General features: G+C 41.2%; 1 protein-coding gene across 2 annotated transcripts; it reads right to left on the minus strand.

Moving 5' to 3' along the window:
- Positions 1-110861: 110861 nt before the first annotated feature.
- chl1b (cell adhesion molecule L1-like b) lies at positions 110862-221172 on the minus strand. Of its 2 annotated transcripts, none has more exons than XM_084063605.1 (26): positions 220842-221172; positions 168325-168547; positions 158960-159068; positions 157959-158149; positions 156711-156833; positions 155437-155607; positions 155071-155103; positions 154755-154866; positions 153121-153305; positions 152416-152544; positions 151986-152123; positions 149328-149439; positions 148081-148241; positions 147817-147982; positions 147527-147651; positions 146245-146346; positions 142460-142657; positions 142121-142191; positions 139282-139510; positions 137570-137694; positions 135999-136212; positions 135692-135814; positions 129886-130065; positions 119297-119428; positions 116469-116541; positions 110862-112707 (listed from the first exon to the last, which is right to left on the minus strand). In XM_084063605.1, exons 2-26 carry the CDS (start codon positions 168467-168469, stop codon positions 112497-112499), a joined length of 3558 nt encoding a protein of 1185 aa, XP_083919731.1. In that variant the 5' UTR covers positions 168470-168547; positions 220842-221172; the 3' UTR covers positions 110862-112496. The 2 variants fall into 2 exon arrangements, with proteins under 2 accessions (XP_083919731.1, XP_083919732.1); XM_084063606.1 differs by lacking the exon at positions 220842-221172 and adding an exon at positions 182946-183151.
- Between the last annotated feature and the right edge of the window lie 3941 nt (positions 221173-225113).

Consider the following 225113-nt stretch of genomic DNA (forward strand, 5'->3'; position numbering starts at 1 on the left):
AAGGGCTACAGCTAGAGCTGATCCACAGGAGCTGATATTTGTTCTGTTGTATACGAGACATACTGCTACGGTACACTACAGTATACTCCCAGGAGGATGTAAAAAAAATAAAATTAAAAAAAACTGTTTTGATTCTTACAGCAGCAACAGTTAAAACGTGGCCCCTCACCTAGATGTGCCAATAGCCACAATAATGTTATTCATTTTTAAAGAAATAGAAGATGCGTACCTGTTGATGTACACTAGGCCTGACCTCTAGTAGTTGAATAGTCAACTAATTAGTCGAGGGGTGTCTGAGTCGACTGCCAATCTCTTAGTCAAATTATAAAAAAATTAAAAATAAATAATAAAATAAATAATATTATTATTTATTTATTTTTAATTATTGGACTGAGAGATTGGCCTAGTTTGTTATATTAATTAACAAATAGTTTGCCAAAAATAGGATATACATCATGATTTATTGGGAGAAACCAATAGTATATGTTAAATCAGACACTAAGCACCCCTACAGCCCAAATGGAATGTTCCTCTATTGCATAACATATTTTTTGCATGATTTGACTGAGAGATTGGCAGTCAAATCAGACTGATTCCACTGACAATCTCAGTCCAATCATGCAAAAAAAGAAAAAAAAAAACATTAAAAAAAATATATATATTATTAGTTTTATTTTATTTGTGGGTGTTGCATTAGTCGACTGCCAGTCGACTAATGGCAATTAGTCGCCAATCAGATTCGATTATACAAATCCTTAGTCGGGGACAGGCCTAATGTACACAGGCGTACAGAAACTCTTACTGACACATGCTTTCATAAAGTAAACCATTTCATAAAGTACCAAAAGTAAAAGTACTAAAATGTTTGAAAATAGCCGATCTACAAGCTCACAAGGCGTTGCGACGCCTTGTGAGCTTGTAGATCTGCTATTCTCAAATAGCCTATGTATAAAACACGGCTAAAGTGGTTAATATATGTTTTATAATATAAAAATGTATATCTGCAAAGTAACTAGTGACTAAGGTTTTCAAATAATTGTAGTGGAGTATAAAGTACAATATATTTGCCTCTGAGATGTAGTGGAGTAGAAGTAAAAGTATAGACAATTGGAAATACTCCAGTAAAGTAAAAGTACTTAAGTAAATTGTACTTAAGTACAGTACTTGAGTAAATGTACTTAGTTACTTTACACCAATGTGTGTTGTGTTGTGTTGTGTTGTGTTGTGTTGTGTTGTGTAACTGTAACAATAACAAGATCAGGGGGTCTTGTAAATTGTTCAAAGTAACTAGACTCTCTCTAATTACAGAAACAACTGTGATCACACAGTGCAGATTTACAGTAATTAACCTTTATCCAATATTTCTAAAAGTTACAGCTGAAATAGACATAAAGGGCAAAGAGAAAACATATCTATACAAGGCCTATACAGTACATTTATTTTTCTTGGCTCGCTTCCACAATTCCGTTCTTGACAAGAGATACTGATGTTAGAAAAAGGGAATGCTGAATGTTTGTGAAGAGAGGATAAGGAGATTATTCCCCCGGATGAAAGAGAGTGAAGTAGATTTATTCTATTCTCGATTATCTAGTCGGAGGGACTGAGAATCATGACCTTCCACACTTCATCTTTTCAATCATCAGTATTGATTTGGTTTCCATTTTTTAACCCTTTAAGACCGGGAAAGCAGCATATCTGTGTATTTTTTAAGATTTCTTTGGCTATTCAAAAATAGCAGATATACAAGCTCATAGCGCGGCACCGAGTGCCGCGCTATGAGCATGTAGATCTGCTATTTTTGGTAGATCTGCAAATCTTGGACTATATATTTTTTAAAGCGAACATTTGTAAAAATGTTTAGTACCAGGGACTCCCAGAAGCAAAGATTTGAGTTAAAAATGTCTGCTTAAAAATGTCATGATTTTTTTTTGAAATTGCATATCTACAAGTTCATAGCGCGGCACTCGGTGCCGCGCTATGAGCTTGTATATCTGCTATTTTTGAATAGCCCAAAGAAATCTATAAATGACACATGGATGCGTTCCCGGTCTTAAAGGGTTAACCTTCTGCCTTTTTGTTTGTCATTCTGCCCACATCTTGTCATGAGCCTCAATCAAATATGGAAGGATGGGTCAATAACGGGAGATGTGGTTGATGTCTTTCCTTATGAGACTCACATACTTGAGAGATGTGCTTTGTAGGGAAAAACCAATGCAGAAATTAGATCCATCTAGTACAAGCGAGGCAGCTTTCTTTTGGGTGCTATAAAATTGGAAAGCTTTCTGTTGAATAACTGTGGTCCCCTCAAACATTCAGTTTGATGTGGATGAAACTATTAAGCCTATTTTAGGAGTAAAACCTGCACATTTAAACCTAAATGCATATTTTGGTGCTGTAGGAAACTTTGAATCAATGCTAAATGTTTTTGGTCACTTGGTCAACATGCCTACCCACAATCAATAATGTTGCAGGCCAGCACCTGTAAGTAATTCCAAATCAATATGTTTTACATTCAGACAAGCTTACCAAGCAAAAAATCCACATGCAGAGGAACTCAGATGATGTCTGCTTAAGCTAGACTCATCCGTTTCGTCTGGCAGACGGTTTCATGAAAGTCTTGCTATCAATAAATCCTACAGTACACTGTAGTACAGTGTGTAGGCCAATATAAGGTTGTTTTTACTTTGGCCGCATATTGACCATGCTATGTGGTAACTGACTTACAAATTCAATGATCTGCCCACTAGTCTAATGAGTGGAAATGAGGAAATGTGAAGGAGATGAAACTGATTCATAATGCAGCAAAAAAAGTCTTTTGAATAAAATTCCATTTAGTTTTAGTTATACTTTAGTCATCTGAAATGTTTTAGCTTTTGTCTAGTTTTAGTCTACTAAGTATCATAAGATTATAGTCGACAAAATCTACAGTTGATTCAGTCGAATAAAATGCATTTCGGCGGTGCCTTGATGGCGTCGTAATGGCTGATTTTACTCTTGGTTGCATGCTGTAAATAGCTGATCTACAAGCTCACAACGCGTCGCAGCACATAGTGAGCTTGCAGATCGGCTACTTTCAGAGCGCAACACCCGAGCGCAACCAAACATAAAATGACTTGTCTTTTAGTTCTACTGGAGTATTTATTTCGTTTTTGTCAGTGGAAAAAGGTAGTCGACGAACATTTTTCGCCATAGTTTTAGTTGACGAAATCAACACTGTAATGCAGTACTGTAGTTCTCTGCAATACATGACATCTCATTACGGTCTGCTTCACATCATATCCTACGACAAACACACTCCCTGCAACTTTGTAGTATAAGTTATTAAAAGCACTGTCAAGTACAAAAAGGTACCTTCATACTGAATGAACCAAAGGAGGACCGTGTGTACTGTACACCTATGGGTTTAAGGTTGGTCTATTACAACACTGATCTGAGTTCACGCGGCATCCATCTGATTCATACATAGGGCCACATTTTTGCCGGTGCCTTACCCAGTTATCCCTAAACTTCATTGCCATTTTTTACTATTTCTAAAAACATGTTCAAATATTTGAATGATGTCATGCTAAATGCTGTGCAAAGTTTATGTTTTCAACATTGACCCAGAATGTGCAATGAAAACCATGACTAAAGGATAGATCATTGAATTGATAATGCAACATATACAGTACTGTATGTTATCTCCACGCTTCAGTTCAAGCTGAAGTCTTACAAGCGCTGAATTGGCAAAGCTTGCACACATTTCAAAGTATAGGCACATCAATTACGCACAGGATCAGACCAGAGAAACCGAACAAAGACATCAGAGAGACTTGTGACGAATAGGGTATTCCCACATCCCTGCCGTTGTTCGCCAATCGCCATCCTTTCAAACTGTCCTGCATGACCCTTTCTTCACTCCTAAACCCACTCCACCTATCTCTCTCACATCTTGTTCGCTTTTGTTTGAATTGGCACCTCACAGTGCAAGCATTGGCAATGAAAGAGCAGCAACACATTTTGGTGTGTGCAACAGTCTATAGAGCGCAGCTATTGGCTGCTGATCATAAACAAACCTTTGAAAGAGGTTTGTTTGATCTCTCCAGCTCTCAAGAAAACATATAATATAATATAATATAATATACAAACATTTCATTTCGGTATGCCAATTTTATCCAATAAACTTCAACTTCAAGTTTATTGTCACATCACAAGTGTAAAAAAGTTCTTTGCAATGGAATGAGGCAGTTAAAATAGCAGCTGGTTCATAGTATAAAAAAAACAGTACCTTGTGCGCATAGTCTCTAATCAGGAGAGAAAACTCATACAGGATACATGATAAACAAGTGAAATTGGAAGTGATGAAACAAAAACAAAAGGAGCAGACAAAATTGGAACTGGAACACTTATCACTATAAAAGCTGATAAATGATCTTTGTGGATTTCTCTCTTGGATGAGTGGATAAAATTGGTATCCAGACCTGAAAACATATTTCCTGTAAAGCGCTGGAGAGATTGGTGGAACGGTCTATAGAAATGATTACTAAAAGAAATAGACTAGAGCTGTAACTTTTGTTTTGTTTTTCACAAAAAAATACGTTTTTAACAAAAACATTCACATACCCTATAAGACAGCTCAGATTGGACCAAGGTGAAGGGAGCATAACACAATTATAGCAAAACTCTTTTATTTATTTTTTATTTATTTTTTTGACACTGGACATTTTGTCTGTAACAATGAGATCACTTGAAAACTCATTTGGTGTAAGGCTGGCAATAAGTGGCCAAGTTAAATTACTGATTAGAATTAGTATTCAGTAGCTGTAAAATACGTATGATTGTAAGAGCAAAATGAGCTCTTGAGAATGGTCCACGGGGGTTTGATTTAAAGGAAGGGCAGTAGCAGCCAAACACTTGCTTAGGGGGATTCATTCTAAAATCTAGAGCCAACTCTACATGTTGATGTATTGAAACTTGTTTATTTGTTGAAACATTTGCATGGCTTCATCCCATTATGAGTTAATTATTTAATGCAGTCGAGTTTAATCAGGGTAACCAGGGTATATTAAACAATTTACAATAATATCAGTGATTTTTTTATGAGCATGTTACAGTTGAATATTTTCTACATGAACTTAATGCACATTGAGGACATGAGCTGCACTTAAGACTTTTCTGAAAGCAAAATAGGGTTATTCTAATAGATGTTGGCCCATTGGCAAACGGGTCCATTGGCATTCAGCCTGACCTTATCACTGCAATCGTTCAGTATTATAATCTCATGTCACAGACATCATTGGAATTCTGTTACGTATCAATTATAATTTGTTTGGTGGAAAGCAAAACTGTCACATCCTGTAAAGCGTGTTTTATGAATCCCTGATTCCTTGGGCTCATATCAGCAATACCCAATTTAAATGCCAAATGATATCCTGGAATACTTGTGTATTGCATTTCTGTGGACATTAGTCTGTTTCCATTTTCTCATGAGGTCTCTCCCGCTATAGTGATGCCCTACACCTGCATAATATGTTGAGTTTGAAGAGAAATAATGTGGCTAGATGTTGGCTTTTAACATTCTCCCCCTCTCTCCAGTGATGTGTGATATAGGCTCTTACACAATGATTGACATTCTTCCAGCATACTGTACTGTTGCAACACACAGCTCATGTTCTCCAGTGAGTGAATAGATTTACAGAATGGACAGTAATGTGAGATCTGGAGGCTTACAGGAATGTTTAGAGAGCATGGCACACGCTTTGATATGATTACTGTTACAGTAAATATGTACTGTACAGAGCATTTATGCTGTAGAGCAATGTTGGTTGGATTCTGCACCGCCAATGTATGATTAAAAATGTAAAGTCTATTCAAATGTCAGAGGCTGTGTGTTGTACTGTATGGTTGGTTTTGATGACACTGTCATGACGGCGCCTGATAAAACGAACACGTTGAGGCCTTTGAAAGAGCCCTGTGCGGTGCTGCTGCTGATTGCTCGTCTTATTTACCATGGTATACCCAACAAAAAAAAAAGGAAAAACATTCCTTTAATTACCTCTCACAAGGCTGCTGATGTTAATTTATGTAGTCACGTGATTAGCCAATTACTCAGGAACTAATGAAGTGGAACATGGCTCACCAGAGTTCATAGACGCCCTCCTTCTTATGTCCCTGTTTGGCTATTCCACAGTGGGAAGCTCTAATCATTGCCCAAACTTTAAACCATGGCGATACTTGAGTCTAGATGTATACATTTTACCATGTCAATATCCATAGCTCATTTAAGCCATTAAGACCTGAGGCCGATTCAAAAAATGTTTTCTAAATCCTACAAAAATACAAAAATACAAAAATATAAAAATACAAAAATGCAAAAATACAAAAATGCAAAAATACATAAATACAATAATATAAAAATATGAAAACATAAAAATATGAAATTTAAAAAATTATATGAAATTTTAAAAAATATATTAAATTTAAAAATATAAAATATCTCAAAATATGTTGATCCAGAGATCCCCAGAAACAAAGATTTGAATTACAAATGTTCGCTTTAAAAGTATATATTCAAAGATTTGCACACAATCTTCACGATTTTCTAAAAAATAGCAGATCTAAGCAGATCTGAGCTTGTATATCTGCTATTTTTTTTTAATAGCCCGAAGAAATCTTAAAATGACACACAGATGCGTTCCCGGTCAAAATGAATTAATCACTTCTCTGCAGCTATCTCAATATCGCGGCCCAATGAGAGAGAGAGTGAGAGAGAGAGAGAGGGGAAGCGCATTATCTATGCCACGGTGTTATTAGGGATTATCCTTGACAGATAGTTTCCCTTGCAGGCACCATTAGCTTGGCTTCATCCCATTTGGTATTTCCAACACCTGCGACCACCATCATCCGCTGGGCACAAGAATTATTACCATTGTATTTTTTTCTAGGGTATATAAATTAATCATGGGGATCACACAAGCAACTACTTTAAATTTCTGGACTGTGACCAAGAAACACATCCTCCCCAAGGATGCCCGGGACCCTATGCATCATTAAAACAGAGTTGTGCTATCTGACAGAGGAACCGTGCCAGCCCCCCCTCACCTATACTTAACTCATTAAGATCTGTGTGTCATTTTTAGCGGCGCTAGCCGCTCTATAGCTTTAGGTATAGAGCGGATCCTGCTCTATACCTGACTTTGTCCGTGTTCACCGTCAACGTTCGGATTGGTCAGACCCGTCAACGTTCGGATTGGTCAAGCTTCACGTGACACATGGCTATAAACACATTATAAACACATATTGATGACATAATGTATCAAAGGCGCCGCTACCTTCACACAGGGTGTGATTTTTAGATTTCTTTGGGCTATTCAAAAATAGCAGATATACAAGCTCATAGCGCGGCACCGAGTGTAGATCTGCATTTTTTTTTTTTTATCGTGAAAATGTGTGCAAATCTTTGAATATATTTTTTTAACTCTGTTACAACTTCTGGGGGTCCCTGGAACAAAATGTTTTGAGATGGGGATCCGCGGCCAAAATTCATATAATTTTGGGGGTCCTTGACATGAAGAAGTTGGAGAACCACTGCTTATAGAAACATATTTTCTTTTCTTCAAAAAAATGTTTTTTGAAGAAAAGAAAATTTGTGTAAAGTCCCCCCAGAAGTAAAGATTTGAGTTACAAATGTTCGCTTTAAAAATATATATATATTCAAAGATTTGCTCAAATCTTCACGATTTTTCAAAAATAGCAGATCTACAAGCTCATAGCACGGCACTCGGTGCCGCGCTATGAGCTTGTAGATCTGCTATTTTTGAATAGCCCAAATAAATAAAAAAATTACACAGATGCTTCCCCGGACTTAAAGGGTTAACAGGATTCGGCTCTGCGTGTTCATACCCATAGCTACTATCCATGGACAAACGCAATCAGGACCCATGAGTTTTGACTTTGAATGTCATGGAGAAAGGACGTTTCTGTGCCAATGTGAGCCGCCCGACAACAGAAAGTTGATCAGCTCCAAAGTGAAACTGGACAGCTGACTACAGCGAACATAAATTAGCATCGATCATTGGGCAGAGCGAGGACACTAATGACATAAGGCTTGGGGGGCTTGTTAGACAACCTCTGCAGTGGACTGCAATGCTTCCCCCTGTCCTGTCCTCCCTCACTGCTAAATATCCATGACTTTGGTTGCTTGATGTACATCCTGACCACATGTACTGTATGTGGTCTCTCTTAAATTACGGTATTATAAGTTGCGTCAATGTAACATGTGTTTGTATTCATACCAACCTCAAGGACAGTGTCATCTAGAGGTTGGTATTACACAGAGCAGCATACGTTTGCTTGATCTCACAGAAAATGTGTTGACATATACAAAAAGTAACGCAATGTTTTGCATATAGGGCCCTACCTTTTCAAATAGTTCAAACTACTCAAAGCCCCAACTCTAAACGCCCTCCAACAAGGGAGAGAAGGATTAGAACCAGTGTTGCCAGATTGTAGGAGAGGAACAAGCGACCAGGTCTACGAAAACAGGCACAAAATAAGCGACAAGTGAGCACGCACACACACACACACACACACACACACACACACACACACACACACACACACACACACACACACACACACACACACACACACACACACACACACACACACACACACACACACACACACACACACACACACACACACACACTCAAAGCTGGAATGAGTAAATTAATTCAAACTAAGTTGCAAACTGTTACTACATAACTAACACATACTGTATAACGAACTGTCGACTCGGAGTTATTTGAACTGAGAATTACATGTTTTTTTTAACGCAGTGCACTAATTGTTCTGGTGTATTTTCACAAGTAGATCCAATTACGGGCGCGTTCGGAAATACGCTCTGAGAATCTGCTGAGTTTTCAGAGTGCTCAGGCAGTGACATCATCAGTTGATTCATGAACGGTCCGTAAAAACAACACACCTTGCCTGTGTGCAGGGTGTAATGTATTGTTTGCTTCGTGCTTCCGTGCCTGTCATCTGTATTGTCCTTCACCGCTACCTATGCCTAATGCACCGGGTGTCAGATAATAACAGTTGACTGACAGCAATGACTGGCAGTATAGCACTCGTCTCGCTTCGTTTGGCACGCGTTTAGCCTCGTCTAGTATGCATTTAGTATGCATTTAGTAATATGCAATCAATTAGGCTACTTCTTGCACCATCGTTGTTTTCATCGGTGTTTGGAGTCAAACCCACTGGACATCCCTTCTTCTAAGTATGGTCGGTCAGCGCACGGGCCGCACACACACAGCGCTCCTAGGGCGCAGTGCGATGAATTTTCAAACAGCAACGCACCGACTGAACAGAATTTACGGACGACCAGAGCTCTCAGTGCGTGTGTGTTTCCAAACGCACCCGATACAGTATATGCATAGTGCCCAGTCATCTCATTCCATTCCTGTAATCTACTCTCTTATATATTTTTTTCCCTGTATTTTGCCAGGAGCAAAAAACAAATTGATCACATTATTCGGTCATTGAGGAAGTGACAGCCAGTGAGAGTGTTTGTGTAAAGCCACACACAAAGTGTACTGTTGGCCACTGAGCAGCTCCACTGGAGCAGTTTGGGGTTTCGGTGCCTTGCTCAAAGGCAGCCCAGCAGTTAACCCTTTAAGACCTGGAACGCATCTGTGTCACTTTTTGATTTGAGCTAAAAAAGCATTATTTTACACTTTGGCTATTCAAAAATAGCAGATCTACAAGCTCATAGCGCGGCACAGAGTGCCGCGCTATGAGCTTGTAGATCTGCTATTTTTGAAAAATCGTGAGCAATGTGTGCAAAGCTTTGAATATATATTGTTTAAAGCAAACATTTTAAACTCTATTATTTGCTTCTGGGGGGGTCCCTGGAACAAAATATTTTGAGATGGGGGTCGGCGGCCAAAATTACATATCATTTTGGGGGTCCTTGACATGAAAAGGTTTGAGAACCACTGATATAGAAACATACGTTTTTCAGAAAAACGTTCGGATTTAGAAGACATTTTGCAGAATCAGAACCTCAGGCCTTAATAGGTTGAGATACAGATTACAGGGCAAGTAGGTACAGCAGGTTAAACAAACTAAACATACAATATACAACACCATATAGTTCTACTAATCTCCCCAAAAAGGCAAATATAGGGATACAGTGTTTATTGCATAAAAGAAGAAGAGGACTATCTCTTGTAGAATCGTTTCGGAGTATAAATGTGGGAAACTGCATGATTCCCACTATCACAGAATCCTGTGCACACCTCTAGGACTAAAAACCCACAATGTATGACAAATTGCAGTTAAATGTGTGAGGACTTTAATTGTCCACATATCCTCTAGTGCAGGGGTCTTCAACAGGGGGTCTAGGACCCCTAGGGGGTCCTCAGAGTTACTAAATGGGGGCCACCAAATGTTTGTGATAGGAACGTTTTTTTTTTTTTTTACATTAACCACTTGAATCCTAGTATTCCTTTTCTGAGGGGAACATTAGCCGGAAATAGCAGATCTGCAAGCTCCGTTGTGAGCTTGTAGATCGGCTATTTTCGGCAAAGAGGTTTGGTGTAGGATGGAAAAAGTGCATATCAAGTACAAGGTTTCTAAGTATTGAGGGTTTAAGTGGTTAACTGTCTGAAATACTCATTAACATGAATCCAACACTGATGACAGTGCTGTCAAACAAGTCAAGCTATCTATGGAACTATAAAAAAAAGGAATCTGCAACATGTAATTTTATACACTGTGGGGGGTCCCTGCTTCATCTCTCTCTCAGCTAAGGGGTCCTTGGCCTGAAAAACGTTGAAGACCCCTGCTCTAGTGTAAGGGAGGCATGGGTCTGAATTTGATTGCTATTTGAAGAAGTTGTTTCCACATGTTCTGTAAAGAAAAGGGTCAATCTAAGCACAAGAGTGCCACAGTTTGTTAAGCTGGCATTCAAGTAAAATATAATTGCAGTTCATGCATTTTCAGTAAGTAATTTCATTTTTAAGATCTTTTGAAGAATAGTTTGTATTGTCTGGAAATTGTGGTATTCCCTGTATACATATTTCTTTTACTGGCTCAGGGTCGGCACAGCTGGCTCACTGAGTAAGAGTGCATACTATAATAAGGTTATAGTCATTCTCCCAGCTGACCCCAGTTTGAATCCAACATGTAATCCCCCCATCTCTCCTGCCCTTTCTGTCTCTCTCTCTCGCTGTATCAATAAGAAATACTGTATAAAATCCATCAAAAATGTATAATAATTGACTGGCTCCATGGCAGCATAATAATGATGCACATAGAGCAAGTTTAGCGTGACATTCCCAGCAGTCATATCAAAAAAAAAAAAGGTTTAAGGTAAAAAGGTAAGATAATCCTCCATTTTCTTGTCTACCAATTGACCGGAGGTAAGTCAAATGAAACAAGAGAAGTCTACTGTTCCAGTAATCCTAAATAAATCAAAATCTTGGACATTTTATCACTTCAAAAGTGTCAAGTCAGGGACATCTTGTGAGTTCTACCTTCAGCTTTACAGTAGATCTCCTTAGGACCACTGGGTGAACCTACAGTAATTAGTTTTATACTGCTTGTAAATGAGGCTCAAAGAATATGGTTATTATTAAGCTACCACTGCTCCTTCCACCTGGAGAAACAGTCGTATGGTCACACTCATTTACACTTACAGCATGCAATAAATCACGATGCCCGGCAGACAAGCATGTTTCCAACTGATTGAGTACTCACAGATTAAGTGGAGTCAGCTCACTTCTTCCTCAGCGCGCGGCTGAGACACAATTGGTTCTTTGGTCCGCTCTGAGAGAGAGAGATAGGATGAGGAAGAGAGAGGCTGTGTGTAAGTTCTGAAGTATGATGTGACCCAATGGCAACACGTTTATTTTAGTGTGGTGTGTAAGGGGTGGGAGGGGAGTCAGTAGCAGGAGGGGATATGCCCCTTCAACACTGTGTTTAACCCTTTAAGACGGGGAACAAATCTGTGTAATGTTTTGACTTCTTTGGCTATTAAAAAATAGCAGATATACAAGCTCATAGCGCGGCATCGAGTGCCGCGATATGAGCTTGTAGATCTGCTATTTATTTTGAATAATCATGAAAATGTGTGAAAATCTTTAGTTTGAATATATATATACTTTTTTAAAGCGAAAGTTTTTAACTCAAATCTTTGCTTCTAGGGATTCTAAAAATGTCTTCTAAATCCTAACAGTTTTCCTTCCTAAAGTCTTTTTTATGTATTTTTTTACTTATGTTGCTATATTATCAATGGTTTTCAAACTTTTTTCATGTCAAGGACCCCCAACATAGTATGTATTTGTCCGCGGACCCCCTCCCATCTAAAAAATATTTTGTTCCAGGGACCCCCAGAAGCAAAGATTTGAGTAAAAAAATTTATATAAAAGATTTGCACAAATGTTCAAGATTTTTCAAAAATAGCAGATCTACAAGCTCATAGCTATGACCTGTATATCTGCTATTTTTTGAATAGCCAAAGAAATCTTTACCATGACACGCAGATGCGTTCCCCGGTCTTAAAGGGTTAATTATGGTACAGCATGAAGTGGTGTTGACAAGCTTAGGTCCTCACTAATGAAGAAAATGTCAAGTCCCTCATCTCTAAACATGAGTGGATTCATGGTATTGGAGTGAGAGTACAGAGTATACTCTGAGAAATGACGTAAAATGGCTATAGAGAACGAAAGATCTGTATTTTATGTAAGAAAAAATCTTACACGAGACTTCACGAGACTTCACATTTAGAAGGTAGAAATCAGATGCTGTTACATAAGCTGTTCTGTGGTCATAGACACACAAAAACCAATCATAATGACCTGAATGTCGGCATTCGGCACCGCAGAGGCCATTTACTCTCAGTGTAATTTTGTTTCCAGCCAGGCAAGTCTCCAGCAGAGCTATCACAAAAAGATTGATTGTTTCTGCAGGTGGATAGAGTCCTGCTTGCATTGGCCTTAACCCATTAAGACCGGGAACGCATCTGCGTGTCATTTTTGGATTTCTTTGGGCTATTCAAAAATAGCAGATCTACAAGCTCATAGCGCGGCACCGAGTGCCGCGCTACGAGCTTGTAGATCTGCTATTTTTGAAAAATCATGAAAATTTGTGCAAATATATATATATATATTTATTTTTTTTCCCAGACATTTGTAACTCAAATCTTTGCTTCTGGAGGTCCCTGGAACTAAATATTTTACAAATGTTCGCTTTAAAAAATATATATTCCATGATTTGCACAAATTGTCTCGATTAAAAAAAAATAGCCAAAAAAAATCTAAAAATGACACACGGATGCGTTCCCGGTCTTAAAGGGTTAATAACAAGGACTCTGCATAGTTTGCAGTGCAACATCAGAGACACAAAAAGAAAAAGGTTATCTCGAGAAAGGCAGGCAAGCAAGGAGGATTTGCGGGTAGAGGCAAACATGTACACAATAATACGGGGCTTTTCCAGAGACAATAACAATGATTACATAATACAACTACAATCTAACCTCATTTATGAAAATCCCCTGGGTGGGAACATATTTGTTTTAAAAATAAATATCTTCACCTGAAGTCTACTGAAATTAAGGACAAATATTTAGATAACTGCATTTAGATAACTGCATGCTCACATGTTCGGAATTTTTTTGTACTGTCTAATGTGCAGTGAATGCTGTTGCATTGTTTTACAGAATTCCTAAAGATTATACGCAGTCCATGTATTATTATGTTTTCATGCCATGGATGCAGAAGATTGTTGAATCAGACTAGAATCTACTGTAACACAGTCTTGAGATAATAATACAATGAATGGATAAACTGTGAAATCCTCAATGTTAATTTAACTCAAGAGTGTACACATGTAACCAAATGGACCCATACATACCATACCCATACACTCAGGATTTTACTGTCTAAAGCTGGCAAGGGAGGGAAACTATTTTGATTTCTGATTGATTGATTGATGTTACAGTATGAATGTCCTTTCCAGTGAATTAATGTGTTTTGGAGGCTTTTCCTACATGCAAACCATCATATTTCTATTCTTTTGGCTTGTTGGAGGATGCTGCTGGGAAAATATATATTTTTTCCAGACTTCTAATATATCACTGATATACAGTATGTTTCTGTGTTTGTAGGGATGATTGTCTTTATCTCAAATAAATCAGATATACAGTAGCATTGACAGAGTGTAGGTACTGTAGAGTTATTATACAAGTTATTGTTCCAATACAAGTATAGGATTCTTTCAAATGTTCCCACAATTTCTACTTTTCCTCAGCATACAGTGCAAGTGGCAGAACTTATCACACAGCCTATTGGAAGCCCTGTGCTAAGTGCCCATAACAATAAGAGTCAAGTTTCTGCATCCCTGGAGAATATGAGTGAAATCTCTTTTTCACATGTATTAACCCATTAAGACCTGAGGCGATTCTTAAAAAAAATCTAAATCCTGACAGTTTTTCGGAAAAAAATATTTTCACGATTTTTCAAAAATAGCAGATCTACAAGCTCATAGTGCGGCACTCGGTGCCGCGCTATGAGCTTGTATATCTGCTATTTTTGAATAGCCAAAGACATCTAAAGTGACACAGAAGCGTTCCAGGTATCAATGGGTTAAAGTGCCCCCATTGTCATCCGCCTGACATTTGCCATTTGGATAGGGCACGCAGACAATAGTCAACCGGTGAAGTAAAATGCGAATAAATGTCAGCGTTCTTGTGGTGGGTTGTCCCTTTTCATTAGGCCCACCTTTCTAGTCCTTCAGCACCAGCTGAACCAATTTCACTGCTTTGTATCAAACTTGCACCCTCAAACTAGAGGGCTCACGGGGGTGGTGGCGTAGAGGTAAAATACTAGCCCACCACCGCAGAGTTCAATTCACAGCAGCGCTATGCCTCCGGCTTGGCCCGGTCCCCCAACGGGGGCAAAGCCAGCATAGTATTAGGGGATTGCCTTCTTGTCGCTGCGCTCATAGCTACTCCTACTGGCTGGCCAGAACCCCTGTTCAGCAGGGAGGGGAACTGAGAGAGATAACGTGTTACGCTCTCCCAGCGTTGATTTCGTCGACTAAAACTATGACGAAAAATGTTCGTTGACTACCCTTTTTCACTGACGAAAACTAAATAAGCTACGATGACTAAAACTAAGACTAAATATATTAACAATTTTGTCAACAAATAAAAACTAGACTATGTTAGTGTGGGACTAGTGGAGAAGAGATCCAGTAGAACTAAAAGACAAGTCATTTTATGTTTGGTTGCACTCGGGTGTTTCGCTCTGAAAATAGACGATCTACAAGCTCGACGCGTTGTGAGCTTGTAGATCGGCTATTTTCAGCATGCAACCAAGTGTAACATCAGCCATTACGACGCCATCAAGGCGTAGATTTAGTCGACAACTGTGGTTTTAGTCGACTATAATCTTATGATATTTAGTCGACTAAAACTAGACTAACAGTAAAACGTTTCAGTAAAATATGACTAAAACTAAATGGAATTTTATTCAAAAGACTATGACAACTGAATACGAATTTGCTGTCAAAATCAACACTACGCTCTCCTGGTGAGACTCCTCACTGTCAGGTGAAAAGAAGTGACCATGGACTCCAGTGTATTGGAGGAAGCATGTGGTTGTCTGCCACCTTTCCCCGACCCATGGGGTTGGCAGGGACAACTCTACACAGGGGGAATCGACAGTGACTAAATTGGGAGGAAATTAAAATGACAAAAAGTAATTAAAAATTTCAAAAACTGACACTGAGGTTTTTGCTGTGTAGTTACAGTACATGACATCATGCTAACAAATCAGCAATTATCAATGATCTGCTTAATTGTAAGCATAGTTACTACACAGTAAGATCCCAGTGTTAACCACTTGAGCTCTATTTAATTTTCTCTAGAAGGCGAAAATAGCTGATCTACAAGCTCACAACACATCACTCCTAGACTTCCCCATAAGAACTAGAAAATGCAACTGGGGTGACGGGGCTTTTTCAGTTGCAGCCCCCTCCCTCCCTTTGGAACCCACTCCCACCTCACATCAAAGCCGTGTTCAAAGCCTCCCTCAAAACCCACCTTTTCAGACCTGCTTTCCCAACCTAACTCAAACCATATCTCCCTTTCTGCTTCTTAGTCTTAGCTTAATGTTTTTAGCCTTTTAACTTTTTTTTCTCTTTTTGCTCCTAATCATTTATTTTAAGCTGTTTTGGAAAGCGACTTACTAAGAAAAGCGCTATACAAGTCTGATGTATTATTATTGTTATTATTATTATCATCACGATGCAATGCGTTTTGAGCTTGTAGATCTGCTATTGGCACTTGGCAAAAAAAAGGTTTTATTTGAACTTAAATAGCAACTCCCAGCACAAGCTTTTTAAGGAGGTTCAGTTTTGTGCGTCTACTACTCTCCTATACTGTACTTCATATTGGATGAGCAGATAACCTTCCACTCTGTGTGGGTGTGTGTGTGTGTGTGTGTGTGTGTGTGTGTGTGTGTGTGTGTGTGTGTGTGTGTGTGTGTGTGTGTGTGTGTGTGTGTGTGTGTGTGTGTGTGTGTGTGTGTGTGTGTGTGCGAGTGCGCGCACGCATATGTAACTGTCAGTCAAAATGTAAAATAACATATTCCACATCGAATGTACTGCATGTAGTGAGGCCTCAGGATATCTTGGTGGTGGTATTGCATCATACCAGGTTTAGAGTTACTATTTGGATGTACAGTAATCACCCCGTGTCAATGTCATATTGGGAACAGAATTGATTTTTAAAACATAGGTACATTATTGTACATAATATTTTCATAAACGCTGTTTTAGACTATTGACTGTCTTGTCTGCAACCATACAGTACATTCAACCATTCAACCAACCATAAACATCTTCAATTTTCTTTCCACAAAAAAAAAAGGTCCATGGGGAATCTATGTGGGAAAATCTAAAGTAATAGCATTGTAAAGTGCTATGAATGACCAGAAGGAACACTGCAATGGCAGCTGGTATGTGTGAGACACAAAAGACACAAATAAAATGTGCTGACTTAAAAAAAAATGCCCAATGGAAAATGGCTGCTACTGAAACATAACACATCATCAAAGTGGACAATAACATATTGGAGCCACTCAGAGGTTGCTGTTGACACAGCCTGGTTGTCTCGCGGGCTGGGGCAATTTTAGCTGTCACTCACACCTGAATAATGTCAGAGACAGCGGTGGTATTTCAGTGTGGGGAGAAAGAGTTTATCATCCCTTACTCCAGTAAGGTCACGGTGCAAGTGACTAATGCTGGTAAAAGGTTAGGTATAAACTGTGACTGCTCTTCTTGACAAGGCTTTGACTGAGCATCAAAAATCCAGCAAGACAGGTCAATACCACTTCGATTATTCCCCTCGACACCCGGAGGGGAGGCTACTATACTCTGTACCATGAGCATCGGTGGGGTGGCCAGATCATAGTAAAAGACCATCAAAAGAGGATGTAGAGAGAAATACAATAAAGACAAAAAAGAAAGACAAAAAATTGTAGTTGCTACATGAACAATTCATCACTATGCTTCCATTCTGTAGGCAAATCTCTGCATTACAGTGGCAGCATTTAGTCTCAAGCCAGTTCTCAGTTGTCAACACTTTTTAAAATGTCAATCAATCTTAGTAAATAAAAGGCTGTCGTAGAGTAGACCTGACCACTTAAGCCCTACGGTACATACTTTGTCGTATGACAAATGGAGATAAAATCGATGATCTACAAGCTCACGTGTCGCATTGCCTTGTGAGCTTGTGGACCTGCAATATTTACAAAAACATGAAAAGAAATACTTTGCATGCTTAAACCAGTTCTTTGTAATTGCTCTCCATATCGATTAGACATTCACACAGTTTGTAATCATGGATCTCCTTATAGACGGCAACAGTCAAAACAGCCCTAATTAAAGATGGGCATCGCAAATGCAAAAATCTCACAATGCATGCACTTCCCCCAAATTAAGTTACTGTACCAGATTGACCAGATTGACTGTGGATGTGGAAAATAGATTTTCTTTCTCAAGGAGACTGAGAGACAAACATTTGACGCTGCTCTGGGCTTCTCCCTGAAGTCCACCATGCTAAAAATGTACATGGCTGTGCCTTTTATCCATGCTAAAATCCTGTGACTTTGATCTGCTAGCCATCAATTAAGACAAGGTTTACTCTGACTAAGTCTATGTGAGGCCTGCAGCAGTAGCACAAGCCTTAGTGGCAGCTTAGGCTGTAGAGCTCTACCTCTGGTGGCCTTGGCATATTCTTCAAATTGCCGCCCCATTAGACAAGCTCGTCTCTTAATTGCGGTGGCACTATCTGGCACGTATGAGGGAATAGTGTTGCTGCAGTCTGCAGTCCACAAGGCTCATTTCCACTTGTCTTCCAGCTTTAAATCTGTGGAACAGAGACTTCCTCGGGAGACACCTCTCACATTCGTATGTCACTTTAATTGATGGCAAAATTGCCGGTGGTGATCATTAACACATGTGACTTCAGTTGTCTGCTTCTGAAGGGACTCTGCTACTTAATAAGCCTGTCCTTTTGTGTTAATCTATCGCTAAAAGTAATGCCGTTTTTTTGTAGTAGTAGTCGTATATCGTCATCAAGTCGCAACGTACAGGATTCCAAAATCTACATTTGTTTTTGATTTTATTTGTGTTCTTATTGTTGCTATAAATAGCTGTATGCCATTGTTGATATATGCTATTATATTACTGGCTTTTGTTGTCATATTGTTTAACATCAGGTTGAGAAAGCTCTAACTACAAGAATGTCACTGCCTGCAATGTTGCAACCGCTCTATTATAAGCATGTGACAATAAAAAAAAACTTGAAACCTAGATTAGTATTATTATCATCATTGTAATTACACAGTAGACAGTGTTAACATTTTCAAAATAGTTATATGTGCGTGTCCTTTGTATTTATTGTCCCGCCTTTTTACACTATGGCTTTCAGCCACAACTTAAAGTTAACTAGAAAAAGTGCTCCTCGGAGCACAGGTCTCCACAGGTCAGGTAGGTTATTGTGGCCTCCTGGTGGCGCTATAATAGGCCAATGTGAAAAGGGTGCCATTTATTCTTAGGCCTTTCACAGCAATCGGACACTGGATCCATGATTTGACACATTTTGTTCCAAAAAATTGTTTTGCTAAATTAGACCTGCTGGTGGCGCTATAACAGGCCAATGTGAAAAGGGTGGCATTTCTTCCTCGGCCTATTGGGAATGTGCGTGCAAAACTTCACAGAAATTGCACTCTGCGTTCATGATTTGAGGCATTTTGTTCAAAATGGACCGATCCTGCAAACTTTGGAAGCCAATGTTAGCCAATTAGGATGGAATATGGAATATAAGACAAATCTTTTTGGACAGAATAGGAAGGAGTAATAGCAAAAAAAAAGTTTTAATAAAGTCAGCCTCCTGGTGGCGCTCCAAAAGGCAGTGTGTGTACACGGTTTCGCAGCGACAGTGCCGGAGATTAGCTGCTCGCAGACAGACGGACACACACACACGCACGCACGGACGGACGGACGGACGGACGGACGCACGGACGGACGGACGCACGGACGGACGGACGGACGGACGGACGGACGGACGGACAGACAGACAGGGTGCAAAACATAGTCTCAGCCATGCCTTTCGGCCTGGCGGAGACAAATATCAATCTGTTCGTCTGTTTACCCACTTCACTGAGTTCATCCAATCAAACCCAGGTGCACTGGCCCAAATGAGAGTGCTGCCATTAAGTGACCCCTGGAGTGGTTTGTTTGGAATGATAGGATGAATCAACCAGTCGTTTGGAATCAAACTACAAAAGCTCTGCTTTATCAGTTAAAAGCACAGTTTATTATGTGTTGAGGGAAAAACACATCATACTGTAGGAGCCAAGCTCCAAGCTGCTCATCAGCCAAGTAGAAATCAGTGGATGAGGACTGGAGTTTTGCAACAAACATAAAACATGTCATCATGATCATGTTGCATCGTCTCCATGTCTGATGGAAGCTCACCATCTTCGCAACATATACAGTACATGATAATACAAGCACAAGTCCAGACATAAACTTAAATTCAGCAATGGCCCCTAGAAAAGAATGCATATACTGTATCTAAAGATATTGTTACTAATTCCTAATAATAACAACATAAATCTAAATCTAAGATAACATACTTTCTCAGTGCTCTTGCCCACAGAGATAGAACTGAGTGGGAGATCGACTTGATATTGTTATCTCCGCCAGGCTAGACGGCCGTAAGCCAGGGAATTTCTTTTCGCCATAGTCCGTCTGTGAGTCTGTTAACAGCTATTCGCAGGCACCGCTCAAATCAGCCTCATAGTGGCATATAAAAGGATACTTTTTTCAAATTTCACATTTGGCCTACAACCGAAATAATTAACATTTATGAAGGGAGATTAACTTGCATGTGACATGCATGCATGGGGAAAGGTAGCTGTGTTAACTAGTAGTAAGTAGAGTCACAAAGGCATGTAAAAGGATTTGTTTTCAAATTTCACATTTGGCCTACAACTCTTGAACCTTAGGTCTTACAATAAAGTTTGATTGTACAGCCCTGGGTAGGCAACCAGGCCACTTAAAAAGTGTGAATCAGTCTGTGGCACCAAAGCCACACTATGTCTACTGTACTACACACCATGAGCATCAGAAGCAGGAAGCAGGTTCCAGAAGTCATAATCTTATCTCGTGGCGAGTATTGTTGTGACCCACTTCAAAACAAGACTGACCCTGGCCATGGCCAACTGACAGCTGTGCCCAGTCAAATCCTGACTGAGTGTTAATAACACTCCAGGTGTCACCGTGTAGGTAGCTGGCAAGTCACACAGGTGTCATGCCTCTCTCCTATAGCTGTCATAAAGCTACAGGACAAAGCAGTGGGGATTCAGGAAAATGAGGCTCATGCCAGCAGCCGTAACCCATTGCTTGTGAACCGCTGACAGGAGGTTAGGATCAGGATGTCTTTAAGAGGAAAGAGCCATCTTACAGTTTCAGTTCCATAACTTCAAAGGTAATTCATAGCAATATCTAATGCTATACATTACTGTGTGTACTAGTTTGAATTTATCAACTCTAAAGGTTGTTACACACCGGGGCGATTTTTTCGTGCGAATAATGCGTTTTTTTTTTAAACCTTATAAAGTCAATGGCTCCGTACATGGAGCGAAAAAGCGAAAAAGCGAAAAAGCGAAAAAGCGTCTTTTAATTATTCGGAACGAGTCCGAATTTTGCGTATATTCGCTATTTTCGCCGGTGTCGCCCGGTGTGTAAGGACCTTTAGTCCACATAATGGCTATTACAAGCAAAGCAGTATTGGTTGCTCAAGAACAGTTGTTCTAACTTTTAGAAGACGAAAAATCTGAGCAACCTAAATGTGACCAGGGTCTACTAGAATAACTTATTAGAGCTATTTTTTGGTTTGTTGATACTAATTAAAAGCAAGCAGTCTTAGTAAAGCCCAGCATGGCAGCACACTACATAGTAGTCAGGATGTTATGTGTTGATGTATAATTAATACTGCTTTTGATACATAATTTATCAGTCCACTAGTAATGATTTCAAACATTTCCTTGCAAATTGAACAAAGTAATGGACCAAAACGTACTAAGACCAGTACAGACAAAATCTGAAGGAGTAATATAAAATAATTTGTTTTGCAAAAAAATAAGCCATTTGAATTCATGCTTGATTTTGGCACATGCGATTGCAGCATTAGAAATTGACCATTTTCTCCATGCCTCTGGATAAAGTGATTTCAAAATGACTTCACTTCACTACTTCATGTGACTGGTTGTCATTGTAACTGTCATGGTGCTCATAATGTTCGTACAGCACCCACAATAACTTTAACAGAAGTTAAAGAAAGAAGCATACAGTAGAAGGGATAATCCAGATTCCTTCTGCCTACACTAGAATATCTTTGACAGTAATAACAAAGAGCCAAGTTTAAATGGCTGTTATTTGGCTGTAAGAAAGTTTTCAGAAAATATTAAATAAGATATGACACAGTCATATTATACCAGGTTGCGGCATGGCTATTTTCAAATGGCCGACGGTTGAAAGTGCTCATGTGGCCTATAGTTGCTTCTTTTTGGCCTTGTTTTCCTAGACCTGGTCTCTCACTAAACATGGTAACGTTGAAAGGCCAAATGAGGAACAGCGCCACAGTTCATAGAGATACATACAGTGGCCGAACACAGTATTGCGGGTCGTCTTTAGATCCCATATTCTGAGAGGACATTGAGCCCTCATTGGCTAAATGACCAGCCAATGAGGAAAAAGTCTTGCAAATTGTCTTGCAAAAGAGCCAGCCAATGAGGAAAAAGTCACGCAAAAGTCTTGCAAAAGAGCCAGCCAATGAGGAAAAAGTCACTACTAGCTGGAGTGTAGATAGAGACCAGGTTTGGCAACCTGGTAAAAACAGATGGAACTACGAGATATTTCCATGGTTAATCCCAAGGCAAGCTTCTTTTCCCCTTTCCCCCCCCTTATTACTCATTATTTACTTATTAATCATTCCAGGTTTCATTGTTTCATCACTAAGTATCTTGTCACCCAAAGCGTCTCTTATAGCTCTCTTGTGGCTCCAGGTTCACATTATTTCCCAATGGGGCATAGAGAGAAATAATTAACATTTATGAAGGGAGATTATCTATGTGACATGCATGCATGGGGAAACATAGCTGTGTTAACTGTAGTATGTAGAGTCACAAAGCACAGGAAAAATTAACCTCGAAGGCTTTCTTAGGTAGCCTGGTAAACCCTCCCTCCGGAAATCTCATTTCCATTTGATTTCAGGAGTGAGTCTGGCCTGAACCACCGGCTTCGAATGCTATCAATGCATTGAATGGGAGATTATCACGTTTTATCAGACCATTGAATGTCGCCTTAGCTCCTTCGGTGGCCCGTCGCGGGGCTCCAGCTCACCTGAGACTGCGCGCCTCCGTCATGGTCCGAAACCGAAACAACCAAAACCAAAACCGAAACTGAAGTATTTAAGTCATCTCCGTCGGTAAGTCAGTAGCTCCTGATTACGCCCAATGAATGGTCTGATAAATCGCGGGGTAGACAGTAGGTCGCCTACTTCGCCCATTCAATGGTCTGATAGAACGTGATAATCTCCCATTCTATGCATTGATAGCATCCGAATCAGGTGCCTGAACCGCCTTTCTGCAATATTCGCTGTGGGCTGGAGTTGGGCGGGAGTAATACCGTTGACTGACAACCCCTTCAGCCAATGATCGTTTTTCCCCTTCAGCCAATTGCAGTGGATTTTTACCACCTCCGTCACTAATATGACGCAACGGGACTTTTGAGATCGCCATGCCCAAAATAGGTTGCCTTATTGGGATACATGCGTGCCACAGCCCGCCCCTCCCGGTTCTCTGAATTTATATTTTTAAATAGGCTCTGTCATGATTAATTGACCACATATATGAAGTTAAACAACTAAATTCTATCCAAACGATATCTTAATAGTAAATTCCGTGCCTCAAAAAAGAAGTTTGAGACCGTCAGGCTGCACTCGGCTTCATTCGGGCTCACTCGAACTCGCCACCTGATTGGCCAACTGTCGCTGTCAATCACAGAACGATGAGCGACGACGCTGATAGGCTCGTCAGTTCGGCGTACAGAGCGAATATTGCAGAAAGGCGGATCAGCCCAGACTCACTCCTGAAATCAAATGGAAATGAGATTTCCGGAGGGAAGGTTTACCAGGCTATTTTTTAGGGGCTAAGGGACCAGTGTTGCCAGATTCTGTGAGAGAAACAAGCAACCAGGTCTAGGAAAACCAGCCCAAAAGAAGCGACTATATGGGCCACATATACATCAGCTACTGTATTTGAAAATAGCCGATCTACAAGCTCACAACGCGTCGCATCGCCACGCGTTGTGAGCTTTTCAAATCAATTCTGTCAGGGAAATTATAATAAGCAGATCTGGCAACCCTGTTAAAGGGACTTAGACCACACCTGACTGCTGTTGCCTAAGATTTGGCGGCCCTGATATTAGTATGCAAAGCATTCATCCACTGAACATGGTGTCTGCAGACTGTGACAAACTGTAATGAACAGAGCAGGGCCTTATCAACCCTGTAGAAACCATGAATGATCACACCGGAACGTCTGCAGCCTCAGACCAAAATTCAAGTTACATTTTTGTGAGGGGAAAGACACTTTAGAGTAGAGAAGTCATTGTTTTTTTTGTTTGTATAATCTGAACAGCTGTTCTACAAAACTATGTATGTGTAGAGTGTGGAAAAAGGGCTTAATCATTGCACTCAAAAGTAACCAACTGTGAATTCTTTCAGTGTCTTACAATTGTTGAGACTTTTCTAATCACCCTGATTTACATAAACATTTTCAACTAAGCACCACCTAAATAACATTAACTCAAACATCAGAAATCGCCCAAATGGCTTCTGTTCTGTCACCGTTACACTGTCAGTCTGGACAATATGAACTTTTAGAGGAAGTCTGAACAACCAGGCATGTGGCTGGAAAACCGTAAGGTTACATTTTAACCCATGATCTCTGAGTGGAGAGACTGTCTCTCCACCCTACATGTTCCATATGTAAGGGGACTGACCCCACAGGGCATTAGTGATGTGTCGGTCATGATCGATTCGTTCATAAGAACTAGTTCTTTGACGTGAACGTGAACGAACACGTTCACTTCTTGAAACTGCTACGTTCACGATTTCGTTCACCCCCGCGCTGACACACGCTCAACGGGCGTTGTCAGTCACAGAACACGCTGTCACACGCTGTCACACTGTTGGCATCTCTCTGTCGGTTTGTTCCGTTTTTCGGGACCACCCACGGCAAAGCACGCCCGAGAAAGTTCTCCAAACGGATTTAGCACGTTTGGGACAAAGTCGCGGTGGTGTAATGGATCACCAGGAAGCAGCACACTCAGCATTTCGTCCGACGAGGTCGGATTTAACGCGAGCAGATCAGCAAGCTGATCAGCTGCTGTGTGCTTCCTAGTCCGTGCGTAATAACCCACGCAGTGATCCAGAGAGGAGCCTCGTAGGACCAGCTCTCCTTCTTACCAATGTAAGCGGACAACGCTACGTATAGCCTACAAATCACACACGCTATGGTTTTTCTTCACTCAAATGCCGAGATAACACACGTCTGCTTCTGCTCTCGTGGAAATTAAGTCATCAAAGTGGCCACGCACGTGTGGGGCTTATATACCCACGTGGGGCTAATCAGTCACCACAGGTGATGTGTCTTAACTCTTGAACGCATCTGTGTGTCATTTTTAGATTTCATTGGGCTATTCAAAAATAGCAGATATACAAGCTCATAGCGCGGCACCGAGTGCCGCGCTATGAGCTTGTATATCTGCTATTTTTGAAAAAACATTTAAAGTTGTGCAAATATTTGATTTTTTCTTTTTTTGGGCGGACATTTGTAACTCAAATCTTTGCTTCTGGGGGTTCCTGGAACTAAATATTTTACAAATGTTCGCTTTAAAAAATATATAATCCAAGATTTTGCCACGAATGTTCACGATTTTTCAAAAATTGAGTGCCGCGCTATGAGCTTGTAGATCTGCTATTTTTGAATAGCCTAAGAAATCTAAAAATGACACACAGATGCGTTACAGGTCTTAATGGGTTCCTCCGTACATAATGGAATATGTAGGGTGGAGAGAACATCATGTGTTCAGATATGATGAGTCTTGATGACTGCTTGCTTGGACATACTGTATACATTTTATTTAAAAATGTGAGTAGAGCATCTCATTTTCAAGGGGTCCTCAAGCACAGCATAGGAACAACAATGACAATAAAACAATAACAACACCACAGAACAATCAACAACATCAACAAGAGCGTACACAAGGGCTCTCAAACATCCCACACTAAAACTGCACACTGCAACCTATGTAATCTAAGATGAAGTTAATTAAAATAAACAACAAAAGTAAACAACAACCATGTCAAAATATTCAACTTATAAATAAAATAGTCAAAAACAAGAACACGTGGATTTAAAGCAGACTGGTCTGAATAAGATAAGGTAGATTATTACAATCAGAAGGTGCTTTAAACTTAATCTCCCAATTATTATTCTTTTTACAGCGTCCACCAGGCAAAATAAAAATAAAAGGTTGCTAGAGTGAGCAACATTGTATTTTATTTATTTATAAGGCTTTGTGTGGTAAACTTCCTTTATATCTATCCTCGCTTTTGGAACCAAAGGTTACTGGACATTCAACATGTTCACAAACACACATTAGATATTCCAGTCCACGTAAGAGCAGTGAACAAGGAAAGACTGCTTTCATGTATTATGCTCCACACAAATGGAACAAACTTCAGGACTCTCCGAAACTGGTGCGATTGGTCTCAATAGACATTCAGGGTGCGATTTCAGTGAAATTTTACACGGAGATTCCCTCTTGGCCCAGGAAGAAATGCCACTTGAAAACGTCCAAATCAGCCTCATGGTGGCGCTATAACAGTCCGATTCACGTTTTTACCTATAACTGCACCGATCTGCGTGAAACTTTGCACGCACACTCCCTAGAAGCCAAGGAAAAACCTTTGCCCTGCATTACTCACATATGCTTTTTAGAGCGCCACCAGGAGGCTAACTTTTGTAAAACAAATGTTTTGCTCTTACTCCTTCACATTCTGTCCAAAAATCACACAAAATCGGTCCACAGAACCTCCATAGTCATGTGATAAAGACGGATCTATCCGATATTTCCTATTCCATCCTATTTGGCTAACATTGGCTTCCAAAGTTTGCAGGATAGGTCCTATTTCAACAAAATTCCTCAAATCATGAACGCAGTGTGCGATTTCCGTGAAATTTTGCACGCACATTCCGACTAGGCCGAGGAAGACATGGCACCCTTTTCACATTGGCCTGTTATAGCGCCACCAGCTGGTCTAATTTAGCAAACCAATTCTTTTTAACAAAATGCCTAAAATCATGAATGCAGTGTCCGATTGCCGTGAAAGGCCTAAGAAGAAATGGCACCCTTTTCACATTGGCCTATTATAGCGCCACCAGGGTCAGGTAGGATAACCTACCTGACCTGGCGGAGACTTGTGCCGTTGTAATGTGATTCAAATGTTTGTTATTGTTTCTCATTATGTATGTATTTGATATATTGTTATCAGGGCGTCCTTGAAAAAGAGAGCTTGCTCTCAATGGGCTTCCGTGAATAAATAAAGGAAAAAGAAAGAAAAGAAAGAGTGTGGCTAAGTGAATATCGCCACAGTCAGGTGGAAGCCTTGTTTGTCCAAAACAGTTCTGTACTTATCAGGAAAAAGACAAGTACAATTTTACTTTTATGAACTAATTGATAAATTGACAAAAGTGAACACAGCATTGGTGCACAGTACCTACAGTATTGTCGCTGTCGGGTGGAAACCTTGTATGTTTAAAACCGCTGCTTTTCAGGAAATTATAAAAAAATAAGTTGTGTTCCAATGGAGTAATTATTAGAGATGAGTATTACTAACAGAGCCCCATAAATCCATAAATACATGGATTTATGTTTCCAACTGATCAAATATCATACAAATACATGGCTTTGTGTTTCCAGTTAACCCATTAAGGCCTGAGGTTCAGATTCTACAAAATGTCTTCTAAATCAGTTGAAAAAACGTATGTTGCTATGTCAGTGGTTCTCAAACCTTTTCATGTCAAGGACCCCAAAATGTATATGTATTTGGCCAAGGACCCCCATCTCAAAATATTTTGTTCCGGGGACCCCCAGAAGCAAAGAATAGTTAAAAATGTTCGCTTTAAACAATATATATTCAAAGATTTGCGCACATTTTCACAATTATTCAAGAATAGCAGATCTACAAGCTCATAGCGCGGCACAGTGCCGCGCTATGAGCTTGTAGATCTGCTATTTTTAACACATTGAGTGCCATAAACGGTCCGGACCGTTTTTGAGAATCCATGCGTCATGTGCCATAAACGGTCCGGACCGTTTTTGGCCCATTTTTTATTTTATTGGTGGGGCCCACGTGGGGCGCTCTAACAAAACTTTGGGATCATCCAAGGAGTCTCTGAGAAGGAGAGGCCGGATGTGGATCCATGTCAAAAATCCTTCCGGTCGGCCGCTCCAATGTTAACTCCATGACTAAAAGCTTAATGTCTCCATTTCTTTTTTAACGTGGTGGAAGTGAGCCGTTTTCGATCGGCGATCACTCTGGAGTGGAGGATCGCGTTAGAAATATTATTGTTCCAGGCGTTAGTCGGGACCCTCCGCCGTCTCGCACGCACGCTTTGTTTACATGCACTTCCCCGTCGGGGCTTCTACAGCACGAAACGTATCAACGTAAGTGGATGGAAGATATGCAGGCACTGAACGTACCCTATTTTAATAAAGTGTAAAATAATGCTTTTTAGCGCAAGTCAAAAAAGGACACGGATGTGTTCCAGGCCTTCATTATTTTTCAGGAAATTATAAAAAATAAGTTGTGTTCCAATGGAGTAATTATTAGAGATGAGTATCACTGACAGAGCCCCTCTCAACCTTCAATAACAGAAATACATGAATTTATGTTTCCAACTGATCAAATATCATACTGTACAAATACATGGCTTTGTGTTCCCAGTTAAACTAACTTTCATAATGAGAATATTTTACCAGGGCAGATGGTTTATACAGTAGGGTGCATACCTCTAATGCATAGTACCTTCAAGAGAATACAAATCAAATGACAAGTTTTACTCCATTCTAATAACTAAAGAGATTGATGCAGACTTAGGGTATTCTCAGTCCAATTGTGTAAAGTTGGCACCTTTCCTTTTTTATAGTCTATGATTAATGATGCACAGCAGAAAAACTAGATATGATCCACAATATAATAGGTATTTTGAAGAAGAGGACTATAAAAGCTAAGGGTATAAAACTGGAAAAGGAAAAAGTGAGAGGTGAAAAATAGATGTACTACTGCATAATATGATTTCAAGTAGAGCCAATTATATGGCTGGACAATCTGGACAAAATATAATATCACAGTATTTTATTTTTTATCAAATACCTTGATATCGATATTGTGATGATATTGTGGGGAAGGCTATTGGTGCTTTCACAAAATGTTTTTTTTTGATAAATAGTCAACAGTAATGCCTATATAAAACATTGATAAAGGCAAATAATAGAGCAGCTAGAACAGTCAGGTAAGTTCCGAAAATTACATCACTTTACTGTAACGCAGTCTATAAAACCAGGAAACACTTATCACGATATTACCATATCCAAAATGCTAGGCGATATCTAGTCTCACTCTCAATTGATATAACACTGGTTCAATGCCCAACCCTCGGTGCAACACTCAATAATCCTTTCAGGTAGAAATGACAAAGCTTATAATTGTATAATCCCACAATTTCTGACCTATAAACCCCCATTACGTTGTATTGATTTTAGTTTTGTTCCTGTTATTATGTATAACAATTCAATTAGTTGTTCAGTATGTGCTGAAATCTGATACCGTTGTTTACGTGACAAATTAAGAGTGAATTTAATGATTAAAAAAAAGCTGAGACAGAAACATTGACATCAGGTTCTCAAAACAATATACTGTAGTAACTGCATTGATTTCAAATGCAAAAACCTAGGTTTCTGCTCAACCATTGTTGTTCTACTTGTTAAAATCAAAGTGTCAGCGAGAGAGAGAGAGAGAGAGAGAGAGAGAGAGAGAGAGAGAGAGAGAGAGAGAGAGAGAGAGAGAGAGAGAGAGAGAGAGAGAGAGAGACTTTCTTAGACATGTATTTGTGTATCTGACAGATAAAGTATGCGCATTCACTACTTCAAGGATTAGGTGCCAAGCACTGACAACTGTAGCCTAACATGCACACAGAGGAGACATTCTCTGTGTTGGTTTTGGCATAAAATAAAAAGATTCTTGGCTTTACAGCTGGTGATCTTGGGACATGCAATGTAGGCTATGCTACAGGATAAAGACAATTAGCCTACATAATTTGTATCAGTCAACATCACTATACTGTAAGTGTCACTATACAAATGTAGCCTACCTATTTTCAACCATGTGTCTTGTATCCAGTTTGCGTCCTCATTACCTCCAAAACACAGCAGTTTCACTCCACAATCTAGAAAACTTCTGTTGTAAAAAGTATCACACTAGGGGGTGATGTTTGAATATTTGTAAACAAACGGATAATAGTCAATAACAATATTATGTTGTTCTTCCAGAAATAAGGTTAATGAATAACACTGCTCCAATGAGACGCCGCCGGCATTATCTACCCGGAAATATATTTTGTTGTGGTGATGTCATGATGATTCAGTCTATATACTGTATACCCTCAACAGTGCTTTCATAGTGCAGGACAAAATAAATAATATGAGAATGCACAGTAAGCATGTCAGATAATGTCCTGTAATGAACTGATTTTACTTTATAGTCTGTCAATTAGTCTATTCATTGATTATTTAGTCTAATCTTCATTCACTGTGAAAGAATTCGAAGCAAACGCTTCACGGGGTGAGTAACTCATGGAAGGCAAAAGTTCTGTTTTGCTCCTTTGTCAAATATTAGTTTGTCGTAATACTTTTGTTAAATGTTTCACATGCCATCTTTTCACAATGGCTTTAAGCTAAATCATGGAATGACTTTGTAACCATAATAGAAGTTCGGGCCGCTACGCGGCCCGAACGTCTAGCGTGACGCGTCGTTCACTTTGCAGTGCCACCTTACAGGCACCTCACAGTGTGAGAGAGAGTTTTGTGCTCTCCTAAATCCACGGCAGGCTTTGAAAGTACCCACTTCAGAAAGAGGTGACGTGCATCACCTCTCCAATGACCAAAACCCACTATGGAAGCCGTCGAACTGGTGCGATCTGACGGCATCCTAGAATTTATAGGTAGGATGTGATGTCATGCGTGATGTCATGCTGTCGTGAGATTACGTCACACTGGCGTGATGTCAGATTACGTCACACTGGCTACATACGTACATACTGACAACCGACATGGCGCAGGATTCAAATTGTATATATACTAGAAGTTCGGGCCGCTACGCGGCCCGAACGTCTAGCGTGACGCGTCGTTCACTTTGCAGTGCGCCATGTCTGGCGTTGTATCTCCAGCCGTTGTGGCTTTGGTGAAGTTGTCGTCATTGTGGTGGAGAGAGTTCTTGTGGTGGAGAGAGTTCCTTGTATAGATTATTACTATTTATCGCTATGGAAGCCGTCGAACTGGTGCGATCTGACGGCATCCAAGAATTTATAGGTAGGATGTGATGTCATGTGATGTCATGCTGTCGTGAGATTACGTCACACTGGCGTTGTCATCGTGATGTCAGATTACGTCACACCGTCACACTGGCGTCGCATACGGACAACCGACATGGCGCAGGATTCAAATTGTATATATAGATAGATATAGTTTAGTTTTTTTTAAGCCATCTGCACATCTTCGAGACAGAACCCGTGGTGACAAATTGAAACACAATGTTTTTCTTAAAGCTCATGCAACTGTACCCAATCAGTGTTTTCTCTTGCCTGGCAGAGCCTGTTGAACAATCTGAGGCTCCACACAAAGCAAGGCCAATTAGTTTTGTGGCAGCGCTCATTGGAATGGAACCGTCGAGATACAGAACAAGGGCCACGGCATTTCTGGTAAAAGGAATGTCAATCAAACACATGTCGCACTGTGTCTAGGAAGAAACAGAACAAGGTTGACTTGCCCCACTGCCTTACCATGTTGTTACGTGCTAGCAGTTTAGCTAAATGGTATCCATCTATGCAAAGCGCTAGTTCTAGGAGAAACGTTCTACATAGCATAGCACAAAGAAGCGTTTGGCAAGTTATGCTAACCCCAGCATTTACCAGGTAGCACCAATACAACGCTCTGTCAGATGTTTGACCGAAATAAATTAAAGATACATATATTTATCATTATTTATTCATCATTTTTGTACTAATTGGGAAATTAAAGCAGTGCTGTCATTCCAAAGTCAGTAAAAGTCAGGGGAAACAATCTCTTCTGGTTCTACTGGTTAAATCTCTCAAAATGTAATTAATCAATGATTTGTGTCACACATTCATAATGAAGTCATCAGTGCCGATATATCGTCCCGCGATATATCGCGATACGTTTTCACGACGATATGTATCGTTTTTTTTTTTTTCTTTTTTACACCAATCAAAATAATCAGGCATGCAAACAGCCCCGAGGTGAAAAGGGTGACAACATGTTGTTTTTTTTCGGGTCAGGTGTCACACTATTGCCCTATTTGGATTCAAAACGGCTGAAAAGCTACAAGTTTGCATGTCTGAATAATGCAAAAACAGAATTATTTGTTTGAATTTCCTTTTTTTCTCCCCCATTTATTTTCATAATAAAAAAAGTGCGTATCGTATCGTATCGAAATCGTATCGAAGTTGTGAGCCAAATATCGTATCGTTTCGTGAAATTAGTGTATCGGCACACCCCTACAGCACAACATACATTAAAATGGGTAAACCAAAATTTGGGATTTTAATGTTGAATGTTGAAACAAATCACCCAAACTACAGATGATTGAATAGATTAAAGATATCCTTGTCTAGAGGTCAGCAAGAAATCAAACCGATTCATGTGCGATATATAAACTGAATTTGTTTGCCATGCACATCAAGAATTGAAGTATTATCAGCTGTTTCAACAACTACCAACAAATCCATACTTATGCAGATTTAACATTCACCAAACTGATTGGTCACTACATGAATACTCAATTGTTTCAAAAGACTGGGGTTCATGTCATTTACTCTGATCTTGCGCTTGTAAATCACTCTGGAAAAGAGCATCTGCTAAACGCCTAAATTGTTATGTACCATGTACCCTCTCCAAAAGGTTATGTTTGCCTATCATTAAGAATGGGTGCAGCAATAACAAGACTCTATATAGACTTTATATAGAAAACATACTTTTTTTTTTGCACTTCAGTTTCCCCAGAAACTAGATTAGATTAACTAAAATACTTAATCTAATTACGTTGCAGAGGTGATAAGAGTATCCACAAATATATTTAATCTGTTCACAGAATACAGTGGCACTCCAAAGGTTTTCCAAATAAACATTTGCAACAAATAGACCACTTATCAGACGTCACACTGACATCACACAGGCGCGTGCCAGTTGCAAAAGAACCCAACCACTTACAGTATAAGATACAATAGAAAAGACAAACACTGGTTATAATACTGAAGACATTAGTCCTCCTGCCTAGCCAATGACAGGGCCAGAAGATGTGGGTCATTATCAATAAAACTAACAACTGTTTCCTGACGGCAAACTGTTCCTGCATGGCTGGATACACAATTTTAGCTTCCTAACTTTGTAAGGATGATTCAAGAGGGTTAATGTGTTACTCACTCATACAGGTACAAGCAGAACACTTGAGGATAAGTGCCCATACAAATACCAAAATGGACTGACAGGGCACGGGAAGGACACACATTTCTGCTTAGACTTGTCAACAACAACGTCAAAGGTTCATGTGGAGAGCCTAATCAAAAAATTGAGAGGTCAAATTTGCTTCCGTTACAGAAACAGGTCCTGTTTTTCTTTTACCAGCAGAAAGACTATTGTTCAATCTGTAATTATGTCTGTATTTGATTATGGGGATACACTGTATATTCAATATGTATATATTGTATATATGTATATTCATACAATAATATATATGTATATAACAATATATATGTATATTCAAAAAATATGTTTTGCATGAGTTGTTATGGCTACACTGTTTCTTTTTTCTTTTTTTTGTGAAAATGTATTTTGACCAATCTGTACGGTAGAGTATGTTAATACAATTTATTACACGGCTTGGTTGAATGCTTGATTCTGATTGGTCAATCACTGAATTCAGCGGCGTGTTATTTCTGAATAACGACCGCCGAGCTCGAAAATAAATAGACGGCTGTCTAATCAAAGGCTCAGAGCACCTGCTGCGCTGCTTGATTTTGAGCCGTATCCAACATGGCAGCCATGTAAACAAACGCACAATGTCATTTACAGCTAACTGTTGCTCTCAAGAATATTTTTTTGAAGTGAGAAATAGACAATGCAGTAACCGAATTTTGTTTCTATTTGATCAACACTTCGTGTTGTTTTCCGAGGCGACACGTTGCACTGGACGGACCGCGACCTGGCATAAATGAATGGACTACTTTCGTTACCTTAGTTTTGCTACTTTTGGGTCAATTAATTTATGTATTTATTAACCCATTAAGAACTGGAACGCATCTGTGTCACTTTTTATTTTTGAGCTAAAAAGCATTATTTGACACTTTGGCTATTCAAAAATGGCAGATCGCGCTATGAGCTTGTAGATCTGCTGTTTTTGAAAAACGAGACAATTTGTGCAAGTCTTTGAATATATATATTTTTTAAGCGAACATTTGTAACTCAAATCTTTGCTTCTGGGGGTCCCTGGAACAAAATATTTTGAGATGGGGGTCCGCGGGCCAAATACATTATACATTTTGAGGTCCTTGACACGAAAAAGTTTGAGAACCACTGACATACTAATATACGTTTTTTTCATTAAAACAGTTAGGATTTAGAAGACATTTTGTAGAATCGGCCTCAGGTCTTAATGTGTTAAGTAGCCATGTATTAAGCGATATAATTTATTTCTCAACAATGACCGGCTTGCTGTCAATTATCCCTTGCATAATTACCAACTACTGTGGTTCTATTTGTTCTCCCTGCTCGTCTATTGAGAAACGTAGATCCCGTGGTACTACAGTAGTCTAACCACTACTGTTTGACAAGAGGTACTGCTTGAATGTCAAAATTCTATAATTCCCCTGAGCAAGCAGGCAGGCTCTATTAGCTCAATGGTTAAAACATTTCAGCACCTACAGGGGTTCAAAACATGAAAGTTACTGAATGCAGTTTTAACACATAGCCTGGATCCACTCATAGACACGCCTACCGTCTCCTCACAGTGTAACAGACCAGACTTTGGCAAAAAATAATCAACTGTTCCAAATACAAGAGTTGTTACCATTATACATGTACACACATAAAAAACAAGACATGACTCAGTCATGTATACCAGCTTGCTATCTGTTTTCTCTGATTTGTCTCGCAGAATCTGGAAACACTGCTAGTGGCTCCCCATTGGCTTAGACCTGTTGCTTATTTCTCTCGCAGAATCTGGCAACACTGCCGAGGCGAGAGGCGTGTCTAGTACCATAGCTTGGGAGGACGAGACCGCCCGTTCAGAGTATGGGAAAGTATCCCCATTGGCTTAAAGGTCAGCCAATGATGAAAAAGTGTCGATAAAGTGTTGAGAAAGTGTTGACTAGACTCAAGTCTCTTCTTTGCAAGCTGGTAAAAATAGCATTTTATTCATTTTCATCTTCGATGTACTAACTACCCTCTTACACAGATATGTTAATACTCAGCACACAATTACACTGTCATCTAAGAGGTCACCCTGAGTGACTGGAACAACACTTGTTAGAACTTTGACATTTTCCCGTCTATTAGTCTTTGAGTGTGTATTCTCATATTAGACAAGTGCCTTGAAGTGCACACTTATTGTGCAGGGAGCTACTTCCAAACTAGAAAGGTTACGCAGCTACAGGGTGGCTGTACTGTGGCTGAGTGGTAGAGGCCGCCGAGTAATAATAAGAAGTTCCCCCCGGTCCGCCCAGTCTGTCATAGTGTCCCTGAGCAAGACACTTGACCCCCAACTGCTCCTCGGGTGCCGTTTTAATGGCCCTTCCACACTGCTCCTAATAGTTAGGATGGGTTCAATGCAGAGGACACATTTTGCATAAGTATGTACGGTGAAAAATATCCCCAAAAACATCTACAGTGAACCCATTCAGACCTGAGGCCGATTCTACAAAATGTCTCCTAAATCCTTTTTTGATTAAACTTATGTTACTATATCAGTGGTTCTCAAACTTTTTCATGTCAAGGACCCCCAAAATTATATGTATACAAAACCACGGCAAGTTAGTAACATTTTAACTTGCTCTTTCATCATAGAAACAAGTGGGCTTATAACCAAAACGATCCATGTTCTCTGGGAGAAGTGGTGTTAGTGTTCCGTGTAGAAATATTGTTAGTGGGAATGAAAACGTAGTCGCACCACCAGAAGTGGAGGGCTGAAGGCAGACCAAAACCCCGGTTTTCCCTGAGCAAAGGTCCTCCGTACAGCTCCACCCAGTCAAATGGAAGAGTGAAAAACAGCAGAGGGCGCTGTTTTTCCTTTTTAGCGGTGCCAACCGCTCTACACTTGACTTTGTCCGTATGTCCGTCCGTCCGTCCGTCCGTCCGTCCGTCCGTATGAGCCTGACGGCAAAGAAGAAACACATACAAACACATACAAACACACACACACACACACACACACACACACACACACACGGCCTTGGACATTGCCTATGCCATCTCTCCTCTCTTTGGCCACACGTGCCACTGCTTATCAAAGAGGGGTCCAGGGACCCCCCCCCCCCGTAAGTTATGTCCGTCCGCCCGTTTCAGCACGGGATGTCCGTTTCAGCACGGGATGTCCGTTTCAGCACGGGATGAGCACGGGATTTTAAACAGCTATAACTCCAGTTTGCAGCATGCCACCAAGTCCACATTTGGTATGTGGACTTAGACCACCAATAGGCACGAGCATGCATTGATGAAGTTATCAAAGAGGGGTCCAGGGACCCCCAGCGCCCGTATGAGCACGGGATTTTAAACAGCTATAACTCCAGTTTGCAGCATGCCACCAAGTCCACATTTGGTATGTGGACTTAGACCACCAATAGGGACCAGCATGAATTGCTGAAGCCCCGCCCCCTCTGTCTTCCCATTGGCTGGCCTTCAAACCGCCATAACTCAAGTTCGCAGCATGCTATGGAGTACAACTTTTGTACATGGACTAAAGCCAGCAATAGGGACTAACTGTCATTACTTAAGCCCCGCCCCCTCTGTCTGCCCATTGGCTGGCCTTTAAACAGCCATCATTCCAGTTTGCAGCATGCTACCAAGTACAGATTTGGTAAGTGGACTCAGACCACCAATAGGGACGAACTGAAATGAGTTAAGGCCCGCCCCAAAGGCACCGCTTCCTTCACACAGGGTGTGATTTTTATTTGACGATGGGTATTTGGTCTAGTACCGCCATCTCAAAATATTTTGTTCCAGGGATCCCCCAGAAGCAAAGATTTGAGTTACAAACGTTCGCTTTAAAAAATAATTATATTCAAAGATTTGCACACATTTTACACGATTAAAAAAAAAATAGCAGATCTACAAGCACTCAAAAATGATTTCCATACACAACATTTTGGCTAATTTAGTAGTTATGGTGTTGGGGTGTTACAGTAGTTATGTTGTAGGTTCGAACCAGTACAAAGCTATACCGTTGAATCCAATGCAACCTCATCTTATAATGGACTGCTGTCAATCTGCATCCATCAGTGGGTTAATCCCTTTTTCGTTTCTTTGGTTCATCCAGTTTTCCCTTCTCTCAAATCCGTTCATAGAGAGCAAGCGGTCTGTACAAAACAGTTCATTTGCTCCACTAGGCACTGACCACAGAAAGAAAATGAAGTTTCATATTTTATAAAGAGGTCCATAGGCAAGCGCTCATACATAAACTACATCAAGAAAAACGAAATAATTGTTCTCAATAAACAGACCTTTATTGATCCAGCGGGAAATTCAGTAGTCATGGCAACACCGCAGTAAGGATGAAACAAAGATACAGGTATGGATGGGTAGAGAACAAGTACAGAACTATCGATTCATTTCTTAGTGATTATCCAGTTGTACAGAATCGCAGATCCAACCAATATGCCCATATATGGGCATATCAATATACAGGGTATGGATATATACTAATGACATCAGGTATCTCCATATATGGGCACATAAGGGACACAGACAGACGGGTACAACGGTGACAAAGCACCCGACACTACGAATCAGAGATATTGGTCGGATCGGCAGTGCAGCGCAGGAGTGAACTCTAAATGTGAGGGCCGTATAGCGGCCCGAACCTCTAGTACTTCCTTGACCGGATCCCCCCCCCCCCCCCTTTATCCCTCTAAACCAAATCTCTTCACCAAATATAGCCGATCTACAAGCTCACACCATGTCACATTGTGAGGCGATGTAAGCTTGTAGATCTGCTATTTTCACATAATGTGATATTGATGCATTCAATTGACAAGTGTATCAAGATTGCATTATTAATGGAACATTGTGTTACGCATGTAGTAAATGTGTTATGTTGACATGAGTACATTATTGTGTGCATGGTGTAAACAAACAGTACTGTAACTAATGCATCTGAGGAGGAGGAGTCTGAGGAGGCACTAGGTGCCGCGCTATGAGCTTGTAGATCTGCAATTTTTTTAATCGCCAAAGAAATCAAAAAATGACACCGATTCTTTCCCGGTCTAAATGGGTTAATACACAACACAACAAAAAGTGGTATAACAACTCAACTCTTACGACCACCTCACCAGAAGAACGAACACACAGTACGTCAGACGACTGCAGGGAAGCGTGTCAGATGTGCCGGTGCCTGGTGAGCATCACCGGGACGACGCTCCCCAAGGAGCCGCGCTGTCACCTTTCATGTTCACCCTCTATCTACACCTACACCTCCTACAGAAGTTCTTGACTCCCGTTGTGTCAGCCGCATCACAGATGACAACGAGGAAAGTAGTGCTGGGGCCGCATGACCGCCAATCGTGCGTTACGTTGACTTGGCGGTCATAGACACACATAGTCATTGAGGCGTACGCATAAAAAAAAAACCTGACATGCACTTGGAATGTAGGAGTTATAGGAGTTGAGGCATTACTTTTAGTTTGACTCGGTTCCACAGATAAATATTGTGAAAATAGCAGATCTACAAGCTCACAACGCCTTGCTTATAGATTGGCTATTTTCAAAAGTTTAGCCTCTTTCTTATATTATTTGACAATTTGGTCAATGTTTGACCAGTTTTTATAGTATAGTTTGATGCAGTAATTGATGCAGTAATTGACTTTTTCTTTTCTTTCTTTTTTGAGGTGTTAAAAAGGTCTTAAAAGTCCTTAAATTGTCACTTCACTGTCATCTGGGGAGCCCCCAAAATCTTGTGGGGGTCCCGACCCCCGACCCCCAAGAACAGAGCAAGCTGTTCTTGTTGAGGAGGCTCGGGTCTTCATTGCGTGCAGCAGGCTGCTGCAGAGGTTCAACCAGTGTGTGGTAGCCAGTGTCCTCTTCTTTGTCATGGTATGTTGAGGGGAGGGGGGCACACTAACACAAGGGTTAACCCAAGCTGGTGAGGAAGGCTAGCTCCTAGTGATGCGCGGGTCAACCCGCGGCGTGGGTGGGTCAAGTCAGAATTTCGGAGAAAATGATGCGGGCTGAGGGTGAGCGGGTCACGCGCTCTCACACGCAAAAAAAATAAAAATAATAACATGCTCTTGTTTTGTCTGTATTCCTAATAAGAATAAGAATAATAACAATAACACAGTTTGAATACACTTGGGGATTATTTTCTAACCATAATTTTACAGAATAAAAAAAAAATCGCGGGTCGCGGGGCGGGTTGAGCGATAGATTTATATATGGGTTCGCGGGGCGGGTTGAGGCGGGTTGCGTTCCGTGGCGGGGCGGGGCGGGGCGGGGCGGGTCATGAAAAAACCCGACCCGCGCATCACTACTAGCTCCATAGTTAAGTTCAACTGGATGATCTAGAGGTAGTTGTGGACGGGAGGAAGAGGAGGAAGCTGGAGGCTATCCTCCTGGATAACCCCTCCAATATTGCCTCTATTATTAGCTAGTGGGGATGAGGAGCTCAATCAGCCACAGACTCATCCCCCCTCTGCACACCATAGAGTGACTTGGACAGTCCTTTGTGCCAGCAGTCATCAGGCTCCTCAGCCAAGCTTGACCCCCATATGAGAGCATAAGACCTGCACTATCTGTTCTGTTCTTTTGGGATTACTGACTCTTGGCGTTGACTCTGGCGCGCTTACAAGGATGGACACTACAGAACCTTGACAGATGCCTCTTAAGGATAACTGTTGTGAGACTTCTTTATATTCATTCATATAGTAATTGTTGATAAACTGTAAATTAAGTATATTCATTCATATGCAGTATTCACTGTTGATAGACTCTACAATAAATGTTATTTTGTTCATTCAGAAACCCAAGGCAGATCTCTAGTGTCAGAATCCAATATTATATTGTATTATTATTTATTTAAATCTCATCTTTATCTTGGCTGGGTTAATACCTCCTTACCTGGTACGTCTCCTATGTTTCACAATCACTGCTGAAGGAGGTGCTAAAGGAAAGGCCATGGGGTCACCAAAATAAGTGGGTTCATCCTGCTGTTGGATTATGCGATATCTTGTGCAAAGTTGACATTTTGGCCTGAGGGCGGTGCTACAGGCAAACATCATGGGGTCACTCAAATGGGTAGGGTTCATGCACCACACAAAGCAAGTCATGTACAGTTTCACGGGAATTCACCCATTCAATTTTGAATTAAATTGTTTTCAAGTGGACCTTTGGCCCTAAGAACTGGCATTACAACAAGGTCATCAAAATAAGTAAAATCAATGAATTCCCGGGAACAAGTAGGCCTGTCACAATTATTACATAATCGTCTAATCGCACTTATTTTATGTAATCACAATTTTTTTTGCATAATCGTCATAATCAATTCCATGTTAAAAAATGTCATATATATTCAAAAAATGTCAAAAATAGTGGAAAACTCAAAACGCGTTGCAATGCGGCGCGTTTTGAGCTTATAGATCGTCTATTTCCACTATTAATGTTTATTTTTAAGTATAAAGTAATTAAATATGTGTTATTTGTCATATCTACCCTGTGCAACTTTTGTTTGCGAAAGCTAAAAGCCAAACAGAAATGTCATTTTTATTCATAATGTTCCATTCATTTTCAACGACAGAAACACAATTAAATCGTTAATCGCAATTATTTGAGTGCTAATTAATCGTCAACTTAAATTTGTATTTGTGACAGCCCTAGGAACAAGAAGATTACAACAAATTCCATGGCAATCCAGCCAGTTAGGGACTCAAGTGGTGGCTGGACTGACCGAACCAACATCGCCATCCTAAGAACAATTAGAAATGTGAGAACAGTTTACGTTGAGAGCTGGTCATAACCATAGCCATTTATCCCATCCCAAGACCTGGAACGCATCTTTGTCTTGTCTTTGTTTTTGATTTGAGCTAAATAAGCATTATTTTACACTTTGGCTATTTTTGAAGAATCGTGAAAATGTGTGCAAATCTTTGAATATATTTTTTTAACATTTTTAATTCAAATCTTTGCTTCTGGGGGTCCCTGGGACAAAATAGGGACCGCGGCCAAATACATATCATTTTGGGGGTCCTTGACATGAAAAAGATTGAGAACCACTGATATAGAAACATACATTTTTCAGAAAACTGTTGGGATTTAGAAGACATTTCTAGAATCGGCTTCAGGTCTTAATGGGTTAAGAGCTGGTCATAATAACCATAGCCATTTCTCTCAAAATACTTGACCAATAAAAGTGTGTGTAAGAGTTGATTGTTACAAGTGATTTCTTGACACATTGTTCATGTTAATTAATAAACCGAGTGTGGATCTGTTTAGTCACCGAGAATATTGACATGGTGACATACGAGTGATGGCTGTAGAACCCAGACAAACACGACTGCAACTTCATGCAGTGTCCATGCATAGAAAGATAAGCAGGATTGAGGGGTTGAGGGAGCTTAAGGGAGGCATTCAGTGGGAAGCTGATTTGAATATGATTAATGGAGGGCCAGGGCCTTCAAATCCCATCCAGCGGTCACAGCTAGTGGGCTGCTGATAGGCTGTACCCACTCAATGTTGTTTTGTGCTATCAGTTATCACACACGTCCACTGCCTGTTTGTTCACAGAGCTCAAGAGGGGGGCCAGACTTCTGAGCTCCATCTAAGCCGAGACACCAAGGCATAGTGTAGTAGAGGACTAATGGGGGCATGTCTGTCTAGTTGGAAGAGAGTTCCGGAACACTGGCATCTCTCTCTCACACAGACATCACTAGTGTTAACGACAACATGAAGAAGCGATGCGCCTCAGTTGTTATTTGTTAACATTTTGCAAGACATTTTTTTACGGTCTCAAATTACATCATATTTCTCTTGAGTAGCACTTAACGCGTTAAGACCCGGAACGCACCTGTGTCATTTTTTTATTTGAGCTAAAAAGCATTATTTTACACTTTGGCCATTCAAAAATAGCAGATATACAAGCTTGTAGATCTGCTATTTTTGAAAAATCGTGAAAATGTGTGCAAATCTTTGAACATATATTATTTTAAAGCGAACATTTTCAACTCAAATCTTTGCTTCTGGGGGGTCCCTGGAACAAACTATTTTGAGACGGCCAAATACACATCATTTTTGGGGTCTTGAAATGAAAATGTTTGAGCACCACTGACATAGACACATAGCGTTTTTCAGAAAACTGTTGGGATTTAGAAGACATTTGTAGAATCGGCTTCAGGTCTTGCAACATGCAACGTGAATGCCTGTTTGATTAGAGCGTTTCATCATAGTCTGTGGTTTCACTCACAAAAAGTGCAAAACAGAAAGTACGAAAGTTTGGAGTAGCTTGTATAGAGTAACCGTAGCATACACACAGACAAACAAAGTACTGCAAGGAGTAGTATGGAATAATTATCTTGCATTCTCAAGTCACAAGATAAAAATAGGGTAAATGGAATGAAAAAATAAATAAAAGAAACAGTAACAGTGCATTTAAAAGTGGCATGACTGAGGGGATGACAGCAGGGAAGTTTCACCTGCTTAAAACAGGTCCAGGAGAAGCCAAAATGTTTGCAGCTTTCTGGAGGATTTGTCGGTTACAGAAATAACTCAGCTCTCTCTCTGTTTCACTCTGATAATCTTATAACAGATTTTAACAATGCTGTTGTTCAGGCTGTTTACGTTTTTTTTACTGTGTGGATGTGAAACCGCCAGATAAAATAAAAGCTCAGAAGACTCCTAATAAAAGATTGATAAAAAAAAACGACAGAAATGACGGGCCTGACAGAAACGTTATTTAATTTTAGTAGAAGGTTAATTCTCTGTTTCCCCCACTTCACAATAGTCTCAGTGTTCACATCATATTTAAAGGACAACTTTGGTTTTTTACAACCAGGGTTTATATTTTAGCTTGTAATTAAAGTAAATAAATGATGAGTGTAATTTTTTTTTCATTTACTGCTTTCTATAGTTTTAGCATTTTTTGCGATATTTTTTACAGTGGGCGGGGGCATTCTGTCCGGTGGCTAAATATGCCTTTTTTACACAATAAAAAAGGTCCGGCTGTCTGAGATGGCCAGATGTGAGTTATTGGGGGCTAGAAGAGCTACTGTAAATAATAATAAAGAAAACGCCGGGTTATTGTGTTAAAAAAATACATATTTAGCCACCGGACAGAATGCCCCCGCCCACTGTGAAAACACTGTAAAAAAGATTGTGAAAATTGCTAAAACTATAGAAAGCAGTAAATTTAAAATTTTTAACACTCATCTTTTATTTACTTTAATTACAATCTAAAACATAAACATTGGTTGTAAAAAAACAAAGTTGTCCTTTAAGATTGTGGTCAAAAACAGCACCCAAGTATTTGTAATTTCAACAACAGACCATTTCCCCCACCGTCATTTGATCCACTCTTTGGCTGCATCTGTTGCGTCTAAAATCAATAATCAGCTCCTTGGGTTTAGAAACATTTCAAGTCTAAGTTGATATCACACCCGTTCACAAAGTCAGTGAGAGCATTCTCGTGGTCTGATCCTGAACCTCAGTAGTCTGGGAGGGTTAGCGTCGGAGCTTGGACAGCAGGGGCGCGGCCACTGCGTTGTGATTCAAATCAACAGCCAATGAAGAAAAGGGGGCGGGATCCACATGCAGTGGGTGTTGCATCTAAATAGGATCGACGGGAAGCAATTTCCCCTTGAGAAATTTCGGCCGCCATTGTTGTGTACTGCTGTTTGCCTCTCGTCGGACTTTTTAGACGAGTTGCACAGCTCTCAGACCGGTAAGAGGCGTGTCCGCTCAGATTCAGAGCGTAAGGTACATCCCGCCCACAAATACCAGGGCTCTGGCCCAGAAGTTCCTCGCCAGAGCTGGCGAAAACTTCTGGGAACTCAGATTAGAACCTCAGAGAAGGGACAACAACGCAGTGGCATCAGAACATTTGACCACGGGACAGACAAAGTCCCGTGAAACTAACGCGTGGACACAGTCGTGCTCATTTCATGCACACGCCCGCCCATGCTGGAGTTAAATAGTTTTGGAAGTGACTCACGGGTAAAGAAGGCTTAAAACAAGCTATTATACCGTGAGGTACATGGCACTGGCTGCCTTTAGCTGAAGCCTAACCTCGCGTCACAAGGCTTTCCACCAAGAAAAAAAAAGGAAAAAAAAACTGATGCTGCATGGTGCGCGGGGTAGCGTGGATAGAGGCAAAATGTAACGATAGTGCTACTCCGATTCTACAAATGTCTTCTAAATCCCAACAGTATTCTGAAAAAAACTTATGTTTCTACATCAGTGGTGCTCAAACTTTTTCATGTCAAGGACCCCCAAAATTATGTATTTGGCTGCGGACCCCCATCTCTAAATATTTTGTTCCAGGGACCCCCCCAGAAGCAAATATTTGAGTTACAAATGTTCGCTTTAAAAAACATATATTCAAAGATTTGCACACATGTTCACGATTTTTCAAAAATAGCAGATCTACAAGCTCATAGCGCGGCACTCAAAGTGTAAAATAATGCTTTTTAGCTCAAATCAAAAAATGACACAGATGCGTTCCAGGTCTTAATGGGTTAAAAAAAATCTAAATTTTTATATTTTATATATATATATATATATATATATTTATATATTCAAAGCCCTGGTGCACGCAGCACGCTCTCCTCCTGTGAGGGTGCACTGGACGCGTGTGTGTGATGAAAACACGACAGCCCTTTGGTCTAGCCTCGGCGCTGGAAATTTAAGCCTCGGCTCCCCCCCGCGGCAAAATTGGTCTGCCGGAAACCCTGACCATAGGTCATAAGCAGGTCATAGTTATTACGCTGGCCTGGGGGGCGCAGTCCGAAGAAAGAGAAAAAGAAAGGGACAAGAGAAAAACATAGGACAAGACAAGAAGACTAGACTAGGACAACAACAACTCAGTCACACCGTCAGTCAGTCAGTCACAACAGGAGGGAGTAGAAACTAAAAACACACACACAACACACAAAACAACAAGTGATAGGAGTCCTAGACCAGATATAGCTGTCTTCCTGAGAGCTCCTACATTCAGCGGTGTACATAATAAAGAGTAAGCCTTGTGGCGAGAGACCCTCCCTCTGCCCTCTGTCAGTCAAGAAGTCCAAGATCCACACTACTACATGCTGGTATGCCAAATGAAAGTCAACATAGCAACCTTTCTATTGAAAGATGTAGAGCTGTGCCACGTTGAATGGCGATGAAAAGGCCACAGACAGACACAGACACAGACAGACAGATAGATGTACTTATATACCCAACACTTGCGACAAAAATATGTAATAGGTTTAACAACAAACATTATTGTCCAAAACAACATACTGCAAGATAATTTAATAATTCTAAAATATAAATAAATAAATAGTATAAATAAAAAGAAGAAAGGAAAACTATAATTATTACAAATTACCCCAAGCATAGTTTTCTGCCGTACATTGTGAAAAAACGTTTATATATTGGGACATATCGGACAATAATGCCGAATTGTCGATACCAATATGTGATAGGTCTGTATCGGGTGATGGAATCAGCCTACCAATAAAAGTGTTGTGTATTCTTTTTAGAGTCCTTGATTAGGAAAAGGGAAAAAAGATGTCCTCTCATACATCATTCCTGTGTTGCAGTTCCTTCAGCACCATGTGGTCAAGGTCCAAAACCGCTCTGACCCTGTGTGTTTATTTCACTTAACCCATTAACACCGGGAACGCATCTGAGTCATTTTTTGATTTCTTTGGCTATTCAAAAATAGCAGATCTACAAGCTCATAGCGCGGCACCGAGTGCCGCACTATGAGCTTGTAGATCTGCTATTTTTGAAAAATCGTGAAAATGTATCCAAATCTTTGTATATGTATTTTTTAAAGCATTTGTAAAATATGTTGTTCCAGGGACCCCCAGAAGCAAAGATTTGAGTTACAAATGTCTGCTTTAAAAATATATATATATTCAAAGATTTGCACACATTTTCAAGATTTTTCAAAAAATAGCCTAAAATAAATCTTAAAAATGACACACAGCTGCGTTCCCGGTCTAAATGGGTTAACCATCTGGCTGCTCCAAACCAGCAAGGTCACTTTTCACTTCCATCTCCGGCCTCCGCCTCACCTTTCACTTCAATAGATGCCATAATCACTAAAGCCCTGTCATATAACTGTGCAAAAGTTACAGAACATGTCAAAGAGCAGCAAAGTTGATTTAAAAAAATATATAAAACATTTATAAATTAGGCAAGCAGAGACTACATGCTGTGCCGATGTTGGCTCTGTATCAAACATTCTGCACTTCAGGATGTGGCAGAGGAACGGTAAGATGATTTATTGATGATACATGAAGTACACAAGTCAAAAGGGCTTGAGCACATGTCAAGCAGCATTTTCAGCTCTATGTAAATTTCATAAAGGTTTATATTTAACTCATTAAGACCGGGAACGCATCTGTGTAACCACTTTATCCATATTTTATACTTGGGCTATTTAAAAAAAATAGCAGATCTACAAGCTCATAGCACGGCACAGTGTGCCACGCTACGAGCTTGTAGAAATGCTATTTTTTGAAAAATCGTGAAAATGTGTGCAAATCTTTGAATATATGTATTTTTTAAAGTAATTTTTTTTACTCAAATCTTTGCTTCTGGGGGGTCCCTGGAACACCATATTTTGAGCCGGGGGTCCGCGGCCAAATACATATCATTTTGGGGCTCCTTGACATGAAACATGAGAACCACTGATTATAGCAATGTACGTTTAAAAAAGATAACTGTAGGATTTAGAAGACATTTTTAGAATCCCCAGACACAAGGATTTGAGTTACTGTACAAATGTTCGTTTAAAAAATATTCAAAGATTTGCACAATCATTTTCACGATTTTTCAAAAATAGCAGATCTACAAGCTCATAGCGCTTGTAGATCTGCTATTTTTGAATAGCCAAAGGAATCAAAAAATGACACCCAGATGCGTTCCCGGTCTGAATGGGTTAATTAGAAAACCATTATTCTTCAGTACAAGTAGCTATAACGCAGAGTGTATTTAAAGACGAGACAATTGGCCACGTGAATGATTATCCAAAGAATATTATAGTCTAAAATGTGTAGATGGTTCATTTTGAAGAACCTTTTCGCTCTCGTGTCACACACTGTGGGGAAAAGCAAGCGTGCAAAAGACTGTTGGGTGTTCTCTGTTCCAACACACATTAGTTAACATGCACACACATTTTTAAAAGAGCAGCCTACTTATCCTGACCATTTCTAATTGCCTATAGTGTAGGTAAGGATCTTCATGGGAAAATGTATAATAGAATTCGTGTTTAATCATATGCATTTTAATTGGCAAAGACTTGGTGGAATTCTTAGCAGTCTCACCCCACTGAACCTATTGTTTAAAGATGAGGCTGTGTGTGATTGAGATATGATGTTCTGTCTTGTTTTAATTAGTGCGCACACAGCAAAGATAGGGCTACCTTCTGCGTTTCCAAGGCTCCCTGCCGCGTTATGAGATTTTCGGATAATTATTGAATTCATGAGACTATTGTAGCTGGCATGAATCATTGTGAATATTTAACCCATTAAGACCTGAAGCCGATTCTGCAAATGTCTTGTAAGTCCCAACAGTTTTCTGAAAAACCTATGTTTCTATATCAGTGGTTCCCAAACTTTTTCATGTCAAGGACCCCCAAAATGATATGTATTTGGCCGCCGACCCCCCATCTCAAAATATTTTGTTCCGGGGACCCCCCAGAAGCACAGATTTGAGTTAAAAATGTTCATTAAAATAATACTCAAGGATTTGCACACGTTTTCACAATTAAAAAAAAATAGCCAAAGTGTAAAATAATACTTTTTTAGCTCAAATCAAAAGAATGACACAGATGCGTTCCAGGTCTCAATGGGTTAAAATAAGAGAATGAAAGGAACGATAATGTGAGACAACATGCGTCCAGTAAACCACCTCAAAAAGACAAAAGTCAGTCAACCCTTACAACCGCAACCAATAGGCCTGCTGGGCAATATCCGTCATCTTATATCTCGATGCAGTCCTGCTGAAATATACTGTAAGTACCAGGTCTCACACCAAACCAGTTCAGTCTAAGCGAGAAATACGTCAATATATGACATTACTAAAGATTCCTGTGTATTTTACATGTCCAACCTTTGGTCTGTTCTTTTTTATGTAGCCTATATATATAGTGTTTAAATTGTGGCGATTTACGAACGTAACTCGGTTTCATTTAATCCACACAGTCCTTTTCCATTGCAGGAAGGGACATTGAGGGGAAAATGTGAAAGTTGAATTAATAATAAATAGCCTAAAATAAAAACGTAATGCATTGTATGTGCATTTGAGGTGACGGAGCACCCTCTAGATTTCCCTGGAGCCTGGAGGTACCGGACCGGAGCTCCGGCCAGCTCCGGTACAAATTAAGCCCTGACCACAACTATTACAAAGACAATGGTGAACGACATAGTTCTAGTCATCATTATAGTTATAGTCCTTGGCGTGAACGACCCCTTAAGTCTGCAAACAAAGTTGTGGCACCACAACTTTATCTGAATAGATGCACTGCATTATGTAAATCACAAAGCCAAAGCTTTTATGGACATCTATTGATATGGTCACTTTTAGCAAAAGCAAAACCTTATAAAATACATTAGCATTTTATAAGCGTTATAAAATCCATAATGCATATTTATCAAACATTGTGCATTCATCAAACATGACAAGTAGTAAATAACCAATAACGTCCAATAAATATAACTCAGTGCTATTGTGCTATTTAACCCATTAAGACCCGGGAAAGCATCATTTGTGTCATTTTTACATTTCTGTGGGCTATTCAAAAATAGCAGATCTACAAGCTCATAGCGCGGCACCGAGTGCCGCGCTATGAGCTTGTAGATCTGCTATTTTTGAAAAAAATCTTGAAAATGTGTGCAAATCTTGGAATATATATATTTCTTAAAGCCAACATTTGTAAATATTTAGTTCCAGGAACCCCCAGAAGCAAAGATTTGAGTTACAAATGCCCGCTTAAAAAAACAATAAGACAAATCAAATATTGCTCACCTTTTCATGATTTTTCAAAATCAAGATCTACAAGCTCATAGCGCGGCACTCGGTGCCACGCTATGAGCTTGTAGATCTGCTATTTTTGAATAGCCCAAAGAAATCTAAAATGACACACACAGATGCGTTCCCGGTCTTAATGGGTTAAAGCCGACAGGCTGCATTATGAGAGCCCTGAACCCATGTGTCAAGGGCTGAACCCTTCACTGGAGGTGAGGGATGCAATGCATCAAAACGCCTGGCACAGGCAATGACTTGCATCCCATATCAATTAAGGTTGTTTTTATTTCATGTATTTGTTTGTTTAGATAAAAACAAATACACCTGATAAATTATGAATGGTTTGCACATTGATAGAGAAAGTTTTTAAAAAAAAATCCTCATATCAACTTCAGATATAGCCGAGAAATATATATTTCACGGCTATATTCTCCCTTTATATATTCTATAATTGATGTCAAAACGGCGGATGAGCATGTAGCACACCGACGTATCTGAGGCTGGAGATGTGTCCTGAAGTGTGGAGTTCTCTTCAGTGGGACTATCCACTGGCAGAAAGTAATGAGATCATCCTGGGTGAAGTGATGCTGAAAATGAATCATGTCCTCCCCTATCCCCCAATGGCACCGGTGTGCACATTTCTCCTGGACCTTGTACACCCTGGCCATCCATCCTCCACCATGCATGCACACAGGCCAGTGGCTTCACTCATCACAGACACACAGCCCTAACCCTACAAAAGGCAACCTGACAGGACCCCCGCATTTAACCCATTAAGACCGGGAACGCATCTGTGTCATTTTTATTGTGATTTCTTTGGCTATTCAAAAACAGCAGATATACAAGCTCAGCTTGTAGATCTGCTAAATCTGGAAATTTTGCGCGAATCTTTGAATATATATATTTTTAAAGCGACATTTTTTTTACTCAAATCTTTACTTCTGGGGGGTCCCTGGAACACAATATTTTAAGATGGGGGGGTCCGTGGCCAAATATATATAATTTTGGGTGGTCCTTGAAATGAAAAAGTTTGAGAACCACTTATATTAAAGCAAGTTAAAAAATAAAATAAAAAATAGTTAGGATTTAGAAGACATTTGTAGAATCCCCCAGAAGCAAAGATTTGAGTTACAAATGTTCACTTAAAAAATACATATATATATATATTCAAAGATTTGCAAACATTTCCACGATTTTTCAAAAATAGCAGATCTACAAGCTCGTAGCGCGGCACTCGGTGCCGCGCTATGAGCTTGTATATCTGCTATTTTTGAATAGCCCAAAGGAATCTAAAATATGACACACAGATGCAAGTTCCCGGTCTAAATGGGCTAATCAAATCACACCAATACAGGTCAAATCCAGGCAACAGCCATGTCTCTAAGAAATACTATGCGGTGTCCATCTTAGATGCTCACTCAATCCCGTCTCAAATTCCACCACAAATGGCTGGAGAGCCATTGTCCAGCTATTCTAAGGTCAGGTAATGATCTACACTTGTTGAAATAGGTATGTCAGGGTGGTAGATACAGAGCAATACCAGTGTGTCTTCAGGACATGTTTTCTATTAAATGGAAATGGTTATTTCGGTGAAACACATTTTTTTGCTTTTGGCCGAAGGTAAAAAGAGTATTTCTGAGGGTAATGAAATCACAATGGACATTCGGTATTCAAGGCTGAGGGATGGCAGTGGTCTTAATCCATTAGACCGTGGCCCCCTTAGAGCTGCCCCCCTGATATTTGTGAAAAGAGCATTGATGAGGAACCCCCCGCTAAGAGAGGATATTCTCGACAGACACAAACATAAACAATCCAGAGTAAAGAAAAAAGTATATGCCATGTGTGGCCCTGAAGGTAAAGCTAAATCTATCAGTAAGCGTAATAGAAAAAGACAGTTTAAAGGTTTAGAATAATCACACATGTCAGGGGTTATTTTTCACCTACGCAAAGGGACGGACGGGTATAAGTTGTACCGGAAATATGTTTTTGGAGGAGCTCCATTGACGGATGGCCAGGGGCAGAGACCACTGTCACCCTGCTGAGGCAGAGGGGAAATGGCATAGATCACAGCTAGGGCAAAGCAACAGGCAGAGAGAGGGACAAAATCACCAGTCAGCCTACAAAAGACAAGAGAGAATAGGCCTATGACCACCAGACGGGGCTGCCCCTGAGAATTCGATGTACACAATGAGTCACCTGCAACACACACACACGCGCACACACGTTTGTATTACTACACTTGTGAGGACATCAACATTTTAGGAAGCCGATTTCATGATTGATTTATGATATTTTGGGGGCATTTTTAACCGCAAGTCTAAAGCCGAAAAATAGCCGATCTGCAAGCTCACAACGTGTCGCGCTGCGATCGCCGCAAGTATAAATTAGGGTAAAATCAAACCCCAGCTCCCTAAACCTAGCCTCTAAAGGTCTAATCCTAAACCTATAACCCCAACCTGAATCTTTTTTTAATTGTAAACGTATCTCTAAAAATCTTTTTTCAACCATAAAATAACAATTTATCTTGTTGGACCAAGAAAATGGTCCTCACAACATCTATTTCTCATATTCTACTATACTTGTGGGGACGTTTGGTCCTCACAAGTATAGTAATACACACACACACACGCGTGCGTCCGCGCACACACACACGTGCGCGCGTGCACACACACACACACACACACACACACGCGCGCGCACACACAAACACAAGCTAAGGCCATTATTTGTGATAGATGACTTACTCTGTTCACACATAGGCCTATTCACATTCTAGTCATGCTGTACATGAACCTATGAAGGTTTTGCCTTCTTAATTCCAAAGTAACAGACCAGGAGGAGGAGCCACGCTATAGACACGTACCGTTTTTATTGCAAGTGTAAGCATCTCATCAGACGATTGGTTCATTGCAAATCCATTTAGTGTGCCACTGCATTAATCACGCTGCCGAGTGCAGAGGCTCAGTATTTCTGCTATAGGCTGTAGTTGTTGTAAATTCTGCCTAATAGCAAGGAAATTCTTATTATTGTCTGGACATCGTTCATTGTTGCTGTTTCATCATTTTTTGTTGTATGCACTGGTTTAAAACTCATGTTAGGTACTAACAGACTTGATGACATGAGTTGTAATATCCTTATACTATAGGTTACCGGGAATTGGAATTTTGCTTGTATCAGAGATTTCATACAAACTGTTACAGCATATTAAAATGTCACATCTAAGGAAAATATTTCATTTTATTCATGCATACAGTCAGTGTTGTGGTGCTAACTAAGCTTTCCTTGATTTAAAGGTATGTGACTGGGCCATCGGTGGAAAACACCTGCTGTAGATATGGATATCTATATTAGATTTGCAATCTCGTCCTCAAACTCCCATGGGCTCTTTCTCAATTACATTGTCGCAGAGCCGAGAATGGCCCCAGACATTATTCAGTATTAATGTGATGTTACCACATCACAGAGAGAGATTGCATTATAAAAAGGTTATGTGAATTAACCCAGACATGAAAATAACATGCAATTGTACTGTACACAGACATGCATGCACTCATGAGTGCAACAAGCTCACACGCCCACAGACACGCATGCACAGACACACGCACACACACACACACACATGCACACAAACACACCCAAGGGCAGCACACATATGCAAACACTATACCATTTCTACATCACACACGCAATACATTCCTTCATACCTGCCAAACAATCTCCTCTTATAAAAGGCCAGGTACAAAATAACAGTCTAACACCAAAATGACCATGATCATAAAGTCGGCGTCACCCTTGATTAAAACAGCTTTATCCTTCCTAACGGAAGCTGAACGCTATAGATGCATGAAATAGCTACCGTACTCTGTATAAGCATCAAGCCTGAGAGAACCACATAGATTCACAAACCATCCGACTCACAGTTCGTCATCATAAGATATGACTTAAGACAGCATTTGATGGATGGAGGTGCCACAGGCGAAGTAATTTCCACTAACTTACTCTACCCTATAGTGAATGACAATGGGTAAGGGCAGCGAGAGCCTGCATTCAGTTCCAAAGAGATGCTATGTAGCTTACATTGAGTTCAAATAGACCCTATGTAGCTTGCATTGAGTTCAAATAGACGCTATGTAGCTTACATTGAGTTCAAATAGATGCTATGTAGCTTGCATTGAGTTCAAATAGACCCTATGTAGCTTGTATTGAGTTCAAATAGACGCTATGTAGCTTACATTGAGTTCAAATAGACGCTATGTAGCTTGCATTGAGTTCAAATAGACGCTATGTAGCTTGCCTTGAGTTCAAATAGACGCTATGTAGCTTGCATTGAGTTCAAATAGACGCTATGTAGCTTGCATTGAGTTCAAATAGATGCTATGTAGCTTGCATTGAGTTCAAATAGATGCTATGTAGCTTGCATTGAGTTCACAGAGATGCTATGTAGCATCTCTCTCTCTCTCTCACACACACACACACACACACACACACACACACACACGCACACACACGCACACACACGCACACACACGCGCGTATGTGTTAAATTCAAACAGCAAATTCCATGTTAGAGCAACTGAGGCACGCTGCTAGATACAATATTGTTAAACATTAATGAGTCTAAGGCAAGACACTCCAGTATATCAAAGATGAAGAGCAGCAATAAAGCACAGCCACTTGCTTGTCTGGGAGAAATGCAACATGAAAACAAGTCAAAGCAAATAATTTGTGTCATCACTGAGGAGAGAGACCTGAAATAATATTTATGTTTGTCTAAAAATGCAATCTCACTGTCACTGCATGGTGGTTGAAATCTACCTCCTGTGCACGTAATGAGGAAGATGATGGATTCTCCAAAATATGCAACATTCCTACTCTATGAGATCATCTGCCATTCTGAATAGATATCACACTTGTAAGTTTGAATTATTTTTAAATAAAAGAAAATATGTTGTGGACTGGTAAGCTGTCTCCTGAGACAATATGTGTTGTTACCCTGTATACTTATTTCGTTCATAGCAAAACATTGCCGATCGACAAGCTCACAATGTGTCGCAATGCTTTGTGAGCTAGTAGAGCTGCTATTTCTGACCATTTAGAAAATATTTGTGGGAAAATTGCTATCATTATTTATTTTCATTCCGCCTATAATGACATGGCCAAAATAGGGATGTGAGGTTGAAAGCGGTTAAGTAGTTGAAGGGATATTTCACTTTCAAAAAAGGTTTGGGTCATTTAATTATCTACTCAGGCTTTTGTGAACACCCCAGACAGTTTAAAGTTGCTTGATTCAGTATTTAGATATTTGATATTTATTTTATCAGACATGCCCCTTTCCTATACAGACCTACTTCAAACTCAATTTTAACCATAATAGATTCATCAAGAACATCCGGTCTTGGTTCTGGTGACTCATACTGCTTTCCTAATACGTGAGGGGCCGTGTTTTTTCAATTACTTTTTTCGTCTTTAAAAAAAAAAAAGATTTGGAAAATGAAAAGAGGGAGATATGAGTCACCTGAACCAAGGACGGTGTTCTTGATGAATCTAACATGGTTAAAATGGAGTTTGAAGTTACAATGGGTTTGTATAGGAAGGGGGCGTCTGATAAAATAAAAAGAATATCACATATCTAAATACTGAATCGAGCAACTTAAAAACTGTCTTGGGTGTTCACAAAAGCCTGAGTAGATGATAAAATGACCAAAACATTTTTTGAAAGTGAAATATCCCTTTAATAGTCTATCAAAGTTAGTTTTTTTAAATTAATGGTCTAACTAGTAGGAAGGACAACTTTGATAGCGTGTAACTTTCAAACGATAGCTATTTTAGGTAGGCAAAGGAGTTAAAACGGAACTTAAAAGTCATTCAGCCTCTGATGCCTATGATGTGGGTGAGAAACTGATTCATGGGGTTTGGTGAGCATATGGCCACAGCTGGCTGAATTCCCATCAGTTTGATCAAAGTTTTGATAAAATGTGAAAATGCCCATATCTTAGGCAAAGATCTACACAATTCACTATCTACACAACACCACTTTGAAGGCTGCATGCCACCGCAATTCCAACAGGGCCCTAAACTGATATTTGTTCATTCAAAGTTGCGTTTCTACTTTTGGCTTCCAATCTTTTCATTCAGTCACACATTTACCACTATCTATTAAAGTTAGCAATGTAGGTGCAAAAGCCGAAGGCCAGGGAAAACATGATTTTCAGGGTTTGTCATTGTATGTTTTGTCAACATTCCATGCATCATATCACTCATAAATCACTTTGTTGATACTTACGGTAATAATAATAATATATAAATGAATTCCAAACACTTTCTGTATTTCCATTTTAACCCATTAAGACCTGGAACGCATCTGTGTCACTTTTTGATTTGAGCTAAAAAAGCATTATTTTACACTTTGGCTATTCAAAAATAGCAGATATACAAGCTCATAGCGCGGCACCGAGTGCCACGCTATGAGCTTGTAGATCTGCTATTTTTTGAAAAATCTTGAAAATGTTTGCAAATCTTTGAATATATATATTATTTTAAAGTAAACATTTTTAACTAAATCTGCTTCTGGGGGTCCCTGGAACAAAATATTTTGAGATGGGGATCCGCGGCCAAATTCATATAATTTTGGGGGTCCTTGACATGAAAAAGTTTGAAAACCGCTGATATAGAAACATACGTTTTTTCAGAAAACCGTTTTAGAAGACATTTTGCAGAATCGGAACCTCAGGCCTCAATGGGTTGATGATTATACTTGATATATTCTGCTATGCTTATATATAATGTATCCATGAGTTTGTGGAGCGTCTGTCTGCCGTGCTTTGTATCAGTGTGGGGCAGGTGTCAGGGAAGGGAAGAGTCTGCTTTAACGATCAACCCGATTGTGAAGAATATTAAATGTGGAAAACAACATGCACAGAAATTGTTTATGAATTTGTGTCGAAGCCAAATTTTTACTGATGCAATGTGTGTACGCGGTACTTTCGGGGGTCAGGGTATTTATAGCGCATGGAGGAGCAAGAAAAGATGAAAGTGCTTCCTGGTTCAGAATGGTACAGTACATGGTAATTCCATTTCCTATCCCTCAAAGCACTGACAGTGAGGGCTCTGATTTATTCATGAGCCATGCATCTTCTGCCAAGGAGCATTAAACGAAGGCAGATCACTGAAAGGTACCAGTTCTGCCGAGATAAGCAAATCACAAATCAAAACAAATAAAACTTTGGTGTGGACAATTTGTGTCACGCATCCTCCAGTTTAACTTTACAGCAATGGCAGTTTGCCTCAACACCGAAAAATTACAAGTTTCTCCATGCACTACAATAGCCCATTGAGACCTGAATTCCGATTCTACAAATGTCTCCTATAAATCCCAACAGTTTTCTGAAAAACCTATGTTTTCTATATCAGTGGTGCTCATTCTTTTTCATGTCAGGGACCCCCAAAATGATATGTGTTTGGCCCGCCGACCCCCATCTCAAAATATTTTCTTCCAGGGACCCCCAGAAGCAAATATTTGAATTACAAATGTTCGCTTTAAAATAATATATATATTCAAAGATGCACACATTTTTACAATAAAAAAAAATTGCAGATCTACGAGCTCGTAGCGCGGCACTCGGTGCCGCGCTATGAGCTTGTATATCTGCTATTTTTGAATAGCCAAAGTGTAAAATAATGCGTTTTTTAAAAAAATCACAGTGTCACAGATGCGTTCCAGGTCTTAATGGGATAGGTATCAACTCAGGAATCGGGGAAGAGGGCAGAATCTCCTCTTTCGAATACAAAGCATTGTAAGAAAAATAGAGGCCGCTTTACGGGGCTCTTTTATCATCCAAAAGGTTATTATTGTACAAATGATAATAACCCAGTTTGAAAAGCTGAGCCCTAATTTTAAGGACAGTTGGAGCACCATGTCAGAAACATTATAAAATGAGTCTTGCCTCAATGGCTCCCATCATGCTTCTATCACTCTCCATCAAGCAGGTGAAGGTCACCACCAGTCTGTCCTGCTTTTACCTGGCCTCCTGCAGCCCTACCACATGTCCTCACGCCGCACCTTCAAACGCCCTCTGAAGCTAAAGAGAACAGCGGATGCTGATCGGAAATAGGGATGGGTATTGGCAACAATCTCACGATACGATACGTATCACGATACTTGGGTCACGATACGATTATATTGCGATACGCATCACAATACTTGGGTCACGATACGATACATATTGCGATATTATTGCGATATATTGCGATATCACGATATATTGCGATACGATACATATTGCGATATATACATATATCACAACTACATATTATATACACTACATATTGAGTAGCTGCAGATCTGTGATAGGTTCTTTGAATGTTTTTTCATAAAGCCTGTATCTGAAAAAAAAAAAAAGCAAATCGCAATATGACGGCTGGAGTATCGATACAGTATCGCGAAATAAAATATTGCGATATATCGCGAAATCGATAATATTGCCCATCCCTAATCAGAAAGTCAGATCAGAGACTCGAGCAAGTACGTATGTATAGATGCCGACTAAATGGTACAATGTAAGATTTGGTGGTGGGGGAGATAGGCCTCCCCAAAGACCACTTAGCATAAATCAAGAGAAGAGGGATGGGAGCATTTATATTTATTCCCCACCATAAAAGGCAGAGAACAATTAAACTGTTACAACAAAGCGCATAAATATCACATTTTTGTATTCAAGTGGCTTCTCCAGCCACTTATCATGATTTAAAATTGACGATTTGCTCATCAGGAAAAACATATTTCCACACAGAAGACATAATTTGTTTCTCGTATCCTCAGTTGCTCCCAATCAGAATGCCTCACCTTAATACTTTAAGACAAGGAACGCATCTGTGTCATTTTTAGATTTGAGCTAAAAAAGCATTATTTTACACTTTGGCTATTCAAAAATAGCAGATCTACAAGCTCATAGCGCGGCACTCGGTGCCGCGCTATGAGCTTGTAGATCTGCTATTTTTGAAAAATCGTGAAAATGTGTGCAAACCTTTGAATATATATATTTTTAAAGCGAACATTTTTAACTCAAATCTTTGCTTCTGGGGGGTCCCTGGAACAACATATTTTGAGATGGGGGTCCGCGGCCAAATACATATAATGTGGGGGGTCCTTGACATGAAAAAGTTTGAGCACCACTGATATAGAAACATACGTTTTTCAGAAAACTGTTGGGATTTAGGAGAAAGCGTTAGGCCCAAAATACAGACTAGTTGGACTGATTGTCACTTCCATGTATTTACAAACAGCATGGAACTATGGAGACAACATCGCACAGTGTGAACGTTGACAGTAAAATGCACGCATCACATAACAATATTCATCACCTCGCAAGGCTGGCTGGCTGGCTGGTGGCAACGGAAGAATTCTACTTTAGAGAGTTAGAGCAACATCAAGGCATTCATCAACGCATCTGTGCCTCCGAATACAGAGAGCGGCTCTGGTGGAACACACCTGCCGCTATTAACCCGTTAAGACCGGGAAAGCATCTCTGTCATTTTAGATTTTAACCACTTTAACCATGATTTTATACTGTGGCTATTCAAAAATTGCAGATATAAAAACAAATTGCAAGCTCATAGCGACAAATCATGAAAATGTGTGCAAATCTTTATATATATATATTTTTTTTTAAGGGAACATTTGTAACTCAAATCTTTGCTTCTGGGGATTCTACAAATGTCTTCTAAATCCTAACAGTTTTTTGGCAAAATTATATGTATTTGGCCATGGACCCCCATCTCAAAATATGTTGTTCTAGGGACCCCCCAGAAGCAAAGATTTGAGTAAAAATATATATATATATATTCAAAGATTTTCAAAAATGTTCACTAGTTTTCAAAAATAGCAGATCTACAAGCTCATAGCGCGGCACTCGTATATCTGCTATTTTTGAATAGCCAAAGAATAAAATAATGGTTAAAGTGGTTACACAGAATGCGTTCCCGGTCTTAATGGGTTAAGACTGCCAAATCCCAGGCATGAGACCGAAAAGCTGAGTGAAGCTGGCTGAAAACAGCATTCCTTGGTATCACAGGCGGGACCCTGCCAGACAACAGTGAGCTCTGGGCGTTTAAAACCACCCCACACGCTCCCGGTATCATTTATCTCGATCACCCCTGTGAAGATTAGGCCTCAGCTAGCTGAGCATGGCTTACCACTATAGAGGTAGCCCGAAACTAAGGGAGCTCAGAGAGACGACGACATGATAACCTCCCACAGAAAAGTCCATGGTCTCGTATCGGCGCTGTGGGGTGGAAAAACCTTGTATATCCATAACCGTTTGCTTTTCAGGAAATGGAAAAAAAAATTACCTGTGTTTCAAACGAATATACCGTAATGTATTATGTTGTTACAAGCTCTTGTTGTTAACACTTTTTTCATTGGTTAAATATTTATAAAACCTGCACAGATGGTTAACTACTTCCAACCTGGCGTCCCTATTTTGGGGGACGTCATTATCAGGCAAAAACTTTTTTTTATTCTTTTTAAAGCAAAAATAGCAGGTCTACAATCTCGCAATGCGGCACATTGTGAGCTTGCAAGATCTGCTACTTTTGTGCAACACTGTTATACGATGAGGTATAAAATAGGCCTTAATTGTTTAAAGGATGATGTTATGTTTATGAAAAACATAAAACGATGAAATGACGGAGATAGGCCCACAAGGTTTCTCCCCGACAGCGATGACAGAGTATAGGTACAGTAAGAATGAAGGATAAAGGATGACGGATAGTTTGCACATGTTCAGAACATGACACAGTCTCCACACAGCTTGGGCGAGGACAACAACAGAAAAACAGATAAATTAGGCTATAAATACTGTCTGAGTCATGGACCCCAGACTCTGTTTATCTATAGTGCACTATAGCCTACTGTATCCTCCTATTATTTAGGAGGAGTGTCTGCTTAACATTGCCCAGAGCAGAAGAACAACGACAATTAAATCATTCATAACTGTAATTAATCACACATGGTTAGTGGAGGAAACAACAAATGCCCACTTTGACATGTGTGTCACACTTTTCTGAGTGAAGGAAACAGGGTGGCTGAAAATCTGCCTCTGTCATAATGTGGCTATAATAAGGAGTTGAAGGGGCCCATAGCTTATATCTAGATGGCCCTCCTGGGACTAATGGACATGGCCGTGGAAGTGTGGCAGATTTATTAAGTCAGTGCTCAGAAATTAAGCTACCAAGTGGCATATTAATCATCATTTCATCAGACCCTAAGTGACAGAGGACAGCATGGGCGATCAAGAAATACAGTTTGGTTGGGCAAGTTGCATTTGAGTGGCATTCCTAAACTGGAGGGGAGTTTGCTTTAATTTATGTTATTATCTAATAGCCAACCCCTGATAAACAGCTGATGTCCATGTCAGTCAGGTAAGATCAATTGACCTGTGTGAGCCAAGTGTGAGTCAACAACATACAGTAGCTAATAAAGGGACATATACAGTAGCCTACACCAGCGCAAATAAGCATAATGAGTCATTAAAATGTGCGAGAGAAAACAATTCGCTGTATCGGTTTTTAATTATGACATTAATACGTTTATTGATTTCGTATTATTATTATTGTATAGAAACTACGTCTGTAGCCTATGCAACTAAATATGTCCACGGCGATTAACAGGTTGAGTTGTAGCCTAATTAAAGATGATCCTACATATTTCTCAAAGGAAAAATACAAATTCATAGAAACTATATTAGTCCTTACAGAAAATCACTCGAGTGACGGTTCTTCCAGTCAGTCAGTGGCATCCCTTCATGCTGCAGGTGCATCTCTGCTCTAGAGACCTAATTATCCGAATGTGAAGGAATGAAAGAACACGCACGTTGTCTACTTATCAGCCTACATGTATAGGAGGCTGTATCACCATGCTGTAGGAATATACAAAGCGGTCGCAGTGTAAGCGCATCTTAACTATTATTGCAGATAGCAGGACGGACGCCGCAGCGTGCCAATTAATGTCCATTTAATAGCGACACATGTGTGAAGATCAAAGGCACATGAATGATGCCGCCGCGTAGTGCCTCAGAGAGAAGTAACTTTTTTCATAAATCCATCGGAAGATGGATTATCATCCTTATAGTAGTCAGTCAAGCTAATTGTGTAAACGCACTAATTACCAATTATTTGGATGCAAAGACACAATGCTGCCTGTCTAGGTACAGTAGGTAGCACATTGTTATGTCCGACGTTCTAATTTGACGTGCGTTTACAGGATAACTTTTATGAATTCTTACCTCCTATGAAGACGAGGCAGCAGACAGACAGGAGACGGATTCACCTAAGATGAGAAGCACACGATGCAGGATAGAGAGCGTTAATTTATTGTTCTGCGGCTTCGTTCTGATAAAGAACTTGACGTCCGAACTGTTAACTCCAAAGAGTGCCTTGTCTGTTTTTTCACGCGAATAAAAGGATGTCAAGCCGTTGTACAGACCACTCCCCCAGTACAGTAGATATTTCTCCCATCACAATCACATCCAGTGCGTTTGTTTGGCTCGTTTATAGGCTATACTCTGCCATACAAATGCAGTTTTGTAGAATAATAAGCATATAAGCATATGTTTTGCAATATTAGAATACATTAAAATACCTACGTCCTCAAATGTTTAGGACTTCAAAATGATGTGGTCATTGATTTAGACAAGTTGACAACCTTATGTTGGAGCCCTTCTCATCAGGAGACTTGGGGAGCAATCAGCATTGAGATTAGGAAAAAAAACAAAAAACATATAATAATTTGTAAAAAAAAAAAAAAATTGCAACATTGCAGAATCAAAAATGTGTGTCCTGATTCAAAATGCTTTATTGTCACATGCACATTCAACACTGTTGGTAGGATGATTGCAGGAAGAGAAAGTATTGTTCTCCAAGCTTTCCTCAACAGTGTGAATAAGATGGATAAATAAATACATAAATAAATAGTAGGCTATACAAATAAATCAGAGTGAAAATAAGTCAAGAGAGCAACTTCAATCTGTATACAATCTATCTACAATATATAACACATAGAAATGGCAAATAAAGAAGCTGCAGTATAGGCTAATGCTGTGAAATGGACAATGCAGTAAAATAAATGAATACTGTAGGTGCACAAGTGGGTACACCAGTAGGCTTATGTCGTGTAAGGGGAAAGTGTGTGTGTATGTGTGTGTGTGTGTGTGTGTGTGTGTGTGTGTGTGTGTGTGTGTGTGTGTGTGTGTGTGTGTGTGTGTGTGTGTGTGTGTGTGTGTGCAGTCAAAGTTATGTGAAGGCTTGTCCTGAGGATAGAAACTGTCACTGAGCCTGCTGGATCATGACCTGAGGCCAGAGAGAACATTAGCCAGACAGTGGCAGAGCGAACAGTCCATTGCTGGGGTGACTGGGATCTTTGATGATCCTGGGTCTTTACCCTATACCCCCATGGGTGCAAAAGTTCTGCATGGACAGCAGCTCAATCCTGGTGATGTGCTGCACCGTTTTAAAGGGATAGCTCACCCCCAAAATGACTTTTTTTCCTATCGATTAGTCACCCCATGAAGACTTGGATATTCTTTTGTTTTTGTCGCATTCCAAATCCAATAATTTGATGACCAGCTACCTACCAGTCCGCTGGTCATCAAATTATTGGGGCGTAGGGGGGAAATGCATAAATCCAATGTCCAATGGGGAAAGGGGGTCTTAGAGCCTTCCAGTGTTAAAAGCCATTAAAACTGTAAGATGCAGAGTCATTAAATGCCATAGGTTCCAGTGTCTAAAATCCAATCACAGCAGAATAAAGTGTCTTGTGCATCTACTTTCCTTTCCAATGGGGGGGGGGGGGGGGGTGGGGGGGGGGTCCGGTTGGTTCCTTCCAATCTCTTCCAAGTCCTCCTCCTCTGCCCTTGCTGGAGGTCTGTGCGTCTGGGAGAATCTGACTCACCCTGCAACAGTGGCTCTTAAATAGGGAGAGCCTTCCTAATTAGCTCATGCCCTGCACCTGTTCCACTCACTTATCCAATGGGAGTCCTCCATGCTGAACTGCTGACACTGCTACCATAGACTGGCTTCAAAGCACTGCAACTCAAAATGAAATAATAAATAAAAGCAAACATGCACACAAAATCAAAAGGAATAGGAATTGAAAAGCCAGCATTAATACAAATGAATAAGCAGTCAGCATGACACAACCACTCAGGGCACTCTTAATTGTGCGCCTGTAGAAGTTTCCTATAGAGTATCTTGGAGTCCATGCCGAACATGTTCAGCCTGCAGAGGAAGCAGAGCTATAGTCTCACTACCTTAACAACATGGTGTAACCAGCTCAGGACTTCGCTGATGATGTGAACCCTGAGGAAACCGAATGCTGCTCACTTTCTGCAATGCAATCCTCCCTGCATTTTGATGTAGTCCACAATCATCAACTTTGTTTTGCTGTTGTTGAGATGGAGGTTGTTATCCTGACACCACAATGTCAGGGCTCTCATTCTCTGTAGGCCTTCTCGTCATCGTCCCATATGACGTAGTTTCATCAGCAAACTTTGTGATGGTGTTTGAGCTGTGTGTGTGTGTGTGTGTGTGTGGCACAGAGTTGTGTGTGAAGAGGGAGTGCAATGGAGGTCCTGTTTTTTCTGTGGGCAAACTATGGGGAGGATATGTCAGGCAGTGAGGAGGTGATTTGAAGCTTTGACTAGCCACACATGACGGTTGTGTGGCCAGGGACTACTGACTGGAACAGGGAAAAGTTGAAAATGTTTGTACAATCATCTGCCGGCAGATTTGCAGGTGAGGTGGGGATACCCGGTTATACCTCGTCTGGGCGAAAACGCCTTGTGTGGATTAATCATTTTTGAAGGATTTACACACATCTGGCCTTGATGGGGTCCCGGTGTGTGATCTGATTTGCCAAAGGTGGGTCAGGCAGTGGGGGGGGGGGGGGGGGGGGGCTTTTATATCCCTCCATAAACAGAGTCTACTGTAAACATTGTGGAGTATTTTAGTGCTAGGCATGATATGTTGTTAGTATCTCGACAGGACTTTGACTCAGATTGGTTCGGTTGAAATCGACCAACCACAATAAAATCAACCCCCAGATGTAAAGTATTGTGCCTGTTGATAACCCCATACAGCTCATCTCAAGCTGGTGTGATGTGGGTTGTGGTGGAATGTAAACCACCGGTAAGCCCAACATGTAAACACTCTGGGGAGGTAAAAAAAAGGACGGCATCTGATCAATCATGAGCTATTCCCGATTAGGATAACAGCCCATAGAAAAAGTCTCCACATATGACCAATAGGTTGTTAAAAATAAAGAGACACCTATTCCCCTTCTCTTCCCCGACTCTGTTGTCCGATCATGGACAGGAGTTAAGTTTCTGTGTAAACCATAATGTTTCAGTTCTCGTTGGAATGCCAGTCTGCTTCTAAATGAATCTAGTTTATCTGGATGTGCAAATGCAACAATGAGTGCTGGTGTTGGTTTCACTGTGTTGTATATGACAGAATAAGAGCAGTTTAAGATTTATTACTGACAACACTTATTCCCTGAGTTGTCATGCATTTTCAGCGGACTCAGAGGACTCAAGTCCTTGTGCAGATGGGGAAACAGCAGGAAGAGTTAGAAACATAGTTGGGGGAAATGTGCTTGGCTAATAAAGCCCAATTCCATGAAGGTGGTAAATTCCTGGATTGATGTCCAAATTAATGGCAATATTTTCACATTTTCAAGCTTTTTAAAAAACAGAATAAATGGAACAAAATATAAAATATATTATATTTATTAATCATTTCACACAAAAGGTTTATGACGATATTTATATATATATATATATATATATATATATATATATATATATATATATATATATACACACATTATACATATATACACATATATATTAGAAAGGAGAATCCTCAAAAACACTCACATATTCAACCAATCAATCAATCTTTTGTTGTTCCACTCTGCAAAAAAATAGCTCTCTCAAGGTGTTACTGGTTACATGTGGGAATTCTCACTAAGAGAACATACCGTACCTGTAGTGAGCACAAATCAGAGAACATGCTGTAATCCACTCCAGACTCAAGTAATCACATAGGTTTCATATGTCATAAATTTGCTTGATTTGCTTTTTTCCATTTGAAAAAGGATAATGCTGCTAAAAAAGGTATTTCAAATGACTTGTGGTGCACACTCATTGTCCAAAACTCTAGCAGAGAGGACTTATTTGATTTCTGATCTCATTCCAAGGACCTTCCTTGGCCAATAAGGCGGTAGAAAGCAGCAGAAGTCATTAACGTTATAGATAATAACTCCAGGACCGATTCATGTAAAGACAAATCCCCATGGAGGGTATCTCTCACTCCCCGCAGTTTGCACATCATTATCAATACAGTCAGCTAGCTCCCTAGTGAAATTCCACTGACCAAAAATAGAAAGGAAACGGCAAGGGTAGATCTCAGTTTCATGATCTGTGAAGAATGTACTCAGGATCCAGGAATATAAACTACACCAAGGGCAAATACGCAGTTATCAGAAGCGTCTGCATAATTAAGGTATTCATTTCATGTAATTACTGCATAATCCGGTGGGACACCAAGTGTTACATTATGAACTTCCTGATATTGAACAACCTGAGCAAGTGTTGGATAGCATGGTAATATTAGATGTTTTCAATCATCATGGACCAAGAAAGTGACTTTTAAACTCACTGTTTGTCATTGTCTGTCAGTTATGGTTTAGCCCATTAAGACCCGGAACGCATCTGTGTGACTTTTTCATTTGAGCTAAAAAAGCATAATTTTACACTTTGGCTATACAAAAATAGCAGGTATACAAGCTCATAGCGCGGCACCGAGTGCCGCGCTACGAGCTTGTATATATGCTATTTTTGAAAAATTGTGAAAATGTGTGCAAATCTTTGAATATATATATATATTCTTTTAAAGCAAACATTAACTCAAATATTTGCTTCTGGGGGTCCCTGGAACAAAATATTTTGAGATCGGGGTCCGCGGCCAAATTCATATCATTTTGGGGGTCCTTGACACGAAAAAAAATAACTTGAAAACCACTGATATAGAAAAATACGTTTTTCAGAAAACTGTCAGGATTTAGAAGACATTTTGCAGAATCGGAACCTTAGGCCCCAATGGGTTAGTATAGGGCTGATTGATAATACAATCTTTGAACACAGATCGCTTGCACCGACTGTGCTAAGCTGGATAGGGTGCGGTGCAAGGTTAGAGCAAACGGTACGTCTCCATGTCTCGCAGGTCCAACACGTAAGAAGCTCTTCAGAGTTTGTGGAGGGTTCAAGTGTTTGGAAACTTGCTTAACCAACTGCCAGCATCCATGACTGAAATTGTCACTCACGTGCATTGCCTATGCAATTTGACTTGAGACAAAGGAGAACTGGAATGCTTCCATGATGCTACTGTACATCAACACCCAATGCCCAGCATGGTTTTTATCAGCAGCATGTTATATTTCCGTTCAAGATTTTATTTCTGAAAATATTAATTGAATGAATACATTTGCCTAATCATATCAGCTCAACAATTGTTAAACTGAAGACATGAAGGTTGAAAGCACCCGTTTATTATCAATTTTTAAGTCTGTTTGTACCACGTAGCTCAGCGTGAGTGCATGGCTGCGCCAACACTAATTCCAATATATTCATTGTATTTGGCAACTAAAGCATCTAAAGATTGATATGTTTTCATTACAAACACAAAATTTGGTCTCATGACTGCTTGAATTGCCAGTTGTTTACTGCACCAATCTTTTATCATTCCTTTCAGCACGAGTTTCTACCCATTTAAACCCAGAAAAATGCAATCTGTCAGCGTATTCCTAGGGAGGGCCCAACATATCATCCATTCTCTGCACTTTCTCTGCTCTTGTATAATATGAGTGTGTCTATACCAGACTTTTTATTCCTGCTACAGAACCATGGGTCGTGGGTCTTGTTGCTATGTGACTACTGCTTGAAGTGTAACTTTATTTTACAAGAATAAAATAAAAATAACTTCAAACAATTGATGTGTGGAGCGAAGCTTATTTGTGTACTGTTCTTGTTTGATAGTTCTCATTTTCATTATGCCCAATATGTGACCTTTCTGCACCTGTAATATTACAAAAAGAGAAAAATTGTTATGTCTCATGAAAATAGCAACAAGCGCTGCACCTCAGTCATTTAGTTTGTAAGTATTCTTGATCAATATAAAGCATGACTTCATGAACAGTTTGTGTGAACATTGAAACAGCTTATTATTTGAGGTTGCTTTATTACAATTTCCTTAGGGGAATTTCTCCATGTGACATTGAAATGGTATTTCAGTGTTTTATTCTTAAAATTGACTAAAGTTAACCATGTATTTAAACCATTACAGCATGGGTTCAGGTTGGTAAATGATATGTTTTCCCCTGTGCGAATGGATGTTTTCATATTGCATACTGAATGTGGACGTGCTGTATTCAAAATATTTGCACGTCACACATCTCAGTTTCTTTGTCTGAGAATAACAACTCCTCATTGGAGTGCAGCTACATTACATCCGAGTGGACAGAGACAAATATTAGATACTAGATGCTTTTTATATTCTTTCTATCAGAATCTGACCGTGTCTAATAAGTAACATCTGAGACTGTAATTTATGACTGGCCTCGACAAATTGCTTCACAAGGGAGCAGATAGAGAGGAGCATCTCTGGCAGAAGAAACCCATGGAGACGCACAGCATTTCCTCACAATTCTACTCCCAGATAAAGATGTTCCTCGCCTTTCCTCCACTTGACGTGAATCTAAAAACTACATCAGAGGATGATTAGATTAATTCCTAATCTCTCAGCACTGGAACAAGACTGCCCCCCTCCCGAGCAGCTTAATGACTGTAATAATCTCAATGTATGGAATTCCCACCACTTTTTCATATCATGATGGTTGCTGTGGATTGTAATGTATCTGTGGTGCCGTCTATATACTGTTGCCTGAAGACACAGTAGTGTCTTATTACACCTCTTGTTTGCTGACAGAATGTTAGCTTTTCCCTCTAATTGTCTCTTTAGGGACAAAATGTCTTCAAATGAGAAATACGAGGGCACGACATGGGTCCGTGGCACACTTTCTTAGCTTGACCTTGAGAAAAGACCTTGTGACCCACCAATACCTTTCCAGGTCCACTGTGATAGATCGTTGTAGGTTGCCTGGACAAAATTCGAATAGAATGATGGTACTCAAAATGATTGGACCAAATGTAATCCTTTGGAAAATAGCGTCTTTTGATGTATGATTCCATCACCATGCAGGTAAAGTTGGTGTATTCATTGTACAATATATACAGTGGTGGAAAGTAACTAAGTACATTTACTTAAGTACTGTACTTAAGTACAATGTTGAGGTATTTGTACTTTACTTGAGTATTTCCAATACTTTTACTTCTACTCCACTACATCTCAGAGGCAAATATTGTACTTTTACTCCACTACATTTATTTGAAAACTTTACTTACTAGTTACTTTTCAGATATAGATTATGATATAATGAAACATACTGTACATTAACCACTTTAACCCTATTTTATACATAGGCTATTTGAAAATAGCCGATCTACAAGCTCACAACGCGTCGCATCGCGACGCGTTGTGAGCTTGTAGATCTGCTATTTTCAAATATTTAGTATTGGTACTTTAAGTACATTTTGATGCCAATTCTTTCGTACTTTTACTCAAGTACATTTTCAATTCTGGACTTTTACTTGTAACAGAGTATTTTTTATATTGCAGTATTAGTACTTTTACTTAAGTAAAGAATTTGAGTACTTTTTCCACCTCTGAATATATAGAAAGATGCCATTCTAACTCAAAGAGTGTGGAATGATATCAGTCTAAAATGGTATTTGTAGTGTTTGTGAGTACAAAAACAACTTGTTACATGGGGGGCAGGGGGTGTCCTCAGTATGTAGGCTATATGCTGTATATTTGGTATAATAAATTCTTGTTGCTACTGCTGAGACTATAACATCTCAAAGGCTTAGCCAGCCACCTCACATCAACATAACAGAGTCAGAAACACTGTTGTTAATCGGCTTGGGAATAAACCAAAGATGTAATTGCTTTTATTCTCGGCGTTCCGGGTCTGCATGAATTACCCACACTTCTTGTTTTATCAGGGAAGCAGACGGTGTCAAGTGGGGCACAATATGAAGTCCACCTTCACGGGGCTGCAATATGTGCTGTTCCAGATTTTAAAGGTGGCAGATAATGAATCATTTTTCATGAAATGCTATCCTCCTGACAGCGTGTGCACTGCTCTGGTGTGTGTCATACTGTACCACCCCCCCCCCCCCCCCAATATCTTCACCAGGCATCCTTGTCCAGCAGAACGAGCACACACACTGGGGAGAGGCAGATTCCCACAAACTGTGCCTTCTGGAGTGGTACATGTAGTACAAAAATCCAGAGGCAAGGTTCCCTCCAAAAATCTATATTAACCTATTAAGACCTGAGGTGAAAAAAATCTAAATCCTAACAGTTTTTGGGAAAAAATCGAAAACATTTTTTTTCAAAAATAGCAGATCTACAAGCTCATAGGGCGGCACTCGGTGCCGCGCTATGAGCTTGTATATCTGCTATTTTTGAATAGCCAAAGAAATCTAAAGTGACACAGATGCGTTCCAGGTCTTAATGGGTTCAAAGTCTATAATAAAGACAGAAAGTGATCGAGAATCGCAATCAGGGCTCTCCGTGACAACTTCCCGGAGGAAATATATGAATAGGAAACTATGCATGTTTCTTTTGAGACTCAATAGAAAGCTAATCATTTATTTTAAATCAACCACATAATCACAGTGTCCTTCCTTCAATTCCCACCTTAAGACCCATGTCGCATTAAGTCCCGGTTTTGCGCTCTCCTTCCTGTTTCTCATTGCTGCTCTATCAAGTAATCATTTCCATTAGCTGGAGGGTCTTATATAATGATAATATTTAGTTTACTACTACTAAATAATACTACTATTATTATTATTATCATTAGTAGTAGTAGCAGCAGCAGCAGCAGTAGTAGTAATAGTAGTAGTAGTAGTATAGTAGTAATATTATATTCTCAAAATAGTGAACTTGTTGTTGAGTGTGGTGTAGCCAACTTGAGCAACCATTTGTATTTACAGTACTCAATAGAGTACAGTACAGTATCTAAAAACAGCTCAGCGCATTCAATATTTTATTGGTCGCAATAACAGGAAATACTCTTCAAACGCTTCACACTATTATCCCACACCATAGTAGCCTACAGTATACGTTTGCGTGTTGCTTGATTCGCATCTACAGGCACAATTGGGTTAGCGTGTCAACAACAGTTATCACAGAGTGCAATGCATGGGACAGGCTGACGCGATGCAGCTACAGTATAGCTTGAGGGGGACCTGCCTCCCACTCGCTCTTGTCTGATCCTGTGCTGCAACGTGGGTGGATAAAAAGAGGCGAGGTAGACACACAGCCGGAAATCCCAGCGTGACAGCGAAGGGAAGACCGAAGCTCATTAACAGAAGCCGCCTGGAATGATCCCAGTTCTGAGTCAGGGGAGTAAGAGCTAACTCGCTTCATTACTGAGTATAGAGAGAGACTTCTAAAGGGCACGACCATCTGGAGCCAGCCTCACTTAGGGTGCCTGAGAACAAGCTCTGTTGTTTCTGAACCGTGCACGGGTGAGTGGGTGAGCCCGGTCTCATCAAGCAAGATGGTAATCAGCAGCCCCTGAGACTCATTGCCGATCAGTTTATTTAGGGCGAATTGTTGCTGTTTGGCTATTGACTCTGAGCAAAAACCGATACAATGTGAAAAAGATTTTTGAACAGAGAATTATCAGTCAAATGTGTGTTGCACTCTGAAGATCCCACAAAAAAATGCAACTGTTTAGGCCAACAGACAGATGTTAGGAGGGTTGAGTGATATTGGTATATAGCTTTTACTCTGCCCAGGAAATGTCAATCGAATGCCATAGGGACAGGTGAAAACTCAGTATCCAGTTTTGAGATGACATTCGTCCCCTGAGGACAAATGGCTGCATATGAAAAATTGATATGGGGCAGAAAATAGACTTCCAGTCAGATATAGAGAAGGGTGACCATGAGGCTAGCAGGAATCCAAATTATAGCAGCGCAATTTACCCAAATAAATTATTCACCGGGTAGGAGGCTGATACCTAGACACACAATTACAAAGACAAGAGGTTGGGCTTGTTTAAGGGTTTAGAACATAAATAACGAGGACTGACACACTGATTGATGTCAGCATCCTGAAGCAATTTGTTTGCCCTCTGTGTGGCTCTGCATAGCTGTGGCCAGATCAACCACTGCCATTTGTCAGGTATAGCCGCAGTGGTTCCCAAAAGGCGTGCCGAGGCACACTGGCCGTGCCGTGAAACAAGTCCAGGTGTGCCTTGGGATTTTGTGACAACCACCCCTTCCTTATTAGTGCAATACAAAATACAATAAATGTATAAAGTTATTATCAATTAATGCCCTATTTTATACCTTAACGTATAACATCGTCACCTTGCTAAACTAATGGCCCACGTCATTTTTTGAGGAAAATTATATTTTTGCCTCATGACACTGGCCACCTCTGGTAAAATTCTCCTAATTGAAAAGGATCATGCTGTTCACTCCCCTTTTAGTATAATGGCCTAACTCCCTAGTGTGACTTAGGCCAAAATAGGCAACATGGTTTTGTGATTTAGGCCAAATTATTTACTGATTTAGGCAATCTTTTTTACAATGTTTTTGGCCTAAGTCAGATTTAAACCTATCTAAACCTATTAAAATCTCTTATGTTACATAACTGACAGACAGTGTTATTTTTATTTTAATAGTCATAATTTGTTATAAACATTTTGGCCGAAATGATTAAGAAATATCATATAGTTTTGTTTTGGATCAGTTTTTTATTTTTCCTGAAAAACTTTTACAAAATGACATAGGCCATTAGTTTAGCAAGGTGACGACATGTAGATCGGCTATATTCACTAGTATAAACACAGTTGTGCCTTGAGATTTTGACTTGCCCATCGGCGTGCCTTGGGCACAACGCGTTTGAAAACCAACTGGCCCACAGTATAGATAGACCAATTAATTGTCTAATGAATGGAGTGGGCCCGGGTAATGACAGCTGCATTAGCCATACAGGACGATATTCAGTAAGGGATTATGAGACGGCTTTGAATGAAATTAATAAAATGTCTAATTGAGATTCCAAAGTGCTAATATACATATCATGCTCTTCTGCTGACGGGGGACATTCACACCTGTGACATATTTCCAAGTTGTACAGGGTTGATTGAATCATTCCTTTGAGTCCGGGGAAATAATTGCCTCTTCAGAAGTACATCACAATACATATAGTATATAGACACAAGTGCCCTCCCCATGTTGCAGCAATAACCCCACTGCTCTTCGACTCAGGGGAGCTGTCCGACATGGTCACAAGTGACAGTGAGCCTTAATAAGTCAGCCAGGCACCAGATTGCATGGAGCAGCGATCTGTGCTCAGGGCAGATACATAGATAATCAAAGCATGACAGTAGGTTTTACATTTCAAATAACCCACGGTGCATTACCAGCAGTTATTTACAGTGTAAGCACTGCTCATTAATTTTTAAACAGGCCCTTAAGGTCCGGGTGACAAACAAAGCAGGGGGAAATGCACTGTTGTTGTTTTTCTACACACCAAATGAAACGTGGTAATGATACTGGGCAAAGTGCTGGAGAATGCATTATTGATACGGGGGCCACACTCATCGATGGTGCGATACATAAAGGTCATGGCTATGTTGTCTCTCCATATGGTCGTTTATCATATACAGTATCTCCTTCCATGGTTCTGTATTATATTACTGTGTTACCGTGGATTACAGTGTCATCTCGCGCATTTCAGAGACATTCATGTCCAGACTGAAGTTTGCACGTTTGTATAATAAACAAATAAAACAAATCAAGGAAGACTAGTCAAGGAAAGGTGTGATGGAGAAAAAACAATAGAGTAGGCCTATACTAGTAGGCAGCATAATTATGTGATGGTGAATGTTGTTGAGATGGGTCTGCAGTGGTTAAAATAGTGTTCAGATGAACTTCAGAAAATATTTATTTAGGCATAGATGACACTTACAGCCAAGTTAACTCTAAATGTTTTTGTCTGTCTAATGTACCCAAGAAGCACGCACACACACACACACACACACACACACACACACACACACACACACACACACACACACACACACACACACACACACACACACACACACACACACACACACACACACACACACACACACACACACACACACACACACACACACACTTTGCTCATGTGCATTAATTCCCCATCATAAACATGTAGGACCTACACCGTTACAATTATTCAATATGTGCATTACACCTATACTGTACCTGCTCCACATAAATTATAATCATTTTTAAATGTAAAACACGTTTAAATAAAAGCGATCTTGCTAAAACGTCTCCTGTCATTAGCAGCCATAGCAGCATTGCAAAAGACAGAATATTCATGCAATCTGATTATAAGCGTATGCATACAATATCCTTCACCACATAACTCAGGGGACAGCAATGTTTGGTTGTATAATTAATTGATTGTGCTTTAGCAGCAGCTTGGTAGTTTCAGTTTGGAAATGCCTCAAAAAATGTGTGCTGTCTTTTTAATATAACCGGAGCGAGGAATTGTGGGGCCGCAAATCTCCTTTAGCTGTCGTAAAGGATGATCCAGTGTACCCTATGCTAAAGGAGATAAGGAAGGAAGCAATGAAGCACCTTTCCTTAGCATTTAGAGAATTCGACCAGTTCTTATCATGGCTTCCACTTAATACAAATGTCTGTTCACTCAGTTAGAAACCTTCCTGAGCAAAGAAAGACTATTTGCATACACACCCTGCCTAGACTCCATAAATGAGATTATATTATCTGACATGTTTCCATCCAATGCCGGCATTGTTTTTGAGTGTTGGTTTAGTTAGACTGTACATGTACAAGTGTGTGTCTCTCTCCCACTCTCTCCTCTGTGGAGGTGAGGCTGCTGTGGACAGCATGTACCTGGTAATCTTCCTCTCTGGCTTTCCCTGCTACAGCTTTGTAATCTCATTACCCATGCATGTCTCATTAATTCTGGTCATGGCTGAATTGGCCCACTACTGCCGCTGCTGTCACCACCTGGTAGGAAGGAGTCCTCCAGCCACCAGTCAGGCAGCCTGAGCCCAGGACCTCTAAACAAAGCAGGAGGGAAGGGAAAGGAAGGGAGAACGGTAGCTATAGCCTGTCTAGCTGTAGCCACAAATCACTGATGAGGATCTGGTTCACGCTGTGAGAAGAACTCACCTTGGTGTTTGGCTTCCTAGTTCCTACACAATAGTGTGCGTTGTTTGGCACAAAGCTCGGCTGCCTGCCACAAAGGGGTTGTGTAAGTGTGCAAGATACTGTAGCATTGGACCATGTCCACACACCTCATTTTAAGACCAACACGGGCATAGGCCGGGTGGAAGATAGGGCCCAGCGAGTCTACAAATGTGATCATAGTCTACAAATATAACCATAAAGCAGTGTTGATTTCGTCGACTAAAACTATGACGAAAAATGTTCGTCGACTACCTTTTTTCACTGACGAAAACTAAATTAAAACGAAATTAAAACTAAGCTATGATGACTAAAATGACTAAATTTCGTCAACAAATAAAAACTAGACCAAAATGTTTGTGAGGGACTAGTGGAGAAGAGATCCAGTAGAACTAAAAGACAAGGCATTTTATGTTTGGTTGCACTCGGGTGTTGCGCTCTGAAAATAGCAGATCTACAAGCTCACAACGCGTCGCGCTGCGATGCGTTGTGAGCTTGTAGATCGGCTATTTTCAGCATGCAACCAAGTGTAAAATCAGCCGTTACGACGTACATTTTAGTCGACTAAATAAACTGAAGATTTACTCGACTATAATCTTATGATATTTAGTTGACTTAAACTAGACTAACAATAAGACATTTCAGATGGCTAAAATATGACTAAAACTAAATGGAAATGTATTCAAAAGACTATGAATAAAAATAAATCAAAATTTGTTGTCAAAATCAACACTACCATAAGGATCCATTTGGTCACATTTGGAAACTCTCAGAGTTACAAATGGCTAAAATAACATGAGGATTTTACTGTGTATGGCCCTGCAAAATGGAAGGCACCACTGTATATGAATAAAACAAACAAAAAAAACGTGTTAAGATGAATGTGCTGCAATTACATTTCAACTGTGTATTATGATTAATCTAAATTGAGAAAGTTAAGATATTTGCATGGCCACTTACAGTGCATATGTATGTGTGGGTTTAAATGAATGGCACATTCAATGGAGTTCATTCACAGCTTGCTGCACCCTGTGTATGCATAGCCGATGACAATATAAGGACTTGAATCATAGAGAACTCATGGGCTTGAGTATGTTGAGTATATTGTTGGATGGAGCATAATTGAGTGTGCTAATAGTGCTTTTAAAAGTGTTTATTGAAATGTTAACTGCTCAGTGTTTTGCACACTTTTATTACAGTACATTGCACAATGCCTAAATCCAATATATTTTTAGCGGTGCCAACCGCTCTAAGCTTGACTTTGTCCGTATGTCCGTCCGTATCAGCACGGGATGATGAGCACGGGATTTTACACAGCTATAACTCCAGTTTGCTGCATGCCACCAAGTCCAAATATTGTATGTGGACTTAGACCACCAATAGGGACGAGCATGAATTGCTGAAGTTATCAAAGCGGGGTCCAGGGACCCCCCGCGTCTGTTATGTCCGTCCGTCCGTTTAGGGCACGGGATTTGAAACAGCTATAACTCCAGTTTGCAGCATGCCACAAAGTCCACATTTGGTATGTGCACTTAGACCACCAATAGGAACGAGCATGAATTGCTGAAGTTATCAAAGCGGGGTCCAGGGACCCCCAGCGTATGTTATGTCCGTCCGCCCGTTTAGGGCACGGGATTTCAAACAGCTATAACTCCAGTTTGCAGCATGCCGCCAAGTCCACATTTGGTATGTGCACTTAGACCACCAATAGGGACGAGCATGAATTGCTGAAGTTATCAAAGCGGGGTCCAGGGACCCCCCGCGTCTGTTATGTCCGTCCGTCCGTTTAGGGCACGGGATTTGAAACAGCTATAACTCCAGTTTGCAGCATGCCACAAAGTCCACATTTGGTATGTGCACTTAGACCACCAATAGGAACGAGCATGAATTGCTGAAGTTATCAAAGCGGGGTCCAGGGACCCCCCGCGTCTGTTATGTCCGTCCGTCCGTTTAGGGCACGGGATTTGAAACAGCTATAACTCCAGTTTGCAGCATGCCACCAAGTCCACATTTGGTATGTGCACTTAGACCACCAATAGGGACGAGCATGAATTGCTGAAGTTATCAAAGCGGGGTCCAGGGACCCCCAGCGTCTGTTATGTCCGTCCGCCCGTTTAGGGCACGGGATTTTAAACAGCTATAACTCCAGTTTGCAATATGCCATCAATTCCAAATTTGGTATGTGGACTTAGACCACCAATAGGGACGAGCATGAATTGCTGCAGCCCCGCCCCCTCTGTCTTCCCATTGGCTGGCCTTTAAACAGCCATAACTCAAGTTCGCAGCATGCTACGGAGTACAAATTTTGTACATGCACTAAAACCACCAATAGGGACGAACTGTAATTACCTAAGCCCCGCCCCCTCTGTCTGCCCATTGGCTGGGCTTTAAACAGCCATCATTCCAGTTTGCAGCATGCTACCAAGTACAAATTTGGTAAGTGGACTCAGACCACCAATAGGGACGAACTGAAATGAGTTAAGCCCCGCCCCAAAGGCACCGCTTCCTTCACACAGGGTGTGATTTTTTTAATGGAATAATTATTCATTCTGTGTTTGTGAGGATGGAAGTGGGTCGAGTATAGGCCTACTAAAGGCTACATTTGTAAAGTTAACCACACAAACTGTAGCTACTATAGAGTTTAATCAACATAACACTATCAGAATTGTTTTCATTGGCAGGTATGTTTGCACGTACAGTACAAGGGAATCTGTCCTGGTGATGTTGGCGTGTTACACCAGATAGAAACATTTCAATTATTGACTAATCTATTGACTCAAAATATAAAAATAAACATAAAAATATAAATGTAAACATAAATGGCTAAAGTATATGTAATATACAAGTTAACCAACAGATAAATGCAAAACTGTGGAATCTTTGGCTTACCCGTATGAACTAAACTAATAAGAGCCAATACCTCAGCAGACAATGAATATATAAAGATTTGTGGGTAAACTAAATCCACTTTAACCCATTAAGACCTGAGGCCGATTCTACAAAATGTTAACCTCGGTCCCAGCCTCACTCATCTGCGAAAAGAAGAGCCTGGTCACGACCTAAAGCAGCGAGTGTCTAGGAAGTCCTGAGTGGACAGGATTTCCGTTTCCCCCGGAAACGATATTTTTTGACCAATCACAACACTCGTTTCATTCACGGAGAACGTTAACAGATTTGTAAAGCATCAACGTCATTTCCTTGGGCGGTACTTCCGCCAAATTCAACCATTTCCGGTTGTTAACTTCCTAGACAACCAACATCCCAGGTCTTGCCCAGGGTGACAAAATGTATTCTAAATCCCAACTGTTCTTTGAAAAAACTTGTGTTACTATGCCAGTGGTTCTGAAACTTTTTCATGTCAAGGACCCCCAAAATGATAATGTACTTGGCCGGGGACCCCTATCTCAAAATATGTTGTTCCAGGGACCCCCAGAAGCAAAGATTTGAGTTAAAAATGTTCGCTTTAAAACAATATGTATTCCAAGATTTGCACACATTTTCACGATTTTTCAAAAAATAGCAGATCTACAAGTTCATAGCGCGGCAGTGTGCCGAGTGCCGCGCTATGAACTTGTGGACCTGCTGTTTTTGAATAGCCAAAGTGTAAAATAATGCTTTTTAGCACACATCTAAAAATCTTAATGGGTTAATCATGATCATTTCAGGACTCTTCCGTTCTGTGGTTGGAGTATTGTCTGTATCTGACTGGATTGATTGATTGATTGAATACTTTATTAACAGGGAAGTACAGTTCAATACAAGGTCTGTTAAGAGGATTTGAAACCCAAGAAAGCACTATGGCTTGTTTCCATTGGGGTCCCTTTGTACCTTTTGTATTTGTGTGGCGGTTCATAGGGGAGTTGGCAGTACATTGTGTCACACATTACCCAAGGACACTAGCACAGATAGATGTTTATAACTTAGAAGTCAAAAGCTTGCACACAGCACCTTGAACACCTTAAGAGCTATAGAACCAGTGGTCAAACGGTTTGATAATACTGCTCTGTGATTCTCTCTTTCTCTGTGAACTCTTTTCTTCCTTCTTGTTTGCTATAGTATTCTCATTATTGTATCCATGTTTCTATTATTAACTCCATCAGACCACCGGGCCAGGAGGCGGTGATTATGTTTTGATGTGTTTCTGAGTGTGTTTCTGAGTGTGTGTGTGTGTGTGTGTGTGTGTGTGTGTGTGTGTGTGTGTGTGTGTGTGTGTGTGTGTGTGTGTGTGTGTGTGTGTGTGTGTGTGTGTATGTCTGACTCTACGTACAGATAATCTCACAGATAAAAAACGATCGGCTTCTAACTTTGCACGCATACTCCCAGTAGCCAGTATAACCAAGACATTTACATCTTGGCCAATAGCTCTTTTTTTTTTTTTTTATCCCACGATTTTTTTGGAACCCTATTTTTTACACCCAGTGCCAATTGTCTATGTAATCATGGGCACTACTTCCCTCTGCCAACCTAGGGAGGCCAGGGCCGAGCTCATGCCTCCTTCAATGCATGAGAGCCAACTGACCTTCTTATCACCTGAGGGGGGAGAGTTTCCCTGGTTGGGCGTAGCGCGTGGAAGGAACATGTTATTCCAACCAGTTCCTTTCCCCTCCATCAGGCGCCCCGGCTGGCCAGGGGGAGGCAGTATAGTGACCAGGATTACTACATGTTTTTGTGAGGGTACCTACCCTAGGAGACACGGGGAGAACATGCAAACTCCACACCCCACCTAGGGTATGGGCACTGATGACGCAGAGGAGAGAACACGCCACCAGCGCCCACAGCGCCCCCCTGTGGGAATCGAACCCAGGACCCTCTAGCTGTGAGGCGACAGCGCTACGGACTGCACCACCGTGCCCCTCTGACTGTATGACGAACAAATGCCAACCCCCCTCCCCATGACTTACACAGCCTTGTGAAGATGGTATTTACTGAGGGTAGTTACAATGTATGAGGAACCTGAACAAAATATGTTTTTTTTTTACCCTTACAGTATAAAGAAATAAAGAAACCTTGCACCTTGAACCTTGCGTGGGAGCAATGGAACACAGAGAAGTGGTCTTGCATTTCAAACCGAGGCAGACGGCATTATGGCACAATCACAAACACCAGACGCTTGTTTGATCTTAGCTTATAATTGAAAACTCTTCTAAAAAGCTTGCTGCTCATCAGTGTCAGAAGCCACATTTTTTACATCACACCGACTGTGGCTTGACTATAGGGCAGTCTGGCCTTCAGATGTCTAACAGACTCCCCAGACACACACGCTCGCTTGGCACCCGGCTCTACTTTTGACACGTTCCCAGAGTCTGTAGCTGTCTACCAATATGGGCTGAAATATCACCTCACCTGACCTGTTGTCAATGGCAATTAGTTGGTATCAAATATCGTTAACCCATTAGGACCGGGAACGCATCTGCGTGTCATTTTTAGATGTCTTTGGCTATTCAAAAATAGCAGATATACAAGCTCATAGCGCGGCACCGAGTGCCGAGTAGATCGGCTATTTTCAAATAGCCTAGGTATAAAATAGGGCTAAAGTTGTTAATCTATGTTTCATAATATAATGTATATCTGAAAAGTAACTAGTAACTAAAGTTTTCAAATAATTGTAGTGGAATAAAAGTACAATATTTGGCCTCTGAGATGTAGTGGAGTAAAAGTAGAAGTATTGGAAATTGGAAACACTCAATTAAAGTACAAATACCTCAAAATTGTACTCAAGCACAGTACTTAAGTAAACGTACTTACTTACAGTAGTTACTTTCCACCACTGCTTGGGAGTCAGAGTTTTGTCTATCAGAATCCTCTCTTTGGAAAGGTATGACCATGGACGGCGAGCAAAAGGTTGGGTTGGTGGGAGAACGGGGGGATCTATTCTCTGCTGCCTAAGCTGACTGTCCTCTCCCACAAATTAAGTCACACTGGCTGCGTTTACATGGACAGGTTTATTCCACTTCAATTCGGAATGAATGCTCATTCAGAATAGAAATGCTCATGTAAACGCATCGGTATGGCCATACCGGTCTGATCCGAATGAAATTTCATTCGGGTTTGAAGGGCTGGTATATACCGATAGAATCGGGCTACATTGCCCATGTAAACGCACTGGTATCAGACTGGTATACATTTGTTCTTTTGCGCATGTGTCATTGGCTAGCGCGGTGACGTAGACATGCCTTTGTCGTCAACCACAGCCTGCAGGACATAAGAGGGCCAGCCTTTGCGGTTGACAAAGTCACTGTAACCATCAGAGGGCGGGAGGATGGGGATATGAGTGCCATCGATAATCCCCATTATTTGGGGGATACGATGGGCTTCCTCAAACCGTCCCGCTATCTCCACTGCCTCTTCATCACTTGGTACACGTATGAGCTGTCTAACCAGCCCGGCCATCATGCCCTTACAGAACATGTATAGGAACTTTTTCACAGTCGACTTGTGGATCCCAAACTGGTTGGCCACAAGTCGGTACTCCCCGCAGCTCCCAAGTTTATATAGGACTATGGCCACGGCCCCTGCTTCCAGTCGGCGTCAGTGTACTCCGTGGGCACAATCCGCTCCCACCAGTCCTTACTGCGGACCTTCATCCATTGCCCCCTGGTGCTTCTGGGTGGGGGGGGGAGAGGCGCAAGCCATGTGGAGTCTGGCGCTCCAAGCCCAAGTCGCAGACGCCCGTAGTTCTCCGCCGACCGGCTCCTCCTCCGGGTCAGCAGCAAATATAACAGGAGCTGATTTTGCTGCATTAAACTCATCAATAGCAGACCAATGGCCGTAGCCAGGATGCGGTGTGCTTCCATTATCAAACCTTCTCTCTACCTTCTCTCTCTTAACTTGTTTTATTGTCTCTCTTCTCTTCTTCCTCATTTACCTATATAGCTGGCAGCTTTGATTGATTGTGAGCTGTGGCTTGTTATTATTTCTCTCTGGCAGCCGTGACTTAATTGTTATTATTCATTACCAAGGCTGCCAGAGGTAAATAATAAATATGTTTACCTGTCAAACACCCCCGCCACCTCCCCCCGTCCCCCGCCCCCAACCTGGCCCGAAGCACTCTGCGCATGACCAGAGTTCTATTCCGAATGAATGCTTTGCTCATGTAAACGATTGAGGAACAGGAATACTTTTATTCAGGTGACATGTAAACAGTTGGGTATACATTTCTATTCGGAATGAGTTCATTCTGAATGAATAAATATTGTGCATGTAAACGCACCCACTGAGGTTTTGTAGAGGAGCAGCTATGGGCCACGGCCAATCGGCAGTCGGGGCATGATCAGAAACAGGGATCAATTCCCCGCGTGCCGGAACAGATCTGTCAGATTGCCACAGCTGACCGTCATTTTGCAATGAGCCCTCCAGGCTTCACCGCACCCTCTCTCCACCTTGCAGAAAACAGGAACACAGAATAATACAATTCAAAAGGCCAAATAATATATAACTCCATATAACTGTATACTAATTATACAACTACAAAATACGTCTGGCCGTAACAACTATGGAGAGAAATTGTATAAGTATAGTAGAAATTGTTTTTCTCTACATACAGTATGATGTGGTCCAGGGTTATTGTGATCTGTGGCACTGAAATCTGTCAGCAAAAAGTAAAACTCCACCCTAAGGAAAACGAGGCATTCCTTCTTTCCTTGTTACATAATAGAAGTGAACATCTGCTGGATTCTGCAAAAAAAAATTAATTACAAAACCACCAGTCAAAAGATCATTGAGATACATTTTCTGACAATTTCTGACAAGCCGTTCTTGTACATCACGACACACAGCACTTAACATTAAGAAGTGCATTGATATCCATTCGAGATCCTTGAGAAAAACAGTATGCTATTTCTCTACAAGTGAAATCTAACGAGTGAACGCTTTTCAGAGAAGCAGATGGCCTCAGAGCCAGCTCAAAGTCACGGTTACTGGACAGTTCAATACTGCTCGGAGACTTTCTCAGGAGACCACTGAATTCTTCTTGGAGAGCAGAGCTCTTCTCTTTTCCTCTGTGGCAGCCTTCAAGGTGCAGAGATATGAAAAATGAAAGATGACACCATGGGGAACCCGAGCGCTGTTGTTCTGAAAAACTAAGTAGACAAGTTTTCTTCCAGGCCATGCCTATTTAAAATGTTTCCCTGTGAGGAAAACCATGGCTCCCGTTACTTCACTTTGTAGCACTACTTTGTAGCACTTCTTAGCACTAATTCCCTGACCACTTACCCCGTTGTTGGTTGACAAAGGTTAATGGCTCTTACTCCAACCTTACTGCACTTTGTAAGTCACTCTGGATAAGAACGTCAGCTAAATGCCTAAATTGCACTGTGATGGTGCCACAGCTACTATGCCCTTGGCAATATGTCAAAGCAAATGCTGCGATATTCATTAGCAATCGCATCAGCACCATATTCAAGGACAGGATATTAACCTCCCTGTCAAAGGTAATGTCAATGTGAAGAAATGGGGCAGGAATACTGATACCTTTTTATGTTTACATAATACATGTTCATTACCTCTTACCAAGGAGGTTAACGTCTATTAAGGAGGTTATGTTTTTAGCTGTTTGCGGATACAATATCTCTAATTAGCTAAGGGGGTGCGTGTTTATGTTCCCTCAGCCATACAGGTATGTTCGCTCGGCCTAACCCTAACCCGAACCCCCAACCCCAATCCTAACCCCAACCCTACACTGAGGGAATATAGGGCTGAAGGAAAATAGAGGGAACATAACGCTGAAGGAATATAAAGCTGACCTCAAATATGCTATTTGTCAAAAGGATACGGTAAGCCACTATGGCGGTGACAGTGCTAATAAACTAGTTTAGGGTGAAAAGTAAGTTGACTGGATAGTGTGTCGACCACAACATTGCAATGTCCCCAGTTTGAGTCGAGCTGTGACCTGTGGTGCATGCATGTCCTTCCCCTTCTCTGTTATCAGCCATCAACTGGGTGAACCTGAAACTGAATTTCCCCCACGGGATTAATAAAGGTCTACCTTTTTGTGCATTATTGCTTAAAGGAACGTTTCGCTTTTTTTCAGCATGGCTCTGCAGGAGGCTAGCCGTCTATAAGAGGGTTGGTCTGTGTCAAAACGAGAAACACAGAAGGAAGCGGAATTGTTTATTTTTGTTTTATTATTTGTTATGCGAATAATTCACATTAATTGTCGTTTGTGTTATGAGTACAGTACATGCACACAGAGCACGATTATAACGAGGCGATTAAGCAACGTAATAATTTTTCAAAACCATTTTTCAGTGCGAATAAAACCCTCAACCTGTGTGAATGAGGCATCCCCAAAATAAAGGTTTGATGTGAAATGATCGCGACACATTTTCATATTGTTTCATTTGCGTCGTTCCTGGTGTAACAGCACTAACAGACAACTACTGTAGCTACGATAGGTTTGCCAAAACTACTAAACTGGTCGTCTTACACATCATGACTTTAACTATTGAATGTTTCTAACAAGAAATGCTTGACACGTCTCTGCTGCCTTGGCAAGGTCTATTGAAAGAAAATTTCAACAATATTTATACCAGGCCCAAACCCCCATTATATTCAACAAAGCCTCTGCAGGATGTCCAAATTATACCTCAATACATTGATAATCTGTAGTGAGACCATTGTGAATAGAGCTGTGATTGCTGTGGGTCTGGAAAGCGTAGCTAATCAGCATGTGCCCAGCGGGGAGATAGGCTACAGTGCAGTACAGTAGCTACTTAACCTGTCATCATGTTTCCTGTGTAATTTTCTATGATTCATAGGCTACTTCACACCCAAGAGTGGGCAGGACATTCAACCAACTTTATGTTTGAGAAGTTTTTAATGTAAAAAAAAGTAACATTCTGTGCGTATAACACTACTTTTCTCCACAGTACATTTTTACTTTTTACTACAATTCTCAAGCAGGCTTCAAATTAACCTCATTAAATTCAACCTGCAGGCAATGATTATCTGGTGTATACACTCATCGTTAACACAGTCTAATAGAAGCTTTATGAAATGAACTGTTTTGCTCCATGCCATATCTTAGGGAAACAATGCAATTATCCATACGATTAAGTTATTCTCAGAGATCTCACTCTCGCAGAGATATTCTACGGTATGTAGGCTATGTATCATTAGACTTGATAGATTATATTCTGCATGCCTTACACCCTGCAGAGCCTCTATACTGAACCAATCAAATACCAACACAGGCCAAATCATTTTGTGCTAGTACTGCTACAGCACATAAAACTTTGTTTGGTTTGCGATATCAAAGTATTAAAGCTGTATCCAAAACCTGACCAGAGATATTGGGTCCTACTGTTAAGTGGGTCAGTAAAACAGGAAGAACTGATCATAGAATAGAAGTGAAATGTGGAGGTGGTATTATGACAGTGTCAGTGTGCATTCATTGGAATAACAGAAACCAAAATGTTTTCATAAATAGACTGTAGCTCTAACCCGTGCACGTTGAGTTTTTTTTTGACGGTTCTCGAGATACAGTATGTGAACTACAGGCACCTGCACACATAGACGGACAGATATTTTGCACATTTATAGTAGGATATGCCCTCGCATGGCGGTGTTGCGCTCTGAAAATAGCAGACCTACAAGCTCACAAGGTGTCCAATCTGCAACGCGTTGTGATCAGGGGTCATCACCATGCTGTCTTGTGGTGGACATTTTGGTAAAAAATACATTTTTGCTAGGACATACAAAATGAGTGGACAACAATATTATCAGAAACACATAAAGAGCTAGCCCTGAATGACCATATAACAGGTCTGTAACTCTGAGAATGTACAAATTTGTACACTCTCAGAGTTATGGTGGTGCTTGCAAATAAAACATTTGAGAACCACTAGTACTAGAGCTCAGTACAATGTGGCATACATAGTGTCATAGTAAATCAGTGTCATATATGTACATATTCTGAAGAAAACCTGGAGACTTGACATTCAGTAATTGGGTCTTATGATCAAAATAAGAACATTATAATGGTGTGTAGATAAAAAAAAATGCCACGGACAAGACCAAGTCTTTGCCACGGACACACTTGTCTGTGTACGGACATGTTGATGACCCCTGGTTGTGATGCTTATTGCTTATCTTCGGCGCGCGACACCGCCTGAACTAGGCTTTATAATGTAGGTGATTTAGCTCCCTGCTGGTGCTTAGCGTACCATGTCAAGGGGAATGGCGGCCAGCAACTGTGCTGGCCAACTGAATTGGTTTGAGCCTCCCAGTCGGCACTCTAGTTAGAGAGCTGCTGCTGAGCACAGAAACACAATTCCCCACATTTCAGTGTCCTTGTTTGTTGTTGTATTACACATGGCTTGTTGCTGTCAAACCTCTCTGTTCCCTGTTGGGATTTTGCCTTTGTTTTTTTTACTCTTCGGGGGAGAATGTGTTTATTTCCGTGGGCAGGTGGGTTAGAAAACACATTTTTTGGTTGGTTAAGTAAAGTAGTAAAGCACTTCGAAAAGTTTTGTCACATTTTAAGTACCTTTAAATTACGACAAAGAACAGAAACAATGCAAAGAACATGGTATAAATAAAGGCTAATAAAACAACACAATGGGTGATCTTAATTGACTTCTGAGTAGCTATCCTCTTCTGACCCTTCCTTTTGTTTAGTTGCTGATTCTGTAGCAATACTGTACACAGTAATATCCCCAGTGTACTGTAACAATACATTCTCTGAGTTAAACTAACACTAAAACACTTCTGTGTGCCTTTGCTAAAAAGCTTGTTTTCAACCTTGTTTGTGAACTGAATTAAATCTCAATACATAATTATACCTATACCTACGTTTTTTAATCAGCTTCGCTGGGCAATTCATTTTGATGGTAATTCATATTTTCACTTTGGCTCGAGTTAACATGTTTTCCTGAGTTTTCTTTTGTTAAATGCATTATTCTGCCTTCTACGCACTTTGTATTGCCTTTGTGTATGAAAGGTGCTATACAAATACATTTGCCATGCCAATAAGATACTTACAAACATGTACTGTATAGTATAATTGTAATAAAATCATATTACTTAATAGTCACAAAAACAAAATCCTGCATGTAATATTTTATATGTTTGGCTGTCAGGTGTGCGTTCCACTGACTGCTTTCTAATTTCATTACATTATATAGCCTACTGTAATTAGATTAGGTCAAGGTCTCAAAGAAGACAGGCTCCATCATATTTGTAGACTTCTCAAAAGTCTTTTGTAAAAAGAAAAGCCAGGATGCATAACTACGGAATTCCTGAGCAGATTGACATGCTTGCATATTTTCTTTTGCCTGGACCCCAGGAAGAACATTCTCCACTGCTGTATAGACTAATGTGGATCCTTAATAAACACAAACATCATTGTGGTTGTCTATGCCTTGTTATGACAATAAGTTGATCATATCAGAGACATTGACAATAATAAGATCTGGTTGTCAGGGTCAGAAATATTCAACTTCCATTGACTAGATGATGTTGCAGAACACAACATCTGCTCAGCAACTTCTGGAAGTCTGGTATCTCTACTGAAACAAAGATCTATTTCTTCAGGGCCTGTGTCGAAAAGCATCCTGTTATATGGTGCTGAGACATGGACTATGAAGAAGGAGCTACAAGACTGTCTGGAATGGCACATACACAATACTCCTTCACATCTTCAAAATCCATCCAACAAAAGAAAAGATCTATGGTGAACCGTCTCCGATAACAGATACTTAAGCACATTGAAGAGCTATCTTCGCTGCATGGTCACTGTTACCAGGCAAAGGATCAAATAACATCTGATGTCCTTCTATGACAGCTTCTCCAATCAACCAGAGGAAACAGGCTTCAAACATTTCCTGACACAATCTCTACAGCAGTGGTTATCTAAGTGAGGTCCATGGACCCCCAGTGGTCTTTGAGGGGGTTCCAGGGGGTCCCCAGCAAATTTGAAAATAGCCAATTTGCGTTAAAGTGAATTTTGTGAATAAAGAACTGCGAATAAAGGCATCAACGTATGGATGAGGCATCAACCATATGAATAATTTTGGATGAATTGGATTTTTTTTGTATCATGTATTCATCATGCCCCTGGTGTGTAAAGACCTTATATTGTACGTTTTCTACAGTCTTCATCAAGTCATGAAGAAGATGAATGGTGTCTGAGTATAGGCTCTGTAGAGAGAGCCTGTCTGTTTGAAGCAGTGGCAGCTCTGACTCTGTTTACTGTGCTTTGTTGTCACTAGGCCCACAGCCATTTGTCACACCACTGGCTCACAGGCCTAAAGACTAGTTCACAGCCCCATGCTCCTCTCTCATTCATCAAATCTAAAGCCAATGAAAGTCTTGTGACTTAAATTAGAGACAAACTGAAAGGAGCCATTGCACTGTGCCAGTATATGACTACTCTTTGTCATTTAAAGGCCTAATTTGAAATGACCCACATTGCCATTCTAGAATGCACCACAGAAAAATACATAAAGATAGGCGGCTTCATTTACATTTAAATGAAAAGCAGACAAGTAATCGTACTCTTGTCATCATCTTCAAATATAACAAGAAATGCAGCAAATCCACAATTTTCACTAAATGTATAAAGAACTACAACTGTACAACAGCTTATTTTAGTTCTAGTTTGTGATTAAAGTAGTCACATTGAGAAAATAAGTTATAACAACAATAATTTTACTTATACCAAGAATAATATTAGTTTTAGTACGTAGAAGCAACATATAAAAGGAAGTTACAAGCATGGCCATGAAAATGGGCGTGCTGTTTCAAAAGCCAAAAAAGGGAGCCAAATCCATGCAAACAGCACCAATTGTTTGCACTTCCAACACATTCACATTACATCGATTCCCTTACTCTTTTTGCACATACAGTACTGTACTAATACGTGACGTCACTGGAGCTAAAATAATAGAAGGCTAGACTCCTGCAGAGCCACGCCGTAAAAACTACACAATCAGAGCAGAGAGGGTAATCTTTGCCAACATTGATCGCTTCATCCGGTCCTATAGGACATTTAATTAGCCTTAATTACCCTTGCTGTATGTCTGCAGTTGGTGAAAAACACAGAGTAATTATTAATTCATGGAATCTGAACCATAAAACAGATTTCTCTGTGATGCATGACGTCAGCGAAGAATTACCCTGTGTATTCTGGGAATTCTCGGAATGAAAAAAAAATTAAACAATTGGGCATATATACCTTCCCACTCCCGGTGACGCTGGCTTTGCATCCTCTAAATTGGGGAGATTAAATGAAAAAGATCAATAATAGTTGATCAATCAAAAACAAAAACATTTCTACAGTCGTTTGATATGAAAGACGTCATTTGAAAAAACACAAGTGACGCCAACAGACTTACATACAGTACTGGTGAGGAAGGCTAACCGGACTGGATCCACGGATCTGGATCCGGATCTTCAAATAATAAAATCAACAGGAAGTCAACATTTTTATAAAAAGAAAAACAGTACCGCGTTTGGTGATGTTCTACATTACCTGAATCAACTTTGTTTGCGTTCGTTTATGTGCTAAAAGAGTGACTTTGAGAGCTGTTTCAGCGTACAATGTAAGTTTATGGTTTTTACATTGGACGGCATAATGTAGTATGGCATTTTTTATGTTTTTTACATAGTGTAGCATTACTATGGCACTTTCTTTTTAAAGTTTTTCATTGGAGGACATACAGTATTCATTCTCATATTCACTGTTGATAGTATGTACATAATCCAATCATACAGTATGCATACTCATTCATATATTCACAGATAGACTGTAAATCATTCATATTGCTAGACTGAACATGTCATTCAGAGAAGTAGTGCAGGTATTTAGAGTCAGAAGCTATTACAATCTATTTTCTAACAATCGCTACTGCTTGAGATTACTTTCCAATATCTAGGTGCATGGCTGCCTCAACGGAACAGGTTCTGAAGGTCTGAAGGGCACTTACCTGGAATACCTTGTACGAATGCCTTGTACGGTACTACGGGATAAGGAAAGTGTGGAAATGTGAGATGGGAGATGACCTCGAGAGACGGCTGCTCGTGGCTACAGTAGAATCAGTGCTGCCTTACTTGGCCCAGACATGGATGCTTACAGTACAGCAGGAAAAGGCCTTGAATGGCATCCACACAAGAATGCTACTTATGATACTGTAAATGGGAAGACATCAGAAATGCTGACCTCTATGGGTTTATTATTAAAGCTAATTGAGGGGAAGGGGGTGCACCATCTACAGACAGTATGTGGACACTGTGTATAGCGTGACAGCGGAGCCAGCAAAAACATTGTAGAGCTCCGGACCCTGATGTTGGACAGGAGGGAGTGGAGGGCAGAGATCCAGGAGTGTGTTGTCTAATTAAGCTATAATAGACCCATATTAAATATGGTGTCAAATTAAATTATAATTCGGTAGAATATAGTGTCCAACTGTAGAATATTTTGGATCAGATATGGCATTGCCTTTGATTTATATTTAGACTGTAGTTGTATTATCTTGTAAACTTGTCTTTTGGATCATCTACTATTAGTAGAAGTAGGTGGGTGTAGTGTCTAAGTATAGTACTATGTTTTGGGTCTAATATGTATGGCATTATATGCATTAATTACAGCATAACTTACATAATAACTGTGTTTGTTTACAATCTAATAAAGGACATATTATATCTAGTTGTTGTATACTTTGATAAAAAGTTGTTGCGTCTTATTACCGTAAAACTAAGTGTAAAGCAGCACAGGAGAACAAAAAGTTATCATTAATCAGTGATGGATTTCAAAACTGCCTACCGACATGCACCAATAGAAACATCAGATGGTTATGCGGTAAAATCTAATACATTACAGCAGGGGTCCATTTGGTTCCATTTGTACACTCGCAGAGTTACAGACACATAAGGATCAATTTGGTTGCTAACTATTAATTTGGCTGGGAACCCCCTGGAACCCCCTCAAGGACCACTGGCCGTCCCTGGACCACCGGTTGAGAACCACTGCATTACAGGCACACACAAAAAATGGTGTGCAGACTAGAGAAATCATTGTACAGACGAAAGCAGTCAGGTAGAGAAATTGGAACAAAATGTTACATCACTATCTGACTGCAACACAAGTTGCACGAGTGCAAAACCCAGCAGACCATTGTGTTTACACAAGGGAAACAGAGAGGCACAAAGTGATTCTAATAGTATGGGTTGATGATCTGATTATTGCAGCTAGTGCAGTGACACAGACGCATTGAGTGAACTAGAAGCTCGCCCCCGCTACGCGGGGGCTCGCGTCTAGCCCGCGGCCACGCCCACGTAGCGCCCGCGGCCACTTGGCAACTCATATAAGTGGCGTAGCGTCATGAGGGTCAGTGGGGCCGTGGCTCGGTCAGTGAAGACCCTGTAGTGCGGATGATATGTGGCATAGAGGGGCAGATTGTAAATCCCCAGAGGAAACATCCGTGGGCTACCATTGGTTCAGCGATGTGTGCGGTCGCCCTGCGGCCCCTCCTCCTCCACCAATGTGCAGTATTGAGAGCCCTGACGTCACAACAATTGGAGCGATGGGCACTGCACTGTGGTTGGTTAGGGTACACCTAGGGCCCAGGTAGAACCCAGGTAAAGCCTGCATGGGCAAACCCAGGTAGGACCCGCCTTGGTCCCACATAAACATGGGTAGTTGGGGCCCACCTAAGGGCCAGGTAGAAGCTACTTATAGCCTGCATGGGCATCGCAGTTGGGACTGAAGTGGATGCCGCTGACATTGCTGACATGGGGTCCATATGGTTTAGCCCACCTTGAAACCATATGGGAACTACGCTGGCATGCTGGCTGTAATGCAAACGCTGCATCATACCTGCAGTGTGTAGTGTGATGTTGTGTGTGTAGCAGATATACCTGCAGTGTGTAGATCAATGTCCATATGAAAGTCAATGCCCAGCAGTGTTTTTTTTCCCCAGCAGAGTTTCTAGTGTCTCTGTCTCTCTCTGGAAGAGGTTGCACATGAACTCTGCAGCCGCACTGAGGCGCTCCAACACAAACACTCTGACATTAAGCTGCTTCACACAACAAACATCAGCACGATGCTGCTGTTTGTCCAAAAGACACAATCTCCTCTCCCACCGACGTCATGTGTTCATTTATCGACAGCCGTACAGACTCCTTTTGACACATTTTACCTCGTTTATCCAGCTCTCACTGACTCATCGGGCTGTTATTTTGCTGCGATCAAGTCAACGATGTGAGAGATTAGCTATCACAGACGGACGGACAGGGGGTGAAACATAGTCTTGCGCCATGCCTTTCGGCCTGGCGGAGACAATAAAAAAAGTAAAGTAAAGGAAATGAGCATTTCTGCAACAAAAGTAGTCAACAAACTATACTATGAAAACATGGGCCACATTGTCAAAGAATGTAAGAAAGAGGCAGTCATGTAGAAAATAGCCGATCTACAAGCTTACAAAGCCTCTCAACGTGAGGCGTTGTGAGCTTGTAGATCGGCTATTTTCACAATATGTACTTGTGGAACGGAGTCAAGCAGAATGGGGGGGTCCCCAGATCAAGTACGTTTATTTGGGGGGGGGGGGGGGCGTGAAAGGGTTGATAAGCACTGCTGTAATCGGAGCGAAATTATCTGAAATTACTACATGACCATAATGCAGCCTAACATGCGTTGCACGGGGCGGTCCTGCCATTACGTTAGTTACTGTAGTTGCTGTGGAGCTATAGTTCTCCAGAAGACACACACAAACATACACCATCTACAATGGACTAACTGAGCAGCAATATTGACATTCACCACACGAACGTGCATTGTTGACAAAGTGATTGCACAGCCGCTGCAGGCATGACAACCACGTTAGCGTTAGCGACATGGCAGCTATCACAGCGCCCTGTCCGTCGTCGCTGGGACTAACTGTGATGGCTACAGCAGTAACAGCAAGCTGTCTGCGATGCCATTGTCTGGAGACTGCTCTTAGCGTGACACGACCAATGAGAGTGAGCGCTGTAGTTGTTGCTAAGATACGGTGGCGTCTCTGCCCCATAGCTTGTAGATCTCTCACGCATGATTGGCGTAGGCTGCGTTGCCAGGTCTGACTGTTTGTATAAGCGATTTTGGGCTTATTTGGGTGCACTTTTGGGCTCGTTTCCATAGACCACGGCAGCGCTTATTTCTTTCCCGTGACCGATGTGGCAAAAAAAGTGCAAAACGAACCATCCGGAAGTAAATTGCGAGATGAAATATATAGCACTTTTTGATTATTAGAGAAGGAGACACATGTGAAGGTTGAAAATGGAAGGTAGGAGATTATATAGTTTTTCATGAGGGATTTTTGTAGCAAGTTGTGAGAGAATTGGGCCACTCCTGTGGGCGGGGGGCTGATTAGAACCATTGGGGTTTGAAAGGAGACGCTCTCTGTTTGAGTGGAAAGATGTGAAGGGGGTGCTCACAGCAAGGTTCACAAAATGAAAGATTTGGGAAAGCTGAAACAATTCCTTGGTATCGATTTTGATCAGGATGACAATTGGGTTAAGATGTCACACCAGATGTACATGGAAAGAATACTTGAGAGGTTTGACATGTCAAGATGGCAGACCTAGAGGGCAACAGCCTGTGAACTAAGGTTCAATCACACAGATGGTGCAGATGTGATGGATGATGCCAAACGGTACAGAGAGGTACAGTAGTTGGCGGTTTAATGTATCTGTCTACATGTACAAGAAGCTTTGTATTTAAGTAAACTAGTATATCGCTAAGCCAACAGAAGAACAGTGGGTTACTTTGAAACATGTACTAAAATATTTGAAAGGCAAAACTAGGAGTTGGTACTACAGGCATAGCCTCGCGTGGCCAGACTAAATCACTGCGTGGATATGAGTCTGGTGCTTCTATGAGGACGTCTTTTTTCCAAGGGGCGGGATCAAAAGAATGGCTCTGCACGCAATTGGTTAGATCTGCAACCAACTACCAATTACAGTCTCCCATATTTGAATACTGGGCCCTGATTGGTCACCCCAGACTTCGGGAGCAGGAAATTGATTTTGATTGAACGGAGAGGTGCCAGACCCAAATCGCTGAGGGCAATTTCTTTTGCACTGGCTGATTCGTCTGGTCCCAGGCTATTTTACATGCGAGGCAGCAGTAGCCTACAGCGTATAGCATTGATATTCAGCCACTGGAAGGTCTTGACAGGCAACAGTTTGCACAACCATTCTATGAGGAGAACCAAGGTGCAAATGCAAAAATGAAGAGAGTTCCCTGCAAATCTGCAACAAGAACAGATCCACGTCCTCACTGTAAATGATCATTCCTCCATCAGCTATCTTGTGAATGCGTTCGTCAAAAAATAGCCGATCTCACAATGCGTCGGCATTGTGAGATCGGCTATTTTTTGACGAAGACATCTGGTGTAGATGAAAAAAAAAATCACAGTTAACTTAAGTCCGGTTTTCTCAGACCAGAGGGCTTAAGTGTTTAACAAGGAATGTAGAACTTTTTGAAACAACCATTTCCTTTTCATTTACAGCAGCAAGACTAACTGCACATTGTCCCGGGGTGAACATTTATTGTGGAATTGTAAACACACAATTTAATTCAAAGTGCACTATTTGGGTGGAGTTTATGTGAAAACTTTAGCTTAAGGAGCCTATAGGAGCATATAGCTTAAGGAGCCATAAACTTACATTGTACGCTGAAACAGCTCTCAAAGTCACTCATTTAGCACATAAACGAACACAAAACTGTAGTTTAAGGAGCCATCGCACGTAAATATTTACGTGCAATGTGTGTCTCACATCTTCTACAAGTTCAGTAAAACATATTTGATTCGTTTTTTGACCACACACACGCACACACGCACACACGCGCACACGCGCACGCACGCACGCGCTCGCTCACTCACTCACTCACGCACGCACGCACGCACGCACGCACGCACGCACGCACATGGGCATACAAAATATCTTGTTTCATCACATTCAGCCGTGTAACTCACCTTATCCACCAGAAGTACGACGGTTCAAAATCTCTTTTCACAACACTGTCAAGGTCTACACTATGATGTGACATTTTAAGAAGATATTTTTTACATGTTTACTTCAATCAGAAAAGTGGACAAAAACAGGGTTTACAAGTTATCTGCTCCTCAATGTCAAGGTCTACCTGTCTCATATACAATATGCCTCTGAGAAATGCATCAGTGATTTTTGTGCTTGTAGACACTATGTAATCTCAGGTCAAAGGCTTGCAAATAAAGAGGACTCGACCTCAAGCTATCAGAGAATGGACTCTTCCACAGAAAACAAATTTAGATAGAAAGCATTTGTATCGGCTATGCAGAAATATCTTTTGCTATGGCAATAAACCCCGGCACTGCTGGCTCAGCAAACACGGGATGATGAAAAGATGGCTGGTGCACATTTTGATTGTGAAATCTCCACTATAAAGAGAGGATAAAGTGATTCTAAATCAACCATAAAATTGCAGATGGTAATCCAGTGTACGCCAGTAAATATGTTAAATGACTATCATCATTACAGCCATTCCCCGCCTGACCCGTAGCATAGATCATTACCTTATCAATGAGATGTGGCTCGATCCAACGTTCTTCGAGGAAAGCGTATTATTTGATTCTCACAACAAAGCTGTCCTCTCTAATCCGGTGGCATTTCATTTTAATTTTTTTCTTTAACCTTCCAAGTTTGATAAACACCACACGTCTCTTTTTGGTTCCTACCACCACATTTAACCACTTACACTACATACTTTGTAGACTTCTAGGTCCCCCAGAGGTATGTCCTTGGCCCTCCCTTTTTGCCCTTACACCAAATTTCTTGACCAAAAGTAGCCGATCTACAAGCTCATAATGACACGTTGTGAGCTATAGGCCTATAGAATAAACTATAGAGAAAACACATTCTATTCACCTATCTATCATATGATATTTAACCCATTAAGACCGGGAACGCATTTGTGTGTCATTTTTAGATTTCTTTGGCTATTCAAAACTAGTAGATATACAAGCTCATAGTGCGGCACCGAGTGTCACGCTATGAGCTTGTAGATCTGCTATTTTTTTTAAATCGTGAAAATTCGTGGCAAAATCTTAATTATATATTTTTTAAAGCGAACATTTGTAAAATATTTAGTTCCAGGAACCCCCAGAAGCAAAGATTTGAGTTACAAATGTCTGCCAAAAAAAATAAAAATGAATAGCCAAAGAAATCTAAAAATGACACAGAGATGCGTTCCTGGTCTTAAAGAGTTAATATACAAATCCCATAAAGTTTCTGTTTTACAGATAAGTTAGAAACCTCACTTGAAACTGATTTGGATCGGGAAGGTATAGGCTACTCAGGTATGTGGGCACTGGTGCTTATAGGCCAGCATAGACGGTCTCAAAACACAAAAATATACAAAAAGCCTCAAATTGATTCTTGGATCCAGATCAAGCAAAGCGATATGGAAGCGCTTGGGGTGGCACAACATTTGGAGCGGAATGAAAGATATCAAGAATTCACATAATCTGTTCTGAAATCAGATAAACATCATCAGTCAGCAAATTTCATTTCCCCACATGAAAACGAGGCTATTGTCAAGCAAGGTCACAACTTGCCTCCCATCTGGCAATGTTAGTAGCCTGGTAAACCATCCTGGTCGCGTTAATTCACATTATAATGTGTCTTCTGGATAATAATGTGAATTCACACAACCGGGATGGTTTACCAGCAGTGTTGATTTTGACAGCAAATCTTTATTTAGTTTTAGCCATAGTCTTTTGAATAAAAATCCATTTAGTTTTAGTCATATTTTAGTCATCTGAAACGTTTCAGTTTTTGTCTAGTTTTAGTCGACTAAATGTCATAAGATTATAGTCGACTAAATATACAGTGGATTTAGTCGACTAAAATGTATTTTGGTTTTGATGGCGTCAGTTGCATAATGAAAATAGCCAATCTACAAGCTCACAACGTGTCGCAGTGTGACGCGTTGTGAGCTTGTAGATCTGCTATTTTCAGAGCGTAACATCCGAGCGCAACCAAACATAAAATGACTTGTCTTTTAGTTCTACTGGATCTCTTCTCCACTCGTCTCTCACTAACATTTTAGTCTAGTTGTTATTTGCTGACGAAATTGTCGATATATTTAGTCTTAGTTTTAGTCGTCGTAGCTTAGTTTTTATATCGTTTTTATTTGGTTTTCCAAAAAGGTACAGTAGTCGACAAACATTTTTCGTCATAGTTTTAGTCGACGAAATCAACACTGTTTACCAGGTTACAATGTTAGTGCATGATGTATTTGGAACTAGTCATCAGAATTTTATATTATGACTACCACAGAGCAATTTTGTTTCTTGGGCTAAATTTCCCATGTTACATGCACACGGTGTGTCACTCACATTACTTTTTTTTCTCACTGTATGGAGCTCTACATTCTATTCTGGTTCCAGATTTGTTTAGTCATTTATTTATTTTTCTTTCGCCATTTTCAAAACTTTCTTTGATTGGTGAAGGTCAAACCAACCAAGGCAGAATTGCCTTGATTGCAACAAACTGACACTGACATTTTAAAGTGCCATGGCAGCAGTGGCGTGCACAGACATTTTGAGGGGCAGGTGCTCAAGTAAATTATGCTTTTTTTTGTTTACTTGGTCTGCTCTTTTTCCCTCTACACCTATACCTCTTTGCCAAAAATAGCCGATCTACAAGCCCACAACGCCTCGCAGCGCGAGGCGTTGTGGGCTTGTAGATCGGCTATTTTTGGCTAAAGTTCTCCTCAGAAAAGGGATGCTAGGTTTCGAGTGGTTATGGTAAAAAGAAAAATCATATCACATAAAGATTTGGCGGACCCCCTGTAGTAACTCTGAGGACCCCCTGTTGAAGACCCCTGCTGTGACCTTTTTTCAAAAGGGCACTTCTGGTAAAGAGGGCAAAGGGCAGGTGCTCTAGCACCACCTAGAGTCTATCTGTGCACGTCCCTGCATGGCAGTCAGTCTGAGCTTGGCTGGCATGGCAGCTCACCCCGCGGAGCAACTGGTGTGAAAAAAATAAAATAAAAATAAAGTAAATGCAGGACAGCTTCTGTAAAAGACCAGTTCCTGCTCCTCGGGCCGTATACAGCCACTTGTGTCTGTGGGCTCTGTGCAGATGGCTGGCTTTCACAGCACAACACACACAGCAGATAACATAACTCCTCACCCGATTGGATCAGAGCGAGAGGACACTGCACTGACCGCCACTGTAGCAGCTGCGAGCCAGAGGGCAGAACCAGTCTAAAAGGCTCAGACCACTCAAGCCAGCCAGTTCTGTCTTATACCCAAGGCTAAAACCCAGACCCTGGGGTGGCATCCCTCCGTCTATGCAGCAAGAATGTCAGAGAGAGGCTTTGTCTGATTGATTATACCACAAACGTACATACAACGCTCTTTCACTAACAGCAGGACGGCTCCGTACATGGACACTATGGAATAACGTAGAACTGTAATAATAACCAACGCTGCAATACCTAAAAGGTAGGAAAGGCACTAAGTGGGCCAACTACAGTAAATGCTACCGCCATCTTTTTTTAATGTCTGGTATGGGATATGATGAAAGTAATAACCACAGGAAGGGTTCAAAGGTACATGTATAGGATGACCTTTATTTCATGTGATATAGCGTTGCTGTCGGGTGGAATCCTTGTATCTCAATATTTCATTTTTCCCCCGTACTATATTGAATCAATTGCAACACAGGTTATTTTTTTCCATTTCTTGAAAAGCAACACTTTTGGACATACTGTACAACGTTTCTGCCCGACAACGAGAATATTTTAAAATGTGGGGGTAGGACACAAGCGCTCCAACACAGTAACCACTCTTTTTACACAACACACTAGATCAGTGGTTCTCAAACTTTTTCATGTCAAGGACCCCCAAACTGATATGTATTTGGCCGCGGACCCCTATCTCAAAATATTGTGTTCCAGGGACCCCCACAAGCAAAGATTTGACTTACAAATGTTCGCTTTAAAAATTATATATTCAAAGATTTGCACAAATGTTCAGGATTTTTCAAAAATAGCACCAATCCCACCACCCACTGACCCTGCAATCAATTAAAAATCCTGACATAAAAGATGAAATAAATAGACAAGCAGAGAAACTAAAGATTTCAGTATAAGACAAAGGGCTGAAACGTTTCTCTATTAGCCAGTGAGAACCTCCATGGGGCTTAACGCACGGCACCAGCCATCATGTTCATTAAAAGTGGGATAAACCGAGGTCGTGTAGTGCACTAGAGCAGCGTGTGGCAGTGAGCCAGATGCTGCACGCAGGCTGGTTAGCTGTGAAAGTGGCAATCTAGAGAGATGCCTGTCCTCACTTAATACAGGAGGTCTCCACAGAAGCCTCCCCCTGCTCCTTTACTGCAGGAAACCTCCACCAAGTGAACATCAACAAAGGGTATCTTCACAGAGCAACAACAAACACTAGACTGATTGCTTATTCAAACCTGACTGAAGGAGCCTCCCCAATTAGTCCTCCAATTAGTTAAAATAATCATATTTGAACTAGTGTGGACCCCCCCAAAAACAATCATATTTGAACAGGGAACCCCCTACCCTGACAAGCACTTGGAAGTGTAGGAGTTGAGGCATTACATTTAGTTTGACTCGGTTCCACAGATAAATATTGTGAAAATAGCTGTGAAGAGAGTATGCTTGAGCAGAACCAATAATACACAGAACTGGGAACAACACTTACCGACATATAGGCCCAGAACTGGGCCTATTGCGGTTGATCAGCGTCAGTAAAGCAGCTGTCTGGTGGTGGTGGTGGTGGTGGCTGCTCCTGGCCTGGCCTGGCCTGGTGGCTGCTGTAGCCAGGGTTGCCAGATCTGCTTACTATAATTTAGCCCGCAAGATTTTATTTGAAAATAGCAGATCTACAAGCTCACAACGCGTCGCGATGCGACGCGTTGTGAGCTTGTAGATCTGCTATTTTCAAATAGCTGATGTATATGTGAAAGTGCTCATGTTGGCCCATCGTCGCTTCTTTTGGGCTGGTTTTCCTAGACCTGGTTGCTTGTTTCTCTCACAAATTCTGGCAACACTGGTGGTGGTGGCTGCTCCTGGCCTGGTGGCTGCTGTAGCACTGCTGCCTCGTGAGCTTGTAGATCAGCTATTTTCCCAATTTTTGCCTCTTTCTTATCCACCTGTTTCCTAGGCTTTTCACTGTGTTCCACTTCCTGTCTTTTGATCCAATGAAATCCAATGAAACCGGTCAGATGACTAATGATATCCAATGAAATCCAATGAAACCGGTCAGATGACTAATGATATCCAATGAAATCCGACAGGAAGTGGAAATCACACAGCCAAGAAACAGGTGAATATGATTTGAAAATTTGGACAATGTTTGACCAGTTTGTGTAGTTTGTTGATTACCTTTGATGCAGTAATGGTCTTTTGGTCTATTTTCATTTTATTTATAGGTATTAAAAAGGTCTGAAAAGTCTTTAAATTGTCACTTTACTGTCATGTGGGGACCCCCCCCCCCCCCAAATTATGTGAGGACCTGACCCACAGGTTGAGAACCACTGCTATAGCTAACAGATACGTTGATTTCTTGTTCAATAAACCAACTCTTATGATTTCTAAACCAGAATTGTAATATTTAACTGATGTTGGTCTGAACATTCATTTGTGTCATCATTGTGCTGTAGGCCTCTATGTGCTTTATGACAGATTGACAACTCTTTCCATTTTGAGCGGCGGTGAGAAAAAGTGAAATATTAAACCATTTGTTATCCCATTATTCCTGAATGCAATGGAATGAAGGTATTTCTGATCCGAATTTGATACTATCAATTTGCTATTATTGTGTACTATCACCACGTATCCTCAGGGCTTTGCGTAACACTACCCACATGCGCCGTGGAATTAACTGTCAAGGCTGTTAAAGTTTTACGACAAAAAATGCTGTACAGTAATATATGTATTACAGTATAGTTTGATTTGGGGCATCAGTTTTGAACCGACTATTTTATTTGTCCCTGTTGTGGAAGACTTGCATTAAATGCAATAATCCTCAAATCCAAATATACCGAGTGGGGATTTGTAAGGTACTTTTGGCCAATAAAGTGATTCCCTTCAATGCCCCCACCAGCACCTCAATAAATAATACAAGTAGCTCAGATATTGCATTTGTATTTAATACAAGCTCGGGGCAATTTCTTGATTGGCCCTTTCCTGTATTATTTCACATTACACTGAGATGGGGAATATTACACACACATGATCATAATGGGATTTAATCATCATTTGAACTTTTGACCTCCGCTAATTATCTTTCAATCTAGCCATCACGTGCACTAAGTGGCATAGTCTTTGCATTGGCATGTTTATGTAATGTATCTTAATTACAGTGTGTTCATTAAAGGCAAAATCCGGAATTAACAGCTGTGTTCACAGCAGGGTAGATTGATGGTGTCATGATGTGCTCTTCAGGTAGCTCTGGTCCATAGCGGGAGAACTCCTTCTAACGCAGCGGTTGTCAACCCTTTTCATATCAAGGTCCATTATTTATTCGGCACGTGAGCCTTGACTGGTGGTCCATGATGAGATTTAGCCTCTCAGAACCCAAAACTTAGAATATTTAGTTATCGTTGGATAAGATTTTGTACACAATTCCATGCTGTATTGATGTTAGTACCATTAGGAGAGCAAATGTTGATCAAAATAACAATTCTTCTACATTCTCTAATTTGTGTAGACTTCTTGTAAATTGAGTAATGCAGATGTTTAACAATAATTTAACTCTTGAGAGAGTAAAATGAAACCAAATGGACCCGTAAGGGTCCATTTGAATCGGGCTTCCCACTTCAATTCATACTCTGTACGATGGTGTTGCAAGCCGACATTAACAACATGGTGTGAGCTTGTAGACAGTAGACTGGCTATTTTCAGTGCGTGACACCGTCATGCAACAGAGTATAAATCAGGCCTAAACTGGTGGCAGACACAGCACTGGTATTTAAAATAGTGAGGAGTGTCGCACATGGCTGGAAACGAACAGAGAAGTTACCGTTGGAAAATGGAGATGCAAGTGAAGTGGCAAATGGCTGTTGCTTGCACTCTCTGACCCGGCATGGTTGGGCGGCTTCCAGGGAGTCTCTGCAACCATCTGAGATGTCTGATAGGCACCCATCTGTTTCACCTCCCCTCCAGGGACCTCTGCTTACCTTTGCCCCGCCATGTGTTCCTCTCTGGCCTACATTCCCGAATCAGTGCCAGCCAAAACCTGGGCTCGGCGTCTGTCCGTGCCAGATATGTCAATCTGAGCTGGCCTCCGCTTGCCCTGTCCACAAACACTGGGAAGATATTCTATCACGCTGCAAATACCAATAACCTCTCCAAGCAAACAGTCGCCCTCCCGAACAGAGAGAGGGTTTGGGGGTTACACGTCATCAGGATCCGGTCCCAGACAGTTGACATCGCTGTGTAATCATCGTTAACCTCACAACTGCTTCTTGAGCAGGAGCCATCACAACAGACAGCGCTGAAGCATTGTGCAGAAAACATTTCTCTCTACTGTGCTGTTGGTACTGTGGTTCTCAAACTTTTTCAAGTCAAGGACCCCCAAATTGATATGTATTTTGGCCACGGACCCCCATCCGAAAATGTTTCGCCAGGGACCCACAGAAGAGAAGATTTATGTTAAAAACAAATTATATTCAAAATAGTCTAAACATTTTTTCCAAAAATAGCAGATGTACAAGCTTGCAGTGATGGGCTGTGAGCTTGTAGATCTGCTATTTTTGAATATCCAACATATAAATGGATAAAGTGGTCAAAATGAGTGTGATGCTATGTTAACTACAGTACTTTAGCTGGGGACCCCCTGGAACCCCCCCAAGAACCCCTGGGGGTCCCCGGACCCCACTTTGAAAACCAATGCAGTAGCCTACTCTATGTATACCTGAGGTGAAGAGGTGTTATTGTATTTAAGTGCTACATCAAGCAATTTCATTCTGCATTATAAAAGGGTGAGGACCGACTTGGTTTGCAGATACTGTGTATGTCCTCTACCTAGATCATGTGATCAGATTTATTTCAATCAGATCTACCATTATACATAGTATGCTACATGTACACACAGCCTAAAAACCTCATTTATACTTTGATCAGACGAACACGTTGCTCGCCCCGAAATCAGCACACATCACAGTCGTACAGCAGGACAACGTTCAAATGATGTTGGCAAAACACGTGTCTTTCAAACATGGTAAATGGTGCATTTATATAGCACTTTCATCCAAAGCGCTATGCATAGATTGTGCATTACATCCACCCATTCACACACCGATGGCGGAGGAAACCATGCAAGGCACCAACCTGCTCATCGGGAGCAATGTCTCCCGATGTTCAGTGTCTTGCTCAAGGACACTTCAACACCAACTCCGGGGGAGCCCGGGATCGAACTGGGAACCTTGCAGTTGCCATCCGGCCACTCTACCCCTGAGCCATGCACTACTGTGAGCAGCATGTACTCTATGAAGACAAGACAAGAAGAGACCATGGGATACTGGGTGTACATTATTTCAAGAAGGAATCACAATCTCTAGAGGTCACCTCCACTGCATTCCTATACGTCAATTGGACATTACAGCAGGCGAGCCCGTTTATAATGTGTTTCTGCAGTGTCCAGCACCGGCTCCAAATATAGTATGCAAAAATAAATAATAAAAAAATAGGACTGGGCCAAAAAAGAAAAGAAAAAATAGCTGCTCCATTTCTCACACTCACTCTCACTCTCTCTCTCTCTCTCTCTCTCTCTCTCTCTCTCTCTCTCTCTCTCTCTCTCTCTCTCTCTCTCTCTCTCTCTCTCTCTCTCTCTCTCTCTCTCTTTCAAAAAGTTGCTGCTCAGAGGGAAAAATTGTGTTGATGAATGAAGCTCTCATACAAAGTGAGTTGCTGACAGCTCTGGAGTCCCGGGGACCAATTCATTTGCAGCGCCAAGTGTGATGTGTTGAGATCAGTCCCTCAGATGTCCCAGATGCCTTAGAGAGCTTTGAAAGAGTCACAGGGCCTTGTTCTGGCTCTGCCTGGAATCTCTGCAAACGCTCCAAATGAATCACTCCTTCAGAGAGCGTTGAGCACTTGCTGGCTACGGCAATGAAGGATTTCTTTTTTACTTCAAATGCGAATTAGAGACGGAGCTCTCCTCAGATTTGGTAATTTAACCCATTTAGACCGGGAACGCATCTCTGTCATTTTAGGTTTCTTTGGCTACTCAAAAATAGCAGATCTACAAGCTCATAGCGCGGCACCGACTACCGCGCTACGAGCTTGTAATCTGCTATTTTTGAGATATCATGATTTTTTTTGCGAATCTTTGAATATATATATATTTTTAAAGCGAACATTAGTAACTCAAATCTTTGCTTCTGGGAGTCCCTGGGGGTCCCTGGGGGTCCCTGGGGCCAAATACATATCATTTTGGGGGTCCTTGACATGAAAAAGTTTAAAAACCACTGATGTAGCAACATACGTTTTTTTCAAAAAATTGTTAAGATTTAGAAGACATTTTGTAGAATCGGCCTCAGGTCTTAATGGGTTAATTTCAACATCTGATTTGATGTAGACAACAGTGGGACCAATAAACTGGCTTACAAAAAAACGGTCTATACGGTATGTAACCTAACAAAGTGGTTATAATGTTTTGTCTTATCAAAGAATAGGAAGTCAACAGGCGTTGAGGTAACATTTCACACCTCAGCGGCCATGTACCATGAAACTGGAAAGGTACGCTCAGTAGAGTGTATATTCAGTGCAAATCTCTGCCAGAAGGCATGTCCTATACCACCCTTCATCTTCCTGTGTGTGTGTGTGTGTGTGTGTGTGTGTGGTGCGTGACATTGTTTTGAGGCGCAGCGTTGGTGTATGAAAAGGCAACGGGGGGAATGGGTTGCGTAGGCTGTTGCATTTACATGCAATATCAAGTGTTTTTCTGAATTATACAGTAAAAGGGTTTTTTATAAGGGCTGACATGGTTTACAGCAGTGGTTCTCAAACTTTTTCATGTCAAGGACCCCCAAATTGACTCTTATTATTAGCCCGCGGACCCCCATTTGAAAAGATGGGGTCGGCGGACCCCCATAAGAGAAGATTTTTATGGCTCTAGCAGTGATTCTCAACCATTTTAATTTCAAGGACCGCCCAGTTTGACATGCATTAGGCTATGGACCCCCATTTAATAGCATTTCTATCTTTACAATTTATATTGTAAAATCAATGTTAATTTAACTCTGAGAGTGTACAAATGGAAACAAATGGACCCATTAGGGTCCATTTGGTTCCATTTTTACACTCTCAGAGTTACATATCCATAAGGGTCCATTTGGTTACTAACTATCCATCCTTTAGCTGGGCCCCTGGGGACCCCCTGGAAATCCCTCAAGGACCCCTGAGGGTCCCCGGACCCCACTTTAAGAACCAATGGTTTACAGATACTGCATCCTAAAGGATGCTGATTGTTAATTACTTTTAAATTATGCTTGTACAGGAGTGGACACAAATCAGAACGTTATTTACAGTACATGACAGTAGCCCCCATATCTGTCCAAATTGACATAAAAATAATAAAGTATTTCAAGACCATGCATCCGAAGCACGTCCACAAGCTGATCAGTCAGTCTATGAAAGGAATTCAAGCTGATGGGAGCAGCATTATGGCACTGCAGTCCTCTACGTGTTTTTGCGCTAGTGCACTGCACATGAAATTATATCATGTTTTGATGGCCCTGGCAGAGTTGAACTCTATGGCAGGAAACTGAGGACAAAAATAGCACAAGTGATAATAGAGTCTCACGTTGCCATGATCTGAGATCTCCACCTACTGATGCATCTGACCATGCACTCCTCCTAAGTGCAAGGTGGTTGCTGGCAGTTGCTAGAACAGAGAAAATTAAGTCTCTTAATAGTTTCCCGACCGTTTTAGCGATGAAAGCTGGGAGATTGTCATCAGTCTCTCTCGTTGAGTGAATCGATAGGTCATCCACTCCAGTGCAACTATAAACCAGCATGAAAATGGACAAATTTAACATATACTTGTAGGTTGCGATGTGAAATGTAATGTGTCAGGTCGTTAATGGCCCACACTCATTTTGGGAGTCTTTCGCAAAAGGAATGATGAAATTGGCACCACTCCCTACATTAACAAACACATATGGGTAACAACATTGTCTTCATACACATTCATTGTTAACGTCTCTTCATTGTTCTCTCTGACATTGCTTGACATACAGTAGCTCAGCCTGGACTGAGCGATGGGATCTTGCGAAACATAATTTCACCCACTCTTTTACACCTGTGAACTTGTGATGTGACAATGAACTTGAAGTTGAATGGGCAGTCTAATTTGTCATCTATAATGTACTGTATATAATGTAAGTTTCTGTCTGTCTGTCTGTCTGTCTGTCTGTCTGTCTGTCTCTCTCTGTATGCTGATCAGTAGGACCTACTGTATGTGTGGATGAGTGGCATTAAGCCCACCACTTGTTGCTATATCTTTTGAAAAATATATTTTGTACATACATACTGTACAGTAGATGATCAATTATGATGAAGTATTGTTGCATGCCTGCATCTGAAGGGGCAGGAGCAATGTAATCAGGGCCGCATTTCTGACTTGACGGCAGGAGCCTAATGGAGAGCTGGCTGGTTTTGATCGCAGTGGGCTTTGATCTGAAGGATACTTACCGTTATATGGAATTGCTTCATGACTAGAATGTATAGATAAGTACAGTTGCTTTGGCAAAAGATGCACAAAACGTTACACTAAGTAGGATCATGTAGATCCTACAGTAGCACTTAAAACTTAGCATCCCTATTCTGTGGTGAACTTTTGGTAAAAGTATGCTTATCTACAAGTTCACAATGCATTGCAACGTTGCACATTGTGAGCTCCAAAATGTGCATAAGAACACAGTCTCAAGCCTCTTCATTGAGACAGAGTGCTGACGACTCGTTACGCATTGACAGGTTTTGAGTATCATCCTCACTCATGCCATAGGGTAGCTGGATGATGTTTCTTTTAATTAATGCATACTGATTTGGCTGCTGACACATGAGCAGATGATTAAATACGATTACTTTCATTAGGCTGAAGATGCTTTGTCAGTTATCTTCCACCGCAATTGTGGTGATCTGGAGAAAAAATGATAAAGGGAAATAGCTACAAAGACCTCTTTGGCCTCCAGGCAGCAGTTAACTATTCAATACAACTAAACGCAGTGGTGTATAAAGTACATTTACTCAAGTACTGTACTTAAGTACGATTTTGACGTATCTTTACTTTGCTTGAGTATTTCCAGTTTTCTTTTACTTCTACTCCACTACATCTCAGAGGCAAATATAGTACTTTTACTCCACTACAATTATTTGACAACCTTAGTTACTAGTTACTTTTCAGATATAAATTATGATATTATGAAACATACATTAACCACTTTATCCCTATTTTATACATAGGCTATTTGAAAATAGCCAATCTGCTATTTTCAAACATTTTAGTACTTCTACTTTTGATACTTTAAGTTCATTTTGATACCAATACTTTTGTACTTTTACTCAAGTGAATTTTGAATTCCGGACTTTTACTTGTAACGGAGTACTTCTACATTGCAGTATTGATAGTTTGATACTTTTACTTAAGTAAAACATTTGAGTACTTTTCCCACCACTGACTAAACGTAATATGTGGGGTGTGCATGATGGGACCCATTCTGCAAGTAGGTTTAATTCACATAGTACTGTATGTGTGTTTGCACTCCTTTATATTCACCTGACATGTTACTAGCATTGTCGTAGTATTGTTGGGATGGGGACAAGTAGTTGATTGGTGCTGCTGGCCCAGGGGGGTCTGTGCCCCCCAGAGCCTTGTGCCCTGGGCCGCATGAGCCCATGAGCACATGCCTTAATCCGGGGCTTGGTTGTAATTGGCTAGTGCCGGTCTCTGACCTTGTGGTTGCGTAGCCCATAGCCTAGAGAGGGATGACTGGTCTGCAATTATTAATTAACAAAATGATGACATAATTGCTGTTGACTGATAAAAACAAATATTCAGGAATATTTGCCTACCTGTTGGCAGCATGCACAAGAAATACTGTGAAATACTACTGAGCCAATATGATGATTGGCTCAGTAGTTTGGGAGATTATAGCAGCAGACAGTCAATAAACACACACACGCACGCACGCACGCACGCACGCACGCACGCACGCACGCACGCACGCACGCACGCACGCACGCACGCACGCACACGCGCACAAGCACACACACACACACACACACACACACACACACACACACACACACACACACACACACACACACACACACACACACACACACACACACACACACACACACACACACACTCAGATTTCTGCCGCCTGATGAGAAAATGCTGTCCAATGCAAGACACTTTCACCGTACCTCAGCAAGGTGCATGTATAAGTGTGTCACATGACCTCATTTTCGGAATCGTTGACCCTCCACCAGCTTCCATTCAGCCTCCTATTGAAAGGCAGCATCTGAATGTGCAAGAAGCTTCAGTTCTGTTCCTGGCTATGGATTCCATTAAATTGATAGGAGCACAATGGAAACACTCCAGCCTTTTGATACTGCATTTGGACAAGGATTGACGATTAAGACCTGCTCATTGCACAAAAGAACAGTTCAAAGTGGACAATATGTACTGTAGAACACCCCAACTACATTAAAACTATCTGCCTTCAGCCTTTCACTTCCGGTGGTGCGACTATGTTTTCATTCCCACTAATATTTCTCCACGGAACACTAACACCACTTCTCCCAAAGAACATGGATCGTTTTGTTTATAAGCCCACTTGTTTCTATGATGAAAGGGCAATTTAAAATGTTACTAACTTTCCGTGGTTTTGTCGGCTTCGAGTACGCTATTGTTAAATGAGTTTCGGTTTGTTTCCGGTGGGGAACGAACGGCACACACGTAAATCCCGCCCACTACATTTGATTGGGTAAAGAAGCGCGGCCTGCTTCCTGATCTGATGGCACGCCCACTTGTAGCCAATGTGCACGGGTTGTCAACGCGGCTACCGACAGATTCAAGCGCAGAGCAGAATCTGTTCTTGAGAGATTGTTGTAAACCTAATGCCTTACTCCTACTGTATGTCATGGTTGAACACAGTGAAAACATGTCGGATGAGAGTCAATAATTATGAACGGTTCAGTCTTGTTTTCAGTCTAAACCAACGCAACTCCTTGCGACAAAAGGATGCTCATAGGCGGGCAGGATTAGCAAGGACAGTCAGTCTTTGGTACTGGCTGTTCCAAAAATTCCACGTGGGGTGCATGACTGTGTGAAGGCTGACGGGGGTCCCTCAAGTTGTACCGGCTCACAATTTTAGAAATTTGGTATGTGGATGAGAAAACATAATCATTCCCATTCATTAGCCAAAAGAAACCGAGGCAGCTCTGTGCAGATGATTGCTTTTAGTGTTGGCAAAAATATCTCTAGCATTAAGACCCATTAAGACCTGAAGCTGAGTCTCCTAAATCCCAACAGTATTCTGAAAAACCTATGTTTCTATATCAGTGGAGCTCAATCTTTTTCATGTCAAGGACCCCCAAAACTATATGTATTTGGCTGCGGACCCCCATCTCAAAATATTTTGTTCCAGGGGGTCCCAGAATTAAGCAAAGATTTGAGTTAAAAATGTTCGCTTTAAAAATATATATATTCAAAGATTTGCACACATTTTCACGATTTTTCAAAAATAGCAGATCTACAAGCTCATAGCGCGGCACTCGGTGCCGCGCTATGAGCTTGTATATCTGCTATTTTTGAATAGCCAAAGTTAAAATAGTGCTTTTTAGCTCAAATCAAAAACACAAGAATTGCTTTCAGTGTTGTCAAAATATCTCTAGCATTAAAATAGATGGAGGACTACATTTTTTTGTACACATAGCATTTAGCCTATGCCTTTTTTCCAAAGTGCCTTACAGCATCATGAGGGCATACAGTACATTTTGAGTATTACAGTAGTCCCCCTGGGGGAATAAAAGCACTCATCCTGACAGGGTGTCATGCTCATGTCATTGAGAACAGGGGGGAGTTGATGTACTGCAGGCACACGTCTGTATAACCATGCCACCGGCTTATACAGTACTGTACATAGTTGAGTGATCAAATAAATGCATATAACCTCGTGACCCCACACAACAAACCCTCATGGTCTGCTTTTAGACACTATACTGTAGCTCTCTATCCAGTAACCATGACCACACTCATTTTATTTTCCAACATTCTCCCCGGTTTTCTCATACAATGACATTAACCACATGAACCCTCGTGTCCCTGTTCTGGACGTGTCATAACTCATAACTGGTGAAGCTCACAACGTAGATTCAGCTCTTAGATTTAACCCATTGAGACCTGAATCCGATTCTACATGTCTCCTAAATCTCAACAGTTTTCTGAAAAACGTATGTTTCTATATCAGTGGTGTTCAATCTTTTTCATGTCAAGGACCATCACAATTATATGTATTTGGCCGCGGACCCCCATCAAAATATTTTGTTCCAGGGACCCCCAGAAGCAACGATTTTAGTTAAAAATGTTCGCTTTAAAAATATATATATTCAAAGATTTGCACACATTTTCACGATTTTTCAAAAATAGCAGATCTACAAGCTCATAGCGCGGCACTCGGTGCCGCGCTATGAGCTTGTATATCTGCTATTTTTGAATAGCCCAAAGTGTAAAATAATGCTTTTTAGCTCAAATCTAAAAATGACACAGTTCCAAGTCTCAATGGGTTAAGTGGTTAAGGTCAAGAGATCTTCATAGGAGTTAAAGCAGATGCTTTACTCTTCATGTTCTTGCATCTAAAAAATATTGTAATACAACCCTATGTAACATATATGCATAGGATAATAATAATAATAATAGGATAATGCAAAGTGGGCTGAACAGGCAGTCAAACCATTACCACGGTGTAAGAAAGTATAGCAATTTAATGACATCAAAAACACCGATCAACATTCTTAACATGCAAATTGCTGTATTTATACAAAAGTTGCAATTAAGCTGATGGCTCTGTTAATGTTACTGTTGATGCTATAACACAATAATCATGTTCTGAATGACAACGACAGTGATATAATTATGCACAAAGAAAGGCTCTCTCTTCTTCCTCCGTGTTGCGACTGACGCAACACTGATTATGCTTTACTGTGAATATCAGGTTGGGGAATGACAGAAGACAATATGCTATGCTGTGAATCACAGGTTGGGGAGTGACAGATTAAAGTAGGTAACGATATACTGTGAAACGTAAATCGGTAATGACAGATTACAGTATGCAATGCTGTGCATGGCAGGCTGAGGAAAGACCAATTACAGTCTGGTAACAAAAAAATGGGGTTTAATCCGTTACAGTTACTATGAAAGCGCTGTAATCAGATTACTGATACACTAAAAGATTAGATATCTACTTAATGCATTACTGAGACGTACAGTACTGTATGTTCAAAGGGGAAATGTACAGACAACATTGTGGAATTGTGTGTCACAACTTAAAGGTTAATTGTGGCTGTACCAGCTGTCAGGCAATCATTCTAAATATATTACAGTCTATGAGACAGAATGAATTGTCTGTTTACTTAACACTTTATTTGAGAGACTAAGTCATTTCACCCTGTTGGAGGATATACCAGGTTCTGTTTGAAGCGGGTAATTAGTCATCCAAAAATGGATGACATTTGGAATGTAACATCAGGCAATACGTTTGGCAGCTTATAATTGGAAAACCCTGAAATAGGCTGTTTAAGGTAAGCAGTGGTTTAATTTGGCGATGGGTTATATTCCAACAATTTCTTGGAAAAAGCTATTAAACAAGGAAAAAACGTGTGGAAATTGTACCTTTCGAGGTGATATTCAGAATGCAACTTTATGATATTTTGTATGCATTTAACCACCGTCTATATTACCTTGTTACTACCAGGCATAAAACCTTAAGAAATAAGTTAATAAACAACCAGTACACATATCATATTTAATGGATCCGTTTCAAATATAAAATGTCAATAATAATTGCTTCAGTCGAAAAGCAACAACTTCATATCCCCACATTATACTCGTTCGCGAAAAAACATGAGAAACAAGACTGCATAAAATGATGTGCAATTAGGAAATGTGGCCGTTTCTTTTCTCCCTTACTTTAACATTCATACAAACTGAATACTATAATTCCATTTACAAAAAACATTATAACGCAAGCGCTCCCAGACGTCTTCATTGTTTTGCGGTAATAAAAAACACTTTTTTTTGCACATACAATATACAGTATTTATATACAGCATACATTTAGAAATGGCCATTTCTCTTACGACTTGATAAAACGGTGTAGCTTCATAAAATGAGGATGGCAGTGCAGTTTGACAGTGATGCATTACATTTCACACAAGATGGTGCTCAGTATGGATAATGTCTTCTCCACCGTTATTTGTTCCTCCTACACAGCAAAATCCGGAGTGCACATTTAACCCCCGAGAGCGTAAAAAAATGGACCCTTCCATTTTTGACACTCTCAGGGTTAAATGTACAGTAGTACACTGCAGATTTTTACAGTGTAAACCAGACCCAGTGAAAATGGTATCCCAGGAAAGGACAGATAGATGATGACGGCGGCTCCGCTTCCTCACGCCGGGGTTTGAACAGTGGCGGCTTTGATCTCCCCGGACGCCCGCTTCTCCCCCTTCCGCCCGGCGTACTCCCCGATGAAGGAGCCGTCCTCGTTGAACTGCGCGTCCTCGTCGCCATAGTCCACCATGCTGTCCCCGCTCTCCGCCGCTTTCATCTCGCCGCTCAGAGAGTGCTGGCTGCCCTTCAGCGGCTTCTCGTCGTTGTCACTGCACAACACACGCACAGCAGAGGCACGTGGATTTTTTTTAATACATTTTTACTTTCCTTTTTTAACCCTTTGAGGCCTGAGGCCGATTCTAAAAATGTTTTCTAAATCAAAAAAGTTTTTTGAAAAAATATATAATATTTTTTTTCACGATTTTTCAAAAATAACAGATCTACAAGCTCATAGCGCGGCACTCGGTGCCACGCTATGAGCTTGTATATCTGCTATTTTTGAATAGCCAAAGAAGTGACACAGATGCGTTCCAGGTCTAATTAAAACATTTAATCCGGGAACACATCTACAAATGTCTTCTAAATCCTAACAGTTTTCTGGAAACCATATGTTGCTATAATATCAGTGGTTCTCAAACTTTTTCAGGCCAAGAACCCCCCAAAAATGATATGTGTTTGGTCGCGGACCCCCATCTCAAAATATTTTGTTCCAGGGACCCTCAGAAGCAAAGATTTGAGTTACAAATGTTCGCTTTAAAAATATATATCTACTGTATGTAACGCCCGGGATTCGAACCCGGATCTCCAACGTGGAAAGCCAACATCTTAACCGCTAAGCCAAAGGGATATCCCTACCGCTCGGGGGAGATATTAGACTTTCAGGTCATCAGGCTGAGGTAGTGAACCACTCTGTTACATATATTCAAAGATTTGCACACATTTGCATGATTTTTCAAAAATAGCAGACCTGCAAGCTCATAGTGCGGCACTCGGTGCCGGGCTATGAGCTTGTATATCTGCTATTTTTGAATAGCCAAAGTATAACATAATATAGCTATAGCTAAAATCTAAAATGACACAGGCGCGTTCCCGGATTGGATGGTTTAAAATCACCTCATTTCTCTCTCACGGCTTCACTCTCTACACACTACAGCTTATTGGCAAGGACATGGTGAAGGCTGGAGCTGTCAGAGAGCTCCGGCAATGAGCCTCCTCCGTGATTGGCATTAGCATTTACCCTGCCCTAAGCGACGACGGGAAATAATAATCATACATATATATATATGCACAAGTCAGGACATTTATAATTACGACCACTGTTTGCATACGAGTGCAATTGACAAAGAGAAATGAGGGATATTGATGGGGGGACATTAAACTGATGGGGGGATTTTGAACCTGCTCATGCTTGCACCCTATAATGTGCTTTAACCGCTCAAGTGCGGGTTGTAATACTGTATGTAAGATGATTAACCTAATAAAGTGACCAGGAGGAACAAGAGGGGAGCATTTACATGCATCTTCCACTAATCTCTGTGATCTATTCCAGGGCCACTTTCTGAGTCAACTGTATAGTGACAATTAGAAAATATTATCATTTTTTTTTTCCCTGAATTTTTATCCCACGATTTTGTAACCCATTTTTTCACCCTGTGCCAATTGTCTAAGTAATCCTGGGCGCTACACTCCCTCTGCCAGCCTAGGGAGAGCCTAGAGCCGAGCTCACGCCTCCTTCAATGCATGAGAGCTAGCAAGCCGCTTCTTATCACCTGACAGAAAATATTATTCGTGAAATAAACACTTCAATTCCATTCGTCTTGGAGTTGAGGGCACGTGCGCTGTACCCGCCGCTGAGCCACTTTTTGACACTCGTCTCGTCAAAGATTTTTGTAGTGGCGTGCAGATTTTTTGATTGGGGAATCGCTCCGGGACTCGTACTGCGGGAGGGCATTATGAATTGGACCACTAAAGGATTAACCCATTAAGACCTGAGGCCGATTCTACAAAATGTCTTCTAAATCCTAACAGTTTTTTGAACAAACATATGTTACCATGTCAGTGGTTCTCAAACCTCTTCATGTCAAGGACCCCAAATCATGTATGTCATACATGTATATGTATTTGGCCGCGGACCCCCATCTCAAAATATGTTTTTCCGGGGACCCCCAGAAGCGAAGATTTGAGTTAAAATGTTCGCTTTAAAAATATACATATTCAAAGATTTTTCTTGATTTTTTCTTGATTTTCAAAAATAGCAGATCTACAAGCTCATAGCGCGGCACTCGGTGCCGCGCTATGAGCTTGTAGATCTGCTATTTTTGAATAGCCCAAAGTGTAAAATAATGCTTTTTTTAGCTCAAATAAAAAAAATGACAAAAATGCATTCCCGGCTTTAATGGGTTAATGAAACGAGGGCCCAGATATTACTGCCCCCGAGATGAGATTCTTTCAATTGTGCTGATTGGTTTTGGCCCCCCTGCTGTGGGAACGGGGGCAAAGCCTTCGCTTTAGCTCCCATTCAGAAACAAATGGAGACGTCTGGAGCAATGAGGCAGCTCCTCTCTAATGAGACGTCAACTAGTGAGGCCATCACCACCGCCACCACCACCAGAACACACAGCAGCCTATTCACATAAGGCCTTTATAAAGGGAGATATTACAACAACACCACACCATGTGTAAACAGCAACACAGGGGATATACGCTTATTGCTGTTGTTTATCACACAGTCAGTTACTCAGCTGCTGCTCGTCATCGCCGCAGGGCTGTCTGAAGGGTGTCTGCGTAAAGCAAGTGGTTCTCAACCAGAAACCAGTGGTCCTTCAGGGGGTTGCGGGTGGTCCCCCAGCTAAATGATGGAGAGTTGGTAACCAAATGGACCCTTATAGATCTTTAACTCTTGAGAGCGTAAAATGAAACCAAATGGACCCTTACGGGTCCATTTGGTTTCATTTTAAATTAAATTATTGTTAAACATCTGCATTACTTATTATTAAGTAACAAGAAGTCTACACACTTAGAGAATGTAGAAGAATGGTTATTTTGATCAACGTTTGCCTGTTATCTCTCCTAATGGTACCAACATCTATACAGGTCTGTAACTCCCAAGAGTGTACGAATGGAACTCTCAGCGTTAAATTAACACTGAGGATTTTACAGTCTATAGATTGGGGGTTGAAGAGATAAAAAATGATATCAAACGGGGGTCCGTGGCCCAATGCACATCTACAACGGCATAGTAGGGCCATCTAGGTAAAAAGTCTTTAAAAAGTCAGAAATTTCCGACATTAAACTCTCAGAATAATGCCCCCTCCACCCTCCGCCTTTTTTTTCTTCCTTTTTTTTCCACTTAGATGGCCCTAATACACCGTTGTACCAGCCTGATCTCCAAGAATTGAGTATACATTGCGCGGATCCAGTGCACGTCATTCCGTGCATAGTAGCCTAGAAACACAGAAAATCCGTGCATATGTACGACGAGTCCCACGGTGGGCGTAACCAGTTGCAACCCGGAAAAACCCGGAAGCAGAGCAGTCCCCACAACAAAATGTACGATTCTGTGCCTATCGGTACATAACTCAAACGTCGCTGAGCAGGTTCAAGGGAACGTCGCAACGTTCGGGACGGCAACTCGCTCGCTTTAGCTCGCTCGGTGGTCCCTTACGTGGCTCCAGTTCCCTTGAGACTGCGCGCCTCCGAAATGGTTTAGTCACAATGGGGGAGATGTGAGGCGACTATGCACGGATATTCGGGTTTTCCAGTTGTCTATGCACGGAATGACACCTCCGTGCAATGTATACTACATTCTTGGAGATCGGGTTGGTTGTACATCAAACTGTTATGCATTATCAAAACTCAAAAAGGTTGAGAATCACTGCTGTGTAGGACACCATGTCATATTGGTGGTACAGTACAGTATGGATTACAGTATGGTGGTTGTATGGTGGTATAGGACACCATGTCATATCGGTGGTACAGTATGGATTACAGTACGGTGGCTGAAACGCCACCAGGGAGGATTAAGCTTCACCTGTATTCACAAAACGTGTCGTCGTTCATCCCCTGGGACTCCACATCTGGGTGAAGGTCTTCTTTCTCTTTTACTGCTCAGAAGAAGAAGAGGAGGAGAGAGAGAGAGAGCCTATCAGTGGATTCCTCCAGAGATGAATAATAACCCACTGAAGAGCACTGTGACCTTTTATTGTAAGGTTGCTTTGAATATCCTCGCTGTCAGGCAGAAACCTCACATGTCCAAAACTGGTACTTTTCAGGAAATGGAGAAAGAAAAGAACCATTGGACCAGTGTTCCATTTGATCCAATGTTAAAGGGATAGTTCACCCCCAAAATGACTTTTTTTTCTATCGATTACACACCCCATGAAGACTTGAATTCATGGATATTTTTGAGTTTTTGTCGCATTCCTAAGCCAATAATTTGATGACCTGCGGCGGCTCCGGTAGCAGACACAATGTGTCAACTTTGAGTCTCCTACCGGAGACATTAGCATCTTTCCGCTGGTCATCAATTATTGGCTCAGGAATGCGATAAAAACGAAAAAATCTCCATGAATTCAATGCTTCATGGGGTGTGCAATTGATAGAAAATAAGAGGGTGAACTATGGGGTGAACTATCCCTTTAATACTTTTCATTGGTTAAATATTTATAAAACCAACAGACAGGCTTTAAAAACAAAATCAGAAATAGCAAAAAATAGCCGATCTACAAGCTCACGACGCGTCACATCCCCAATGAGCTTGTAGATCGGCTATTTCTGCTACTTTTGTGTGACACTGTAGTATGGTGAAGTAGGACATTCAGTAGGCTCTATGCACAGCAGCCATATTATCACTTTCTTCACAGGTGTTACCAATGACACTAATGAAGGCTCTGTTCCATTTTAGTGTAGCACAGTGGTTCTCAGATTTTTCAATTTCCACGCCCCCCATAACTCTGAGAGTGTACGGGTCCATTTGGTTCCATTTGTACACTCTCAGAGTTACACACCTGTAAGGGGCCATTTGGAACCCCCTTAAAGAACCATGAGGGTCGCTGGACCCAAATTGTAGACTCACTGGTGTAGCAGAGTGTTTCCAGTAGTGATGAGCGGGTCGGGTTTTTTCATGACCCGCCCCGCCCCGCGACGGAACCCAACCCGCCTCAACCCGCCCCGCGAACCCATATATAAATCTATGGCTCAACCCGCCCCGTGACCCACGATTTTTTTTAAATTCTGTAAAATCATGGTTAGAATATAATTCCCAAGTGTATTCAAACTGTTTTATTGTTATTATTCTTATTCTTATTAGGAATAAAGACAAAACAAGAGCATGTGATCTTTTTTATTTTTATTTTTGCGTGTGAGAGCGGCTGACCCGCTCACCCACAGCCTCTGAAATTCTGACTCGACCCACCCGCGCCGCGGGTTGACCCGCGGGTTACGGGTCGACCCGCTCATCACTAGTTTCCAGTGAACCAACGTGCACAACATCAGCACCCTGACTCTGTTTGACCAGAATGGAACGGGAGCCTTCATTAGTATCATTGGTAACACCTGTGAATGTCTTCACAATATGGCTGCTGTGCATTGAGCCTATTACGAAGGGTAAAAAAAACATATCAAGTTTAAAAATGGAGATACAAGGTTTCTTGTCCGACGACAGCAATGACTTCCAATGTTCTGACTCCCAGCGCCCCACACTCGTTCAAACACAGTTCAAATTCACCTATTTTTTTGCATAATAACATGGTATGCTAAAAAAATTATAAAAACATCACGTTAATTAAAGTGAGCTGACGGTGCTGTGTGTTACGCTTAACATATCATGTCAGAAAAAGGTTAAAAGGAATGACAGAAATAGTAAGATGGAAGAATGAGGAGTGCATAATGAGAACACCCCCCCCCCCCCCACAGAAACACAGAGCTGTGTGTTCCCTGGTCTTATTCTGCTGACGTTTTAAGTGATAGCGGGGCAAGATGACAACCAGGTGGCCATTAGCTGGTGAATGATCAAAGCTGTAAAAAAAAGGACCCTCATGCCCGGAACATTAACACGGTGCTTATGGAATCATTCCCGAGGCGGCTGCCTCATGTAATATTTGCATCTGGAGTGTGGGCTAGCACACCGCCTTGCTTTGTAGTCAGTGGCATAAAATAAACAGCATATCAAAGCAATGCAAAAATTCAAAACGTCGCAGGTATAAATGTGTTTTTCCTATCAACACACGTTTCCTATTCCCCTGTACACATTTGCATTGAAATGACCCATGGCGTGATGCTTACACTCCTGGAAACTAATACATCTGTTTAACTCTTTAAGACCGGGAACGCATCTCCGTCATTTTTAGATTTCGTTGGGTTATTCAAAAATAGCAGATCTACAAGCTCAAAGCGCGGCACCGAGTGCCGCGCTATGCGCTTGTAGATCGGCTATTTTTTTTAAAATCATGAAAAGTTGGGCAAATATTTCGGGTTTTGGGGTTTTTTTTGCGGACATTTGTAACTCAAATCTTTGCTTCTGGGGGTTCCTGGAACTAAATATTTGACAAATGTTAAAAAATATATAATCCAAGATTTTGCCACGAATTCTCACGATTTTTCAAAAATAGCAGATCTTCTGTACAAGCTTGTATATCTGCTATTTTTGAATAGCCAAAGAAATCTAAAAAATGACACACAGATGCGTTCCCCGGTCTTAACGGGTTAAGTATTCCTCTAATGGCACCCGGAATGATTTGTAATTTCTGTCTTAGCAACAAACAGCTAAATGGGAATATAATAACACTTGGGGCAGCAATTAGTTAGCATTCAGGAGGAGGCATGGGCATGCATATACTTGCATTGAGTGAAACACCTTACCGGAATACTTCCCTCCTTTATTTCTGTTGACAAAGCAGGCGATCAAGACAATGAGGGTGAGGAGAGCGATGGCACACATCAGGCCAATAAACCAGCCTTGGGTGGATATCCCTCCGTGGATGCTGGCCAGACCTGAAGAGAACAATATAACCCACAGTGACTTTGACTTGCCTTGGCCTCTACGTCGGGGATACTTGATTGAATGTTTACATCGACAAACGACTATCTGATGCACAAAGGCAGAGAGGTTGGCAGGTAGTGTGTGTGCTGCAATAAAGACCAATATTAATATTAAACAGCTAATCCGCTTGTCTAATTAATCAAGTAAGGAATGCTGTGCAAATGTAATTCCTTTTCGGCGAGTCCAAGCACTCGGCAGCAGGGCTAAATCAAATCCTATCGACATCAAGGAGGACCACGCACGCAGCACCTTGAGGAGTCACTTTCAAGGGCGTGCTGACTCTAGTCTAGCTGCACTCTGCTCAATTGAGCTCAATTGACACGTCATTTAGTTGTTGTGCTTTTTTTTGTTGAGTTTTGTTTTTTGGTGTGAACTCTTTTCGGCGTCGACCCTCCTCACCTTTGGACCTGGTCCTGATAAGAACATCTTCAAATATGCTAGAATTATCAACCCAGTTGTTGTTAGTCATAAGGCGCACAGTGTATTCAGTCCCAGGCTCGAGCCCCTCAATGACGTGGAAAGCCCTTGAGGTGTTTACCCGCTCAGATATCTTCCAGTTACCTTTACCTACACACAGGGTGAACGACCAGGAAGGGTTAGTACTCAGGAGATCACACACACAAGCAGTAGCATGTACTAGTGTATGAAGAAAAAACACATGAAGGACTATGTCAGACATAAAACACACAGGGTTATTGATGTTAGTTGTAAGTCTACAGGGAAGGATTTCTTGGCTTTGAAACAAAATCATTGTGACATAGAGCAGACATTGATACTGTAGGAAAAGGTAATATGATCTTACGGTTGTTCAAATATGCAATATATAACTCTGAATCCTTGTATTGGCTTCCAGGAATCCAGCTGATATTTGCAAAGTTGTCACTAACAGATGAGCTAATATTCAACAGGCCTGGGACTGACAAGACAGGATGAGAAGGAGAGAGAAATGGCAGAACAGTGTTAGTAGAGGATATAGCAGACACCATAGAAGGCCTGGGGCGGGTTATTAATACACTAAAATAGTGTTTAAGTCACACACGCATGCACGTGCACGCACGCACGCACGCACGCACGCACGCACGCACACACACACACACACACACACACACACACACACACACACACACACACACACACACACACACACACACACACACACACACACACACACACACACACACACACACACACACACACACACGTTGGTATCACTATACCAACGTGTATATCAACATTTTAGGTCTGCATTTTTACTAAAGTAATTTCTTCCATTTTCTTTGTAAAGTAAAGTCCTCATAACCGAAAATAGCCGATCTACAAGCTCACTATGTGTTGCATTGCGACACGCTGTGAGCTTGTAGATTGGCTGTTTTCGGCACACGACAACAGTGTGCGACTGAGTATAAACTAGAAAAGAGTGCTCCTCGGAGCACAGGTCTCCGCCAGGCCGGGTTGCTTAACCAGCGTCCGGAAACCTTGGTCATAGCCACTTGGAATGGGATCTGAAAAATCTAACTTGTATATCTTGATCACATGACTCGAGAGATAATGTGTTTTGGACAATATCTGTAGGAGTAGTAGCAAAAAAGTGTGTTTTGAAGAAAACACACTATTTTATGAACATTTTATCTGGCACAAACGGGACCTAGTTGCAGGGAAAAAAGATATTGATTGTACGACCTATGGTTCAAGAGTTATAGGCCAAAATGTGATGTGGGCTGTTGTAGCGCCACCATGAGGAGATTTGAAAAAAATTGGGATGGAGGTTCTTCCTTGCATTCATCATGTGTGCATTTTTTCACACACACACACACACGCACACACACACACACACACACACACACACACACACACACACACACACACACACACACACACACACACACACACACACACACACACACACACACACACACACACACACACACACACACACACACACACACACACACACACACACACACACACACACACACACACACACACACCATCCATGCTGTTTCTATTCCTGACAACACTGTAGAAACACATCAATAATGTCTGGAGCAGATGTTAACAGAATGATAATATGGATGGATGAGGGAAAGCAGTGATAATAAGCCATGCCTTAAATGTGAAATAAAGAAACCTATAGATTCAAAAAGATCAACGGCTAAAGATAATTATGATATTAAAAAGAAGAAAGCATTATGTGGCGTGCTGCAGTATGTGTTGTGTTATCTGTGAACGTGCCCTGTGATGTACTGTATGCTCACTATGCCGGCCCACATTAACCCATTGAGACCTGAAGCCGATTCTACATGTCTCCTAAATCTCAACAGTATTCTGAGAAACGTATGTTTCTATATCAGTGGTGCTCAATCTTTTTCATGTCAAGGACCCCCAAAATTATATGTATTTGGCCTATGGACCCCCATCAAAATATTTTGTTCCAGGGACCCCCAGAATTTTGAGTTAAAAATGTTCGCTTTAAAAATATATTTATTCAGAAGATTTGCACACATTTTCACGATTTTTCAAAAATAGCAGATCTACAACGCGCTATGAGCTTGTATATCTGCTATTTTTGAATAGCCCAAAGTGTAAAATAATGCTTTTTAGCTCAAATCTAAAAATGACACAGTTCCAGGTCTTAATGGGTTAAAAACAAAACAAACAAAAAAAATCCTTTGGTGAGCTTGGACGTCTTTCGCAATCACGTGTGCTTTTGTTCATTTATAGTCTGAGGGAATCTGTGAGTATATCTGTGCCAAATAAATTTGATCTGTAACTCAGCAGGCTAGTGAAACCTCTGTGTATGCTGTATAACCCTAAAAGTGAAAAAAACAAAACAACCAAAAACAGCAGCAGAAAACTAGAGGTAGAGAACAATGTGCTAAGGTTATTATTGGAGAAAGTATATTTTGACAGCAGCTGTCTGGAGCATAGTCAACAAAAGTACAATCCACTTCATTTCCCTACGGGCAAACATGCAAATCTTCCAGCCATGTCTCCACAGCTCAGGTGCAACATCAAATTTGCTCAGGTGATAATTCGGTACACACAAGGACACCTGGGCCTCCCGTACCGCCCATCCCAATCAGCTCTAAATGACACCGTCTGACTAATATTGATGGATTAGTCCGCAGCTATGGTAATTCCCTTCATTGGGCGTTGTGTAGGACGACTCGCAGTGACAGAGGGCCCAAGCACTAAAAATACCCCGAGGCTGGCTGCTGTGTTTTGTCACCCGCACTCTTCAGCCTCGCTATTAAACGCTGCGGGAAGCAGCTGCTGCCCCAGCAGGCATCTGATGGCCTGAAAAGACGCCACTTCAAAGTCAGGAGGGCTCTTTAACCCTTTAAGACCTGGAAACACATTTTTCGGTGTCTTTTTTTTTTGGAAAAATCTTTGAATATACTGTATATATACATTTCTAACTCCAATATTTGCTTCTGGGGTCCCTGGAACAACATATTTTGAGATGGGGGGGGGGGGGGGGGGTCATTTTGGGGGTACTTGACATGAAAAAAGTTTGAGAACCACTGATATAATAGCGACATGATATTTTTTTCAAAAAGACATTTGTAGAACCCGCCAGAAGCAAAGATTTTAGTTAAAAATGTTCACTTAAAAAAAATATATATATTCAAAGATGTGGACACATTTTCATGATTTTTCAAAAATAGCAGATCTACAAGCTCATAGCGCGGCATGAGCTATGAGCTTGTAGATCTGCTATTTTTTGAATAGCCCAACAAAATCTAAAAATGACACACAGATGCGTTCCCGGTCTTAATGGGTTAAAACAAGAGACCAGGAAAGAATCTATTCTCATCTAGGAAGGTTTCAACAGCTTCCACTTATCCACTTATCCCCGTGTACAGTAAATATCACCCTCCCAGTATGGGGCTCACACCTCCCTCACTTGGCCCAGGGAGGACGTTTTCGAACCCCTCTGTATACAGTATTTTCCTCAGCTCAGATGCTGCATGCTGCCATGGACATTTCTCCTTGTCCCACAGAGGAGTTTGTTTGTTTACCTGGTTGAATATTACATGTAAATGTCAGGTGACTGTTTAGTCAATACCCACTGTGTACAGAGTGGACGGGGGCCCAACAGATCAATCAGTGACAAATTAGAGATATTTGTCCTTCATTGGAGTGACTAAACACCAGAGCTCACGCCTTTGGGTCAGGATGTGTTGTTGCATCGGATATTCAATTTTTTACATCTGGTGGGACTACTACAGCAGCAATGATTAATAGATTATTTCAGCCACTTCTTCCTGTGGCTTGTTGCGTTTGAATGTGAAGCAAGCAGCTATACCTATGGTGGAACGAGTGCTCGGTTTGGCCACAGGGGACCTTGTGGTGCTTGGAGGTGAGGGGAAGGCTGACTGGCCTGAAAAAAGGAAGACATAGCTTGTGGTTATCAATTCGGAGAAGAGGCATATACTAAGCTACATGCTATAGCGGAAAGTTATAGGGTTAGCACACACTTCAACTACAGAGGCTTGTGATCTAAAATTAGTAACTATTTGAGAGGTCTACAACATGAGAGGTCTACAACTGTACAAACAGAAAATATTAAATACTATATGCCAAGCATTATGTCAAGGGGCTGATTAAACATTGTCTGTTTTACAAGCCATTCGACATTTCATCCAGTTTTGACTCAGATACGGGCTGACAAATAACTGCTGAGCTTCCCAGGAATGAGGTTAATAGAAATGCGGTCGTAGCCGCACCATAGCGAGTCAGGAACTAATTTAAGATGAAGGTGAAATTGGAGCTATCTAGTGAGTTCACACTGTTGAGGAAACCTTTGTGTACGAGAATCCCGACTGTCTGCAGTTTTGCTACCGGCTGTGTTGTGTTGCACGAGACAATAAACAACTTGAACTCGCGTGTCCAGGCTGTGCACAGAATATTTCACACCTCCAGACTGCAGGATGAGGATAAATGTGTTTGCAGATAATTGTTACTACAGCAGCCTGCTTGTGGCTAAAGAGGAGCTTCTGTTTGTGTGCAGAGAGCAGTGTTAATAGGTGGCTATAGGCAGTGTTGATTTTGACAGCAAATTTTTATTTAGTTTTAGTCATAGTCTTTTGAATACAATTCCATTTAGTTTTAGTCATATTTTAGTCAGCTGAAATGTTTTAGTTTTTGTCTAGTTTTAGTCGACTAAATATCCTAAGATTATAGTAGACTAAATCTACAGTTGATTTAGTCGACTAAAATGTATGTAGGCGGTGCCTTGATGGCGTCGTAATGGCTGATTTTACACTTGGTTGCATGCTGAAAATAGCCGATCTTCAAGCTCACAACGCGTCGCAGCACAACGTGTTGTGAGCTTGTAGATCTGCTATTTTCAGAGCGCAACACCCGAGCGCAACCAAACATACAATGACTTGTCTTGTAGTTCTGCTGGATCTCTTCTCCACTCGTCCCTCTCTAACATTTTAGTCTAGTTTTTATTTGTTGACGAAATTGTCAATATATTTAGTCTTAGTTTTAGTCATCATAGCTTAGTTTTTATTTCGTTCTTATCTAGTTTTCGTCAGTGAAAAAAGGTAGTCGACGAACATTTTTCGTCATAGTTTTAGTCGACGAAAGCAACACTGGCTATAGGTAACGTTCAGAGTTCATTTGTAGATTTGAATCGAGAAATGATTAGGAATTAAAAATCGTTCCCAGGTTTTCTCGAACTCAGCCATTCACAGCAGTCAGATAATGAATAATTAATGACTACTAAGTAGTTAAAACTGGGTTTAAAGAGCAGAGAGAAGCACAGAGAAGACTTGAATAAAATACATTTAGACATTTTCACTGTAAATATTGGTACAGGTGTGTTTATAGATACTAAGGAATGATTTAAAAAAATGACAATTGCTAAATTATGGGACATTAATGTCTCGCTTGCGCTTGTGCATACATAATGACACAAAGAGAGGATAGATGGCTGCTGCTCTTCCTGGGTTTAGCTCTTAAAGCATCATTTGTTTCCTCCGTGTGAGTTCTACATGTGACAGCACTGAGTATGCGCTGTTTCTGGGATAAAAGTCAATATTCATTTACAGAGTCACTAATGAGCCAAGATTAATATGAAGTTATAATTAGGTTACTCATTAATCCATTAAGACCGGGAACGCATCTGTGTGTCATTTTTTTTATTTCTTTGGCTGTTCAAAAATAGCAGATATACAAGCGATGAGCTTGTAGATCTGCTATTTTTGAAAGATCGTCAAAATCTTGGAATACATATTTTTTAAAGCAAACATTTGTAAAATATTTAGTTCCAGGAACCCCCAGAAGCAAAGATGTGAGTTACAAATGTCGACCAAAAAAAAAAGAAAGAAATTCAAATATTTGCAAAACCTTTCATGATTTTTCAAAAATAGCAGATCTACAAGCTCATAGCGCGGCACTCGGTGCCGCGCTATGAGCTTGTAGATCTGCTATTTTTGAATAGCCCAACGAAATCTATCAAAAATGACACACAGACGCATTCCCGGTCTTAAAGAGTTAACATCGCTATTGCAAGAGAAAGCCACAAACTTTATCTAGAAAACGGTTGACATTTTGCTAATGGAGGAAGGCGTGCAGTAGTGCTCTCTGCTGATGGCAAGGGCAAACGGTAGACAAGGTTAATTATTCATCAATGAGTGGGAAATGTCTGCATGTTTATCGTTCTGTATTCCTGAAGTAATGTGTGTGTGTATGAGCGTGTCACACCTGCTCACACAGCCCATGAATCTATCTACCCATGCAAGCTAACTAGGGCCACACACACACACACACACACAGCTACAGTACAGTAATTAGAGCAGACTGCTTAAACATGTGGCATACCAACACAGCACTTATAGATACTGTAGGCTATGTGTGATTCCATCCGTCATAATGGTTAACCCATTAAGACCTGAGGCCGATCCTACAAACGCCCTCTAAATCTAAAACAGTTTTCTGAAAAAAAACGTATGTTTCTATGTCAGTGGTTCTGGAACCTTTTCATGTGAAGGACCCCCCCCCAAAATTGTATGTATTTGGCCGCGGACCCCCATCTCAAAATACTTTGTTCCAGGGACCCCCAGAGACAAAGCTTTGAGTTAAAAATGTTTGCTATAAATTTTCGAGATTTAAAAAAAAAAAAGCAGATCTACAAGCTCATAGCGCGGCACGAAGTGACGCGCTATGAGCTTGTATATCTGCTATTTTTGAATAGCCAAAGTATACAATAATGGTTCAAGTGGCTCAAATCTAAAATGACACAGTTGCTTCCCCCGGTTTTAACGAGTTAAGGTCGTGAATGAAGGGCATCGTGCCGTACATTTTTTAACACACCCGTAAACAGCAAACTACTGTCCATAATAATAATGCGTGTTGGTAATGCCATGGTTATGTACAGTGTGCATGGCTGTTAGTTGCCCAAAGCCTATTTCATACTTTGTCATACGACCGTGACATTGGTTGTCACTGCAGTGGTGTAAAAAGTACTCAAATGTTTTACTTAAGTAGAAGTATCAACACTGCAATGGAGAAGTACTCTGTTACAAGTAAAAGTCCGGAATTCAAACATTTTCTAGAGTGAAAGCACAAAAGTATTGGTATCAAAATGTACTTAAAGTACCAAAAGTAAAAGTACTAAAATATTTGAAAATGGCAGATCTACAAGCTCACAACGCACCGTGATGCGACGCGTTGTGAGCTTGTAGATCGGCTATTTTCAAATAGCCTTGGTATAAAATAGGGGTTAATGTATGTTTTATAATGTAATGATTTATATCTGCAAAGTAACTAGTCAACTTAATTTTTCAAATAATTGCAGTAGTTGCCTCTGAGATGTAGTGGAGTACAAACACAAGTTTAGGCAATTGGAAACGCTCCAGTAAAGTAAAAGTACCTCCAAATTGTACTTAAGTACAGTACTTGAGTAAATGTACTTAGTTACTTTACACCACTGGTTGTCACCGTGCGTGAGACAAAATATAAATTAGACTTATAAACCCTACATACACAGACAGACCAGAGCCCGACTGGTTCATCAGACAGACGGGCTCTAGAACCCCGTCCCGGCATCTAACAGTTACATACTGAAGAGGAGGTTGGAAACCGTGGCGGAAGCTGCTGCAGGGAGACGAAAAACAAAGACAAAGCAAAAAAGCAATGCATAGCAAAGCAGCACATGGTAGAAGTGTCTCATCGGCACACACCTGTGTGCACACATGCATATATTAAACATACTCACACACGCATGCACATTTGTAATGAAAGGCAAGCTGCTGGCACACACAGGACATTTCTGGCAGCAGTGCGAACGAAGGAAGAGCCTTGGAGTAATTAACATGATACAGCGGCAAGGCAGTGGAAAAAACAAAATGACGGTAGCACAGCTTTAATGTTCACTACTAATGTGTCTCCCTCGAGTGTGTAACAAGAGATGTACGAGACTCCATGTCAAGGATATTACATAGACACCCAATAAGAGCCCCCACACACACAATGTGATCAATTATTCTGCGCTAAGATGCAAATAACCCATTAAGACCTGAAGCCGATTCTACAAATGTCTTCTAAATCCCAACACTATTCTGATATGTTTCAATATCAGTGGTTCTCAAACGTTTTCATGTCAAGGACCCCCAAAATGATATGTATTTGGCCGTCGACCCCCATCTCCAAATATGTTGTTCCAGGGACCCCCCAGAAGCAAAGATTGTAGTTAAAAATGTTCGCTTTAAAACAATATGTTCAAATATTTGCGCACATTTTCTCGATTTTTCAAAAATAGCAGATCTACAAGCTCGTAGCGCGGCACTCGGTGCCGCGCTATGAGCTTGTATATCTGCTATTTTTGAATAGCCAAAGTGTAAAGTAATGCTTTTTAGCTCAAATCAAAAAATGACACAGATGCGTTCCAGGTCTTAATGGGATAAACAACTACAGAGTCAGGGAGATTTCTTTTCTTTGAATGTATCATTCTTGCTGTGAATATTTGCATTAGTTCTATAGTTCTATAGTTATCTCTGCCAACAGACCATCGGTATTGTACAATACCATGAACAAACTGTGTTCTGTCCGTGATTCTTTCAATTATAGTGAACAAAAGGAAATAAAAAGGTAAGTGAAGCCCACTCAAGTGTTTCTTGTTTTGTTCAGAAAGTCTTTTGTTGTGCTTTACTGCCACTCCGGTTAAATCTGTTTGCATTTTTACCGTTTCATTTGAATCTAATTATTTCGTTTGTCTCTGAGCCCACGGTCTCATCAGCACCTTAAACTCGGGTTCTGTGATAGTTGCGGCACCACCGTATGAAGTCTTCAAACTAAGTCATTAAAATGGAAAAATTGAAAACAAAAGATTACATGCAAGGGATCATCCAGCCCATTATGATTACTTACTGTATCCAGCAACACCTTCATGATTACACGATTCAATATTAAAACCTTTTCTGTTTCCTCCGCTCAAAGCATTTTTCTGTTTTTAGCTGATTGTTTCATACCTCACGTTCTCCCTCCAATCAATAAGCACTTGCTCTTTCGTGACAGTGACAAATGAAAACCTCCACCACCCCCGTATGAAATTGTTAATAAAAAAAAAAAAAAATTACTTACATGGAGATTTGAAAAGGCTTGGCCAATGCCTATATCATATTCTGCCAGTTCAACGCCATTTGATAACACTGTAAAATGGCATTGTCACCTATATGCTTCACTTAACCTAAGTTCTGTCAGGCCCCAGGACACCTTGTATTCCACCTCTGCACGGACATATAGTGTGGGTTCCTCCATTAAACCCACACTTTAATCCATTAAGACCGGGAACGCATCTGTGTCATTTTTTTTTATTTCTTTGGCTATTCAAAAATAGCAGATCTACAAGCTCATAGCGCGGCACCGAGTGCCGCGCTATGAGCTTGTAGATCTGCTAAAAAAAAAAATTAACAGTTTTGCAAATCTTTGAATATATATATATTTTTAAGGCGAACATTTTTTATTCAAATCTTTGCTTCTGGGGATTCTACAGATGTCTTCTAAATCTCTAAACAGTTTTTTTGTTGCTATACAGTATATCAGTGGTGCTCAAAACTTTGTCATGTCAATGTATTTGGCCGTGGACCCCATCTCAAAATATTTTGTATCCAAAGATTTGAGTGAAAAATGTTTGCTTTAAAAATATATAGTCAAAGATTTGCAAAAAAATCACAATCTTTCAAAAGAAAAGCAGATATACAAGCTCATAGCGCGGCACCTTGTATATCTGCTATTTTTGAATAGCCCAAAGAAATCTAAAAATGACACATATTCTTTCCCGGTCTAAATGGGTTAAATATGCTCACAAAACCACACACATATATACCCACGCATTCATACACACATACATCCCCACCCAGCTTTGTTGTTCAGCTTCCTGTAAGTGTTGACTTACGTGCTTCAGGGGTCGTGGTGCACTCCTCGCTGACGACGGGCCCACAGCCCACGCTGGTGCAGGAGCGCAGGTAGAACGTGTACCTGCTCACGGCCTCCAAGTCACGCAGGATCCACTTGGTGGCGTCGGGGTTACTGATCTCTACCGTCTGCAGGGCCCCGACCACGTCCGTGTCATTGACTAACAACAGAAATAAATAAATAAAATGGAAGGAAAAAAAAACGTTAGGATTAGGTCCCGGCCATGTCGTTTTTTTCAGTGTTGGAGAAGCAACTTCTCTGATGCATCGGTAATTGGGTTGAGAGCCGGGCTGATGGATTACCCTTTAGGAACAATCTGATGGACGGACTCTTTTCAAAATAATCTACATTTATAATGTGTTAATTTGTATGCTGGTGAGTTTAGCCCAATCCCTCCCAGACCACCACACGCACGCACGCACGCACGCACGCACACACACACACACACACACACACACACACACACACACACACACACACACACACACACACACACACACACACACACACACACACACACACACACACACACACACACACACACACACACACACACACACACACACACACACGCACACCTCCCACGCCCCCCTTCTGTTCTAGGTCTGGTATATGATGCTACAAAAGTGGCCTTTCTGTGAAACCTTGCGAGATGTGAACTTAACCCATTCAAACCGGGAAAGCATCTGTGTAAACCACTTTATCCATATTCTATGCTTTGGGCTATTAAAAAATAGCAGATATACAAGTTCATAGTGCGGCACCGAGTGCCGCGCTATGAACTTGTAGATCTGATATTTTTGAAAAATCGTGAACATTTTTGCAAATCTTTGAATATATATATTTTTAAAGCAAACATTTGTAACTCAAATCTTTGCTTCTGGGGGTCCCTGGAACAAAACATTTTGAGATGAGGGGTCCGCGGCGAAATACATAACATTTTGGGGGTCCTTGACATGAAAACGTTTGAGAACCACTGATATTATAGCAACATAAGTTTTTTTCCAAAAAACGGTTAGGATTCAGAAGACATTGTAGAATATATATTCATAGATTTGCACAATTTTTCACGATTTTTTCCAAAAATAGCAGATCTACAAGCTCATAGCACGGCACTCGGTGCCGCGCTATGAGCTTGTATATCTGCTATTTTTTGAATAGCCAAATAAATAAAGAAATTACACAGATGTGTTCCCGGTCTTTTTTTTTTTACTCAAAAATGTTATCCCACGATTTCGTAACCCTTTTTTTTCACCCGGTGCCATTTTTTTTAAGTGATCCTGGGCGCTACACTCCCCTCAACAGCCATGTGTGTTCCCGGTCTTAATGGCTTAATGATGGCCATCTGAAAACAGGCGTAGCGGTTTGAACAGCTGTGCGACGACGTTGAGATTCCTCTGGTGTCGCCGGTGCCACGCTGACAGCTGGCTGCATTATCCTCAACATTTCACACATGACTTCTTTCAAGGGGACTTTTAAAAAAAAGGGGGCGGAGGGGGGCGGAGGAGAGGAGAAAAAAAAGCCCTATTTCAAAGAGTCCATCAGCTTTATCGTGCAGGCTGGCTGGCAACAATGAAAAACGTTCTCTCTTGAAATACTGTAAGGACGTTTTGGGGGCCTCCTGTGTAGTCTCAAAATCAAAGTCAATTAGCTGGTTAAATGTAGCACAAAGCTGTCGTTTAACCCATTAAGACCGGGAACGAGCCTGTGTCATGTTAGATTTCTTTGGGCTATTCAAAAATAGCAGATCTACAAGCTCATGGCGCGGCACCGAGTACCGCGATATTAGCTTGTACATGTAGATCTGCTAATTTTGAAAAATCGTGAACATTTGTGCAAATCTTTGAATACATATTTTTTAAAAGCAATAATAATAATAATAAATGATTCTGGGGGTCCCTGGAAGAACATATTTTGAGATGGTGGGTCCGCAGCCAAATACATATAATTGTGGGGGTCTTGCAGTAACTACGAAAAAAAAAATCACTGAAAAATTACAAGTTATTCAACTGGTCAGCCAAATGAGATATCGCCATATAAGTGATATTACACTAATTGTACATCTGTTCTTGAGGTAATTGTTTATCCCCCAAAATCACAAAGGATAATTTGACCTTTGGGATACACAAATAAGTCGGTGTGTCCAAAAACGTAGTTACTGCACTTTGGCTTGGCAGGGCAATACCAACTTCAAAAAGCTGTTAGGATTTAGAAGACATTTTGTAGAATCAGCCTAAGGCCTTAATAGGTTAAAGTCAAGTCATCAAGCCTCATCATGGCGTTTTGTTTTAAAGACGCTGGTGAGACACATGAACACATACAATCTGGTGGGTTGATGGAGGTGTCCGCTCTGGACGATGGGGATGGGGGTCACTAACACTACAGCCTTAACAGACTGTGACACAGTGACCTTGGTCAGCCCCTACTGAGCCATAATCATGACACGCAGCAGGCCAGCGGACATCAACTTGACATGTTTCCTATATAGCGTCCTGACCCCACTTTGACCCCTTTGGTCCCCGTTAGAACCACACAATGATTTTTGTCTTGGCCACGGACCATGGGGTTACACTATTAACAGAGAGACACACAGATCCACCTCCTTGGCTTTCAGACTCTTGAAAAATACCGTGCACACTTCACTATGTCATATACACAGCAGTGGTTCTCAAATTTCCTCCTAGTATAACCATAGGAAAAACAAGGACCCCCAAAATGATATGTAATTTGGCCGCAAACCCCCATCTCAAAATATTTTGTTCCAGGGACCCCCAGAAGCAAAGATTTGAGTTGAACAAAAATATACATATTCAAAGAAAATCATGATTTTTCAAAAATAGCAGATCTACAAGCTCGTAGCGCGGCACTCGGTGGCGCGCTATGAGCTTGTACTGTAGATCTGCTATTTTTGAATAGCCACAGTATAATACTGTCCATAACACTGTGCACTTGATCAGCTCTCTGCTATGAAACTAAGATCTGAGAGAATGCTCATTTGTAGAGAAGGTGCTAAAGCTAAACCAGACGCTATAATGCATTGTAAACGGCATCAAACAGGACAACTATATCTCCTAGTGGCAGAACGGGGGTATCACCGGGAGTAATCATCATTTTCATGTAATTTAATTATTGAATTGTTGATGCTGAATTTGAGTAGAATCTTAGGTTGCATACAGCAACCTGGACATGATATGAGTCCAAATATTGTTTAAGATCACTGGTTCTCAAAGTCAGGTCCGGGGACCACCAGGGGTCCACTCCAAATGGACTATAATAAGTCTGTAACAAGTCTGTACATTTGTACACTCAGATTTTAATGAACTCTATAGATTTTACAGCGTAGATTGGGCTCCCAGAGATAACCCACCACTGTACACTCTTGCAGTTACTTACAGACCCGTATAGGCATCCATTTGGGACCCCTGGTGGGCCCTGGACCAGACTTTGAGAGACAGAGGTTTTCGATTATTCAGTTACTTCTGTTCTGCCATGAGCAAGAATACGTAAGTTATGATTCCATTGATTCTAATTGTGTGGAGAAACACCAGATCTCACAATCCAGGGACGTCACAGGCTCTCAGAAGGTGGGGGGGATGGACTTTCGGTGGACTATACCCCTTACTTTACACTTTGGGCTATTCAAAAATAGCAGATATACAAGCTCATAGCGCGGCACCGAGTGCCGCGCTATGAGCTTGTAGATCTGCTATTTTTGAAAAAGCGTGAAAAACATTTGTAACTGTCAAATGTAAACAAATTCTGCATTTAAAAAAAAAAAAAATGGGGCGGATTTTGTTAGTTTTCTTTCGTGTTTTGGTTACTTTATTTCGGTTTTAGGGTTAGGGTTAGGTTATTTAATTCTTATTTTTGCCTGATTTTACCGATTTATTATCAAAAAATATATATATATTTTTTTTTTTCATAAAGTGGGGGGTATGAAATCACGGATCTGTGAGAGTGAGGGTGTCGCGTCGTACGCACAGTGAATGGCCGTGACGCCCCTGTCACAATCACAGTCCTTACTGTACAGTATATTTGGGAAAGTGAAATGGCTGTGTTCATGGTATATTAACCCGGCTTGACAGGAGTTCTCTAGCTAGCGCAACAAAAATCTATCGGTCGATACCGTGGCTGCCGCAAGTAGGAGAAATACCGTGGGTGAAAAAAACCCTCATGAACCCAAGAATCTGCTTTGTTTGCATTCATCTCTGAACTAAAAGTGTTTTTTTTTTTACAATGCGAGTGAAACTTCTTCTGCTCCCTCGATCGCAGAGCACTGAAGCAACAGATAAAGTGGTATATCGACAATATTTGGACTTCCAATCCATTAAGACCAGGAATTTAAAGCATCTAGTGTCATTTTAAGATTTCTTTGGCTATTCAAAAATGTTCTGCCAAAAAATATTTTGTTCCAGGGTCCTCCAAAAGGTCACTGCGGCACTCGCTGCACTCGGTGTCGCATATTTTAACCCATTAAGACCGGGAACGCATCTGTGTGTCATTTTTAGATTTCTTTGAGCTATTCAAAAGTAACAGTTTTTTGGAAAAAACGTACTGTATGTTGCTATAATCAGTGGTTCCCAAACTTTTTCATGTCAAGGACCACCCAAAATTATATGCATTTGACCGCGGACCCCCATCAAAATATTTTGTTCCAGGGACCCCCAGAAGCAAAGATTTGAGTTAAAAATGTTCGCTTTAAAAATATATATATATTCAAAGATTTGGACACAGTTTCATGATTTTTCAAAAATAGCAGATCTACAAGCTCATAGCGCGGCACTCGGTGCCGCGCTATGAGCTTGTAGATCTGCTATTTTTGAATAGCCAAAGTGTAAAATTATGCTTTTTAGCTCAAATCAAAAAATGACACAGATGCTTCCAGGTCTCAATGGGTTAAGTAGTATTTTGATACCAATACGTTTGTACTTTTACTCAAGTAAAGAGTATTTTTACATTGCAGTATTGATAATTTTACTTTTTTACTTAAGTAAAAAAAAGAGTACTTTTTTCCACCACTGGACACAACAATGGCTCTTATAGCTATGGATGCCAGACAGCTAACAGTAGAATAGTACAACGTTGACCTGCATGCTGTGCAGAACGATTCACATATTGAACAAAATGCATCACTGAGTCTCCCAGGGATTGATCACTTCCTCTTCTGTATTTGACATGGAAGCACAGTGTTGCTGTGAATGCATATATCCAGTGGTGGAGGAAGTACTCGGATATTTTTTACTTAAGTTAAAGTAGCAATACCATAATATAAAAATACTCTGTTACAAGTAAAAGGCCTGTGTTCAAAATGTTACTTGAGTAAAAGTACAAAAGTATTGGCATCAAAATATACATGAGTAAAAGTACTAAGATGTTTGAAAATAGCTGATTTACAAGCTCACAACGTGAGCTTGTAAATCGTAGTACAATATACGCCTCTGAGATGTACTGTAGTGGAGTAGAAGTAAAAGTATAGACAATTGGGAATACTCTAGTAAAGTAAAAAATACCTCAAAATTGCACTTACGGGCACGGACACTTTTATTTTACCTTCCAATGCTTTGTCAATGCAAATGCGTGGATTCATGTTCTTGCGCATCTTTTCCATGAATCCACGCATTTGCATTGACAAAGCAGTGGCAGATTCCGCCCCATAGGTAAAATAAAAGTGCGGTGTGACCGTGCCCTAAGTATAGTACTTGAGTAAATGTACTTTTACACCACTGCATATATCCATTCTATACTTTTCTTTTTCCTATACAGGGTATAGTAGGACAGACACATACTCAGCTGATAGTCCAGGAGGTAACCAGTGAGAATTCCATTAGGTTCCAGTGGAGGGGCCCAGGCCAGCGTCACTGTGTGCTTCTGTACGTCCGTGACCCTGAAAACAGGATTTTTCTCAGGAACTGCGGGAGCAAAAAAAAAACAACAAAAGGTAATACACACAGTGAGGAGGAGAATTCTGCAGCCTCCACTTTCTTTCTTTTGGACTATTATTTTTCCCCCCGTCCTCAGCCCTGCAGTAGAGTAGTAAATCAATAAGTTCCATGTTGTTTCTGCACAGCACTGCTCTAACAATCCTCCTCCTACCTCCCTCCGGGGTTTTGAACTTCACAGGATGGCTGCCGGGCCCGCTGCCCCGTCCGTTGAAGGTCATCACGACGAGGCTGTACTCGGAGAAGGGCGTCAGCGCCGGTATCACGGCGTGACTGCGGTCCCCGGGGACCGTCTTCATTTGCTTGTCGTCGCCGTGGATTTTCGCCGCGGAGTCGTCGGCCAGGCTGCGCAGTCGCCACCAGTTTACCTATGAAAAGTACTCACATGTTTTTACTTAAGTAAAAGTATCAATACTGCAGTGTAGAAGTACTCTGTTACAAGTAAAAGTCCAGAATTCTAAATTGACTTGAGTAAAAGTACAAAAGTATTGGTGTCAAAATGTACTTAAAGCACCAAAAGTAAAAGTACTAAAGTGTTTGAAAATAGCAGATCTACAAGCTCACAACGCGTCGCGATGCGACGCGTTGTGAGCTTGTAGATCGGCTATTTTCAAATAGCCTACGTATAAAATAGGGCTAAAGTGGTTAATGTATGTTTCATAATATCATAATTTATATCTGCAAAGTAACTAGTAAGTAAAGTTTTCAAATAATTGTAGTGGAGTAAAAGTACAATATTTGATGTAGTGGAGTAGAAGTAAAAGTATTGGGAAAACGGGGAAATACTCCAATAAAGTAAAAAATAATACCTCAAAATTGTACTTAAGTACAGTACTTGAGTAAAAGTACTTCATTACTTTCCACCACTGCCTACAGTACACCACCACATGGGATGCACACACACACACACACACACACACACACACACACACACACACACACACACACAGCAGCAGCATCACAAGGGGCTTAACGCGGGCTTTCACAGAGCAAGCCCATATCATACATGGATAAATCACTGAATGAGTTATGTGTTTTTGTGCTGATGGTCTGTGAGAGAGGAGGAGCATTGAGCTGCCAGAGAGGGAGAGAGAGAGAGAGAGAGAGAGACAGAGCGGGGCAGAGGGGTGCGAACCGTTAGAGCAAGGTCGGGGTCGTTCCTTTTAACCCATTCAATCCGGGAAACGCATCTCTGTCATTTTTAGATTTTTTGATTTTTTAGATTTTTAGATTTTAAGATTTTTAGATAAATGCATTTTTTTGTGCAAATCTTTGAATATATATATATATATTTTTTTTTTAAAGCGAACATTTGTATCTCAAATCTTTGCTTCTGGGGGATTTTAGAAATGTCTTCTAAATCCTTTTTTTTTAATAACGTATGTTTCTTTATCAGTGGTTCTCAAACTTTTTCATGTCAAGGACCCCCAAAATTATATGTATTTGGCCACGGACCCCCATCTCAAAATATTTAGTTCCAGGGACCCCCAGAAGCAAAGATTTGAGTTACAAATCTTCCCTTTAAAAAACATATATCCAAAGATTTGCACAGATTTTCACGACTTTTCCAAAAAAATAGCAGATCTGCAACGGCTACGAGCTTGTAGATCTGCTATTTTTAAATAGCCAAATGAAAAAAAATGAAAAAAAATGACACAGATGCGTTTCCCGGTCTAAAGGGGTTAAACTGTGTCTAAAAGCAAGGGGATGTATTTGAGGTATTACCTTGTAGCCTCCCAGATGTCCGTGCAGTGTGTCCTTGTGTACACGTCTCCAGCTAACCTTGACCACCAGACCACCGGAGCTGTTCGTCACCTCTACAGCTACATCATCCGGCGCCGCAGAAGGAACTGGAGAGATAAACACACACGTATACAGTATATATAGTATATAAGGCATGCGCGTGCACGCACGCCACGCAGGTACGCCACGTGCACGCACGCACACACACACACACACACACACACACACACACACACACACACACACAAGTGATGCGTGGGTCAGTTTTTTTCACAACCCATCCCGCAAAAATGAATATAAATCAATGACCCGTCCCTCCCTGCAAAAAAAAGGCTTCTCAACACACAAGCAAGTCCATTCAATTGCTTTCCAGAGAGAGAGAGAGAGAGAGAGAGAGAGAGAGGGGGGGGGGACAGAGGGAGGGAGAGAGAGAGAGAGCGCGCGCGTGAGAGAGAAGGTGTGTTGTGGTGTTTTTTTTCCCCGTGGGTTGACCCACTCCGCCCGCCCCGCGATAATTGCGTCGTAATCTATAACCCGTCCACCCGGCGCCCGCCCCACAGTTCAAACCCGCGGGACCTGCGGGCTACGGGTCGGCCCGCGCATCACTAACACACACACACACACACACACACAGTATGGAAGGTTGTCTTGCGTGTTGTAACCACCAGTCCATCTCATCAAGCTAAAAACCACAAAACTACATTGAGCACATATAACTTTCAATTTCAATGGGATGATGAACTACATTAATTTCCTATTTAAGACCTATTAAGGATTTACAGGGGTCAAACAAAGGTTCTATTATAGCAATCAAGGGGCGCTATAATACAATCAAACCATGGAACTAAAAGAAGCATTTTCTGTCAAGCAGAGAGAGAGAGAGAGAGAGAGAGAGAGAGAGAGAGAGAGAGAGGGGCCGTGACCTGTAGTTACGTCCTGGGGGCAACTCCAAAAGAAAGCTACAGTGGAGATGAGAGATGAAATAAAGTGTGTCTACAAAATGACTCAGTGACTCCAAAAACATTAGACATTATTGTAGAACAAAAAGCAATACGAGCATATACTGTGAAGCCTGATTTATGCGTTGTGCGGAGTCGCACAACAAAAAATGTCGATCTACAAGGGCTTTGGGAAAGGAAAGGAAAGGAAGTATCTTCTGTTTCCCAGGGGAGTGGAAATTGATTTTACAGCTTCAACCAGCTGATGGCTGTGCTATCATGAGCACACTGGAGGGAGATGTTAAATTAACCCATTAAGACCTGAGGCCGATTCTACAAAATGTCTTCTAAATCCTAACAGTTTTTTTTTTTAAACGTATGTTGCTATATCAGTGGTTCGCAAACCCTTTCATGTCAAGGACCCCCAAAATGATATGTATTTGGCCGCGGACCCCCATCTCAAAATACTTAGTTCCAGGGACCCCCCCAGAAGTAAATATTTGAGTTACAAATGTTCGCTTTAAAACAATATGTATTCAAAGATTTGAACATATTTTCACAATTTTTCAAAAATAGCAGATCTACAAGCTCGTAGCGCGGCACTCGGTGCCGCGCTACGAGCTTGTAGATCTGCTATTTTTGAACAGCCAAAGAAATCTAAAAATGACACACAGATTGCATTCCCGGTCTTAAAGGGCTAAACATGATCCTGTGTGATATTAGTAACAGGTATAAGTGAAAGGTGCCATCACTCACAGTCCTCTCCCGAGTAGCCGGAGACTACTTTGGGCTCGGGGCCCCAGCCCTGGTGGTTCCGGCTCTGGATCTTGATCTCGTACGGGACGAAGGTGGGCGTGTCTTTCACGATGAACGAGTGTCTCTTCACCACGTGTTCCTGCCAGTCCTGTTCCTCCGCCACGTCCTGTCGCCTGTAGCTGACCTTGTACTCCAGACCGGGGCCGTTGTGCTCCATGGGAAACAATGGCTGCGTTGATGTTGATGGGACAAAAAAAAAAGAAGCACAATTATCAGGGGTGTGCCGACACTAATTTCACAAAACGATACGATATTGGGCTCACAACATCGATACGATATCGATACGATACGATATATGGCACTTTTTTAATATGAAAATATATGGGGGGGAAAAAAGCAAATGCAAACAAAAACCTCTGTTTTTGCATTATTATTATTGCATTATTTATTTTTTTGCAAAAAGATATTTTTTCCCCCCAAAAGGTACATATCATCACGAAAACGTATCGCGATGTATCGCGGGACGATATATCGGCACACCCCTAACAATTATAATTTTGACTTTCATCACCGTGGATAATAGGTTACATGTACATAGTAATGTACTTGTTGTCACACACAGTAAAAAAAAAAAAGAAAAATCTGTATGGGTCCATTTGGGTAAGTTTTTCCAGAGTTAAAAGTTATGTATTGTTTTAATTAACTTTTCATTTAGGAGGAGATCTCTGATGGTTAAATCAAAGAAGAGGACCCGCACACACTGTCAGAAACGTGCAAAAAGAGTTTCGGTCGTTAGACCTTCATCAGGACAGACAACCTTCAGCTGTCCTGATGAAGGTCTAACGACCGAAAGGTATAAAGAGCTAAATCTTTTGCAAGTTTCTGACAGTGTGCAGGACGGGTCCTCTTCTTTGATTTAACCATCAGAGATCTCGCACCTGTCGCCAACCTTTGAGGTGTGCATCGGCCTCCTTCACAAAAATTCACTTTTTATTGAACTAGACATAGACATGAGACATTTTATCATCTCTTATACCGTACATTTTTCTTTTCCTCTTTGACCAAACATGAAATGATGATTCTGAAGAGAAAAAGTACTGAATTCATGAAGCTGTGCACACACCTTCACATACAGTACACAGTACATGCCCATATGTATATCACTACCTCCCTTTTTACCCATATACTGTAAAAGGTTATATTTTTCTTTCATATGATGTTTTTTTGCATATTATTGTACATTGTTGTTTGCCTTTAAATGTCTGATGAATTGACTACACAGGACCTTAATGGAAACAAGCCCTGAGGGCTTATCTGGGTCATCCTTTTAACATTCTTTTGTATAAATCTGTGCCACCGTGCCTTGTTTTTGCAAACTGTTAATAAAGTATTCAATCAATCAATCAATCAATGTATAAATGTCCATACATACATACATCCTCAATCATTAATTTAAGTGAAACCAAGAAAATTAAATCTAAGAAACACAATATACACAATATTGACAATTAATGACAAGCTAGTCCACTAAACTATACTGGTGGTATTTGATCCTAGTACAAAAAAACTAAACAAAACAAAAAACAATGGGACAACTGACTTGTTCCAGTGCAACATTATTTTTTGTGTGTTGGATCCAGGGTGTGCAGATGGAGAGAACACACCCCACACAGAGGATTGACCATGAGAAATACAATGTAATACCATTATCCACAGAAAGCTAATCATTAACAGTGAGACAGCTCATGCATCTTGGATCTAGGGCTATATTATCCTGGCAGGGCAGCCAGATAATAAGTGAGGCAGAGATTCATCTTTTTACAATAACCCATTAAGACCTGAGGCGATTCTTTAAAATGTTTTCTAAATCCTTTTTTGAAAAAAATAAAATAATAATGTTTTCAAGATTTTTCAAAAATAGCAGATCTACAAGCTCATAGCGCGGCACTCGGTGCCGCGCTATGAGCTTGTATATCTGCTATTTTTGAATAGCCAAAGAAATCTAAAGTGACACAGATGCGTTCCAGGTCTTAATGAGATAAAGCAGAATATATTGTTGTACGTGTAAAAAAAAAAAAATGAAGAAGAAGAAGAAAATCCCCTTTTCATAGCTTTCCCTTTCTCTTTCTAATCAAAGCAGCACAATGGCGGCTTTCATTGAGAACTCATACAGAGTGATCCTGGAAAATAGGGTTTTTCTTGAATACGTGAACCACAGAATGAAATTTCAAAGGGCCATATTTCTATTTCATAAATGTCTATTGATAATTGCATATGAAGCATTGATAAAACTTTGCGTCTGTTCCCTCTTAGGGAAGAGAAATGCTTTGATTTCCAAAAACCGCTGCAGATTGTGAATAATTCAATATGATGAGGTAGCCCACATTACAGTATATGGAAAAGGGATATTAACCCATTGAGACCTGGGACGCATCTGTATCATTTTTTGATTTGAGCTAAAAAAACATTATTTTACACTTTGGCTATTCAAAAATAGCAGATCCACAAGCTCATAGCACGGCACCGAGTGCCGCGCTATGAGCTTGTAGATCTGCTATTTTTGAAAAATCGTGAAAATGTGTGCACATTTTTGAATATATATATTTTTAAAGCAAACATTTTTAACTCAAATCTTTGCTTCTGGGACCCCCTGGAACAAAATATTTTGAGATGGGGGTCCGCGGCCAAATACATATAATTTTGGGGGTCCTTCATGAAAAAGATTGAGCACCACTGATAAAGAAACATACGTTTTTCAGAATACTGTTGGGATTTAGAAGACATTTGTATAGAATCGGCTTCAGGTCTTAATGGGTTAAAGGTCCATGCTTTTTCTTACCTCCCAGTTGATATCCATTTCATTGGGCATGCGACCTTCGATTTTGATATTTTCAGGATTCTTGTCAGGGGCTGTGTGGAGGAGGAAGAGTATAGATTTTTATCGGCATGACAGTTTGTTAGTTGTAAGAAATGACTAGTGATACGCACTCAACAGAGACCAGAATTTCAAACGAGAGAGAGAGAGGGAATCAATTATCCACTAGATGTGAGCACACAAAGTACATAAAGGATCACAGGGTTCAGACAATAGCCGTGGCGACAGCGGGACCTCATCACAGAGGCAGGGGGGCATAAAAAAACAATACGAGAGACGGGGGAGGGCGCCGGTGTCACCGACCTGCCGCTGGCGTTTTGTATCTCTCCGTGGGCTCGCTGGGACTGCTCCTGCCCACGGCGTTGACAGCAGACGCGCGGAAGCGATAGTCGACGTGGCCGTGGAGCCTCAGCACGGCCGAGCCGTGGTTCCCAGGCACTCGGAGCAGCTCCTTCCAGTTCCCCGGTTCCCACTGGGTCTCCTCGTACTCGATAATGAACTCTGTTGACAGGTGGGGTAAAAATCAGTCAGTCCCTGTCACTCAGTGCCAAAGAGTCGCTTATCTTAGCTAACCACCAGCTGTGCAGCAAACTCCTCAGCCCCGGCTTTGGGGCACGCAACATTGCTCTCTAAAGAGACAAACCGTTATTTATGCTCGGACAAATCAATCGTAGACGCAGATTTCGGAAAGTATTACTTATGCATAACTGCTTCTGTCCACAGTTATATGCAGCAAAAATTCACTTCAAAATGCATTCTGCTATGCTGCCACCGAAATGTGGATTACCAAAAGCCATTACAGATCTGGACTCCCTACACAAACTCAAAACTAACCTAAAAGAATGGCTGACCTCAAAATACGATTGGCCTTGGTAGAACACACTAGGAACGCCTTGGTAGTAGCATAATGTAATAATGTGACGCAGGGGGATAATGTAACAGTTCATAATGTTATGAACTGACTCGTATTGTTAAGAAAAGTGTTACATCGTAATAATTAGTATCAAGGTCAGTATCATGGTCAGTATCATGTCAGTATCATAACAGTATCATGGTCGGTATCATGGTTGGTATCATGTCAGTATCATAACAGTATCATGGTCGGTATCATGGTTGGTATCATGTCAGTATCATAACAGTATCATGGTCGGTATCATGGTCGGTATCATGTCAGTATCATAACAGTATCATGGTCGGTATCATGGTCGGTATCATGTCAGTATCATAACAGTATCATGGTCGGTATCATGGTCGGTATCATGTCAGTATCATAACAGTATCATGGTCGGTATCATGGTCGGTATCATGTCAGTATCATAACAGTATCATGGTCGGTATCATGGTCGGTATCATGTCAGTATCATAACAGTATCATGGTCGGTATCATGGTCGGTATCATGTCAGTATCATAACAGTATCATGGTCGGTATCATGGTCGGTATCATGTCAGTATCATAACAGTATCATGGTCGGTATCATGGTCGGTATCATGTCAGTATCATGGATATTGCAGACCCGACCTATTATTTTATGCACCTGACATACCTAAAAATCGCACCCTGTGTGAAGGAAGCGGTGCCTTTGATGAGTGGCCTCCTGGTGGCGCTATAATAGGGCGGGGCGGGGCTTCAGCAATTAATGCTCGTCCCTAGTGGTGGTGTAAGTCCACAAACCAAATTCGGACTTGGTGGCATGTTGCTAACTGGAGTTATGGCTGTTTGTAGCCCAGCCAATGGCAATACAGAGGGGGCGGGGCTTCAGCAATTAAAGCTTGTCCCTATTGGTGGTCAAAGTTCACGTGGTAAATGTGTATTTGGTAGCATGCTGCAAAGTGGACTTATGGCTGTTTAAAGCCCAGCCAATAGGAAGACAGAGGGGGCGGGGCTTGCTACATTTCAGTTCGTCCCTATTGGTGGTCTGAGTCCACGTACCAAATTTGTACTCAGTAGCATGCTGTGAACTGGAGTTATGGCTGTTTAAAGCCCAGCCAATGGGAAGACAGAGGGGGCGGGGCTTATGTAATTACAGTTGGTCCCTATTGGTGGTATTAGTTGGACTTGGTGGCATATGCTGCAAACTGGAGTTATAGCTGTTTAAAGCCAGTGGCCTCCTGGTGGCGCTATAATAGGGCGGGGCGGGGCTTCAGCAATCAATGCTCGTCCCTATTGGTGGTCTAAGTCCACATACCAAATTTGGACTTGCTGGCATGCTGCGAACTGGAGTTATAGCTGTGTAAAGCGCTGTTTAAAGCCAGTGGCCTCCTGGTGGCGCTATAATAGGGCGGGGCGGGGCTTCAGCAATCAATACTCGTCCCAATTGGTGGTGTAAGTACACATACCAAATGTGGACTTGCTGGCATGCGCACTGCAGTTATAGCTGTGTAAAGTGCTGTTTAAAGCCAGTGGCCTCCTGGTGGCGCTATAATAAGGCGGGGCGGGGCTTCAGCAATCAATGCTCGTCCCAATTGGTGGTGTATGTACACATACCAAATTTGGACTTGCTGGCATGCTGCGAACTGGAGTTATAGCTGTTTAAAGCCCGTGCTCAAACGGACATCCGGGCTCAAACGGACAAACGGACATACGGAGGGACATAGTCAAGTGTAGTGGCCTCCTGGTGGCGCTATAATAGGGCGGGGCGGGGCTTCAGCAATCAATGCTCGTCCCTATTGGTGGTCTAAGTCCACATACCAAATTTGGACTTGCTGGCATGCGAACTGGAGTTATAGCTGTGTAAAGCGTCCGGGCTCAAACGGACATACGGACGGACATAGTCAGGTGTAGAGCGGCTGGCACCGCTAAAAATGCCCGGGTCCGAGTGATTATGGTAAACACGGACACAGACAGACAGGGGCGAAAATATAATCTCCGCCTGATGATGCATCACTTTTCTCAACAATATGAGTGGTTAATACATTATGAGTGGCTAAGAAAGGTTCATTATCTAACACATTATTACATTGTTACATTATGCAAAAATCCGTTATTATGTTATGCACTCATGATTTTATTACAAAATGAGCTGGTTACATTATGAGCTTTTATTCAAATTTTAAAAACTTATTACATTATGAAGCGTTATTACAATTTGAGCAGGTATTACATTATGAGTTGCTACAGACCACAATGGAAACAACAAGCCCCTGGGGCTCTTTTTGAATGTACTGTAATAGTTTATTACAGTCAAAAGTTATGCCAAAAGGATAAAAGGATAGCATAACTTTTGACTGTAATAAAGTATTCTATCTAAAAACGCTTTGTGAACTTGCTACACATCCAGAGACAATACACAGTATAAATCCATAGTGTAACTCCTCTGAGAGTGTACAAATGTGACCAAATGGACTCTTAAGGGGTCTTTGGTTACAATTCCAGACTCCCAGAGTTAACCCTTTAAGACCGGGAACGCGCCTGTGTCATTTTAAGATTTCTTTGGCTATTCAAAAATAGCAGATCTACAAGCTCACAGCGCGGCACCGAGTGCCGCGCTGTGAGCTTGTAGATCTGCTATTTTTGAAAAATCGTGAACATTTTGTGCAAATCTTTGAATATGTATTTTTTTAAAGCGATTTTTTTTTAACTCCGTTACAACTTCTGGGGGTCCCTGGAACAAAATATTTTGAGATGGGGGGTCCACGGCCAAATACATATCATTTTGGGTGGTCCTTGACATGGAAAAGTTTGGGAACCGCTGATATTATAGCTACATAAAGTTTTTTTCAAAAATGATTTAGCAGACACTTGTAGAATCCCCAGAAGCAAAGATTTTAGTTACAAATGTTCGCTTTAAAAAAATATACATTCAAAGCCCAAATTTTCACTATTTTTCTAAAATAGCAGATCTACAAGCTCATAGCGCGGCACTCGGTGCCGCGCTATGAGCTTGTAGATCTGCTATTTTTGAATAGCCCAAAAGAAATCTGAAAAAAACGACACGGAATGCGTTCCTGGTCTTAAAGGCTTAAACGAACACTAAGGATTTGGACAGTGTGGCGCAAACCGGGGGGCAGGGTGGTCCTATTACCCACATCCCAGAGACAATAGGCCCAATAGTGCTGCTGTGTGCAGCACAGGGAGGTCCCATATTACCAGTAGTTGAGCTGTTGTGATCATCCCCGGGGATCCATTTCAGCTTCACGCTCCTGCCCTTGTGTTCAGACAACAGCAGGTCCTCCGGCGCATCGGGGACATCTGAGAAACAGCATGACAACACGGGTTTGATAAAGCCAAGGTATAACACTGCGGAGCGGAGATGACACACGGCACGAAACAAAGCTTTCAAAGGAGATGGTCTTCAGTGTCAGACGGCGTGGAACAGAGAGAGAGAGCTCTAGAGAGCCAAAGCCATCTGCTTAGTGCTTATACGGTGGTGGAAAAAAAGCACTCGCGTTTTTCTACTTAAGTGAAAGTATCGATACTGCAAAGTGGAAATACTCGGTTATAAGTAAAAGTCCGGAATTCAATATTTACTTGAGCAAAAGTACAAAAGTATTGGTATCAAAATGTACCTAAAGTACCAAAAGTAGAAAGTACTCATTATGCAGAATGTGCCATTTCACAAGTTTTCAAATGTATAAAACTAGAGGGTCGGGCCGACCGTCTAGTAGCCTGGCCTGCACATCGGAGACAGAGACAGAACAGCGTATAGACGTTCCTTGCAACACCGGTGCTTGTTTCTCGCACATGATTTGGCAACGCACAAAACGAAAGCAAAACCTAACTGCAGCATGCAAACCGAAAGCGAAAACTAACTGCAACACGCAAACCAAAAGCGAAACCTAACATGCAAGTGACAAACACGAAACAAACACGAAACCTAACAGACAAACAGACAAACACGCACACATCCAGTTTGCCAATTGTATATATAGATGTATTCAAATCTACAAGCTCTCAATGCGTCGCATCGTGACACATTGTGAGCTTGTAGATCAGCTATTTTAAAATGGCCAAAATGTACATAACATAGGGCTGAAGTGGGTAATGTATGTTTTGTAACAATAATACAAATCTACAAAGTAACTAGTAACTAAAGTTTTCAAATAATTGTAGTGGAGTAAAAGTATAATATTTGCCTCTGAGATGTAGTGGAGTAGAAGTAAAAGTATTGAAATTTGGAAATACTCCCGCAAAATAAAAGTACCTCAAAATTGTACTTAGGTACAGCACTTCAGTAAATGTTACTTTCCACCACTGTCTGCTTATCCATGTAATGTGGGAGCGATGCATCAACTATATTAGAGCCAGGCTGATGTATCGGCCAAACCGATATATATCGGTTCAAATCTGAGGAAGTCACGTTGTTTTGCACAGGTCTAGGAGCGTTACTTATGTCTCATAGATTTTTCTTCGTTTGATACATTTTGCTCACCTAAAACGACGATCCAGGCCGAGGCGGTGTCTTGGTCCACCGGCGTCCTAGCCACACACGTGTAGAGTCCCTGGTCACTGTGGGTTACGTTGACGATCTGCAGAATGCCATGCTCCACCAAGTACCTAATATTGACGGCCGGGGGGGAGAGGGGGATGCAGAGACACAGTATTGACCCGGTGAAACCTAAAAGTAAGCGAACTTTCCGGCTAGGATTAGACCGCAGCGCCACAAGAAAAAAAAAAAAGAGAGAGAGAGAGAGAGAGAGAGAGAGAGAGCCGTCTCCTTACCTCGAATTCTCGGTGTGGTTGAGGGCTATTGCCATATCATCTTTTTCCCACAGGATCTCAAAGTCATCTCTGAAGGACTCGTCGTACTCGGCCAGGCACGAGAGCTGGGCCGTGGTGCCTATTAAGATCTGCTGGTCCTCCGGGGGAACGTCTATTCTAGTGGGATCTTTAGATAAGGAATGTACATTAGTTATATACCTGTTAAGGCCTCTTTGGCCTGCGCCAAAAAAAACCACATACATTATCAGGGTGAACTGTGCTAACCTTTCACGAAAAGCATGGCATCGATAGTGGCTTCTCCCTCTGTGTTTATGGCGTAGCACGTGTACTTTCCCATGTCTTCTTTCGCCACGCTGTCGACTTCCAACGAACCGTTGTTGTGGACGATAAACCTTGGTCCTTCCACTATGGAGCCATCCTTTCCCCTGTAGAACAGTGGAGAAAAGAAAATAGCAGATCAACAAGCTCACAACGCGTCGTATGGCACAGCGTGTTGTACATACATTTTATTTTGTGCAGGGGTCATCGCCATGCTGGCTTGTGGTGGACATTTTGGTCAAAATTCCATTTTTGCCACAGACATACAAAATGAGTGGACAATAATATTACCAGAAACACATAAAGAGATAGCCCTGAATGACCATAACAGGTCTGTAACTCTGAGAGTGTACAAATGGAACCAAATGGACCCTTACGGGTCCATTTGGTTCCATTTGTACACTCTCAGGGTTAAGGGGGTCCTTGCAAATAAAACATTTGAGAACCACTTGTACTTTTTTTTGTTGTTTTAGAACCACTGCCCTAGTGGACTCCTAATGTGCCGAAAACCTGGAGACTGACATTTAGTAATTGGGTCTTGTGATCAAAATAAGAACATTATAATGGTGTGTAAAAAAGAAAATCAAAAATTTGCCACGGACGAGACCAACCAAGTCTTTGCCACAGACACATTTGTCCGTGTACGGACATATTGATGATCAAATAGGACGTACAGGTAAAAGTGGTTGAACAGATTTTAAGGCAATTTTAACTATTTTTGCTGTGGAAACCCTGGACCCCACTTTGAAAACCACTGCTGTGGAACATTCACATAAACTAATTTAGTCCTGCAGACACTGCAGATGTTCGAGCGCAGTAATCCAATACAAACAGAATAGAAATACAAGTTGGTGAAGAGAAAGGCAGGCTGTTCTGTGATCATTTCCGTTTGTCCCCATTTAACAACTTAAACCCTATTATACTTAGTTGACCAGGGTCCCCCAGGGCTCTATACTATATGTCCACTATTACTTCCCTCTACGGCAAATCTCTTTGTCGAGAATAGCCAATCTACTGTACAAGCTTGTGAGCTTGTAGATCGCTTATTTTCACTGAAGGTTTGCCCCCAGAACAGGGACACAGAGTACATCATAGCCACAACAGAACAAGCTGAGGTCTAGTGCTCTCTGCTGGTGCAGGGGAGGGGGTAACAGCTATATAATTATGTACTGTATATGGATGGACCTACTTACCAGTTGATAGTGGACGGAGGAGAACTGAACACCTTACAGTGCATGATCACCCCCTTTCCCTCTACGGCAGAATACTCCTCATATCCCTTGGTCAAGATCATTGGCTGCAGGTCTGTAAGGGAAATCAGGGGACGCTATAGTCAAATATCTGCAGGAATTAATGTTTTAGAACTGACATGAGAGGTTGCACTCTAATACTGGTGTGTAATCATTGATCTATCTCTTTTTGACACTGTTGATGTATGCTCAGAGTACAAATATTGGCTGCAATGTTGCTACCTGGTATCCTGCAATGTCCATTAACGTTAATCCCAACACACTGACTATCAGGAGAATTAGACTCAACAGTGAGCGAGACAAAAACTCTGAAATAATTGCTAATTTGGAGTGGGAAAATAATGAAATAATCGAATAAGAGATACGAGGAAGGAGAAGACCTCGAGCAGTGTGTTTGCCTTTCCTCGAGGTAAATTGCAGGCTTCATTGTGTAAAATAATGGGGGAAAAAAGACAAGGCTGTCATGTTGTCAAAAACGTGTAAATGTGAGGAAGGAATCAAAGTAAAAACAATGGCATAATGAGTTAGCTTAGCGAATGCACCTTATCAGTTGAAGCCAAAGCTTCCCATTTAACCCTTTAAGACCGGGAACGCATCTGTGTGTGTGCTATTCAAAAATAGCAGATATACAAGCTCATAGCGCGGCACCGAGTACAGTACTATGAGCTTGTAGATCTGCAATTTTTGAAAAATCATGAAAAGTTGTGCAAATATTTGATATTTTTTCTTTTTTTTTTGCGGACATTTGTAACTCAAATCTTTGCTTCTGGGGGTTCCTGAAACGAAATATTTTACAAATATTCGCTTAAAAAATATATATAATCCAAGACTTTGCCACGAATTTTCACGATTTTTCTAAAATAGCAGATCTGCAAGCTCCTAGCTTGAGCATTGCATGCTTGAGCTATGAGCTTGTATATCTGCTATTTTTGAATAGCCAAAGAAATAAAAAAAAATGACACGCAGAGGCGTTCCCGGTCTTAATGGGTTAAATGGTCTGTCTCTCCTAATTGTTTACAAAGGGAGCAGCTGGGACTTTTGCATTCAGAGAATGTCCAGCTTTATTAACTCCTGTGTCACCGCGAGCAAACTCGCCACGTTGGTGGAAAGCCACAGAGAGCACATTCTTTTTTCTTCTTTTTTTTTTTATCTGCACTTGTAAAGCAGCACATGTTTGTCTTATGGCACCCAAATCAGTATGGAATTGGGTGGAACTTGTTAGCATATAAATGACAGTGAACTGGCTGGCGGGTCCGTGGGGAAAAAACTAGGCTAGCCCATGTTTAACCCATTAAGACTTGAAGCCGATTCTACAAAATGTCTTCTAAATCCCAACAGTTTTCTGAAAAACGTATGTTTCTATATCAGTGGTGCTCAAACTTTTTCATGTCAAGGACCCCCAAAATGATATGTATTTGGCCACGGACCCCCATCTCAAAATATCTTGTTCCAGGGACCCCCAAAAAACAATATATATTCAAAGATTTGCACACATTTTCACGACTTTTCAAAAAATAGCAGATCTACAAGCTCGTAGCGCGGCACTCGGTGCCGCGCTATGAGCTTGTATATCTGCTATTTTTGAATAGCCAAAGTGTAAAATAATGCTTTTTCAGCTCAAATCAAAAAGTGACACAGATGCGTTCCAGCTCTTAATGGGTTAAGGAGCGTTGCTCGCAGACAGCCCCTCGTTCTCAAAGACCCCGGCGCTTCGGGGAACGTTTCGCCAATCTAAGCGAGCGACTCTATCTGAGGCAGACACAACATCCGACAGTCTCCCACTGACTAATACCCGTGTCTGTCAATTACTCATAAACAGATGCGCCCTTCCTTGACATTACTATAAGCAACTACTTGGGCTCTAAACAGCATTTTCAAAGACTGTGTTTATTATAATGGGCTTCCTGGAAAAGATGATGACTCATGATATGCTGAACTTTAAAACAGAGTCCTGACATAGGCCTGTCACAATGATTAAATAATCGCCTCATCGCAATTTTGTTTTGACATTTTAGATTTTTGTTGCATAAACATCATGATATTTTCCATGTTAAAAATGTTCATACTACAGTAAATGGCCTGGGCCGCAGTGTGGTGCGGTCCAGGCACCCTAGGCTGCAATGCCAGCCTGACAGCATGTAGCGGGTTCGAGTCCCGATCCCGCCGACTGCTGCGTGTCACGCCCCATCTCTCTCGCCCCCATTTCCTGTCAGTCTACTATCTCTAACAATAAAGGCAGAAAAAGACCCAAAAATATCATTAAAATGTTCAAATATTTTCAAAAAAATATATAAATAGTGGAAATAGCAGTTCTACAAGCTCAAAATGCGTCGCGATGCGACACATTTTGAGCTTGTAGATCAGCTATTTCTACTATTAATGTTTATTTTTAAGTGTAAAGTAATTAAATATGTGTTATTTGTCATGTCTGCCCTGTGCAACTTTTGTTTACGAAGCCTAAAAGCCAAACAGAAATGTTATTTTTAACCGCAATTAAATCGTTAAATCACTATTATTTGAGCGACAATTAATCGTCAAGTGAAATGTCATCATCGTGACAAAACCTATCCTGACACAACTAAGAAGTTATATCATACTTACTCATAATCATGATATTAGCATTAGCCAGAAGCGTCCCATGATTGTTGTTGGCCTCGCATTGATAGACGGCACTGTCCGAGGCCTGGGCATCGTGTAGAACAATGGTATCGCCTCTTCTTCTGCTCAATACCGAGGCCTCTGCAAAGAACAAAAAGATTCACTCTGTAAACAAAAGTACGGTAGGTGTGTGTGTGTATAGCAGTGGTTCTCAAACGTTTTCATGTCAAGGAGCCCCAAAATTATGTATTTTTGTTTGGCTGCGGACCCTCTGTCTCAAAAAAAATGTTTTGTGCCAGGATACAGAGATACATTTGAGACGGCTGGGAGAATGCTAAAATTCTTCTTCACAGTCTCTAAAAATGCTCATTCTTGTCATTGAGAAAGAGAGGCTCTCTTTCAAATAAAGGTTTTGAACATGAATTGAACGTACCCAGAGGTGCTCCATTCACCCTCCATGTTATCGTGGGCTGAGGAATCCCAGTGGCAGAGCACTTGATGTGCACTTCTGCGCCAATCATGTTCAGCTGACTCTGAGGTTCAGACTCCCACACTGGAGGCTCTGAAGGGACAATGTGTAACATGTCATACCCATACAGTGCGTGCTTCACTTAACCCATTGAGACCTGAAGCCGATTCTACATGTCTCCTAAATCTCAACAGTATTCTGATATACGTATGTTTCTATATCAGTGGTGCTCAAACTTTTTCATGTCAAGGACCCCCAAAATTATATGTATTTGGCCGCGGACCCCCATCAAAATATGTTGTTCCAGGGACCCCCAGAAGCAAAGATTTGAGTTAAAAATGTTCGCTTTAAAAAAATATATATTCAAAGATTTGCACACATTTTCACGATTTTTCAAAAATAGAAGATCTACAAGCTCATAGCGTGGCACTCGGTGCCGCGCTATGAGCTTGTACATCTGCTATTTTTGAATAGCCCAAAGTGTAAAATAATGCTTTTTAGCTCAAATCTAAAAATGACACAGTTCCAGGTCTTAATGGGTTAAAATGCAAGAACATGACAAACATGCAATGCATAACTGTACATGCATTCAACATACAGTAGAAGCAATATAGAGTATTCATTAAAAAATACGCTCACAAAAGTCCAACTTGACAATGCCTGTAGTACCTTCTACTGTGACTATGAAGTAAGCGATGCTCTCTCCGATGGCGTTTTTGGCCTTGCACATGTACTTTCCACCGTCGCGCTCATCTACGGCCGGTACGATCAGCACTTTCCCATGGTTCTCCACTTTAGCTCTGTCAGGAAGCTTGTTGTGACCCATTTTCTCCCACTCAATTGTTGGAGTTGGACTGGCAAAACATAAAAATACAAAAATAAACAAATGGTTACCAAAATGGTAGTTATTAAGTTATTATTATGTTGCACACCGGTTGTCTGTGCATTTTTGGAGAAAATGCCATCGCCATAGTTACAGTACACTTGACATATTTTTAATTGCTACACCTGTGAAAGCAGCAGTGTGAAATGGTTTACCTGTTTTACCACTTAGTAGTAACGTAAGCAACAAATACAAAAGAACCAAAAGTGAGAAGAAAAACACATAATAGGCTCTATGCACAGCAGCCATAATTATCACTTCCTTCACAGGTGTTACCAATGATACTAATGAAGGCTCTGTTCCATTTAGAGTAGCACAGTGCTTCTCAGACTTTTTAATTTCCACGACCACCATAACTCGGAGAGTGTACAAATGGAACCGAATGGACCCTTACGGGTCCATTTGGTTCCACTTGTACACTCTCAGAGTTACACACCCGTAAGAGGCCATTTGGAACCCCCTCAAGGAACCATGAGGGTACCTGAACCCCACTTTTAGACCCACTGGTGTAGCAGAGTGTTCAGTGAGCCAACGTGCACAACATCAGCACCCTGACCCTGTTTGACCAGAATGGAACAGAGCCTTCATTAGTATCATTAGCAACACCTGTGAATTTCTTTCTACACTATGGCTGCTGTCAGTGCTGTGCATAGAGCCTATTGGCTACCATAATCAATATTTAAGCCTGGTAGTGATTTGAAATTACAATAACTTAGAATGTCAAACAGCAGACAGAAACTTTTGTACTACTTCACCAGACCAGGAGACAGTAACTCTCTACTGGACACTATTGATACACACAATAAAACAACATTACTCACAAGATTCTATTTCAGATAAACATAAACGATGCAACACTGTGGTGGAAGAATGGCGTTATTTTGGACTTGCGGATTGGGCCTATAAAATTATGTAAGACATACATGGGCAACTGGCAGCCCGGGGGCCACACACATGCGGCCCCCACCTTCACTTAATGCGGCCAGCATATCTGAATACTGATAAATTATTGATTTCAGCTGTTACAATTGCAAACATGCAAACATGACCCGCTTTGATTACTTTCAGTCTTTATTAGTAGCTTAATGACTAGTATTAAAATTATATTGTCTTTTTTTACGTCCAATGTATTTGTATTTAAGTTCATAAAGTTAACAAGTATAGCTAAATGCTTTTGAAATTAAATAAAAATATTACTTCAGGATTCCAATAAAAAAATAACAAAACAAAATCTGGATTCCATTTAAAAAATAGCAGATCTACAAGCTCAAAACGTGTCGCACTGCGACGCGTTTTGAGCTTGTAGATCTGCTATTTTTGCTACTTTTGTGTGACATAGAAGTACTGTACTGTATATGCAATGTGGCCCTCTGGAGTGAGTGTGGAAATATAGTGGCCCCCTGATGTAAGATGTACTCACAATCCCTCTGCAATACACTCCAACTGCAGCTCGTCTCCTTTGACCAGCTGTTTCTCCGTTTTGGCAGCAGAGGGCGTCAAAAGACTGGGTTTCCTTTCCTTGATGGCATTAGCTTTGGAGAAAAACACAGCATTTGTTTAAAGAGGGAGATAGATGACTCCAACCAAAATGTCATTATGCTTTTTTAATGGGAAACAATGATTGCGCTTAATTCCCCATTGGACACGCTCTCATTATGCTATAGAAAACGCACATACATAACACAGGCTTGTGAACAAACATGGGAACATGACATGCTGCTGGTGTTTGAGCTTACCTTTGTCAGTAGTCGTGCCACTGTTTGATTTGTCTGAAATGAAGGGCGAATGCGATAGGAAAATAAAATATGAATGATGAAATATGAAGGTGACGTTGTCAGTTCACGACAACAAAAAAAGACACAGGTGACATTGAGATCACATGATTCACATCAAAGGAAAATACAAAACTTTAAGACGAAATGACACTTGAATGGCATTCAAAATCACTATGAATATGGAGTGCAATGGGTTCACTGAATATGATCAATGCTCTCAAAAACAAATCAAGAGTTTGCGTCACACCGGTTCGAAGCCTCAACAACATACATCCAGGAGTTTCATTAATGAATAAAGAAACCTGGAAGGTTTTGCTTGACACTTACTTGTCTTGACGATGACAGACATGGCCGTCTTCTGAACGATGGTGCGTATTCTAGGGAAGGCGGCGAAACAACAGTAGTCTCTCCTGCTGTCCTTCTCCACCGCGTGGGCGAAGTACAAGTCTCCATTCAAGCCCATGGACACCCTTTCATCTTGCTCTATATGCTGCAGATCTGGGGGGCGCAGAGAGACAACAATCAACATATTTGTATTGTTGGGGGAAAGGGATGAATCGGCAACCACATCATCAAGGATCTGTTATGATGCAACCCAGGGCTGGTGTCATTTCATTTTCACCTCCGTTCATTCAGAACAGTAGGTGTGTTTTGATGCAGACAAGAGTGCAAACACCAGAAACACATTTCCTGTGAAAAGGTTACAATTTACAACCTAGGCATTTAGCAGACGCTCTAAATCCAGAGGGACTTGCCATGGTGCAAAGTCAGAGTAAAGCGCCATGAACCTTAGTCAGCCAACAACAGGGTAAGTGCTTGAGTAATTAGAGTGCTAAGAAAACAAGTATGCGCTATAAAGTAACTAGACAGCAAGTAGACATCACAGCTTGCATGCTGTCTAAATAGCATACATTACTATATCAATAACACTAGTAAGGTTCTTATGTAAAGCCCATGAAGACATTATTTAAGAATGAGGTGTCTATTGGAAAAAGTACCCAACTTCTTTACTTAAGTAAAAGTACCAATACTGCAATATAGAAAGACTCTGTTACAGGTAAAAGTCCAGAATTCAAAATCTACTTGAGTAAAAGTACAAAAGTATTGGCCTCAAAATGTACTTAAAGTACCAAAAGTAAAAGTACTAAAATGTTTGAAAATAGCAGATCTACAAGCTCACAACGCGTCGCATCGCGACGCGTTGTGAGCTTGTAGATCTGCTATTTTCAAATAGTACAACAGGGCTAAAGTGGTTAATGTACGTTTCATAATATCATCATTTATATCTAAAAAGTAACTAGTAACTAGAGTTTTCAAATAATTGTAGTGGAGTAAAAGTACAATATTTGCCTCTGAGATGTAGTGGAGTAGAAGTTAAAGTATTGGAAATTAGAAATACTCAAGTAAAGTGCAAATACCTCAAAATTGTACTTAAGTACAGTACTTAAGTAAATGTACTTAGTTACTTTCCACCACTGCTATTACCATGTATCTCAGTTACCATGTTGACTTGGCAACTGTCTGGCTGACCCCCCCCCAACCCTGATTCAACCACATACCATGCATGTAATGGTTGAGTATTATTGGAGAGAATCACTCACTGATGGTCATCCAGTAGATCTGAAGTGGAGGAATTCCTTTGGGTGGGTTACACTTTAGAACAAACGGCTGACCCTCCTCGACCTCGAGGGGGTCGATCGTTTCTTTAGGGAACTTTGGCACCTCTGTCAAGAAGACAAATTGTGAAAAATGAGTTAGGTATTGTGTGTAGTTCTCATCTTTTCCACAAGATGGCAGTCAGGTTTGAGTGTTGCATCGAGGCAAGGAGATAGAAAAGCTTTGGGCATTCCCCATGTACCATCCAATGAATTGAATTCCATGGCACATTTTTTTTTCCAGGCCTTGGCTTGTAGGAAGAAACAGACGTCATTACTACTGTTGTGGGGCTTGTTGTCAACATCGCTGAGTGGTTGAAGCACAGCCAGAATTAGTCGCAGCTCCCCTCGGAGTGGATTTCTTTGAGGATTTATGTACTGTGCTTTGCAACGAAATGAAAGATTTACCAGCCGGAAATGATGGAGAGGCTAGATCACACTCAATGCTTTCCTCCGTTGCTCTGTACAGGTATACACGGGAGGAAGCAAGGCGATGAAACACTCGGGAGTTTCAATGACGTTTTGCCATGGCCAATACAATAGAAAGCTCACAATGGAAAGGCACAGCTATTAACTCCTTCAATCCGGGAACCCATAATGTGTCATTTTAGATTTTTATCTATAAAGCTTATTTTATACTTTGGGCTAATCAAAAATAGAGCAGCACACAGAGTGCCACGCTATGAGCTTGTAGATCTGCTTTTCTTTTGGGAGAATATAAATGTTTTTTAAAGCGTACATTTGTACTCAAATATTTGCTTCTGGGGATTCTACAAATGTCTTCTAAATCCTAACAGTTTTTGTTTTTTAAACTTACAGTATGTTGCTATAATATCAGCGGTTCGCAAACTTTTATCATGTATTTGTTCACGGACCCCACCATCTCAAAACATTTTGTTCCAGGGCAACCCCCAAAAGCAAAGATTTGAGTAAAAAATGATACATTCAAAGATTTGCACGCATTTGCACGATTTCTTTCCACAAATATCAGATCTACAAGCTCATAGCGCGGCACTCGGTGCCGCGCTATGAGCTTGTATATCTGATATTTGTGTATAGCCAAAGAAATCGAAAGTGACAAAGATGCGTTCCAGGATTGAATGGCTTAAACAGGATCCCAAGACCCTGAATCACTTTTAAGGCACAGGAACAGAGCACAACCCGAAAAAAAAACATAAGACGTATGTTACTCACGGGGAACAGTGAACTCAATCTCTTCCGAGATGGCCGTCCCCAGCTTGTTGGAGGCATAACATCGATAGGTTCCCTGGTACTCGGTGAGGTTCCCGTTATTGGGTATCACAAAAGTCCCAGAGTCCTCCTCTTTCATCAGACGGGGGTCCAGGAAGGGGTCGAATTCCTCTCCATTCTTTGTCCAACGAAAGCTGCACAGAGAAAAGAGGTTAAGGTTGTATGAGCCAAAATTACAATAAAACTAGAAAAAGTGCTCCTCGGAGCACAGGTCTCCGCCAGGTCAGGTACATTATTGTGGCCTCCTGGTGGCTCTATAACAGGCCAATGTGAAAAGGGTGTCATTTCTTTTTAGGCCTTTCACGGCAATCGGACACTGTATTCATGATTTGAGGCATTATGTTCCAAAAATGTGTTTTGCTAAACGGACCAATCCTGCAAACTTTGGAAGCCAACTTTAGCCAATGAGGATGGAAGATGGAAAACCGGACAGATCTGTGTTGATCACATGACTGTAGAGATACTGTGTACCGATTTGCATGACGTTTGGATAGAATCTGTAGGAGTAAATGGGTTTTGCACAAATCGGCCTCCTGGTGGCGCTATAACAGGCCCATGTGAAAATGTTGGAGAAGAGGTTCTGAATTGGCATCCAGGGAGTGTGTGTGCACAGTTTCGGAGCGACCGGGCCAATGGTGCCGGAGATTAGCTGGTCGCAGACAGACGGACACAGACGGACGGACGAACGGACGGACAGGGTGCAAAACATACTCTCTCGCCATGCCTTTCGGCCTGGCGGAGACAAAAAAGGGCAACCGTGGGTTAAGATCTGCCTATAACGCAGTACAGTATGTTCAGTTTTGCAAAGTGGGTACACAAGACACAACAAAACACTACAGTTCCTGCCAAAATTGTAGCGTCAGTATCTGCTAACAAGCTCTCCAGGGCTACCCCCCCGCCCCCTTTTTCTTCCATCTGCTGGAGATACAGTGCTTGATACTCACTGTGGCACGGGGTTCCCTTTGGCGTCACACGTCATGGGGAAGCTCTCGTCAAAGGGGAAGGCGATGAGAGAGCTGGGCGACTGGGCTGTGATGGTGGGCAGCTGCATAACTGGACAACACACACAGAGATAACATTTAACGATTTTTACTCTTTTCCCCTTTACACAAAAGTGGGCGTGTGCAAATGGTTAGATGTCTGATATGGATGGGGGTGAGGCAGATCGACGGCTCTTCATATGATCTGTAGACAGCTCTGGTTAAACATTAACCCATTGAGACCCTGAAGCCGATTCTAGAAATGTCTTCTAAATCCCAACAGTATTCTGAAAAACGTATGTTTCTATATCAGTGGTGCTCAAACTTTTTCATGTCAAGGACCCCCAAAATGATATGTATTTGGCCGCCGACCCCCATCTGAAAATATGTTGTTCCAGGGACCCCCCAGAAGCAAAGATTTGAGTTAAAAATGTTCGCTTGAAAAAAAATAGCAGATCTACAAACTCATAGCGCGGCACCGAGTGCCGCGCTATGAGCTTGTAGATCTGCTATTTTTGGGGCGGTGTAGCCGCCCCCTATAAGTGAGTTTTGGACACCGACCAATCCTGCACCGTGATTGGCCAATAGTCTACAACGCATTGTATACCCCCTAACCCTTCCATTGTTAATGCAAATCGATACTTTTGCAAAGCCAGCCAATCACATTACAGCTAGTGTCATCACCACTAACTGTAATGTGATTGGCTGACTTTGCAAATTCAGGACTGTGATTGGCTAGCGAAACACATGACACATGTGCAGCCCTATGAATAGCAGTATGGACTGAGTCATGTTGTGATGACCACACACCGCCCACTTCACACTGGGTGTGATTTTTTAATAGCCTAAGTGTGAAATTATGCTTTTTTAGCTCAAATCAAAAAATGACACAGATGCGTTCCAGGTCTTAATGGCTTAAAGATGAGTTAATAATGGAAATGACAGTCACGCCCTACTATCAAGTGTCACTAATATGACCGACTGACCGTCAAAGGTTAATCAAATGTCACGGATCTCAGATATCAGTTTCATGGAGTCATTAAAGATGACACGTGTGATGATAGATCTCAACACACGACACTACAGCTGTGGCTGTGTTTAAGACATCCAGCCAGGGAGAGCTGATGATGACGCCACTAACTAAAATGAAGCTACTGTACTGTAGGACACAGCAGAGCAAACTTACTGTTTACATGACCTAAAACTAGCAAATCCATGGCCGCAGGGGAACACAAACAAAACAAAAACACAGTTAGTAAGTGTGAGAATAATCCTTTTTTTTTGTCATCAGTATCTGAGTATGAGACCCTTAAACACATGTGGTTACAGCAACGAATTAACCCATTAAGACCGGGAACGCATCTCTGTGTCATTTTTAGATGTCTTTTGGCTATTTTTGGAAAATCGTGAAAATTCGTGGCAAAATCTTGGATTATATATTTTTTAAAGCGAACATTTGTAAAATATTTAGTTTCAGGAACCCCCAGAAGCAAAGATTTGAGTTACAAATGTCCGTGCAAAAAAAAAGAAAAGAAAAATCTAATATTTGCACAACTTTTCATGATTTTTCAAAAATAGCAGATCTACAAGCTCATAGCGTGGTGCCGCGCTATGAGCTTGTATATTTTCTATTTTTGAATAGCCCAACGAAATCTAAAAATGACACATGCGTTCCCGGTCTTAAAGAGTTAAAGAGGCTACATCAACCAGTGTCAGTACAGTATGCATTGCTTTGAAAAAGAAAATAAAAAAATAGTTTGAACTGTTCTCCCTTTCACACCCTGAAGAGATGTTTCTGAATAATTCAGTGCTAGAATACATGTTACCAAGGAAACTGTTGGATATACTCAGCTGTGGCACAACAGGGAAAAGAAACCGGATTCTAAACAAGATAACGGGTGTAAATAAATCCATCATAGATGGATTTTACTCTTGCTTTTAGTGGTTCCCTGTAAATGTAGATTTAGTATTATCTTTCAATAGTGTTACGGCCAGGGGGCCGTTGGTATTATTATTAGTATTATTATTAGGTTATTATTTGTTATTGGTTCTGTTATGTTTGTTTGTTTCTATATCCTATATAGTAGGCCTAAGAGTTACAACAGAATGAGTGAGGGCGCTGGCCTGGGCGTTGGCTGCTATCACTCATTGACAATCTCAGTCGTCCTGTGGCATGGGGGCGTGGCTTGACGACGGATCGGCACGTGGGGAGTGATCACCCCCACGGATTGGCCTGCTCGCTTCGTTTCCATGGTTACGACTGACAGACCGGCTGCCGTTCTTCTACAAAGGCTCATTCGTATCTGACACTTGTTGGGGGAAACATCCAGCACTTACTAGTGTGAGCGGAGACTCTGTCCCTCCTTTCCCCCACCACCTATTCTATGAACTACCAATGACTATGGTGCCTTAGAGCTCCTCGTGAGGAGGCTTCTGTTCTGTTTTGTTTAGTTTGTCATTTGTTATTGGTTAGCCTGCTTTGTTCTTTGTTTCATTCCTTTGTTCATTTATTCATTCTCATATTTTGTAGTATTCATTTGTTCTGTTATTTGTTTCAAGTTACTAAAACATATTGTATTCAGCATTACTCCCTACTCCTGCCTGTTTGTGAGTAATAAATACAATTTAATTCATTCAAGTGCTGTGGTTTCCGTCATTATGTTGCGATCCTTAGACTAGACCTAAAGGGTCGTAACATAATTGGGGGCTCGTCCAGTCCAGTTTGTGTGGTGGTTTGGGTCGGATCCAGGCCATTACACAAACTGGGTTCTCGGTTGGCGTGAAAAAGACACAAAAAAAAAAAAAAGTTTTTTTTTTTTCCGTTAGGCTAATTAATTATTTTGATTAAGCTAAGGCAATCATTATTGGTTAAAGTAAGTAGCAATAGTAGGGTGGTTGCGGGGTGAAAGAGGTATATTTTGCTTTAAAAGAAAGATTGGCAGGTAGTATATTGTACTATTCGGGGTATAATCATGTCCTCTGGTCAGGTAGAAGTAGTACAAGTCCTCACTGATGAACACTTAAGCCAGTGCACAAAAGTAGAACTGATGGCCATAGCAAAAGATTACAAGATCAATATTTTGGCTGGGGCCCGAAAGGCAGAGATACAGGCCAGTGTGTCGCAGCGACTAAAGGAGAGGGGCATCCTGGAATCGTCAGAAGCAGCGGCGGTGAGTATATCTGGGGGTGTAGCTGGGGGGGAGCCAGACACTCTCTCGGCAGCCCCTGGAGGCCATGGGGGTGCGGATCTCCATGGCTCAGACTCTGATTCCGAACCAGAACCGCCTGAAATGTCTGAGCAAAAACAACCAGTAGCTGAGGGGGATATGGGTGATCTAGGAGTAGCCCTCCGCCTCCGAGAGGTGGAGCTCCAGATGAAGCGGCTCGAGCTCCAAACCGCGGAGGTTAACCTCCAGCGGCAGAGCAAGGAGCTCGAGTTGTTTCATTTGCGGGTGAGGCTTGACTCTGACCGGTCACCTGCCTCTCAGCCTGTAGCTGCGACGGGATCCAGTCCCCTCCCTGAGCGCGCTGAGCCTGTCTTTGATATCACGAGGCATATTAACTTAGTGCCTCCCTTTAAGGAGAAGGAGATAGATTCCTATTTTCATGCATTTGAACGTATAGCAGCAACTGTGAAATGGCCCAGAAATATGTGGAGCTTATTGGTGCAGTGTAAATTAGTGGGCAAGGCCCAGGAGGTTTGTACTAGTCTATCCATTGACCAGAGTTTGGATTATGAAATTGTTAAGGCAACAATTCTTCGGGCGTATGAATTGGTCCCTGAGGCATATCGCCAAAAATTTAGAACTACTGAAAAAACTGCCAATCAAACTCACGTTGAATTTGCACAGGAGAAGTGTGTGCAATTTCAAAAGTGGCGTAAAGCAAGTAAAGTATACAATTTTGACCAGCTCTGCGAGCTAATTTTGTTAGAGGAGTTTAAGTCATGTCTGCCAGAGAGAGTTGTAGTGTACCTGAATGAGCGAAAAGTTGAAACTATCGCCAAGGCTGCAATTAGTGCAGATGAATTTGTGTTGTCTCACCGTCCAATTTTTCCATCAGGGCGGCGCGAAAGCGGCCCGAATGGAAAACCTGGGAAACATTACCACAAGAGAAGGTCCTCAAAAAGCCCGCCTCCCTCTGGCAATAGTAGCCGTGCCTCTTCGGAGGCTAGAGAGTGCTTCTATTGCCATGAGAAGGGGCATCTCATTTCTCGGTGCCCTACGCTCCTGCAGCGCAAAGATAATCAGAGCTCAGATTCTCCTAAAAAATCAAAAGGTGTGGGTTTTGTGCGCTCTATTTCTCCGTCTCCACTTGGTTCAGGTGAGCCTGTCCAGGCAGAGACGGACGAGTGCTTTGGCCCATTCCTTTTAAAAGGTACAGTTGCGCTGTCGGAAAGTGAAGATGAGCAGGTCCCCATTGTCATGTTGCGTGATACGGGGGCTTCTCAGTCTTTGATTTTACGCAGTGCTCTGCCCTTTTCAAATAGGTCCTTTTGTGGCTCTGATGCGCTGTTGCTTGGGGTAGAAATGAGTTCGTTACGCGCGCCACTGCATAACATCTTTTTGCGCTCGCCTCTTGTGTCAGGTTTTGTGCAGGTCGGTACACGAGATTGTTTACCTGTGAACGGTGTTACTTTAATTCTCGGTAATGATCTGGCAGGGGAGAAGGTTTTTCCGACGCCAGAGGTTACTGAGAATCCGGTGATTGACTTAAACCATTTTGATTCTGTATGTGGGGGACCACACACTGTGTTCCCTGCCTGTGCGGTGACCCGTGCGCAGGCACGGAAATTTGATGATGTGTTAAGTTTGAACGATTCGTTCTTATTTTCTGAAAAGCCACTGAGTGTTCCTGCACACGAATCCAAGCAGAGAGTGGGTGATAGGTTGTTGCCCATTAAGGCCGAGTTTGTGTTTGATGTGAACAGAGAATCATTCATGCTGGCGCAACAGAATGATCCGTCTCTCGCTATATGTTGGGCTGCAGCTCGTACAGGTGACACGAGCTGCCCATATAGTGAGGAGGACGGCCTTCTGGTGCGTAAGTGGTATCCGCCTGTTGTAGGTAATTTGGAGTGGAATTCGGTGCAACAAATTGTTGTACCTCAGGCCTTTCGATCTCAAATTTTGAGTTTGGCGCATGATAATTTTTCGGGGCATCTGGGTGTTCGAAAAACTTATCATCGCATTCTTCGGTATTTTTATTGGCCAGGATTGAAATCCGCGGTGGCCGATTTTTGTCGCTCCTGTCATGTGTGCCAGGTTACAGGAAAACCTAACCAGGTTATTCCTCCCGCTCCGTTGAGACCAATCCCAATCATTCAAGAACCATTTGAACATATTATCATAGACTGTGTAGGCCCATTGCCTAAGACAAAGTCTGGTCACCAATACTTATTGACTGTGATGTGCGCGGCTACTCGCTATCCGGAGGCGTTCCCGTTACGCACGTTAAAGGCTAAAGTGGTGATTAAGGCTTTGACTAATTTTTTTTCTATTTTCGGCCTACCGAAAATAATTCAATCGGATCAAGGAAGTAATTTCACCTCCAAAGTGTTTGCGCAGGTGATATCCTCTCTTTCTATCAAACACAGACAGTCCAGTGCTTACCATCCACAGTCCCAGGGCGCGCTTGAGCGTTTTCATCAAACGCTTAAGTCGATGATGAAGAAGTACTGTTCTGAGACGGGAAAAGCGTGGGATGAGGGTTTGCCCTTTCTTATGTTAGCTATTAGGGAGAGTGTGCAGGAGTCGCTTGGCTTCAGTCCTGCCGAACTAGTTTTCGGCCACAGTGTGCGTGGTCCTCTCCATGCGTTTAGAGATGGCCTGTTGTGTGACCCAGCTAGTCCAGCCACAAATGTGTTGGATTATGTGTCCAAGTTTCGTGAGCGCCTGCACAAAGCTCGAGAGACAGCCCGCAGTGCGTTGTCTGAATCTCAGGATCAGATGAAAGAAAATTTTGACAGAAAGGCTGTAAAGAGGGATTTTCGAGTAGGAGATAAAGTTCTGGTCCTCCTCCCAATCCCTAGTTCTGCCTTTCAAGCAAAATTTTGTGGTCCTTATGTGATAGAGGAAAAACTTAGTGAGACAGACTATGTGGTTAAAACACCAGAACGTAGAAAGAAGACCAGGGTCTGTCATGTGAATATGCTCAAGTCATACTGTGATCGCGCCGAGAGCGCATCTCCAGTCTCACCCGCTGTTGTTGCCTCGGTGGCATTCGTTGCGCCCTCGCTTTATTCCCCCGAAAGTGATGGCTTACGTGCAAAAAACTCCTCTGGCTTACGTTTGCAAAACTCTGACGTGGTGGCAAATTTGCCCAATTTTTTGCACCATTTAGATGAGCGCGCACAAGCAGATATTATTTCTTTAATTAAAGATAATCCCGCTCTGTTTTCAGACACTCCCTCCCGTACTAATGTCCTTTCTCACGACGTAGACGTAGGTGTTAACCCCCCAATCAAACAACATGCATACAGGGTTAACCCTACTAAACGTGCTCTTTTTAAGAAAGAGATTAATTATCTGTTAGAGAACGGACTGGCTGTGCCCAGCTCTAGTGCGTGGAGTTCACCATGTTTGCTTGTGCCTAAATCTGATGGTAGCCAGCGTTTTTGTACTGATTTCAGAAAAGTTAATAATGTGACAAAAGCTGATTCCTACCCGCTGCCTCGCATGGAGGATTGTGTGGACAGGGTTGGTTCTGCTAAATTTGTTACTAAACTTGATTTACTCAAAGGCTATTGGCAAGTCCCTTTGAGCCGGCGTGCGTCTGATATTTCTGCTTTTGTGACACCCGATGGTTTTTATCAGTACACTGTAATGCCATTCGGGCTTCGAAATGCACCCGCCACATTCCAAAGGTTAATGCACACTGTTCTTAACGGGATAGAGAACTGTGAAGTGTATTTGGATGATGTTGTTGCGTTTTCAGAGACTTGGTCTGAGCATATTCACATTTTAAAATTGATTTTTGAGAGGTTGACAGAGGCCAGCCTCACATTGAACTTGGCCAAGTGCGAGTTTGGGTGTGCTACGGTTACATATCTTGGCAGGCAGGTAGGTCAAGGTCAGGTCCGCGCAGTAAATGCAAAAATTCAAGCAATACTTGAGTATCCGGCGCCCAAAACGAGGCGTGAGCTCCGCAGATTTCTCGGAATGGCCGGTTATTATCGCGGCTTTTGCAAAAATTTTGCTGCGATAGTTGTGCCGTTAACTGACCTGACCAGTGTTAAAAAACCATTTGTGTGGTCACCTGCTTGTCAACTTTCTTTTGAATCCTGCAAGGCGCTCCTCTGCAGTACCCCTGTGCTGGCAGCCCCAAACTTCGACCAGCCATTCAAACTTGAGGTGGATGCCAGCGCCGGCGGAGCCGGTGCGGTGTTACTGCAGGAGGACGCACAAGGTATCGATCATCCCATCTGCTACTATTCGAAAAAATTCAATGCGCCACAAGGCAATTACAGTACTGTGGAAAAGGAGGCTCTGGCCTTACTGCTAGCATTACAATTCTTTGAAGTGTATGTCGGCTCAAGCCCTTTACCTGTTCTTGTTTATACGGATCACAATCCATTGGTTTTTTTGAAACAAATGCAAAATTCGAATCAGAGGCTCATGAGGTGGTCGTTACTGGTGCAAGATTTCAATATTGAGATTCGCCATAAAAAAGGCGTCGATAATGTGTTGGCTGATGCCCTCTCACGTGTGTAAAGTAAACCTTAGGGTTAAGGTGTAAACCCATGCTAGAGAAAACCTCTGGGGGAGGAAGTTCTCTCTAGGATGGGGGGTGTTACGGCCAGGGGGCCGTTGGTATTATTATTAGTATTATTATTAGGTTATTATTTGTTATTGGTTCTGTTATGTTTGTTTGTTTCTATATCCTATATAGTAGGCCTAAGAGTTACAACAGAATGAGTGAGGGCGCTGGCCTGGGCGTTGGCTGCTATCACTCATTGACAATCTCAGTCGTCCTGTGGCATGGGGGCGTGGCTTGACGACGGATCGGCACGTGGGGAGTGATCACCCCCACGGATTGGCCTGCTCGCTTCGTTTCCATGGTTACGACTGACAGACCGGCTGCCGTTCTTCTACAAAGGCTCATTCGTATCTGACACTTGTTGGGGGAAACATCCAGCACTTACTAGTGTGAGCGGAGACTCTGTCCCTCCTTTCCCCCACCACCTATTCTATGAACTACCAATGACTATGGTGCCTTAGAGCTCCTCGTGAGGAGGCTTCTGTTCTGTTTTGTTTAGTTTGTCATTTGTTATTGGTTAGCCTGCTTTGTTCTTTGTTTCATTCCTTTGTTCATTTATTCATTCTCATATTTTGTAGTATTCATTTGTTCTGTTATTTGTTTCAAGTTACTAAAACATATTGTATTCAGCATTACTCCCTACTCCTGCCTGTTTGTGAGTAATAAATACAATTTAATTCATTCAAGTGCTGTGGTTTCCGTCATTATGTTGCGATCCTTAGACTAGACCTAAAGGGTCGTAACAAATAGGTAGAGTCTGTGTGGTTCCTTATTAACCTAAATAGGTGACAGGTGTGTCTTTTTCAAATACTTTCAAGATTTTTCAAAAATGTTCAAAAATATTAGATGTACAAGCTTGTAAATCACTGTTCTAAATCCTAAGAGTTTTCTGAAAAAAAGTATGTTGCTATATATAGCTAAAATCTAAAATGACACAGATGCATTCCGGGTTTTAATGGGTTAAAGGAACATTTCACCCACAAATGATTAGCTTTTCCATCTATTACTCTACCCACGAAGCCTCGGATTCATTGAGAATTTTCGTTTGTGTCGCATTCCTTCACGGTGAATGGGTCCAAGATTAGCAACAGAAAAAGTAGGCTATATAAAAAATCTGCATAGAAAGTAAAAAAAACTACTTCCATGTCTTTTGTATCCAGTCTGTGTCCTCGTTACCTCCAAGACAAAGATTTTTTTGCTGAAACTTTACTGCTTAACACAGTTCCAGGGTTAACACAGTTCCAGGATAAACAGGCTCATGCATGAATGAGACGCGCACACGAGCATGCTCGTGTGTGTGTGTGTGTGTGTGTGTGTGTGTGTGTGTGTGTGTGTGTGTGGGGGTGTGTGTGTGTGTGTACGCAGGTCACATTGAACCCCACCACACGCACGCACCAGACGCGCTCCTCGTTCGTGCATGGACACTGTTTACACCGGAACTGTTTTAAATGGTCCAAAGTAGAGCGTAAATGCTGTGGAAGTAATGCAGGACACGCACTGAAACAAGACACATGCCCCCCCCTCTCCCCCCCCCCCCTCAAACGCTCTATAGGAAGGAAGTTGGCACTCACCCTCCAACGGGATGTCAATGGCGGCAGTGAGGTGAAAGGCACAAATACAGCAGACAATGCTCAGCAGGGCAACTAATCCATGGCTCGTCTTTGATGACCTCGTGGGCCCGACGCGGCTGAGGCAGATGGCGATCTGGGAGTTCATGATGAGAGTTAACAAGTGCTGCTTGCTCTCTGCACACTCCTCAGTTCATCTCTATGGCACGCCGGAGAGATGTGAGACCTGAAAGACACACAGACAGACATAGTAGCAGTGGTGTAAAGTAACAAAGTACATTTACTCAAGTACTGTACTTTTTACCACAGCATGAATTTTACCACGCATCACGACGCGTTGTGAGCTTGTAGATCTGCTATTTTCAAGCATTTTTGTTGCGAACGCAGAACAAGGAGGCGCCGCGCAAGTGGAGCTTACTATGACACCGTGCTCGGCTTGTGAGTGTCTCTGTCTCTCTGTGTGCAGTATGTGTGCACTGCCTGTGTGCAGTCAAGTAAATGTCCAATATAGACGTACCATACATCAAATGAAAGGTCTTTGAAAACTGAACACACCTGTCAAGGTTGTGTTTAAGCCCGCCCCTTCCCCCGGAAGCCACGCCCCGGAGAAGGCTCCTAAAAACTCCCCATTGAAACCCCATGTTAAATGAAAAGTGCCCGAATCGCTCCCAAACTTTTTCTACCCCCCCTAAGTGGGGGTCTACGAACAAATACTTCGGGCTCGGATTTTGGCTCCGCCCCCCGGAAGTGGGTGAAACAGGCACCTCAAACACTTTGTTGAATTGTTCAGAAACATTCAAAGTTTTTTTTTTGTGAATTTGTATTTTTCTAAGATGCTCCTTTTAACGCGGAATTTCTTTGTATTTTTTTTTTTTTTTTATTGGTTACTTTTTTTCAAATATTTTTTTTTTTATTCATTTTTTTTTTTATTTTCGTTCGCCTCCCGCGTTTGCGCGTCTTACTTGTACTTTTACTTTTGGTATACTTTAAAGGTAGGGTAAGTGATTTGCTTTAGTTAAAATAAGTGTTAAATAGCTCTATATTCTGATAGTACTCATTGCTATAGAGTGTTTGTTCAGTATTAGGAGTCTCCATGTCTCTCCACCTCTTTATTAAACAGAAAATGCATTTTCGTTTCAGTTTCAGTTTAATTTCCAATGTTATCCAACCAGGACAGAGAACTCAATCAGGATACAGATTAAACAAGTGAAATTGGAAGTGATGACACTAAGAAATGAGCAGGCAAAATTGGAACTGGAACACTATACAAATTAAGCTTAAAAATGGGTACTTTCTCCTGATTGGCTGAGATTTTGACACCTACCGAAAAATGTATTTTCTGTTTATTAAAGAGCTGGAGAGACAGGGAGACATCTGTTACTGAACAAACACTCTATAGCAATACCTACCTTTAGTACATTTAGATACCAATACTTTTGTACTTTTACTCCAGTCCTGAATTCAGGACTTTTTACTTGTACAGTAACAGTGCACTTCTACATTGCGGTATTGATATTTTTACTTAAGTAAAATATTTGAGTACTTTTTCCACACCATGAATCTCCTTTTCACCTTTTGCAGACAGTTATGAGAAAACCCCCCCCACACACACACACACACACACACACACACACACACACACACACACACACACACACACACACACACACACACACACACACACACACACACACACACACACACACACACACACACACACACACACACACACACACACACACACACACACCAAATCCCCCGTGACTTGTAGCTCTGCTGCCTCTCTGCTCAGCCAGGTGTAGCCAGGCAGCCACAACACAGCAGCCCCACTAGCATCAGCACAGAGGGCACACATTCTGCTGCTATGTCAAAAATACTGAGGAAATACACATAGGAAAAAAAGAGAGAAAAGGAAAAAAAAGACAAGGAAAAATCATATCAAAGGCTATCAGCCGTTCCCCAGGGACTCGGTTTGTTTTCCAGTTTTGATGTCTGTTGGTGTATGTGTGGCAGAGGGTGTTTTTTTTTCCTTTTTCTTTTCCAAGCACAAGAGCAGAAATAAAGAAATAAATGCAGCAGCCTGTGGATATATTAACCCTTCAAGACCGGGAACGCATCTGTGTCATTTGAAGATTTCTTTGGCTATTCAAAAATAGCAGATCTACAAGCTCATAGCGCGGCACCGAGTGCCACGCTATGAGCTTGTAGATCTGCTATTTTTGAAAAATGTGTGCAAATCTTTGAATATTGTATTTTTAACTCCGTTACAACTTCTGGGGGGTCCCTGGAACAAAATATTTTGAGATGGGGGTCCATGGCCAAATACATTTTTGAGAACCACTGATATTATAACAAACACGATTTTTCAAAAAAAAAAGTTGAATGCCGAGAAGCAAAGATTTGAATGACTTAATGTTCACTTTAAAAATACATTATTCAAAGAATTGTACATATTTTTCACAATTTTTCAAAAAATAGCAGATCTACAAGCTCATATCGCGGCACTCGGTGCCGCGATATGAGCTTGTATATCTGCTATTTTTTGAATAGCCAAATAAATCTTAAAATTACACAGGTGCGTCCCCGGTCTTAATGGGTTAATGCTCGACAGATGTTCCAAAAAAGTGGAGAAAAAAAAGAGAATCCATTTACAAACTGAAACTGAGCCAAGAAAGAATTTTAAAACACAGATCTACCCTTTTCAGCCAAGCATGCATTCTGAAAACACAAAAGTGATTAGTGATGCGGCTGCATATTTATAATCTATTATAACTCTGAACAGAGCTGGAGGAGAAGTTTGAAGTAGAGCTAGTAATAGGACTGTCTACCCCCCCCCCCCCCCCCGCCCCCCAACCACCTCCACCACCCGGGCAAGAGGCAAAGCAATGTGCACTGGATAATTTCCAGTGGTGGAAAAAGTACTAATTACTGCAATGTAGAAATACTCTGTTACAAGTAAAAGTCCCTAATTCAAAATGTACTTGAGTAAAAGTACAAAAGTATTGGTATCAAAGTGTACTTAAAAGCACCAAAAGTAAAAATGACTCTATGCAGAATGTCCCATTTCAAGTTTTCAAATGTATAAAAATCTTTTGAAAATAGCAGATCTATAAGCTCACAATGCGTCGCATCGTGCCACATTGTGAGCACGTAGATCGGTTATTTTCGAATGGCCTAAATGTATATAGGGCTGAAGTGGTTAACACATTGCCTGCCAGAGTTTTTTCAGATTTTTAGCTGTTGCCTGCCAGGGTTTTGCCATGTTTTTGGTACCTGTTCGCGTAGCCACAGATTTTTTTCCTCCAGTATGATTGATCCCCAGATGGTTTCTAATCACAGATGAGATTCAGGTGTGGTTTCACAAATGTCAACGAGGTCATTTTGACCTCGTTGACATGTTTGGTTGATGTTTCAATATAGCTCAAAAGCAGTAGTTTTAAACCAAAAAACAAAGTGAATTGTTTGTCCGTTTGAATTTTAACATTGAAGTGAATGGAGCAGCAAATCTTCGAACATTTTTAGCTCCTAATCTGTTCATAATTCGACAAGGGTTGAAATTATAAAAAAATGCAAAAAAAAAAAAAAAAAATTTTTTTTTTTCCCTTTTTTCCAAAGACGTATATATACGTCATTGGCAGGCAACAGCTGATTTCTAAATGACGTATATATACGTCTTAGGCAGGCAATGTGTTAATGTATGTTTTGTAATAATAATACAAATCTACAAAGTAACTATAAAGTAACTACAAAGTAACTAGTAACTAGTAAAGTTTTCAAGTAAATAGAGTGGAGTAAAAGTACAATATTTGGATCCGAGATGTAGTGGAGTAGAAGTATTGGAAAAGTATTGGAAATTGGAAATACTCCAGTAAAGTACAAATACCTCAAAATTGTACTTAACTACAGTGCTTAAGTAAATGTACTTAGTTACTTTCCACCACTGATCATGTCCCAACTAACAGACGGCCAAGAGGCCATAATGAGCCCCGGAGCACCTTACAAGTGTACTAAGGCCCGGGAATCGGAAAGCCAACATCTTAACCAAAAGGCTAAAGGAACATTCCCCCTCTTATAGCTGTGGGTGCTTTTTGTGGTCATCAGGCAGAGGATCTGAGCCACTACTGCTACATTAGCATAACGTCACCGTCGGGAGAGAAACCTTGTATCTCCATATTTAAACGTTCTTTATTAATGCTCTACTTTGTCGTACGATAGTGTCACCTGTCACGCAAAAGTAGCAAAAGTAGCAAAAGTAGCAAAAATAGCCGCTCTAGAAGCTCACAACACGTCGCATCGCGACGTGTTGTGAGCTTCTAGATCGGCTATTTTTGCTATTTGTTTGAAAGTGAAAGTGGTCAAGTGTGTCTGTGGGTTTTATCAATATTGAAAACAAAGCGGGGACTCGCAACTCACTGTTTGAATGCTCCACGTTTGTATTTGCGACAAACAGCAGATACGACGTTTCGACCGTTTCGGTCTTTTTCAAGTATATGATATTATAATATTTTATAAATATTGAACCGATGAAAAGTATTAACAAATAATAACCACATTGGAGCACAGGTTCTTTTTTCCCTCCATTTTCTGAAAAGAAAGGTTTTTGGACATACAAGGTTTCCACCCGACAGTGAGGATAAAGGAAAAACAGCAAAGAGCAGGATCTTTCTCCACAACGCTCAGCAGAACAACCTCCAGTGTGTCAGTAGATTAGTCTTCCTTATGCTGGCTGTGACCCAGCTCATTAGGTCATTCTAGTCTAATTAGTTAAAACACAGACTACTGGAGCTATAGCCACAAAAAAAGAAAGAAAAAGAAAAGAAAAGAAAAAAAGAAAATAATGAAATAAGTGCTAAATATCTGGAAGTGAAATGTTAATATATTATGATCTAAGTAGTGAGAGTCAGCGGGGGAGTCAGTCTTCACAGTGGAAATGGAAATAGCATAACAGGGGTCTGGTTAATTATACAGCTGTAATGTCAAACAATTTACATTGTGTTAATGTCTGTTTATTCCAGTAACCGTAAATCAGATACAGGATACATAACGGTTACATTCTCCAATAGCTTCCCCATGTAGATTAATCCATTCAATCCGGGAAAGCAACTGTGACATTTTTAGATTTTAGCGTTGGCTATTCAAAAAATAGCAGATATACAAGCTCACAGCGCGTCACTTCGTGCCGCGCTGCAAGCTTGTATATCTGCTATTTTTTCCCGCAATTTTGTAACCCTTATTTTTCACCCAGTGCCAATTTTCTAAGTGATCCTGGGCGCTACACTCCCCTCACCAGCCTATAGGGAGGCCAGGGCCGAGCTCATGCCTCCTTCAATGCATGAGAGCCAACTGACCTTCTTATCACCTGACAGGGGGGAGTTTCCCCGGTTGGACGTAGCGCGTGGAAGGAACACGTTATGGGGGGAGGCGTTATAGCGACCAGGATTACTACATGTTTTTGTGAGGGTATTAACTACCATGAGAGACACGGGGAGAACATGCAGAGCACATCTGCTATTTCTTTTACCTTTTTTTTTTTGAAAAAAAATTTTTTTTTTTCCCTTTTTTCCAAAGACGTATATATACGTCATTGGCAGGCAACAGCTGATTTCTAAATGACGTATATATACGTCTTAGGCAGGCAATGTGTTAATGTATGTTTTGTAATAATAATACAAATCTACAAAGTAACTATAAAGTAACTACAAAGTAACTAGTAACTAGTAAAGTTTTCAAGTAAATAGAGTGGAGTAAAAGTACAATATTTGGATCCGAGATGTAGTGGAGTAGAAGTATTGGAAAAGTATTGGAAATTGGAAATACTCCAGTAAAGTACAAATACCTCAAAATTGTACTTAACTACAGTGCTTAAGTAAATGTACTTAGTTACTTTCCACCACTGATCATGTCCCAACTAACAGACGGCCAAGAGGCCATAATGAGCCCCGGAGCACCTTACAAGTGTACTAAGGCCCGGGAATCGGAAAGCCAACATCTTAACCAAAAGGCTAAAGGAACATTCCCCCTCTTATAGCTGTGGGTGCTTTTTGTGGTCATCAGGCAGAGGATCTGAGCCACTACTGCTACATTAGCATAACGTCACCGTCGGGAGAGAAACCTTGTATCTCCATATTTAAACGTTCTTTATTAATGCTCTACTTTGTCGTACGATAGTGTCACCTGTCACGCAAAAGTAGCAAAAGTAGCAAAAGTAGCAAAAATAGCCGCTCTAGAAGCTCACAACACGTCGCATCGCGACGTGTTGTGAGCTTCTAGATCGGCTATTTTTGCTATTTGTTTGAAAGTGAAAGTGGTCAAGTGTGTCTGTGGGTTTTATCAATATTGAAAACAAAGCGGGGACTCGCAACTCACTGTTTGAATGCTCCACGTTTGTATTTGCGACAAACAGCAGATACGACGTTTCGACCGTTTCGGTCTTTTTCAAGTATATGATATTATAATATTTTATAAATATTGAACCGATGAAAAGTATTAACAAATAATAACCACATTGGAGCACAGGTTCTTTTTTCCCTCCATTTTCTGAAAAGAAAGGTTTTTGGACATACAAGGTTTCCACCCGACAGTGAGGATAAAGGAAAAACAGCAAAGAGCAGGATCTTTCTCCACAACGCTCAGCAGAACAACCTCCAGTGTGTCAGTAGATTAGTCTTCCTTATGCTGGCTGTGACCCAGCTCATTAGGTCATTCTAGTCTAATTAGTTAAAACACAGACTACTGGAGCTATAGCCACAAAAAAAGAAAGAAAAAGAAAAGAAAAGAAAAAAAGAAAATAATGAAATAAGTGCTAAATATCTGGAAGTGAAATGTTAATATATTATGATCTAAGTAGTGAGAGTCAGCGGGGGAGTCAGTCTTCACAGTGGAAATGGAAATAGCATAACAGGGGTCTGGTTAATTATACAGCTGTAATGTCAAACAATTTACATTGTGTTAATGTCTGTTTATTCCAGTAACCGTAAATCAGATACAGGATACATAACGGTTACATTCTCCAATAGCTTCCCCATGTAGATTAATCCATTCAATCCGGGAAAGCAACTGTGACATTTTTAGATTTTAGCGTTGGCTATTCAAAAAATAGCAGATATACAAGCTCACAGCGCGTCACTTCGTGCCGCGCTGCAAGCTTGTATATCTGCTATTTTTTCCCGCAATTTTGTAACCCTTATTTTTCACCCAGTGCCAATTTTCTAAGTGATCCTGGGCGCTACACTCCCCTCACCAGCCTATAGGGAGGCCAGGGCCGAGCTCATGCCTCCTTCAATGCATGAGAGCCAACTGACCTTCTTATCACCTGACAGGGGGGAGTTTCCCCGGTTGGACGTAGCGCGTGGAAGGAACACGTTATGGGGGGAGGCGTTATAGCGACCAGGATTACTACATGTTTTTGTGAGGGTATTAACTACCATGAGAGACACGGGGAGAACATGCAGAGCACATCTGCTATTTCTTTTACCTTTTTGTGTGAAAACTACTGATTTAGAAGGCATTTGTAGAATCGGCCTCAGGTCTTAATGGGTTAACTGCTGGGCCCTTTTGCATGGCTGCTCTAAACTGGTTCCATGAACCTGCTTGTGCTTTTTCCTAATCTCGCTGGGTAAAGAAATTCAATAGGAAACAGTGGGGTCAAATGTCAGATCAGGAGGAGTAATTGAATAATTGACCAGAGAACAAAGGAGTCGATTTGGTGGGTTCGCTGAGCGGCCCCGCTTTCAGATGGTTATGTATGCACCCTGAACTTTTCTGCCATGGCACATGTTAATGGTATTAGCTGCGTCTGGGGGCTTCATGACTCAATCTCGGCCGTTCTGACCCAACTTGCGACCCCCACCTGACCCAACCGACAGGCTCACCAACAAGGCAAGCGTCTCAGCGATGGCGATACATCTAGCCCTCTAAATCACAATACAGGCCCATTGACTTTATTTCCAACACGGAACTGACATAGTAATGTTATGATTTATGAGTCAAGGGAAAAAGGCCCGAGGCATTGTTTGGCTACAGTCTTAGCTCTGTCTTTTCCCACACCTTGTGATTTATGTTGATGCAACAACAGATTGGAATCAAAAAAGTAAGGCCCTGTACTAATTGGCTTTTGAGCTTTGGCTAGATTAAAGAGGAGGAGAGGATTTACAATCCCCGCAAGACAATGTTTTTTTTACACATTGCCCTATTGTTTTGTTGGCCAAAAGGCTTTAACCATCCTATAACACCACTTTAGATGGATTACAGTTTATTCAAACTGTGCTTGATCTCATGCCATCTGATTTAATTTGTTCTTCTCCCCCTCGTTAAGCGTTTAGTGGGAATCAACTTGGCCATCTGGTTGTATAGGGAGGTCTGCAGCGCTCTACTACTACTGGGAGCTATGATGTCTACATTGAAGTCATAGGGGTATTGGACCTATAAGATACACACAAGAGGGCCCCTCAGGCCTGCCCCGGTTTAAGACTGCAGGCTATCCTTAATCCCCACCCCCCCTTCAGCAGCAATCACTCCCCCGTCTGAGACTCATGAAACTGGCAGGAGGTTAAAAGCGGCTCAGTGAGGGAAGGGCCAATGTGAACCCTAACCTTGCTTAGCCAATCTCGGAGGGGACAGGAGCTGTAGAGTAGGGTAGATAGGGGAGTATGGAGAGGAGGATGTACCAATCTGGGCAAAGTAAAGTCTGGGTCCAGGCCTTAAAACTTCTCAAAATACATGAAAAACCCAGATTTTACTTTGCCCAGATTGGTATGTATTTTGACCGTGAGGCGTGTGTGTGCGTGTGCGTGTGTGTGTACTGTATATATATAAAAAAAAAAAATATATATATATATATATATATATATATATATATATATATATATATATATATATACATAATATGATGGAGAGCCCGTAGTTCCCCATCAATGTGTGAACCTGCAGGCTGAATTAAAGACCCCAACTTACTTTTTGGCACACTTATCTTCTTGGCATGCTTACAGTCCTCCCAACTCCCAAGACTCTTAATATTTCTGCCATCTGCTCTGGCACTGAAGCCTTAACCTTGACCTAGACACAAATGTACACTTCATAGTATGTAATGATACTGGGGACCAATGCTGTATCACTAGCATTTTAAGAAAACATCTACATCCTCAAATATTCATGTAGATAGGTCATATGCTGCATCAATGATTCAAGACTCCTAATTGGTAAAGGTGTGTGAAATGTCTTATGCGTTATTATTGTGCTTTTTTTTCTCTAAATCTAACGTACACTGTAAATGCTCATTAAACAATTTAGGTTATATGAAATGTAAAGCCCACTGTATACAGTGGGACTCATTAGCAAGCAAGTGCTGCCTCGTTCACACACACAACAAGGCTGCTCTGCACAACAGACAGGAAAGTGTGGGCCTAATGTAGTTTAATGGGCAAGCCTGTAATGGGATTAAAGCAGATCCTCTTCCTGTCAGCCTGCGTTAAAATATTCGCTTTGCTAAAGACCGGCAATGGGAAGACAGACAGCACCTCCAAACTTTTTCTCTCCCTCCCTACCGCATGATGATGCCCACCCCATCCGCAATGGATGACTAAAAGAACAATTAAAACAATGGCAGAGCTAGTTAACATTAAACAGGAAAAGGTGTGTGCCTGCCTGCCTCTTGATGTCTCTAATGACTGCGTTTCTTTCTTCGCGAGTTGTTTTGTTCCCTGTGTGTTCAATCAATTGCACATTTTGTTCAACAAAATTATTCACAGCGATTATCTGGCATTTAGTGTGTAACAAAGCTGCCTCTTCTCTGAAGCAGAGCGTTCAAAATTCTTTGTCGAAATATAGTGTGTAAAGGACAATCTGTACTCGTGGTTCTTTCATGCTGTGTGTTTTTTGGGGTTTTGGGCTCCCCCCCCCCCCCCCCCCCCCCACTTCCTCCTCAGAATTTGAAACAGAGCCTATTCTGACCTCTGGCAAAGACACTATCAGCATTCTACGACATGCTTGTGAATGCGGCTCGTTTATTATTAAAATTTCGAGCAGTGGGAGCAAAACAGAAACAAGACGCTAAATGAGATTAGGAAGCGGGAGAGATATTAACTCTTTAAGACCGGCATCTGTGAACGCATCTGTGTGTCATTTTTAGATTTCGTTGGGCTATTTAAAAATAGCAGATCTACAAGCTCATAGCGCGGCACTCGGTGCCGCGCTATGAGCTTGTAGATCTGCTATTTTTGAAAAATCATGAAAAGTTGTGCAAATATTTGTTTTTTTTTGGCAGACATTTGTAACTTAAATCTTTGCTTCTGGGGGTTCCTGGAACTAAATATATTACAAATGTTCGCCTTAAAAAATGTATAATCCAAGATTTTGCCACAAATTTTCACGATTCTTCCAAAAATAGCATCTACAAGCTCATAGCGCGGCACTCGTATATCTGCTATTTTTGAATAGCCAAAGACTTAAAAAAATGACACACAGAAGCGTTCCCGGTCTTAACGGGTTAAATAATAACCTTGTCTAATTGAGATTTGGCTCAATTTCGCCGCACATCGGCACGCGTGACAGTTCAATTATTGTGCCATTAATATTTCAGGAGTCGTAGCAATAGTACATGGAAGGGACTGGCGGTGGTGATGAGCTGGGGAACGGGGGGAGGAGGGGGGAGGGTGCTGGGGGGTGGAGGAGAAATGATGTGAGGATCTGGGATGTAGAGGAATGAAGGCCTGTGTTAAAGACAGATATAGAGAGTGGTTTTCACTGATGAACTGTGGGGACCCTGTGGGGACCCTGTGTGACCCCTGTACGCCGCACGTTTTTGATGAAGAATGACCCGCCCGACCTTACATGAACCTTCATGAGTGGGAAGAGGAGAGAGGAAAACCTCCCATGTTCCTATTGTGATTTTATATAGAGTATTGTGCAACAGCTGAGGCAGAATCTCATTCCACATGCTGGCATTAATAAATAATGTTTAAAAGTAGCATCATGTTGTTCCTTCTCTGCAACAATCTATTTTGTTTTGTTTTTCCAGATCCATGCATGTTACCCCAGCCAACCCCTTCTGGCAAGATGGAAAACAATTTCACCATTGGAATAATAATGATATAAGATACGTGGAAATAAATAAAGAAAAACTAAACTAAACTACACAAAAAACAGAACATAATAAAGCTTTGATCTAAAAATGTCTTCCAAATCCTAACAGTTTTCTGAAAAAAACTATGTTTCTATGTCAGTGGTTCTCAAACCTTTTCATGTCAAGGACCCCCAAAATTATATTTATTTGGCCGCGGACCCCCATCTCAAAATACCTTGTTCCAGGGACCCCCCCAGAAGCAAAGATTTGAGTTAAAAAGATTTGCTTTAAAAATATACAGTATATATATTCAAAGATTTGCACACATTTTCTCGTTTTTTCAAAAATAGCAGATATACAAGCTCGTAGCGCGGCACTCGGTGCCGCGCTATGAGCTTGTATATCTGCTATTTTTGAATAGCCAAAGTGTAAAATAATGCTTTTTTTTAGCTCAAATCTAAAAATGACACAGATGCGTTCCAGGTCTTAATGGGTTAAAAAGAAATGCACAATCATCATACAGTACCTGTCCTACCTTATTTCACAACCTTTGTGAGTGGTTATGTACAATGGTTATATACACAACATACAGTATATTAGTGATGTATTTCCCCTTTCCTTCTGATGGGCACCACTTTGTGCCACTGTGTGCACTGAAAGCTGTGTCTGGTTCAGTGATATACAACATATAGTAGTCCTGCAGAAAAATGTTTAGGCTAAACCGCAACACAAAGTGTGGCGAGCAAAAACCTGCATCCCTACCACCACCACCACCATGAAAGCAGCCATGCCATTGGTTAGTACAGACCACATTGATTCATCTATGTGCTCAATGACACCACTTTAATTTTAACTGAGCAGTGGAGCGTGTCACACACGACACAACCATAAATCATGGGGGGCTGTGTATGCACGACGTATGATTGAATCATGTGACAGACGCTGTTTGAGTCCTCGCTTGAAGGGGAAAAATAGAAAAAGGTTTTGAGAAGTGCACCGCACCTGTGTGCTTCACAGCTTTACAGGTCTTTCTTCTTTTCATTTCCCCCGTCTGATCTGGACTGCTTTGAAGTCCCAGAGAAGTCCCCTCGTCGTGCCCGGGACAAGTAATCACATTAGTCTGTGATCCTCGCCGAGTGGCCAGCGGGAGAAATGAATTCAGGAATATTATTTTTGCGTGAATGAACGCAGCATGCATCCATCCCCTTCCTCTCGTTCGTTCACTCACTCCATCTGACTGATGCTGGCAATTTCCCCAGGATGAAACTTGCGTCCACAGCCTAGACATGATCGATGGGATTTATATCACAAATCCCCACCACCATCATACCCTAGCCCATTAAGACCTGGAACGCATCTGTGTCACTTTTTCATTTGAGCTAAAAAAAAAAAGCATTATTTTACACTTTGGCTATTCAAAAATAGCAGATCTACAAGCTCATAGCGCGGCACCGAGTGCCGCGCTACGAGCTTGTAGATCTGCTATTTTTTGAAAGATTGTGAAAATGTGTGCAAATCTTTGAATATATGCCGTTTTAAAGCGAACATTTTTAACTCAAATCTTTGCTTCTGGGGGTCCCTGGAACACAATATTTTGAGATGGGGGTCGGTGGCCGAATACATATAATTTTGGGGGTCCTTGACATGAAAAAGTTTCAGCACCACTGATATAGAACCATGCGTTTTTCAGAAAACTGTTGGAATTTAGAAGACATTTGTAGAATCGGAACCTCAGGCCTTAATGGGCTAAAGGCAATTTACTTCTGCAAAGAAACTGGAATCTCTCATTTCCCACTCAACACACATATGATAGCTGAAGAGCAGAACCAGAATGCAGTACAAATAAATGAATGCCACTGCCTAGGAATCCCCTACAGGTCTCGCATTCAAAGTGATATTTGCGTTTTTCCAGCCAGTGAAATTCAGGCTCTCTGGTGAACATAAATCTCCGTGCTCCGTGCTACAGTACAGATAGAGGGACATCTGGACATTGTTACACTGGGTGACATGTTTGACACAGCTGTCGGAAACGTGGCTCTGTCCAGCCCCCTCCATCACTTGATGGCTTTGTGAGTAGGTTGCATGTGATGGAAAACGGAATGTGGTGAACCCAGGTCAGCAACTAATGATTAAAAATACAACATTGCTGAATCGTCACATTTTACATTACAGGCTGGTCGTGGTGGACTATGTATGGACACAACAAATAGCCTACATGTCATACTGTAATATACAGTATACATATAACAGTATTGCATAGTCAAAAATATCCCTATTCAGGGTATGTCCTACTTATAACAGGTGAACATTATGTGAAAAAAGGCTGGCAAAAATAGCAGATCTACAAGCTTACAACACGTGGCAACGTGAGTTTGTAGATCGCCTATTTTCATCTAAGAGATTTGGTGTAGAGGGAAAAAAAGGACGTGGCCAAGGATAGACCCTTGGGGAACCACATACAATAAAGTATATAGGGTTTAAGTGGTTAGTTGAACACTTCCTCACACCTAACTGTACTTATGTCTGAATATAATACTAAAATATGGTATGTTCAGCCATATCACAGCTATAAGTCACACCACATGCTGATTCCATGCATTATTTCACTTTCATTAGTGTTTTGTGAGTCTGTGTTATCCTTTATGCAAAAATAATGGGTGCCAGTTAAATGGTAGAACATAGCGAAACCAAGTCAAACATTACACCTTGTGTTATCCAGTCACCTGGAAGTCCCCCCCCCCCCACTAAATATAGGTTTTTAAAACTAAGTATTCAATATTATCCATCACCTACCAGCTCATACTAGTACATTAATAACTGAATGCCTAATAGTGCTCTACCTTACCAATTCTGAATACCCTGGCTGAAAATTTTCAGCCAGGGTATTTTTTTTGTGAGCAACAACAGTGAGCCAGCATCAGCAAGCTGACAATTCATGCATGCACAAGACAATTTTATGCATGCACACGATTGCACCTGCACTGATCTTTTTTTCTACTGAGCGATAACTGTATTACACATGTAATTTGCTCAGCTGTTGCACCATATGACACCATATGACTGTGTTTTTTTCCAATTATTTTCGTACCCTGTTCTAGCTATGAATATCACAGGTTTCAACTAACAACTTAGACTCTAATGTGTGAAAGAAAACCTCTGATGAGAAACAAATGTATGACTATTGTATGGCAAGCAAGCATTTCTACTGGGCATTATTGTATATTGACAAAAGTTACATAATTTTGAAGTCATCAATAATCCATTCTGACCAAACTCCGCTAATCAATCATTTTTAAGTAATCAATAATTCATTCTGACCAAACTCCACTAATCAATCAGAGAGGGAAACTCTAGTAATGCTTGTAATTTAAAGCACAGACAAGGATTAATGTTACAAAACATCCCCCCCTTTATCATTTCAACTAATTCAACATGTGAATAACAATGACTCTTCTCCGTGGGTCGGAGTGTGCTTCCTGCACGTGCAAGAACCAAAACATGCACCACACTAAGACATGTTGCCACTACAGCGCGCAGAAACGTCTCAAGACAGTAAGATACTTACAAGTCTCAACTTCATTCTCAGAGCTAGTCCCTTCTGAGAAGATCAACTAATCCTCTCCAGGCAAAAGAATCCAAAGGAAACGCTAAGCATAAATTAGATGAAAAAAATATTTTTTTCTGTGAAAACCAAGCATACTCTAGAAGTGTCTGCCTGTGCTGTAGCCTGTCACAGAGGCATGAGAGGCAGAGAGAGAGAGAGAGAGAGAGAGAGAGAGAGAGAGAGAGAGAGAGAGAGAGAGTAGTAGAGAGACTGTAGACACATATGTTGCCAAAGCCTCCAGCTTGGCAAAAACGCTCATTAAGCCACTGACAATCACTCCCACAAAGCCCGATCTAAAGGCTATTCACGGGGTGTGTACAAAAGAGAGTGGAATACTGGAGGAATGCAAGTTCCATTTTAACACACACCCCCCAGTGTCATCGTAACATGTTTGCGGCACCTGACGGTTCACTTAAAAGCCTCTCTTATCTTTCACAGATCAGCTCAACGGAGGAAAGAAATGACTAGGATTATGAGGTGGAAGCGCGGATCACCTGCTGAGATCATCTGTTGAGTGGTTTCTCCTTCTGCAGAACACACAACAATACTCTTTTTTTGTAAAGCACATTTTATATGATGGTTGTTGTACGGCAAAAACAGTATTCTTGCCATTTTCGAACATTTTCGAAAAATATTCCTCCAACTGGGAGGAGAGTTTGGCCCCATTATATGAGAAGAATCAAGAATACGCATCCATCTAATCTTTGCTGGTCTTTTTTTTAAATGTTTGCTGGTCCCGATTAGCTAATGAACCTGTGTAACCTGAGACATAACCAAAAAAATAAATAGAATAGAGCAGGGGTCTTTAACAGGGGGTCCAGGACTCCTAGGGGGTCCTCAGAGTTACTACAGGGGGTCCGCCAAATCTTTGTGTGATATGATTTTTCTTTTTTACCTTAACCACTTGAACCCTAACCATCCCTTCTCTGAGGAAAACTTTAGCCAAAAATAGCCGATCTACTTGTAGATCGGCTATTTTTGGCAAAGAGGTATAGGTGTAGAGGGAAAAAAAGTAGCCTGGCATGGCCAGACTAATATCACTGCGTAGATATTAGTCTGGAATCTCTGTGTGGAAACTGCATTTCCGAGGGGCAAATAAAAAAAATGCCTCTGGTGTTAAACCCGCCCCATATTTGCATACTGGGCTCTGATTGGTCCCTCACAACTTCGGAGGGAGAGAAAGGGGCCAGACCTAATCCGCCAAGGGCAATTTTTTTTGCAATGGCAGATTCGTCTGGAACCAGGCTAGAAAAAAAGAGCAGACCAAGTAAACAAAAAAAGTATAATCTGCAACACAATTTTATACAATATAGAGGGGGTCCCTGCTTCATCTCTCCCTCAGCTAATAGAGGGGGTCCTTGGCCTGAAAACGTTGAAGACCCCTGATCTAATCTTTGCTGGTCTTTTATGTTTTATGTTTGCTGGTCCCGAGTAGCTAATGAACCTGTGTAACCTGAAACGTACCATAACAAATAAATAGAATTGAGCTAAAGGTAAAGAAAAGACCTGACTGTTCCACACTACTGAACTGGGACATCACTCCAAAGACTACACAGATGGGGTGAGTGGAGGCAAGGCTGATCTGTCAAGAGGGAAACACACAGAGAGCGGAGAAGGAGTGCTGAGACTGTCGATAAGAAGCCTTCCATGGTCCCAACAAAAACTGCAGTCTCTCTCCCACGACACACAGGGGAGGGGGGAAGGGAGGAAGGAAGCACCCCCAGTCTGGATGATGTATGGCGTGGACCATGGTCTGAGACTCGGGTTTTAACCCATTGAGGCCTGAGGTTCCGATTCTGCAAAATGTCTTCTAAATCCTAAACGTTTTTCTGAAAAACATGTTTCTATAATCAGTGGTTTTCAAACTTTTTCAGGTCAAGGACCCCCAAAATAATATGAATTTGGACGCGGACCCCCATCTCACAAATATGTTGTTCCAGGGACCCCCAGAAGCAAAGATTTGAGTTAATGTTTGCTTTAAAAGAATATATGTATTCCAAAGATTTGCACACATTTTCACGATTTTTCAAAAATAGCAGACATACAAGCTCGTAGCGCGGCACCGAGTGCCGCGCTACGAGCTTGTATATCTGCTATTTTTGAAAAATCGTGACAAGCTTGTATATCTGCTATTTTTGAATAGCCCAAAGTATAAAATAATGCTTTTTAGCTCAAATGAAAAAGTGACAGATGCGTTCCCGGTCTTAAGGGGTTAACGGGCAGAAAGGCATAAAATGAAAAGGGGAGGGGAAGGAGGGTCATGCTTGAATTATGCTGATGTGGGGTCGTAGCTGCTGCTAAAAACCTAGCCAAAAGGCAACGGGGCCTTTCTGATGGAACATGCACAGCCACAAATAACGAGGTTATTATCACTCGGGCTTCACAAATGCTGACAGTTGGGGAAAATGGTGGGAGAGAGAGACTTGCATACCTTTATAAGACGTTGCTTAATAACTGGGTGCCTTTGTTGTTATGGGTTCAATGCACATTAAATAGGCCAAGCTATCAAGTAAGCAAAAAATTGTGTTTTCATTAGAATTCAGATATTAACCCGTTAAAACCAGGAAAGCATCCCGTGTCATTTTAGATTTTAGCGTTGGCTAACATACTGTAGCAGATCTACAAGCTCAAGCTTGTACATCTGCTATTTTTGAAAAATCTTTAAAGTGTGAGAACTACTGATTTAGAAGGCATTTGTAGAATCGGCCTCAGGTCTTGAAGGGTTAATTCATTCATCACATACAATTTCAGATGTAACGCTAATGTTACCCTTTTATGATTTTAAGGTTTAAGGGTATTAAAAGTACACTTTTTCTTTTTTGCATTTTATCCCATTTTCTCCCTAATTTAGTCGTTATGCCAATTAATTCCTCCTCACACACATTTCTGTGTTGTCACTGCAGTTGTATCCTACTGACTCACCTACCAGCGGCAGTGAGGAGCCCCCACCGAGAGGACATAGACATATAGGATTACGTGCAGTGACAATTATCACCCTCCCCACCCGCCCGGCTTCCCTCCCCCGAACACAGGCCAATTGTGTTTGTGTAGTAGACGCTCGAAAAAGCCAGATGCACCGCGGTGGATTTGAACCCACAACCTCCGCAGTGTTGGGCAGGAACTTACAAATAAATAACACATTTTAAAAATAATAATAATTCAATCGTTTTAAAGAGTTCATTTACTTTTGGAACTCGCCATTTGAGCTCCTATACCAGTCGAACGGATACAACCGAAACATGAAACGAATATCATTGGTGTACTTGTTGCCATGTGGTTTGGAATTGGCACCTCACGCTATAACATACTGGAGAAGAGCAAGACGATGAAGGAAGCCTCTATGTCGAAAGGCTTCTGGTACTATCTGAGCTGTCTGAGGACACTGGCCTTTTCATAATGAGTGCCGAGTGCCAAAGTCAGTAACTGAGAACACTCACAACGGACCTCGGCAGTCCAGTCCCCGCGCCAGGCCCTCAGAACACCCTAAGCACTCTCTTTGAGCAGCAAGCAGGATGGAGCTGCCATTATATGACCACACAAACAGAGGGAAGCCTTATGAACTTTGCACAAATGCTTAGCGCTAGGAGCTTGGACAGCTCTTGGAAGCCGGAGAGATAGGTAGGGCTACAGGCGTGGCGGGCCGCCAGTTCCAAAAAAAAAAAGCTTAGTGTTCATGCACTCTGGGCGGACGGACAAACCCTGACATTGTCCTGGGCACAGCCCCGGGGACAACCTCTTCCTCTTTCTCTGTCTCTCTCTATCTATCTCTCGCTCTCTCTCTCTCTTTCGCTCTCTCTCTGTCTTAGGCGCTCCAGCTCATTCACACTTCCAGTCCGGCCGATTCAATGGGTTTGGACATGACTTACGGAGCCAAAAAGGCAAACATGCATTCACACGTGGAAGTCAGGGAGACCCCACATGGGAAGTGACGAGTAAGCAATTCTAGCAGTCTAATAGACACGGAATCAGTACAGTACACAGCAAGATTCTCAGTGGATTCTGTTAACTCTGAGAGTTTATAAATGAACGGACCATTACAGGTCATGTTTTTACACTTTCAGAGCTAAACTAACACTGAGGATTATATTGCACACCCACCATGTTTAAACTGTCATTCACTGGATGGCTGTCGTAGTGCTGATTGCAACATTTTCCGCTCTGTGGATTTGAAATGTAGCGACTGCAGGGTTTCTATGTGGTTTGACCCGCCCAGTCACAGCCAAGGTGAAACACAGTTGAACACGATCTGTAACAGAACATGTTCACATGTCCCTTTAATTTATGACACTTCTCTTATCTCCCCTCGAGCAGCAATCACTAAATGTTATCTGCAGCATTGCAAGATAGAGGTCTGGTAACCCCGGAATTAGAAACATGCTCTCTCAGGACCACACTCCCCCCTCAGGCAAAATGATCAGAAAGGCAGAGCAACAACAGGCCCTTACTAATACTATACGGCCGTGTTTCTGCCCTCAGCCTTAAGAGCAAAGAAGAAACAGAAGGGAAGCAGGGGGTTGACACTAAGGTCTCAGAGGCACTTGCTATGCCCGTCGGGCAAGTACAGGTCATGTTCTACTTGCCCAAAGGCCCAAAGGTCACTTGCCCGAAAAGCAAATCGTGATCTAAATTTTGAATTACCGTTCCTTTTAACACTTATTTTTTACTTTACTTGTGAATTCTGGGGCTGTGCCGTATTGACATACCTCAGTATTTAAAGGGACTACACCATGAATTTGAACTTTTTCTTCTTTTTTGTGTGTTTTTGGTCTCCCCTACCTCTCTTCTATCCCCAAAAATACCGCAGTTTGAACACTCAGGCTTTCACAGCAAATCTGGGGTTTTCTGTAAATTGGTCTCAAAACTGGCCAAACTGATTTGCACCCTGACGTGACGTCACGTCAGGGTACAATCCCTCCCGTTTTTCAGTTAAAAAAAAAATAAATAAAATAAATATAAATATATATTTATATATATATATATATATATTTTTTCCCCACACAGAACCAGGAGATAACATGCATACATACAAACTGGCTCAATAACTGGCTCAACTAACTTCCCCAGAGAGAAGTTAGTTGGAATGAGTATATCTGAGGCTTGATTTAGGCTCAAACCTTTTGAAAAACGTTTGAGGGACATAAACAATATGATATTAAATATATATATATTTTTTTTTTTATTCATGGTGTAGATCCTTTAAGCCAAAAATCTCAATAGCTATACAATATGACTATGGGTTCACACTTATATTTTTAACAAGTGTAGCAACAGTGAAAAACAACAACAAAAAAAACAGTTAAAAAAAATAAAACCCTGCATATTACAGTAGGTCAACTGTGCTCTCTTATTTCAAATCCCACAGACATCTTGTGTTCTGTTTATAGCAAACTAAAGACAAAGTTCCTTCCTCCCCGTCGGGCAACCTGAAGACTTAAAACTCCACTTGCCTGAACGTTTTACTTACTTGCTACGGGCAGTCCGGGGCAAAACCGTTAGTGTCAACCCCCTGCTTGAGGGAAACTGATAGCAGGTGTATTATAGTATACATCAGCAGCAGCCTCGTCAACCTCAGAGTAACCTCAACACCGGGCTGTAAGTGCTACAGCATGTGCTGCAGTGATCCATGAGGCTCCGTCATTCCTGCCAGGTTGAGATAACACCAGCCCCATACACTCAGGTATTAAACCATTGAGACCGGGAAACGCATCCGAGTCACTTTATATCTCTTTGGGCTATTCAAAAATAGCAGATCTACAAGCTCGTAGCACGGCACCGAGTGCCGCGCTATGAGCTTGTAGATCTGCTATTTTTGAAAAATCGTGAACATTCGTGCCAATCTTTTGAATATATTATATATTTTTAAAGTGATTTTTTTTAACTCAAATCTTTGCTTCTGGGCATTTTACAAATGTCTTCTAAATACTAACAGTTTTTTTTTTTAAAACCTATGTTGCAATAATATCAGTGGTTCTCAAACTTTTTTCATGTCAAGGACCGCACAAAATGCCATGTATTTGGCTGCGGACCTCCATCTCAAAATATTTTGTTACAGGGACCCCCCAGATTCAACGATTTGAGTTAAAAATGTGTATACTGTATATATATATATATATATTCAAAAATGTGCACACATTTTCACGATTCTTTTCCAAAAATAGCTCGTAGCGCTATGAGCTTGTAGATCTGCTATTTTTGAATGGCCCAAAGAAATAAAAAAAATGACACACAGACGCGTTCCCGGTCTTAAAGGGTTAAACAGAGTGTCATACAATACAGTGAAGGTAAAGCCCTGCGGGTCAATGAAGGACAATCTGACTTGCAGATGGGCGAGCACCGCTGACTGTTGAAGTAGCACTGGGGCTCATTTATACTGACTAACGCCACCATTTGGCCGATATGCTGCCGACGACGCACAGTATGAGGCTTTTAATTGAACTTCGGGCATCTGGCCCATTCTGCCCAAAAAGTCGTCTGTTGCTCAGTCTGTCAAAAACGGTCAATAAGCTTCAAACCTGGCAGCTGTAGAACAGACACACAGCAAACCCACTTAATTGGCTAATGCTGTGTATTATTGTCAAAGAGATAAAACAACAATGCATTTTGTATTGTTGCTCTTTTAGATGTGTTGCTAGGTTACTAGGGGTTCGTATCTTCCCACTGACGCTTCCAGTATTAATGAAACGTTGTCCAAGGGTTGATGCATTATGGAATATTTGACAGCCGTACACTACTTGAAGAAAAAATAATCCCGCGCACTGTGTAAGAAACAATTGGACCTCTACTTACACTCAAGCATTTGAAAAATGCAAAAGAAATGGAAATGGGCGCAACGAAACAAAAACGTGTTACTCACAGTCACCGATGTCTAACGCGGGTACCGCCGCTGACCTGCGACGACAAATGAAAAGCAGATGAAATTCCGACAATCAAATTGCCCGCGTTTTCGTATGCAATTCCCCATTAAGCGTGGCACTTTAATGGCCTCCCCAATTGCTTCCAGACCCATGTTGACGTGTGATTTATTCGGCGTAGTGCTACAAAAGAATAATGCGACGAAGCAATACATAAATGTGCTCTAGCCCCAGATAAATCACACACACAACATTCAAGGGAGGCCGTTTTATCAACACAGTATGTGTTCCGTGTGCTTGTACTCTCTTTAGAAAGGTATATATGAGCAGACATAAAGTAGGTGTGTCTCTGTGGTGGTGTTAGGGCTGGAAGTGTATCGGGTGTATGTGCTGCAAGGACAGAGAGAGAGAGTGAACGGTGGGGGAAAGAGACCTCCGCACCAGACCAGACTGCCGTCCAACTCCCTCAGCTAGACTCCCGGGCCATCAGAGCATCACAGATGGTGCTCTGCAGCGATCATGGCAGCGATCATTGGGATATCTCCTCGCTGATTAACACACCTACTGAACACTTTGTGCACACAAACGTCTGTTCCACATGCATCATCACAGTCGGCACAACAAAGTACAGTCAGTGCATGGTCAGCAAACAGTAGGCCTTGCTTTGTGCAGGCTGAATGATGAAATGACACAAAAAGGCAGCTCTTTAACCCATTACGTTCGGGAGAAGCATGTGTCATTTTTTAGATTTGACCTAAAAAGCATTATTTTACACTTTGGCTATTCAAAAATAGCAGATCTACAAGCTCATAGCGCGGCACCGAGTGCAGCGCTATGAGCTTGTAGATCTGCTATTTTTGAGAAATCGTGAACATTTGTGCAAATTTTTCAATATATATATTTTTTAAAGCGAACATTTGTAACTCAAATCTTTGCTTCTGGGGGGTCCCTGGAACAAAACATTCTGAGATGGGGGTCGGCGGCCAAATACATATCATTTTGGGGGTCCTTGACATGAAAAAGTTTGAGCACCACTGATATAGAAACATAACGTTTTTCAGAAAAGTGTTGGCATTTAGAAGACATTTGCAGAATCGGCTTCAGGTCTTAATGGGTTAATTTGGGGTGAGTTCATCACTGTGTGGCAACGTGTTCGGGAAACAATAGAAGGGAAGATTTCATTTGAGCACATAAAAGGGGAAATGAGGTACACTGGACATGAACAAAGAGAGTCGTCTGCTATACTGTGCCATTTCTTATCGTCTCTCCAGACTAGTTTAGATGAAGTGTCCACTTGGAACCCAATTTAATCATGTTTCCCCCCCCCCCCCCCCCCCCCAACCAAGAATCAATATGCTATTTTCCCCCGGCAGGTCACTTTTAACAATGCTGCAGGGCCCCATGCTCTGGAGCTATTTGGAGTGTGTACACAGCTGATGGCGAATACGGGGCAAACACACAAGGCTGAAAATGAATTCATTAAAATAAGCGCGCAGTCTCTCAGTCAGATGTGTAGGCCTGGTAACCGAGCTTGGGGTAATCTAGAGAATAGTGTGTATATGTACACCCTATACAAAGGGCATTCATAGGTGTAGGGTTCACGACACACACACACACACACACACACAAAAAAAGAGATTTGGTGTAGAGGGAAAAAAAGAGGGGACCAAGTAGACCCCTCTGGGGGTCACCGGTCAATGAAGTCTACAGGGCTGGGGTTAGATATAAATTGCCCTCTTCCAGACAGAACAGCTCAATTGTAATTGGATGGAAAGATCCTGTAGGCAGGGAGCAAAATGAGAAGATCATATATAGCCTTTACTGAGCAGGCAGCGGCCTGGCAGCAGCCCACCTGTCACCCTGGGCACTATCTGCAACCCCCACCCCCATCACCACCACCTCCAAAAAAGGTGTTTTTTTTTCTTCCAGTCAACACCTTGACTTTCAAAAAATGGTTGTTCTCCTCCATATGTTCCAGACAACAAGCTGGATTAATTATTTCCAGAAAACAGGCTTTTTTTTTAGCCCATAGTCCTATGAAAGGGAAGAGAAGATACTTCAGTTGAATGCCCTCTCATGATAAGGGCTAAGGATCTAATGGTCTTTTAAGGAGTGTGCTGCTGTTGCTCCCCCCCCACACACACACACACACACATCGCAGGGGTCAGCCTGTAGGGCCACAGAGGCCTGCCGTGCTACACGGCTAATCCTGCGGTGGAAAATGTCTCGGGGATCCGTCTCACTTGAACGCACAGCAAGAGATGAGCAGCAGCAGCCCAATATTTGGGATGAATTAAAGATGTGTGTGTGTGAGTGTGAGTGTGAGTGTGTGTGTGTGTGTGTGTGTGTGTGTGTGTGTGTGTGTGTGTGTGTGTGTGTGTGTGTGTGTGTGTGTGTGTGTGTGTGTGTGGGTGTGTTTGGTATGGGGAGGCCATGTGTGTTTCTAGGTCTGCGGCAGAATCATTCAAGCTTCATCCTCACGGTCATGCACTGAGCACTCAAAAAAAAAGAACCATGACAGGTCATTCAGGCATGGTCTCTGGGATTTAATCATTCTGATGTCTATTTAGCCTTACTAAATACGTGCATTTCCTAATATTTTGTATATATATATATATTGTATACTCAAAAATAGCAGATCTACAAGATTGTAGCACGGCACTCGTGCCGCGCTATGAGTTTGTAGATCTGCTATTTTTGAAAAGCCAAAGTGTAAAATTATGCTTTTTAGCTCAAATCAATAAGTGACAGGTCTTAATGGGTTAATTGTATGATTTTGTGAAGGCTTGAAGGACGAAACAATATCATAATTTATGCATTTTCCTTACTGATGGCCACAGAGAGACGGCCTACAGTGGTGGGAAAGACACTGCGTTATTGTTCTCAGTCGGTACCTGTTCCCTGATAGCCAATTAGGCTACGTCAGGTGCACTAGCCCACAGGCACAATCCTATAAAGTACAGCAGGAAACTGCATTACTATGCAAATGTCCCTTTAGGCTTCAGCTGATGGATTGCTTTTATCAACGTCTCGTTATATTTTTCAACCTCCTGCGTATTCCAGGGGAATATCAAGTAGAACGTGGCAAACTCTTAGGGCAGTTGCCTCGTGAAACTTAAGACCAACAGCAATACAAACTATGTCTGTAGGGTCTTGTTGAAGAAACACGATGCCTCCAGGTCTGTATCGAGCACTTTGCATCTTCCGAATCAATGGAACCACTGGATCGTAAGTAAGAAGTTACAGGATACCAAGGAAATGGATAAATCACCAGCTACCTGAATACATCTGGTTAGGGCTGGGCAATTAACCGAAGATATATCAAAACCTGGAATTTAGAACCTCTAACCGACTTAATCTTGCTCATGTACAGTAGGTTCATTCATTAATCGAGATGTTCCGAGAAGCAGAGATTTTTGTGATAATGTTTTTGTATTTCTTATATACTGTAAATCTACGAATTGACAAGAAGTCATTTGAATAGATTTTGTATGAACTAAATCAATTAGTCCTTTATTGAGGACTAATTAAGCCCTGTATTGTACAGTACTTCGCTGTACAATGGTGGCGTGCAAAAATAGTAAAAATAGCCAATCTACACATTCACTACGGCGGCAGTTGCTCAGGGGTAGAGTGGCCGGTAGAGCGGCCGGATGGTAACCGCAAGCTTTCCGGTTCAATCCCGGGCTCCGAAGTGTCCTTCAGCAAGACGCTGAACCCCTAATTGCTCCCGATGAGCTGGTTGGTGCCTTGCATGGTTTCCTCCGCCATCGGTGTATGAACGTTTGTGTGAGTGGTTGAATGCAATGTAATGCACAATCTATGTAAAGCGCTTTGGATAAAAGTGCTATATAAATGCACCATTTGCATCGCAACGCGTCGTGAGGTAGGTATGCTACTTAAAACATGTAAAAAAGTGAATTAATCATAATCGAGGCAAACGTTTTAAATAATTGTGATATTAATTTGCAGTCATATTGAAGCCCTGCAAAGTAGTGTGATTTCGTTTCATTGGGCTTAGATGTGATCTAAAGAACAGTAGCTATCTGTTAAAGCCATATACATGAATATATTAATAGCTGCATTCCAAACATCAGATGGCAACCAATTAGGCATTAAAAGAAGTATAGTAGTGTGGTCTTACGTGGAAACCCCCCTACCACCAAATATTCAGCAACAAGCGGCACATTGTATCGATAAATGAAATAACAGAATGACGTTTTCAGAATATCTATCAAATATCAGTGGCCCTAAAGTCACATCTTTAACATCTTTATCTTTAGTTTCTGATAGCTGGTGTCACTTAAAAGGTTTCTTGAACAAATGAAACAAATGTCTGCCTCACTCTGAAACATTAGGCACTCCAGGAAAGTTATCTTTTAACCACTTGAAAGGACAGACGGGGCATTAAAGAATCCAGTGAAAAGGGCTTTTAGAGTGGTGCCTTTGTCAGGCTCACATCAAAAGCCCCGCCTGAATGGAGAATAATATTGCTTTGTGTTATTCACTGTGGGAGAATGTTTGCAGTTTGTTGCACCAAAAGTCCCAGAGTTAGGTCTGTCTGCCATATGTTTCCCACATGGGGAATTAATTTAATTGTTTAACGCAATTTAACCCATTGAGACCTGGAACTGTGTCATTTTTAGATTTGAGCTAAAAAGCATTATTTCACACTTTGGGCTATTCAAAAATAGCAGATATACAAGCTCATAGCGCGGCACCGAGTGCCGCGCTATGAGCTTGTAGATCTGCTATTTTTGAAAAATCGTGAAAATGTGTGCAAATCTTTTGAATATATATATTTTTAAAGCGAACATTTTTAACTCAAATCTTTGCTTCTGGGGGGTCCCTGGAACAAAATATTTTGATGGGGGTCCGTGGCCAAATACATATAATTTTGGGGGTCCTTGACATGAAAAAGATTGAGCACCACTGATATAGAAACATACGTTTTTCAGAAAACTGTTGGGATTTAGGAGACATGTAGAATCGGCTTCAGGTCTCAATGGGTTAACGTGTGAACTTTTTGTTTGTACAAATTGTGTCCCATTTGAATACTGTCAGAGTTAATTTAATGCTGAAGATTTCACTGTGCACTGTATGGTGAGATGAGGAATATGCAATAAAGTTTCTTTGATAGGTGCCATTGAAATGATTAAACGGTAGGAGGAGGAGATATAAGAGGTATGAAGTGGAAGCGTTCGAATGAGCAAAGAGGTAGTTAACTGAGCCCTCAAGGGGTATCAAGTGGTTAGGGCCAAAGGAAGCCGATGCGTTCGGGTTCTGAGTACATGTTAGACAGACCTGATGAAGTAAAAGCATTTAGCTGCTTTGCTGTGGCACAGAATCCGCACTAAGTGGCTTACAATCTAATTTCCTTTAATCATAAAATCGAAACTTGCACAGGTCACGATGAGAGGAGGAAATTGAGATAACAACCATTAGTCGCGATATACCATCTGTAAAGCCAGTTGGGCTCTGAGAGGGAAAAGGTATATTGGTTTTGTATTTTTTTTTTTTTTAACACTTGATACTTCAAGTATCTGCAGTGCATTTATGTTATGGCAGAGAGCTTTAGTTTAGGATTAATTCCAGTAGCAAGTTGACCAGAGGGGACTCCAGGGAGCCCAACACAGCTGACCTCCCAACTAACTCCACATGTTGACTGAGAGCACAGAGCAGCTGCATAATCAGGTTAACTGACGGTGGAGCACAGGGCATTGTGAGCTACAAAACAGGTCACCTCAAAGCAAACAGCAAAAAAAAAAAAGGTTCATGAGCCAGTCTTGACTTGAGCACAGCACTTGAAATCTTAACGTATCTTTACATGTATGTGCCGACAAGAAGCAAAAACGTGAACTGAATGCATAGGGGGGAAATAAAATAACTTCAACAATAGCATCAAAAGCTATTCATAATATGAGACAATTGTTTCATCAGAGAGGGACAGGTAGGCTAAAAGTTTTGTTTGTTGTGGCAAAATCAGCATTACTGTATATTTGATCATGGTAAGACATCCGCATATTAGACTGAACCACTCCTGTGGTTCAGTCAACAACAGCCTTTACACAGTTTGTGGAGAATGAAAGTACAGTTTGCAATGTAGGTATTTAGCACAGACACTCACAGCGACTGACAAACAAAGTGCAGAATCAGAGTAAGCACCATGACCCCTTGTCAACAAATAACAGGGGTAATTGGTCGTATAATTAATGCTAAGAAAGTACGTGCTGCAAAGTATCTGATGCCTAATTTATGCTCCATCATAAGGCGGTGGCTCGTGCCGAAAATAGCAAATCTACAAGCTCGGATGTGAAGTGTTGTGAGCTTGAAGATCGGCTGATTTCAGCATGTGACACCCTTGTACAACAAAGTATAAATCAGGCTTAATGGCAGAACAACAAACAACTATATAAATAGCATAGCACCTGTGAACAAGCAAACACCATCTGAATAACAACTAGCGTCTATCTGACACAGTGATTTAATACAATGTCTTCGCTCGTGGGGGAGAAAAGTAACTGCAATGTGGAAAATCGCAGATATTGCAATAAAGTTGCTCTCAGTTCAGCTTTTACAGAAGGATACTTGACAGGTAAAATACTGAAGCCTACTGTAGGTATTAAGGCAAAACCAAAATAGGTCAAGTCCCTTGACATTCTTCATTAACATTCACTGCTAAATATAAGTGCTTTGAACTGTTCAATTCTTTGAATTATCTCTGAATACCTTGTGCCTTGTGTTGTGATTAATACAAACGTCCTTCTCATGTTGTATCAATAGTGAGACTTGACGATATCCATACGTTTATATATAGATCAAGGGCATTGATGTCAGGCTGTTATACCCTGTTGTTCTATCTACTGTATGTTCATGTTGGATGTACACAGTCAAATACTTAGTGTTAATTTAAATCTCAGGGTGTAAAAAATCTAAACATCAATTATGCTATCAAGAACCTGGCGGTCCCAGTCAGTCCTATTTCCTCTGTTCAATTCTGTTCAACAGTTCAATTCTTTGAATCCAATGTTGGCCAGAGCAACAAGTCAGTTCAAACGATTTGAAGGCAACGAGCTGGACCGTTTCCAATGGTCGGATGCTTGAACCCATGGCATATTGAAAACGGAATTAAGAAAAGAGATTTTTTTTATAGTACATCTCCTCCGATTGATCCTTTAATCGTTCCAGGTAATCGATACTAAAGTTATTGAATGCGTGGCGCAATCAGTTCAACACCTTGATTGGAAAGTCACTTGAGCATATTCCACAAGCGCAGCAGCCAGATACCGAGAACTGCCCTCGGAGCCAGGGCTAAAGACCACTCTACAGATTGCTGCTTTCCAGCACTAATGCAGATAAGGAAGTAATTACTTTGGCTTTACTTGCAATCACTATCACCTGCCTCACCGCCACTTATACGCTTGCATTACGTTTCTACAATACATGGACTGACATCCACATTGTGGTCAAAGCAACACAAAAGTTACTGGAATTCAATATCATCCCTGGAGCTGCCCAGGGTCCCCAAAAACAGCACCTGTTCTATTGTACGTTTCCTGTATGTTCTTTTGTTCTCCCTCTATCCAGTGCACAAGGTCTCTGGACACATGGGTCGCTATAGCAACGAATCCTCACAATACCAATAACTTCTCAAAGAGATTTTAATGTGAAGGCCCAAGTTGTGTTTTACTACAAACCGAGGTCTCAGTGAAGAAGAAGGGAAAAAAAGCAGCTTTACTGTTATCTATGTCTCCACAAGCTCGCGTGCATTTTTCTAAAGGAAAAAGAAAAGAGAGATTCAGACCCCACAATTCCACAGGAAACCAGTCTTGTTGCTGTCATTTTCCCCATGTTCTGTACTGTGTCTGCTTATGGTTTTTCATCTAGCAGAGATCCAACCCGCAGCAGTGGACTATGGCATGTCGTGACATGGGAACCCCTATAAACGTGTTAAGAGCCGGAGGCATTAGCATTTTGGACACTACTGAATAGAGGCATTTGTTCCTCTTCCTGTGCCTCCCTGAAAGACGCCATTAAAGGGAGGTTTAGGGATTGCTCTGTTTTGGACATATTAAAGTTGGAATAGTGAGAGGGGAAACTTTGTCAGTTAGAAGTTGGGTTTAATTAAATATCCCGCTTTTTTTTTTAAAGTGCATTTGATTCCCAAAACTTCAATTAACTATTGTACTTCCACAGAAATTTGTATGTATTATTATCTTGACTAATAACATTTACTCATAAAGATGAATTTAAACATTAGACTTGTACTCTTCCACTCACAAATATGTTTAGAAAAAACACAAACACTGTATGGAACATTAGTGTGATTGTAGCCTAGCTTTGTAGCACCATCCTTTTGCATAAAAAAAACTCTCCATGCCTTTTAAAATGCTTGTGGGCAACCTTTGGCAATACTAATGCATTGTTTGTCCACCATTAGGAAGGGCACTATCTGAATGAAGAAGTATACTGTAAAATTCGTAGCATTCATTTAACTCTAATAGTTAAAATAACACTCAAGATTTTGCTGTGTATTGTTAACTGTAAAATAGAATAAATGATCAAGAGGTTTGTGCTGCATTCGTGACCTTTTCTAGCTATTTAACAGAGTACCAAATCGACTACACACCCAGCAGAAAATAGATTTGCCCATCAGAAAGCCCCAATAACATATTACACGTCAGTCTGACACACTGACATACAGCTTTTTTTTCACTCACCAAAGGAAGTGAAATGTCATTATAGGAATAAAAAGTGTTCTTAATGGATTCTCTCATTGCTTTTTAAGAGGCTGGTAATAAACAGCGTTTGCTGTTAGCTCCATTAACGAAGGCTTCGATTGACCCCTGGTTTGACATCATGCTGTGGTCACAGCATGGATCTGGTCACAGCAGGATCTGTGGCCAGTTCACAGCCATCTCTTGGCTGTGTTTGATTCTAGTGTTCAAAGCCATAAAACATGAAACAATTAGCCATTAGCCATAATGCATGAACATTATACTTCAGATTTACCTGAAGCTTAATAAAAGCAGGCATATATACTGCACCAATGCAATGTGCATGAACATGAACTTCCCAGGGCCAGGGGGCATCTTTCACACTGTGAAATAGCAGCGATCCTCTCTACATGGTTGGAGTGCCCTACTGCCATTTACTACCCATCAGGAATGAGGTTATTGAAAAACAGAATTGATTAAAACGCAAGTGAACTACATATGCCTTCATTTGGGGCAGTTGTAAACAGTGGCTTGATGCATTTAGTTTTGGACACGGTCCATTATGATGCTGGCATAAGGTCCCCTGGCATATGGTTCAGTCTTATTACTGTATGAATAGATTAATGATGATATATGAACTGGATTTAGGGGTATAAAGGTCAGGCTGAGAATACTGATGAGGGGGGGTTGAGTGTCATCTACAGCGGTGGTTCTCAAACTTTTTCATTTCAAGGACCCCCAAATTGATTTATATAATTTATGGATAAAGTGGTTAAAATTGTGACGCTACATTAACTATTTTTGCTGGGGATCCCCTGGAACCCCCTCAAGGACCCCTGGGGGTCCCCGGACCCCACTTTGAGAACCAACAATCTACAGATACAAACTATTTAGCTACAGATTAACTTCCAACCATCAATCCTATTCTAGGTCTGCCACCTATTCATCCTTTATCATTGTCACTGGACAGGACACATACTGTAGGTACAGTATGCTAACATTTCTCCATTAGGCAAATCTAAGGAACCATTCTGGGGCAGAAATTGGAAAAGTGACTGTACCCTTTTGGCAGTTTATGCAAGGACATTTTTAGCATACGCAGCTCCTGTGACACATCTGGATGAGTCTCTAATGAGATTACCCATGATCACTGGTCAGGAAATAAAATGTTATGTGATTAAACCACGCAAGAGCCATGGGGATCATAGCCTCCGTTCTGCATGAACAGGCACAGGCAGGGATTGATCTCATGGAATATGATCTACATCAGGTAGGACAGCACACAACCGTTGCCTAATCGTTATTAATGATGCCCCATGTTACAAATAAGGATCAGATTCATCATTAAAAATTAATCATGCTACCATCAGGTAGGTGAAATCCCTCATTGGAACCGAAGCCAATTCAACAGAAAACCCCCTTGTCCTTGTGCCTTTAAATCTCATAAGTGTCCAAATAAATGTATACGAGGTCACACCAAACCGCATTATAGGCATTCCTTTACATGAGTCAACAAGCCTTTTCAGGGGGCAACAACAGTAAACTGCAGAATGGTGAGCAACATTGATCTGATAAGTACCTATGGACGGTATACCATGGAATGAATTGACCTCGAGTTCTCGGGGGTGGACAGTGTTAAATTACTGTGAAAGGGTATTGATTTGTGAAGTGTACATTTGGAGGAGGGAATGGGTGCTTAAATCCAGGGACTGCAGGGCTCTTCAGTAAACAGTTCATTTGGATATAGCTGAAAATCCATACCAGCGCCATAAAGACAACAAAAGGGGGCTAGACTATGTCTGGCTTAGCATGTAATTAGAAAAAAAAGGTGACGCCATCTCAGGCATTTCAGCATTGGAATGAAAAACAAACTTGATGAACGTGTCTTAGTCGTGACCCTGCATTGATTTTCAAGCATTTAATCTCAAGCTTTCTTGATCAATGGGGGTAATATATATTTTCTTTACTTTAGTATGTAGTCCTTATGCAGACATTTAACCCAATAAGCATTATGTCACACTATGGCTATTCAAAAATAGCAGATATACAAGCTCATAGCGCGGCACCAAGTGCCGTGCTATGAGCTTGTAGATCTGCTATTTCTGAAAAATCGTGAAAATGTGTGCAAATCTTTGAATATTCTTTTAAAGCAAACATTATTTTGTAACTCAAATCTTTGCTTCTGGGGGTCCCTGGAACAACATATTTTGAGATGGGGGTCCGTGGCCAAATACATATCATCTTGGGGGTCCTTGACATGAAAAAGTTTTAGCACCACTGATATAGAAACATACCTTTTTCAGAAAACTGTTGGGATTTGGAAGACATTTGTAGAAATCGGCTTCAGGTCTAATACTCTGGAATATTTTCTGCTTATAATGGCACTTTGAAATTACAAACCGCAATAAGGAGGGAGTCCAGGGATATAGCGCCTCCATTAGCCTAGGAGCCCCATCCCCCCAGCTTGACACTGCCTCCACTGTCTACGCCTCCTCCCCCAACCCCCTTCCTTGCTCAATATTGAAACCAGTAAACATCGCCGTCTTTTCCAGCCCTTAAATGAAGATAAACGAGGACAAAAGCCCCAATTGGCCCTCCTCTGAGTCTGAAGATGCGGGGGTGGTTCAAAGCTGGGGAGAGTGACGCTGATGCAATCATGGCGGTGGCGGTGGTGCCCTGTATGTAGCAAACGTTACGGGACGCATCCTGTACAACAGGAAGAAGAAGAGTGAATTGGTCACACCGCTGTTAACCCGTTAAGACCGAGGCCGATTCTACAAAATGTCTGTTTTTAGAAAGTCTTCTAAAACAGTTTTTTGAAAAAAACCTATGTTACTATGTCAGTGGTTCTCAAACTTTTTCATGTCAAGGACCCCAAAATGTCTATGTATTTGGCCAAGGACCCCCATCTCAAAATATTTTATTTTGTTCCAGGGACCCCCAGAAGCAAAGATTTGCGTTCCAAATGTTCGCTTGAAAAAAAATATATATACAAGATTTGCACACATTTTTTATGATTTCTCAAAAATAGCAGATCTACAAGCTCATGCCGCGCAATGAGCTTGTATATCTGCTATTTTTGTATAGCCAAAGTGTAAAATAATGCTTTTTTAGCTCAAATCCAAAAATGACGCTTCTCCAGTGTCTTAATGGGTTAATTCACATGTTCACGCACTCGGGGTCTCTCCGATGATGACTTTCTGAGAATGTGCGGAGCCAGCAGAAAGAAGAGGACGGCCATTAACGTCGACAGCGGCGCAGCCATAATGATGATGGGCTGTGCGATTGCTGGGCTGTGCATTCTAGGCACCCAGAGCCACACTAAGCTCTGGTCAAACACGCAAGGAACCCCCCCCCCCACCATCAGTAGCCTAGCCGCTCAAGATGATGTCCTGTCTCACTACATCCACAAGGCAAACAATCAGGAACTGAAAAGGCCTGGGTTTGTGGTGTACTCACAGCTTCCACAAAAACCTTCCCTATGGTTCTTGTCATGTGACCCTTCTGGGGGTACTTGGGTTGATGTGTCTTGTTAATAACAGCAGGAGTGCTCTCTTTGGGTTTGTTTCATCTAAAAGGGCTATTCCCACTCAATTTTAAACTGGATTCTTATCCTTCTATGGCGATAAGGACATTAAAAGGTCCTGAAACATTCCACGTCTCAAGAGCGCAAGCCTGTCAGAAGCCCTCCTCTAGCCAATGTAAAATGTGTCTGCTCTCTCTGCCGGGGTGACGCGTGCATTTCAGATGAACGATAGAACCGAGGTTAAAACCCCAGGAAATTTGCACTTTAATGTATGTTCTTCAAAGAAATGTCATGTGGAGGTGGAGGGAATCTACTGTGGAATCTTACCCCAGCTTGACAAGCCTATAGGCATCTACTACACACTATTATCTGCACTGCACAACCGCTAGAATATATCAAGAATCCACAGATTGAACGGCTCCAAATATCGGACTGGAGTAGACAGTCCCCAACCTCTGCCTTCAACACAGCAGAGCTGTGTATTGACAGTGACAGAGCTGCACGCTTGCTCCAAGCACAGTAGCAGGAAACACAGACACACATCAGCAGGGTTCTATTTGTAAAAAAAATAAGGGGCTTTTCTTAACAAGAATATACATTGTCAAATAGCCTACATAACTGATCTACAACCTCACAAAGTGTCGCATCACAGTGCGTTGTGAGCTTGTAGATCTCCTATTTAGGTGATTTCTTTCATTTAAAAATAGAAATTGAGAATCTTTTGAGAAATGTTGACAATTGGCCAAAGTAGGGGACAAGACACTAGGGTTAACCTATTAAGACCTGGAACGCATCTGTGTCACTTTTTCATTTGAGTTAAAAAGCATTATTTTACACTTTGGCTATTCAAAAACAGCAGATCTACAAGCTCATAGCGCGGCACCGAGTGCCGCGCTACGAGCTTGTAGAGCTGCTATTTTTTTTAAATCGAGAAAATGTGTGCAAATTAATATATTTATATTCTTTTAAAGCGAACATTTTTAACTCAAATCTTTGCTTCCGGGGGTGAAAAACATATGAAATATATCAGACGGTCTACATTTCAGTCTGTCCATAAGCAGGGATAAAACATACCCCACCGGCGATATAACATTGAATGAGAAAAGGGGGATATCAAAGAGGCATGGATGCCAACAGCCACACCCCAGCAAATCGAACCCTGGACATCAGTCACTCTGTGGGTAGAAAACAGTTTGACACCCTTTCTGTGCTCTTCTTGAAGAAAACAAGTTAATTTCTGAACCCAGAGAGATCTTTCTTGGACGAGAGAACCATAACGGACTGCCTCCTCCCCAGTCCCCACACAACAAACACCTCTTAGCATGCCACGCTAGTACTGAGCTGGATGGGCTACGCACCATCGAGCCCACTTCACACAGACAGGAGACAGGTAGACGTGACTCCACTGACAACACATAGATGCTCACATCTCTGTCTGTCTGACGACATACTGCCTGAGCCAGAGATCTCTCCCAGCTGCTCTTGAACGGATAAGACCTGAGGCCTATTCTAAAAATGGTTTCTAAATCCTAACGCTTTAAAAAATATATATATATTCAAAGATTTGCAAAAAAAAATGCTTTCAAAAATAGCAGATCTAAAAAAAATGTTTTTTTCAAAAATAGCAGATCTACAAGCTCATAGCGCGGCACCGAGTGCCGCGCTATGAGCTTGTATATCTGCTATTTTTGAATAGCCAAAGAGATCTTAAAATGACACAGATGCGTTCCCGGTCTAAATGAGTCAACGCACTGACTTGCATACAGTCTCTGCCATTGGATAATAATTGCTCATACAATTGTGCAAGCCAGTGTTTCCATGTATTTTTCTCCCAACTATGATGGCAGGATGCCTGTGATGATTACTGTATCAAGAGCAGCCAATAGCGGAATAAATAAGAGTTGTTCAATAAGCAACCTGTATTCACAGTAGCTGCTAGCCTGACACTCAGCCTGAATTTTCATTTCGTTTCACTCCATTATTAACAGTCTGACAGCCCTCTCAATGCAGTCGTTTTCTGATGGGGGCGTGGCCAAAGTGGGACTCTTTGGCGATTGGTTCATACTGGATCATCCATTGGGCCAGTGAGATGCTAAGTAGCTACTTTTAAATGTCCAAAAAATATATACAGTGTATTGAAACATTTTGAAAATGTGTGATTTCTTTGGAAACTTTACCTATAATGACAAGCCCAACATAGAGATGCCAGGTTTAAAAATACCGTGTTAGAGCATATCTGTGGTCATAATATGGACACATCAAACAATAGATGCCAAAAAAATGGGGGGAAACTTTCATTTTTGTGTATTCTTATATCAAAGGCTCCTAAAAGGCCAATTTACATCCTGTCAAACGAAAACGTACTGCATGATGACATAGCCAGACCCTTATGAATGAATATGAATCTTGATTTCATTTACCTGTGTGATTCCCATAGCTGCACGTTCCAATGACAGGGCTACTCCGTTTTGAATCTCATTGAAGATGACGTCCAGACATCCAGTGTACTATTCATTTTAAACTTCATCAGCACACTAAAATATGTATCTGAAAACATTGTAGGTTAGAAATAAGCAAGGTAGTAACAAACATGCTTCACACTGGCCCTCTCTCTCTCCCTTGGCCAGAGTGAGCAACAGGCTACACAAACACTAGCCTACTGCTGCACAGCTGCAGTGAGTGAGATTCCAGTGTTCCATAGCCTGAGGGGACGGGACCTTCTGATTGGTACACTGTTCCAGACTGAAACTTCAAATTAAAATGATCAAAAAAGTGGTTAAATGCCACTGTATACAATATATATTGTGTATATATACATATTTTTTAAAGATATTTTTGGGGTCTTTTTCTGCCTTTAGTGTGGAGATTGACAGGAAACAGGGAGAGAGAGACAGGGTGTGACACGCAGAAAAGGTCGTCGGGATATAGGGATTCAAACCCACAACACGCTGTCAGGCTGCATTAGAGCCTATATGTGGTATGCGCCTGGACCGCTAGGCCAGCTGGCACCCTTGCATAACATATATTGTATAAAATGGCACTTCTTGGTGCAGGAAGTGATGTCCTTGCAGTGAGCGGGTAAGCGAGATACAGAAACAAATCTTGTACTTTGTTTGACCCTGGTCTGTGCATTCATCTTCCTCTGTTTAATCGCGGAATAGCCCAACATGCTTCATCTTGGACAGAAGACTCACTGTTGTGGTGATATTTATTTCCACTCTGGCCGTGTGGAGCACGAGGGGCTTACAAGTTGTTTACTTCAAACTGTGAATCGTCAAACCCACTGCCAAGCCCCGAAATAAATCTGTCCCAAACAGAACCTCAGGGGTGTGTGTGTGTGCGCGTGCGTGCGTGCGTGCGTGCGTGCATGTGTGTAGTGGATGTAAAGGAAAGAGGAGTGTAGGAAAGAAAAATGTGAACTCATTTTTTTCCGAGGCCAATGAACCATGTCATGTTCACCAGACAAGGCAGCTTGTCTTGATATGAATAGGGAAGAATTTTGCCAGCAACGTTCTTTTCATATACAGTACAGGCATAAATGGCTGGGATAATACACAACACAGGGTTAATGGGTGTCTGGCAAACTTACAATCCGAGCTCAAGTCCCACGGCACCACAGGTGGTAAGAAAAGACAAAAAAGCAAAGGGGGTATTGAGAAGGCCTCAGTGTGTAATGACATTGGATATGGAACAAGAGGAGCGGACCCTCCCGTGGCCCTCTCTTGCAAGATGAAGCAGGGATCGTTTATGGCTATAGGCTTCTGTTGATAACGGGGAACCATGGGTTTGCTCAGGGATATGATCCAAAGGTTTTAACAGCAGAGGTTCAAACGTGAAGGTTGAGTCTAAGATAATACAAATCTGTACAACAGCATTGCTCCAAAAAGTGTTTTAAATGGTACATTTATATGGTGCTTTTCATAGATTGTGCATTACATTGACCCATTCACACACACATTCATACACGGGAGCAATTAGGGGTTCAGCATCTTGCTCAAGGACACTTCGCACTAACTCTGGGGGAGCCCCCCAGCCCAGGATTGAACTGGGAACCTTGCGGTTTCCAGTTTCCAGTTCACTGGACCCGGCCACTGTACCCCTGAGCCACTGCCACTGCCGCCCCGGTTAAGTGTTACTTAACACATAGATATAGTGTGAAGGCTGAAACGCTCTATACAACACTATCTATGTGTTAAGTAAAACACTTTTCGGAGCAATGCTGTTGTGCAGATCTTTTAACAGCAGAGGTGCCAGTTCAGCAGAAAGTCACACACACACACACACACACACACACACACACACACACACACACACATCAGTTAGGGCCTCAAGGGGACATGTTTATGTGGATGCGGTCCCGGTGGCCTTAGTCTCACGTATAGCCAGACAATCAAATTTCTCATGCCTACTGATATGTCTGGTGACATCTAAATTCAATGAATGGGATAAAACTGCGTGGAAACAATTGGGAAATAAAAAATAAAATAATAAGTGGTTTTATCCGCCGTTCAAGCCCTTACACTGAATTTAGATTTCCCCTGGCGAATCAGCAGGCGGAGGTCTCTGATCATCATATGGCGCCACGAGACTAAGACGGCCTGTTCTACAGACATCTAACACACTGGAGAGGGTCATCAAGTGTTGTCCCCAGTGTGACGCAGCCTGTGTCTCAGCTGGAGACGGTGGCAGTTAGGAGGGGATTACTGAGGTGTAAAATGATTTTATAAAACAGCAGGCTTGAAATATTTTTTCCAGGTGAAATAGAGGATAAGACAAATGCTAATGCATCAGTTGTCAGAGGATTGTCACTTCTCAACGCTCGAGCTGTCAATTATGCTCGCCTTAAGGGGTGCTTGAGCCCGGTGTCAACCTGTCATCATAAGAGCTACATGGCCCTCCCAAATTACCATGACCCCTGCAAAGAACCTCGACAAGCAATGCCAAGGGGCGCACCGGTAGAGTAGAGTGTGTACACCACATAGGCCTAATTGCAACGTCCCCGGTTCAAATGGAAGCATTGCCTGCATTTCCTCCCCACTCTCTGGTGTGTAAGACTTCTGGTGATGAGTAGTTTCGTTCCCTACCTATGTTGAATGCACTTTTTGTAAGTCGCTTTGGATAAAAGCGTCTGCTAAATGACTGTAATGTAATGTAATGTCTCTGACCTCAACTTCCTGGTTGCAGCTATAACCCCTCCCACTAAAATGTTCATCGAGTTTACAAATTGAATGTTTACAACATCAATACAAAGCTCCACAGTAATGTTGTTGTGCATTACCTCACAGATTACTCATTGATCCAGTTGCTCAATTTAGAGAAGATCAGAACAGCATATAAAGCCTGACTTATACTTAATTGCATGGGGGTGTCTCGCACCGAAAATAACAGATCTACAAGCTCACACAACGCATCACACTGTCTGCGACACAGTGTGAGCTTTTAGACCTGCTATATTCGGTACACGATATCATGTACAACCATGTATAAATTAGGCTATGTGTAACACCCGAGTTTAAAACCGGGGTCTCCCGCATGTCACTAAAGCCATACATCTTAACCACTAGCCAAAAAGAGGGAACTACCATGACCATATAAGGCTTCTTCAGACAGAGGCTCTGAGCAGGGTTGCCAGATCTGCTTATTATAATTCCCCCGCAAGATTTTATTTGAAAATAGACGATCTACAAGCTCACAACGAGTCGCAACACTTGTAGATCTGCTATTTTCAAATAGCTGATGTACATGTTAAAGTGCTCACGTGGCCCATAGTCGCTTCTTTTGGGCTGGTTTTCCTACACCTGGTTGCTTGTTTCTCTCACAGAATCTGGCAACACTGGCTCTGAGACACTCTGCTACCTAATATGGTGGATTTTCTTCGTTCACAGAAATATTTTTTGTTTCAACTAAAATCCAGTCATGGCGAAAACCATGTATGAGGGTGACTGATGAGTATTAAAGTACATCCATTATCGAGACAATCTGTGAGACATAATGTCTGGCTAACCACAGTACGTGGATAAAAACTGAAAGGCACTGAAGCACTAATCTAATTTGCATACGCTAAATGCCAAACAATTATTAAAATAACAACTGTTAAATGTCAGTGTAATAGAAAAAATGCAAACAAACTGTCATAGAGGCTACAGTATCTGATGAGCTGTGGTGCTGCATGTTAGCTGTGACTCACAGTGTCACCATTACTACCAGAGGCACACTGTCATCTCTTTGAGAGAAGCCACAGGAAACTGGCAGGGTCAGTGGATCGACACAGAGAAGCGTTCATCCATCCAATCCAACACAGTCGGCCTCGCCCAATGACTAATGGGGGCATTCCCAGGCCTGAAGCCTCAGATAGCGAAACGGGATTTCTTTGAGATCAACTCTCTTATCGATTGTTTTTCTTTTGTCTTTTCTCAAAGCTATTGCCTCAAGCCATGAAGCCATTTCAAAAAAGGTAAAAGCACTCACATTGAACAGCACATAGCCTTTTTACCTACAGACTTAAGGGAAACATGTACGTCAATTATTTTCCAGGTACTGTGAAGCAAAACTGCTTTGTAGATATATTACTATAAAACAATCTCATACGTGAAATGAACATTATTCTCAAACAATACAAACCAATAAAACTTCATTATCACCATTTACAAACAGTAGCCCAAATGAATTTCTGCACTGTGTTTCATTTTGTATGATGTCCAATGTTTAACGCACCATGAAAAGGTATTTATGTAATTCTCTCTCTACTAATCTAGTTTTCTTTCCACCAAATTCCTATACTAGTCTGAAAGAAATTACACAGACGCCCTGTGAAAAAAGTTTTGAAAACATTATGGTGTAAATAACATAGCCATTGACCACTGAAGCATGTTGTACGGTTCTAGAGGTTAATGTCACCATTGACAAAAAATAAATGTATTACACATTTACACATGTTACACATTGATTGATTGATAATTGATAATAGATCTATGATTCTACTTTTGGATTGTCTTTTAAAGATGTCTTTTTGTTTTAAAGCATCTAGTTTATTTCTTTAATATGTATAGTTTTCTTTGTTTTTGCTTCATGTTTTGTTCATTGGAGTCTCAGGCTGAATCTACTGTAAGACTGCCAAATGTTTATTTTCTAAACATTAGCATTGTGTTGTTCATCATGCATTGTTTTCTGTGAGAGACCAATTTCACAGTTCTTTTATTAAACCACTCTTAATGAGAGATTCGCTTATGTTTTGGATCCTTTAAACCACTGTATATCCTTTGTATGTCTGCTGCAAAGAAACACTGGTCCAACAATTCAATACTATCTCCCTCTCTTGGGACTATTGCCAAGGGGAAACCCCCCTAAGCTGTCTCTGTAAACAAAGAACTGATGTTATTTTCAGACAGTTACCTTTAAAACCATGACAGCTTGTGGTAACTAACCATGAAATGAAATAACATAATACCATATTGTAGCTATTGTACACTGTTTACATAAGTAGTAATATTCCACAAAAGAGGATCAAGTTCCAAACCAATTAAATTAGAGTTGGTAGGTTACTGCTGCCTAAACAGGGAAACCATTCTAGGCTAGCGCAGTAAATTGCTAGACAATCTATAATGAGCAGTGGACTCTAAATTAGCCTAAGATTACTCCAGCAGTCAAATGAGTGCAATGATCAAGCAATTCTGCATTGCACTGATTAGCTATTAGCTAATGCAATTTAACGCTGTATCGCCACGTCTGTGTTCCTGTGTGCTGGTATAGCCTCTCAAGCCAGACTGTTGACTGCTCACAATTTTCAAATGCTTCCGTCGTACTCCGGGAATAAAGCGGATGCCCCGCCCCCTTCCCGCTTCCGTTTAATCTTTGCAGTCGCGTAAATGTGTCCTACTGTAAATCTAATTAATCGAAGCATAGGACAATATAGCTTGCTGCTTAGCAGAAGTGAAATTTCAATAGGATTCAGAGATTGTGGAATAGTTCTCTGGCTACGCGAGACTAGTGCTGGTATGAGAGAGATAGAAAAAAACAAAAAGCTTCCACAATTTTGTGTCAAACTACGTATATTCTTTGAGCTTTGATTCCATAATAGCCAGAGAGAGAGACCTTGTGACACACCCGGCCTCACTTCACTCACGGAACCACTCCCCTGGCACTTGCTGGAATTCACTTGTAAACCACAGAATGTGTTATGAGGTGGGATCACTTACAACCAATTTGTGGCCATAAAATGTATTCCACAAGGAGTTTTGGTTTCTTGCCCAAAACTCTGGAGTTGGAAAAATAATGAGGTCAAAAGGTCTCGGGCTCTCCGCAGGTGGTCCATGGATACCATTGATAGAAACGGGCAATTCAGCTCACCCAAGATGATGAATATTTCTGGATTCTTACCAGTCTGGTAAGTAAGCAAGTAAATAAATAAGTAAGTGCATTTTATTTATATAGCACCTCTCACAGAGAGATCTCACAAAGTGCTTTACATACAGTGAAAAAACTAAACAGGGTAATTAAGCAGAAAAAGGTAGTACAATTTATCTCAAGCAGGACTGTTTTCCATGTTGTTACACAAGCATGGAAAACAAAACCATGTACTGTACCATCAACAAACGCCTGTTCAAACAGTAGTGTTTTAAGGTTGTTCTTAAAAATGACCACAGAGGCTGCACCTCTCAAAACTTGTGGAGCATTCCAAAGTTTAGGGGTCTAGTTGTTTAACTGAACATTTACTCTGTCTGTAGTGAGAATATTAAGAAATAGACTTGCTGAGCTCTGGCTATAGGCTACAGCAGACTGCCTGTATGCAGATGGAGCAATTAAACTTTCCGAGATCTTTCCAACTTTAAGTTATTGCAGATCATAGCTGAGATAGACTACTATAACAATGATATCAAAATATTGTCATGTAATGAGGTCAAAAGGTCTCAGGCTCTCCGCAGGTGGTCCATGGATACCATTGATAGAAACGGGCAATTCAGCTCACCCAAGTTGATGAATATTTCTGGATTCTTACCAGTTCCGTATAGTCGCTTTAACTGAACATTTACTCTGTCTGTGGTGAGAATATTAAGAAATAGACTTGCTGAGCTCTGGCTATACAGCAGACTGCCTGTGTATGCAGACGGACCAATTAAATATTCCGAAATCTTTTCAACACTAAGTTATTGCAGACGTGGCTGAGATAACACTACTATAACAATGATATCAAAACATTGTCTTGATTGCTGATACTTTTATCTAATGGACCGTAATTGTCCTTACTGTAAGTGCTGCAAAACTCTGAAGATCTAATTCATGGCTTGAGACGTGAAACATCAGTAATGACTTACTACTCTTAACCCTTTAAGACCTGGAACGCATCTGTGTCACTTTAGATTTCTTTAGCTATTCAAAAATAGCAGATATACAAGCTCATAGCGCGGCACCGAGTGCCGCGCTATGAGCTTGTAGATCTGCTATTTTTGAAAAATCTTGAAAAAACAATTTAGCCTCAGGTCTTAATGAGTTAATCTAATGTAATGAACAAAACCCCTGCAACCTCTTAGATAAGTGATTAGGCAATTTCTTTCATCGGCACATTCACCAGTTACTTTCATCAAATGCTAATGCCTGCCGGGGGATGAAATGAGTCCCTGCAATTAGCTAAACATAAAACATAAAAGGAGGATTAGTTGACTGATAGGTCTTACTCATGTGCTAGTGCACTTTGCAAATTGACCACTGCGCAAGGACCTCCTTGTTTCATGATTCTAATCACGCCGGATCCGTGCTCTCTAATCCTCCATTTGGAGGAGGACAGCACTGTGTTTGACTCTCGGCCTGGTCAGGCCGGTAAACAGGCTCTTGCTATGCAGAGCATACGCCGAGCTGGCATGTTCACACACAATCAACATACATGGAGTTCCACTGGCTGGGACTCCCGGCCATCCACTTTACAGCACCCAACGGGGCTCCACGCAGAGTAATGAGGTCCCAGGGGATGATGGCCTGGAAGAGAGAACGACAGTGCCCTCACACTGCACAGTATACTCAACCACCCACGCACATGCACACCTGCACGCATACACACACACACACACACACGTGCATGCATGAACACACACACACACACACACACACACACACACACACACACACACACACACACACACACACACACACACACACACACACACACACACACACACACACACGTGTTCTACAGACACTGCATGAGTTATCTTAGAGGCATATTTTATCATACAAAACAGAGGAAGAGTGACAGTTGATTTTATGGGCACCAGTCAAGTAGTGGCTCCATGATTAGCTGGAAGCATATGTAGCATTAATATTATATTATATATTAATGCTACATATGCATTAATACCTTTAGGTATAGAGCGGATCCTGCTCTATACCTGACTTTGTCCGTGTGTGTCAACATTCTGATTGGTCAGGTGCGTACGTCAACAAAGTGATTGGTCAAGCTTCACGTGACACGTGGCTATAAACACAAAATGTATCAAAGGTGCCGCTACCTTCACACAGGGTATGATTTTTTGCACTAATCACAGCAATTATGGTATGCAATGTTGTTGCTTGTGGTATGTTATGCGCTACAATATCATGAGTCAATAACTGCTAGTGTAATATCATATGGCACATATTACCATCACAGAAGAGTATGGCTATACTTCACACAACCCTTTCACTCATCAAAAATAAGGCATTTTCAACTGAAAAAATATGTTTTTTTGTCGTGATTATTGAATATAAATTGAATAATATAAATAAATAGTTCTAGTGTTAGCAAATACCTTATTATTTTAGTTGAACCTGTTTTCCCCTCAAACCTCCCATATAAACTTTTGTTTTAAAGCATTGGCATCTCATACAGCGTAATACCACATCTGCATGCAATGGGTAAGAGATACCAAACCAAATGACCAGAATGCACCAGAATAGCCCCGATTCTACCTCGTGTCCTATGTGTCCTCTGCCTGTCAAGTGTGTCCTTCCTACCATCCTCGCTGCCCTTGTGCCTCCGTGTCCCCAGGGTCCCCCTTGTAACCTTACCCATGCAGCCACACACAATACCCTTCATGGGGACACAAAGCCAAGGATACTGTGGTCTCCCCGGCTCTATTCTTTACATTTGTCACTTTTATGTCTATACTCTTTGTTCACGTTACCTCTATATGCATGAGTTATCTCCAATTGCGGCCCGGCAATTGAAATGGAAATGGTGCCTACATTCTGCCGACTTTAACTCATTAAGACCCGGAACGCATATGTGTCACTTTTTCATTTGAGCTAAAAAGCATTATTTTACACTTTGGCTATTCAAAAATAGCAGATATACAAGCTCATAGCGCGGCACCGAGTGCCGCGCTACGAGCTTGTAGATCTGCTATTTTAGAAAAATCGTGAAAATGTGTGCAAATCTTTGAATATATATATATTCTTTTAAATCAAACATTAACTCAAATCTTTGCTTCTGGGGGTCCCTGGAACAAAATATTTTGAGATGGGGGTCCACGGCCAAATTCATATAATTTTGGGGGTCTTTGACATGAAAAAGATTGAGAACCACTGATAAGTTTTTTTTTTAGGATTTAGAAGATATTTTGTAGAATTGGCCTCAGGTCTTCATGGGTTAATTCAGGGTTATAACTCCTTTCTCAATAAGGCATGCCTGTCATGTTTGTTGCACCTTGGAGGCCATGTTTGCCCCTTTTCACTGAGGAATTATAGTAATAATTCGCTCTTATTCATACTATAATGCAGCAAAGGTGCTATAATTGTAGGCAGGCATGCAAGGGGTAGAACAATAAGGTTGTAATATCCGCTTTAATCTCATATGGTTGCATGTTGACCTACTGTAAAAAAATGTCTGCCAAAAATGCTTTTTTGCTTGTTTGCTGCAATTTTCATTTGACCAAAATGCAATAATTATAAAGATGAAAACGATTCCGGTTCCACATGAGGTGGAATAACGATTCAATTCATTCTCTGTTCCGGTGAACGCTGTACCATGAAGCCAGTAGAATCATGAAAGCACCGTTCACATATAGCCCAGGGCAGAGGAAACAAAATATACAGAATGGAAGATGTGTGGATGTTGCTGCTTGAACATAATAATCACATTTTTCCTCTGAATAATGGCTTGTAAACACACCACAGCACTAAACATCACAAGCTTTTGTAAGCTCCATTGCCACAAGCAAGTAACAATCTGTAGGATATGGTTAAATGTGCTGCGTTCTGGGACTGGGCTAGTGGGCTCCAGTTGAATCTTTTGGTCATGTGAGAGTGCAGAGAGAGAGAGAAAAGGAGAACGATAGGCCAATCCATAGCTTTAGGCGGGGAAGTGTGCGCGGTACCTCACCGGTGTGTCAAGGCTGACCTCCTACCCACCTCCCACTGGGAAAGGAACCCCTGAACGTGTGAGATAACATTGACCTCATTGCAGGTTTGTCCTTCAGTATTAACTTTCGAGATTAATTGTCCGAGAAGCACATGCAGCCATTGATCATCTTCACCCACCAGCCCCAATGATGCAGTGGCCTGTTAAATAAGAAACGGACGTGCTTTCTCCCCGTGATCAGAACCTCTTATCATTACATCTCAATCCCCCCCCATATCCCCATCCCCCAAAGACTAGGCTATATGGAGGGCATAATCATTCCCAGCACTCCCCTATCTCTCCCCTGAGCTGATCAGGCTATCGTAAAAAAAAAAAAAGAAGAGATAAATATGCACATCACCATAGAGCAGGCTCGATGGTGAAGATAAATGAATATTTCATGTAACCAAACACATTTCCCTGACATACAGGCGAGACCGTACCTTTCTGCCTGTCAATGGCAGTAAACATGAAAGAGGAGGGCTCAGGTAGTGCGCCGCGGCAACTCTCAACACTGCCTGCAGCGCTGCATGGGAGCAGAACTTGTCAGTGTAATTGCTTGTGCTGCTAAAGCCTGGCGCTGAACTTCAATTAGCCCTGGGTATGGTGCTAAAGCTCCGCTCCACACCTCCCCACTGTGACTGTTAGGCTAAGGCTTTCTCCTTGAAACACAGTCCACTGTCTCACTGACACAACCAGGTATCGTCGGCACAACGTTTCACAATAATCAGGGTTTATGTTTACGGTTACACTCTGTGTCTGAGGATCAGTGTAATTGCTCACTCAGTCGCAGCGCAGCAGACTCATAAGCGGGCCCTTTGTTATGCATCGCCACCTGCAGCGTGTTCTAGATGGCAGGGATAGGAATTATGAATGAATAGGCAATTCATGCCTGCTTCCTATTTGCCAACCTACTGTATATGAGGAAAAAGCCTGAGTGTTGATTTAGCCTATAACTCTGGGAGAGTAAGATAAATAGTCATTGTTTTTACTCTCTAAGAGAGATAGACCAACACTCAGGAATTTGATGTGTATTTTTAATCACAAATTCAAGTCTGGTACTCTGAATTCCATACGACCTCCCCCCCTCCCCCTGTATAAAGACACATTCTACTGTTCTACAACGATGTACTGTTCCTAGGTTGAACGTACATCCGAAAGAGAGAGAGAGCAAGTACAAATATTGCCAGGGTGCATCAGAAAATGATGTTCCTAAATCAGCAAGTAGTTCTGAAAGGTGTAGTGCCGTTACACACTGAATCTTAATTCATCCTCTACCTGCACTGGCATTATGATTCTCTGTGAGACTACAGAGAATGAGGCATCTGCTTCTCTCCTCTCCTACAGTGTCTCTCTCCACCCACCCTCTCTCTCAGTACAATGCACATGTGCAACACACACACACACACACACACACACACACACACACACACACACACACACATCTGTCACAACACAAACACGCCCAGACCTGGACAGGTGCAACGGACAATCACTGCCTGCTTCAATCTATCATATCTTCAAAGCCCATCAAAAGGTATTGTGAGTGTGGTGCATTTGCACAGAAATGAAACATAGCCCCTTTAAAGGTATGGGCACAGGTGTTCCTGTGCCCAAACCATGTGACTGGCTGGATTCTAGTCAGTTTGTGTGAATGAGAAACAGATTGCGTAAGCATCACAGAATGCTAAAGTGAGTGTGTGTTCTATAGATGCCAGAGCTGTATGTTTCTAGCCTGGCATCCAGACTGATTCGCTCTGTTCGGCAGAACAGAGCGAACTTTGTATGTAGGGGGTCTCCAGCTAAATTGGATACCATGGCAATTTAAAAATAGCAGATCTACAAGCTCACAGTGCATCACTTTGTGCCGTGCTGCAAGCTTGTACATCTGCTATTTTTGAACATTTTTGAAAAATTTGAAAAGTTTTAAAAAGTGTTTTTTTCATTTTGCATTTTTTTAACACAAATATTCTCTTCTGGCTGGGTACCTGGCACAAAACATTTTCAGATGGGGGTCCACAACCAAATAAATAGTAATTTGGGGGTCCTTGGCATGAAAAAGTTTGAGGACCACCTTTCTAGACTCATGGACAGATTGTAAGGCCAGGCCCCTTTAGGGTAAACTTCTAGGGCTTATAGCCAACTGAGTCGACCGTGCCCTGATACCATCCACCAAATTATGATCAATGTGCCCTGTCCTTACAAACTTCTATTTAGCCTACACATTTTGCTGTCCAACTAGTAAAAGGGAGGAAAAGCTCCATGAAATGAGTCAGGTTGGAGCTGCATGCTAAGTGGTGGGAAGCTGGCTAACGTGGACCTGCTGGGAGATGGTGGACACTTTGCTTGTCCAATTACTGGCCCTTGTTCAAATCATTTGGTGAGAAGCATTCGACCTACTTCTGGACACAAAGCACCACTGCCCTGAATACTGAGAGAGGCTTGGGGGAGCATGCATGATGACAAGTGCCATTAGAGACTGTATTTGGCCTAGAAATTATTGAGTTAGCTTACCTGATGTGCTGTGATAATTCAGTCTACACACATTTATTCTATAAATACTTTGCACGCTGTAGTACCCACATGAACCACTTAAAGTCATACTGTGTAACAGTTCATTTTAGTAGTCTATTTGGCGACAGCTCCGTTGTTATTACAGCGTTTATCTATATGGAAGTACCGCTGAAAAGGAATGCTGCAGGGTCTTAGGTCCAAGTATATTTTCGAACGCAACAACACGTCAGAAACGTTTTTTATTAACATTAAAATACATAAATAAATACATTTCTGGTATATTTCTGAACATTTTGGCTTGCGTGTCGGGGGCAGACACTTCTGAATAGAAATAGTGTTTAACAGTGTTTAGAGAAGTTTTCAAAAACTCATTTTATGTGAAATAGTTATTGTGAAAAGATTTGATCAAAAATAAAATTTGTTTAGTTGTAAAAGTTACACAATATGACTTTGTAAACCTCTTTGCTTAGTAAACTTGATCTGTACTTGGTCCGCTCTTTTTCGCTTTCTACACCAAATCTCTTCAGCAGAAATGGTCGATCTACATCATCTGCAAGCTCACAACGTGTTGCAACATGACAAGTTGTGACCTTGTAGATCGGCTAATACCGGTTAGGTTCCCCCCAGGGATGCTAGAGTTCAAGTGCTTTAACAACAACAATAACAAACAGAAGATTACTCAAGTGCTTTACAGCACGCAACAAGGCACTGGGACCTATCGACCTGAATAATGTTTATTCAGGTCAATAGGGTATGTTTCTGCACTGTTTGTTTGTATTCTTTTATGAATTCTGCTGTCTCTTACTGGGAGAAACATAATTTTGTTTATTTTTCTAGCACTGCTTGCAGATGGAAAACAAATGACAAATAAAGCAATCTTGAATCTTGAATCTTGAACTGTATGACGATCTTAACTATCATCTAACAAGCATGAATGATATTCTTGTTTACTGGGGTTTCCTCAAAAGATATTATCTGCCTGCCATGAGACACTAAACAACACTGAAGAGGAAAAACACTTTGAATTTTGAGTACATAAATTGAGGTACATTTGCATGCAGTGTAATTATTCATATTGAGGGAATCACGATGTCAAACTGGGAATTTCATGTGGTTATATTTATGTATGCAAATTAGATCAAGTAAACAGAAACTGCTATACACAAGTGTTCCACACACCTCCTTATCAAATACAAATACTAGGACTTTATATTAACAAAAAATGGTATTTCCTGATTTAAATGTGACTTAAATGTGTCTACTCAGGCTTTTGGGAGCACCCGGACAGTTTTTAAGTTGCTTGATTCAGTATTTAAATATTTGATATTCATTTAATCAGACACGCCCCCTTCCTATAAAACCCATTGTAACTTCAAACTCCATTTTAACCATGTTAGATTCTTCACTGATATTGTCCTTCTAATATGTGAGGAGACCTTGTTTTTCATTCATTTATTTTTAATATTCTTGGGGAAAATGAAAAAAACAACGCCCCCTCACATATAGACGGGTTTCATGTTTGTAAACATTGAGAGGATATGACCGCGCAGAGGAGGGGGAAGCCTATAGAGGGCGGCATTACCCGCAGCAGCTCTGGTCAAATGTCCATTCATAAAAGAAATGATCTTCACCGGGTTTAATGAAAGTAGATTAAATTGTGCAGTTTGTAATACCTTGTTTACTCAATAAAAATGATTTGTCGAAAGTTGGATCTGTTTGTATATAATAGCAGCATTATGCCTATTATGCCTATAATAGCAGAATTATGGCTATCTAACTCCCGAACATAACAACAGAGTGAACGGCGCTCGTTTTCGTTTCCCCCGAGCATGCGCAGATTGCGCATTCTGCTCTGTGATGACGTCGCGCGGAAATCCGTCTATTAGGACGGCAGGATGAGTCACCAGAACCAAGGACGGGTGTTTTTGATGAATCTCACATGTTAAAAATGGAGTTTGAAGTTATAATGGGTTTGTATAGGAAGGGGGCGTGTCTGATAAAAACGTATCTTAATACTGAATCAAGCAACTTAAAAACTGTCTGGGGGGTTCCCAAAATCCTGAGAAGAAGATAAAATGACCAAAAATGATTTTGAAAGTCAAATATCCCTTTAATTTCTCTCATTAAAGTCTCACATTTTCTTATGATATGCATTTTGTATAAGGGCTTCTTTGGTGAAGATGTACAGCAAGCTGTGAAATGAAGGTCTCTTTTCCTTCATTCGGAAGTGGGATTGAATTTGTGTCTCAAAACTTACAAAACAGATCACTTCTGCATTTTCTGAAAAGCAGTGGTGGAGATGGACAATGTAAGCTATATGGATGTAGTGCTCTGTACTCAGCAGGAGCCTTAAAACACACACAAACACACAAACTCATGTTGTTCTATTCATCTGAAATGTTGTAGTATTGGTAGCGCCAAATATGCCTCTGTGTAGTTCTTCAGGATAATTACTAGTATTTCCCTCTGAATCCGAAATATTGTTTCAACAAGGTTTTATCCATCAGCTGGGGTTAATGCAGTATTCACCCCTTCTGCATAACTCTCTCTATCTCTCTCTCTCTCTCTCTCTCTCTCTCTCTCTCTCTCTCTCTCTCTCTCCCTCCCCCCTCTCTCTCTCTCTCTCTCTCTCCCTCCCTCTCTCTCTCTCTCCCTCTCTCTCTCTCTCTCCCTCTTTCTCTCTCTCCCTCTCTCTCTCTCTCTCTCTCTCTCTCCCTCCCTCCCTCTCTCTCTCTCTCTCTCTCCCTCCCTCTCTCTGTCTGTCTCTCTCTCTCTCTGTCTCTCTCTCTCTCTCTCTCTCTCTCTCTCTCTCTCTCTCTCTCTCTCTCTCTCTCTCTCTCTCTCCACCTGTAATTCATTTACAATGACATTGAATTATATATAATTAATTATATAAATAATATATAATATATATAATATATATAGTATATATAATATATATAATTATATAATATATATATATATATATACAATTATATATAGTATATATATATATATATATATATATATATATATATATATATATATATATATATATATATATATATATATATATATAGTTTTACAACAGTTAGCCTGGTAGAAATAGCTATCAACAATTTTCTAATATTGCTCAGCTTGAAGGAAAAGTCGAATGCAATGTTCAGATTCAGCATTCAGGCTGACATGCAGATGATTGCTAGTGAAACGGATGTGATCTCAACCTGTGTGATCATAATGTATTCAAGATAGATGATGTGCGTCATGGTAGTTTATATCCATATACACATACACTGACACACTTCTAAAAGTCTCGGCATTTTTGACAATAATTTCCATGTATCTGCCTGATTCTACCTGCATTTGGTTTTAACAATCACATCCTAGCCTGTAGGACATAGCATTGGTTCTCAAAGTGGGGTCCGGGGACCCCCAGGGGTCCTTGGATGGGTTCCAGGGCAGGGGGTCCCCAGCAAAAAGTATTTAACGCATCACTATCATTTTAACCACTTCATCCATTTATATGTTGGCTATTCAAAAATAGCAGCTCAGTGAGTCACTTTGCTGCGCTGCAAGCTTGTACAGGCACAGCTATTTTTTAATCATTTTGATATATCTTTTTACATAAATCTTGTCTTCTGGGGGTCCCTGGTACAAATCATTTTCAGATGGGGGTCCGCGACCAAATACATAATCAATTTTGGGGGTCCTTGACATGAAAAGGTTTGAGAACCATTCTACCTGTAAGCTCGAGATAGGAGCTCCAGCATCATGTGTGTAAAGCGGCATGAAGCCAAAGTGCAGTCCACCATGCAATCACACATATATCGTCGTTAACAAGAAAAAAACAACAACAAATCAAACCACTTCATATTAAAGCGATAAATGAAAAGTATAACTCACCCTTTTATAGGAGCAACTCGTGTGGCAATCGCTCGCAAAAGTTGTATAATATTCAGCGCCGCTTGATGAAAGCGAGGAAGCTCCACTTCGCATGTAATTGGTGGTGGGATGATGAAAGTAGAATGAATGCCTCCCCTCTCTCTGGATGCTATTTTGCTCTGCTCCCCCCTGGAAGAAAAAAAAAAGTACCAGGGCTTCTTCCTCCACAAAGACGTACAGAGAAAAGGGACCCTGTCGCAGTCAATAGCTTTTAGAAAACCATGGCAACCAAGAAAAACGGCGCACAAACTTCCCAACGTGGTGACCGGTTAAAACACCCTCAGTGACAGCGACATTATTCCACTGAGCACAGAGAATAGGCAGGTTTTTTTTTTTTGCAAAGGAAAGGCGGAGGGAGTGGATGGAAGGAAAACTCCCCTCGTACGGATGCTATAGATGAATGAGGGGAGTATATAGTGAATGAAATATATAGAACTGGACGTAATGTGTAAATCAAACTATAATAAATGCATTGTTGACGTTAGATGGCTGTAGTTTTTCCTCTTTCTTTAGTGAATGAATCCGCCCAGAGTGACCATTGTGATTTAGGTCAGGACTCAGGAGTGACTCTCCACCACTTAAACCCCATATGGTTGAGCGGGGTCCCTCAGGGCTCAATACTAGTAGGCCTATCTTTTCTGTTTTCTGTTATTGAAGGGAAAGCTGTCACTGAAAATAGCAGATCGACAAGCTTAATGTAAGCTTGTCGATCTGCTATTTTCCTGCGAAAGCTTTCCCCTCAATTAGGATGCTGGGGTTATAGTGGTTAAGTCTACTAGGCTACAACCACAAATAATCAATCAGTTAAGTAAAAAAAAAAGAAAAGAAAAGGAAATCAGCTATAGCCTATCGATAGTGTTGTTAATCACATAATGTAAGCCCATGTGCTGTAGTCCCTATGGGGGTGTGTGATTTCAGCACCTCTGACAGTAGCAGCATCATTAGAGCTCTGCAGTCTGCTGTGTGTGAGGAGGTCAGGTAGCAATCAAATTAATCTCTAACCCCAGTCCAATATAACTGCATGGGCGCCAGTTTCAGGGGACGTGCTGTCACCTGCATTCTGCTCAAAGCTCAGTGATGATTTACAACATAAAGATTCAGTTGAAATCAAACAATTTTGATCTTCCCCTCCACCTGACCTACAAATGGCTACAGCAACCATTGGCTATGATGAGTAAATCAAATGATGGGGCTAGAGGGTATGCTTTATTTACATTTCCCCATTTGTTGACTTAGATGTTGCTTTAATTGTTTGTAATTGTTTATATGGATTATGAATGTTAAATAAGAAGGGGGTAGGAGTAAATAAGTCTTTACTTCTTCCTACTCCTTTTTGAACATGTTGGGGATGATCAATGATCGCATGTTTTAATTAGATTTTTTTTGTTTGGTTTACTTTATTTAAAAAATATATTATGGCTTTCATTATTATTTGTTTTTATTTAGTTTTTACCTGCAAGTTAAAAATAAAGATTATCAAATAAAAAATTGTGTAGGATATGGGTTTGATCTTGCTCTGGTCATTCACAGAGGCACCACATTTCTACATGCATGGGGAGCTCAAATTATGCTTAACTAAAGTGGTCCTCACAGGAGAACCTTAATTGTTGTTAACTCCAAATAACTTCCTTGGCTGTGGAGGATCCTTTGCCCACTGGCACCAATTAATGCTCTAAAAGGCATCATCTTCAGCACAAAGAATGGAAAAGAGAAGTGACTCGAATCCGAATAATCTGATTCAGGGCATTATGTTCACGCCAACTGAGTTACATAATACCCTTGACTGAGCAATAAGTGTAACCGGATATTTTCCACGAGGCACTTTTCAAGAGGCACATACAATGTATGTGTGCTCCATCAAATTAAATTGGATTTCCTGGACATCCAAAGCATCTGCCTCCTTCCTGAACAAAGTGTCTCCTCTGTGGGGTATGTGATTGTTTAAGCAACCCAACCTGGCCTTAGGGGCACCAGGATACTAGAAGGTTCCGACGCAATTGTAGAAGAGCAACTTTCTATAGAAGTTTTATCGATTATGGTTCTCATCGATTCCTCATTTCAGTTCCATAAAGGTAAAAGAAAAGAAAAGAAAAGAAAGATTCTACTAACTGTGTGTATTAGCAGTATCTGAGATAGAGCCAAAGCTGAAACTGGTGTTTAAATTAACTAAACACAATTGTCCCTGTGAACTCATTTTACATAAATGTATACATTTTATAAATGATCAACTTTCAGAAATGTATAGTAACCTCTCATACCTTGATTCGATGATGACGACACAATGGAAAGCAGTGGCAGTGGTACTTGTGCAATGATCCAATTATCCAGGGAAACATTTTTTTTAATTGTATGACCCACAGGCCAAAACGTAAAGCAGCCCACCTGTATAATTATACACTGCAAATCTAACTAATAGAACAGGATGACTGCAGCTACGATATATTAATTAACACATATTTAACACGTCGGCCAGTATAATTTCTTGGGTGATAATGTGGTGTGTGAACCGTGATAATTTAAAGTTACCGCACAACATGGATTCATAATATATGCTCTGTATACCACCACCACTAGACACAGCAATGCCTCATTATGTTTTCCGAGAATGCAAAATTTCCAATGGAGACTGAGTGAGAGGAAAAGAATGAGCTGGTGCGCTCAAAGTAGGGTTTGAAAACAGAGGGTACCTCTGTCAAAGGTGTCAAAGTTCATGGGCAGTGCATGAATGAATGCCCCCCCCTATCGTCTTGCTTCCGCCTTGTTTTTTCTGATGTGTGTGTTCCCCCATCTCTCATCTCTCTCTCTCTCTCTGAGTTCCCTCCCTCCCTCTCTCTCTCTCTCTCTCTCTCTCTCCCCTTCTGTACCGTGGAGTATCACTGTGGGGCAGAAATCCCCTCATTGACGTCTGTAGGGCTGCATAATGAGAATAAATGAGCTGGAAGTAAATATGCAGGCTGTTTGCTGCTAGCAGCTCTATTCCAGTCAGCCCATAGGCTTTCATCAAAAATTAAGATGGATTGTGTTACCAAAAGCCAATAACAATGTGTTTTATTTATCAAACGCTGAATTCAAGGGCTGTTTCAAAGAATGATACAGTCTGGCAAAATTGGAACATTTTGTAAATATGGTAGTTTGTGTATGATGATGATTAATTTAGCTGAACATAAAGCTTACTTATTGACGTTATTGTGATTTTAGAGCTGGCAAGATGATCCAATGTGTTGGATATGTACCATACATTTGCACGGCATATCAGCTCACACATTAGACAAACGGTGCACTTTTTAAAGCTCCATCCATCACAGTGAAGTCAGCCTTTATTAAACAGATCGGTAGTCTACTGATGTGGATCACTAACTCCTCTCAAGAGAGGTCCACCTTCCCCCAACCTCACAATCTCCTTCCAGCCACGGCTGCACCCTAGAAGACAGGCAACATATGTAGGTGCTTTTAGACTCATCAAATAATAAGTGGATTCCCCTGAGAAACCCGCGCAGAAGAAGACACATTTGGTTGAAAATAGGCAAAGACAAAAACATGCCCTATCCAACACAAGAGCCACGCCCGACAGATTCATGAATATCATCAAGTCAACAGGAGTTGCTATTGTGACATTTGACGGGTTGCTCAGTTAGCTTGACTGCAGACTCAGCAACAAGAAATGGATTTGTGGGCTTTTTTCCATTATTTTTTTTTCTATGGAGCTGCCACAACGCAGCAAGAGCTAAACTCACTCGCCAGAGATGTTTGCAAACAGTTGTTTGTTTAAGTTGTCACGGTAGATTAAGCTCCTCTCAGAATCCAAAAAAGAAAAGCAGAAACCTCTCCTTGTTAGAGCACAGACTTCCATTAAAACACAAATGCACTAGAAATAAAAGACTAATGGTCCAACGGGTTTAATATAATGTTATATTATAATTCTGATGGGAACTTGATTTGAAAAATAAATGGTGGCTTATAGGCTTATTAGATTGTTCATTTCTGTAAACTTGATTGTTGTTATATACTTCAGTATCAGCCATGAATTACTAAATGGGTAACCAGAACGCTGAATAACAACCTAGTAGTCTGACCCTTTTTTATTTTTTCACAGAATGCTTGGTACAAGCGGCCTGCTTGGTGAGAACAGTCGGCACCAGCGAGGCGGAACACTCTGCCCGCTTGGTGAGAACAGACCACAGCCCCTTATATTAAGTTAGGAACTAGTTTGGCAAAAACAGATAAAACGACGGC

This window comes from Gymnoscopelus microlampas (genome assembly GCF_963454915.1).
Source record: "Gymnoscopelus microlampas genome assembly, chromosome: 7".
In the NCBI taxonomy this organism is placed as follows: Eukaryota; Metazoa; Chordata; class Actinopteri; order Myctophiformes; family Myctophidae; genus Gymnoscopelus; species Gymnoscopelus microlampas.

Coding starts and splice junctions, on each gene's coding strand:
- chl1b (XM_084063605.1), bottom strand. CDS start 168,469: ATGAACTCCCAGATCGCCATCTGCCTCAGCCGCGTCGGGCCCACGAGG. Junction 155,104..155,436: donor GTCTGTCATCGTCAAGACAA/GTAAGTGTCAAG, acceptor CCTTCATTTCAG/ACAAATCAAACAGTGGCACG. Junction 142,658..146,244: donor TCACAACAGCTCAACTACTG/GTAATATGGGAC, acceptor ACCTGTCAACAG/AGTTCATTATCGAGTACGAG.